Source organism: Sciurus carolinensis, chromosome 9 (assembly GCF_902686445.1).
Source record: "Sciurus carolinensis chromosome 9, mSciCar1.2, whole genome shotgun sequence".
Lineage (NCBI taxonomy): Eukaryota > Metazoa > Chordata > Mammalia > Rodentia > Sciuridae > Sciurus > Sciurus carolinensis.
In genome coordinates, this window is record NC_062221.1 from 140189229 (window position 1) to 140407652 (window position 218424).

Here is a 218424-nt window from a genome sequence, read left to right on the forward strand (position 1 = left end):
GCAAGTGAGGCCACACCACGTGCTCACTAGATGTGCTACAAACACGTCTGCACACGCACACACATCCAGGCACCTTGGCTTCTCATCTAGAGAGAAGCTTCAAGCAGGATCCTGAGGTCCCTGGTGTCCCCCTGTCACAACTGGGTGACAGGCAGGACCTGTGTCCTCTGTCAGGGCACAGCCCCCACTGCACCTCCTGGAATGAGCCACAGGCTGCCTCCACGTTTGGCCCTGGGTTTTTTGGTGCGGCAGTGCTTGCTTCCCCTGTGGCTCTCCACTCGGCCCGGGTCGGGAGGGTTCTGATTACCTGACCAGGTGTCACAGGAGGCTGGGCACCGGCCAGGCCTCTGCTGAGCTCTGCTGGAAGGATCTCTGCAGCTTTCTTCCCGCCTCCTGGGGACCCTGAATGGCTCTGGCATGTGGCCTGGGACCTGACTGGGCCAGCCTGCCTGCCCAATTGTGGCCCAGCTCTTCCCCAAAGCCTGCCCCTTGTTAGGGCCATGTCTAGCTCCTTCCCATTTGTTCAACCGTCTGCCCTGGTGTGATCTTTGGCCAGCCCCTGCCACGTACTGCGGAAGAGAAGAGGCCCAACCTGTGAAGCTCAGTTCGCGGGCAGTGGACAGTGCAGGACTTCATGATGCTGTCAGCAGCCAAGGTGCCGCTGTCTTGTACTTATCCTCATTCTAAAGTAGAGCTGCCTGAGCCCCAGCTATCACGTGCACATTCCAGGAAGAAGGACAGAGAACAAATGAGAAGAGCCACCAGCAGGGCCTGGTCCCCTTGGGACTGAACTGCTAGAGGTTTCTGAGTCTGTGGCTCTAGGGCTACTTTTTCCCCCCAAGTCCCAGCTGCAGGGCCCCAGGGCAGCCCTGGGCAGGGCTTCAGGGAGAGGCTGCCCCAGGGACCATGAGGACGAGGGCCTCAGCTCAGATGCCCTGGGCTCCAGCCTTGATGTGGCCACCGGCTGGTCCTGGCCTTCACCCTCGGCCCTCCTGGAGGTGAGGTTGGGCAGAAATCCAGGGGCCACTGTGAGGGTCCCTGACTTCTGGTCAGTGTAGACCACACTGCAGCCCATGGGGACAGGATTGGACTCCAGGGCCTGTTTGTCCACCTGTGCCCTGAGGGTGGCTTGGGCACTGGAAGATGGTCCCTGGCCTAGAGAGCACTGTTCCTGCTCACCAGACCTCAGAGAGGAGGCCGAGGACCCTTCCAGGTGGGTGCTGAGCCCAGTGGCCCCCGGTCCTGCCCAGACGGTGGGACTCAGTAGTGACTACGCTGACAGCCAGCCAGTCTCGCCTGGGGGGCAACGTGCAGGGTGAGACCCCTCAGGTTGGGCAAGGACAAGGACTGGCCTGCCTAAGAGCAGCTGGGTGCTTCTCATCCCCAGGGGTCCAGGACTCTGAAGCTGCTCAGCTGTCCCCCAGGACTGGAGCAGGGATGGCCCTCCAGGATAGGTACAGGGCAGGCCTGCTCTGGGCTGGGACCTTACCCTGCCCCCTCAGGTGACCTGCAGCCTTGCATGGCATGGCTCAGGGCCTCTGCCCATCCCGACCTCCAGCACCATGGCCTCCTCTGCAGCAGGCTCCCTGGGCTCTCCCTCCAGGCCACGGGAACCCCTGTCTGCTGTGCCACCTCCCAGCCCCTCTAGGACTGCCCGGGTGCAGACCTGTCCTTCCCCTCCTGGTTGCATGGACCCCCTGTGCCTCCCAGGAGCCTCCCTGAGATCCTGGAGGCAGAGACACATTTCAGGGCTGCCTGCAGCCCTGCCCACCCCTCACCGTCCCCTCCGGGACCCCACACGTCTGGGCATGGACGTGGGGTCTCTGCAGGGCTGAAGGTTTGCTAACAGTACCTTGGCCCTTGCTCCGGGCTGGGGGTTAGGCTTGGGGTCGAGTGCCTGGAAGCCAGGCATCCTGGGCGGCTCGCCTTCCCTGGTCAGCACGTCTGGGGAGGGGCTTGCCTCTGCAGAGCCCACAGGTGGTTCACTCGCCTGTCCCTTAGCTGCCATCTGTTCCTGCAGTGTCACTACTGTGTAATGAGGTTTGCTGTGTCCAGAGCCTCGGCCCTGGGAAAAGAGTCAGCCAGGGGTTGGACACCTGGGACCCAGCCACAGTCCCGTCAGGAGAGTGGACTGTCTGCAGGGGTACCTGGCGGGACAGCCCTTCCTCCCCGCTTTTCCCTTAGCTGGGTCCCGCCCTGTGCTACAGGCTGTGGCACACTCAGGGGAAGTCACTCAGGATTTTCCAGTCTTCAGAGAAACACTGCCAAAGCACGGCCACCAACTAGTCGAGCTGGACACCTCTGGTGTGTGCCACAGCCCTGCCCGGGTGGCTGCGGGCACGTGCACACACGTCCCCAGGTGTGCGGCCAAGCCTCTGCCAGTTGGGCCAGGTGTTGGCTTGTCGGCATGGACCCCTGTGGACAGGAGCAAGGCCTGCTCTTCCTGAAGGTGGCGGGGCCTGTGGAGCTGCTTCCTGCGTCCACCGGGAGGCTCGGAGCTTCTTGCTGTTCCCCACCAGGCCTGCAGGCTGAGCCTGCTCAGTCCACATGCCCTGGTGTTCCTGGGGTCTCGTGAGGGTGCACGCAGTCCTCAAACTGCTGCATCTCCTTCCTGGGGCTTCATTTTGGAACCTGTCCCCTGCTCATGGGTGGCTCGCCTGCAGCCTTTGACCTTCCTGGGAAGCAGGGACTTCCTGGCTGTGTGCCCATCCTGACTGAGCCCAGCGGAGGCCTTCCTGCAGCCCCTGGGAGATGCTCTGCACAGTGCCTGTCAGCTCATGGTGTGTATATGTGGGGTCACTTGTTACTAGGCTGCAGATGCGGCCTCTGGTCTGCTGGGACCTGCTGTGAGGACTGTATGGAGCTGAGCAGACTTGATGACACAGTGGCCTCGCTACAGGAGCAAGAACCAACAGAGTCTGCTTAAGACACCGAGCCTTGCTTGGAAAGCTCTGTGGAATCCTCCCCAACCCCTTACCTTCAGAACCAGCCCCACATGGACAACATCAAGGTCTGCCGCCATCTTGAGCAGTAGCCACACCTGCAGGGACCATGGCTGCAGCATCCTGTGGCCCTGGGCAGCCAAGCACGGTGGGACAACTTGCTAGGCACTCCTGGGCACACAGGAGTCTCTTCTCGAAGGAATTTCTGATTTCACACCCTTGACCCTGAGACGGGCGTGGCCTTGCCAATTCCTGGGATCCCCTCACACCATCTTTCCTATTGTTTCTGGATAGTACTCAGCATTTCTTTAGTAGTTTTGATTTCTTTAACAACCATAGCTTCCTTAGCCTGTTCTACTCACACTTTTCTAGCCAAACTGCAAATTTTTCAAATCTTCCTGCTCTGCTTTCTGCTCCTGATTATCATCACAGTAAACTTGGCTAAAAACCACCAGCAATATCTGCCTAATTCCTAAATGCTGTGCTGCCTTGAAATTCCCTCCACCAGATTAATTAGTTCCTCACCTTTAAATTCAGCCTCACAGAAAATCTCAACATGGGCAACAAGCAGACGACTTCATAGCCAGAACCTAACATGGAAGGCCTGTAGTCCAGTTCCCTCTTCCTGCTCTGCAACCCACGAGCCCGGTGTTTTCTGTCCACAGTCCTACCTCCATTCTGGTCTTCTGAGCGCCCACCAGAATCTTCCATTAAGCTATAACATTCTAAAAATTTTCCAGCTTGCATCTCTAAACTTTTCAAAATTCCTCCCACCAACCAGCTCCAAAGGCTTCTGAACCACATGGTCAGGTTAGTCGCAGCAAACACAGGAACCCAAGCCCTTGGCGGACACCACCCCTGCTGGAAGATGGCTCTTTCTCCTCCAGTCCCAGGCCCAAGAACTGGAACTTGTCCAACTGTGCCCAGGGTACTGGGCCTGGAGCCTTAGCATGCCCGCGGTCTCCTGCCGAGGGGACCCTCCCTCTCAGGCCAGTGTGCCTCTCCCCTGGTGCTGTTTGAAGGACCTCTGGAGTCACCCTCAGACTCAGCTGCAGGGGACGGGAGAGGAGAGGCGGAGTCTGGAGCTCGGGGAGGCTGTTTAGATGAGGCTGGAACAAGCACTGTCATATATCACAGGCTAAGTAAAACAAACTTAGCCTTGTGATAATATTTTGGTTTTGTTTCCACTATACACACCTAGAAAAGTGTGAGCAGCATCTCAGCCCAGTGCGAGTGTGTGCCGAGAGCTGCGGCCGCCGCGCTGAGGGTGCCTTTGCGTGCCCAGGGCCACTGGTCAGGCCGGTCACAGAGGGGAGCCCCGTGGGCTCTCGCTCCTCAGCCAGTGGGCACGGCGGCACCGGGAAGTGGGGGCGAGATGCGAGGTCACAGCCTCGCTGATGCAGGCCCCAGGGGGAGTGTGGCCGGACGCAGGACTCCACACAGCCTGCAGTCCCGGCAGTCCTCCCGGGAGCGCGATCCTGCCGTCCACCTCTGCCTAGAACACACCTCTACCCGTGTTCCCACCCGGCCTCCCTTCTCCAGGGTCAGGGCCCTAGAGCCACCGTGAGGAGGGCCAAGCCCACGTTCTCAGCAGGTCAAGGCCCTTGCCCCCGAGGATGGCCAGAGATGGTCAGCCACCCTCCAGCAGCCTGCACGTGGCCCTGGCGAGGGCCCACCACGTGGCATGCTGTGTGACAGGCAAGGAGCGGGGCTCTGCAGGGTGTGGCCAGTGTCCCCGGGTTCCTCAGTGTCCGGGAGGGACCCTGCGGCCCAGCTGCAGCTTCCCAGTCTCGGGGATGCTGCAGAGGCAGAGCAAGGGGGCTGTCCAGGTGTGTCCTGGTTGCCGGTGCTGTGCTGGAGCAGGGAGACAGTCCCTCCCGGAGGCCCTTCTTACTGCCCTTGGGGGGCTGTGGGCCGCGAGTGCTCAGGCTTGGGCAGCTGCCGTGCTCGCGGGGAGACTGAGGGAGGAAGACGGAGGCTTCCGCGAAGCGTGTGCAATCAGTAGACGCCCGCCCGACTGAGAGTGACCAATCCCGCCCGCTGGTCAGCGTTCCAGCAGTCGTCCAGCCGAGGCTCCTGACCACACCCGTGCTGCTGAGACTGGGCTGGCGTGTGCAAGCTGTGTGAGCGAGTGTGCTGGGGGCAGCCTTCTTCTTGAGCGTGACCTCCTGGACCAAGGCCTCCCTGGTTCTGTGGCAGTCGGTGCCCACGGGAGCCGTGCGCCTAGGTGCCCTGAGTGTTTTCCAGGGTCCTCATGTCCTCATCTAGTTGCTGGGTCCCAGCCTGGCCAGGGACCTGAGGAAGCCTCTGCCCCCGCCCTGCCCTGGGGCTTTAGGCGCTGGCCTCAGCCCGCAAGCCTGTCCGGCAGAGCCTGTCCGGCAGAGCCTGTCCGGCAGAGCCTGTCCGGCAGACGGTGTTTCCAGGAGTCGGACCACAAACACACTTTCTGGAAACACTGGCGGGAGCAGCCTCCTCTCAGCAGGGAAGACAAGACGCTGCTAGGGCCAGCCTGGAACAGGTGAGCGCAGCTGGCAGGGGCCAGGGCCCCCAGCCCACCCGTGGGAGAGCAACTTGGCCGTGCAGGGGCCCTGGGGACAGTGGCCTGCAGGCACCGCTGTCCGCACATCAGGGCCTTGTTCTGTCCTGGGCCTGAGAATAGATTGGCAGGTTAGGCCCACAGGAAGGACAAGCAGGGTCTGTGGTGACCCCCAGGACGATCAGCCCTCAACACGGGCTCCCATCCTGGGCACCAGGCCGTGTCCAGAGGGCCTGGGCAGAAGCTGGGCAATATGGACACCATGGGACTCTGCAGGCTTGGTGGGGACAGAGCTGCCACCTGCATGGAGGCATGGCCCTTGTCCCAGGCACTTACTCCCAGAGCAGCGGGTTGGAGGGGACCTGCCATTCTCTCCAAGCCAGGCCCTGATGGTGAGAGACCCTAGCTGGGGACGGCTCTGCAACCCCTCCCAGGCCCGGCCCCACCTTGCTGGGAGGACTCGTGGGCATAAGCCAGGAGGCGGGAAGAGTCTGGCCCCGAGGTGCTCCAGGCTTGAGGGTCCCGTGCCCACCTGGGACCCGGCGCCTGACAAGCCCCACGGGCTGGAGGTCACAGCTGGGGCTGTGGCCAGGACAAGTGGAGAAGCAGGAGAGGAGGCTCCCAGCCCCCTGTGGGGAGGACTCGTGAGGGCCCCCGGGTGCCCGGCCTGCGCACCTCCTGACCTCCTGACCTCTCACTGAGCCCCACCCTGGGAGGCGGGGCCTTTGGGGCTTCTGGAGCCTGTGGCCCTCGCTTCAGGTTGGAGACCCCTCGGCCATGAGCTTGGCTGCTGAGGGGACGCCATTCCCCTGCACGCCGGCCCCTCACTGGACAAGGACATCCAGGCCCTTCACTGCCCTTTCCCAGTCCACTCCCCTGGGACTCCAAGTGTGCATGGGCAGTGGCCCCAGCGGTCCCTGGAGCCAGAGCCCGGTGGGATCTGCTGCAGTCCCTGCTGCCCAGGGCGCCCAGGCCTGCCCAGCTGCAGCTCCAGTCGCCAGGGCTCCGCGCCCCTTAGCGGGTGGGAAGGAGCGGGCTGTGTGGCGGGCGCGGTGTGAGCTCGGCTGTCGCCTGCGGGAGAAACACCTGTTATTTTTAGTCTCATTGTGTCGGCTTCGTTGGCGCCTCGAGGACGAGGGCCTCTGCTGGTCCATTTTTAACACCTCTCAGGAGCCGGAGCAGCAGCCTTGGAGCTCCTCGCAGGCCTGGGCAGGAGCGCCCTCCCCGTGCGGCCCGGGGCTGCTGCTCCTGGAGAACCGCCTTCCTGAAGGCCACCAGGCCCCTGTTCCCAGGGAGGAGGCAGGGGCGTGGGTGGGCTGTGAGCAGGGGTTCGACAGCCAGAGGAACCCCAGAGGGGAGGCCTGGGGAGGATGGGCCTGCACCCAGAGGTCACCAGGAGACCCCCCGCGCCCAACAGCATCCCTGCCCAGCAGCACCCACCTGGACACTGGCTGGACGTGCTGTCCCTGAGAGTGCAGCTTTCTAAGCCCCAGGAGTAGGGCTAGGCTGCTGGCCTCTGGACAGGTCCCAGGGCAGGGCAGGGGCAGCACAGTGTGGGCAGGCAGGGTCCAGGCCTCACAGGAGGCTAAGTGGACTCTGCTCAGAGCCCGCTGCCCGGGCCTCCCCCGGGCAGGGACAGAGGGGCTGCACGCCAGCCCGTGAGAAGAGGGAGCCGAGGAGGCTTGAAGGGCAGCAGAAATTCCAGCAGCAGCTGCCCGACTGCTTGGCCCTGACTGCTGGCCATCCGTGGGCAAGGTGGGCCCGGGCTCGACGCCGCAGGGCCGAGCGGGGACTGCACAGGGGCCTCGCTTGAACCAGGCACTGAAAGCATCTCTGCCTGTTCCAGGGGAGCCTCGGGGCTGCAGCGTGTGACTGTGACCTTCAGTGGCCTTCATGGTGACCAGGGGGCACCAGGATTGCTGTGGGGCTGCTGCCACCAGTCGGCCAGCCGCACCGGCACGGGCACTGCCCTTCTTGCCAAGCTCTGTGCAGCGCCCCAGAAACTGCCGGGGACAGAGGAGTGGCCCAGACCCGCGGGAGCACTGCAGCGGCAAAGGGGCCCGCCTCTCCGTGGCTGGGGAGTGGCCCTGCCTCTCTGCAGCCCTGCCGCCCTCAAGGCCAGGCCTGCGGCTGCTCTGAGGAGGCAGCTCTGCTGATCCCGATGCCATTGCCACCTCACTCCTAGAACCTCCTGGGCTGCCACCTGCCCGCCCCCCGCAGGACTCCTGTCTGCTTGGCCAGCTGGCCTGCCCCGCTGAGGAAATGGAGCAAGCGTGTTGCCTGCGGGCAGGGCCAGAGCCAGTGTGCCCGGTCCTGGGGTAAGGACCTCAGTTAAAGCCAGGCGGCCCTACTGGGCGTGGGGCCCGTGGATCTGGAGTCTGCGGGTCCGTGGCCTGGCCTGTGCTCAGTGACACCAGGGGCACGTGGAGGCACGGCTCCCGCCTCGAGGGACTGGCTGCACGGAAGGCGCCTGGGTTTTCAAAACTGGAGCCCCTCGCGCATCTGAGTGTCTCTGGAGGAGAAGGCCTGGGCCCTCTTCTGCTGGCCTCGCCGCGAGCTGCGCGGGGGTCGGTGAGATGTGCCAGATCTGCACCAGTGTGCGAATCTCTGCTGTGGTGTTTTCCAAGAAGACACCTAATTGTTTTCTGAAACGCTGTGAGACGTCTTCCTCTCCTGACAGGAGGACGGGATGTGACCAGCTCACCTTTCCCATGGGCAGCCATGGCCAGGCCAGCTGTGGGGGTCGCAGGCCCTGGCTCTGGATCAGCATGTCCCATCCTCCCGCGCTCCCAGGAGAAGCACCCTTGTGCCTCTGCACCTGCCCGGTAAGCCCGAGGGTGGCCCAGCCCCTCTCCTATCCCCACCGACTGTGGCCACACGTCTCTGCTTGCCCTGCCAGCACCATGCCCCGCGACACCTGTTCTGCAGATGGGGACCCTCATGAGGTATCCAGCTCCTGAACTTGTGGCCCTCCAAATATGAGACTGTTAAGACCTCTCGGGCTGAGGGTCCACCCACGCTGGCGGTCACTTCACGGCTCTCCCTGTGCTGGCTCAGCATAGGCTTCGCCTCTGTGTAGGAGGCTGGTCAGCAGGACTTCCTGCCCCGTCACCGACTCTGCCAACAACAAACATCCTAGGAAACCAGTCTCAGGACGGTGTGAGACCCACCTTAGCACATCACTGTCAAAGAAAAACAGCCGTGTCCTCCTCAGGACAGCGGCTGAGGAAAATAACAAACGTGTCATCACTGCCGTGACATCAGGCCACCTCGGTGCCTGAGAATCAGCTGGGAAAACAGAAGAGCTAATTTGGAGGGTCTGTGAGATGCCTTCCTACCCAAGCTTAGGGAGCCAGTGCCCCCGCGCCGCAGAAGCCCTCTGTGTGCGGGCTGGGAAACCACCCCAAAGGCACATTCGCGGCCTAAACCCGGGGCTGGCACCTCGCTTTACTGGCAGAGCAGATGTAGCCCTGTGTGGCACAGGGTGGCGTTGAGCTCTGGGAATCCGAGCAGGGCTGACCTGGGTCACCTGGGCCAATGCGGTCACAAAGGTCCCTGTGACGGGCCGAGTCAGCCGACCCAGGGGTGGGGGAGGAAGAGTCCAGGGTGCCATCCCGAGGGCCGGCGAGCCCTGGGTGCGCCCACTTGTCTGGTCAGAGCGTTAGAGCCGGCCACCCTCCTCCGGGGCAGAGCTGGGGCCGGGGCCTGGGTGCCACAGTGACCTCTGCCTCATCCTGGAGGAGGTCAGGCCTGTGAGCAGGTAAACGGCCGCCACTGGGCGCCCACAGGGCCTGGGACCGCCAAGGGCCTCTGCCCAGGGATCTCACACCCCAGCAGGCCGCACCGCGCGACCCCATTCACACGACATGCCGCCGGAGGTGGCCGGGTCCAGGGCTCGCCAGGACGCACGGCTCGCGGCCAGGCTGGCTGGAACTGGTCTCCTGGATCCCAGCAGCGCTCTCCCCGGCCCCACGAGTGTGCACGGAGGACAGCCGGGGTCCAGCCGTCGTGCTGGCCCGTCTCCCAAGGGCAGGGGGTCCAGGGAGAGCTGGCGGTCTGCAGGCGCTTGGGGACCAATCCCAGTGGAGGCCGAGCTCCGGGTCAGCACTGTGCCAGCCGCAGGACCGTCACTGCACCCACTGGGGCGGGGTCGTCTTCCTGCATCTGTTGGTCCAGCCCCGCTTGCCGGGCAAGGGGCTGGGGCTCCCCCCGCACCCCAGCCCCACAGGCAGCCCAGGCCACAGCCCTCAGCCAGCCTCACCTGGAGTCTGGCGTCTGCCCTGCTGGGTCCCCAGGGGCCACACCAGGGCACGGATCCATCTTACTACAGCGTAAACAGACTGTTCTCAGAATTAGAAATCAATGGCCGTGGGGGCTGGGAGCCAGCCAGAGGCAGCAGGACACTGCGGAGAGCCAGCGCCGGGAGGGTGGGGCCCACGGCCGACGGTCCTCCCTGGCAGGCACCAGCACCTCCAGGACCACAGAGCCTGGGGTGGGCCTGGCCCTGGGCGTGGTTTTAGTCAGACTCGCCGTCTTTTCAGAAACATCATCTCTTACTGAATTAGAAACAGAGAATGAACTCACACGCCTGGAGTTGAACCTGCGGAAGTAGCCTGCCACCCAACAGCCGCCAGCAGAAAGCCCAGCGCACACCGCGGCCTCCCCACTCCCGCCCTGCAGCCAAGGAGCCCTGATCTACTTCTGCCCGTGTGCGTTTACTCTTCTAGACGTTCACGGTCCTCTCTGCGTTACCGTGACAAAATGCCGGAGGCAGTAAGCTTAATAACGAAGGGATTTGTTCTGGCTCACGTGCCAGAGGATTTGGTGATAGTCGCTGGGCCTGCTGCTTTGGGCTCGGTTTGCACCACACACCATGGCAGCAGTTGTGAGGGAGGAAACTGCCCACCTCTGGCAGCAGGAAGCCCAGAGAGGGGAAGGGGCCAGGATCCCAAGTCCTGTTAGGGTAGGGCACACTGATGCCTGTCTTCCTCCCTTGAGGCCCCGCCTCCTGCATGTCCCACCACTGCCCCGTAGGACCACACGCTGGGGACCAGGCCCTCAACACAGAGCCTCTGGCAGCATTTCAGAGCCAACCATGGACTGTGTGGTGTACGTGGCCGTCTGTGCCTGGCTTCTTCCTGTCAGCATCCCATGTTTGAGGGTCACTTATGTAGACTGTCAAGGCTGCATGCCTCTTCGTGGCTGCATAATGTTCCTCTGCACGGATGCACCAGTCTTCACCCACTTGCCAGCTGATGAATAGCTGGGCTATGTTCACCTTTTAGCTACTGTGAATAACGCTGCCTGAGACCTTCCTGTGCAGATTTTCACGTGGACCTGCTTTCAACTGGAGGTCGCGGACAGGCAAGCTGCACTGATTCTGTCTTTTCCACTGACACTTTTCCGGCCAATGGCTGTTTCACCTCCGCCCCCGACTGTCCCCACAGCCTTACGGTGAGTTCTCTCGGCTGTGCTTGAGAACTCTGGAAGCTGTACGCACGCTCGCCATTTGTCTGTGGGTCCATCGCTGGCTGCTCTCGCACCTTGGAAGGACGGCTGCGTCGTGCCGGCTTCCTGACAGCAGCTTCCTCTCACTGTGGCCTCGGCCTTCAGTGTCTGAAGTCGGCCCTCAGTCACAAGGAGGACCCCTTTGGTGATGCGACGCCACTCTTGCTACTTTAAGATTCCGTGTCTTGCCCTTCAGTCTGATTACGAGGTGTGGGCATGGATCCCCTTGAGTCCACCCGCTGAGAGGATGTGTGGGTTCACGTGTCCCTCCAAACTGCCTCGGCCATTGTTTCTGCCGTTCCCTCTCCTCTGCGTCTGGCGCTCCACTCTACTCTTGGTGCTTCTCCATTCTCTGCTTCTCTGTTCCTCGGACCAGGTGGGGCCTGCGGCCAGGCTGGCCGATTCTGGCCTCTGCTCGTTCCTGTCTGCTGATATGCCCGTGGTCAGCATTTTGTCTCAGGGACTGCTCTTTTCACTTCAGATTTTGTTGTTTCAAGATAGTGCCTCTCTTTGTCGATATTCTCTACTTGGTGATGTGTTGTTCTGAGTTTCCTTGAGTCCTCTAAACGTACTCAGCGTCTGTCAGTCTGTCTGGTAGGCCGACGTCTGGGCTCCTCCAGGACAGTTTCCACTGACCTCTCCTCCCTGTATGGGACAGCTTTTCTTGTTTCTTTGCATGACTCTAAAAACTCTGTGCAAGTCTCTGCTTGAACGCCTGCTTTCATTTCCCTCGGGAATACCCAGGAGTGGAATGGCCTGGGAGGCATCCGAGTAACCCTGAGGATGGTCGAGCTGCCCCGGAGTGTGGCTGGCCATCTTGTGTCCCCACCAGCAGCTACGATGGTCCACATCCTCCGTCGCTCTGTGTGCAAGCCAGCACAGGCTGCTGGAAGGAGACGCCTCCCGCTGGGCCTACGCGACTGAACTGTCCTGGCTCTGCAGCCCGTGGTCAGGGTGCCCTGCTGACCCCTGGCGAGGGCTCTCTTCCTGGCTTGCAGGTCCCCTCAGATGGCCGCCCTGATCACCTCCTCTTAGTCCGGTCACCTCATGGCGGCTCCATCTCCACAAAGCCACGCTGGCGGCCAGGCCCCAGCACGGTGCGTTAGAGGTCACCGCTCACACGTGCTGGCCAGCCCCCGGACGGCCAGTGCTTCCACTGAGTCCCGAGGGAGCGCAGGTCTCCCCGTGTGCTCGGGCGCCCTGGTGAGGACGCCGCCAGAGTCTGCTCTCATTGCTCTCTGACTTTGGTGGGTTTCCTGTTTGAATCTTTTGCCTGACTTTTCTGGAGTCACTGGGTCTCTTATTCCTGAACTTCAGGAGTTCTTGGCGCATCCTGGACACGAGTCTTGACACCTCTTGACGAGTATTTCCCCCAGAACCCGTCCGTTCTCTTCCAGGGGTGTCTGCGGAGCCCGTGTTTCTCGTGGAGATGAAACATCCAGCACCTTGTCTTGGTGTTGGATTCGGGGACGTGAGGCCTGGAGTCAGGCACTGCTTCTGGGAGTCCAGCTCTGCGCCCGCGCCGCCCACGCCGGCCGGCGCCGCCCAGGCCCGCCCAAGCCGCGAGGTGCAGGCCTGCTCCTCTCCCAGGCACTCCTCCCGCCACCGTCCTGCTGGAAGGGTCTCCTCTGCTCGCTGCCTTTGCACGCCCGCCGGGGTCTTGCCGCAGGCTGCCCCGGCTGCTGCAGCTCCCAAGGGCCTCGCGCCCGCGCCACGTGAAGTCCCACTCCCTCCTTTGGGGTCATTTGGGACATTGCATGTCCATGTGGAATTTAGAACAAGTCCACCAAATCCTGTCCAAGAGAGCCGCTGGGCCCTGCTGCAGGAGTGTGGCGGCTGGTGCCAGTGACTCCAGAACCTGGCTCGGGACGTGCCCGCCCGGCTCTGCGTGCCCCCGCAGGGTGCCGCCCTGCCCGTCTTTTGTCGGGTTGTCCCCGGGTGTGCGATGTTGTTGGTGTCCTCAGAGGTGGTGTTTTTGGTGGCTGGTGGCTAGTCCAGACGTGCAGTGGGTGTGGACGCTGGTCTTGGTCCTGCAGCCTGGCTGAGCTCACCCACTGAGCGGCAGCCCTGTTCATGACTCAGACGCTCTGCGTGGATGAGCTCACCAGCTGCAGAGGAAGACAGCGCCTCTAGCCTCCGTGCCTCGGCCTCCCCCGCCACCCGCCCGGACCCTGCAGCGTGCTGCTGGGGTGTAGTGACACCCTGCCTCGCCCGACGTGGGGCACCGCGTCCCACTGCACCGATGCTTGCCACGGCACTTCCCGAGACCCCCTCTTCAGGTGGAGAAGGCCACCTATCTGCTAGCCGAGGGCTCATCAGGATGGAGCTGGGTTCCATCAAATGTCCACCCAGGCCCCAACTTCCGAGTTGCCACTCTTGGGGAGCCAGTGACTCTGGGTGGAGTGGCCAGTGTCCTGCTGTTTGCACCGGGAGCATCCTGGTGAGGCGGCTGGAGGACTAAACAGCACCAGGGGTAAGAAGGGAGGACACATGGCAGGGGAGAGAGCTGGGGTCAGGAGAAGAACCTGGGCGGCCCTCAGCCCAGCAGCAGCCTCTGCAGACCCCAGGGCCTGCGCCGCGTGAGCCCCTTGTGCACCGGCCTGTCTGTGGGGTCACTGCCCGGCCTGCCTTGCCAGGAAGATTCCTGGGGAAGGCTCTGAGTCCAGCCCACTCAGCAGCTGGGCAGCGGGTGTGGGAGGCCAGGAGCAGGGACGCATGGCCTTGGTGGTGCTCGGGCAGGCTGGACCCCCTACTGGGACAGGGTCCGTGGCACCACAGGCTGGGATGGGCTGGCCGGTTTCTGGACCTGCTGCCCAACAGTGTGTTTGGATCCTGCCCCTCAGGTGCCCTGTGCTTTGTGCAGCTGGAAGCCAGCACCTTGCAGAAGCTCCTGGGAGCACAGCAGGTGGCCCCAGCTGGGGGCCGACCCCCCACGCACCACAGGTGACTCGCTGCAGCCAGCCCCGGGACAAAACATCATCTTTGCCTTTCCCTCCTTCCCTGCGTAAGCTCCATCTGTCTCTGAAGTCAGCAAATCACAGCCGCTTCCCTCCATGTCACCAAGAGGCCAGATGTTCAGGGCCTCACCCGGCAGCTCAGCACCCCAGGTGGGCACCCCACGTGGCCTCAGCCCCTGGTGCTGCCCAGGGAAAAGCTGCTTCCCCAAGAACCTTCTTGGAGCAAGAGAAGGCCCGGCAGCCAGGATGGAAGCAGCCGGTGGCCTGAGGCTGGTGCCAGCACATACGCTCCTTCAAATTAAATATTTCTATCCATTTGCTGGATGGGTATTAGACCAGCGGAATTCACAGTCAAGTGTAAGCACTGAGCCTGCCCAGAGTGAATTATTCATCAGGAAATAGGCAAAACATCCCAGGAGGTCGATGCTTGGCTCCAGATCTTGGATTTCCTCGGAGGATCTCTAACTGCTGAAGCCAGGCATGGCCGGAGTCCCCGGGGTCCCTGGGGCTTCAAGCTGAAGCTCATGCCAGGCCTGGCTGGCCGTGCCCCTGAACTGCGGGGCCCTGGGGGTGCTTCTGGTGACAGAGACTTCACTGAGGGGCTGCTGGAGAGGAGGGTGTGGGGCGTGCAAGGACTGTCCGCAGCTGGGGATGGCATGGGGGCCAGCAGCAGTGGGCAGCAGCCTTCAGCCCAAGGAGGATGGGCACAGTCCACTGGGGGCAGGTGTGACCCAAGTTAGCACAGACCCTGGGGAAGCCATCACCCCAGGCTGTCCCTATTACAAGTCACATGATCATGAGCGCCAGTGGTAACCTCAAGCCCACTACCTGCCTATTGTCCACCTGGGGACCCGCCCCCACTCTCAGGCCACGTGCTGTGGAGGAGCTGGCCTCCCCTGGCCCAGGCCTGGGCACCCGGCTGGGCCCCCAAAGCCCGCACCCTCCTGGTCACAGCTCTGGGTAGAGGCTGGTCATGGCCCTGAGCCAAGCCTGCCCACCTCCTCCATTCGTGGAGCTTGCTGCCCATGGGGCCAGCTCTGGTCACCACAGGAGGTGACCCGAAGGACTCAGACGGCTCCTCAAGGAAGACCATGAGTGGTCAGCATGGAGAAGGGCTCAAGTCGTCAGGGAAGGGCAAGCAAGACTCCAAGGAGCAGAGGCACGGTTAGGACGGGGCTGCAGAACCTGGCGGAGGAGAGCACGTGCAGGTGCCGGGCAGCCGCGGGGGCAGGCGAGGCGCGGAGGCCCTGCACCACTGCTCCATCTAGACGGCCCGCAGGACACAGGTCACCAGGGCTGCTGTCCTGCAAGCAGAGAGAAAGGGAAGGAGGAGCGGGGGCGGGTGATGGCCCGCTGCTGTGCCCCAGAGCAGGTGTGGGGAGAACCTGGAGAGATGTCCAAGAAGGAAATAAACCGGCGATTCTTCCTTAAATAATAAGGAAGAAATAGGCCGTGGGATGCTTGGCTGCGGGGTCTCTTCGCGGGTCTCAACTGAAGTGGTGCGGGCCCAGAAGGGCGAAGGGAGCCTCCAAGGAGTGTGGGAGGCACCTCGCTAGGAGAGGGAGGCCCGGAGGCTGGGGCAGGAGGGCGGTGCGATGGAGTCCGGCCACGGAGCGGCCCGGGGCGGGGCCGAAGGGCGGAGTGGGGGGGGGGGGCGGGGGCGGGGCTCGGGCCGGTCCGCCGGGCGGCGCCCGCGTTGCGCGCTGCCCTGGAGCTCACCCCAGGGGCGAGGCTGCAGAAAGCGCGAGGACAGTTGGCGGCTGGCGGTCCCCCTCGAGGCCTGGCAGCTCCGAGCTCGGCCAGGCCCGCTGGGCCCACGTGTCCCCGCCGCTTCCGCAGTCCCGAGCTCGCGTCCTGCGCCGGCCTCTGGGGCCGCGGGTCCGCGCCGGTGGCTGCGCAGTGGCCCCGGCGTACGCGGCTGCGTCAAAGGGACCCGGCGAGGTGCGGGGCGGGCCTCCGCGTCCCCGGGGCGTCGAGCGGGACGTGGTCGGCGCGCGCCCTCGGCCCGGGGGCTGGGCCAGCGGGAGGCATCTGTGCCCCGCTGGACACCCGCCCCGGCGCGGTCCTGTCCGCATTCCCAGACAGGCCCCGGCGGGGCAGCGGGCTGGGAAGAGGCGGGTTGCTGGCTCCCACACGCGCTGTCGCCCGGGCCCAGGCGGTGGCATCCGTCACTCTGCTTTTGTGGGCAGCGCACTCCGTTCCCACACTGCGGCTGCAGCGTTCCCGCCACTGGCACTGAGGGAGGGGAGCAGAGGAGGGGAGCAGACCTGGAGCCAGCCGCGGAGAAAGCGTCCGATGGGGTCGCTCTGTGCCCAGGGCCCGGGGCAGGGAGCTGGGCTCTGCCCATCGCTCCCGCTGGAAGCAAAAGGTGCTGTCCCAGTAGCCGGCAGGCGGGGAAGGTGCTCTCAGAAGCTGGACCTGGGCTGTGTGCAGGAATGGGGAGAAGGGCAGCTGAAGCCGGCTGGCCCTGGACTGGCATCTGTGGGACTTAAACTTGAACTTGGGCTTGGCCTGGAGGCCCAGGTTCGTCTCATGGGGAAGGTAGTCCAGTGGGGAACCCTCCCACAGAAGGGACAGCCTCCCACTGAGGGTGAGCTAGAATCGTGTCTGCTGGCCCTGTCCCCTGGAACTCACTTGCATGTGGGCTTTGTGTAGAGGGGAAGTCCTCTCTGCCCAGCTGGCCCGGGAGGCTGCCATCCCGAGTGCACACGGCCTGGAAAGCCAGGACTTGGTGTGAGGGGCTTCAGACTGCGGCGAGCCCCAGCCCTCTGCGGGGGAAGCCAGGCCTGAGACCCCCAGGGTCTGCCCCAGCTCAGCCCAAGACCCGGTGGACTCCCTGCTCAAAACCACGAAGCACACAGCGGCCACCTGCCAGTGCAGAGACGCAGGCATGCCAGGAGACGGGTGTGGGTCAGCAGGGTCAGGCGGGTGTCCCTCCGGGAGCCGGAGAGCCGTGTTCTGCCTCCCCAGGAGCAGTTCCTTGAAAAGACAGGATTACAAACCGCTGGTGATCCTGATGCAGACACGGCAGGGGGCGCAGCAGCCGCGGGACCCCACAGCCCCGCCTCTGGGGTGCCAAGACAGCATGGATACTGCAGGCAGTGCCCCGAGACCTGGACAAGTGGACGCAGCTGCAGAGAAACAGCAACGGCCAGAAGTGAGCGACCGGCACAGTCCCACAACACTGATCTCACTGCCACGGTAGACGAACATCTACCGCCTAGGTTGTGTTCTGGCAAGTTCTGCCAACTTGCAAGAAGAGGCGATTCTGACATAGAAGAAATGAATTCAGAGAGTAGGAAAGAGTGCTTCTTAGAGAAAGTCTGCCTCCTGTGTCCGGCCCTCAGAAGCCCCGTCTGCACGAGGAGGCAGGTCCCGTCACCATTGTGGATGACAAGGCGCCAGTCCTAGGAGAGGTCCTCAGGAAGGGCAGGAAGGAGGGGTGAGGGGTGCTTGAACGGGTAGGCTGTCCGTTCTCTGGGCACCCCAGAGTGGGGTCCACCCTCTCTCCTGCTGTACGCCATCCTCTGTGGGAAGCTGTCCTTATTTAGCGGAATCAGACTGGTTGAGCCATGGTATGCAGAGGTCTGGCTTCTAGGAACTGCTGGGAAGCATGCGGCGCTGTGTGGGAGAGGTTCCTGTCTCCTTCTGGAATGTTCCCCTAAGAGGATGGCCCCCCTAACTCCACCCTATCCTGTCCATCACAGAAGACGCTCCTCCCGGTCCTGACCCCTTTACCTGTGTGTTATAAATAAAGGAGAGTCGGGCGACTCATGTTGTCACAAGAGGCCAGAGCTGGGTGGCTGGACCCATCACGCCCCCTCTCATATAAAAGAATGTTGGCTCTGTGTGTTCATTGAGTAGATAAGTTTTTTGGGTGACATAGAAAAACTGCCAACATCCTCCTCCAGCAGTTAGCCCTTTTCTCCTCCACCAGGACGTAGAGAGAGGACCCCACAATCCTCAACACTTGGTTGCTGACTCGGAGTCTAAAATGACTGTCTGTGTGCCAGTCATCGTATCTGTATTCCCGCCAATCAGAGAGGCAAGGAGGAAGCAGGCGGGGCATCCTCCGCCTTCTCCCTGTTGGGACGTTACTGGAGAGGCATACTGGCCGCTTCCATTTCCACCCCACTGGCCAGAGTATGAGTGTATTGTCAGACTCAGTTCTCATTTTGCTTCTGGATGGCCATGAGTCCGGAATAAACAAAGAATGGGATTGGGTGATCAGCCCTGACTGGCACCCAGCACGCAGACTCCAGGAGAAAGCCGAGCAGGGCCGACTGGGGGCCACTAGGGTGCACGCGCCATCTTGGCAGCTGCTCCATCCTCCAGCCCTCTGGGAGGTGGCCAGGGACATGGGGTAGCTTCAGGTATCCGTGGCTCGCGGAGCTGGGCAGGCAGAGGTGGTGGGTGCTGACGCACAGGGGAGCGAGGGGCTGCGCACTGTTGGATGGGGGTCCCCAACCCCGCGTCCGGGCAGGCGTGGGCAGAGGTGAGGGATGGGGGGCGACGAGTGGGCTCTCCGTGTTCTTGTGGCTGGTGGGCGTGGCGGGAGGAGGGCCCTGGCGGCTGGGAGGGGCGCGTCTCTGCAGGTCCTCTGGCCACCACGCGGCGAGCAGCTTCCCCCTGCCCCTGGACCTTCTGCCCGCTCTGCCCAGAGCAGAGCCGTGGGCCCAGTCTCTGACACGGCGTGCCAAACCCGCTTCCCTAAGCTGCCCTGGGTGGGTGTTATGGTCACCGCTGCGGAGTACCGCCTGACGCAGACCTGACCCTGTGGTCTGGGTGCTGAGAGAGGGGGCAGCCGTCCTGCCCTGTGGCCCTCGCGTCCATTGTGGGCCAGCCCATGTGCAGGGCAGGGCTGCGTTTCCCAGACTGCAGGAGGGATTTTTAACTGGAGGACTCGGGAGACCTGCCGGTGCAGCCCGGGAACTTGGCCTAAAAGCAGAGCCAGCAGCAGCACAACCCGTGAGTCTGCCGTCCAGCAGCTGAGCAGCAGGGCCTCTGCCTCCCCTTTGGGAGGTTAGCCCCGCCTGGCAGCTGGAGCCCAGGCCGGGATCCTGGGGACTGCGTTGCCACGGCCGCGCGGGGGCAGGGGGTGGGCTGCCGGGTGGGCAGACACTGGCGTCAGGCCCTTCCTGGCGGGCAGCTCCCCTGGACCCGGCCGGGAGAGGCCGCAGGCGGGTTGGCCATCTGTGCTGGGAGAGGGTGGCCCCACACCTGCCAGGCGTCCTGCAGCGAGGCGGCTCCTGGAGCCGGGACCCGGGTCCTGCTGCCCGTCTGCAGTCTGTCCTCCTGCAGGTCCAGCTGGGGTGGGAGCCCCAGTGACAGTGGAGCCTTGCAGGGGTCTCTTCAAGGTCATTTGTGAGAACAGCACAGCCCAGGGCTGGGGGACGCTGGGGGGCTGGCGGGGCAGACGGGCAGCTCTCTAGGGGGAGAAGGGCAGTCAGCAGCAAGGCCCTGGGCACCTGGGTGTAAGTTTGTTCTGCAGGTTGGGTTGGAACAAACAGGGTGTGAACGCCGCTCGTAAGCACTGGGCCGTGATCTGGAACAGGTGGTGAGGACTCCTCACCAGCTGCTGAGAGAGCAGGGTCCTTTTTGGAAAGGGCTGTGGGCATCACCAGCCTCCCTTACCCATGGCCACTGAAGCAGCGAGCAGGGTGTCTGCGTAAGAGGACCCAAGCCCAAAAGTCACACTAAGGTCAGACAGCAGGTGGACTGCCAGGGCAGAGCCTGACAGAGGCAGGGAGCTGCAGGGCCCTTCCTGACTCTTGGCCCCAGCGACAGAGCCAGGTGTTGGGAGTGTCCCCTCACTGCTCATGTGGGCCCCAGAGTCCATGCTGCCAGGCGGCCCCCAGGATGGCCCTGGGCTCGTGGGGCCCGGGTCCAGGCGGTGTACCAGAATCCCCGTGCCTGCCCACTCCTGCCCGCAGGTGTGGCCGAGGGCTGGGTCCAGAGATGAAGCTCCCTTTCTAGAAGCACCTTGTCCAGCAAGAACGTGCTGCCAGCAACGTGCAGGGCCTCGCCGTCCTCCCTCGGCCCTCTGGCAGAGCCCCGGGACCCCTGCCCCTCTGCCCTGAGTGCTGGTCCTGGTCTCCCTGGGCACTCAGCAAAGTAGCCCCTCTGCAGGCCGGGCCCTCCCCTCGCAGGACCAGGCCCTGAGCTCAGGGCCGAGTGCCAGGTTTGGGGAGTGTGTGCACATGTCCTGTGGCTGTGGTGAGCGGTAGCAAAGAACATGGCTTCTTTCCTCCCAGGGCTGCAGGCTCTCCGGCTCCAGGCGTCTCTGGCTCGGCCGCTCCGCGCTCTCCCCTCTTCAGGCCGCCCTCCTTTCCCTCTGCTTTCTCTTAGCCCCTTATAAGGACGCCTGTTGCTGATCCCCCGGAGCTGGCCAGGGGCAGGTCTGCAGGGCTGGCAGCTGCTGCTCCATTCGAATCCACTTCCGTGGCCCAGTGCCGACGGGTGTGTGAACCCAGATCAGTGCACCTGCACCCCCTGCTCTCCGGCCAGCGCCCAGCCAGTGCTGTGCAGGGAGCCGGGAGGGGTGGTCAGGTTGTGCGGAGCTGCTTTGGAATCACGGAGGGAGCGGCCTAGGAACCAGCCAGAAACCTCAGCCGCCCCGCGCCATTTCCCGGACACCTTGGAGTCTGACGTGTGCATTTCCAAAAATTCTCCTGTCCAGGCCAGTGTGTGGCCCACACTTAGGTCCTGATCCTGGTCGGGGCCCCCGGGCAGCCCCTTCCCACTCCCCAGGGCGGAGGCTCTGTCTGGGGACAGACGGTGGAGCCCAGCGGCAGCACGGAGGGGTTGGGGTGCCTTCTCCCAGGACCTCGAGCCCTGTGACCACCTGCCTGCAGGGAGGACCCTGGCAGAGGCCGACCAGGCGGTGTAGGGAGCTGGCCTCCTCTTGCAGGGTTAGCGGGTAGCCGGTCACCGTGAGAAGGTGTGGGATCCGTGGGGACCCGGGAGGAAGCCTGCGGGCCCTGACTAGCCCTTCCTTCTGGCCGATGCCCACCCCAGCCAGCTCACATTTCATGGGCACGTTGCTGGTGGGACCCTCCTGGGCAGAGGCCTTTGAGGGGAGAGGTGTCCAAGCCAGGGCAGGACCATGGCCCCGACGCCTGGACATCGCCCCTGACCGGTGGCATGTGGCCCTGGCAGCCCAGGAAACCTGTGCTCCCTCCACAGGAGACCCTGACGGGGGCTGGAGAGGTCAGGGGCCAGAGTCTCTGGAGCCTGAAGGAGTGGGGGAGACGCCTGGCCCTTCTGCAGCGCCAAGCTGGGCCTGCAGGGTCCCTGGAGACAGCCTGGCTCACAGGTGCCCATCTCTGCTGACCGTCTTCTGGGGGCCTCGGTCCTGGCGGGACTGGGGGCTGGTCAGGCCCCCACAGGGCTCCTCAGCCCCGGGCCTCGCCAGGCTCCACGACCCGGCTTTCGGGGCGTGCGGTCGCCATCTGCCAGCCGCAGAGCAGAGAAGCAGGGGCCCTTCTCTGTTAATTATTTCCTTCTCAACCCTGTTTGCCTTGAAAAGTAGGCCACGCCGGACAGGGGAGGGTCTGACCCCCGCCGCCGCGCGGAGCCGCTGGGAAGGACCGGCTGCCGGGTTGGAAGCATTTGATTTTCTGACTCAAATGTGTATTTATAGCAGAGAGAGATGCTCCAAGGACGAGCCCTCCTCTGTCAGAGCGGGGGTGATCTAGTCTCCTCCGGAGCTTGGCGAGCATCTCACGAGACAGCCCTGCGGCTTCCTGCACTGTGCCCCCCGACCAGAGGAGGCCTGTCCAGGGAGGAGAAGGGGGCCAGGCAGGAGACCAGAGTCTGCACAGCCCTGGCACTGGGCTGCAGGCACAGGGACTCTGTGCCAGCTTGTGCCCACCGCCCCTGTGCCCACAGCCAGGCCCCTCCCAACTCGGGGCCGGGGTCTGTCCTGGGGCCCAGCTTCTGGAGAGAGGGTGTGCCTCTCACTGTGCCCTGGGAGGGGTCTTGGCAGACTGTGGAGGTGGACGGTGGCTGATGGGGGCCTGTCTAGTTCAGCACCGCACCTCCTGCCGTGGAAGCGGCCACAGGGGGCCCGTCTCCCCTCTGTCCCTCTACACTTGGTGCCGTGGCCACCAAGTGCCCCCTTTGTGGACCACTCCATGACCCCAAGAGGCCAGGCCCACGTCCGCAGGTCCAGTCATGGAAGGAGTTCGGGGTGATCCTTCCAGTGCCCCCAGGGCTGGTTCTCCTTCCTGTGGGGCCTGGGCCGGCCAGCCTCTGTCGACTCCGCACCATCCGGGGACAGTCTGAGCACCTTAGCAGGCTGCCCCATACCTGCCAGCTCCCCAGGGTCCCTGTGCCTCTTCCTGACCATCCCTGAGGTGCCCAGGGTGGTGCAGGAGAAGCTCCACTGAGGCTCCAGGGCCCAGGGCCTGTGCTGGCAGGACCCAGAGCTGACCCACCCTGAGCAGCCTTGGTGGCGTGTGTCAGCAGGACCCTGGACCTGGGGGCAGTGTCCCAGCAGAGGCTCATGGTCTGAGGGAAAGAAAGGCCAGGGAGATGCCCCAGTCAGCCTGACCAGGTCGACAGTCTGCCTCCCTGCCTGTCCGAGACCAGGACCCACAGACGCAGCCACCCACCACGAGGATAGCGGCAGTGCTGGGCACCAGCCTCCTCTGGGGACCCCTCGCGCTGCCAATCTCTTCATGGGGCGTCGCCCACCTCCTGGTCACAGGCCTGTCCCCAGCCTGGTTTGTGACACTGTTGTCCATCCAGAGTCCCCAGGCCCTTTCTTTGAGCCCATCTGGCTCCAGTGCCCCACGTTAGGGTCAGCTGCCTGCTGGCCCAGTGGACCCCTGCTGGGACAGCCGCATACGTGGACCCTTGCTCTGGGCTGGCTGGCCTCTTTGGGTGGGCTTGCTGTGGCTCGTGGGCCCTGCCTCCACAGCTCTCGCCTCCAGCAGCACCGGCTCCCTGCCATCCAGCGGAGACCGTCTCTTCGAGTAGTGCTGCAGTTGAGGCCTGCTGCAGAGCATGCATCTCCCCTACGCCCCGTTCCTGGAGAAAACCCCAATCCTAGATCCCTCTTGGAGAGGTAGGATTGCGTTGCAGACACACTTGAAGTCCCAGGTGAACTTCATATGACTTAGGTGCAGAACGAAGTCACGAAACTGGAGCCACGTGGATGGTGGTCTGATGGTCGTGAGAGATGAAGCACTTCCAGCTCCCAACCAGCCCAGAGATGGGGAAGCAGTGGGATCTGGAGGACACTGAAGGACTCACATTGCTCTAGAGCAGACTTCACACCTGGAGGGTCCACACTGCTCTAGAGCAGACTTCACACCTGGAGGGTCCACACTGCTCTAGAGCAGACTTCACACCTGGAGGGTCCACACTGCTCTAGAGCAGACTTCACACCTGGAGGGTCCACACCGCTCTAGAGCAGACTTCACACCTGGAGGGTCCATAGTGCTCTAGAGCAGACTTCACACCTGGAGGGTCCACACTGCTCTAGAGCAGACTTCACACCTGGAGGGTCCATAGTGCTCTAGAGCAGACTTCACACCTGGAGGGTCCACACCGCTCTAGAGCAGACTTCACACCTGGAGGGTCCACACCGCTCTAGAGCAGACTTCACAGGCCTGGAGGGTCCACAGTGCTCTAGAGCAGACTTCACACCTGGAGGGTCCACACTGCTCTAGAGCAGACTTCACACCTGGAGGGTCCACACTGCTCTAGAGCAGACTTCACACCTGGAGGGTCCACACTGCTCTAGAGCAGACTTCACACCTGGAGGGTCCACACTGCTCTAGAGCAGACTTCACACCTGGAGAGTCCACACTGCTCTAGAGCAGACGTCACATTGGTTGAATGTTGGTCCAGGGCAGGGACAGTGCAGGGGTCTGTGGGGGGCTGCTGCTGGCCCTGGGTGTCCCCTCCTGGGCTTGGGCCCCGACTGAGGAGGGTCTTGCCCCCTCTTCCAACAAAGTTTACCTTTGGTGACTTATTCTTGCTAATGCCCCTGCTGTGATGGAGCCGAGAGCCCGGGCCACATGGTGTCCCTCAGGGCTCTGCTTGGTCCCCGTCTGTGGCCTGCTGGTGCCGTCTGGGGAGTCATGATGGTGGGTCGTGCTTGCAGACTGACCTCCCACTGCCAGGAGTTGTTTTCCAGGTTTTATTTTAAATTCCTTAAAATAGAAATTTGTCTTTGTCTCTGTCTGTCCCACTTTGTCTCTCTGTCCCTCCTTGTCCCTCCCTGTCTCTGTCACTGTTTGTTTCTGTGTCCCTCTTTCCTCTCTCTTGCTATCTCTCCTGCCCCCCTCTCTCTCTGTCCCACTCTCTATCTCTGTCTCTCTGTCCCTCTTTGTTCCTTTCTCTCTCTGTCCCTTCCCGTCTCCCCATCTCATTCTTCATAGTCCATTTTCCTGCTCCTTGAACCCTCTGGCCTGTGGCCTTCCTCCTCTGGCCTGGTGGCGCCTGGTCCCTGTCTCCTCCCGTGCTGCCCGCATGTCTGCTGCCCCTGGCCTGCCCCTGCTGCCCCTGGCCTGCCCCTGCTGCCCCTGGCCTCCCCTGGTGCCCCTGGCCTGCCCCTGCTGCCCCTGGCCTGCCCCTGGCCTGCCTCTTGCATTCTCTCTTTGCATTTCCCCCCATGTCCTCGGGAGCTTCTCCACCTACCCTCAGGTTCTGGGCTCACAGGTCTGAGCATGAGTCTGTGTTCAGCGTCCCGGCTGGCCTGGGAGGTTTGCAGACTCACAGGCAAAGGCCGGTCCAGGCGAGGCCGGTGTTCCCTGGTGTGGGGGCCACTGGCTGCCTGGGCGTGCAGGGCCTCAGGGTCAAGCCAGGCCCCAGACGTTCTGCTCCCCCAAGTGAGAATGTGGGGCTGGGGGCCCCGGCAGAGCACAGGCCCCGTGGCCCTTCCCGCCGTCGCTGTTTGTGCGTTGATCCCTCTTCCTGTCTGCACGCGGCCTCTCGGTGGGACTTGCAGCCACAAATTTCTTGGCCAGGATGTTCGGGTCTTAGGAAATGTCGAGTTTCGCACTTATTTTTAGCCTCAGGAATGTGCGGCTCGATAGTATTGGAGTTTTTTAAGCGGGGCCAACTTTAAGATAGAGCCATGTCCCTCGACCCCATGCCAAACCCCGGCTCTCTTGTCTGAAGGCGACGGTGACGGCTCCACACTGGAAACAAGCCGAGCCACTCTGTCCTGCAGGGGCTCCGCTGAGGCCCCTGAGCGGGCGCTGCCAGGTCAGGGCGGGGCAGGGCAGGGCCAGGCTCTCGGGCTGCTGGCCGGACCCGGAGTGGCGACCCCTCCCAGCCCAGGGAGCTGCCCACGGTGCCTTCGGCAGGCGAGCCTGGTGGCCCAGCCACGCCTGTGGGAGGCAATCCTGGTTCTACTGGTGGCCTCTGGGCTGGGGTCAGGACCTTCCTCTCACAGTGGTGGGGTGGGGTAGAGGGCAGTCGGGCACGGCTGGGAAGTGGCCCTGGAAGTTTCCGGTCACCCCAAGTGCACACTGCAGTCTCAGTGTTTGCCACCAGGGAGCGTGTGGCAGGGCACCTGGCCCCCAAGGCCTGGGTGACCTGGGGGGACCGGATGGGCCCTGGGCCTGGGACCGAAAGCTGGTTGTGCTCACAGGGCTGCTGGGTGCACGGCACTGAGCCGCTCAGGACGCCCTACCCCCCTGCAGCTGCTCTGCAGGGTCTGTCTGTCCTCTCGCTCATTCCACACGCCAGATCGCTGCCCCCGGCCTGTGCACCAGGACTCTGAGCTCTGAGGGTCCCCTCCCTGTGCAGCCCACGGGCAGGGCAGCACCTAGCTGCCAGAAAGGTGGCAGCAAAGTGGATACACACGGGTCCCCTCAAGGGCACCCTGTCCGTGTCCTGCTGTAGCAGAGGTGGACTGAGACAATCTCTAGAAGCTTCTGGGATAAAATGGATGTCCTGTGCAGAACTGCTTAAAGGCCAAGTCTGACCTTGAGCCCAGCTCCTGCTGAGCTTTCCCTGTGGCCTCTCTAGCACTGCGTTTGGAAGTGGGATCAGCAGGAAGAGCTGTTAAAAATCAGTCATTAAATTTTGAGGAGGTTCGCGAGATCCTACATCTACGCTGCAAGAACAGGGTTCTCTTCACAAAAGGAGCCCCTGGAGACCAAGGAGCAGTCCTTGGACCCTTGAAACTAGATGTTAAACGCAAAAATTCAGTGAGAAGCCTGGAAGAGAGGGGAGAAAATTTTCTAAAATGCAGAGAAAATAGACAAAGATGTGGCCATGAGAGAAAAGGTAGGAAGTCTGGGGGCTCCTCGCGGGCAGCACACACAGCACCTGGTGGAAGGTCCCAGCGAGAGACGGGCCGGCAGGGGGCCTACGAGAAGAGCTAGCAGAAGAAGCCCAGAATGGCGGCGGGGAGGAGCTGAAGGGACGGGCAGGCCCCGCTGGCTGCCCCCCGACACTGCAGACAGTCAAGCAGCAGGAGAGTCGGAGCCAGATGCCTCCGAGCGCGGTGGTCACGCTGCCTCCGCTCCTGCCGGTGTCCTGGTGTTAGGTGTCGCGGGAAGGGACCTTCAAGCTTCTGAGACCTGGAACTGAGGCCTCTGTGCCCAGCGCAGAGGCCAGGGCTGCGGCCCAGCTGTGCAGGGACTTGGCACCTGCGCTTCCCACTGACTCCTGGGGCACCGTCCGGCAGCACGGTTGAGGCGCACAGGCCGGTGGAGGCGCCCGCTGTCGTTCAGGACCAGCAGTGCAGTTGGGGTCTGCAAGACCCACAGGCAACGTCGTCCACGTGAGCCCATCCGAGTAGGAAGCACATGAAGTGTGGCCAGAGGGCCGCCGGCAGCAGTGGGAGATGACAGGGTCCACCTGGCCCGGCAGCTTGGGGCAGCGGCTCCAGGTGACACATGTCTGTCCCACCAGGCTTCACTTCCTTTGTACAAATTCTAAGTGTCTGCCTGGCGGTGTCAGCTTGGAACAGCCTGTGAGCTCTCCCACGCGGGAAGAGGGAGGGCGAGCGGGCGAAGGCGCCCGCGGCAGGAGGCTGTGATTGACGGGGCCGGAGGAGTCTTGGGCCTGGCTTCTTCAGGGTGAGCTGCTGGTGGCCCTGTTCTGTGCCAGTTAGAGGGTAGGGGCTGGGGTTCAGCAAGGCCTCTCCAGGAGGCCTGGGAGGTGAGGGTAGATCCTGCTAAGCAAGAGTCCAGCTCCCTCTCGGGGGTCGCGGGCTCTGCAGCCGGTGGGTGCCATTGCTGGGGCAGCAGCTACGAGCCCCGGCTCAGGTCGGGAGTGTTCCCACCAGTGCGGCCGGCTGGACCCTGGGCTGCTGTGCATGGGCGGTGCCTTGCCCGGGGAGAGCTGCTGTCCGCCTCCTCCCCGCCCAGAGGCCTGCCCCAGGCTGAGAGCACACAGCCCAAGGCTGAACCCTGGCAGGCAGGGTGTGCGGGTCTTGGCAGGGAAGGGAATGTAAACAGTGTGGTCCTTGAAATGCACAAGAGATGCCTCAGCCAGGAGGGGGGCAGACGCCCTCTCCGGCCCTGGGCGCCCGCAGGACGTCAGCAGTGGCCTGGATTTCAAGTCCTGGATGCCACTGGTTTGGTCAGATCCCTCCTCTCTCCCTGGAAAGCATCCAAAAGCCACAGAGAGAAACAGATATGCAGGCTCTGCTATCTGGAACCAAGGAACAGCCCTGTAGATGGCAGGAGAAAGGACCGCCATCAGGGGAAGCCGGGAGCAGAGGTGACTGAGAGGGCAGTAAACAGGGAGCCCAGCCGGGCGGCTGCATCGAGGCAGGGAAGAGGGGGTCTTGGGGAAATGAGCCCACCGGAGCTGGGGTAGTTTTAAAAGAAGAGCGTTTGGGACAAGTGGTGAATGTCAGGATCAGAGCATCGAGGTGGTGCTGAATCAGGGACCCTCAGCCGGCTGCCGCAGGCGTGGAGGTGGGGGAACCCCAGGAGCTGCCCAGGAGAGAAGAGCAGGTGGGTCCGCCCATCACATCACACAGAAGCGTGCATTTCTGCTGCTCAAACATTTCATAGTTAAAAATAAAATCTTAAAAGCATTTTTCTAAAATCAGAGCATTCTTTGAAACTTCAGAATGGGAAAAAAGCTTTTTAAGCTGTCCCAAAACCCAGAAACTCTGAGCAGCTAATAAATTTGACCACAGAAAAATAAAACAATTTCTGCACGGCAAGAGCTAAGGAAATCCGAGCGGAAACAGACTGGGCTGTTCTTTCGTGGAGAGAGACCTGAGTCCTCTCATATGTAAAGAGCTCCAGGAAGTCAAGAAGGAAAAGAGTAACAATAGAGGAGGGAGGCACAATGTGTCAGAGGACTCACACCCAGTGACAGGTAATGGTTCCAGAACCCAGGAGAAGGCGCTGTCCAGGAGGAGAGCAGCTAAGTCCACTGCAGTGCCCGGAGGGCTTAGACCTGAGGAGTGCCCAGAAGCTCACGTGTGAGACAATGCAAGAATGTTCGGAGGAGAGGACTAGACTGTGAGAGCTGGATCAGTCCACCCGAGTGGCCACGTGGAGGCGGGACTGGGCAGGTGGTGCGTGGCAGGAGGAAGGTCACTGGGGTGTGCCTTTGGGGTCATACTCTGTCCTTGGCCCCTCGCCCGCACTCTCTCCCTGCCCCTTGGCTGCCATGCACTGAGCCGCTCCCCCTGCGCCATGCTGTGCTGCCTCGGCCGAGCCCAGAGCTCCAAAGTCGACCCGCTGTGGACGACCTCTGAAGCCCGGAGCCAAAATACACTCTTCCTCCCCTTGCCTGTTCTTGGTGCTGGTCACAGTGGAGCACAGATGACTAACACCCAGGGACCTGGGTGGGCCGAGGCTCCAGCTGCCCGGCACTGAACTGGTGGGCGTGCAGGTCGGGGCTGTCCCAGGAGGAGGTTCACAAACACAGACCCCGGGCCTCGCCTGCCCTCACCTCCACATTGTCCCTGCCGAGCGCTGCCTATGCCTGCAGCCCCCGGGGCCCTGTGGCTCCTCCTGTGCTGGAGCCCCTGGTGCCCGCTGCGCCAAGGCGGGTGCCTGGGTGGTTTGCAGGGCAGATCGCTGCCCGACGCCAGGCAGGCGCCAGCTGGTCTGACCTGTGAGGTCTCCCAGGCCTGGTTGCTGGTACCAGGCACTGTGCGCCTGCAGGGACCCCAGGGCCAGGGCCCCGGCACGACCCTGAAGACGGACCCACCCGAGGCAGGCGGGCGGGCAGCGCCTGCGCCGTGTGGCCCCCGAGCCCTTTGAAGGCATCATCGACTTCAAAACCGACTTTTAAAAAAGAAGCAGCGTCGCTGGGTCGGCCAGGCCCCTCCCCAGGGAGCAGAGGGATGGAGGAGGGGCTGGACTCACGTGCATTGCTTTGGTGACTTTTTAAAATCCCGGTTTTGCTCTTTGTGACTTTTAAAGAGTAAATGGGGCAGAACTAAATAAAGTAGAAATAAAGTCGCATTTGAAAATAGAGTTCGAGAGCAGTGTTTGAAATGCATCATTGATTAACAGAGCGCTCAACCTGGACTGGCAGGCAGCCGTTCCCCGGGGCGGAGGAGGGAGCAGGTGCCAGGAGCTCAGGACACGGGAACGTCCCTCCTTGGTCCTGGACAGGCCACTGGAGGGGGACACCCTGCACAATTTACAAAAGAGAAAGAGGAAGAGAACACCTGCTCGTGGCTTTTAAACCATCGCCATCGTTTTTTAACTTAAGAAGGGAGGCCAGACAAGGGACTCCAGGCCTTCCTGGCCCTCGCCCCAGCAGCTGGACTCTGCCACACCTGCAGGTGGGGGGTCTGTCTGGGCACCAGAGTCCCAAGCACCCCTCACTCCAGTGTCCTCCAGCATTGTCCTGGGGCTCAACTGGACGGCGCTGGACTCTGCCCATGGAGGCCACGGGGGTGCTCCAGGGGCAGAGCCGCTTCTGTGGAAGTGCTCCTTGGGGGACACTGCTAGAGGGGTGCTCGTGGGGGCTGCCAGGCCAGGAGTCAGGCAGGGTCCAGGCAGGAGGTGAGGCAGAGGGACCCGCCAGAGCGAAGGCACGGGAGGCAGGGGTGGAGGACAGGTGGGCACCGCTGTCCCCAGGAGCAGTCTGCTGAGCCACCTTGCACGCCCGTGGTGAGACCCAGAGGCTGACAACAGGGCTCCTCCCAGGGTGCTCCCCACCCCACTGCCCCTGAGCGCTGCTGGGCTGGCCTCAGGTCAGGGTCCTGCAGTGGCTGCCGGCTGGTCTCTGCAGGCGGGGCCCCTCCAGGCCTGCCTGACCTAGGAGTCGGCACTTAGCCCCTGGCTGACTCTGGCTGAGCTCAGCAGGGCCCACCACCCTCCCTGTGCCATGTCCTCCAGCAGGGACAGACCTGTGGGCCCCCACAGCACCTGGACTGTCCAGGACCGCCACCTCCTGGGGCCGTCTGTCCCTTGCTGAAGGAGCCCAGGGCCTGGGACTGTGGGCCAAGGACACCTCCCAGCCTCCCTGGGGGTCCCACCTGCGCGGCTCTGCTCCTAGCTCACTTATGTGCTGGAGTAAGGTTTTGTTTGGGATCAAAGAACTTCTGCAGCTGATTTGGGGGCTGCGGGCAGGAGCAGAGCAGGACACCCCCTGGCCTGGGCGCTGGGGCAGGAGGCAGTGCACCGGGACACCCAAGCTTCGAGGGCACAGAGCCGTCAGGTGCAGAGCAAGATGGCACGGCCAGTGTGCTTCTGAGCTGGAGAACCTCTCCGTTCCTGCGCGCCTGTGGCGCAGCGCCCGCCCGGCAGAGGCCTCTGTCTGTGGGTGGGAGGGTGGTGACTGGGGTAGAAAACAGCCCTCCCACAGCCGCGTCAGTTTAAGGCTCCACAGATGTTTATTTCCAGCCTGAAGCTTTCTGTCTAAATCCAATTTTGCATTTTAACCAAATTACTTTCATTCACGTTTGAATTTACACAGGGTGATGAATTCCTCGCTTCACTTCAAAAGCATCTCAGGGCTTTGCTATTTTGCCCACAGAAATATCAGGACCAGCCCAGACCTAAAGGGAGAGAGTTTGCATGTCTGGTCTTCTGAGAACCCCTGGCCATCTGGGGAAGAAACAGAAGACTAACAGTGTGAGTGACGAGGAGCTCGGCCGTGGCGCTGGGATCCACGCTGGGCCTGTGGCAGTGCTCCCTGACGTGGCCATGTCCCCGTGGGGTCCCAGGCCACGTCGGACAGGGGCACGGGGGTGGAGGAAGCCTAGGGTTTGCCAGGCCCTTTCTGCCACTGTCCATTCAAGAGACCCTGCTGATGCCGACTACCTGACCACTGCCGCTGCTGTGTGGTCCCCAGCACCCCTAGGACACGGCAAGGACAGCCCGCCACCAGGAGCAGTGGAGGAGCCACGGCACAGGGCGCCCCGCGGGGGTGTGTGTGTCTGGTGGTGCCTGCTTGTCATGCAAGTGTGTATGGAGAGTGGCCGGTCCTCACTCAGGGCTGATGCTGGGAGACTGGGCGGTGGTCAGGGTGTGTATTGTGCATTCTGTGTATTTGTGTATGTTTGGACCTGTCATCTCAGCTCCTTGGAGGCTGAGGTGGGAGGATGGCACGTTTGAGGCCAGTCTGGGCAACATGGCATGACCCTGTCTCAAAGAAGAAAAGGACATGATGATTTCTGAACACAGGGACTCCGCAAAACCACGGGGCTGGGAGCCAGAGGGTAGAGGAGGCTGGAGGCAGGAACTCCGGGGCCAAAAGGCTCCCTTTGGAATCGGCCAAGCTACTGGTGGACGTCTGACAGTGGAAGGTGAGTCCCGGGGAGGAGCACGCGCAACCGGGGACCACCAGGGAGGACCCGTGCTCCTCACCAGCCACACTCCTGGGGGCACGGCGTGTGCCTGCGGCAGGAGAACGCAGCGGCGTCACAGAGCCACCCTCAGGCACCTCCCGAGCTGCCCCTGGCGCAGTGGGAACGGCCAGAACCTAGTGGGGGGATGTCCAGGACACACACTGCCCCTTCCACGCTGGGGTGTGAGGCCTTGTGTCCAAGAGCTCCGGGCAAAGGCCCTGTGGCAAAGCCACGACCCTTCGTGAGGGCCAGCCATGTCCTCAGCGGCGCAGGAGGTAGGACGTGGGAGCTGACTGCAGGTCTTTGGTGAAGATCGTGCATCTCAGGCCAACCTGTGGTTGGATGGTTGGCGTTCAAGGTTTTTCTGCAGGATACATTCCCACATTTTCAAAGCCTGAGGCCTGGAGACGTGGCTGGTGCTGCTCTTAAAACCCCGGCCACCTTTCTCGGATCTGGTTGGGGTGTCTGGGCATTTGCTACCTCAAAAAGTGAAGCCCTGAGATCGAGATATTCATTTGGTAAGAGATAAGCTGCAAGGAAAATCCCAGATTCCATGGCTGTGGCTTTACAGCTCACTTGGGTCCTCTGTAGTGAAAGTGCCCCAGGCAAACGGTCAGCTGACCAGTGCCTGTGCAGCCCTTCCAGGTGGGCTTTCCCATCCAGTGGCCGAAGGCGCTGCTGGATTCCACCCCACCGAGGGCCAGGTGCCCGGGGAGCCCGAGCAGCAGCCGCACACAGCTCCTTCCTAACCTGCTTCTCCGTGTGCTCCAGACAACGGGCCATCTGCAGCTGCTCACGGACAGGAAGTGTTGACGACTAGCAGGCCTGTGGGTCCAGCAAGCGCCTTGCCTCTGACGTGGACCATGGTCAGAGGCCCGCCTGTCCTTGGGGAGTGCCACTGGAGGCCCCGCACCCCAGGCCTCGGAGTCCAGGTCAGCCGCTCAACTCCAGGCCCACATGCTGCTTCTCAGGTGGCCATGGGCCCTGCTAGCTCCGCACACGTGGGGCTGCTCGGCTCACAGAGCTGCAGCCTCTTCCTGGCGCCCCCTCGATGCCAGCCCAGCCTCCCATTGGCCAGTGGGCTACCTCTGGGTTCCAGACCTTGAGCAAGAGGGACGTGGCCCTTGCAGAGTGGATTAGGAGGCTCCGTGACCTGAAAGGCACCACGGAGGGAAAATGACAGAGCCCTCCTTAGCCTTTGCCCCAAGGCCGCGTGGAGGGGCACCTCCCTCTGCTCAGCCCCCACTGTCTCCCCCACGGACTGGACCGGGGTCCCTGCGATGGTGCTGTTGTGCCCTTGGTGGTCTGCTCCAATGGCTGGCCTCCCCACCCAGGACTCGTGGTTCCCTCCGCTCCCTCACTCCTGCCCAAGGCGCTGGTGGGCCTCCTGCGTCCTGCCCAGCCCAGCCCAGCTGTCTGAGCAGGGCCCGTGGCAGTGTGCCCTGGACGCTGGCTTCTCCTGGGCCCTGGGCGGTGTGCGTGGCCACTGGCGTCTCCTGGGCCCTGGGCGGTGTGCGTGGCCACTGGCGTCTCCTAGGCTCTGCACACCGTGTCATCACAGCTGTCTCCCCGGCGGTGAGGGATTTATGCTGCTCCACTGGAGCGCAGCTCATTCTTGCCCTGTTTTATCCGTCCTGGGATCTGGACAGGGGTGTCTGTGCCAGAGCTCCCGTTCTGACCTGCTGTTGCTGTTCCAGAACATTCCGTCCCGGGGACGTCTGAGCACATGGCTGATGCTCAGTGGGGGCGGGACCAGCTCCAGCTGGAGTCAGTGTGCTCAGAAGAGGGCCTTCCAGGGCAGGAGCAGGAGGCCTTTCCTGCAGGAGCCGTCCCTGCCCCAAGCAGAGCCCCAGAAGATTCTAGAAGGCCAGCCCTTCCCAGTCTGGCTCTCACTGGACTGAAGTCCAAGAATGGAGCCTGGTTTCCACCCACTGTGGGAAGCACTTCTGCCTTTCTGCTGAGTGTCCGGCAATCCTTGCGAAAACTCCGGAAGAGCAGAGGAGGGTCTGCCCTGGCCCACGGAGGCGGGCACTGCAGAGCTGCGGCTCCTGCGGCTCTCCAGGTTGGCCAGGTCCGTCTGCCGGTGACTTCTGCCCCCAGGAGGCCTCTCACTGACCACCCGGGTGGTCGGGATTCCTTGTGTTTCCTCAATGTGCAGCTTCATGGTGAACTTCCCATCCTCCATGTGGTCAGGGCCTCAGCCCTTTGTCCACGGCCACCCTGCCAAGGGCCTCCAGCCATCCTTCCCCGCTGCTGCCTGTGTCCTGTGGCTTCCTCCCTTGCTCCTCCCCTGGGGCCTGGGCCTCTCCGCCATCAGCTCTTCTTACTCCGGTCCTCAAAGGCAGGCTCTTCAGAGTGTTTCTGGAGGCCAAGCCTGGTGGGCAGCACCAGGCTGTCCCGGGGACCACCGCCCTTCTGCGTGCAGAGGCCCTGGTTTTCCTGAGCCTGCTATTGCCATGCATGGTGGCCGGGCGAGGCCTCTTGGTGCACCATGGTGACCAGCCCATGGACAGTGACCAACCCTGCCCCCCCGTCCACAGGGCTGGTCGCCTGTCCATGGGCTGGTCACCAGCAGACGCCTGCAGTGCTCGTCGTAGCTCCTGCGAACAGCAGCCTGACCTGGTGCTGGCTGTGGGGCACAGTCCCGTCCACCGGCCGCGCAGGCAGCCTTCCGTGAGTCCCCTCGCAGAGCCTGGCCATCAGGCCCTCTGGGCGACACTCGCACCTGGACCAAGAAGAAATGGTGCTCACGTTCCGGTGCACGGTTCCTCCACAGCAACTGGGCCCAGGACTTGGGTCCAGCAGGACAGGTGCCCTGTGCCGCGGGGCCGGGGCTGCTGCTGCCCAGTCCTGGAAGGAAGAGCGTTGACTGGACGCCGTCCTGAGAACGAGGAGGCCTGGGAGGCCCAGAGCAGCCTCCTGAGGCTGTCGTTGAGTGCAGCCACGTCCTCAGCTGCCAGCTTGGCTCTGCGGCCTGTGGTAATGGACCTGGACTTCAGGGACAGCCGTGGAGCCAGGAGGCTCTCCAGGAACATCCGGGCAAGCCAGGCCCCTGACCTGAGGGGACACAGCCCTCTTTAGAAGCCATGCTCAGAGTTTGCTCCATTTGTCACCTTGAAACAAAGGGCTCAGTTCTCGCCCTGAACTGGGGTGGTGGGTCAAGTTCTCTCTGCAGGTCCACTGAGCTCGGGCCCCAGGGACTGCGTGAGGCCCACAAGCCAGGACAAGCTGCCTGGCTCAGTGAATGTAGCTGTTCGTCTCTCCCCAACCCCCCGCAGAGCTACGCGGGGACGTTTGACCAGACTTCTGGTCTCCCCGTGGCCCAGAGGAGTTGGCATGGAGTCAGCCCCACAGTGCCCCGCTGCCCGAGAGGCTTCTCCATCCTGCCAGCCCACGGGCCCCTCTAAACAAACTCCAGAGCAAGTTCTGGCCCTCCTTCCCAAGCCTGCTGTGGGGCAGAGGGGCTGCCCAGCCCTAGCGCCATCTCCAGTCCCACACTCTGGTCACGCCCCTGCCAAGCACCTCATGTCACGAGGGTCCCACAGGCCTTTTCCTGCCGGGTGCCTGGTCGACCCGCCCTGCCTGCTACAGGGACAGCTCCTGCTGGAGAGCCCGTTCCCCACCCTGGCACGGACGGCCCTGGGGAGGGAGCCCATGCTGACAGCCTGTGGGCAGCGGTGGGGTCCCCGCTCCTGCCTGGCCCACGAGCCTCCTCCCCTGTTGGTCAGCAAGGCTGGCCCAGGGCAGTTCAGTTCCGCTAGGGCTCCAAGGAGTGGCAGCTCTATCCTCCCCATCTGGAGAGCCCAGCCCAGCTGAGCCGTGGGCAGCTCCACATCCGCGCCTTACCCAGGAGGGAGGGCAGTCCAGCCACCCTCCCAGCTGGCCACCCCTCCACCCTCCCGAGGCCTGGAGCCCTCAGCACCCGCTGGGTCTTGGCCTCCTGGGTCACTGCAGCCCAGCTCTGCCTGGGTTCTCCTGCCCCTTCCTGCCCAGGAGGCTCTCCCTCCAGACACCAGGCTCCCTCCTTCCCTCCTGCCTCCCCAAGGCTCAGCTGCCCTGCTTCACACGCTCCCTGGTCAGCTCCCTGGCCCGGTCTCTGCCCCGTGCTTGCAAGCAGCACTGGTTCTCACTGGTCCCCTCAGACCCCAGACACGGCCTGCGGCGTCAGCGAGCACTTGTGGGTGTGCTGAGTCGGGAGCAGCAGGCGAAGGGCAGGCGTCAGATCTGCTGCTTTGCAGAGTGACTGGCGAGTCACAGCAGCGGCTCTGGCCCCCGAACTCTCCAGGGGCTGGAATGCTTGAGGCCCTAGGGGCAGGGGGAGGGCCTTTGTCGCCTCATCTGCTTATACTGTCTGGTGTTTGATCCAACAATAATAACCTGCTCAGAGAATTAAATTAAAATCTCTTTTTAATTAAAAAATGGGGGCCTGGGACTGTACCTCAGAGGTAAAGCATCGCGTAGCTTGCACGAGGCCCTGGGTTCCATCCCCAGCACCACAAAATAAATAGAGAGAGAGTTGTGTCTACATTCCAAATGTTTGGAGCAGGTACCTGGGACGTGCCCTCTTGCCCCTGACTTAGCAGGGAAAGCTGGTGGCAGCCCCTGGGAGCCTGGAGGGAGGTGCTGGGCAAGGTCGGGGCCCAGGGCTCGGTGGCCACATGCACAGCTCCTGCCCCACTAGTTGGAAGCTGGGGATTGGGCCTGTCCCTGGGTCTGCCTTGGCCAAGTCAGGACAGCGAGGTCAGTCGAAGGGCTGCACCTTCAGATACAGGCTCCAGGGACCATCCGGCACCTGGCGGGGTGAAATGGCAGTGGGGCCAGTCTGTCTTGGGTGCCTCGCTGCAGCTGGCCCCTCATGCAGGTCAGGCAGGAGAGGGAGAGGGAGAGGTGGCCAGGGTCAGCTGGGTGCCCTGGCAGGCATGTTGGACAGTTGTGCTAGACAGGCACCCAGGGTGGGTGTGCTGGCCACGCTAGACAGCTGGGTGTGAGGAGCGGCCACAGGGGCCATGCAGAACTCACTGCTACCCGACTGGCCATAGCACTGAGCCCACGCCTAGGGGACAGGCCATGCAGGACAGAGCTCCTGGGAGTCAGCAGGGGTCCTTCTCCACTCATTGGTCCACATCATTGTGCCAACTCCCTTGAAGGCGGCTTGTGGGTAGATGCTGGCAGATGCTGCTCCTCCTTCTTGCTCTCATGCTGGAATGAGCGTTTGTCTTTTTCTTCTGTCTTCAGGGCTGATCTTACGGGAATTCGGGCTGGGCGGTGTGAGGGGTGGTGAGTGAGAAGTCCTCTCAGCCAGGAGCCAGCCTCCGACGTTGGGGCAGCCTCTGACTCTTGGCTCCTTCTGAGGAGCTGGGTCTGGACTGGGCAGGCTGCTGTCCGGGAGGTGCTGGGCTCCACACTGTGTTAAGGCCACACTGCTGTAGGTCAGAGCACAGTCCCCCATCCATGTGGACACAGGGGAAGTCAAAGCCACCCCCCACCTCAGTTCTTGGAGACTTTCGGCCCCAGGAAGTTGCTCTGTGACAGAGAATGGGGAGATACGACAGTTTAAACCAGAGACTGCATCCTGGCCAGATGGAGTGGCAGGGACCGTATTTACCCTTCTGCTTGAAATGACCAAGAGCAACCCAAAGAGACAAAATACAAGGACCATGGCCTTTAAGAGCCCAGGCATTGGGTCATGGAGGACGGCCATCCTGAGAGACGGGACAGTCTGGGTGGCTGCGAGGTGAAGAGGCGAGAGAGGAAACGTCCGCAGGCTCTGCAGAGTCAGGGATCAGGCTGTCCCAGGAGGGCCTGAGGATGCAGGAAGGTGACCTGCCTGAGGGGCGGAGCTGGGCTGCGCCTGGGCCTGGCCCTTCTCAGGGTGGAGGCTGTACCAGCAGGAGCCCAGGCTGAGGAGAGAGCCGGTTTCCATGCCCAGTGGCCTCTAGCTCCCACTGGGCACTGTCCAGGACTGGAATCAGGGGGGAGCACCTGGGTCTCCCGGCTGCCTAGGGCCTGTTAAAGTTCTCTTTTTGTATTGGGGTGATTTGCCATGAGCTGCATCCCAGCCTTTCTTATTTTCTATTGAGTCAGAGTCTCACTAAGTTGTCCAGGCTGGCCTTGACCTACAATCCTCCTGGGTCGCTGTGTGCATGTGCCACCGTGTCTGGTCAGCATGAGGGACGTGTTGAAGAACGGTCCTGAGTTCTTGAGTTGGCACTAACCCTGTGAGCTCGCGGGATCTAGGGAAGCTAAGGAGGTTAGCTTCCTCTGACAGGAGCCAGGTAGACGCTAACTGTGGGCCAGCTGCTGTGACAATACTGTGGAAAGTTTCCCCTGGCCCTGCATCTGCAGGCCCACTCCCAGGGCTGCCCACAAGGACACCCAACTGCACAAGATGTCCACCTGGGGGGTCCAAAGTTCCTTGCAGCCCAGGGAGGCGGCACAGGCTGTAGAGATTGACCCGCGTGCGGGGCTCACACCTTCCAGGGGAACCATGCAGGGGTGGGAAGCCCGTCTTCAGAGGGTCCCCGGAGACCTGCAGGGAGGAGGCTCTGTTGCTGGTCACAAGCTGCAGAGACAGCTGGACATTGCCACCCGCAGTGGCCTCTCCAGCAGCTGTGCCTCCAGGCCCAGAGGCCACCAGCCCAGCAGCTCGGGCCCCTGCTGCCCTCCCCAGACACGGCGAGCTGCGGCTTCTGTTGGCTTTCCTGAGCCAGGGCCGCTGGATGGAAAGGCAGAGTATTTTTAGACCGGCTCTCAGCGGCGCGGCTGGTGTCTGAGAGCAGCAGCAGCTCCAGCCACGAGGAGCCTACGCTGTGAACAGTCGTGCTGGTCCGAGCTCCCGCAAGCTGAGAGGTCTTTTAAGGAAATCCCTCCCCACTGCGGGGCTGAGTCATCTGGCTTCCATCTCTGGTCTCCTTAAATAACCAGAATCTCAAATTAGCACGAGGAAAAAGAATCAGAAAAACCTTTCTTTATTGTAAGAGGGAGACCAAGAGCTGACCTGTGGAGCCGAGACAGCTCCATTTGTCAACATTTATCTCTCTTCCTGTGCCTTCCGGTTTCTTCTATTGGTGGAAGGCAGTGTCCAGCCCCAGCAGAATGGGAGGAAGCACAGGGACGGGCAGCCTGGGCCGCCCGTCGCACACCGCTGCTCCAGAAATCCTCAGAAATTGTCTCGCCACAGAGCATTCGCTGGTGGGGATGTGGCCCCGAGATATTTTTAGGATGCATTAAGGTGGCGAGCCCTCATCTGCAGACGGCAGTCCACCCACCCCCCAGCCATCTGAGTGGCAGCGCTTCCTTGGTAATCCGGCTCTGAACAGTGGCCGGGTTGTTGCTCACAGGAGGCACGCTCGCTGTGAAGAGTCACACAATAACCACAAATTACAGAGGAAGCCGCCAGCCCTCGCTCAGGAGAGCTGCCTGCTCACCCTGCAGCCCAGCCAACGCCCGCTCAAGGCTCCTGGGACGGGTGGGGCAGAGCGAAGGCAAAGGGTTTCCCTCAGATTTAGCAGAGGAGAAGGAACAAGACCGGGGGACCACCGGGCTCCACATGCAGAGAAGAGAGACCCCCGAAGCCAGCCAGGAAACCTCCACCTCGACCCCTCCGGAGACAGCTGCGTCCCCAGGGTGCTCTGTGAGCAGACAAGTGCCCGGGACAGAGCGGAGACCTGGAAGCGAGAGGCCCCAGACGCCAGGGACCTGCTCACATCACAGGGTGTGCACGTCTCTGGGGAACTGGACTTCGGGTGCCGGGTGGGCTTGCTGGATGGCCTTGGGAAGTCCCCCGTCACACCCAAGCCAGCCTCCAGGGGCAGGACCCACAGGAGAGGGGAGACCACGCGAGGGCCCCAAGACGCGGACACCTCTCCCTGGACGCAGGGAAAGGCTCTCTAACTGTGGCTCCGAGAAGACCAGCCACAGAGCCGGGAGCTCTACCCGGCGGAGACCCGCCACCCGGCTGCAGGCGACTGAACACGCCGGAGGAAGTGCTCGCCTGTGGCACCCCGAGGGCCCAGCTCCTCCGGTGGACGGGCAACTCTGAACTCAGGACGAGGGACCGAAAGACCAGGGGAAAACCAGGCCGAGACCTGAGCGGCGATTCACGAAGAGGGTATTGAAGGGGCCTTGGCATGAGAGCCGGGTGCTGGCTCTGGAGAGCCTCTGCAGCCAGGGAGGACCGCCACGGTGAGGTCCCCTGCCTGCCAGGAGGGCTTCTCTTAATGAAGCGCAAGTCCTTCCGCCAAGTGAGCAGGTTGAGGAAGGCTGTTGGGCGTGAGCCGCACTGGGCCCGTGGCAGGCGTGGCCAGTGTCCACCACAGCATCCTTGGCCCATGGGGTCCTGCGCCGCCCTGCCTGCCTCCCCTACCATTCATGGTCAGGAGGACACGGGCTTCCCTGGAGCCCTTCAGAGTGGGGGGTGTGTGGGACGCTGTCATTCAGACACACCTCCTGGGACCCGTGGCAGATTCCACATGTGGAGCCGTCGGCAGAGGCAGCCTGAGAGCCACCTGTGGAGCTGTCCCAGAGTCGGGAAGGGCTCGCCGAGTGCTGGTCCCCACAGGCCGAGCAACACAGATATTACCAGAGAGTCAAGGAAAACATGTGCTTTTCCATTTTGGGAAATAGTCAGATTTTATATTCCTCCAAAAATAGAAGTGGAATTCTAGAAAGCAAAAAATAGGTGGGCTTGTGTACGTATGGGATTCCAGCAAACGGGCAGACTGTAAACGCTCATCTCTCTGGAATGTGGTCGCTGAACCAGAGAGCCTGGGGGAGGCCTGGCCCTGCTCCTGGCCTGCGCTGGCTGACCCCTCACCATGGGGCCATCTGGAGCTACCTGGGCCTGACCTCGGCAATCACACTCTCTCCCTCCTGCACCCGAGGTCACAATGACGAATGGAGGACGTCCCCTCAGTCTTGCTACAGTTCTGCCCAGTAACCCCGTCAGGGTGCCCACAGTGGCCAGCGCTGGACAAGTTGAGCTACTTCCTCCTTTAGGCCCTGGATTCTCCAGGAACACTGAGCACCATGGCCCACTGCGGGCAGGGAGGGGTCTCTGCCCCAACACAGGCAGACACAGTAGCTTACTCTGCAGGTACTTAGTACAGTCAGCTCTGACTTTATTTTTATAACTTTGTTTAGAAGATGTCCCTTTTGCTGATATGTGATCCTACAGATGACCTCTCTGACCAGATCACAGACCCAGGAAGGAACCCACGTCCAGTAGGGAGCTGTCTTTGTGCCAGCCAGGGCTGCCTTCTTGCCCTCCAGAGAAAAGGGGGCTTGGGGCCTCTCGTCCTCCAGGCATGGCTGGGCACCCGTGACGGGACGTGGTGGGCAGGAAGCAGCTCGGCAGAGCTGCACCCCAGCCAGGCTGCAGCAGGCCGGCTAGCCCCGGACGGCTTCACCGTGCTGTCCCTTCCCTGTTGCTCTGGAAGTGCGACTCTGGGAGGGCTGGACACCTCCAGGGCCGGTTCCAAGCTGGGCTTAGTCCTGAGGCAAGGTTTGTCCAACACTTGGCCTTCAGTCAACTTGACTGACCACATCAGGAAGCCCTACTGTCATCTCAACAGGGCAGAAGAGAAGAATGTGTGGAAGTCAACATGCTTCATGGAAAGAAACACTCCGCCAAGTGGGAATAGAGAGGAACCCCCCTCGTCTCACGGGGGACGTCTACCTGAGACAGCACATGCTCGATGCTGCTCTGGCGGTGAATGTCCCCACTGAGCCCAGGGATGGACAAGGATGCCCTCTGCCAGCATGCTGCTCAGCACGAGTCGGTGAACCAGACCACGGAAGAAAGCAATCAAGGGCCGAGTGACTGCAGCACAAGAGATAAAAGCCATTGGTCACCAGGAGAAGCGACGGAAACTGTCAAGGTGGGAAGATCACTGAATACAAGCTTCATACAAAAATCAGTCCTGTTCCTTACAAACCAGAAGTCAGTGGTCACAACAGAAGCAACGTTAAAAATCATCCTAAGCACCAGATACCTAGGGATGACTGTAAGGAAACGAGAGTGAAGTCTGCCAGGAGACAGAGCGGCCGAGGGAGACGCAGCCCGGGTAGCTCGCACAGTGCAAGGCCATCCTAACAAAGGTTCTAGCAGGGCATTTGGGAAAGTCCACCAGCCAATTCGGAAAGTTCCATGGAAACGCACGATACCAGGTGCAGCCCCAAAAAGATGAAGAACAAAACTGGAAGAAACCTCAGTGGCGCCCAGAGAGAACTTGTGACCCGCTTCAGAGCTGGGACGTGGACTTGGAGCAGGTGGGCACAGCACCGGACACAGTCCCCGAGTATGCGTGGACACCCGACTCGTGGAAGAACTGTGCGGGGGGCCAGGAGGCTGAGACCAGCAACCAGGGTGCCTGCGGGAGGTCTGCAGAGGCCCTGTTCTGGAAGCAGGAGGCAGGATGTGACCCCAGGCCCTGCTGCTGACCACTGCTGACCACTGCCTACACAGGGGCGGTGGGCTGAAGACCACACCTGGAGGGCCGGAAGGTGGATGCAAGGCCAGGTGCTGTCTGATGTCAGGCAGGCCCAGGTTAAAACGGGCACGTCTAGTCCACGGAGGACCGTGGACACCTGTGGTCCTGCTCTGCTCCTTGCCTGGGGGTTCCAGGGAGTCCACTGGGCTGTTGCCGAGGTGCACAGCTATGGTATGGGCACTCTTCTGTGTTCCATTCGTTAACAAAGCGTGTGGAAGTACGCGCATGACGACCCCTCTCGGTGCGGCCTTGGCGCTGCCCGGGTGCCAGTTTCTCCCATGTGACGCGGCTCCGGCCTGGTGCTCGGGTAAAACTGCCCACCAAGACCGTGAACGCGCAGTGGCTGCCCGGAGGACGTGCTGCCCAGCCCTCTGCAGAACAGCCGCGGGGGCGGAAGGGAGCCGGGGTCCCAGCCGCACCCCTTTGCCCTGTTCTCGAGAGAGACTGCTAACACAGTAGTTAGGAGGTGACTCAGGAAAACAGACAAAAAGAGAAGCAGGAAAGCCCATCAGCACCCGGAGCCGTGGAGCAGCGGGCTCCAGGAGCCGGGCACCTTTGCACCCAGTGACACCACAAAGCACCCCCTCCAGCCCGACGTCAAAGGTGCCGACAGTGACTCCCGTCTTCTGCCAGCGGCCTGGGGGTGGCCGCACCCAGACCTCCGGGGTCGTCCTCCGCCCTGTGTGCTGACACCACCCTGGTCCTGCCCTGAGAACCCGCAGGCCACTGGCCTGCACGGCCCCCTGGGCCCTCGGCACCCGTGTTCCTGGTTGAAACCACTGCTGGTGGAGGGGTGTGGATGTCCTGAGGGTACGCTGCGGTCTGCATGCTGCGTCCCTGGTCCAGGGGGGAGGCACGTCAAGGGGTGGCCCTCGAGTCCTTCAGGTCACAGGGAGCTTAGTGACAAAGAGGCCCCACAGGCCTGTTAGTCCCTTGTCCCCTCCTGCCCTTCCACCCTCTGAGGAATTGCTTTTCTCTCTTTTCTGGTACCAGGGATTGAACCAGAGGCACTTTACCACTGGGCCATGTCCCCAGACCTTTTTATTTTTGATTTTGAGAGAAGGTCTTGCTAAGTTGCTTAGGGACTCACTAAATTGCAGAGGCTGGCTTTGAACTGGTGATCCTCCTGTCTCGGCCTCCTGAACAGCTGGGATTGTAGGCATGTGCCACTGCACCTGGCTGAAACTGATTTTCATGCAGGGTGTAAGGTGCATACTTAATTCCATTCTTTTTGCAAAAGGACAAACATCTCAGCATCATTTATGGAAGTCACCTGTCCCCACTGATCTGCAGTGGCTCTTCTGTCATACATCAAGCATGTGAGTGTCTAGTTTCATTGGTCAGTTTACCCATCTTTGGGCCAGTGGTTCATGGCTCTAGGTGCTGCAGCCCCACAGTGCATCTCTCCACTTGGTGGGGCGAGGCTCCACCTGGCTGCCTCCTTCAGGGGTGTCCCGCCTCCTCTAGGCCCTTTGCCTCCCGCCAGGCGCTGCAGAATCAGTAGAGCTGCAGGAAGATCCCTGCTGGACTGTTGGGAAGGAGGCCCTGACTTGGGTAGCTGGAGTAGAGGGGCCTCCCGGGCCCGTGGCTTCTCTAGCATTGCATTGGCGTCTGCATGGTCACCAGCTCTCCTTGCTGTTTGGAAAGTCTTTCTCCTCAGAGAGCACATGCTTATTTTTGGGTTCAAGTTCACACTATTGTGCACTATTGTGCACTACTGTGCTATCGTGCCCAGGATCATTTTCTAAGTTACCCATTTGTTGCTAGAGTATAGAAATCGGTTTTGTGTGCACCATTAATTCTACACCCAGCAATCCTGTTAGAGTTTTATTAAATCTAAGAGTTCAGCTGTGCACAGGTGACACGTCGGTTTCCTCCTTCACACCTCTCAGCGTACGTCCATCTTTGCTCTGGCTCAGTGAAGGTTGCTGATAGCTGAGGACAGCACACTCCTGCACAGCTTCTGACTTAGAGAAACTTCTTGACGTCTGTGCTGCTGTTTCAGGTGTTCTTGCCGATGTCCTTTGGCAGGTGAGGAAGCTCTCTCTGTCCTTGATTCTATTTTTCTAAACATGCATGATGCTGGGTTTTGCAAAAAGCTTTCTCTGCAGCCTCTGCGATGACCATATAGATGTTGGTATTTTTTTTCTTTTTTTCTTTTTTTCTTTTTTGGTACTGGGGATTGAACCCAGATTGAACTCAGGGACACTTAACCACTGAGCCACATCCTCAGCCCTTTTAAAATTTTTATTTAGAGACAGCATCTTGCTGAGTTGCTTAAGGCCTCACTAAGTTGCAGAGGCTGGCTTTGAATTCGTGATCCTTCTGCCTCAGTCTCCCCAGCTCCTGGGATTACAAGCATGTGTTCTGGCACCCAGCTATACCTTTTGACTCGGTGATTTGATTCGAGGAATGTGAAGTGTTGACTTGAAGTCATGTTTTCGGGGAGACCCAACTTGGACATGCGTTCCTGTCACCAGGTGACATGTGTCTGGGTTTTAGCTCACCGAGTGTTCTGCGGGCTCCGTGCAGGATTTGTGTAGGATTCAGGGGTGAAGTCAGTCCACTCTTTCACCCTCGTATTAGGTTTTGAAGAGGATGGGGCTGGCGTGGCTCATGGGCAGTATACATGTATACATGGGGCACTGGGCCCAAGCCCTCCTAAATAAAATAAATAAAAAATAAGGAAATGTGCTGGAAGGCCTTGCTCCCTGCCCGGTGCTGCCTGGGCCTGGCAGTGAGGTCTTGGAGGGCCTGTGCTGCTACGTGGCCACGCGCCTGAACCCCGCCCCTCTCCTGTCCGGGCTGTCCTTTCTTCTGGCAGGGCTCTTCTGCTGTCTGGCCCCCACCTCTCCACCTCCGGTCTCTGGAGCCTGCGCCTTTTTCTTGAGCGCTGAGGTTAGAGGTCTTCAGGCCTTGGTGCCAGGTCCCCCTTTCTCTCTCTTCTACCTGTGGAGACAGGTGACCTCTTCCCCTCTCCTAGGTCCGATGTGTGTCCAGCACTCTCTCTGGACACAAGTCTTTGTGTGTAGCTATCTTCCCGAGGCAGCCACCTGCCCGGCTGGCTGGCACCCTCCATGCAGCCAGGGGGCTGGGGTCCTCCCGCCCCCCCACGTGGTGCCAGCAGTCCTGCCTTGACCCTTCCGTCCCTGTTCCTGCAGCCGACCCTTTGCTCAGCCTTCTTCAGTCCACCTCCACTTCCGCCTGTTGGGTTTGGGTATGGGCTGTGCCCCGAAGGCCCAAGCACAGAAGGCGCTGGGCCCTGCTGGTGGCACTGCTGGGAGGTGGTGGAGACTTCAGGAAGCAGGCGGCTGTGGGGGGCCCTTTCTCTGCCCCACTCCCCCAAGCCCCTGGCTGCCACAAGGAGCACGGCCCCCCAGATGTGCCCTCCTGCTGCGATGTCCCCAGATGTGCCCTCCCTCCTGCTGTGGTGTCCCCAGACGTGCCCTCCCGCTGCGGTGTTTCTGCCTTAGCCAAGACCTAAGCCATGGAGCTGCTGATCAGGGACGAGACCTCTGAGGCTGAGAGCCAGAACCAGCCTTCCTTCCTCCACACTGCCGCTCTGGGAAGCTTCGTCACAGTGCCAGGGTCTGACTAGAGCGCTCTCACCGTCTGATTCAAGCTCTCTGCATCTAACCCGGCCTCATTTGCATCCCCCGGTGGCTACCTGCTGCTGGCTCCTGACCAGTGGTGCCGACTGTGGTCTGTGTTTCTTCCCTGTCCAGCCCCTGCACTTGGATGGGCACGGATCTGGCCCTCAGCTCCAGAGGCAGAGCCTGCTTGGCTCAAACCGGGGACTGGCACTCTTCTGTAAGGGCCAGATGGTAAGCATTCGGGCCGCTGCTACTCTCCACGCCCCGCCCCAGGGCTTCAGGAATGTAGAGTTTGTTCTTAGCCTGTGGGCCCCCATTGTCCCACCTGTAGCTTAACCACTGACTCAGTCCACCTCCTGGTGGTTGAGGGGGAAAGATCCAGGGGTCTAACCAGGAGGACGCCCAGCAGGAGATGGAAATGCCGTCCCTCACCTGGTGTCCTTGACCCCAGCCTCACTGGTCCTGAAGACACGCCTGGACATCGTCGGCTTGCTCTGACGGCCACGTCTCCAGGCTGCTACATCCCTCATGCCCCTCCCCATCCTGTGTTTTCACCTCTGAGTCTTTCTGTGCATCTGCAGTGGGCCAGCCTGAGAGGTGGGCACCCGTCTCCCTTTCCCAGAGCATAGCTTCAGGATGGTAAGCAGTAAGTCCAGTCCCTGGCCACTCTGGCCTAACTGGGCTGGCACTGACACACAGGACTATCTTTGTTATGCCATGGATACCCATGGATACCGTCCCCCCCACCTACAAACACCTTGAAAGCAGACATGTGCTCAACAGTATGGCCACCTGTGTGCGTGACCCTGTTGGGGGTGTGGGGCCACCAGCACACTCTGCGTCCTGCCTCTGCTCCGTTACTCTCAGGTTGGCTTCTGCGTGGGTGTGCATGCCTGTGTGGAAGGCCACCGTGACCACTGCTGGTTCAACCCAGCAGAATAGGCACAGAGAAGGCCGGACTGTGACGTGCCGTGCCCAGTCTCATGCAAGCAGGGAGTTGGATCCGCCCGTGGCCTGGGCTGGGAGCAGGCCTGTGCGTGTCATAGCACGTGCAAGGCGCCTCCTGGCCCGCCCCGTGACCATGAGGTCCACGGGGAGCCGGGCAGTACTCGAGGGAAGGTGGCCCACCGTGAGCTTGGCAGCAGGCCTGTGCATGTCATAGCACGTGCAAGGCGCCTCCTGGCCCGCCCCGTGACCATGAGGTCCACGGGGAGCCGGGCAGTACTCGAGGGAAGGTGGCCCACCGTGAGCTTGGCAGCCCGCATTCCGGTGTCTGCCACCATGACAAGCGTTGACTGGAAGGCCACACCATTGCATTTGCCAACCAGCCTCTTGTGGAAATGCAGGACCGAAAACACTCTGTCTCCAAGGCATCACGGTACTGGTCGCCTCTTACTGGCACTTTTTTGACTTAAGAAACAAATCACTGATCTATACTCTAAAAGGGTCGTGAGTGTCCTTTCTTCAACAGAGTGAGATAAAGGGAATTGTTCAGAGGGATACACTGGTATGGGTTTGAGAAGAAAAGGAAAAGTGACCCTTAGAGTTGAGATCAAAGTCCACACACTCTGTCTGCCTGGGCATCCTCGCCGGGTGGGTCTGAGCACAGGAGACGGAGGCCCTGCACAGGTCAGAGACATGCCTGGAGCGTGCGTGTCACTAGGTGGAGACTGCGGTGGGGATTAGCCCAGGGCCTAGGAAGCAACTTCCAGAACTGCCACTGTGAGGGCACCATGTGCAGAGGCCGCCATCTCCAGCTGCCCACTCCGCCACACCCCACCGGCACCTCCTGCAGAGGGAGTGGGCACACCAGTGACTGTTGTGCCAACACCCATTAGTCACCCTTCCACAGAGGGTGAGCCTATGAGTGGACGAAGGCCGGCAGGTGGACGCGTACGGCTGGGCGGCTTCCCCCTTACAGCAGGTCCCAGAAGGGCCCCGTCTAAATCCAGGAAGTTCAGGGGCCACCGTCTGCACCACAGTGCCTGGTGGGCGTGGGCTCTGCTCACGCCACCACTTCTGCTGCAGGGAAGGGTGGACTCACTGGGCGTCTGGCGCTGCACAGACACCATCCCCAGCACCCTCACAGAACTGGCCCCACAGTGCTCAGCGGGCAAGGGGACCGCAGGGTCCTATGCTCAGCGTCTGAGTGCCACGTTCTTCCAGGATACCATGATGGCTTTTTATTTCACAAGTTGTGAGACATAAGCAATGGAACAAATGGTACTCAGCTCCAGGAAGGCCAGGGAGTAGATGGCCATGCTCACCCTGACTGCTGGTGCCTCCAAGGAGACCCAGGGCCCACTCCAGGTACCAGTGCTTCACCCCGACAGTGGACAGGATGGCTGGCTGAGATGTCCTGCCTGGTCCTCTGGGCCCTCCTCAGGGCTTCAGGATTCCTCTTCAGAGAACCTGACCCTGAAGGCACTGCACAGGCTTGCCCGTGCTCTGTGCCACCTGCTAGCTCCTGTCTTGGCCCCGGTGTCAGCATACAAAGGGCACTGGGGTGCCACTCCAAGTCAGAAGAACTGCACAGAGTCAGTCTGGGGAGAGGGCAGTATCCTTGTGGTCTGACAGGATGGAATAACCGTAGGCTCCTGGCTTGTCTCCCCCGAGCAGCTGAGTAGCTGCAGGGTTGGTCAGCAGCAGTCTGGAGAGGGGCTTGGCCATGGCTGCCATCTCCTGCACTGCGGCTGGGGTGAGAGGATGGGACTGGCACGGCAACTCTGTCTTCCCTGGGACGGACCATAACTAACCCCAGGCCTGCAGAAGACCTCCAGAGCTGGCCTCTGATGAACCATGCTTCCCCTTGTCCACACCTACATCCCTCTCATGTCCACTTGTTCCAGCCAGCGTCTGTACCAGCCAATGAGACTCAAGGAACTAGGTGCAGCAAGCAGAGGCTGGGCAGACCCTATGTGCTGGATGAAACTGCTTTTTGTGGACAGGGCCTGGCCATGAGAAGTAGCACTGGTAGGCCTGCCAATGGTGGGTGACCTAGGGCCTGGGTCCTCCCAAGGTTCCTGCCCATGGCCCATGTGAGCAAGGTTGACTGACAACCCATGAAGGAGAGGTGAGCCAAAGTGCCAAAGCTGGTCCAGGCTGCAGGCCCAGGATCACCAGCAGCTCCTGCTTAAAGTGATTAAGTTTTGGGTGGTTTGCTACACAGAAACAGACATGCGTTCGTTCATTAAGGAGCAAGTACGGGAAGGCATCCCAGGAGTCTGGGTTTTCACCCGGTTGCCAGGAGAACCCCTTGGGCACCACCGCCCTCAGGCAGGGTGAAGGGCTTGCTGTCAGCGGGCTGGCCCAGGGGCAGGTTTTCCTTTCTGCCAGTGACCAAAGCAGATGTCAGCCTGCTGCAGCACATCCTCTGGGGTCAGTTTATGCTCCTGAGCACACACCTCCCCAGGGGCACTCTTCCCTCACAGGACCCTGGGGCAAAGCTGCCAGCCTGCACTTACAGAGTGCTGGCCACATCCCAGGCACTGGACTTGGAACTAGCCCTGTACGTCTTTTTAAATTCGCTTTAATGTTTAAAAAAAAAAAAAAAAAGCTTTAAAATGGCTTTATTATCAAACGAACCAACCACAAGGAAAAGCCAATCGACAGCCGCCTCACTCGCTCCGGAATTCAGCAAGACCTCTACGCAGACCTGGAGGGAGCCGCCTCTGGAGTCTGGCCACCAACCCGGCTCCGCGCGGGCTAACGGTGCGGACCGAGCGCCCGCACCTGCGGCGCGCCCGCCGGGCGGACCCGCGGTCCTTGGCGCCCCAGCTCGCGGTGGCCGGGCGGCCGCGCTCAGGGCGCCGGACCCCGCGCTCGTCCTCGTGCTCCCGGCCTCCGCACCCGCGCCGCAGGGGTCGCGCAGGCCGCCGGCGGCGGGCCAGGCGGGGCGCGCGCACGCCGGCGTCGCGGCGCCGGCCCCTCCCCTCGGCGTGCGCGCGGCCGCGCGGGCGGGGCGGCGGAGGGGGCGGAGCCGCGCGGAGGCCGAGCCGGGCCGGCGCCGCGGCGAGCGGCGAGCGCAGGGCCGGGCCGCGCGGGCCACGGAGCCCGCCGCAGCGCCCCGCGGCCGGACGCCGACCGCCGCGGGCGCGGGAGCCCAGGTGAGGGCGGCGCGCGCGCGGCGCTTCTGCGGGTGCCGGGCAGGTGCTGAGGCCGGAGCGCCGCCCGGGCGGACCCCGACCCGTCCCCGCGGCGGCCGCGCTGTCCGGCGGCGGCGGGAGGGTAGGCTGCCCCGCGCGAGGCGGGCTGCCGGGCACGGCCAACCCTCGCGGGCCGCGTCCGCCCGGGAGGCTGCGCCGCGGAAGGAGGCTGCGTCCGGCGCGGCTCGTCCGCTGCCGGGAGGCGCCGCGTCCGCGTGGGATGCGCTGCGCCGCGGGGAGTGCGCCCCCCGGACCGGAGACTGCGCGGTGGGGAGGGAGGCTGCGCCCCGGGAGAGGACCCTGCGCCCCCGGGAGAGGCTGCTGCGCCCCGGGAGAGGACCCTGCGTCCCCCGGAGAGGCTGCTGCGCCCTGAGGAGGGGACGCTGTGCCCGGGGAGGGATGTTGCGCCCCCGGGAGAGGCTGCTGCGCCCCGGGGAGGGGACGCTGTGCCCGGGGAGGGATGTTGCGCCCCCGGGAGAGGCTGCTGCGCCCTGAGGAGGGGACGCTGTGTCCGGGGAGGGATGTTGCGCCCCCGGGAGAGGCTGCTGCGCCCTGAGGAGGGGACGCTGTGCCCGGGGAGGGATGTTGCGCCCCGGGAGAGGCTGCTGCGCCCTGAGGAGGGGACGCTGTGTCCGGGGAGGGATGTTGCGCCTCCGGGAGAGGCTGCTGCGCCTCGGGGAGGGGACTCAGTGCCCCGGGGAGGAGACCTTGCGCCCCCAGGAGAGGGTGCACCCTGGCGAAGGAAGCCCTGTACCCCAGGCGGGTAGGCTGCACCCTGAGGAGGGGAGACTGCGCCCCGGACGGTCAGCGTCCCTCGCGAGGGGAGGGCGCAGTGTCGGAGCGGGACGCTGTGCGCCGCTGGTGACCGGGGGCGGGGAAGTTCCCTCGGGTGCTGGGCGTCTGCCGCGATGCATTCGATAGCCATCTGGGGCAGTTGGGGGCCCGAGGTGGATTTTGACGCGTTCACATAGGCAGCAGGAAAATGACTGCGTGGTGGCGTGTGCGAGGGAAGCTGTCAGATGGGGCTGTGGAGCTGGCCCTGTTGAAGCCCGACTTGCGTGCCGAGGACCTAAACTGTTTCCGACGAGATTCATGGGTCTGAGACCCCCGCGGGGTTGTGCGATTGGTGGTAAATGTTTTCAGCACCAGGTTCTGGTCGTTTCTTCCTTTTTTCCTTCTTAAGCTAACCATTACAGCGTTCCATTCCGTAGTGCAAGAAAAGGTGGCCTCATACCGAACTTGCTTTTTACTTAGCGCAGTAATTAAGACGATCCAACAGTGGTTTTTACTGTGAACAGAAATATGTATTTAATCCTCCTAGTTCCCTCTCAAATTTGCCCGTTGTTTTATTCCTTTGAAAGGTGCTACCAGAGTTGCATTTTCCAAAACCCCAGGCTGGCTTTTGAGTAGTCCCTGGGCTCTGTGGGAGCAGGGTGTCTCTGGGTCACCAGCTTCTCTGGGGGCTGAGTCTGCTTTACCCTTTCTGCTTGCTGAGGGTTTCCTGGTGGGAATGGGAAATGGGAAGCTGGGAAAAGACTGGGCAGTACAGCTCCTCCTGGGCTGAGAGAATTAGCTGTGCAGTGGTGCAGTGCTCCCCCAGGGCAGAGCCTCACCGCGGCACCCACAGTGGGCGCCTGATAAATATTGGATGAGACACGCTGAGCTGGGCACCGGGATCCCTGCGCTGGGGATGAACTCCAGCTTTGAAAGGAATGCATTGTGCGTGAGCAGTGTCTGTAGATGTCAGGGGTTCCGGAGATGGGGCATTCAGCTACCTTGAGGTCAGATTTGAAGCTCCAGTTGGAAGGGAAAAAGGAGCCTTTCTGCAGGGACAGTGGAAAGACAGTGAGTAGGCCCTGCACAGGGAAACTGATGGCCACTGCTGGGAGGCCACCGCAGCAGGACCAGCTACCCAGAGGTGATGCCCTGGCAGCACACCTTGGCTCAGGCCAGTCCGCTTCTCTGTGAGTTGACGTCTAAAACATTTGGACTGCTGTTAGAGCTTTGGAATAAGAAAACCTTTTAAAGTCATGGTTGCCTAATGAATGAGTGGAGCGAACTCGATTCTTTTGACAGTACTGTCTCTGGCTTGTCATGTGGTGCCCCCTGCCCCCAGATGCAGCGCTGGGCACGGCAGAGTTCACAATGCCACTGGCAGTTATTAGTCACTTTCAAAGCATCACATTTTTAAAACAAAAATTCTTTTATATGATTTTTTGGTGGAGTTAAGAAGATAAGCACAGGCGTAGTACATTCAGAAGATAGGCAGGCCTGTACGGCTCCAGTCCCTCACTCGGCTCCTTCAGCTGCCACTACCATCCCAGCAGCAGTCAAACGCTCAAGTGGTGGTAGGTAAGTTTTAACATAGTTTTCAATGTTTTCTTTAGCGGTGCTACAGTGCGTAGTCCTGTAGAGAGGCGCAAACAAGACCTACTCATATTTTTTTATTATCAAAATTCCTTAGCTGTAAGTTTTATGTGAAAACAGGTTTATTCCTTTAAGTGCTATGATTAGCTCTGTTAAGTACATCGAACCAAAGAACATTATTGAAATAGGCAGGAGGTAGTTAGAAAGTCGCCTTTGGAGACTGATGGGTGCAGTTATGCATGTACCAGCCTATAACAAACTTAAGGAAAATTATCTAGCTTAGGTGAACCCCGAGACTTCGGCGAGGTCCAGTTTACGGGAGAGTTGGAGGGTCTGCGTCACTTTTCTGAAACGTGAACCTCCAGGACTGTATTGGGTGTGGTGGAGATGGTGCTCGCAAACCTTTACTTGAAGTGTTCTTATGTGAACTGGGAAAACCAGATAGTGAGGACTTCCCTTAAAAATGGCACCCTGGAGACTTGGGATTTCGCGCTTTTCCTCTGGTGGCCGTCTCCCAGGCATGGCTGAGTGCGGACTGGGGAGATGCAGGGGTCAGAAGAGGCCCTTGCTCCTTGCTGTGTGGATTCTGCTTCACAGCATGACACCTGTTGGGCCAGGGCCATGTCAAGCTACCACATTTTTTTTGCAATCAGCAAGTCCTGCTTTGCCGTCCCTGTCTGTATGCTCAGGGGACATTCCAGGAGGGTGCCCAACAGTGGCTTTTTGACCTTAGGTGTGACGGGCTTAAAATCCTGACAAGGCAGGAAGGGCGGAAGTTCTTCGAGGTGCGTCCTGTCCCTGCGGCAGTTCACTGAGGCTGACAGCTTGCCCTCAGCCGGAGGCTGCTGAGCCTCCCTTTGTCCCTTGCACTTGGAGTCCTCGGGCTCATGCTCAGGTGCCCCTCCAGGTGGAGGAGCACGGAGCGCACTTGACAAGGGTAGTTACTGCCAGGGGGGGTTCATGTGTGGGGCAGGAGAGTGCCAAGGAGAGCCTTGTGTCCGGGGCCTTGAAGGACCAGCCCAGCAGGGAGGCAGAGCAAGTCCAGCAGCTGTGAGGGGCTGAGCTGGCTGTGGCCTGGTGCAGAGGGGACTGGCAAAGCCTGGACATGTGCTGGTAACCAGGGAGGCCACTGCCGCAGGAGCTGTAGGAGGGGGTGAGGGCTGCGGCAGGGATTTAGGTTTTAATCCCAGTGTGGTGGGAGCCCTGCGGAGGACGGGCCTGCCTGCGTTTCTCCCTCCCTCCCTTGTAGGGAGTTGTGAGCACGGGTGGGCAGGGTCTGGTTTGTCATTTCAGGAATCTCTCCAGCTATTGGGTTATTAGGAGCTTGAGACCGACGTGCCTGTATGTGTGTTAATTCATTTAACTCTCCCGACAGTCCAAAGGAAGGGCAGTATTACTTTTCCTGTGGTACAGGTGAGACACCTAGGCACAGAGCAGTGAAGTCATTTACTCAAGGTCACACAGCAAGAGGCATAAGCAGACTGCGTCCTTTTCTCCTCCTTGAGCCAGCTCTTCCCACCTGCACTGTTGCAAGCTGGGCAGGTCAGCTGGGCGAGCAGAGAAGCCGGGGACCATGCTCGTGCCTGGCCAGACGGAGGTGGTGAGGTCGGAGTCCTTGCTGTACTTCAGCCCACCTAAGAGGCCATCGTTTGTAAGTTGTGCGGTTGTTTTTGATGCTATTAACAAGGGGAGTGTTGCCAATTAGACGGTGACACAGTGCTTTCCTGTCACTGAGCATTCCTTTGTACTCCTCAAAGAGCACAGACCTCAGCAGTGACGTCACCGTCTGCTGCCTCCTGAAGGGAAGCCTAAGAGGTACGGCACAGTCGCCGCAGCGCGCTTCACGCCTCGAGTCTGAGTCTTCCTCGTCAGCTCCCGGGGTTGCTGCGCGTGGGTCCGTGGAGGCTGGAGGTCTGGGGGCCCGGCCTCTGGTGGGGTTGGTCTCCGGATCTGGACAGCGGAGGCTGAGGCTGCTTGGAGGAGGCTCTGCCCCGCTGTCACCTGTGCCAGGCCAGCTGTGGTCCTGCCCTCACGGGATGTGTGTCCTGTTCGTGGTCCGGTGCTGCAGGTTCCGTCCAGGGGTCAGGGAGGATAGCCCAACTTGGACCTCACAGGGCTGTGGCATGGATACGCTGAGCTAGTGCAGAGTGCCGAGAATAGTACCTGCCCAGCAGCGTTTCGGAGGGCGTGCTTGCTTGTTATTTTATGATTAGTCATCAGAGTGGAGAGGTTCGTGTGGATGGGGCTCAAGGTCGGGTGCACCTTCGAGTCTTGCACGTTGCTGGCGTTGAGACCACGGTCTGGGTGGAAGGTGGGGACTGATGGGGACCTTTGGCAAGGGGCCCACGGGAGGGGGTATGTAGCAAGGCCACTGGAGAAGATGCAGGCAGGAGGCCCGAGGCGTGGAGTCCAGAACGTGGGGCTGGCTTGAGCATCTCCCCTTGGATCCGACCTTGGCAGTTTCTGCCTGGTGCAGAGCGCCAGCCGGGCAGTGCCTCGGGCAGAACTGCTGGAAGGGGAGCATGCTGGGGGGACTGCAGCTGCAGGCCTGCGCTCCTGGAGTCTGGGCAGCGGCAGTGGTGGCAGCAGGCTCCTGGGCCAGTGGGGCCCATCCTCAGGAGAGCCGGACGCTCCCCACGGGGAGACGTGTATGGAAATGGAATTGCTTTTCTTTAAAGCGGCTTCCCTTGTCTCTAGCCAGCTGTCCTCAGCGTCTGGGGAGGTCGGCACCCTTATTCACCCAGTCTGCGCTGGTGCGCGGCCCAGAAGACCCGGCGTCGCCGAGTTCTGGAGGGAGATGCTGGGTGTGCTTGCAGAAGGGGCCTGCGTCCTGGCCCGGGAGGGCGGACGTGACTGCCCTGGGCAAGGAGCAGCCGGCTCTCAGCGGAGGAGTGCCTGCCCGTTGGTCTGCAGCGCTGTGGTTGTGTAGGCCTGGAGATCCCCGCGCCGTGGAACCCGCTGACATCCCAGAGGCTGTGTCCCTGGGATGAGGCCAGGAGACGGAGATGTCTGTCAGAGCCGTGTTGCTCGCTGGCTCTCTGGGCACAGGCAGTCCTGGGGGCCTGCTCAGTGTGTCCTCCGGGAGGAGACCTGGGACGGGGAGGAGGGCGCTCTGCCCATGCTGACTCTGGGGAGGGGTCGGGCAGGGTGCCTTGGTACCTCGGAGCCACTTACCTGCGCATGGCTAGAGGAAGTGCGGCTGAGGTGCCGGCATCGAGGGTGGCCGCTGGGCGAGGCTGGCGTCCCCGAGGCCAGCCTGCTGCCGTGGGGAGGACTGTGTCAGGGAGGACAGGCACCCCTGGGTGAAGGAGCTGCGTGGGGAGCTGCTGGAGCGTGGAGGCAGCCGGACCTCCTCCAACGGTGGGGCTGGAGGGCCGTGTGCACCAGGCAGGGCTGCCAGCAGGGGGTGGAGAGCGAGACCGTGTCCGGGATCCTGGCTGGGGTTGGGGGTAACGTGGGGCCGCACAGGGCGCTGGCGGTGGAGCTGGGGAAAGGGGAGCCGTGTCTGGCGTTGTGGAGGGCGAGGGGTCGGGTAGGAGAGAGGGGCTGGAGGGCCGAGTGGAAGCACACCCAGACTCCGCGTCTCCTGCTGGACTCAGCGTGATCGCTTCTGTGACCTTGGAGGGCGGCAGTGTCTCCCTGCAGACAGCCGGCCGGCCTTCTCTGAGCCAGTTCAGCGTCGATACCCTCTACCTGGGGACTGCGTCCTGTCCCTCGGGTTAAGCCCTCAGTCCCCCCAGCAGCCCTGCTTCAAACCCCATTGCAAGTTCAGGCCTGCAGAACTTGTGACCCTGGAGCAGGTGGGTTCCCGTGACCCTTCCTCAGGTTCAGCTTCTTGCTGGAGCAGCTGGGGCTCAGGGAAGCACTGTACTCACCTTGACCAGTTTATTTTAAAAGGCGTTTTCAGGGATACAAATAAGTAGCCACCTGAAGAGACCCCCGAGTCAGGAGCCTGCATCCCTGTGAGCTGGTGCGCCCCCGCTGCCTCGTGTGTGCCCCCCGGGCTCCGCTGTCCAGAGGTCTGGAGCCCCGTCCTCTGGGGTTCTGTGGGGCCTTGGCTGCGTGGGCACAGTTGCTGGTGGTGGAGAACGGCCAGGCCTGCCTGGGCAGTCCACTTGGCCTCTGGGTCGTGTCCTTCCCTCTTGGACAAGGCAGATGAGAGAATGTGGGGGACGGGAGACGGCGTGGTTGGGCAGGGAGCGATGAGCCAGGAGCCGTGGGCAAGAGCCAGTCTTGTTGGTGAAACCTGGGTCAGAGTCCCGCAGGACCAGAAGGCTCTGGGAACTCTGGTGGCTGGGAGGCAGCTCGGGACCAGGGTGTGGGCGGAGAGCCCTCCCAGGGCCTGCTGGTGGGTCGCCCTCAGCGCCTGCGGAGTCAGCGTCGCCCGGGGACCACAGGCCAGGGTCTGAGCTCTGGTTCAGCAGCACCGGCTCCTCCTGGGGATCCGGGCCCTTGGGTCAGTCCCTCCGCACAGCCTGGTTTCGAGATCAGAAATTGGGGGCCGAGAGGCTCAGTGACCTGGAAGCTGGATGGTGGTCAGCTACCAGCCACCGAGCACTGACGTGGGCCAGCCTGGGCAAGTGAGGTCTGTCTCCTCGGAGCCTCGTGGCGCTCTGGAGGCCACCATTTCTGGGAAGCACCCTCTCCCTTTCCCTGCGAACGGCCTCTCCAGGGCTCCCCTGGGCAGCGCCGCTGGTCCCCTGCCTTCTGCCCTGGCCCCTGCTCGCTCTTGGCTGGGTGGCAGCCCGGCACAGGCATGCCTGTCACTCTGCTGAGCCCGGCTCTGCCCTGTCTCAGGCCCCCCAGTGCCGCTCTCTGCTGTCCTTCCCCAGCCTGGGGCGCTGGCTCTGGCTGCCTGGGCTTGCGGCCAGCTGAGCCGCGTTCTCCACACACCTTGCCCCGAGTGCCTCGCGGGCCCAGTCCTGGGCGTCTTCACCTTCCCTCCCACCACTCCTGCCCTGCACTGCTGCCTGGTGGGCAGAGGCCTCTGGAGGGCAGGCCGACACCCCAAGCTCTTCCGCAGCCTCCGGGCATGCCCGCAGGTGCAGGTGCCGCGGAGCCTCGCGAGGCGTGGGTCGTCCCGGCTTCCCTGGCGTGTGGGTGGGAACCTGAGCTGAGTCGCCTGCCTCTGAACGCGTGCCTTTCCCGCCTCTCACGCTGCCCCCACGTCCTCCTGTGCTTGGTGAATCAGTCGTATATTTATGCCCCATATGTCTGTGTTATCTCCAGACTTCCTTGCTTTCTTTGTAGAATAGAAACATTTACAAAACATCCAAAATTGTCACAAAACCATGAAGTGCAATATAGTAAATTTATCTGTTGAAAACAGGGAGCTCACGTCCTAAAAACCCGCTGTGTCCTGCCAAGGTCACTTCATGCCTTTTGGGCTGCACGTAGTCAAAGTGTGCCCCCTGAAGCGATAGCAGCGTCAAAGAGTCCAAGAAGTAACAGTGCCTCCATGGAAATCAGCATACTTTGACCCAGTGGGACATCTTCAGGAAGAGCAGCCCGGGAGAGTGAGGCCCAGATGAGTCCACTGCGGTGGCTTCCGGCAGTGAGCTCTGGAAGGGGTGTGTGCATGGCTTGGCAGAAGTAGGCGTGAGAGTGCCCAGAATGTGGGCAACTGGGGATTCCATCCCGGCTCTGCACTGTGTCTGCCACAGGCCCCTTGCGTGTGAGATGGGGATGGTATCAGTGGCTTCTGAGGCTCATCCCACCCCAGGGGACTGTCTTAAGTGGCAGTAAATGTGCCACATGTTCCAAGGGAAGATGCCAGTCCTGGAATCCTGAGCAGTCGAAGACCATGTGAGGCCAGCACAGAGGTGTCCTTCACCTCCCTTCCGGCTCCGTGGAAAGACATGGGAAGGGAGGTCTTGGGAGCTGAGCAGGGTCAGGGCGGAGCTGGGGCTGGAGTTGGCCCCTCTGCACTTCCTGGTGCTGGGGACGCTCTCATTCTCTCGAGTTGAGTGGCTCTGTAAGTCTGGAGACGTCCTAAGTAACCACACGTACCCAGTCAGGATTTAGCAGCCCTGGCTGCTGCTGCAGAGGTGGAGGCGGAGGTGTTGAGCCTTGGTAAGGTTTTTGCTGGAGAAGCAGCCTGTGCTTGTGCTGTGTCCTTGTGCTTTTGTTTGAGACACCAGGGAAACTCGGTTCCTTGTTTTGGTTAGTGATAGTCTAAAACCTGTTGCCCGGGACGCCAACCCAGTGATGGCTAACCTGCTCAGGAACCAGTTCTTGAGAAAGGGGAGCGTTGGCACGTCGGGGAGTCCTCACTGGCTCTGTGAGGCTCTGGGGGCAGCAGGTGCTGGCCTCGGGTCTGGGCGCCTCCTTCTCAGGTGTGGGTTCTGCGGGCACCTGCTTCCTCACACGTGTCTGAGGAGGGGTCTCCAGGGCTGTGCAGCCACATCCCTGCAGTGTGAGCAGAGGTGGATCCCGCTTCTGCCTGATCGCCCTGTCTGTGCCGTTTCAGTGGGGGTGGCGAGTCACGCCGAATGCAGGTTTATTAGTCTTGGTGATTTTGAAATTTATTCCTTTCAGGATCGCTATCCACCCCAAATAGCAACGCAGCATGTTATTCTGGAGTCGAATCTGTCATCTCTGCATGGGTTCTGTGTGTCCCTGTTACAATTCCGGGTGCTTCTCTGCATTCTTGAAGGTACCGCCTTTTCTTTCCCAATACATTGAAACTCCTTTTTCTTTAGAAACTACCTGAACTTTTAGAGCTTCTTGTAAGAATGTTTTGTGTAAATTTCCAGTTCCAAGAAAGCAGCGGCACCAGTGCACAATAGCTTGCTGCGGATGGGAGCTGGTGGGGTGCGTGAGGGAAGCATGGGTGAAGCCCCAGCGAGAGGCCAACTCAGCGCCCGTCAGACTTGGAGCCACTGCAGCCTGGAACCAGAGTCCAGCCTGGACTTCACTGTTGTCGAACCTTATGAAAAAGCTTGTGTATTGTCTCAGCTGGCTTCTTCCTGTCTGTTCCCAGGCCGTCCTTGGGTACCGTGCATGGTGCTGGGCAGACTTCAGGTCTGCTCTCGGTCCTGCCTGCAGCCCTTGCTGCCTTGTCACGGCTGACTTGCCCTGTGCAGGTGAGCAGTGGACTCCCTCGCTGCAAGAGCTTGCTGCTCAGCTCCCTGCGGGCACTGTGGGCACACATGGCATGGTAGCAGGGGACACGTGGCACCTTGGGCACACATGGCATGGTAGCGGGGGACACATGGCACTGTGGGCACACGTGGCATGGTAGCAGGGGACATGTGGCACCTTGGGCACACATGGCATGGCAGAGGGGACACGTGGCACTGTGGGCTCATGTGGCATGGCAGGAGGGGACACGTGGCACTGTGGGCTCACGTGGCATGGCAGGAGGGGACACGTGGCACCGTGGACTCATGTGGCATGGTAGCAGGGGACACGTGGCACTGTGGGCACACATGGCATGGTAGCAGGGGACACGTGGCACCTTGGGCACACATGGCATGGCAGGAGGGGACACGTGGCACTGTGGGCTCACATGGCATGGCAGGAGGGGACATGTGGCACCATGGACTCAGATGGCATGGTAGCAGGGGACACGTGGCACTGTGGGCTTGTGTGGCACAACAGCAGGGGACATGTGGCACGTGGGCTCAAGTGGCACGGCAGGAGGGGACATGTGGCACCGTGGACTCAGGTGATGTGACAGCAGGGGACATGTAGCACCGTGAACTCAGGTGGTGTGACAGCAGGGGACACGTGGCACTGTGGACCCAGGTGGCATGACAGCAGGGGACATGTGGCATGTGGGCACATGTGGCATGACAGCAGAGGACGTGTGGCATCGTGGACTTATGTGATGTGGCAGGAGGGGACGTGGCATTGTGGACTCGTGTGGTGTGGCAGGAGGGGACATGTGGCACCATGGACTTACGTGACAACAGCAGGGGACACGTGGCACTGTGGCTCATGTGGCATGGCAGCAGGGGACACGTAGTGGGTGTGCCCTGAAACCCCTACTTTTCTCTCCTCCACAGTGACTTGAGCCCTGTGGACAGGACATGTGGGGTTTGTGGACTCACTACTGTGTGCGGCCCATGGGCAGCTGGCCCCATGTGCTCTGCACGTCCCTACGAGGACTGACCCAGGTGCTCTCCTGATCTTATTGATCGTGGGAAGAAGCAGACATGCTGCAGACAGGGTCCAGCTGTGCGAGCTGGTGCTGCAGTGCTCTGGCCAGCCCTGCAGGACACGGAGACGTGACCCCCACACAGGTCTGACCCCGCCCCAGTCCTGGGAGACTGCTCTCCTGCCCCTCGCTGCCTTTTCTAGACTTCGCTTAAATGGAGCTGTGCCCTGGCGGTCCTGGGGCCGCGTGTGGCAGGCTGCCCTGGAGTTCCCAGGGTGCTCTGTGGTGTGGACGTGGTGCTGACCCTGTGGTGCGTCTTGCCTGGGCCTCACCTAAGGCGCCCCCGGGGCCTCTTCCCCTTGGCAGGTATGGATGCCACTGCTCTGACGGAGCAGAGGATCCTGTGTGGACAGGTGCTTCCCCTTCTCGTGGGTAGGTCCCCAGGGCTTCGGGTGAGCTGAGAGGAGGTTCAGCAAAGCCTGCCTTCAGGTAATGCAGTGAGTTGCTCCTGAGGCCTGAAGACAGTGCCCCGGTTGCTTCCACGGCAGACTTGGCCACACACGAGGTGGCCGCCTGGGCCAGGCATGGGTGTGGACCCTCAGCAGAGCAACTCACCCCAGTGTCGTCTCCTCCCTACCCATCAGAGAGGAAGTCCTCGAGCACTGTTGGGCACATTAAAAACCACAGCCAGCCTGCACACCACACGTACACTTAGCTTGGGACCCAGTGGTTCCACCCTAGGAGCCTGCCCAAGACACCTCCATTGGCTGCAGCAACTGCGGGAGAGGGCGGCCCCGCCCACGCGCCCACGCGCCCACCCGCGGCAGAGGGCGGCCCCGCCCACGCGCCCCTGTGGGAGAGGGCGGCCCCGCCCACAGGCCCACGCGCCCACCCGCGGCAGAGGGCGGCCACACCCACACGCCCACCCGCGGGAGAGTGCGGCCCCACCCACACGCTCACGCGCCCACCCGCGGGAGAGTGCGGCCCCGCCCACACGCCCACGCGCCCACCCGCGGGAGAGGGCGGCCACGCCCACGCGCCCACCCGCGGGAGAGGGCGGCCACACCCACACGCCCACGCGCCCACCCGCGGGAGAGGGCGGCCACACCCACGCGCCCACCCGCGGGAGAGGGTGGCCACGCCCACGCGCCCACCCGCGGGAGAGGGCGGCCCCACCTACACGCCCACCCGCGGGGGAGGGCGGCCACGCCCACGCGCCCACACGCCCACCCGCGGGGGAGGGCGGCCACGCCCACGCGCCCACACGCCCACCCGCGGGAGAGGGCGGCCACGCCCACGCGCCCTCAGGTGGGCCGCCACACCCGCACACCCCTGCGGGAGAGGGTTGCAGCTCCTGAATGAGGACTGCTTCTGGGAACAGGCTCTGGGCGAAAACCAGGCAGGAGGCTGAGAGCGCCTTTTGCACTGCCTTAATGTGGGAGGAAGTGGAACATGTGCGAGGACAGACTGGAACAGAGGAGCCTGGCACCCAGGCGGTCTGGGGAGGCCAGGTGAGGGAAGACCCAGCTGCAGGAGCTGGCGCTGTACTGCGGAGTTCCGTACAGCCCCGGGCTTGGAACCACGGGCCCTTCATGTATCCCAGAGTGTAGAGGGTGACCGTGGGTGGGTATGGCAGCCCCAGCAGGAAGAGAAGTGGCAAGCAGATACACATACTGCACCCAGTGCAGAACTGCTGCAGCCTCAGCAAGGCCCGGGAGAGGAGCACTTGTCCTATTGACTGGGTCCTGAGGGCGGAGAAGAATGCGCAAGGGAGGTGTCCCTGTGGGGATTCTATTCCCAGGGGTCAGGTTCACTGCATGAAGCTGGTCATGCGCTGGGGGAGTGCAGATGAGAGCCAGGTCTCCCATCCTAGAACGGAGGGCTGGAGGGTGGTCTGGGTGGCCACGGGGCCCCAGGGCCTTAGCAGGTGCTGCGTGTCCAGCCATGCACAAGTCCACACGGGTGTGTATGTCCCTATGCGTGTGTCCTCGTGGCCACCCGGGAGGCCTGGGAGTAGAAAGCCCTGCAGCAGGAAAACAGGGACGCTGGAGCCTCTGCTGGTGGGAAGTGAGGGAGTGGCGGGTGCAGCACCCAAGGAGGCAGTCGGGTTGTAGCCTCTCATCGCCAGTAGGAACCGCAGGGAAGGAAAGAAGCAGGGAGGAGGAGCAGCTTGGCAGCCTGGAAGCCTGGAGGGCACAGCAAGTCACTGGAAGCAGAAGCTACCATCCAGGGCCAGGGGCCCAGGCCAGGAGTGCTAGGGTTGGGTCCAGGGGGAGGTGCTGAGAATAGTGGGTGAAAGTTGAGAAGAAACAGGATATTTGCTTTTTCTCAAAGTATCTCTTCTCCAAGTTGTTTATTTATTAAAAAGGGAAAAGTAGTAACTTTAGAGCCAAGCAGCCTGCAGCTGGCCCTGGGCTCGCTGGTGGCTTCCTCCATAGAGGGGGTCTGCTCAGACACTCTCACAGCGAGGAAGAAGCACGGCACCGCGGCAGGGGCGCCCAGCAGTGCTGTCCAGGGCTCTGCCAGAGCATCCTGTCAGGGGAGCAGGGACCAGCTGGGCTCTTGGCCTGCAGCGTGGTGCTGGGCAGAGCCCACCTCCTGAGGGCCGGCTGCCCACCAGCCTCTCCAGCCCACATCTCAGAACTGAAGGAGCAGCAGGTGAAGGAGGCTGGGGACTCCAGTACCGTCAGCCTTCCCAGGAGCCTAAAATTCCAAAATAAAGTCGAGGAGGAAGACACAGGACACAGGACAGGAGAGAGCAGAGCCTTGGTGGCCAGCGGGTAGGCGCCACCTGCCTCTGCCTCTGCCCACAGAGCTTTGGTCTGCCCCATGCAAGAGAGGACTTCTAACAGAAATCCCCGCAGGCTCTTAGCGGAAATGCTGCTGCCTTGGCTCCAGAGGTCTGGCACACCTGGGGCGCGGCAGGCAGTCTGGAGGAGGACCCCAGGCCAGGGCCTCCCGGGGCGGGGGCACCAGCCTCTGGGCGTCGGGCTCTGCTGGTTGGGTTTCCTGGCTTAGCTCTTGGGCTCTTTGGATTTGTGTTCTGTCCTCCGAAGGGAAGCTCTGAACTCCGCAGTGGAGCGAGGATGTTCATTTCCACGGTCCCAGTGGAGGGCGTCCTCTCTGGCTCGGTGGTCCTGCTCTGACTCCTAGAAGTTCTGCACTTTGTTTTTCAGTTGGCTGATTGATCCGTATGGAATGAATCTTTGTGTGGCTTGAGGTCGGCTAGTGTTCTTCCAGCTGGCTGGCCTTGGCCTGGTTGCCCTGACGGTGGCCTACACCACGGTCCCTCTGAGGAGCTTGCCATGGCAATGGGAGCTGTTCCCCGTCCTGGGCTGCTGGAGAGAGGGCTGCATGGTGCCTGCAGCGCCTCTTCCAGCCTCGGTGCTTCTCCCTTTTCTGGTGCCCCGTGGGCTGTGACGTCCGGATGGTGGCCACAGACGGCAGCTTCGCTCCTCCTTGACCTCGGGCTCCTCTCGAGCTGTGCAGGCCGCCACGGCCCTGGCCTGCAGGCTTCATCTGCGCAGGGCCCCTCTCTGCCTGGTTGGCCGAGCACTCTGAAAGGCATCTTCGCTGTGAGCGGCGCTCTCTGCCTCTGAGGTGTCGAGGTCCCCGTTGCTCTGTCAACGTGGAGGATTTCAGCGTGGGTCTCCCGACTCAGACATCCCGCACTCTGAGGAAAACCGTGCGTCCAGCACTGCAGAATGGCACTTTGTGTTTAATGTCTTCCACTTCAGCACGAGCCTCTCCCACCCCCAGCCCAGCCGCTTGTCCTCTGAGGTCCGGTTGCAGCGCCGTGGCGTTTGCTGGTTTCCGTGGTGTGACGCTCCTGTGTTCTCTTCCCAGCTGCTTGCCTGCCCTTAGCTGACTGACGAGACGCCTCTCCTTGGGCAGGAGGCTGGAGCTGGTGCCTGTGCACCTCTGCCCTGGGCATGCCGTCCATGGCTTTTCCGCCTGTGAGCTCTGGTGGCGACCAGGACCCACAAGTGCCCATGCGGTCAGCCCCAGGGTGACGGGTGCTGGCCTGTCCCGGGTCCTCACTTCTCCTGAACGCCCCTGCCGTGGTTTTCAGCTGTGCTTCTCTGTTCTGCACCAACCCAGCCCGCCACAGGCCGCGGTTCTCCTGCAACTGCCTCAGCCTCTTCCCCTGGAGGGCAGGAGAGGGTCCGTGCTGCACCTACTGAGGACGGAGCAGAGGCCCAGGACTGCCGCTGAGTGCTGCTAGCCCACCACAGCCCGGCCCCAGACGCTGGCTCCCTTGAGCCTGAGGTCCAGGCTGCTGCTCCTCTTTCTTGGGTTAAACTGGTGTGGCTGATTGTGTGTCCAGCAATTGAGCAGAGTCTTCTGAGGCCCTCTGGGTGCCAGGAGCAGTGCCCAGGTAGCACAGGCCCCTAGTGGAATGCCAACCTGAAGTGTGGGGCCTTTGGCCACTGCCCACTGGACTGTCCTTCCTAGCCTCCTGCCCCTCTGACACCCACCGTCTTTGCCCCAGGTAGTCTCTTAAGCTACCCTGCCCCACCAGCAGCTTCTGCTGATTCTGTGTGACACTCTGGGTTGCTGCATGTGCCATCTTGCCCGGCGGCTGGGTGGTCGTGTCTGCTCTCATGGGCTTCTTAGAGGAGAAGGCAACGCCCTTGAACCTGGTGGCTTTTACTTTAGGAAAAGGTTAGTGCTTAAGGGGTTGTAAGAGTGTGGTAACCAGGAAAGTTTGTTGCGATGGCCCTCTTTAGGGCTGTGGACTGTTGTGCCAAGTGGGCAGAGGTGACCTGGGCTGTAGGCTGCCCGTGGGGGCAGTGGTGCAGTGGGGGCTCATTCCCAGCTTCCTCGGGACTGTGCATGCTGGCAGCCTGTAGCATGGTCAGTGTCCCTGGTGCTGCGGTCCTGGTGGGTAGAGGAGATGGATGTGTGTGGCCTGCAGCGGGCTGGGCTGGGGTTTGGACGCAGGCCAGTAGCCCTCCAAGGCCCATCTGCTCGACTTTCTGCTACAGTGATTTGGGTTTCTGCTCTTTTAATCCTTTGCAAAATTGCTTTGTTTTTAATTTAAGCATCAGTATTTTACTTTTGTAGGAGAAAATGGCGGTTTCTTTCTTCTCTGCTTAGCAGAGAGTAGCTTCCCCTTCCTGCATTCCCTGCAGGGTGCAAAGGGACAGTCTGGGCCTCGCCGGGCCTGGGGCTGAGGTGCCTGGGGACCCGGAGGAGGCCCAGCAGCCCTGCCGTCTCCTCCCGGCCCTGCCTGGAAGGGGGCTCCTGGGCCACCCTCTTCCTCCACTGCATGTGCTGGTCGATGAGAGGACTAGGCGTGGACAGAAGCAAAGCACTTCCTGTGGAAGTGTCCTTCTGGGTTTCCTACAGCGGCACCTTGCAATCTAACCTTTGGAGGTCCAGTCCAGGAGCAGCGCCTAGCCTGGGGTGGGGGCCTGGGGTCATCTCGACCCCTCAAGGCCGGTCTCTGTCCCCTGGCAGGCGCCCTGCCCGCTCCTGCCTCCCTCCCTGTGCTGCAGGAGCCCTCTCTCTGCACACCGTCCTCCCTGAAGGTGAGCCTGGTCCTGCCAGGGCAGCCGCGTCACTTCCCTGAGGCCTCTTGAGTCTGGCCATCCTGGTGTTTGCACAGAAGGCACAGTGAGACCAGGAAGCTCGGGCTCTACCCCGGGCTCTTGGGCCGCAGCCCTGAGGAAGGAAGCAGCCCAGCCCTGCCACTGCCCTGGCCCTCCCTAGAGCCAGCCCGGTGGGCGGCACCCCAGTACTGTGCGACTATCGAGTGCACCGTGGCCTCCCTGGACATCTGGGGCAGCCCCAAGTCTTGGCAGGGGAATGTTGCAGGCCCCCGTGGGCAGAGGGCTTCTGTGGTCCAGGCTGACCATGCCTGCAGGCTGCCAGGGCACCCGTGTGCCTGCTGACACTGTTCCTCTGCTGCCTCTTGTGTGCCACTCTGTGGTTCTGGAACTAGGTCTTATCCTGTCTGGTGAAGGTTCAGGGAGTAAGAAAGCGCTGGAACTTCTGGGACTTGTTGCCACATGTGTGTGGCAGCAGTTCTCAGTGGCCTCTTGTCTTGGCCTCCCTTCCTGTGCTTCTCTCCTCTGCGGAAGAGGCCACAGTACAGCACCTGGCCTGCTGCTGTGTCCAGAGCTCCTCCGCATTGTAAGGTGGCATCCAGGCCCAGTCACCCTGTGGTCTGTGAACCTCTGCATCTGCCCTTGGACACACCTCAGGGTTGGTGACCCTTGGGCACCTTGTGAATGTCAGGAGTGCTTGGTAAAGCCAAGGCGACTGTGGCCACTTGTCTCAGCTCACCTGGTCTTCACCAGTGGCCGGCTAGGCATTGGTTGAGGCTGTCCTGGACTTGGGACATGTCTGATGACTTACGTGGCTATGCCACATGACTTTGATTCATAGAACTTTGAAAGGTGGTTTCTTTTTGTTTATACTGCATATATTATGACATTACAATGTGCATACGTCCCATTACATACTGTGTGTATATGTATGTTTTCTTTCATGAATGCTTTTTTGGTGATTTTGTATTGAAAAAGTGAGGTTTTTAAGAAATAAAATAGGTCCTATTGTTTGCTCAGAAGTATCCAGAAGCATTTAAAAAATTGTGTAGTTGTAGACGGACAGCATGCCTTTATTTTATTTATTTTTATTTGGTGTTGAGGATCAACCCAGTGCCTCACCCATGCTAGGCATGCGCTCTGCCACTGAGCCCCAGCCTCTCCAGGAACTTTCTGTAGGTCTCGGCCACGTTCTGCTTGGGTGTTGACTGGTGTCTGTCACGGAGCATACTGTGGCCTCCTGAGGCTGGGAGTGAGCCCATTTTGGACCCAGTTTGAGTTTGTTTTCTGAAATCACTCACTTTGATTAGTTCCCCACGTGCTTCTGAATTACAGATTTGGGGAGGGGAAGAATTTCCATTCTTGGCACCACCAGGAACTGCCGGGCTTGGTGCTGCAGGTGCCACCAGATCAGGACTTGTGTGTACATGGTGAAGTGGCCTAGGTGCTGCCTAGGTGCTGTGTCTGCTGTGTCCCTGCTCCCAAGGGTTTCTGTGGCCCGGTGGGTGGACCCTGCCCAGGTCCCCTGAGGGCACAAACTCCCTGGGGACTTTGGGTCACTGGCTCTCCCTTCTGCCCTGCCCTCCAACCAGCCCCTGTTCCCGGGGTGAAGAGGTCAACTCGGAGCCGTGGAGAGGTCCCACGTGCAGGCTGAGGCGCCACTGTTGAGGTGGTGGGGCCTGGAGCCCTGGTCTGGCCTGCCCATGGGGTGGGCAGGACGCTGCCTCTGCGTGGTGGTGGAGGGCAGTGCAGTGGACCTGGTCTGGATAGCACTGCCCTCAGGCCCACGCCAGGCCCTGGATTCTGCATTCCTGTCTTGAGCTCCGCGTGGGCCTCTGCCTGCCTCTGCAGGCCGCGTCTTCTAAATGGAACCTGCCCCTCCTGAATTTTGAGCCCTTTTTCTTGCAGTGAATGTCACCAGCACTCCTCTGGCTAGAAATTTGGCAGCGTCCCAGCCCCTTGGCCCTGGCTGTCCCCTGGCCCTCCTGCACTGTGCCTGCCCTCCCCACAGCCTCCCCACCCAGCGCCCTCTGCCTTGGAGGTGCGTGGGCTGTGTCTGGCACTGGGGGTCTGTGGGCTGTGGTCAGTTGACTGATACCCGGCGGGACTGAGGGTCTCCCCAGCGGAGCACATCTGAGTGGTTCCTTCTCCAGCCAGCAAGGGAGGCTAGAGACGTGGTGGGCGTCTGGGGTAAATGGAGCTGGCATCATATCCTGGCTGGGAATCCTCATCCCTCCCCCCCCCCCCGCAGGATTTCTCGGGCGGGCTGTTACTTCAGTGTCACTCCTGAGGCCTCGGGGCTGCTGCGGAGGGACAGCCGTGTCTGCGTTTTCGTCAGACAGCTGCTCTGGTCATCCTCCAATGCCAAGTGTAAAGCCTGTCAAGTCAGGTCTTTAGTTTGCTCTTTGGGCTTCCTAAAGCACAGCGGGCCCTTTGTGTGTTGGGTGCAGGTCAGTGCTGTGTCACTTCAAGTTACAGAAACCAGCGTGTTACTAGAGAGCATGCAATCTGCAGCACCTGAGCGACCCTGGGGGCTGGGGTGCCTCCCAGAGCGGCTGCCATGGCCCTCCAGGTCCTGGGCACCATGCCATGGGAGGAGTTGAGACTACAGAGGCAGGAGGTTCACCTTCCAGAAGCCACCGAGGCTTAGTCCCAGGTCCTGCCTAAAGCTGGTTACACAGGCACTGCAAGTGTGGACATGTAAAGATGAGAACAGGTATAGAAGTAGTACAAGATGAATTTGTGTGGACTTAATACAGGCGAGCTGCTAGTATTCCCTTTCCAAATATTTGATTTACCTTTTCTCCCTTTGCGATAAAGATTTTTAAATGTTTAAAAGTTTAGCTTTCTAACTATTCAACATGCATTTGAAGGTTGTGTGGGTTAAGGTCCTGGCTCCCTGGAGCAGGCAGGAGATGATGGCTGAGGGTGGTCTTTCCAGTGGGATGGGAGGAGGCTGGAGGAGACACTGGCATGGTCCAGAGGTGCTTTGCTGGCCCAAGCCAGATGCAGCAAATGCTGTTCCCCAGAGAGCTCTGCAGGAGGGCTGGGGAGGCCCACCCGGGACCTGGGAGAGGGATGGCGGCCACACTTGCTGGGCTCTGAGGACATCCTGCCTTCCCACACCACCTGATCATTTTGTGACTTTTTAAGTTTAATGAACTAGAGCAAAGATAAGTTGTCTTTTGATTCCTGAGGTAGAGTTGTAGGCCCCCAAGTTCCTAAACCCAGCTCGGAAGGACGTCCTTTCCCGGTTTCAGGAGGCCCAGAGGTCCCCAATCAGCCGTGGGATCCTTTTTCCCCAGGTGGCGTTTGCCTTGCACATTTCCCTAGGTGCAGTTGGGTGGCTGTGGTGGCCCAGGCGCGCTGTGGCCAGGCTGGGCGGGTCCAGCAGGTGGCGCCCTAGCCAAGGACGTGCGGCAGGACCAGCATGGACATCAGGACTAGCAGGTCGGCCACGGGATGGTGGCCTTGGGTGCGGAGCTCCATGCTGGGCGTCAGCAGGTCTGCAGACCAGCTGCCGCCTGGGGTGAGGGCCGGCGTGGGATTGGTGGGCCGAGACCCGCAGCGGGGCTGCACGGGCAGCACCAGCAGGGTCAGCAGCAGCGCCAGGGCAGTCCGGGCTGCCGTGACCGTGTGCTCGGCCATCTCCTGTCCACTCGCTGGCACCCGGCTCGCTGCTGCCGGGAACGTTTAGCCGCGGAGTTCTGCAATCCTCTCGGGGACCTGCACAGCGAGGTCCTAGCTGCGTCCTGGCCCGAACCCTGCCGGCGGATGTTAACCGTCAGTCTGGACCGCGGGCCGTGCCTGCCGCGAGCTCCTGGGAGCTCCTGCGCCCTCGCCCGCTCCGCCCGCCCCTCGGCCAGCGCCCTCCTTACCCCCTGCAGTCCGCCGGGTCCTCCCTGCCCCGCGGCCACCTGGTGCTCCCAGCCCTCCTGCTGTACGCCTGGCCCTTCCTCCCCACAGGCCACCCGCAGCTCCGCCCGCAGCCTGGTCCGTCCGCGCCTGCGCTCTCCAGCCTCTGCCACTCCGCTGCCGGGCGCTCCCACCCTACCTGCAGCCCCTCGGTCCTCCGCGCCCCGCCTTCCTGTTCCCAGGCCTCCTGGCTCTCCTGCCCCGCCCACGGCTGCCTGGCCCTTACCACCCCGTGCCTCCTGCAGCAGCCTGGTTCTCATTACCGGGTGTCCCCTGTCCCTAGGCCACCTGGTCCTCACCAACCTGCCCTGCCAGCGGCAGCCTAGTCCTCCCTGCTTGCCGGACCTCTTCCTAGACCATCAGATCCTCCTGACCCTACTCAACGGCCGCCTGCCCCATTCCCCATGGAATCCCCTTCTGCCCTCTGCCCCACCCTGCCTAGGGGTCTGGTCCCCTCTGGAGCATGTGCAGAGGACTCCTTATTTTAAAGCGGTGGTGGGGCACTACTCAGTAGGTGTCCTGCGCTGTAACTACAACTTCCCTGTAGCTTCTGGAAGACTTTGCTGATGTGTGACGTTTGCTCCCTCTGCTGGAGGAGCCTACTCAAGACTGGCTTTTGGAATGAGTGGCCAGTTCACGTTTAGAGCTTCGAGGTTTACTCCCTAGGCAGACTGACGCTTCTCTGATAGTGACTGGACATTTGGATTCCTCCAGTGCTGGGCATGTTGCAAGCCCACCTTGGGGGACTCCCAGGTGGAGAAGCTGCCCAGCCTGTAGCCTTGGGAGGAGGAGTAACTGGTGTGCAGACCTGTGCTATAGCGAGCGTGCCTTGGTGCACTGCTGCCGTGAATCAGAGCTTTCCGTGTCACCTGCCTTACTTTGAATTCTGCCCTTAAGATACGTTTGAGTTCTTGGAGGTAATGATGAGGGCAGTCAGGTTCTTCCAGTCCCACTCCCTGCAGCAGACCCTCCGTCCATTTCCAGGGGAGAAGTCCTTTCCTCAGAACATTCGGGGGTCTGTTAAAAGGAAGGGGGTAGATCCAGGGCAGCGCAACGGGTGCCGTGTAACTGCATACTCCGCAAGAGAACGTGTAAAACATAAAGAGCCAGGGCTCCTTGGAGGTGTGCTGGTGCAGTGCCTGGGCAGAGATCCGCACAGTGAGCCCCAAGCCCCTGCTGGTGCCTGCAGTGAAGCGCTCTGAAGCACACCCGGTGGCCTCGCCTCTGGCTGGGCTTCCGCCATCTTTCCTGAAGCTTGACGCCACCCCAGACCAGTTACCTGTGGTGGGCAGCAGCCGCCTTCTCCGAGGGACCACTGCACACCCACGCTCTCACCCACTGGACAGCACCAAACTCTTCATGGAATTACGGGGACCCAGATGCACCCCATTTAGCCCAAGCCAACCACTCCAGATACTCAAGGCTGCCCCAGGGCCCTTAGGGCTGTGTGATGCGGGGGTCAGGGGCGGGGGCGGGCCAGGGAGGACCCTTGGAGTTCTCATGTGTCACTCCTGTTGTGCTGGAACCGCTCTGGTGAGGCCAGGGTGGTCTGCCTGGGTGGACAGACAGACACTGTGCTGCAGGGGCGCGAAGGGCTCAGCGCAGGTTTGCACGGCAAGGGAGCCGGAGCGAGCGGGGCCTTTCCTGGCAGCTTGTGCCCCAGCCTCCACCCAGGCGCCACTCCACGTGCTTCTGTGGGCCTCGGGAGCGGGCCCCCGGCAGAGAGGGGCTTGGCCTCCTGTCAGGAGTGAAAGTCTACTTTGTTCCTTGGGCGGGGGTTGCGCCCAAATGAGATGCCCGAGTCCCAGTTGCTGAGCAGGGTTGGTCAACCCCTGGTGGCAGCGTGGAGACCAGCAGTGCCGGGACTGGCCTCCCAAGAGACCCTCTGTCAGGTTCCGGACACTTCGTCCCTCCTTTGTGTTTGGGTTCGACTGTGGGCTCTGGTTGGAGAGGGGCGGGGTTTCTTTTTGACCTTTAAAGGCTAACGGGACAGTGAAAGGCCTGCGGCTCTGTTGCCTTGAACTGCTTTTCACCGGTCCCCTCTGTCCCCTCTCGCCTGTGGACGTCCTCAGATCACAGTTAACTGATCGTATTTTAAATGAGACAGCCGTCAGAGCTCGCCCTGAGGAGGTATTGGGTTGTTTTGAGCACTGCCAAGATCAGATCACCCTAACAGTGTGGTCGTTGTGCTCTGTTAAGTTTGCTTCGTGCCCGTGTCCCCAGAGTGGGTGACTTTGGGGTTCATCAAAACGACAAATTGATAAAAAGCATATTTTTCTAAGCAACTCAGAATCATGGATGACGTCACTTCCATGAACAAGCTTGGTACTGTCTGTGACAGGCTGGGGTCCCGGAGTGGCACATAGGTGACAGGGACCGTGTCCGATGAAGAAGCGTGTGGTCGGAGGTGAGGCAGGCTGTGGTCGCTGGATTACTGCAGCAGCCACCGGGCCCAGGCGGCATCCCTCGCTTCCGACCTAGTGAGAGACGTCGGAGGCCTCTGGTCCTCCCTGCAGGGCTCCAGCTGGCCCTCGAGCCTGTTGGCGAGGTCTCGTTGACACGCGTGGGCCAGACAGTAGAGAAGGCGGTGCTGGCCCTGAGGTCTGCAGGTCCATGTCAGGGCTGCCGTGGATCCCCCTCCAGGCCGTCCTGATGTCCCCACTGGCCAGGTTGAGTAAAGGATGGACAGAACAGGCACCAGATGTGGGAAAGATAAGACTGCCTCCATTGGCATCGTGCCCAGAACCGCCCCGGCACCCCTGGCTGGTGCTGGTGGGTGGTGGGCAGAGAAGGCCAATGGTGAGCCCTGGGTAGTGCAGCGAGAACCAGCGTCAACGTCAGCGGCGCTTTCACACGCGCAGAGAGAGCCAGCGAGGACGCGAGGGAAGGGCTGGCCCACTGACCGTGCAGCAGCAGAGCCTGCTGGGAAAGGACACCAGCTGCTCAAAGCCTCAGTGAGAAAGTGGGGGCACAGCGAGCAGAGCAGAGAGGCGTCTGGGCCTGTTGGGGCGCCTGCTCATCAGGTGCTGGCTGAGTTGATTTGCAGTGTGACCTGAAGCCTGCAGCAGTGCGAAGGGCTTGGAGCCACGTGGGGTGGGGACGTGTTGATCCCACACTGACACAGGAACCGGCGAGCGCCATACCTGAAAGCTCAGAAAGGAAGGCACGCCAGCCCCCAGGCGCCACGTTACACAGCCAGCCTGCGGAGAGTACAGCCACGTGCTGCCAGCGCCGCCCCACCAGGGTGCCCGCCCGCAGCACCAGCTGTCTGGAGTGAGCGCTGGGCAGGCAGTGCCCAGAGGCTCCCTCTCAGGATGTCCCTGCCTGGAGCAGGGAGCCCAGCGATGTGCCAGGCTCGGGTGGGGTCCAGTGTAGGACAACGGTGGGGTGCCGTTGCTGAGTCAGGTGGGCTTCTGAGAAGCGGAATACATGGGTCCGTGCCCACACTCCCGGGAGAGGGAGCTCCGAGTGGGCACAGGCCTGGCATTGAGGGGGAGACTGGCGGGCAGGGAAGCCTTCAGGAAGCACAGCACAGGGTCACGTTGAGGAGCGGGGGTGGCCGACTCAACTGAGGTCAAAGACCTTGCAGCAAAGACTTCCCACCCCAGCCCAGGCCACAGAACCCTGTGGTGCCATCCAGGGAAACCCCAGGCGTGAGAACGTTCTTGTGACATGTGCACATCTGTGTAGTCAGGGAAAACCCCAGATCCTGAGGGGAAGCGGGCCGACCTGCACGCCTCCTGCTGTCCTGGGCTGTTACCTGCGGGCATGGCACCTGCATCTCTGCTGCCTGCTCTGAGCCGGCGCTCTGCCTTGACGCAGGCTTGGAACTACAGCGAGGGCCCTGCGTGCTGGGCTTCTGAGGAGGCAGTGCTCAGCTGCGAGCGTGGTGTTTGGACTGAGCTCCACACACCTGCACACCTGAGCTGCACACCTGAGCTGCCAGATGCCCTCTGCCTGCCGCCCTGCAGGGAGGCTCCCCCAACTCCGCACCTCACCCCCAACCTGGTAGTTGTGAAATTCAGGTGCTTCCACGCTGCTGCCCTCTGTAGGGTGGCTTTGTGTCCGCTGAGGATTTCTTAGCACATGGCTGGAGGGTTCTTGACAGACAGTCGTGCAGTTGGCCAGAGGTGGCACTCTGCAAGGAGGAGGCCTGCGTGGGCCGGGGACAGCAGTGGGCACTGCCCAGCTCCCACTCCTGCTGTGCACGGCCAGCCAAGGCCCGGCTGGGTGGAGGTGCCTGTGTGGGCCACTCACCACCCTCTGTGCCTGTGCCCATGTGTCCTGGGACCTGGTTAGTGGCCCTATGTTAATTACCTGCATGTGTCCACCTGGCAGCTGGCCTGTCCTCACAGCTCACATCCCCACCTGGGGACCGTCAGCACGTGCAGACAGGTACTTGTGCTGCTGCTCCAGCTGGCAGGAAGGACTGGATTCCTGGTGAAGAGCGAGGGACGCTCCTTAGGGTTTGACCCAGCATGATTTCCCGAGTCTGGGGGATGTGCCCTGAGAGAGCTCAGTTCTAGTTAACAGGAGTCCACTCCCACCGGTTCACAAGGCCCGCGTGTCTGCTCCTGGTTCCCGGCTGCCTGTGGTGGACACCAGGTGAGGGGCTGGTCCCTGAGGCCCTCATTGCCTCTGTGGGCCGGTTCTTTTCCCCGTCCTCCCAGAGCTTCCGGGAAGTGCCCGTGAGTCAGGTGTGAGCGTGAGCTTCGCACGCCCAGCGCTCTGCCCTCTGGTGCCCTTAGCCTAAGCCTCCTGCTGCAGGAGCTGCAGGGGGAGCGGAGGCCAGCTGCCCAGTGGGTTTTCACTTGACCTTGTGGGTCAGTTGTGGGTTTTGAGAAGAAAAGGGATTTTGAGACCCTTCCTCTGGGTTATTTTCCCCGGCTGAGAAGTCGCAGGCGGAGGGGCTGGGCAACCCGGGGGCAGGCTCCGCTCCCGCCAAGGACAGACCTGAAAATGTCACTGTCCATTCTGTGACCTAGTTGTTCTCTCCTTGTTTCCAGCTCATTTGGCAAACAGTGCTGGCGGCTGCCGAGGGCGGCTCTGTTTTCCAGGCCTTGAGCCTGCGGCGAGGCCCCCGGAGCTGCCAGTGAGCAGCTGCCTCCGTTTGTACCCTTCCCCCCGGGAGCTAACTGGAGCTGTGGACAGGAGCCTGGGCTCCAGGACGTGGACCTTCTTTCCAGGGCAGCTGGAGGGTGCTTCTGTGGTGCCCCTCAGCCCCTCGTGAGTCCCAGCTCACGGGGAGCTCTGGTGTCTCGGGCCCCAGGCGCTGTCTTCCCGAGCGCGGGCGAGCTGCGCCTCTACTCTTGCTCCCCGTGGCAGCCCTGCCTCTCTGAGGACCCTTCCTGCCCTGGCTGTCCTGCAGTGTCCACCTCCACACAGACTGCCCACGCCACTGGGCCACCTGCTGCTGGCAGGCACACGCACATGGGCCGCGGAGCTCAGAGAGCAGCGCCTCCTGTTCCGTGCCCAGCCCCGTCACAGACGCTGGCCCCCTGACTCCTCCCTACCTTGGGCCGCCTGGTCCTGCTGGGGCCATGCTGGTCGCTGGCCACCCGGCGGCAGGTTGTCACGTGAGCGTGTGCTGCCTCCTGGCCTGACTCTGTACCTGTTTCTGACATTCTAATGGCCTCTTTATTTGGTCCTTGGGATTAAGCCCAGGGGCACGTTGGCGCTGAGACACACCCAGCTTTTTCTTCATTTTGAGACGGGGTCTCACTAAGTTAAAGGACACGCAGGTGGGATGTTAAGATGCAGGGTGCTGGTTTTTACCCTGTTCCTGGCTCATCACTCTCTCCGCAAGGCAGGCATGCAGACCAGAGTTTCTCTCCCCAAGGACGGGTCTCTTCTGCCCTACAGGCCATTAAGAAGCCCTGCGGTGTGTGGCCCTCTGGTCCTGCAGAGGACTCCTGCCTGTGCCCTGTGGGCAGAGGTGCAGGGGCAGGCCTGGTGCTGCTGAGTGCACCTAGGAGGAGGTAAGGGGTGTGGGCAAGGGCCAGCACCTTCCTCCTGGTCCACCTGCCCTGGTGTGAGGAGCCAGCACCTCTGCAGACCTCAGCTCTTGCCTCCATTTGGGGTCCTGGACTTGTGTCATGAGAGGTGCTGAACAGGGCCACTTTGAAGAGAGTAAGGGTCTGTGGTTGATAATCATGCCCAGGCACATATGGGCCGTGCCCAGCCCTGGACAGACCAGGTCACGGTCCCGAGGAGTGCCCAGTGATGGGGGCTTGCTGAGCCGTGGGGCTGTGCACCTGGTGCTGCAGCCCTGGGTGTGTGGGACCCCGAGGCGGCCATAGCCTTCACGTCCCGCCTTGCTTGCAGGCCTTCCCTGTGGAGTTAAACCAGGAGACTGAATTTTAAGTATTTTGGAAGAAATGAATTTCACGTTTATCCTCAACCCTTCCCCGTCTGCTTTTGAAAGGCACTGGAAGCAGTCATTTGGGCAGCCTTGGCGTGCAGGAGACCAGGGAAGGGCCCGGTCTGACAGAGCTCTGGGTGGGCGTGGTGGCCCTGCTGCCCGGGTGTGCCTGTGTGGGTCACTGAGAAGCTGCCAATGCAGATGCATGGCCACACGCTCTCTGCATCTTCAGGCTGGATGTCACCGCTGGCCCTGACTTCGCTGAGCACGCATGAGCACACGTTCTTGCCATGAGGGCCACATGGAGGCAGACTGGCCTGGGTTGGAAAAGGTGGTTTGAAGCACCTGGGTTCTTTTAGAAATCCAGGACCACCACGTGACCTGACAGTGGACGTGACGACAGTGGATGCACCCTGAGCACCTGTCATTCGCTGTCCTAGAGGAAAACTGCTTCCTGGGCATGTCCTGGTAGCAAACGGGTGGGTCTTGCAGGACCAGGGAACACAGGGGAAGACAGCAGTCAGGAGGGAGGGTGGCCTCACTGCGTGGTGACCAGGCTGTCCTGCACCACACCCCAGGACTGACACCAGAACCCTTGCTCGTTCTTTCCCATGAGAACAGATGATCCTGCAACTGTTGGGACGATACTTTCCAGGGATGGAGGGAAGCCCCCGTGCTGCCCACTGGGGGGACTGTGGGCCTGGTTCTGTGGGCCCTCTCCCTGGTCAGTGGGTGGTGTGTTGCAGCACTGCTGAGGTCCTGCAGGCTGGCCCTCTCCCTGGTGCATGGGTGGTGTGTTGCAGCACTGCTGAGGTGCTGCAGGCTGGCCCTCTCCCTGGTGCAGTGGGTGGTGTGTTGCAGCACTGCTGAGGTGCTGCAGGCTGGCCCACTCCCTGGTGCAGTGGGTGGTGTGTTGCAGCACTGCTGAGGTGCTGCAGGCTGGCCCTCTCCCTGGTGCATGGGTGGTGTGTTGCAGCACTGCTGAGGTCCTGCAGGCTGGCCCTCTGCCTGGTGCAGTGGGTGGTGTGTTGCAGCACTGCTGAGGTCCTGCAGGCTGGCCCTCTCCCTGGTGCAGTGGGTGGTGTGTTGCAGCACTGCTGAGGTCCTGCAGGCTGGCTCACTCCCTGGTGCATGGGTGGTGTGTTGCAGCACTGCTGAGGTGCTGCAGGCTGGCCCTCTCCCTGGTGCAGTGGGTGGTGTGTTGCAGCACTGCTGAGGTGCTGCAGGCTGGCCCTCTGCCTGGTGCAGTGGGTGGTGTGTTGCAGCACTGCTGAGGTCCTGCAGGCTGGCTCACTCCCTGGTGCATGGGTGGTGTGTTGCAGCACTGCTGAGGTCCTGCAGGCTGGCCCGCTCCCTGGTGCAGTGGGTGGTGTGTTGCAGCACTGCTGAGGTCCTGCAGGCTGGCCCTCTCCCTGGTGCATGGGTGGTGTGTTGCAGCACTGCTGAGGTCCTGCAGGCTGGCCCTCTCCCTGGTGCAGTGGGTGGTGTGTTGCAGCACTGCTGAGGTGCTGCAGGCTGGCCCTCTCCCTGGTGCAGTGGGTGGTGTGTTGCAGCACTGCTGAGGTCCTGCAGGCTGGCTCACTCCCTGGTGCATGGGTGGTGTGTTGCAGCACTGCTGAGGTGCTGCAGGCTGGCCCTCTCCCTGGTGCAGTGGGTGGTGTGTTGCAGCACTGCTGAGGTCCTGCAGGCTGGCCCTCTCCCTGGTGCATGGGTGGTGTGTTGCAGCACTGCTGAGGTCCTGCAGGCTGGCCCTCTCCCTGGTGCAGTGGGTGGTGTGTTGCAGCACTGCTGAGGTGCTGCAGGCTGGCCCTCTCCCTGGTGCAGTGGGTGGTGTGTTGCAGCACTGCTGAGGTGCTGCAGGCTGGCCCTCTCCCTGGTGCAGTGGGTGGTGTGTTGCAGCACTGCTGAGGTGCTGCAGGCTGGCCGTCTCCCTGGTGCAGTGGGTGGTGTGTTGCAGCACTGCTGAGGTGCTGCAGGCTGGCCGTCTCCCTGGTGCAGTGGGTAGGTGTGTTGCAGCACTGCTGAGGTGCTGCAGGCTGGCTCTCTGCCTGGTGCAGTGGGTGGTGTGTTGCAGCACAGCTGAGTTCCTGCAGGCTGGCCCTCTCCCTGGTGCAGTGGGTGGTGTGTTGCAGCACAGCTGAGTTCCTGCAGGCTGGCCCTCTCCCTGGTGCAGTGGGTGGTGTGTTGCAGCACAGCTGAGTTCTGCAGGCTGGCTCTCTGCCTGGTGCAGTGGGTGGTGTGTTGCAGCACTGCTGAGTTTGTTGCTTCCCTGGAGCAGAGGACATCTGTTGAGGTGCTCCTGTAGAGTCGTGCTGATCTGCACCTTGTCTTTCCTCCAGTACCCTTTTGGTGGGCACCCCAAACCCCTTCACCAAAGGAATGCCCCAGACATCTGGGCTGAGTGTGCCCCAGAGCCAGCAGGTAGGTTGCTGGGATCTCAAGCCGTGGCCTCTAGCCCTGTGCATACTTGGGGTACGTGGGTTGTGCAGAGGCCGACATGCTGGCTGCTGGACAGAGTGGACCTGAGCTTTCATCCTGTCCATAGAGACTAGAGCAAGCAGTGCTGTGGATATGCATCCCTGCTCCCAAGCCAGTGCTGAGCCTCCTGCCTATGAGGCACAGGAAGCAGGAGAGGATCAGCTCTGGTGGCTGTTGGTGTCTCTGCTGGTCTGTGCTCCACCCAGAAGTGGGGACTGGTGGTCTGAACTTGCCTTCCACTCTTGGTTGTCAGCAGAGGGTCCACATCTGTCCTGATGACCTTCTGGGTGGGACTTGTGCTCTGGGGTCCCTGCAGTGCTGGTCCACCGCGCCCTGGCTTGCTTGAGGCACTGGATGGTCAGGGTCGCAGGCAGTGTGGTGCTGCTTGTGGTTCGCCCAGCCTGAGGTCCGTGGGGTTGTGGTGTTGCAGCCCTGAGCGCCTGGCCAGGTGGGCAGAGGCGGAGCTTGGCAGTGCACTTCTTCACCTGCAGCCCTGAGCGCCTGGCCAGGTGGGCAGAGGCGGAGCTTGGCAGTGCACTTCTTCACCTGCAGCCCTGAGCGCCTGGCCAGGTGGGCAGAGGCGGAGCTTGGCAGTGCACTTCTTGACCGCCGCCTCCGTGCCCCGGGTCCTAGCTTCACCGTTCCCTGCGTGAGTTCCGTGGTTAAGACGTCTTTTTTGTTTATGAGTTAGGCCCACGGATTCTTGCTTCTCTGCCCTCCTCTGGAACAGGGCAGGCGTTGCGCATCTGCTCTGCAGAGGGACGGGGCTGCGGGCATTCCCCAGCGCTTGGCATTGCCCTGGCGGGCCCAGGAGCCTGCGGCCTGGTTCCCAGCAAGCAGCCCTCCCCTGAGACCAGGGCGAGGATATCAGCTTGTCATCAAAGGGACTTTGCTGTCCTTCCCGCAGTCAGAGGCTGAGGGCACACATATTGCTCCACACCTGGTGTCACCGCCACATCCTCGGCCGGAGGAGCCGCGAGCTGCGTGGGTGCAAGCTGAAGCACAGCGGGTGGGAGGTCAGAGACCAGCACCCAGGACGCTCTCTGTGGGGCCTCGGTGAGCACTGTCACCTGCCACCCTTAGACTTCAGTGACAAGAGAAGCTTCTGTCTGTCTCCCCTTCTTTCTTTCCACTAGGGTCTGAACCCAGGTGCTCGACACTAATCCCATCCTTGAGATCAGGAGGGAGCCGAAAGCGGCTCGCTATCCACCGTGGCGGCGGCTGGTGCCGGCGACCCTGTGCTGCTGTGTGCGGAGGCCCAGCAGGGCAGCGCTGGTGGCGAGCTGGCCAGAGGAGGCGCTGTCCTGCCTCCTGGAGGTGGCCCGTGCCGGTGCAGCCTGCCCGCCTCGCAGCGTTTCCTCTGGTGCTCGGGCTGGTCCTGTGCCCGTGGCTGCCAGCTGCACATGCTGCCGCCCGCACGCCACACCGATGGCCGCAGTGCCAGGCCCAGGTGAGGTCTGCACAGCAGGTCCCGGCCCGTGCCTCGCCCAGAGGCCTCACTGTTACGCTCTGTCTGCCGGAGCTTGCGCTGGTGTGATCCTTGGTCTCCCCCGGGAGCTGGTGCCCGCGAGGCCCACCAACAGCCCGCCAGTCCCTGGCCGCCTCGTGGCGGGCTAGCCCCAGAGAGGGGCTGGCGGGGTCACCGCCCGCCGAGGGGCGGAGTGCGCCTCCCCCAGGGTCAGAGGCAGACGTTGGGCTCTTTGAGCATCTGGTCAGCGCCAGGCTTGCTTCCGCTGGACGGAGGCCCGGGCCATGCCCGTCTCTATGTGCTGTTCTGGCTCCTGGAGCCCGTCCTCAGCCCGCTTCCACGCGGGCAGCAGTGGGAGCCTGGGTGCTGACTCCTGCCTCTCGCTCGCTCCGTCTGCGGCCCCATCTTCGTGCACGCGTGCCCAGGTGTCCCCGCTGTGCTGTTGCTCCTCTCTGCCTGCCCGAGGTGGGCATGCGGACAGGCGCTACCCTTGGCCTGTGCTGTCATCATTGGGAAGTGTTTGTGTTCCTTTACTCAGCGTCCCTGTTCCCTTCGCTGGCTTTAGCTTTCTTCGATGGACGCTCGGTACTTTTTGAGGAGACCGTCCCGTTGGTTGCATAATGGAGACTTAGGGAACCGCCAGGACGTCCTTGAGGCCTCTGAGCGCTGACTGGTGGCCGCGGCGCCTGCCCTCGCCCTGCCCTCTGTGTCTCCTGGCTGCCCCACTCCCAGCGGCCAGCCCGCAGCCCTGTGCCACCTCCCTGCCGAGTCACAGCTTGCTCCTCCTCCCACTCCACCTCCTCCTGCTGCTCCTCCTGCACCTCTGCCTCCTCCTCCCATTCCTCCTCCAGCTCCTTCTGCTCCTGCTCCTCCTCCTGCTGCTCCTCCTTCCCTTCCTGCTCCCACTTCTCTCCTTCCTGCTCCTGCTTCTCCTCCTGCACCTCCTGCTCCTCCTCCTGCTCCTGCTCATCCTTCTCCTGCTTCTCCTCCTCCTGATCCAACTCCTCCTCCTGATCCAGCTCCTCCTCCTTTTCCTGCTCCTCCCACTCTTCCTCCTCCTCCTCCTCCTCCTCCTCCATCCCTCCTGTTCCTCCAGCTCCCCCTGCTCTGGCTCCTCCTCCTGCTTCCGCTCCTCCTCCTGCTTCTCCTCCTCCTCCTCTTGTTTCTCCTGCTGCTCCTCCTCCTCCTGCTCTTCCTGCTCCTCCTTCTCTTGCTCCTCCTCCTGCTCTTGCTCCTCCTTCTGTTCCCATTCCTCCTCCTCCTCCTCCCTCTCATCCTTTACCTCCTCCTCCTCCTGCTTCCGCTCCTCCTCCTCCTGTATGTCCTCCTCTTCCTCCTCCTTCCCCTCCTTCTCCTCCTCTGCTCCTCTTACTCCTGCTCCTTCTGCTCCTCCTCCTGCCCCTGCTCCTCCTCCTCCTGCTCTTCCTCCTGCTCCTCCTGCTCTTTCTCTTCCTGCTGTTGCTCTTCCTCCAGCTCCTCCTGCTCCTCCTCCTGCTCCTCCTTCCCTTCCTGCTCCTCCTCCTGCTCCTCCTCCTTCTGTTCCTCCTCCTCCTCTTGTTCCTGCTCCTCCTCCTCCTTCACCTCCTCCTCCTGCTTTTCCTCCTGCTCCTCTTGTTCCTGCTCCTCCTCCTTCCCTTCCTGCTCCTCTTGCTCCCACTCCTGCTCCTCCTGATTCTCCTCCTCCCTCTCCTCCCCCTCCTCCTCCTTCCCCTCCTGCTCCTCCTTTTGCTCCTCCTCCTCCTCCTGCTCCTCTTTTTGCTCTTCCTCCTCCTGCTACTCCTCCTGCTCCTCTTGCTCCCGCTCCTCCTCCTCCTTCACTTTTCTCCTCCTTCATCACCTGCACCTCCTGCTCCTCCTCCTGCTCCTCTTCGACCTCCTTCACCTCCTCCTCCTGCTCCTCCTCCTTCTTCCCTTGCTCCTCCACCTCCTGCTCCTCCTGCTCCTCCTACTCCTCCTGCTCCCACTCCTGCTCCTCCTCCTGATTCTCCTCCTCCCCCTCCTCCTTCCCCTTCTGCTTCTCCTGCTCCTTCTTTTGCTCCTCCTCCTGCTCCTCCTCCTTCTGTTCCTCCTGCTCCTCTTGCTCCTGCTCCTCCTCCTTCACCTCTTCCTTCTTCATTACCTGCACCTTCTGCTCCTCCTCCCACTCCTCCTCGTCCTCTTCCTTCTCCTCCTGCTCCTCCACCTACTGCACCTCCTGCTCTTCCTCCTGCTCCTCTTGCTCCTGCTCCTCCTGCTCCTGCTCCTCCTCTTCTTTCACCTCTTTCTCCTCCTTCATCTCCTGTACCTCCTCCTCCTTCACCTCCTCCTCCTGCTCCTGCTCCTTCACCTCCTTCTCCTCCTCCTTCTCCTTCCCCTCCTGCTCCTCCTGCAGCTCCCACTCCTCCTCCTGCTTCTCCTGCTCTGGCACCTCCTGCTCCTGCTCCTCCTCCTCCTGCTCCCACTCCTCCTCCACCATCTCCTGCTCCTCCTCCTGCTCCTGTTCCTCCTCTCGTTCCTGCTCCTCCTGCTCCTCCTCCTGTTCCTCTTGCTCCTGCCCCTCCTCCTCCTCCTCTTTCTCCTTTCTTCCTCCTCCTCCTCCTCCTCTTTCTCCTTCTCCTCCTCCTGCTCCTCCTGTTCCTCCTTCCACTCTTGCCCCTCCTCCTCTCTGCTGTTTCTCCTTAGCTGCATCCCACTTGCCTCTTGAGTTTGAACTCAGGCCTGATATCCCACTGCTCAAAGGCCTGGCTTTCCAGGTCTGGGTGAGCCTTCTGTCTTCCTGGTCCCACCATGTCCATCTCTGCATGCTGTTGCTTCTATGTGCCCTGGGGGTGACCAGCCAGCTCCTGCAGTCTCTTGCACATTCTTCTGGTACTGACTCACCCTCATGTCCTCGTGGCCCTGTGGGATGATCCTCCTGGCCTGAGCTACTCGTTTTCCTTGGACAGGGACTTCTATGAGTTCTCGAGGCCTCAGGTGACTTGTGGTTCTCCAGAGAGGACAGGGCTTTGCTTTGCTGGCCATCTGCGCCACTGTCCAAGGAGGCTGAACACTGGAGGTGCTGTTGGACACTGCCTGGTACTGGCCACAGGGTCATGGCCTGTGCCCAGGAGGCTGGCTGTGGTGACGACACGCGGGGCACCCCTGTTGGCCCCTCATCATGGCTACTTTCCCCGAGGCTCCAGGCACAGCTGACACCAGGGTATAGCTGGTGGGGTCCCTGCTGTACTCCACCTTGGGCAGACCTATGACTGGGCTTCTGTCCCTGTGTCCCCAGGCTTGGGTAGGTGGCACTGGGCAGAGTTGGCCTTGGTGCCCTGCCTGCCTTTGCAGCAGCCAGGTCTCAGCACATAGTCCCCCCCTGGGGCCTGCTGTTGCACCCAGCTCTGTGGCAGAGGGGAACCTGGCCCTTCGGTGACTGCATGCTGGCCCCCAGCCCTGTGGCTTCTCACTGGAGGCTGCTCAGCCAGCCCAGCGAGCCTTGGATCAGAGACAGCAGAACGCAGCCATGTTGGAAGAAGCCACCTGCTTAGTGAGCTACTGCTTGCAACAAGCTGGAACTTCCCGCGGAGCCTTAGATTGCCGAAAGCTTGGGGAATGTTTGCTCTCAGGTCGTAAAAAGTTTCCAGTAATGCTCACTAATTGGCTTTAAAAAGCGAGCCGAGGCCTGGGTGTGGCTCATGGTAGAGGCTTGCCTGGCATGCAGAAGGCTCTGGCTTCTTCCCCAGAACCAAACATAAGGAGAGGTTCCAAAATCCAGCAGTGGTACTGTGAAGAGGCTTTATTGAGGCTTACGGGACAGAAATTGGCTGCATCTTCAAGGACACGGTGGTCACCAAGATCCTCTGTGGACAGGGCGGCAGCCCTGCCCCCAGAGTGGCCCGCGGCCTGGCTGTGCCCCGGGCCCTGTCGCCGTCGCCAGGCTGTGCGGGAGCCTGTGGTGCGCCTCTTCCTGGCTGGCTTCTCCCTTGGGATGGTGCCTTTGAGGTTTGCTGAGCCGAATGTGCCATTCACCCGGAAGTCGCCATGCGCGAGGGGAGAAGTGTCGCTCTTACTCGCTGAGGATGGAATTCATTTGATTCAGTCAGTAGACAAGACAGGCTTCCATCCCTCTGCTCAGACCAAACGCGGGAAGCAGGGACAGGCCCGCTGCTGCTCAGGCCTTGTGTGGCCACCCCCGGCTTCCTGACCTGGACCCCTACTGGTGCTCGCCACCTGAAGCTCAGGCTGCTTGGGAACAGCTAGAAGACGGCGCCCTCGTCGGAGAGGAGCCGTGTGGTGCAGTGTCCTAAGTGGGGCACGAACCATACAAGAGGGTTTAATCGGGGCCAGGACACGCCGCAGCCTCTCGCACTGGGCTGTCCCTTCCTGCAGACTTCCCTTCTGTGGGAGCGGCCAGCTCCGAGGTCCAGCCTGCTCCCCACCCGCTCCGGGTCCTTCAAGCTGCCAGGTGCTTCACGGTGGCCTCCTTGTTTTGGGCTCTGGCCCAGCTGGGCCTTCTCGTACTCAGATCGTCGCAGTTTCCACGAGAAGCTTGGACTGGAGCTGACTCGGCCCTGGTGCGCCTGCTGGGCAGGAGGCTCCGCCCTTGCGGACGGCGCTCGGGAGGCCCCTTCAGAGCAGTCCAAGTGCGAACCTTCTGGCGCTTCCTCTTCTTTGGTTCTCGCGTTGCTGCTTGAGAGCCCGCTGCCCCTCTGACCGACCGCCGTCCCGGGCGCGCCCGCTTCTTGCTGCCTCCCTGCTGGCTGCTGGCCCCGGGGTCCGCTGGGACTTCCCGTGCTGTGCCCGTTGCCAGCTGACCGGTATCTTTCTGAATACCGACTGTGGGGATGGCTCCTCCCCACCCGCCCCTGCACCTGAGGTCTGGACGGCCCCTCCTGGTGCCTGGACTCTGTGCAGTGGCGCTGTGTGTCCCCTCCTGGACGCATCCCCACCTCTGGGCTCGAGGACTCAGGTCCTCCTCTGTGGCCTCCGGTCAGCACTGGGGTTCCAGGTGGAGCCACTCGGGTGGGAGAGGCCTCTGCCACAGCCTCGTGGACTGGCGTCCTCCTCTCCCCACGCCCGCGTCCTCAGCGGGTCCTCCTCTGCACGGCCAGGGCAGTGGCTGGCCCGGCGGGGCCGCGGCCCTGGACTCGGTACTGGCCCACATCTCAGCCCCACGTGAAGTGGGAGAGCTCCGCGTTGGGCAGAGCGGAGCCCCGACTTCCACGTCTCATCAAGTTGTGGTGACCGCACTTCCTGCTTCGCTTAATCAGTACGGTTGTTGCTGGCACCGCAGACCCTCCAGCACTTGAGCGATGGGCTTGGGTCAGCCGACTGGCCACAGGTGGAGGCTGGGAGGCTACAGACGGACTCCACTTCACGGAGCCTCAGCTTGACAGTTGGGTGTCGCTGTTGTCAGAAGAGGGTCCTGATGTCAGTGGCCGGTGTCCCCTCTTCCCCGCTCTGGGAAACTCGAGGCTCAAGAGGTGCACATGGGGCCCCACTGCCGGCTCTGCCCTGGCTCTGGTGCCTTGCGCCCAAGGACTCCAGTCCCTCCCCACGACTGCTCGCTCCCTTTCCCGCTGTGGATGGTCAGCTGGTGGCCTTGGCTGGTGTGCAGTGGTGTGGTCAACCTGTGGAGCGCCCGGGAAACCAGTTGCCCCTGCAGGCGTGGCTTCTGCCCCTGGTGCCTGCTGTCTCCTGCGCTTTTCTCTTGTGAGGTCTGACTGCCCCCCAGGCCACACGTAGGGGAGAGTGATCGCTGCGTGTCCATGCAGACGTCAGCGGGCTGAAACGCAGGGGACCCTCTGCCCCTGCCTGGTGGCCGCGTCCATCCCGGGTAGGCAGGGGTCTGCCCCGTGTTTCCTTCCAGTTCCCCAGCGAGTGTGCGCTGGGTGTGGTGGTGCCGTCCCCACGTGGTGCCGAGAGGGGGTGGGCTTCTCTCCAGCCTGGTCTGCACCCGAGCTGGCCTGCAGGTGCCCGGCCTGCCTGCTGGAGCACTCCGCTCGCCGGCCTTCACCTGGGCTTCCCTGTGTGTGGGACAGGCCCCGCTTCCCTCCCTGCCCGCGGGCGTCCTGGGTGTGGCGCTGGGGAGACCACCGGCATGGAGAATCTCGTTTTCTGACTCTTGTCCTTTCGTGGTTCTAGTTTGGTAAGATTTTCTGTTTCTTCTTGAGCCAGTCATGATGAGCGTGTATCTAGAATCGGGAGTCATAAAGCTTTGCGAATAAAGTTCTTCCTGTGTGCTCTAGTTAGCCTCGGTCACGGTGACCCCGCGCGCTCTAGTTAGCCTCGGTCACGGTGACCCCGCGCGCTCTAGTTAGCCTCGGTCACGGTGACCCCACGCGATCTAGTTAGCCTCGGTCACGGTGACCCCGTTAGCCTTGGTCACTGACCCCGTGCGCTCTAGTTAGCCTCGGTCACTGACCCCGTGTGCTCTAGTTAGCCTCGGTCACGGTGACCCCGCGCGCTCTAGTTAGCCTCGGTCACGGTGACCCCGCGCGCTCTGGTTAGCCTCGGTCACGGTGACCCCGCGCGCTCTGGTTAGCCTCGGTCACGGTGACCCCGCTCGCTCTGGTTAGCCTTGGTCACGGTGACCCCGTTAGCCTTGGTCACTGACCCCGTGCGCTCTGGTTAGCCTTGGTCATGGTGACCCCGTGCACTCTAGTTAGCCTTGGTCACTGACCCCACGCGCTCTAGTTAGCCTTGGTCACTGACCCTGTGTGCTCTAGTTAGCCTTGGTCACTGACCCCGTGTGCTCTAGTTAGCCTTGGTCACTGACCCTGTGTGCTCTAGTTAGCCTTGGTCATGGTGACCCCCTGCACTCTAGTAGGCCTTGGTCACTGACCCCACGCGCTGTAGTTAGCCTTGGTCACTGACCCCGTGTGCTCTAGTTAGCCTTGGTCACTGACCCCACGCGCTCTAGTTAGCCTTGGTCATGGTGACCCCGTGCACTCTAGTAGGCCTTGGTCACTGTGACCAGAAGACCCAATGAGGAGCAGGCCTTTCTGACGCATGGTGTCGGAGGCTCCATCTGTGCTGGGCTGACTCCGGGGCCCTGGGCCGGAGGTGTGGCAGGACACACCCTGGAGCAGGGGCATGGCGGAGGAAACCCCATACGTGGCACCAGGGAGCAGGGAGAGACTGCTCCCCAGGGACAGGACACACCCGAGGCCCACCCGGCTTCGTCCAGGTGCCCGGCCAGCTGCAGCCCAGCCCGTCCGCCTGTGGGGGGCCCACCATCAGCTCTCGCATCCCATCACCGCTGCCCCTGTGGGCTTGGGGTCCGCGCGTCCAAAGTGGGCCCAGTTCTGTGCTGTAGGGTGAAGTGACCATTCTGTCCTGGCCAGCGCTGGCTGCCTACGGTCCCATCCCGAAAGTTACTGACGTCAGACACCACCACTTTGTGATGCTAGAGATGGCAGGTCAGGGACTGGCTCCTGTGGTGACGGGGTCCTCAGCGGGGTCCCCTTGTGTCTGGAGGTGACTGTGTGTCGGTGCTTTGGTTCGGGCAGTGACTGGGGTTCTCTGGTTCTTCTTGTGCCCCTGAGGCTTCTTTGGTGCCCCAGCCAGTGCTGCTGGCTCGGCATGTAGCCTCTGCATGGCTAGCTGGACCTCTCTGCATGGCTAGCGGGACCTCTCTGCATGGCTAGCTGGACCTCTCTGCATGGCTAGCTGGACCTCTGTGGACCTGGCGCCTTCCTGGGAGAGGGCGCCAGGCAGCAGGAGCTGGAGCCTCGGTTCCTGCTGCGTAACTGGTGGTCACCTGGCTGCAGGCTCTCAGCGGCAGGTGGGCTGGCCCTCCACAGTCCATCTTCCAGGGGCTGGTCCTGCTGGCTGGTTGGTGGACATGGGTTTGTGTCTTCCCACTCTGCTGTGGGCTGGCCCTGGTCTCCTGCTGGCTGCCGGGGCACTGTTGTCTCTCCTTCCTCTTGTGCTGTAAACTTGTTCCCGCCTCCTGCGCACTGGGGATGCTGGGCTGGTGAAGGGCTGTGAGGGTGGGCGGCTCTGGACCCTTGGCAGGTGCCCCTGCCCTGGACGGTGGGACCTGCCCTGTGGCCCCAGGCCAGCGAGGCCTGTGGGGAGGCCACCGGTGTGGTGTGAGCACAGAGTGGGAGGGAACCTGCCAGCAGCCACCAGGGTCTGCCCTCAGGTGGAGGAGCCGACGGGCCCAGAGGACCTGGGGCACAGGGGTGGCGTGGCAGAGGTGCCAGCCTCTCCCCTTGGAGGCCCAGCACCTGTGTCGTAAGGGTGCCACCTGTTCCAGTGCTCCTGGCCTCTGACTGGCTTCCTCCTCCAGCTTCCTCGCGGGGACTCACCCATCTCCGCGAGCAACTCCTGGGGCATCTGGTTAGGAACTCTGCACGGGAGAAGCCCAAAGTGCGTCCACGCGGGAGCCTCTGTTGAGTGGCGGCGTGGAGAAATCCAGAGCGGGACTAGCTGGGGAGGCAGCCCAGGGTGCACGCGCGTTTCTGTCTGCACCGAGCACACGTGTGTGCACACGCGTGGGCTGTTTGAAGAGGGTCAGTATGTCCAGGAGTGCCTGGGTCTCCTTCGTTCCTGGGCTCCGGGTGGCTTTACGCTGGGCTGTTGGTGGGAAATGCCTGCGTGTGGCGGTCAGGTGCACACTTCCTGGTGCGGGCGGGTGGGATGCTGGCCACTGTGTGGCAAGGATACCTTTAGGATGGCGCGGCCTGCCGTGGCGAAGGGTTTTCGTTGAGCACGCCTGGGTCAGCACAGCGCGGGAGGCAGGGCCTTGGTGCCTGGCGGAGCAGTGTAGTGACTGAGCCCTTCTCTTACAGAGCGGAGCCCTTCCAGCTGGGCAGGGAGCCCCAGAGCCACCGCGGGGCACGGCCAGGCCGCCGCTCGCCTCAGCCTCCCGCCCGTGGGCTTTGTCCTGGGATCAGAGCAGGACCGCACACATCTCCAGGTGAGTGGACGCTGAAGGAACGGCGGCAGAAGCTGTGGACGCTTGGTCCGCAGGCCGCTGGTGCATGGCCCTGGGCGGACTGGCCACTGAGGCTTCACTGCCACCATGTCCCTGAGGCGGCCACGAGGAAGCTTCCGCAGCCCCCATTCTGAGGCCGTCGCCCGAGCCCCTCCTGCTTCTGAGGGCGAAGACCGGAAGCCGGCAGCGTGGGCGGCGAGCAGTTCCCTCCCTCCTGGCGGAGGTGGGCCAAGGCTGAACAGCTCCCGGGCACCGGGTTTGCTGCTTCACCTGGCGGCCAGGGCAAGGAGCCCCTGCGTGGCCCTCCCGCGTGGCCCTCCCGCGTGGTCCTCCCACGTGGTGCTCCCGCGTGGCGCTCCCGCATGGCGCTCGGGAGGCCCCCGTGGAGCATGCTCCAGAGGTCAAGCGTGAGGCCCGCTTGTCTGTCGGCCTGGGAGCTCAGTGGCCTTTAGGGCCGAGGGCCACACCTGTGGGGACCGGGAGTCGCCGGCCGTCTCTGGGGACCCTCGTCTGGGAGCAGGGCCACACCCAGCTCTGGCCGCTGGACTGGCACCTGAGCAAGAGGGCCCAGCTGCTGCTCTGTGTGGCCTACGCCCACGAAGCCTCGCGTCTGGTCCTGCTTTCACCTGGCGCCTGTCGGTGTCCCGTGGTGCCCAGGCGGTGAGGGCGCGGCAGTGACCGGGCCCTGTCAGCTCCGTTCCTGCTGCTGAGCGCCTGTGCCCGGAGCTCCCGAAGCACCCGAGGGCCCCGGCCGCTTGCTGGGCACCACCCGACCGCCGCTCTGCAGGCCATGCAGGCTGAGCCTGGCGCCTGCCCCTGGCACTCGTGTGTGGGAGGTGCCCGTGAGGGAGGTCCCAGCGCTTGGCAGGGTGGCGGCTCCCGGAGCAAGAGCGTGGGCACGGAGCTGGCGAGGATGGAGAGCAGGCTGGCCTCGGGCTGGGCCCGGGTGTGCCTGCCTCTGCCCCTCGCCCGCTGGTGGTGGCCCAGGCAGAAGCCTGTCTCCTCCTGATGACAGGGGCTTGGCACACCTACCCTGGCGTCCCGGGGTGGCTGGAGGTGTAGGTGGCCATCTGCTGGGAAGTGGCCCCCTGCCTGTGCCCACCCGGGCTGCATGGCGCTGTGGCCTGGGGCCTCACCCAGGCCTGCAGGCTGTCCCTCTTGCCCTGCTTGTCCCCAGGAGCCCGATGTGGCGTGGTCCTGGCCCCTGGAGTCTTGAGGCGGGACCTGGTCACGCTGCAGTGCCAGCCCAGTGTCAGCCCGGTGGTACGAGTGCAAGAACCCAGGAGACTTGGTGCCCGTGTGAGCTGGAGCTTTTCCTATGCATGTCACACGCTGCCACATGCCAAGTGTTCTTTCACCACGTGTAACGTCCCTTCTCATTTTAGAACCAAGTTCATAACCTGGGTGTGGTGGTCACGCCTGTAATCCCTGCAGCTCAGGAGGGTGAGGCAGGAGGATCACACGTTCCAAGCCAGCCTCAGCAACTCAGCGAGGCCCTAAGGAACTCAGCAAGACCCTGTCTCAAAATACAGATAAAAAGGGCTAGGGTTGTGGCTCAGTGGTTCAGTGCCTCTGGGTTCAATCCCTGGTACCAAAAAAAGAAAAGTCCATAGAAGATTCTGCCTCTTGTAATACGGCCCCATAATGTTAATAAGCAGAATCAAGCCCAAAAGCAGCACAAAGAGTCAGGACTGTGGTAAAGCACTTCCTGTGCTGTTGCCCCCAGCAGAACCGTGGTGCTGAGCAGCTGCCCCATGGTGGAGGTGGTGCTGAGCTGGGTCGGGCGGCACATGGCGGCCGTCATCCCCGATCTCCTGGAAGGACAGTTGTGGGAATCGAGTGTGTGGTGGCGTGGAAGTGCCCAGTCTTGCCTGTGGGACACTTGGGGCCTGGCTGGGCTGGCGAGCATGGATGTCCTGGTGCAGGACGCAGCTCTGTTTCTGGGGACGAACCCCAAGGTCCTGTGTCACCGAGGACCCAGCCTCTTTACACGCCACCACCACTGGCCCTGCTACTACCTGCTGTGCAGCTGGGCTGCCTTGGGCTTCTCCTGCGACCCACCCAGAGGACAGAAGTGTGCAGGGGATGGCCAGCCCTTCAGCAGCTGCGTCCCCAGGACCTGGGCTGGGGTGGAGGAGGCAGCCGGCACTGGAGGCCTGCCCGGTGGGAGGCTGCTCCTCGGACCCTTCTGCAGTCCCCTTGCTGGTGTGCAGGTGTGGTCCCTGAGCTCATCTGGCCCGTGTGGCGTTGTGGCGCATGCCCCGGTCTGGTCCCCATATCTGTGTGGTAGCCCTTGCAGGCCCCGGAGTCTCCAAAGTGACAGGAGTGCGTTTTGCATGCTGAGGTGCACTGGGCCACAGCCCGGGTGGCGCAGGGCTGGAGCGGGCTCTGGAAAGGCCGCGGCCGGACCAGAGGATGCAGCCCAGCCCCTGGGGAGCAGCAGGGCCGCCGGTGTTTGGTCAGATGGGAGCACACCACACCTGCACCTACAGGCGTGAGCCAACAGTGGACCCGTCTGGGGTCAGCCTGGCAGCCGTTGCCTGGCTGGAGTGGCAGGCGGGGTGCCACGCCGTCACCCCTTTCCCCAGCTTCATCCGTGTGTGCACACGGTCGGCCACACTGCCCTGCAGCCTTCACAGTCAGGAAGAGACCTAGCATGTGGCCGAGCGCCTCTTCAACCCCTGGGCCTGGTGGGGTGGCAGGCGCCTGGGCAGGAGTGCTGGCTGGCTGCCAAGGCAGGGGTGCTCGGCAGGCCCCCGGCCCGCTGGTCTCTGCTGCCCCGCCCTCCTCTCTGCTCCCACAGCAGCCCTTCTTCTGATGGTGACGCGAGACTTCGTCCATGTGTAATGGCCCTGAGCCTGGCAGCCACAGGAAGCCGCCAGGAGGCGTCTGAGCCCGCAGCACTGGGCGCCCTGCACAGGGCAGGGATGGCGTGGTCCTGGGTGGTCTCTCCCACAGCACACCCTGTGGAGCCCAGGCCCCGCTTTTTTACTGAGTCCATGTGCGTGGTAGGATTTTTCCCATCCTTTCACCTTTAGTCTGTGGATGTCTTTTTCTATGAGATGAGTCTCTTGCAGGCAGCATATTGTTGGGTCTTTCTTTTTAATCCATTCTGCCAGTCTATGTCTTTTGATTGATGAGTTTAGGCCATTAACGTTCAGGGTTATTATTGAGATGTGATTTGTATTCCCAGTCATTTGGCTTATTTTTGGTTTTCAAGTTGGCTTGGTTTCTCCTTCGAGTGGTTTTTCTCTAAGGTAGTTCCTCCCTTTGCTGACCTGCATTGTTGTTTTTCACTTCCTCCTCATGGAATATTTTGTTGAGAACATTCTGTAGTGCAGGCTTTCTATTTGTAAATTCTTTTAACTTTTGTTTATCATGGAAGGATTTTATTTCATCTTCAAATCTGAACGTTAGTTTTGCTGGGTATAGGATTCTTGGTTGGCAACCATGTTCTTCCATAGCTTGAAATATGTTGTTCCAGGCCCTTCTAGCTTTTAGAGTCTGGGCTGAGAAATCTGCTGATATCCATATTGGTTTCCCCCATATGTAATTTGATGCTTTTCTCTTGCAGCCTTCAAAATCCTATCTTTATTTTGAATGTTAGGCATTTTCTTTATGATGTGCCTTGGTGTGGATCTGTTGTGATTTTGTGCATTTGGTGTTCTGTTTGCTTCTTGTATTTGATTTTTCATTTTATTCTTCAGGCTTGGGAAATTTTCTGATATTATTTCATTGAATAGGTTGTTCATTCCTTTGGTTTGTATCTCTGTGCCTTCCTCAATCCCAATAATTCTTAAATTTGGTCTTTTCATGATGTCCTATAGTTCTTGGAGGTACTGTTCATGATTTCTTATCATCTCTGTTTGGTCAACTTTATTTTCAAGATTAAATATTTTGTCTTCATTGTCTGAGGTTCTGTCTTCCAAGTGATCTATTCTGTTGGTGATGCTTTCCATTGAGTTTTTTATTTGGTTTATTGTTTCCTTCATTTCAAAGATTTCTGGTTTTTTTTTTTTGTTTTTTTTTTTTTTTTGAGAATCTCTGCCTCTTTGTTGAAATGATCTTTTGCTTCCTGCATTTGCTCTTTCAGCTACTTATTGGAGTGATCTTCATTGCCTGCATTTGCTCTCTTATCTCATCCTTTGCTTCTTGAATCATTTTAATTATGTATAATCTGAACTCCTTTTCTGACATTTCTTTTACCATGCTGTCACTGGTTTCTATTAATATAGAATCTAGATTTGTTTGGACCTTCCCTTGTTTTTTCATGTTGCTTGTGTATCTTCCCCTCTAGCAGTGCAGATCTGGGGTATTGCAGTTCCCCCCCCCCCTTATAGGCTTATAGTTACCCTATGGGTTTCCAAAACCTTTACTTTAAGTGGGGGGGAGATCAATATTAGCAGTGCCCAGTTCAGACAATATGCAACCCTAAACCAAATAACTCCTTTGAGGATATTAACTATATTGTCATAATAAACAGTTCATTCAATTATTATCTTCAGTATAACAAACAGATTTGCAATAATTTGTACGACGGTAATAGCCATACAGTATTCAAACCTTCCAGTCTTCAGTAGCCTGATGCATGAGAGGTACCTGACAATGAGCTCCAAGTCTCCAGCAGGCATCTCAGGATGGGTTTTGCCCCACCTAAAGATAGGAGCTATGGCTTCCAGGATAATCCAAGATGGCCACTCTGGTTTCCAAATGTGTGGGCAGCTCATGGAGTGGGCGTGGTCAGGTGGAGGTCTTGGAAGCCGGGTTTGGTTGGTCAGGTAGGGATCCTGGAGGCAGGGTGTGGTTGGTGTGGTTGAGGGATCCTGGAGGCGGGGTGCAATCAGTTGGTCTGGGGGTCCTGTTGATAAGGCCCAGTCAGTCAGTCTGGGGGTCCTGGTGGCCAACAGGAAGCAGTCAGTCAATGCGAGGGCCCCAGAGGCAGGGAGTGATTGGTCGGGCTGAGGGATCCTGGAGACTGGGCTTAGTCAGTCCGGCCAGGGGTCCTACGGTGTCTAGCTATGTCTCAAAATGGCGGCAGCCACGTGTAACCAAACCTGCTGGTACTTGACAGTGAACTTCCAGGCAACAGCAGGCAACTGGTGCTCCACTGGCGGTCTGCAGTCAGTTTGCTGACTGCTGTTGGACAATCAGCAGGTGAACCTCAGGTGGTGGGTGTTGCGTAGGTGAAAGGCAGGCAAATGGTGGATGATAGGCGCCTGACAGTGAGCAATGTGCACTCAGAAAGGTGTCAGTATGCTGGCTGACTGCAGGTGATTACAGTAGACAAATGGGGTAAACAGCAGGGGATCGATAAGCAGCAAAAACTGCCTCACCAAGAAACATATCCTCTGCTTGAAACCTGAGTTATGGAGCAACAAGGAACGCAGCCTCCCTCTAGTCCACCATCTTGGATCTCCAAAGCACTACTTTTTTATAAACAATTAGCAGAAAAGCAATCAGTTCTTCAGCCAGTCTCTGAAAACCACGAAGACAGTAGCTCGTGATCATATCAGTGAAAAACAGATTGAGTTCATCAAAGCAGGAGGTTAGGAAGATTCGTAGGCCTGGGACTCAGACTCAGAGTAACTCAGGACAAACCTGTGACTCTAGAGTCCTTTGTGATCTTTCCTCTTTGGCACGCCCACACAGGAACCCTTCCTTCATGGCCTCCAGCTTTACTTACTTGTGTTAGGGCTGACACAAGTGTACACCTCAAGTTGCATTTAAAAAACCATTGTTTTTCCTTTTAAATGTCCATGAGGACTGCGCTCAGGCTATACTACACTCTCCTGCCAGGAGTTTACGACCAAGTTGGTCAAAACCAGCCTTGTTCCTGTCTACTCTAAGAGTCGGCTGAGATTCCTGAGATCACTCTCGGGGACGTGTGCAAAGCCTCCTGGCTCCTTCGGCTTTCCTCTGCCAGTGGTGCCGCACCGCGAGTGGGTGGGGGTCTGGCTGACCACACAGGGCTTCTCTGGGAAGCATCAGGGACATTCTGTCTCCGATGAGCCTCCTTTTTGCCTAATATTCCTATTTTCTAGAGTCCTCTCCATCTCATCTTGTCAGCAGGTCTGGTGACTCAACAGAGTTGCAGAGCCCAGAGAAAGCGTCCTGGCTGACCTTGGAGGGCAAGGTCCAAAATGTTGGATGCCTTTTCCTTGGCCCTTTTACTTCCTGGACTTTGGTCTCCAAGTTTTTGGTTTTAAACACCCAGCAAGTCAGTCTCACCAGTCTTAAAGAGGCAGTAACCGGTTGTAACTTCAATATCTATAATTTTACAGTTACTCCTTTCATTTAATTGGGGTTAGTATTGGTACCGGCAGTCAGCATTACATACTATCCGTCCTGTAGGTGATGGCTTATTGTCTCAAATTAGCTCAGGTTGTTTTATTAGAAGCAGTCCTCTGCAAAACACCAACAGGCAACAGTTACAAAATTTACAAGGAAAACACAAAATGAAATTAACAGAGCAAAAGCATACTCAGTTTGTATAATAGCTATGAACCAAGAAAATGAGTTTTAGAATCTTAAACCATTACTTATGTGTTGTTATATCCTGTTTATTTTGAGATCACAGTAATCTTTACAACAAAGCCAGTCTTTTGAGCACGACTTTAAATGAGCTGAAGTCTAGCCTGTGTTGGAGCCGTTTTCACGTGGAGTAGGGTGGGAGGCGGAGCCCTGCCTCAGGCGAGGGGGCTCCTCACAAGTGACAGGACACAACATCGCAGCTGAGACATGAATCAAAGACAGGCTGAGAGAGCTTTGAGCTTTCTTTTTGTGGAAAAAGTGGCAGAATGCTTCCATGTTTTACAGTGTCACCTTTAAACAGACCCTTAATACCTTCCAAAAATACATTTAAATTCCCATTGCAGTGCGAAGAGTAACAAAATTGTATATATAACTTATTGACAACAAGTTGCTTTATCCAGCTATAAAATATCAAATGACATGAATAAGTATGAACCAGATTTTTTATTGCTATACAAATCTGAGAATTTTACTACAGATAATTTTAGTTTGGAGAACACCAACCTGTCAAAGTGCTCCTCTAAGCTTTACATTTAACTAAGTTTAAATTCAAAGTACAATTTAGAATCCAGAGTGTATGGTAACAGTGATCACGGGTCTGCATGGGTTAACAAAAATCAAAGGGTAGGATAGCCTTAGATCTCTTACACATTTAGGAAACAGTGTTGGTGATCAGGAATTGACATAGTCAAAGCAAGCAGATACAAGACAGGCCTTAAAATGCCAATGGGGCCCTTCTGTGTCAGATACAAGGTACAAACAAGAGCACGTGTTGGTTATCTCAGCAGTAAACTTACGTAAACTTTAATTTTATAGACATTTCCATAACACTTGGACAAGGCTTAGACAAAGTTGTCAGATGCATACTTACGCCCAGTCACATATATTTAGGGTGTCAACTATATTGTTATAACATAAGTAACAGCTGTTTGTTTAACCAGGTACAAAGTAATCATTTAAGACTTAAAAACCTAACAGATACAAGAAAATTATCTTGATAGATGAGAGCAGATCAGTGTTTCGGGCTTTGCTCCATACCAGTGCATTGAAGTTCAAATAACTTTGAACGACAGCTAAGTATAGCTAATGTAATCACAAACACAAACTTTTTGAGATTTACCTTCTGCAACTTACTTAGATATTCACAACTTCTTTTCATCCTTAGTTTTGTCCTCTTTCATCTCGGACTTTAGCACAAGAATATCACTTTACCAGAGAAAATACTTTCTCATCTAGAAACATTTCTTTTACCTTCTAATTTTCCGTACTAAGATATATTTCCATACCTATAACTTTAATCTCTTCTAGTTGTGGCCCCTTTCTTAAGTCAATACTCTGAAGCAGTCCCTGGGAACGTTATCTGTGCATGTGATCCACACAACTTCACCCCGGGAGAGGGTGGGCAGTCCAGCATACGAAAGCTGCCTTCATCTTTTCCTCCCAGGGTGCGCCCGGGGTGGGAGCACAGGGTGTTTTTGAGCCTGGCCTGTCTGGTCATCACCATCACAGTGCCATCAGCGTTAAGTGGCTCCCCACTGCCAGTTGTCCCCAGAGGCTCCCGTGGGGCCCTTTTCCTGTACTAGGCATTGCCATGGATGGAGGAGCCCTTTCCTGCAGCCCAGGCAGCTTTCCTGGGAATTTGTTTCCCAGTGTAGGGCTGGTGTCCTTGACCACAGGGGATGGTCTGCGGCTGCCCAGGCCAGGCTGAGACACGGTGCTGGGAGCAGCAGCCCTGGGTCTTCTGGTGTCCTGCTGTCCTTGCACCCAGAGGCAGTGCCAGGGCTCAGGCCCTCCTCACGCAGCTGCATGGATCCTGTGCACGCAGAAGCTCTTGCCCGTCTTCACCCTGACAGACCGACCTCGGCGTCAAGATTGTGTACTCACCCAGAAAAGTCATTCCGAGGCCAGGTTTGTGACAGCAAGTCCTCTTTCTCAGAGACAGGCTCGTCCCTATAGGTGGCCCTGCAGCCAAGATCTCTCTGCTCAAGAGGGTACCAGGCAGACCAATGCGGCATGGCCCTTGTCTTAAAGGGCCAGTAACAGTCAAAAACACAGGCGAGAGGATCACCAAAACCAGGGCTGAGAGACGGGAACCTTTGAAACAGGCAGAACTGCAGGTACAAATTTCTTCCACTCACTTACCTCTGCCAGACCAACTCCAGTTGCAGGATTGTGTAATCCAGAAAGCTATTCGAAAAGCCAGGTGTTGTAGTGCAAGCGCAAAAGGACGCAAGCAGACCTCCACGGAGTCAGAGAAGCCTTTAATCCTCGTGGACTTGGGCGCCATTCAGGTCCACTTTCCAGATGGGAAAATGACTGCCAGTTACAGAGGGCATCCTGGCTTTATAGGGTACAATGAGGATGATGTCATCTTTGGAAACCCACCTTCAGAGGCTAGTCGTACAGGTTAAAACCAGACCCTGAGGGATGAGTCCTCAAATCTTACCATTGTCATTCAGGACTAAGTTGCCCCAGGGAAGGTCAAGGTTTAGGCCTGGCCTTCCACATCCGCCCCTTTCCTTTAGGGCCCATTGTTATCAGGAATGCAGGGGAAGAGGCTTAATGTTTGACCGATTTCCCTCCATTTTCTTGGGGAGCTGTCTTGTAGGAATGTTATTTTCCATAACCCTTCATATAGTAAAACATTATCTCAGACAGACATAGACCCACAGGTGGCCCTTTCTTCAACTCACTTTACCTCTGCAGACCAACTCCAAGTGCAAGATTGTACAGAAAAGAAGCAGAGAGAGACAGACAGACAGACAGATAGACAACCAGAGAGGAGGCCCAGACCATGGCCCATAGACGGGAACCTTTAAGTTGACCAGCCAAGGACTTTCCCAAGAGACTAGCTATAGGACCAGTGCAGTACTGGCCATGTCTTTGTCTAAACCAAACCAGAGACAGCCAGAGGGAATCCCCAACCCAAGGCCAACCAACAGATGGGAACCTGAACAGATCAGAAGGGAGGACATATCCCTGGGTTCTTGAGTCCCACTTAACCGTGATTCCTACACCACTGGTGCCACAGATGTCCCCAGAAAGAGGGACCAGATGTCCCCATGAAGAGGAACTAGAAGTATGGAATCAAGGGTCTTGGTGTGCACACCGGGGGACTCACCAATGGCCGAGGGTGTCATGACTTTCCTGAGTTCGGTTTCCTTTTACTCAAAGTAGAGCCCAAGAACAACTTGTGCAGTTCAGGGAGAGAAAGCGAGAGTCCCCTAAAGCCAAAGGGGCTTCAGCAGCTGCTGGACAGTCCCTCAGTCCTCCCTTGACTCACAGGAGCAGCTCCTCTGGCTCGACCCCAGGCAAACTCACCCGTCTCCAAACTCTCCTGCATTCAACTCTCAACAAGTTCACCAGCACCTCGCACCTCAGCATGGAAGTGGGGTTCCTGGGGAGCCAGGCCTGCCCAAGAAAGCTGGGGCGGGGGCTGCTCTCGGGTCCCATCTGGGCCACCAAATTTGTTAGCTGAAAGCTCAGTCCTTGTCCCCAATGCCAATCCAACAATGAGGACATAATTTTGAGATAAAGAAAAAAAGAAATAAACCTTCTTTTTTCTTTGGTTTATTTCTTTGTTAGCAAAGGGGAAACACAGGGGACTCCTGTCCCAAAGGCTGTGATTCTGCCCCTCAGCAGGAGCAGGGGCTTTTAAAGAGGTGACTCAGAATAAGATTACAGAGGAGAAGATACGGGAGAAGGTCAGGGAAAAGAATGGGAAAAGAAAAACCATGCAGGTTTCATTGCGATGAGGGATAGGGCCAAAGCATCAAGTGGACCCCTGTTACAGTTGTGGGTCTACCTGAGGTGGGTGGCTCGTAGCTGGTGAAGAGCCCGGGTGCCCGGGGTTCCACACGCTGTGCCCTCGGCCCTTGCATGGCTTGGCAGCTGCCCTGTCTACACCTGCTTCCTTTGCTGTGGAGCAGGCACCAAGGGTTGCCTCTGAGGTGCTGAGCACGTCCTCACTGGTCTTCTCTGTGACCCTGGGCTGTGTACTAGAACTGTCCTCTGTGGTTTGTGGGGGTCTCTGAACTACCGGAAGGGTGGGATCTTGTCCAGAGCCCTGGTTTGTTTGAGGTGGAGAGGAACTTTGAGCAGGGCACCAGCTCTGGACCCTGCTCCTCTCTGCTCTTATATAACCTTGGCTGTGTGTACAGCTGTGTAAGTTGTAGACTGCAGAACTCCACTCTCCAAGGCCATAGCTTGTGGGCTGGGGATATCGCTTGGTGGTAGAGCTTGCCTAGCATGTGTCAGGTCCTGGGTTCAATCCCTTGTACCAAAAAAAAGAGACCATGGCTTGCATGGCACCCTGATGGCTGTGAAGCAGATGGAGGATCCAGGCCCTCACACAGCCACACACAAACCTGGTGTGCTGAGACCCGCAGAGTCGCGTGTGGTCACCTTGGTGGCTGTTCTGCTGCTTCCTGCCCTGCCCTGCCCTCCCCTCCCCTGGTCTCCAGCTGCTGCCCCCCACCCCTGCCGTGCCCTCCTTATCCTAGGCACCTCCTGGCGCCTGCCTTGCCTGCCGTGTGTGGAACATGGACCACAAAGAATGCAGCCCTGCATCTTTGCTGTGGAGGCCTTGCTGCCAGCAGCAGGGGCGGCCGGATGGCCAGCCCTGACATTGCAGGGACAGTGGGGCCATGTGGCCTGCCCAGACACCTTGGGCTAAGTGAGCAACGCCCCTTGGAACAGCGTGCCCTGTCCTCTGCCCTCGTGCCTGCAGGCTGGAGAGGCTCGGGGAGGCTGTGGTGTGCTCCAGGGCGGGTGTGTCCTCCATGCCAGCTGGGCTGCGCTGTCCCCTGGCTGGGCATCCTGACCTGGTGCTGATTTCCTGTCGGCAGAGTCACCTGTCCTCCGGTGACGTTTCTGGGGTGTGGGCGGCAGGGCCTGACGTGCACCACATGCGCTTCACAGGCATTTGTCAAAAGTCACGAATCCTAACAAGGAACAAGCAGAATCATACTTTTTCTTATTTCAGAGAGTTGTTTTTAAAGTTGTTAAAAGTTGTGAAACAGGAAGAGATTCACGTCAGTGCCGAACCCGAGTTGCCTGAGGAAACCTGGGTTCCGCGCACCTCGAGTGTGCGGTGGGCCCGCCGGGCCCCGGTGTCCATGCTGCCAGTGGCTGGCCTGCGCCCGGGCAGTGAGCATGCCAGCTCGAGGGCTCCTCGGGGACACGGGCTGCCGTGTCCTGGCACCGAGTGGGTGTGGCCAGTGGGGTCCTGCCCATCCGGGGCCTGTAGTCCTCCCTGGCGCCCCTGCCTTCCGGGGCCTGCGGGCAGGACCCAGGAGGTCCAGGGCTGTGGCTCACACTGTGCCAGCCCGAGTGCTGAGTCCGTGATGGAGGCGCCTGTGCTGCATGGTCGGCGTGTGATGTGTGTGCATGTGCCCACATGATCCTGTGTGTCCTCTGTACACGCATGTGCGAGCGTGTACCTACCTGGTGGCGTGTGACTGGTGCGTGCTGTGTGGGTGTGTGGGGCCGAGTGTGTGAGTGTGCACTGCGTGTGCTGGGGCCTGCTGCCCACAGCCTGTGCGTGCCAGGCCCAGGTGTGGTGGAGCCAGGTCAGCCCTGCTGGGGCGAGGAGGTGACCTGCGCTGCCGCCCGGGGACGCAGCTCCCGGGCCTCCTGTTCCGAGGGTGCTGCTGCCCCAGAGTCTGTCTGCTGGCGCGGCCCCTTCCCCGGGTCTGCCTCTGGACAGCCTCCTGCTCCCTGTGCCCCTCTGCTGCTGAGCCTGTTCCCACAGGGCCGGGGCCTTGCAGGAGACCTGGAGCAGGCGCTGCGCTCTGCCCTGCTGCCCCTGCCCGCTTTGGAGGCTGGCTGTCGCGTGCGGCCTGCAGGGCAGCCTCTCACCCCGTCCAGCCTGGTTCTGCCTAGTCCTGCGGTTTAAGGAGCCTCAGGCAGAGAGTGGGCTGCTCACACGCTGTCAGCAGGACTGGCTGTCACTCGCCATCGCCAGTGACCAGGACCCGGGGTCAGCCCGGGGTCAGCGGGCTGGTGGCTGCTCCCTCCATAGAGTCGCTGGGGTCAGGAGTCCGACCTCGGGGACCCTCTCTAGCGTTGTGGGGCGCAGGTACAAGACGAGGCTCGGAGAGGAGGGGTAACGGCCTGCTGTCGCTGCCCGGGGCAGGCTTCACCCTCGCGCCCGGGAGGCTGCTCCGGGCAGCCTGCCTGCTCCGCCCATGCCGCCTGCCTCTCTCTTGGGCCACAGGCTGCTGGTGTGACAAGGACGGTCTCTGAGTGACCTTGGCACCACTGGGCCACGCGGCCTTAGAGGCCCCGGCTGGGTGTGGTGCACGGGCACAGCAGGCCTTGCCTCCAGGGGCACTGCTGGCCCCAGTGGCCACTGCCACTGGTGCCCTCCACGCGAGCCCTGCCCTTCAGGCTGTGGGGAGGGACCGCGTGACCCCGTGAAAACGTTCCCTTTGGAAAGATAGGCAGGCCGATTCCTGACCACCAGGACCCTGCCTGACTCAGTCCTTAGTTCAACTTAATATTTTAAGACTTAAAATCTATAGCTTGTTTCTTAAAATCGGATTCAAAAGTCGTCCATGACCGGACTCGTCTCACGCCACAGCTTTGTGGAGAGGCTTTCCCGGGACACTGCGGACGGCTGGCTTCCAAGCGATTCCCAGGTGTCTCCTGGTGGGCAGGCGCTTCTGGCGGGAGCACCAGCCCACAGCCGTGGTCACTGCCTGCGCCCTGTTACCCGAGGCCCGTCCCGCAGGGCCAGGGCGTGACTGTCACAGCGGCTCCCCGGGTGCTGTGCTGCGGGCGCGTCACACACACACAGTGCCCAGGCAGCTTCCTGCGGGTGGGCCGAGCAGGAGCCGCAGCTCAGCACGCTGGACCAGCGAGGGTGGGTACGTGCGGGTTCTGGGCTCCTGAGCTGTGTGCCAGGACCCAGGCACGCGGCTCCCGGGAGGGGCCTCGGGTCGTGGCCTCCTGCTTGCTGCCGTCACCTCGGCAGCTCCTGGTGCGCCTGGTTTTATCTCCTGGTTTCAGCTTTAAAGTGGAACATCAGCAAAGACCAGGAAGGTGACGCGGGGCCGTGGGAAGTGCTGGAGGCCCTGGTCACCAGTCTCCATGGACCCTCAGCACTGGACGCCGAGGTGGGGTGCTGGGAGGGATGGGAGCAGTGCTGTCCTCTCCTTGGACCCCTGCATTTGAGGCCCAGCCTCCTCCTGCAGCCCAGAGCCGTGTCCCGCGGGGTCTTCTGGAGACATCTGGGGGCCCGAGCGCCTGGGAAGCCTCTTGTCTGGCGGCCGTGTTCCCCACACAGCCCTCCTAAGAGCCCCGAGCAGTGGGACTCCGTGGTGGCGCTCACGCCTGACTTTTCGTGACGTGTAACTAACAAAGCACCTCTGAAGTCACCAGCATCCTCAAGACCAGCCACGATGGCCGAGGTTCGCAAATGCACGGCATCTTGGGGGACCCAGGGCTGCAGACCCTGCATCTCGACTGATCCCTACCAGGGTGTCCTCGTGCCTTTTTTTTTTTTTTTTTTTTTTCATAGTAGGAAACTTTATTCTTTAAAAACAACTGTTTTAAGAAAAATGAATCAAAATTGTACTTTTGGTAATCACACTGGTCATTATCAGAATAGGACATGCTGTTAGGAGGAAAATTTTTTCTGAGATTCCTCATTGGATAATACCCATCTATACTATGACAACATGAACAATACACAAGAGCATGTTCTAGAGAGCAAGACGATTCGCAAATGGAGAAGAGCCTTGGCTTGCTCAGAACACTTTTATTTGTTGCAACAGATGATTAAATAATTTGATTATAATTTTTCAGAGCTTATAAAGGTTAACCACCTAATCATGGCAGAGCTCTTCAGACCAGTATTAATAATCACCAGAAAAAGGCACTTTTAAAAAACATTTGACAAGGAGCCAACACCAATGCAATGAGAACTGGTCTAAGTCCTGCCCAAAATTTTATCATAGTTCAAATAAATAGTATGTTCTCTTTGTGTGTGTATATTAATATAGGTAGTAATTCTGTGTGTATATACATATATATACCAACACCTAGACACCCATATACGTGTGTGTGCATGTGTATATATGTGTATACCATCATCTATACATACATATATATGTGTGTGCACAAGTGTACATATATATACATGCATGCATGTTGTATAATCCTTAGGTCTCTGGGAAAAACAATTATTTTAACTAAGCATCATATAAAAATTCTAGTCATTTTATTTGGAACAGAGAATAAAAGGATTGGCAAATTAATGCCAAAAAGTACCTACTAAACTTTTCTAATGTACCAAGAAAAAAAAAAAAAAAAAAAGGCAGTAAAATGAATACTTGGAACTTTCTCAGGTTGAAAACTATTAGAATAATAGAACCTAGCATTTAAAAAATGCTCATTCTACACTGGGGAATAGAATGGATATTTTTGGTACTATAAATTTCATATATTCACACATTCATATTGCTTATATTGAAGAGAATGGAATGAGCAGAGGAAATTTCTTCCACAAATTCCTTCCCTTTGGTACCCATCAAATTTTAGCTACATTGTGTTATTCCATTTAGCTTAAAATGCAAACAAGGTCTTGTACAAATACATTTTCAGGATGCTGAAATTCGATATTTGCAGAGTATTTAGAAATACTCAGAGGATTTTTGTTAAACAAAATTGTCCCATCAATCCACTACTGCATACTTGAGTTTCAGTTTAGACAGATTAAACACATCTGCGTCGGAAGTGGACAAAGGCTATTCCTTCTCCTCCGGAAGGGGTATACAGCCACTTTCTTATTCTCAGAATACACTTACAGACAAAAAAATTAGTTATGACATTTAAAGTTTAAGTTTTAACTGCAGAATGCCTGAGAACAAAAATCAAAGCCATTTTTGAAAAGTTATGAGCCAGACTCTGGGCATTTCTGTCTTTTAGCTGCTGGCTCCCCAGTCTTGTGTGATTCTAAGGTGCTTGCGCTGGACTTGAGGCTGGTGTCTGCTCGAAGGTTGTCCAAGACAACAGTGAAGCCTGACAGAAGGTAACCTCCACCTCCACTCATCAGCAGCTTGGGATGACTTCTATCTGGCAAAACCTGATAATTTCTGAGCCAGGTTTCAGACAACCTGAGGTTGATGACCCCTCCCCTCTCACGCAGTTTTGTGTAGCATTCCAACAAAGGCTCTTTATACTGACAGTAGACCACGAAAGGCCTTGAAGGGGCCACAAAGTCCAGCAAAGACAGCAGCAATGGAGTGGGATGGAAACGACTGGCCACAATTAAACCATCTGCGTTCCTTTCACTCAGCAGAGCAGCAGCATCCAAGTGTCTTTTCCTCTGCTCTTCTTGTCTTCTTTGCTTTTCCTGAATATAATCTTTTTTGCTTCCTCTTTCTTTAGGCCCCTTATATTCTGGATCTTGAGGAACAACCTCCGTCGATTCTTGTTCTGGGTTATTGCTCTCTGGGGCCTCGGCCATGCTGTCTTCATTGTCTGGCTTAGAATTCTGCTTTTCCTCAAGTGCGCCATTACTTTCTTCAACTGATGCACTGTCTTTTGGCTCTCCCATTCGTTCCATCATTGCACCCAGCACCAAGCCTGAACATGTTTCCATTACAATCATTTTATTGCCAGCACGGATATTTCCCAAGGTCAGCATCTGGGCTAGTGTATCATATCTCATGTGGTTAATTTTTCCAGGTTCTCTTGCATAATACATAATTGAAAGAATATGGGTAGATGGCTTCAAAATAGTTATGATGGCTTCATATTTCTTTTTCTTCTTTTTAATATATTTATCTTGAGCAGATTCTGTCTTGTCTCGAAATGTTGTACTATTTTCAGTTAACTGCTGAACTATTTCCTCTCCTTTAATGCCCTTGTCTTTCAAAGCTTTTATGTCATCTTGAGTAAGTTTCTGAGATTTTCCATCATCAATTATATTTCGATTATCAGTGCCAGCTTCTTTGGTCTTTTTTCCGCTGGACCTGCACTGCTTTGAACACATCTTCCCGTTTCAGCACCACAAAGTCGCCGTCGAGGATGCGGTTATCCCCGGGATACGGGGCCTGTGGGCTCGGATGTTCTCCTGAGCCCTCCATGACGTTCGGCCGGTCTCAGTGCTCCGCCGCGTCCCTGCAGCTTCAGGCGCCTCTCTCTTCCTGCAACACAGTCGCAGCGACCAGCCTCACTCCCCGCGACACCACAGACTCTCGTCCTCGTGCCTTTTGAGATGCAGTGCTTTGGGCTGGGGTGGATGCAGAGGCAGAGCGCGGCCCTCTGGGGCCCTGGGTCCATCCTTACCACCGCTGAACAAAGAGAAGCGAGTGAAAGCAAGCTCCTCTGCCGGGACGGCGCAGGGCAGCGGCCACCTGTGGGCCCGGCACTGCCCAGGGGATGACCGGGTGGGCGGTATGCGGAGGTCCTGCCTGGCGCCGCCCTCTGGGTTTCCAGCTAGGGCCTACTCGCCGAGGACGTGCCCGTCCCAGGTGCGACAATACCCCTCACGTGTCCTGGTCATCTGCGTGTGGGTCGCCTGGACAGTGACCGTCCACTGTGCTTTGGCCTGAAGCCAGGCTCCCCGAGCCCGTTTCTGGGGTGAAGAGAATGGGCCCAGGACCTTCATGGAGGTGTGGCCCTCTGACAGCCGACGGAGGTGTCCCTGAGGCCCAAAGCCTTCTTCTCCCTACAGAGGGGGGCCCTGCAGCACCTGTGAAGAGGGCCCCTGACCCCGCCCGGTCCCAGCTGTGGCCTTGCATGGAGCCCTGCCCCGTGAGACGTGGAGCACCGTGCCCCCCGTCATGTGGGGTGCAGTCACCTCTCCATATGCACGTCCTCCGTCCATCGGCCGTCAGTCCCTCCCTCCATCTACCCATCTGTCCACCCACCCCCCATCCATCCCTCCTCCACTCTTCTGTCCACCCACCCATCCCTCATCTCTCTGTCGTGCGTCTCTCCAGCCAGCCAGCCACACCCGTTAGGAACTCCTGCGGCTGGCAGCAGGAGCGAGGCCTCACAGTGCACTCACGGGCCGGTGGCCAACAGGATGTCAGGGCAGTGACCACCCCAGGTTCTGTGCTTGAGGCTTGCTCTGGAACAGGCCACCTGGGTCCCCACGGGGTGGTCATGGTGGGTGGGTTTCGGGACTTTCTGCTGCTGTGCTGCGGGTGCAGGCAGGAGGGAGATCCCCGGGCTCTGGTGAGAAAAGACGCTTCCCTGGGAGTGTCCTGTAGGGGAGGCCCAGGAGTGGAAAGCTGCTGGCCCCAGCAAGCAGCAGCGATGGTGTGCGAGGTGTGGGCTCCTCCGTCCTGTTGAGTTGGCGGTTCGGCCCGTTGCCTCGGACCCTGCTGCAGCGAGAGAGCCCCAGCAGTGGACTTTCCGTGCATTGGGCGTGGTTGAGACCCCCAGCCCACGTGGAGAGGCAGGTCTGTGAACTCAGGCCTGAAATACTACGGAGACGAGTCCAGAGCAGATCTCGGTGCGGTGGGTCTGTGCAAATGGAAGTGCTGACGCTGAGGTCAGAGCTCACACGATTGTCTGGCTCCCTTTGGTTCCAGAAGGCGACTGTCCACTTTAAATAAACAGGAGCCTGACCAGACTCTGCAGGAGCCAGCGTGGGAGGCTCCCCATCGCTGTCCCCAGCCTGCACTCTGGGGACGGCCCGTCCCGCCCTGACCAGTGCCGGACGTTTGTGGTTCTGGTGACCTGCTTCAAGCTCCTGTGGTTTCCTAGAGGTGCTGCTGCCGGGCAAGCCCTGCCAAGCGGTGGGAAAAGGGTGCGTGGACATCCGTAGGTCTGTGTGAGGCACAGGGTCGAGGGTTCGGATGGCGAGCTGGCTCTGCAGCTGCCCAGGCCAGGCTGCATGTGCCCTGCACGGCCCTGGCTGTGACAGGAGCTCCTGACTCCCCTGAGCCACCTCCACATCCGCGTCCCAGAGGCCGGGCCTCAGCGACCCCTGCCACCACTGTCACCTAGCCACGGCTTTCTGTGGGTCAGGAGCCATCAGGGACGGGTGCCACAGGGCCAGCACTCGGCGGAGCGTGGTGGGAGCCCAGGGGCCCCCGGCCCATCTGGCTGTGGAGCCCTGAGGCTGGAGCATCTTCCCCACCCCTGCCCTGAGGACAGGGAGACCCCCGGACCACAGTCCTGGCCCTGGCCCCCTCCTTCAGGGCTGCCTGTCACCGTCCTCCAGAGCCTGCTGAGGGGGTTGGGCTGGGGCTGCAGAAGCCACACGGCGTGCTGGCCATCAGGAGTGGCCTCCGCCGGGAACGGTGTGTGTTAGGTGACGGCAGGATGGAGGCCTGCCTCGAATCTGTGCAGTGCGTCAGACCTTAGGGACCCTGCTCCCCCCGCACCAGCGACATCCTTCCGGGGCAGCTCACGGGGCTGTGCCAGGACTGACCGATGCCCTCTCTCCCCTGCTTTGCCAGAGTGGCCTGAGCGTAGCGTCTCCGCATGGTCCCCTCACCTGCAGGTCCTGTGCTGTGCAGATGTCTCTGCCTGCGTCTGAGGCCGTCACGCTGAGGTCTGTGGCCAGCAGGCTTGGGTGACGGGAGCAGCGAGTCGCCTTCAGTGGACGGCGGTTGCAGCCGGAGGCTGGGCCCGGGTCGGAGGGGTCCGGGAGGAGCCCACCTCCTCCCGGGAGGTGTGTGTGCAGGGAGGTGGGGTGAGGCTGCCCGCTCTCATTGTGGGGATGCGTGTTCCCTGAGTGTCCGGAAGCCCAGGTCAGCCGACTTAGCCCAGCCTCAGCACGGGCTCCCGCCTGCGAGAGCTGGGCCAGCTGTCCTCCCGCCCGGGGGCCACACAGCCCCCGAGGCCGCGTGGACCCTGCTCACCTGCTGCAGCCTGCCTCCCCTGGACCTGAACCTTAGGTGTTTTCTCTGTCAGTTTTGCAACTGATGTTGCTCTTTACTTCTAGAGAATGAGAGGAAACTTGAAAAGACAAGCTTCTCAAAGTCCGTTTGCCTCTGCTTAGTGAACCCTGCTCGTGTTCGTGGGCTGCTGTGCAGCTCCGCGTCCGTCTTCCTGCGGGTGCAGGGCTGCTGGAAGATGGGCCAAGGAAGCACGGCTCCTGCTCCCTGGGCGCACCGCCTCCTCTCAGGCCCGCCTGGTGGCCACCCTGGCCAGGAGCACGCTGCAGGGCACTCGGATGAGAGGCCACGTGCATCACCAGAGCCCTGGGGCAGAGCGGCCATGGCGGAGCTGGAGCGCGGTGCAGGACGGCTGTGGACGTGCGCGGGTGCACACGCGTGGCCGCTCTTCCCTGGTCCTGCTGGCTCCTGAAGGACCTCACTGCTCTAGCTTTTTCACTGCTCCTTGTGTTTCCATCCACACTTGTGATGCTCGTGCGCACGTGTGTGCATGCGTGTGTGCCTGCACGTGTGTGCACGCTGCTGGAGATGCGCGTGCTTGGGTGCTCCCCCGCTGACCTGCACCCCACCCCTTTCCCTTTGCTTCGGAGGCTGGCCTGGAGCCCCGGGCCCCTGGGGTTCAGCTGTGCGCCCCACGCCTGGCGCTGATGGCGCTGTTCCGCCCCAGGCTTCACTCTGTGTGGGTGCCAGGCACTGCTTTCCTGTGACGATTGTGTTGTTCAAACATCCCCTGTGGCTTCCTCCGTTCCACCATGGAAGTGGGAAGTGCAGTCGACTAATTAAATGTAAGCAGAATGTTCTAGATTCTGTGTGTCCAGGATCTCCTGCCTCTGACTTCGTGGGTTCTCATCTTGAAGCGGAGAGTCTGAGTTGCTGTTTGGTCGTGGTGCGTGCCTGCCTGGAGGGAGCACGCGCACCTGGCCTCAACTCCTTTCGTGTTTATTTCCACAAACTGAGCTCTGGTCTGTTGTCCCGTTTGGACACTGTGTTGTTGAGTGAAGTCCAAGGTGGACGCGCACCAGGAGGGGTAACAGGCAGCACGAGGGGCGCAGCTTTGAGGACCCGTCCCAGTTAGAATCACTAATTCCCTGTGAGCAGGCGTGGCCAGTCCCTCCTTAGGATAGTGGTCAGTACGTCCAGGGTTTCTCTGGCTTCATTTTTTGCTGTTAACTGAGACCAGGAGGCTGAGGTGGCCTGGCTCCTGGCTGGCAGGGGCAGGACTGACGCTTTGGGCCACAGCGCGAACCACGGCATCCTCTCCACAACCTGCAGCCCTGCTCGTGGGAAGATGGTTACCCATCCGCCAGTCAGAGAGCCTGAGGGCCTGACCACACTCAGAGCTGAACCTGGACCAGTCTCAGCCCAGACCCCCCAGTGCCCTCTTGCCCACAACTCTTGTCCAGGGGACGCAGGGCATCATCAGCGTGCACAGAGAGTGACCCCAGCTCCACATTGCGACCCTCACAGAAGAGGAGGACAGCCTCCTACAGAAACATGTCCAGCCACGACGGCCAGGCAGAGGCCTCGAGCAGCCTGGAGCCCCGCGAGGCCTGTGCTGACTAGGCTCTGGGCAGGGCTGGAGTGTGTGCCCTCGCACCCAGACCCCTCAGAGGAAGCAGAGGCAGCCCCATGGGCCTGGGGCAGTGGTAACGCCCAGGGGGCCCGTGCGGCTCTGAGCCGCCCACAGGCTGATGGCCGGCAGGTGCCGAGGAGAAGGGCCTGGGTCTGCAGTGCCCCCCTGGGGCGACCTGGCTGCAGTCCTTCAGGCTGGTGGCTCCCAGGGCCATGTGCAGCACTCATGTGGAGGGACCTCCCTGTGCCCACCGGGGAGAGGCGTGGGGATGGCGTGGGAGCAGAGGGAAACCCTGGCACACTGGCACCTAGTCCTCCCTCTGTCCACGCCTGGCCCTGTTGGGTGGGGTCCTGTGGCCTCTCGACCTTGGTGAACCCAGGCGGTGCTCTGGTGGGCACAGGGGGCTGCACTCCAGGAATGTCCTGGCCCGTCCAGCAGCCGTCCATGTTTGGTACGTGCTCACAGAAAGGACGTGCAATTCTGACTTCTCCTGGAAAGACTCACGCACGGCCCTGTTTTAAAGAGCAGCTGACATGCTGCCACCTCCAGCCAGGACCCCGCTGCGCTCTCAGGACTTCCTGGCCCTCAGGCCCAAGTGGCCATGAGAGCCGGGAACGCGGCCTGTGAGTTCGGCACAGGTACTGGGTGTCAGGGAGAAGCTGGGACAGAGCTCAGAGCCTTTGGGCGGGTCCCTGCTAGCTGTTCTCGGGAGCGGGCAGGCACGGGTGTGCGGGCAGGCAGAGCAGACCCGCAGGCGGGCGGCCATGGGGGGCAGGCAGCGTCCCCAAGCAGGCAGCAGTGCACTCAGGCTCCCGCGTGTCGCTGCTCTGCCTCGGAGAACCGGGCGTCTCACCCGAGGAAGCCTGCCTGGGGTCTCAGGAGAGCCCTGTGCAGAACTGGCTGCCGTAGGCGGAAGCTGCAGAGGGGCCAGCTGGCAGACAGACCCCGGGTCATGGGGGACTTTCGGACAGGTGTGGCCGGCGGGGTGAACCTCACGGGTTGGGTCAGCGGTCAGTGGAGTGGGCTTTGGCTCAGGCTGGAGTGGACCTGGACAGTGAGCGCCACCAGGAAGGGGGCCGGCACTTCCCGGGGTGCGTCCTGGGGAGCTCCAGTGCCACTCTGGTGGTCGGGCTATCTCCAGGATGCTGGAGAACTTCGCAGGTGGACAGACCAGGGCTCTCGGTGCCTCATGGTGACCGTGTCTCAGGATGGCTCAACTCATTCAGGGTCCCTAACGCCAGGACCAGGGCACAGCGGGTGAGCTGGGTGGGCCCTGGTGGACAGGCCAGGGCTCCCGGTGCTTCATGGTGACCGTGTCTCAAGATGGCTCAGCTCATGCAGGGTCCCTAACCCCAGGACCAGGGCACAGTGGGGGAGCCGGGCGGGCCCTGGTGAGGGAGGCTCACCCAGCCTGGCGTGAGCGCGTAGGTGTGTGCTGGAGCTCACCTCCAGGCCACAGAGACCACCCTGGCTGCCAGGGGAGGGCCTTCGGGAGGACAGCACATGCCTTCAAGCCTGACAGGAGAAGTCCAGTCTGTGGGGTGACGGGGCAGGAAGAGCTGGGGCTCTGGGCGTCTGGAGCTCCCGCTGCGCCCAGCGCAGGGATGGGCAGCGTGCATCTGATCAGCACCGCTGCTGTCCCCGTGGTCCCTGGTCCAGGTGCCCGAGAGCCCAGGCCTCCTGGGCGCATCCCCACCCGCTCCCTGGCACTCCCCGTGCCATGGCCGTGTGCGACTACCCTGCCACTGAGCCTGGGCCGCTGCGGTAGGAAGGACACTGTGCCTGGAGTGTGCCAGCTCTCTGTGTGTGGTCACCTGCTCCCTCCTCTGTCTCTGTTCTCAGCAGCTGCTGGTGGCCGTACAGGCCACCCTGAGCCCACGGCCCCTTGGTGCTCCGCCCTTGGTGTGTCCCTGCACCGCGCGTGGGTCGCCCCGGTCAGTCCTCCAAGGGTGCTGGGTCATCCCGTTTTGCCTTGCACTGGAAAAGCCCTGTTCACGAGAAGCCACGTGCACCATCCAGCTTCCTGTCGCTGTGCAGGCGGTCCTGGGACCCACCCAGCAGCCATGGCCTGGGGACTCCTCGGGAGGTAGCATCTCCTGCGCAACGTTCCCAGCCGAGCGTTCTGGAGACCTCCGTGGGTCTGCTTGCTGAGCAGAGCACCGAGAGCGGAACAGGAACCCCGGGAGGGCGTTCTCTGAGCAGGGCGGCCAGCATGGTTCCGCGGTTCCGTCGCCTGTCTCGAGCTCTGTCCTGCAGGCACTCGAGCAGCCGGCATGTCCCTCTGGCTTTCCTTGCTAAGGCTGGGAAACGGTCCTGGCCCTCAGCTCCCGCTGGTTTGTAGTAAGCATCCACACGCGAGTCCGCTCCACATTTTATTTCCACATTTCGGATTTTATGGTTGTTTAAAACAAGACCCATCACGCCGTAAGGAAAACGTGACTTCTCAGGAACCACCCTTCCTCGAGGGAAGGACGGATCGGTCCGTGGTGCTCGGTGGTGACTCAGTCAAGTCCCCTCTCATCTCACGCTTGTTTCAACTGCGATTCTTGGTGGGCTCCCAGCAGCGCAGTGGAGGTGTGGTGGCTCATAGGCGCCCTGGGTAGCCGTGGGTCCACGCTTACGCCTGCTGCACCGGCTTCTGTTCTGCCCTTTGCCTCCAGGAGCAGGTGCAGAGGGCAGTGGGACAAGCTTGGAGGAGAGAGCCCTGCCTGGGATCCGGGAGAGAGGAGGGGCTGACGCGGGAGAGCCGCCAGGACATGACTGAAGGCACACTCAGGCGTTAGTACGGCTCGCCTCCGTGAACCTCAGGCTTCTGAACATGTCCTGCTGGGCCCTGTGTGTCCCTCCCCCCGGCTGCTCTGCTGCCCGCTGTTTCCTGGTAATTTGGACTTCTCATTTTTTCACATGAAGATGAGAACCTGCTTGCTGTCCCATTAAAGGGGTCAAGTGGCCATGATCAGAGGGAAGGGAGTCTCCAGCCTCCTGAGGCTGAGTGTTCTGCCCTCACGCCCTCGGCCTCGGCTGCTGGCCTCCTGCCCCGCGCACGAGGTGTCCCAGGACAGGAAGTGGTCCCGCGCTGCTGTCAAGCAGAGCTTCTCTTCCTTCGCCCTTTCCTTCCCCTGGACTCTCAGGCTGGCTTTCCCACTGGTCTCAGGAGGGCTTTCCAGATGCCAGTGTGTAGCTGACTGGAGCGCGGGCTGCGGCTTTGTGCTGCGACCCTTCGCCAGGGCTGGTGTTTGCAGGTGTGGCCAGCTGGCCTCTGCTTGGCAGGAGGTCTCCAGCCCCGTTCTTGCACGCAGTCCCCTGCTGCTCTGGCCACCTCTGCTGTGAGACATTTGTGGGTCCTCGTTAGGATTCAGGTGTGAGGGCAGGAGGCAAGGCCACTACTTCCTGCCTGATGCCCGCGGGGCAGAGCTCCCAGCAGGCTGTGCATCCTGATTGGCCACAGGGAGCACAGCCTTCCTGGGAGCCTCTGCCTGTGCAGGAGTTGAGTCTGTGGCTTTGGGAAAGTGTGGGTTCACCGCGGTGGAGAATCCTCTGCCCACTGCAGAGAGCCCTTCTCTGGGGCTAAGCCCTGCAGGGCAGTGGCTGGGCCGGACGGGGGAACGTGTGGTTTTGGGCAACTGCCGGAGAGGCCGAGCAGGCCTGTGAGACCCGGGCACCTGGATCCTGAGCACCTGGCTGTCGCGGCTCACGAGGCGTCTGTGTGCGGCCGTGTCTCGTGGTCCTGGCCACGTGCCCTCGCCTGCCTTCACAGTGAAGTGCCGCTTCCTGTCTTTTGCAGGAATTTTTTCCAGTTGGATTGTTTTGCTGCTGGGTTTTCAGAATTTCTTAGGTATTCCCTGTGGTTTTCAGTTTCTTCCCGTCTCTATCTTTTTAACAGGGTCTTTTGCAGAATGAAAGTCGTTAATTTTGGTGGAGAACAATGAACGGTTTTCTTTCATGGGTTATGATTCTCGTTGTCAAGTCTGAGGACTCTCGTCCAGCCCTGGGTCCAGAGGGTTTTCTCCTAAACTTTTCCTGCAAGTTTCACGGGTCTGTTTTGCATTCGAGCCACGACTCATCTCAGGGTGGTTTTGGGGTGCAGCTGGGCGGCTCTGGGCCTGTGGTCTCTGGGGCTCCGGCTCCCTGCAGGAAGGGCCTTGCCGCCCCATGGCCTGCACCCCTGCAGTCACAGGGCCGTGTGGGTCTGTCTGGGGTCCTGCTCTGTGCTCTGCTCTACCGGGCTGCCCCTCCAACACCACCTGCCAGCTCGTCCCTCCTGGGAGCGTGGCCGCCGTCCTCCCTCCTCTCTCCCACTGCTGAAGGAAGGCCCACACACCCGTCTTCCTGGCCTTTGTTGGCTCTCCCTGTTTGAGGCCCTCCTGTCTCGGGCAGCAGTTGGGGTTTTACTGGACCCCTCATGGCACAGACTCAACCTCACCTGCCTTGCTCACGTTGCCTCCCGAGCTCTGCCTGTGAGGGGCAGGGGCCACCTCCTGCTGTGGGTGGCCCTGCTGGCCCCCTGACACCTCCCTGAGGAGGGCCTTTCAGGGCCCCGGTGGCAGCACGGGTGGCCTGGCCCACCAGGTGGAGTGGGAGGTGGGAGGGCATGGCCCGTTGCAGCCTGCAGGACAGGAGCAGCTCCACCGCCTTGTCCGACCCCACTGCAGGCCCCTGTCCTCCTTCGGCCTGGGGCGGGAGGGTGGTCCGGAGCAGAGGGTCCTGGCCAGGATCGCCCTCTCGCTGCCCCTTCCTGATCCTTGGGCTGGAGAGAGCCCAGCGTGCCGGGACGTCTATGTGGGTTTGTGCTGTTGGTGCCTCGGTTTCTGGAGCTGTCAACTCCTCGTCTCGATGGTGAGGCAGAGGGAACTCTAGCCACTTGCCGTGGGCCCTGGCTGGCCTGCCCCCTCTCTTTGCCTTTGGCGGCCTGGTGTCTTTTAAACCCAGGGCAGGGCTCTGGGTGGGCTCGACAGAGGGTGGTCTTTTCCCTGCTCCTGCAGGGCTGGCCCCCGCCTGTGGCACAGCCTTTCGGCAGGTCGAGGTCCAGCCCGGGCACTCGGGGGCCTGGTGCTCCCCTCAACCTGCAGCTGTGCCAGGTCACGGCTTGTTCCACTGGCTCACGCTGACCTCTCGCCCCGGCGTGGCTGGGTCCTAGGTCACATCCCCATCTCTCCAAACTGCCCTCCCCAGCCGAGGGGCCTCGGAGTACCCCACCTTGCTGAGGGCGCTGGTCCTTCAAGCCATACATCTGACTTCCCATCTGAGACTGCTGCTCAGCACGCTGCCAGCTGTCCGTCATGAAGCATTGAGACAGGCGGAGCCACGTGCAGCCGAACTCCCCAGCTGCAGCAGCTGCTGACCGTTGGTTCTCCTGGTGCCCAGCACGCTCTGCCTGGTGGGTGATCAGCATGTCTCGAGTGATTGGTGATATGAAGCAGCAGTGCTCCCAAGGCCCCGGAGAGCTCTGTGGTTCAGGGTCTTTGTGGAAGCCATTTAACTCTGCAGCACATTTGCCGGAAGCACAGCAAGATTCACAGACACTGACAAGTGACCGTCACAGAGGGACACACACCCTGCCCCTACGATGGCAGAGACCCACAGACTGGCCCAGGAGCTGCTGTGTTCCTGAAGCTATGAATCTGCCTTCTGCTTATGATATAAATTTTATTTGCACATAAAGCAATATGTGGGTACAAAACCCGCAGATCCCCTTCCTCAGTCGCGGCGTGATGAGATTGTTTATTACCAGCGTCAGGGTGTCTTGCAGTTTGTCAGAGAAGCCTGGACAGAGGACGTGCTGAGCTGTTGGTAGCTGGACAGTCGCAGCCTTTCTCGGCAGTTCCCAGTCCCTCCTGGGAACACAGCCGCCCTCCTGTAAGGCTGTGGGCTGCCTAGGTTCTCGCGGCTCCAGGGTGTGGCCGTCTGGCCTCTCAGAGCGCAGTGCTGGTGAAGCTTGGCGGGTGGATCCAAAAGGTGGCTTCACCTGATTCCAAGCCACACGTCCATGCAGGGTGAAACTGGGTGACCCTTGGGTGGGGGACCCGTTGAGCTCTTGTCGGCAGGTGTGGTCAGTGGGCTCTGCCTCCCGTGGGTCCCCCCCTTGGTTCCCAGCTCTTGGTGCCCTGTACTGCCCGAGTGTAGTGTGAGGCCCTGGGCACTGGCCTGGCCCTGGCCGCGACCTCTGCCACCCTCCCTGCCCCTCCTCACAGGGTCCCTGCCAGGTCCTCGGTGCACTGGGACACACTGTGAGGGACGAGGGAGCCGAGCGGGGCCTGTGCCGTGTAGGCCAGCGCCCTCTGCCTCACGGTGGTGGCCCCTGCGCCCCGTGCCGGGTGCACTGAATGTCGCTTTCTTGCTGTCTTTCAGACAGAAGCGTCTCCGCCAGTCAAGAAGCCCTCAAAAGTGTCTTGCCATGGACGTAGAAGATGAAGAGAACATGAGTAAGACCTAGGCCTCCCGCGCAGCCCAGCTAGATGGCCCGCCCAGGCTCAGGCTGCCACCTGGCCAGCAAGGCCACTGGGACTGAGGTCCCGGCGGTGGCTCGTTCCTCTGCCTCCATGGTGTTCACTGTGGGCTTCTCGCTCCAGTCGCCAGCCAGGTTTTCACTCCTTGCGCGTCACCGGCGGTCCCTTTTAGGGGAAATGTGCCTCCAGGCGCACAGCCTGTAGGTCTGCATGGCTTATGAGGTGTGTCACGGCGTGGTCCTGGCAGTGAGACGCTCAGTGTCCACCTGTGTGCCTCAGAGATGCCCTTTGGGACTGACCAGATGCCTGGCTGTTTGGGACCCTGGTGCACAGGCAGTTCCCGTCAAGTGCAGCGGCTGCTCCTGCATCGGAGGGATGGGGTCTCACCATCTCCAGGTTCCAAAGAGTTTCAGGGAACGTGGGGCCGGTGGGCCAGGCCTTGCGCTGGGCACTTCCTTTCCACACTGTCCTCTGGGATGTCCTCAGGCACACCAACCTCCTCAGCCTGTTCTCTGTCACAGGTGCAGGGAATGTGCTTCTGAGTCCCAGAGCAGAAGGCAGGAGCATGTGCAGGAGTCAATGGGCGATGTCAGGTTCCTAGCTGACAGGTGTTCATGCTCAGCTGACAGATGTGCATGTTCACCTCACAGATATATATGCTTAGCTGACCTGTACATGCTCAGCTGACAGATGTACATGCTTAGCTGACACTTGTCCATGCTTAACTGACAGATGTGCATATTCACCTCGCAGATGTGCATGCTTAGCTGACAGATGTGCATGCTCAGCTGACCTGTACATGCTCAGCTGACAGATGTACATGCTTAGCTGACACTTGTCCATGCTTAACTGACAGATGTGCATATTCACCTCGCAGATGTGCATGCTTAGCTGACAGATGTGCATGCTCAGCTGACCTGTACATGCTTAACTGACAGATGTGCATGCTTAACTGACAGATGTGCATGCTCAGCTGACCTGTCCGTGTTTAGCTGACAGATGTGCAGGTTCACCTCATAGATGTACATGCTCAGCTGACCTGTACATGCTTAGTTGACAGATGCACATGCTTAGCTGACAGATGTGCATGTTCACCTCACAGATGCACAGGTTCACCTCAAATGTGCATGCTTAGCTGACAGATGTGCATGCTCAGCTGACAGATGTGCATGCTCAGCTGACCTGTACATGTTTAGCTGACAGATGCACATGCTTAGCTGACAGATGTGCATGTTCACCTCACAGATGCACAGGTTCACCTCAAATGTGCATGCTTAGCTGACAGATGTGCATGCTCAGCTGACAGATGTGCATGCTCAGCTGACCTGTACATGTTTAGCTGACAGATGTGCAGGTTCACCTCACAGGTGTGCATGCTTAGCTGACAGATGTACATGCTCAGCTGACCTGTACATGCTTAACTGACAGATGTGCATGCTTAACTGACAGATGTGCATACTCAGCTGACCTGTCCATGTTTAGCTGACAGATGTGCAGGTTCACCTCACAGGTGTGCATGCTCAGCTGACAGATGTGCATGCTCAGCTGACCTGTACATGCTTAGCTGACAGATGTGCTTGCTCAGCTGACCTGTACATGCTTAGCTGACAGATGTACATGCTCAGCTGACAGATGTGCATGCTTAACTGATAGACGTGCATGCTCAGCTGACCTGTACATGCTTAGCTGACAGATGTGCATGCTCAACTGACAGATGTGCATGCTCAGCTGACTTGTCCATGTTTAGCTGACAGATGTGCAGGTTTACCTCACAGGTGTGCTTGCTCAGCTGATCTGTACATGCTTAGCTGACAGATGTGCATGCTTAACTGACAGATGTGCATGCTCAGCTGACTTGTTCATGTTTAGCTAACAGATGTGCAGGTTCACCTCACAGGTGTGCTTGCTCAGCTGATCTGTGCATGCTCAGCTGACCTGTACATGCTTGCCTGACAGATGTGCATGCTCACCTCACAGATATACATGCTTTGCAACCTGTGTTCATACTTGGGTGCTTCTGTCTTGAGGAAGGACTTGCAGCCCCATGTGCCAGGTCCCCTTGTGCTGGAACCCAGCTCTCTGCACCTCCTGAGAGTCCACACAACCCAGCAGAGGCCTAGACCCTGCTCTTGCTGGCCACTCAGAGTCTAGCAGCCCTCAGAAGTACCTGTGCTGCCTGCTGCCCTGGGTGGGACTGCGTGGCAGGCTGTTCCTGCCCTGAGAGCGGCATGAGCCCGAGGCGGCGTTTTCTCAGGTTGCTGTCCTCAGCCCTGCCCTGGAGAGCTTCTCAAAACCCAGGCATAGGGTTTTGCTGGCCGGTCCCCCTGCCATGTTCAATTTTGCCACAATTTTTAAGAGTGAGTGTAGCCTTGCTTCAGAAGGCACTGTGGCCATGTGGTGCGGTGAACCCCTGGGGACACCTGCAGGTCCCCAGGCCACTGCCATCCATACAGGAGCCTGTGGCAACTTAGTCTGATGAGAACCTCCCGAATCATTTTCCTGGAAAGACAAGCTGGGGTCTCAAGCCAACACTGAAGCGCCCGGCCTGGCTGTCCGTCATTTTAAAGGGCAACCACTGGCGTGGGGCAGGCATGTGTCCCAGAGGCACTATGAGGGTGGGTCTTTCTCCAGCCGCACATTGCCTCCGACCTGGTGGCTCTTCAGCAGAGAGCCGCCAGTGGCCAGTGCCTCTGGTGGGGGGCAGCTGGAGTGGGCGGGACTGGGTGGGAGCCGTGGGCACAGCTGTCGGGGAGGGCGTCTGGCTGCAGGCTGTGGGTCTGAGGAGGCGTGCCCACGGCCACGGCCACGCCCACGCGGTGTCCTGCTGGTGTCCTCTGCAGCAGTCGACGCAGCTGTGAAATGTCTGTCATGATGTCCTCACTGCCTTTACTAACCTCTCGATTCCATCTTGGCTCTGCTTCTCTAACCTTTTGTTCCCTTGAGTTCCGAAAGGAGTAACCTACCGGCCTTTTGCTGGAGGATGTTATAAATGAAAATTTAGTGTCCATTCCGGCAGCTTTGTGGACTGGGGAAGTGGTGTGTGTGTCACTGGGTTCTGGAGAGAAGTCCTGGTCAGGCCAGGGTCCCGCTGTCACGCAGCTCTGCGATAGCCTGGGCGCATGTGGCTTCAGCGTCAGGGCAGTGTCCACGGCCCCCAGGTCGGCAGTGTGCCAGCAGCAGGAGCACCTGCCTGGCCTCGAGGGCAGTGGCCGCCCAGCCCAAGGCCACCGTGGGCGCTCATCTGGCTCCAGGAGTGTTCTGGGACGGCAGGTCCCCAGCTTCCGGGTGGAGGTGGAGGGCTCTAGAGCGCTCACGCCCTGCCAGCAGGGCCTGTGGAACCGGCCCAGCGGGAGGCGCCCAGCGCCTCTCCTTCTAGAGCCTTGTCGCTGAGCCGTGTGCTTCAGGGTTCTGCCATGAGAGGGCGCCTTCCCGGGTGGGATGAGGGGGCCATCCTGCAGGCCTCTCGGGAGTGCCGTGAAGATATAAGACTGCCAGGTTTAGTTACGGAGCTAGGAAGTCGTAGCCTGTCTGCAACATCAGTCTTACATTTTGTTCCTATGGTTTTTTCTATCATGGAACATATTAAGAATTCTGAGGTTAAGAGCCCCACATATAATGAAAAATCTCAAATGAATGCCAGAAATAAAGCCACATCCTTCAAAAATGATCTCTAAGAACTCAAAATATTTTACTTAATTATGTAAGCAGTTTTCTTCAATTTATAAGCTAAATCAAATAGTCACATATACTGGCGGACTATTTTAAAACTGAAAAACAAGGTGATTTGCGAGTGTGTTGTTAAGTGCTGCTTCCTCTGCTGAGAGGGGCTGCAGTTTAGACCCAGGGGCAGTGTGGGGTGGGTGCCCTCGAGCAGGAGGGTCTCCCTGGATGGGTGAGCACCAATCTGTACCCACAGGCTGCCATTTCACAGACTGATTAATGGAGTCTGTGGGGGATTGATTTACTGTCCAACATTTAGATAAGATTGAATAAAGTCTCTCTGGATGATTCAGAACATTCTCAGAAGAAAAACTTAAAAAAAATTCTTACCCTTTGCCAGGCGTGGTAGCGCATGCCTATAATCCCAGCCACTCGGGAGACTGAGGCAAGAGGATAGCAAGTTCAAGACCAGACTCAGCAACTTAGTGAGACCCTAAGCAACTTAGCCAAACACTGTCTCAAGAAAAAACAATAAGGGCAGGGGATGTGGCCCAGTGGTTAAGCGCCCCTGAGTTCAGTCCCCAGGACCATTTTTTTTTTTTTTTTAAACTTCACCTTTAACGCAGAAGCCATCAAAGAGGAAGGGTCAGCCACCGTTCAGTGCAATCTTGAGGCTGGCAGCCTTTGCTGAGGCCGGTAGCTCTTTGGTGGAGAGTGGCGTTCCTCGGGCCCGCAGGGAGCAGTGCAGGTGCACACACACACCACTTACCGTTGCAAAGAGGCCAAGGAATCTATAAATTTTGCATTTACAAGGTCCTGCAACGAAGGCGTTGCAAGTTACTCTTTCTGGGCACCGCAGGTTCCAGCAGCGCAGACATCAAGGAGAACCTGGACAACGTGTCCCCCAAGGACGGCAGCGCCCCTGGGCCTGGTGAGGGCATGCAGCTCCCCAGTGGGGGCAGCAGTGGCACTGGCCGGAAGCGGCCCCTGGAGGAGGGCAGCAATGGCCACTCCAGGTACCGCCTGAAGAAGCGGAGGAAAACCCCAGGGCCCGTGCTGCCCAAGAACGCGCTGATGCAGCTGAACGAGATCAAGCCCGGGCTGCAGTACACGCTGCTGTCCCAGACGGGGCCCGTGCACGCACCGCTGTTCGTCATGTCCGTGGAGGTGAACGGGCAGGTCTTCGAGGGCTCTGGCCCCACCAAGAAGAAGGCGAAGCTCCACGCTGCCGAGAAGGCCCTGAGGTCCTTCGTGCAGTTTCCCAACGCCTCCGAGGCCCACCTGGCCATGGGCAGGACCCTGTCCGTGCACACGGACTTCACGTCCGACCAGGCCGACTTCCCCGACACGCTCTTCAACGGCTTCGAGACCCCGGACAGGGCGGAGCCCTTCTGCATGGGCTCCAACGGAGACGAGTCCCTGAGCTCCAGTGGGGACCTCAGCCTCTCGGCCTCGCCCGTGCCCGCCAGCCTCGCCCAGCCCCCGCTCCCGGGCCCGCCGCCTTTCCCGCCACCCAGCGGGAAGAACCCGGTGATGATCCTGAATGAGCTGCGCCCGGGGCTGAAGTACGACTTCCTGTCGGAGAGCGGGGAGAGCCACGCCAAGAGCTTCGTCATGTCCGTGGTGGTGGACGGCCAGTTCTTCGAGGGCTCGGGCAGGAACAAGAAGCTGGCCAAGGCCCGGGCTGCACAGTCGGCCCTGGCCACTGTCTTCAACCTGCACCTGGACCAGACGCCGTCTCGCCAGCCTGTGCCCAGCGAGGGGCTGCAGCTGCACCTGCCCCAGGTAAGCAGGTGTGGCCGGAGCCGTGGCCCCGCACCTGGCCGCGCTGTGCGCCTGTGTTCTCAGCCTCCATGGGAGCAGGTCCGCCAGCCTGGTGGGCAGCGCGCCTTGATTCCCATTCCCGAGGCTGTGTCAGGCAGAGGCCGTGGCCTCCCAGTGCATGCCCGGCTGTCGAGGGGCAGTGCAGGGGCCGCCGAGGCCCCAGGTAGTCTCAGTTGCAGCCGGCGATCTCCTCAGATGCCTGCCCACAGCAAACCTGGTCAGGAGGGGAAGGAACCCGACACTGGACTTGGTCCCTTCACTGAAGTGCTCCTCCAGCCTCCCTGGGGAGCCTCCTGTCCAGGTCAGAGCTGCTGGCTGGACCACAGTGGGAAGTTCAGGGGGCCCCAGTCTCCCATGACCAGCTACATTCCCCAGGTGAAGAGCCCAGCAAGGCAGAGAAGGAGCTAGGGTCAGTGGGGACTACATGCCAGAGGGACCTTCCACAAGGACTCCAGAGCCTACCAGTTGCCCAGGAGTCTCTGCTCCCTGAATGTCCTGCATGGCATCTGTGTGGGCTTCCTCCCTGCTTGGGCTGCACATGGGCAGCCACAGGTTTGTTCCCCCACCCTGATAAAATCAGGATGAAGAAAGGGGGAGCTTCAGGTGGCTCTGGTTGGCATCGGAGAAGGAAGGAGAAAAGGATGGGCTTTAGCCTTCCTTGGGAGGCCCAGTGCTCTGAGCCTGCTTCCCCTTGGTGACCTGGACCCTGCTGGTCCGGGGTGGGAGCTCTTCTCATTCCGCACCCACGTCAACCCCTTGCCGGGTCTCCTTCAGGTGAGGGCAGTGTGCCCACTTGATCAGGGCCACCGAGCTTGCTTTCTTCTGGAGTCCAGTGTGGGGTTTCTTGGGTGCTCCTGCAGCTGGAGTCTGAGACCAGGAGTCCTGCTGGGAGGAGGAACTTGGTTCCCTTCTGCCTCTCAGCATGAGGGACAGCCCCTGAGCGTCCTGCCGACGGGGTTGTGAGCCAAGCGTGGCTTCCCTCTGCGCCTCGGCTGATAGTGTTCCCGAGTCTCTGACCTGGCTGTCGTACGAACTGGCAGCAGCTGTTCCCCAGGGATGTCACGTTCTTGGGCCTGTGGCTTGCTCCGGCGTCCCCACCTGGTGCAGAATGTCTGCAAGCCGTCTTCCCCGTCCACGGTGCCGATCCGGACTCCAGAGCACTCGGCTGCTGTGGGTCTTCACCTGGGCCCCGAGGGGAGACGGGGCAGCTCAGGGAAGCAGAGGAAGTGTGCCCCGGGGTGCGTGGCCTGGCTGGGCCTCAGGGACCTCAGTGAGGAGAGGAACGAGCCTGCAGCCCGGGAGGTGGAGGACTTCGGTGGGACCCGTCCACGGGAGGGGCGTGGCTGGCAGGGGCACTGCTTTCCCCCGGGCCCTGTGGGCACCAAGCTTGCTTCTGGCCCTCTGCGGTCCAGACCTCGGGCTGGGAGCTGTGGCCTCCCCACCCCACCTGCATCTTGCTCAGCCCTCCACCATGTCTCCTGATGCCCTCAGGGCTCAGACAGGACCTGTGTTGCTCAGAGGACCTGGTGGGCCTTCCCAGGACGGGTCCTGCAGGCAGTGTGAACAGCTGGGCTCCGCTGTCTTTGGAGGTTTCAGAATGCCTGTCTGCAGTGGATGGGGTCCTTGCTCTTTCCCTGGGGTGACCTGGAAGCACTCAGGCCAAGCCTCCCTGGTGTAGGACTCTGCTTTCCCTTCTCCCAGGCAGAGGGGCCTATGGAATCAAAGGTGTTGGCCCGTGGGGTCTACGGAGGTGTTTTGTCCACCCACAGGGCATGAGTGGTGTGAGAGGAGGCCCTGGGGCTGCCGAGCGGTTGCTGGTAAAGCTGCAGGGACACGTGGCCTGGCCTGTCTCAGCCACCCAGTTGGAGGGGAGCCGCTCTGGAGCCCAAGGCACGAGGCAGCCGCCCCTGACAGGTCTGAGCTCTCTGGCTCCCTCCGGGCACTGGGAGCTGGGCTGTTCCCCAGCAGTGGCAGCTGGTTTCCTGGCTGACCCACCCAGCATGCCCCAGGCCTGAGTGCCCTCCTCTGCTGGCCCCGTGTCGGCCCTTGCACTCTCGCCTGCGCTCAGACTGGTGCCACTGATGCGCCCTGGGACCACGCGGGCCTTGAGCGCCTGGCCACGCCCCGCCCTGTCTCATGCTCTGGGCTCCCTGGTGCCTGCTGGCGCAGAGACAGGGACACCTCCTGCCCGAGGACGTCGGCCCTTGGGAGGAGCAACCTAGCTGTTCACTTTGGAAGTGGTTCCAGGGCCTGGCTGGGGATGGGTTTGCGAGGGCCATTTGGTCATGTGGACAGGCAAGGTTGGTGGCATGCGGCAGACTTGGTTCGACAGCCTCTGGCAGGTTTCCCCAAAGCTCTGTCACTACCCCCGAGATAAATCTGAAGCCCTGGAGCAAGGCCTCTGAGGACCGCCGCTGCGCTGGCCTCCGAGCAGGGTGCCCTATGGCCAGGCGTCCCGGTGCCACACTTGACCCTTCCCCATCTCAGGCGTGGCCACGAGCCCAGTGCCTGCGCTTGCACACCCAGGCGCTGGAGCCAGGGGCTGCGCCTCCTCGCAGCTCTTTGGTTTGAGCCCATCCTCCCCCTGCCGTCTGTCTCGCTGGCTGCCACTGCACCCACCATGCAGCCCCTGAGCGGCCGAGCCCCGTGCTGGGGAGGAGGGTGGAGGAGGAGCCTGTTCCCTCCTGGAAAGTGCTGTGGCCAAAGCAGGGGTGGCCAAGGGGGCAGCAGGCAGGGCAGCGTGCGGTGGGCAGCAGCACTTGTGCCTCGGTTTCCCCACATGCGGGACGCTGGGGGCATGGGCGCCTAGAGGACTCCCAGCTGGAGCCCCCTGTGACCCTTGGGCTGTTGTTTTCAAGGAGTGTTTTGGAGGAAGCACGCGTTTGTCTCCCCTGTCCAGCAATCCTCCAGGGTGGACGTGGTGCACAAGTGTCCCTGTGTGAGGGGCAGCATGTGTTGGCAAGGAGAGGTGCTGACCACAGGTGCCTGTGGGCCTGACCTCAGCTCCCCCTCCCCAGGTGCTGGCAGATGCCGTCTCGCGCCTGGTCCTGGGTAAGTTCAGTGACCTGACGGACAACTTCTCCTCGCCTCACGCACGCAGGAAAGTGCTGGCCGGAGTCGTCATGACCACAGGTAGCTCGTCCCTCTATTTAATCCTCCTGTTTTCCCGTGTGACCCACAGGAAAGGCCGTCTATCTTCGACGGCCCCGTGACTCTAGCAGCAGATGGACTGTGCTCGCCGTGTGCAGGGCCGGGACTGCTCTGGCGCCTTCTGCCCTGGGACTGGGGTGCGGCTCAGGGCAGAGCGCTGCTCAGCAGGCAGAGGCCCTGCATCAGAGGACCCCAGCCCAAAGCACAGCAGAGGCGCCTGCGCCCAGGTCAGCCCAGGAGAGGGCGTGCACCCGGCTCCTCCTGTCCCTGGGCGGCAGGCCCAGCTCTTGCCCTCTGAGGTGCACTTCCTGTTCCGGTTGGTCTGTGTGACGGAGGGAGCCCTGGCTGATCCTTCCAGAAGCTTCCATTGGTGAATCGAACCAGGTGCCCTTCCTCATCCCGGGAACTCTGAGGACAAGGAGCCACATCCTGGGCCAGTGCCTGGCCCCTGGCTGGGGCAGGGCGGGGGAGAGGACCCTGTTTCCAGGCCTCTGCTCCTGGCACCTGTCACCCAGCCTGGACACTCCAGCGCAGGCAGAGGCCAGGCAGGAGGGAGCTGGACAGGGTGTTTGTGTTGACACCTGCCAGCCAGGGAGAAACCCCTGGGTCTCTGCGCAGGCAACTGTGGCCTCCTCTCCCCGAGGCGGCCAGCCTCTGCAGGCCTCAGGCATCCAGGATGCTCGGCGCAGTGCCCAGGAGCCGTGTGCCGAGGTCATGTCCGGGGCTGCTGGCCACGCCTGCTCGCGGCCAGGCTCCTCTCAGGTGTGTCCCAGCAGCTGGCCTGGGCCTCCTGCCTGCACGCTACCCTTGTGAGGTGGCCCCGTGAGCTCCCCCTCACGTCCGGCCCCCAGAGAAGAGGCGGCGCCCCACATTCTGCGGCTTCCTCTGATTGTCTGGCAAAGCCAGTCACTGGTGAAACCCGCAGGGCGGCAGCACTGACCTGGGCCCTGCCTGGGGGTCAGAGGGCCTCCAGCAGTTGTTGACCCCAGGCTTCAGTGTCCGTCTGTGAGGCGGGGCAGCAGCCTGAGCTGCCCGAGGGGGGTCCTCCAGGGTGGCCGACCCCGGCACCGCTCACCCACGGTGCTGAGGGCCAGTTGACCACCAGCCCCCGCCCAGGTCCTGGGTGTCTCTTCTGGTGCAGGGGGTGGGACCCAGGGCTCCTCACGTAGCAAGCGCTGACCACTGAACCAAAGCCTCGCGCGTAGTGAGCTCCAGGGCCCGAGGTCTGTCTTGCGAGGCTGGTGCCAGTTTCCTCCCGACGTGACTGAGTGACAGGTCCAGGGCGAGGGACGCCTCTGTGTTGCCCGTCCTCAGGTGCCTTTGAGCCGTTCTGCTGCACCCCGGGGCGGTCAGTTCTGGCTGTGAGCTTACCCCGGGGCCGGCCAGGCCCCCCACAGTGCTGCGTTCCTGGGCAGTGCCAGGAGGGCCAGTGCACTGCACTGCCCGGTGAAGGGCAGGGTCCTCGGGGAGGGGCCGGGCAAGCGTGAGCTCACAGGCGGAGGGGGCCTCACGTGCTGCTGGCCTGAAGGGCCCGGCGCTGGTGTGTCGGCCAGGCCCCTGCACGCTGCAGCCCCTGTCCTGTCCTGCAGGCACAGACGTCAAGGACGCCAAGGTGATCAGCGTGTCCACGGGGACCAAGTGCATCAACGGGGAGTACATGAGCGACCGCGGCCTGGCCCTGAACGACTGCCACGCGGAGATCATTTCCCGGCGGTCCTTGCTCAGGTTTCTCTACGCGCAGCTGGAGCTCTACCTGAAGTGAGTCCCAGCTGCCCAGACCCCTGGGTCAGCCCCGGGCACCCTCTGGCTGCTCTCCTCGCGTTCTCCAGGTGGCAGCGCGGGTGGCCCTGTGTCCGAGACGCGAGTCAGGGACACAGGCGTGCAGAGCTGCAGGCACACGCCCCTGCTGGCCGTGGCCCGGCGGGGTCCCCAGGCCTGCGTGGGACTGCGCAGTCCCCCTCTGTGCAGCGCGGGCGCGAGGACGCCTCCCAACTCCAGAAGGGGCTGCGCTCCGGGCCCCAGGCCTGGCCTGGCCTTTCCCCGCAGGCCCCTCCGCGTGTCTTGCCGTGGGAAGTCACCCCTGGGCGCAGGAGCCACCTCACCTGATGACACGGCCCTCCCTGGCCCTCGGCCCCCACGCAGTGTGCTCAGGACCCCCCGCTGGAAGCTCCCTGGGGGCCCTGCCCCCGCGCCCCCAGCTCGGGGCCCTCCTGTGACGTGTCGTTGTCCTGCAGTGGCAAGGACGAGCAGAAGAGCTCCATCTTCCAGAAGTCGGAGCGAGGGGGCTTCCGGCTGAAGGAGGCCGTGCAGTTCCACCTGTACATCAGCACCTCTCCCTGCGGGGACGCCCGGATATTCTCGCCCCACGAGCCGGTGCTCGAAGGTGTGAGGCTAGACCAGCAGCCAGCAGGTCCTCAAGGAGACTTACCCGTGGTGACCGCGAGCCAGCATGCCCGTCTCCCTGGGTGTGGATCCGATCGGAGGTGCTGTCCAGGCACGGGCTCCTCCGTCCCAGCTAGCAGTTCTACGAAAAATGTTAGTGGACGAAAAGAACCTTTTCTAAAGGAGGAAAGAAAGATGCGACTCCTGGTTAGCTGAGTAGTGAGAGCGGGATGAAGGTGTCAGGCCGATCGGATCCACACTCGAGCTGTCTCTGAATGTTTCTGGTGGACGCTCCCCCACTGAGTGTAACCCAAGCACAGGGCTGCTCCTTTGGGGGCAGTGGACGCTGGTGCCACGCAGCCACCGTGACCACCACTCTGCCCCCTTTGCAGGCGAGCCCAGTGCCCTGGATGGGCAGTTTGTCTCCACACCTCCTCCAGAGCCTGGGCCTGGTCCGTGCACACTGCACATTGGTTACGTTGTCTTCCTTGATTATAAAATCCAATGTGCTCCTCCCTAGGGTTGCTGCCGTTAAAATATGAGAAATAAAATCAGACCACTTGCGTTGGATGCCCCGGGGCTAATCATGGGTGTATTCCAGCATCCACCTACAGAAATATTTTTAAAGAATGTTTAGTTGTAGATGGATACAATACCTTTATTTTATTTACTTATTTTTACATGGTGCTGAGAATCGTGAGGCGAGCATTCTACCACTGAGCCACAGCTGCAGCCCTACAAAAATATTTTTAAAATACAGGGGATGAGATGTGGCAAACGCCTCTCACCCCGAGGGAGTGGCCCTGGGTGCTTTGTCCAGTTCTTCTGCCTGCTGTCTGTGCTAGAGATCGTTTAAGATGGAGGGTCCCTTGCCCGACCCCCAAGGAGACCGCTTTCACGAACCTGGTTTGCAGCAAGCGTATCCCCTCTGCTTGGCTTCTCTTACCTGCACTGCGTGTATTTTGTGCATGTGGTGTAAATGCATGTGCTCAGATCCTGTAGCCTTAGGTGTGCCTGCAGCCCGTCCAGCAGCTGGTCCTCCCCCTGTGGGTTTGAACTTGCTTTCTCTCTCAGAACCAGCAGATAGACATCCAAACCGCAAAGCGAGGGGACAGCTGCGGACAAAAATTGAGTCTGGTGAGGGGACCATCCCCGTGCGGTCGAACGCCAGCATCCAGACGTGGGACGGGGTGCTCCAGGGAGAGAGGCTGCTGACCATGTCCTGCAGCGACAAGATTGCACGGTAAGGCCACCAGGGCTGCTCACTGCTTCCCGCCTGTCTGCTGTCCCCATGCCTGACGTGGGTGCTCCTGTGTCCTCTGAAGGACTGTGGCTGTCCAGGGCCAGCCAGAGGGAGAGGCCGCCTCTGTCCAGGATGCTCTGCCCTCCTCACCTCTGGTACCAGGCGCCTGGGTGGCCGATGGGTTGACGCACTGCAGGCGACATCTAGAACCACCCACTCCCAAGGGCAGCTGAGGACCCTCAGCAGCAGAGGGGCCTGCTCTCACGCTCAGACTCCCACCTGACTGACGCATCACACCCCCGGCAGGCAGGCGTTCAAGGCTCAGAGCGCCTGACCAGGGGCCAGTGGGTCCAGCCAGGAGCAGGGCCGCATGGCGACTGACCAGGGAGACCTGGGGAGCCATGGGGCCTCCTAGGTGCACAAGCCACACTGCCCAGCCCAAAGCTCCCACATCCCACACGTGATTTCTGTGCACACCCACCCAACGTTGTCTCCTTCATGGAAGACGGGTGTTGTGCCTGTCGTGACCGCTCTGGGGCACGCCACACACAGAGCCTGGAACCCATCCTCACACTGACCCACAGGAGGACAAAACACGCCCATATACAGCTGTCTGTGGGCCTCATATGTAGCTACTGTGGAAGGGGGCAGGGGAGCCTCTGGTCCTGGGCTCGAGTAGACATAAATATTGGTCATCCTCCTGCAGCGGACAGTGGGGTAGCCGTCAAAGCAGTGCTTGCTCAGATGTGTGGCAGGGCTCAGATACTGTGGGACATGGGATATCTGCACACATTACCACTGCAGGTCCCTGACCTGGAGACTGAGGTCCCCATGCTGTACAGTGCAGGTCCCCAACCTGGAGACTGAAGTCCCCATGCTGTACAGTGCAGGTCCCCAACCTGGAGACTGAGGTCCCCATGCTGTACAGTGCAGGTCCCCAACCTGGAGACTGAGGTCCCCATGCTGTACAGTGCAGGTCCCTAACCTGGAGACTGAGGTCCCCGTGCTGTACAGTGCAGGTCCCTAACCTGGAGACTGAGGTCCCCATGCTGTACAGTGCAGGTCCCTAACCTGGAGACTGAGGTCCCCGTGCTGTACAGTGCAGGTCCCTACTGGAGACTGAGGTCCCCATGCTGTACAGTGCAGGTCCCTAACCTGGAGACTGAGGTCCCTGTGCTGTACAGCAGGTCCCTAACTTGGAGACTTAAGGTCCCCATTCTGTACACTGCACGTTCCTAACCTGGAAACCTGAATTACCCACTTCTCTAATGTCTGGTAACATGGTTGCTCAGCGTGTACCATTGTGCCATTCGCTGCCTGTGTCCACTGCTGGTGGTGTGCGCTTGGAAACAGACCGTGCCATCATCGGTTTCTGTGTAGGTTGCTGATGACAGAGCTGGTGCTGCCTGGTGTTCCAGCCTGCTACTACCTGCTCATCACTGCCCAGGCTTGGCCCCGCTACCTCCTGAGGGATGTGCCTCCCCGACCTACAGCCCACACTGCCTGGACTCATTACCACGGACCCATTTAACCTACCTCACCATGGACCCCTTACACGTAGCCCACCATGGACCTCCTTACTCCTAGCTGACCATGGACCTCCTCTCCTTACACCTAGCGGACCATGGACCCCTTATACATAGCGTACCATGGACTTCTTACACCTAGCTCACCATGGACCTCTTCACACCTAGCTCACCATGGATGTCCTTAAACCTACATCACCAAGGACCCTTTACACCTAGCTCACCATGGACCTCCTTAAACCTACATCACCATGGACATCTTCTCCTTACACCTATTCCACCATGGACCCCTTACACCTACCTCACTATGGACCCCTTACACCTACCTCACCATGGACATCTTCTCCTTACACCTAGCCCACTATGGACCCCTTACACCTACCTCACCACCGACCCCTTACACCTACCTCACCATGGATCTCCTTACACCTACCTCACCATGGACATCTCCTCCTTACACCTAGCCCACCATGGACCCCTTACACCTACCTCACCATGGACCCCTTACACCTACCTCAACATGGACATCTTCTCCTTACAACTAGCCCACCATGGACCTCCTCTCCTTACAGTTAGTCCACCATGGACTGTTTACACCTAGCCCACCAGGGACCTCTTCTCCTTATAGCTATTCCTCCATGGACCCCTTACACCTAGCCCACCATGGACCCTTTACACCTAGCCCACCATGGACCCTGTACACCTAGCCCACCATGGACCTCTTCTCCTTATAGCTAGTCCTCCATGAACCCCTTACACCTAGCCCAGTATGGACCCCTTACACTTAGCCCACCATGGACCCCTTACACCTAACCCACCATGGAGCTCCTCTCCTTACACTTAGCCCACCATGGACCCTTTACACCTAGCTTACCATGGACCTTCTTACAAATAGCTCACCATGGACTCTGTACATGTAGCCCAATGTGGACCTCCTTTCCTTACACGTAGCCCACCATGGACCTCCTCTCCTTACACCTAGCGCACCGTGGACCCCTGACACCTAGCTCACCATGGACCTCTCCTTACACTTAGCCCTCCATGGACCCCCTACACCTAGCCCACCATGGACCTCCTTACACCTACCCCACCATGGACCCCTTACACCTAACTCATAATGGACCCCTTATACCTAACTCACCATGGACCCCTTACACCTAATGCACCATGGACCCTTACACCTCACTCACCATGGACCCTTACGCCTAATGCACCATGGACCCCTTATACCTCACTCACCATGGACCCTTACACCTAACTCACCATGGACCCCTTACACCTAATGCACCATGGACCCTTACACCTCACTCACCATGGACCCTTACACCTAATGCACCATGGACCCCTTATACCTCACTCACCATGGACCCTTACACCTCACTCACCATGGACCCTTACACCTAATGCACTATGGACCCCTTATACCTCACTCACCATGGACCCTTACACCTCACTAACCATGGACCCCTTACACCTAATGCACCATGGACCCCTTATACCTCACTCACCAAGGACCCCTTATACCTCACTCACCATGGACTCTTACACCTCACTCACCATGGACCCTTACACCTAATGCACCACGGACCCCTTACACCTCACTCACCATGGACCCCTTACACCTAATGCACCATGGACACTTACACCTAATGCACCATGGACCCCTTATACCTCGCTCACCATGGACCCTTACACCTAATGCACCATGGACCCCTTATACCTCACTCACCAAGGACCCCTTATACCTCACTCACCATGGACTCTTACACCTCACTCACCATGGACCCTTACACCTAATGCACCACGGACCCCTTACACCTAATACACCATGGACCCATTATACCTCACTCACCATGGACCCTTACACTTCCCTCACCATGGACCCCTTATACCTCACTCAACATGGACCCTTACACCTAATGCACCATGGACCCCTTATACCTCACTCACCATGGACCCTTACACCTAATGCACCATGGACTCCTTATACCTCACTCACCATGGACCCTTACACCTAATGCACCATGGACTCCTTATACCTCGCTCACCATGGACCCTTACACCTAATGCACCATGGACCCCTTACACCTAATACACCATGGACCCATTATACCTCACTCACCATGGACCCTTACACTTCCCTCACCATGGACCCCTTATACCTCACTCACCATGGACCCTTACACCTAATGCACCATGGACTCCTTATACCTCGCTCACCATGGACCCTTACACCTAATGCACCATGGACCCCTTACACCTAATACACCATGGACCCATTATACCTCACTCACCATGGACCCTTACACTTCCCTCACCATGGACCCCTTACACCTCGCTCACCATGGACCCTTACACCTAATGCACCATGGACCCCTTACACCTAATACACCATGGACCCATTATACCTCACTCACCATGGACCCTTACACTTCCCTCACCATGGACCCCTTACACCTCGCTCACCATGGACCCTTACACCTAATGCACCATGGACCCCTTATACCTCGCTCACCATGGACCCCTTACACCTTGCTCACCATGGACCCCTTACGCCTAATGCACCATGGACCCCTTACACCTCACTCACCATGGACCCTTACACCTCACTCACCATGGACCCCTTATACCTCACTCACCATGGACCCTTACACCTCACTCCCCATGGACCCTTACACCTCACTCACCATATACCCCTTACACCTCACTCACCATGGACCCCTTACACCTCGCTCACCATGGACCCCTTACACCTAATGCACCATGGACCCCTTACACCTCACTCACCATGGACCCTTACACCTAATGCACCATGGACCCCTTACACCTCACTCACCATGGACCCTTACACCTAATGCACCATGGACCCCTTATACCTCACTCACCATGGACCCCTTACGCCTAATGCACCATGGACTCCTTATACCTCACTCACCATGGACCCTTACACCTCGCTCACCATGGACCCCCTACACCTAATGCACCATGGACCCCTTACGCCTAATGCACCATGGACTCCTTATACCTCGCTCACCATGGACCTCTTGCACCTAATGCACCATAGAGTCCTTACACCTCGCTCACCATGGACCCTTACACCTCGCTCACCATGGACTCCTTACACCTTGCTCACCATGGACCCCTTACGCCTAATGCACCATGGACTCCTTACACCTTGCTCACCATGGATCCCTTACGCCTAATGCACCATAGACTCCTTACACCTCGCTCACCATGGACCCCTCCCCCTGGCCCACCATCGATCCCCGTACACCTAGCCTATCCTGAGTTGTGTGTCAGGCATGGTGTTGAATCCCCTCTGGCGCTCTCTGCACCACTCCCGAGGACCAAGTGTGTTCTGTGCCTTGTTCCGCTGCTGTGGCTGACTGCACAGGTCGATGTTTCATGGTGGACCACCCGTGACTACCAGGGATAATTTCCTCCAGCGCTTGGTCTAAGACCCTTTCAACATGCTATTGAATTTGACTTGCTAGTGTTTGGTGGAGGATTTTTGCACTAATAGTCATCATAAATGTTGCTCTGTTGTTTGCTTTTCTTGTCGTGTCCTGGTCTGGCTGTGATTCCAGCATAATGCTGGATGAGCTTGGAAGTGATTCTTCCTCTTACATTTTTGGAAAGAATGTTGGTAGGATGGGTGCTGCTGCTTTAGTGTCTGGTGGAATTCTGCAGTGAAGCCAGCTGGTCCTAAGCTTTCCTTTACAGGGAGGTGTTTACTCGGACTGTTCTCTCTCCTCCTTAACGGTCTGTTTGGGTTTTGGTCTCTTCCTGATATAGGTGTGGTAGGTTGCATTGTCTGGGAATTCCTCCCTTTCTTAGGTCATTCCCTGGTTGGGGTCCATGTTTCATGGTGTTCTCTTACAGTTCTTTCCGTTCTGCAGCAGTGGTTTAATTTTCTTTTTGCATTTCTGATTTTTTGAGCCTTCTCTACTTTCTCTTAGTTATCACAGCTTAGAGTTCGTCGATGTTGTTGGTATTTCTATGAAAGGCGACTCAGTCTCCTTGATGTTCTTCTGTGGCTTCTCCTCTCTATTTTCTCTCTGCCCTCAGTTCTTCCTCTAGACTTGGCTGAGCTTGTTGTTTTGCTGGTCCTGTAGGTGGCTGAGTGGAGTGTGGACTCCAGGCACGCACGGTGGCTGCCCTAACTTCGCTCCGAGCCAGCTTACTGCATCCTGTGGATTTGGCATGTTGTGATTCTTCTCCATCTCTCTGAGGGCATATTCTAACTGTCTTGTGACTTCTTCCCCTTTTCCATATTTATTCCTAGTTTCCTGTTGGTGCATTGTGATTAAACATTTTCAGACTCTCACACAGTAAAACAGTGCACTTTGGCCAGTATCCCTCCCCGGCACTTCCACAAAGGAGGGGAAACGTTGACCCTTGACCTTCTTAGTTTGGCTTCTTTTGCTTAAGATAATACTCTCAAGTTCCTCCATTTTTCTGCAGAAGACATAATTCAATTCTTTTTTATTGGTGAGTAAAACGCCATTGTGTATATACCACAGTTTCTTTATTCCTTCATCCAGTGGGGGACACCAAGGGAGGTTCCGTAGTTTGGCTGTGTGAGTCGAGCTGCTGTACACAGGTGTGAGTGTCTCACTGTGGTAAGATGGCTTTGGTCCTTAGGATGAATGCTGAGGAGTGAGGTGGCTGGCCCCAGGTGGTCCGTGCCTAGTCTTCGAGGAGCCTCCACACCGGCTCCCTCGTGTTGGGCTTGTTCACAGTCCCAGCAGCAGTGTGGCTGTTCCTTTCCCGCCACCTGCTCCCCAGCACTTGTAACTGTGTTCTTGATGACTGCCATTCTAGCTGGAGTGAGAGGGAATCTCGGTGTTCCTGATTTTCTCACAGTTCCAGGGGGACAGCATGCCTTTGTTTTTACCTGGTGCTGAGCGTTGAACCTGGTACCTCACACATGCCAGGCAAGCACTCTGCCACTCAGCCCCGCCCCGCCCCTCAGTGCAGCTCTGATTCTCATTTCCCTGATTGCTAACAACACTGAACATTTTTCATGTATTTGTTGGCCGTAGCTATTTCTTCTTTTGAGAAGTGTCTCTTTAATTCATTTGCCCATTTATTAATTGGATTATTTGATTTTTTTGGTGTAAAGTTTTTTGAGTTCTTTTTATATTCTGGATATTAAACCTCTGTCAGAAGAGTACCTACCAAAGATTTTATTCTATTCTTTAGGTTCTCTCTTCATATTCTTAATTGTTTTCTTTTCTGTGCAGAAGCTTTTTAATTTGATGCCACCCCATTTATTAACTCTGGAATTATTTCCTGAGCTTTCAGGGTCCCATTGAGAAAGCCATTGCCTATTCCTATATACTGGAGTGTTGACCCTGTATTTTCTTCTAGGAGTTGCATAGTTTCTGGTCTAGTTCTGAGAACTTGGATCCATTTCATGTTGATTTTTGTGCAGGATGAGAAATAAGGGTCTAGTTTCATTCTTCTACATACAGGTAGCCAATTGTCCCACCACCACTTATTTAAAATGTTATCTTTTCTCCAAGTTATGTTTTTGGCATTTTTGTCAAGGATCAGATGACTGTATCTCTGTGGGTTTGTCTCTGTGTCTTCTATTCTCTGCCACTGTCTGTGTCTGTTTTCATGCCAGTACCAGGCAGTTTTTGTTACTAAAGCTCTGTAGTGTAATTTGAAGTCAGGTGTTGTGATGCCTTCTGCTTTGTTTTTTTGACTTAGAGTTGTTTTGCTATTCTGAGTCTTTTATTCTTCCAAATGAATTTTAGAACTTATTTCTGTGAAAAACGTCATTGGTATTTTGATGGGGACTGCATTGAATCCTATATTGCTTTAGGTACTATGGCCATTTTAACAATATTAATTCTGCCTATCCATGAATGTGGGATGTCTTTCCATCTTCTCATGTCTTCTTCAATTTATTTCTTTAGTATTATATAGTTTTCATTGTAGAGGTCTTTCACCTCCTAGGTTAGATTTATTCCTAGATTTTATTTAGACTATTGTGAATTGGATTATTTCTCTGGTATCTTTTTCATCAAATTCATTGTGGGTATATAGGAAAGCTGTTGATTATTGTGTTGATTTTGTAACCTGCTGCTTTGCTGAATTTGTTTATTAGTTCTAGCAGTCTATTGGTGGAACTTTTTGGATCTTCTAGGTATAGAATAATATCATCTGCTAACAGTGATAATTTGACTTCTTCCTTTCCTATTTTTATCCCTTTTATTTCATTTTCTTGATTGATTGCTCTGGCTCAAATTTCTAGTAATGTATGGAGTAGGAAGGATAAAGTGACATTCTTCTCTTGTTCTAGATTTCAAAGTAAATACTTTCAGATTTACTTTGCTACTGGCTTTGAGTTTCTCATACACAGCTTCTATATACTATCTCCCTAGTTTCTCTAGTGTTTTTTTCAATCATGAATGGGTGCTGGATTTTGTCAAAGGCTAACTTTGTATTAATTGGGATGACTGTGTGATTTTTATCCTTCATTGTGTTTATGTAATGAATTATACTTATTGATTTGTTTATGTTAAATCATCCATGCATCCCTGGAATAAAATCAACTTGGTCTTGATATACAATTTCTTAATATTTTCTTAATAAAACTTGCCAATGATGTCAGTAGACTTAAGGATAAGAATCATATGGTTATTTCAATTGACACAGAAAAAGCGTTCAACAAAATACAACACCTCTTCATGCTCTAAACTCTAGAAAAAATAGGGATAGTAGGAACATACCTGAACATTGTACAGGCTATTTATGCTAAGCCCATGGCCAACATCATTCTTAATGGAGAAAAACTGAAACCATTCCCTTTAAAAACAGGAACAAGACAGGGATGTCCTCTTTCACCATTTCTATTCAACATTGTCCTCGAAACTCTAGCCAGAGCAATTAGGCAGACCAAAGAAATTGAAGGGATACGAATTGGAAAAGAAGAACTCAAACTATCCCTGTTCGCTGATGACATGATTCTATATTTAGAGGATCCAAAAACCTCCTCCAGAAAACTTCTAGACCTCATCAATGAATTGAGCAAAATAGCAGGCTATAAAATCAACATGCATAAATCTAAAGCATTTTTATACACAAGCGACGAAACATCTGAAAGGGAAATGAGGAAAACAACTCCATTTGCAATAGCCTCAAAAAAAAAATAAAATACTTGGGAATCAATCTAACCAAAGAGGTAAAAGATCTCTACAATGAAAACTACAAAACATTGAAGAAAGAAATTGAGGAAGACCTTAGAAGATGGAAAGATCTCCCATGATCTTGGATAGGCAGAATTAATATTATCAAAATGGCCATACTACCAAAAGTGCTATACAGATTCAATGCAATTCCAATTAAAATCCCAATGATGTACCTTACAGAAATAGAGCAAGCAATCGTGAAATTCATCTGGAAGAATAAGAAACCCAGAATAGCTAAAGCAATCCTTAGCAGGAAGAATAAAACAGGGGGTATCGCAAAACCAGAACTTCAACTACAAAGCAATAGTAACAAAAACGGCATGGTATTGGCACCAAAATAGACAGGTAGATCAATGGTACAGAATAGAGGACATGGACACAAAACCAAATAAATACAATTTTCTCATACTAGACAAAGGGGCCAAAAATATGCAATGGAGAAAAGACAGCCTGTTCAACAAATGGTGCAGGGAAAACTGGAAATCCATATGCAAGAGAATGAAACTAAACCCCTATCTCTCACCCCGCACAAAAATCAACTCACAATGGATCAAGGTCCTTGAAATCAGACCAGAGACCCTGCATCTTATAGAAGAAAAAGTAGGTCCAAATCTTCACCTTGTTGGCTTAGGATCAGACTTCCTTAACAGGATCCCATAGCACAAGAAATAAAAGCAAGAATTAATAACTGGGATAGATTCAAACTAAATAGCTTTCTCTCAGCAAAGGAAACTATCAGCAATGCGAAGAGAGAGCCTACAGAGTGGGAGAAAATCTTTGCCACTCATACTTCAGATAGAGCACTAATTTCCAGAATATATAAAGAACTCAAAAAACTCTACACCAAGAATACAAATAACCCAATCAACAAACGGGCTAAGGATATGAACAGATGCTTCACAGAAGAAGATCTACAAGCAGTCAACAAACATAAGAAAAAATGTTCACCATCTTTAGTAATAAGAGAAATGCAAATCAAAACTACACTAAGATTCCATCTCACCCCAATTAGAATGGCGATTATCAAGAACACAAGCAACAATAGGTGTTGGAGAGGATGTGGGGAAAAAGGTACACTCATACATTGCTGGTGGGTTGCAAATTAGTGCAGCCACTCTGGAAAGCAGTGTGGAGATTACTTAGAAAACTTGGAATGGACCCACCATTTGACCAGCTATCCCACTCCTCGGCCTATACCCAAAGGACTTAAAATCAGCATACTACAGAGATACAGCCACATCAGTGTTCATAGCTGCTCAATTCACAATAGCCAGACTGTGGAACCAACATAGATGTCCTTCAATTGATGAATGGAGAAAGAAACTGTGGCATATATATACAATGGGATATTACTCAGCTATAAAGAATAATAAAATTATGGCATTTGCAGGCAAATGGATGAAATTGGAGACTATCATGCTAAGTAAATAAGCCAATCTCAAAAATCCACAAGGCGAATGATCTCACTGATAAGCGGATGATGACATGTAATGGGGGATGGGAGGGGGCAAGAATGGAGGAAGGAGGGACTGTATAGAGGGAAAAGAGGGGTGGGAGGGGTGGGGGGGAAGGAAAAATAACGGTATGAATCAAACATCATTACCCTATGTAAATGTAAGATTAGGCAAATGGTATGCTGTTACTCCACGTACAAACAGAAACAACATGTATCCCATTTGTTTACAATAAAAATAAATAAATAAAAACTTGCCAATGTTAAGGATTTTTGCATCTATATCTATCAGGGATACTGGTTTGTAGTTTTTTTGATGCGTCCTGATCTGGACTTGGTATGAGTGTGACACTGGCTTTGAAGAGTGAATCTGGTGTGTTCCGTTTTTTCTAGTTCATGGAATAATTTGAGGAGCATTGGCATTAGTTCTTTTTTAAAGGTCTGTTGGGATTCAGCTGAGAATCCACCTGGTCCTGAACTTTTCTTTGTTGGAAGGCTTTTTATTACAGTGGTATGTCATTGTTTTTTACTGGTCTGCTTAGGTTACTGTTCTATGTCCTCTTGATTCAAATTTGGCAGCTTGTGTGTGTCTACAGCTGTATCCATTTGTTCTAGATTTCCAATTTATTGGAGTATAAGTTTTCAAAATAGTCCCTTGATCCTCTGGATTCCTGTGATGTATATGATTTCTCCTCTTTATCTCTAATTTTGATAATTTGGATAGTCTCTCTCTTTTAGTTAGTTTGACTGAGGGCTTATCAATCTTGGTTACCTTTTCAAAGAACCAACTCTGTTTCATTGCACCTCTGTATTGTTTTTTATTCTCAATTCCACTGACTTCAGCTCTGATCTTGATTATTTCCTTCTACTGGTTTTGGAATTGGTTTGTTCTCATTTTTATAGGGCCTTGAGATGCACATTAGGTTGTGTATTTGGATATTTCTGATTTTCTCATGTAGGTACTCATAACTACAAACTTTCCTCTTACAGCTGCCTTCCTAGTGTCTCAGAGGTTCTGGTATATTATATCACTAGTCTTATTTGAGTCTAAGAATTTTTAAATTTCTCCCCTGATCTCTTCTATCACACACTCATCTTTCAAAAGCATATTGTTCAATCTCCATGTGTTTATATAGGGGGTTTATGTTTATTTCTAATTTTGTTTCATTTTGTTCAGATAAGGTGAAAAGAATTATATCAATTTTTTTTGTATTTCCTAAGAGTTGGGGAAGATTCCATGAGCAGCTGAGAAGAGAGTGAATTCAACTATTGTTGGATGAAATATTCTATAGATTTAAGTCCATGTGATTTAATTTATTTTACACACACACATACTAGGGATTTAACTGAGGGGTGTTTTAACACAGAGCTACATCCTTACCCCTTTTTATTTTTTATCTTGAGACCAGGTCTCACTTAGTTGCTTAGGGCCTCATGCATTTGCTCTGGCCTCAAACTCACAATATTTCTGGCTCAGCCTCTGGAGCCACTGGAATTACAGGCATGCACCACCTCATCTGACTGATTTATATTTTAAAGGTTCAAAGAGTCTTTACTGAGTTTATATCTGGATGAGTATATTGGTGTTCCGTAGCCTACAGAGACTTTAATTCCAGTAGTGTTTTTTTATGTAGGTGCACCAACATTTGAGGCATAAATATTTTCTGTCATTACATCTTCTTGTTGTATTATTCTCTTAACCAGTAGGAAGTGACCTTCTTTTTCTCCTCTGATTGATTTTGGCTTGAATTCAGCTTTATTGGATATGAGAGGACCTACTGCCTGTAAGATGAATCTCTTGCAAGCAACATATAGTTGGGCCTTGATTTTCGATCCATTCTGCCAGCCTATGTCTTTTATTTGGAGAGTTGAGACCATTTACATTCAGTATTATTATAGAGCGATGTTTGTTAATTCCTTTCATTTTGATTTATTTAATGTTTAATTTGGTTCTCTTTCTCATATGCTTCATTCAGGCTCTCCTGGATTATAGAGTTTGTGCTAAGAAATCAGAAGCAACTCTGATTGGCTTTTCTCTAAATGTGACCTGATGTTTTTCTCTGGAGGTTTTTAAAATTCTATCCTTGTTCTGCATGTTTAGACATTTTAATTATGTGTTTGAAGAGGTCTTTTTAAGAATCTTGTCTATTTCAGATACTGAATGCTTCCAGTATCTGGATTCATTTGGAAAATCTTATCGTTATCCATGATGTCAGCCTGCACCTCACAACCCTTCTCAATTCTGTGACTCTTAATGTTGTCCCAGAGTTCCTTTGTGCTCTGGTCATTACTACTCTTTTCTTTCGTAGTGTCTGGATGTTCAAGGCTGTCTTCCAGCTCTGAGACTGTCCGCAGCATGGTCTACTCTGTTAGACAGACTGTCGACTGAATATTTTATTGTGTCTTCCCAAGATTTCTGTGTTTCTTTTCTCAATGTCCTTATTGAATATCTCATTCATACCCTATACTGACTTCCTTAATTCAGTTGTTTTTCTGTGTTCTCTTGGATTTCATTGTTCACTTAAAGAATCATTTTTCAGAATTCTTTATTTGGTATCTTGTCCACTTCAGGATCTTTGGAGTCAGTTGCTGGTGAATCGTGAACTTCAGGAGACATTGTGTTTCCTTGTTTTTTCATATTCCTGTGTTCCTGTGTTGGGTTTTCACATCTGCTGGGAGGGATTCTCTTCCACCCCGTGTGGGCCTTTTTAGAGCATGTCCTTCTCTTGGTGACGTGTTCTGAGACGTCAGGCTGTTGTGGATTTTCTGATATATTTCCAAGTGGGTTTTGTAGTATAGCTTCTCTGCTACTTCTTATGACCAGTGCATTTTTATGCAGCGTATGTCCTCAGAACCTGAGGATTCCACTTCACTGTAGGTCTCAGGAGAGAGGGTCCTTCTTGTCGCTCTGGCCATGTGCTGCGTCCAGTGGGGCACCCCCTCTCTGTTTGCTCTTCGCTGACTGCTCTGTGTATGCTAAAGGGAGTGGATCATCCAGCCTGAGACCCTTGCAGGTCTGGTACCCACAGCTTTCGTGTTGACCCTCTGCTTTTGCTGTAGGAGTGGATGTCCACCAGTGGACCTGAGGGCCACCCTGGGCTCCTTTGGGGCCTGGTTGTTAGTTAGGTTTTTGTTTCGTTTTGCTTTGTCTGTCTCTCCTGCTCCCTGCTGCAGTTTGAGAGTGGCTCGTCTTGTTAGGAGCAAGAGGAGCTGACTCCTGGCTGGGTCAACTCCGCAGCACCATCCACCCTGGGAACTTGTAGTGTCCCGGCAGCTTCCCAGCACTTACAGGAAAGGGGGACATGAGCAAAGAAGCAAGCAGTCGGCAGCGTTACACAGATACCCAGCACCCACCACAGCCTCCACACGGACTCCACACGGTCAGTCTCCACCACGACAGGACGTTGAGCTGGTAGTTGCCCAGAGCAGAAATGAGAGAATGACCACCAACTGGATCTGGCATCAGAGTAAACAGCAGGCGCCAACTCTGTCACCCTCAGCACTAATTACCATGAATGGTGGGAGCAGAAGTCATACAAACCAAATGGTTCTAAAAGATGGTGAAAATACAGTTCATTAAGAGAAAAGAAATTGTGATAGGAAGGTGGAGACAGAGTGTTCAAAATGTGCACAAAGAAGAAGGGAAGTAGCCAGCGACGGGAAGAAGATGGGAGGGAAGGAAGCAAGGAGGTGGAGAGAAGCTGACTGTCAGAGGGAGAAGCAGGTAGAGAGAGAAACACAATAAAGCAAAAATAAACACAAAGCCTAACCCTCAGAAAACAAAGAAAACCAACAATGATAAAAAAGAAACAAGTGTACATAGCCAGCGAACCAGTCAGCAGAGCAAGGACACACACAAGCCAAGGAAAAGGAGGGAAAGGACCCTTGATTTAAAAGGTGACGGATCGTCTCCACTGAGGTGGCCAAACAGTCGACGAGAACGGATGGTCACCGTCTGTGCCCGGCTGTCCTCTCCATTTTCTGCTGGGCTGTGCACTGAGGGAGAGCCAGGGCTGGGCTCGCTGCCTTTCTCTCTGTGTTCACTAAGCTGCCAGCTGGAGTGGCCTAGCACTGGAGCTGGTTGAAGTGGCTCTCAGCCTCCTTCTGACCAGGACAGGATAGAAAGGAGAGGGAAGTGCTGTGGGGTGGAGTTTTATCTGCAGACCAGCTCAGTGCACTCCCAGGGTGGGTCTGCTGTAGAGTTCTGAGTGAGGTTCTGGGGTGGGGTCTAATCAGCCTCAGGGACTTTGTTGGGTGGCGACTGCTCTGAAGAGATTAGGGCCTGGCACACACCCCTAGGGCCTGGCAGCTGCCGAATTCTTTCAGGAGTCTGGATCTCGGGAGCTTCCCAAGAATTCTACTCCTGGGCAGGGGAGCCAGTCCCCCCCACTCTGCTGCCCATGAGCACAGCCTTCCCAGGCTTAATCCCTGAGTGTGTCCACACCCACCTGTTTGCATTCCTGACCTGCTTCTGCTGGTCACGTGAATTGCCAGATTCAAAGGAGAAGCGAGTTGGACTCCCCTTTCATCTTTTTTTTATTGAAAAATTTTATATTTTTACGGACACATTTTGATTCATTGTACACAAATGGGTACAACTTTTCATTTCTATGGTTGTACTCAATGTAGACTCACACCATTCATGTAATCATACATATACATAGGGTGATACTGTGTTTCATTCTACTATTTTTCCATTCCCCACCCCGTCCCACCCCATTTTCCTCTACACCATCCAAAGTTCCTTCATTCTTCTCTTCCTCCCATCACCCCCCTTCATTATATATTCTCATGCACTTATCAGAGAAAACATTCAGCCTTTGATATTTTGGGCTTGGCCTATTTCAGTTAGCATGATATTTTCCAACTTTATCCATTTACCAGCAAGTGCCATGATTTTATTCTTTATGGCTGAATAATATTCCATTGCATATATACACCACAGTTTCTTTATCCATTCATCAATTGAAGGGCATCTACATTGGTTCCACAATCTAGCTATTGTGAATTGAGCTGCTTTGAACATTGATGTGGCTGCATGATTGTAATATACTGATTTTAAGTCCTTTAAGTATAAACCGAGGAATGGGATAACTGGGTCAAACAGTGGGTCCATTCCAAATTTTCTGAGGAATCTGCAGACTGCTTTCCAGAGTGCCTGCACCAATTTGCAACTCCACCAGCAATGTATGAGTGTGCCTTTTTCCCCACATCCATGCCAACACTTATTATTGCTTGTGTTCTTGATAATAGCCATTCTAATTGGAGTTAGATGAAATCTTAGGGTGGTTTTAATTTGCATTTCCCTAATCACTAGGGATGATGGGCAGTTTTTCATATATTTGTTGATCACCTGTATATCTTCTTCTGTGAAGTGTCTGCCCACTTCCTTAACCCATTTATTGGTTGGATTCTTTGTATTTTGGGTATAAGTTTTTTAAGTTCTTTATAAACTTTGGAGATGAGTGCTCTGTCTGAAGTATGTGTGAAAAAGATTTTCTCCCACTCTGTAGGCTCTCTTTTCACATTGCTGATTGTTTCCTGTGCTGAGAAAAAGCTTTTTAGTTTGAATCTATCCCATCTATTGATTCTTGCTTTTATTTCTTGCGCTACGGGGATCTTGTTAAGGAAGTCTGGTCCTAAGCCAACGTGATGGAGATTCAGTCCTACTTTTTCTCCCTATTTGGTGAAAGGTCTCAGGTTTAATTCCTAGATCCTTGATCCCTTTTGAGTTGAGTTTTGTACAGGGTGAGAGATAGGGGTTTAATTTCATTTTGCTGCATATGAATTTCCAGTTTTCCCAGCACCATTGTTGAAGAGGCTATCTTTTCTCCATTGTAAGTTTTTGGCACCTTTGTCATAACTGTACTTATGTGGGTATGTCTCCGTGTCTTCTATCCTGTACCATTGGTCTACCTGTCTATTTTGGTGTGAATACCATTCCGTTTTGGTTACTATTGCTCTATAGTAGAGTTTAAGGTCTGGTATTGTGATACCTCCTGCATCACTCTTCCTGCCCAGGATTGCTTTGGCTATTCTGGGTCTTTTGTTCTTCCAGATGAATTTCATGATGGCTTTTTCTATTTCTATGAGAAATGTCATAGGGATTTTAATTGGAATTGCAATAAATCTGTATAGCACTTTTGGTAGGATGGCCATTTTGATAATATTAATTCTGCCTATCCAAAAACATGGGAGATCTTTCCATCTTCTAAAGTCTTCCTCAATTTCTTTCTTTAATGTTTTATCATTTTCTTGGTAGAGATCTTTCACTTCTTGATTCCCAAGTATTTTATTTTATTTGTTTGAGGCTATTGTGAATGGAGTTGTTTTCCTCATTTCCCTTTCAGATGTTTCATCGCTTGTGTATAAACATGCTTTAGATTTATGCATGTTGATTTTATAGCCTGCTATTTTGCTTAATTCATTGATGAGGTCTAGAAGTTTTCTGGAGGAGTTTTTTGGATCCTCTAAATATAGAATCATTTCATCAGCAAATAGTGACAGCTTAAGTTCCTCTTTTCCTATTTGTATCCCTTTAATTTCTTTAGTCTGCCTAATTGCTCTGGCTAGAGTTTCGAGGACAATGTTGAATAGAAATGGTGAAAGAGGACACCCCTGTCTTGTTTCCATTTTTAAAGGGAATGGTTTCAGTTTTTCTCCATTAAGAATGATGTTGTCAAAAGACTACCAACAAAGAAAAGTCCGGGACCAGATGGGTTCTCAGCCGAGTTCTTCAAAACCTTTAAAGAAGAGCACATTCCAATACTCCTCAAAGTATTCCATGAAATAGAAGAGGAGGGAACCCTCCCAAACTCATTCTATGAAGCCAGTATCACCCTGATACCTAAATCAGACAGAGACACATCGAGGAAAGAAAATTTCAGACCAATATCCTTAATGAACATTGATGCAAAAATTCTCAACAAAATTTTAGCAAATCGCATACAAAAATATATTAAAAAGATAGTGCACCACGATCAAGTGGGTTTTATCCCAGGGATACAAGGTTGGTTTAACATCCGGAAATCAATAAATGTCATTCACCTATCAACAGACTTAAAGTTAAGAATCACATGATTATTTCGATAGATGCAGAAAAAGCACTCGATAAAATACAACATCCCTTCATGCTCAAAACACTAGAAAAAATAGGGGTAGTGGGAACATTCCTTAACATTGTAAAGGCCATCTACGCTAAGCCCATGGCCAATATCATTCTAAATGGTGAAAAACTGAAAGTATTCCCCCTAAAAACTGGAACAAGATAGGGATGTCCTCTTTCACCACTTCTATTCAATGTCGTCATTGAAACTCTAGCCAGAGCAATTAGACAAACCAAAGAAATTAAAGGGATACGAATTGGAAAAGAAGAACTCAAACTATCCCTGTTCGCTGATGACATGATTATATATTTAGAGGAACCTGGAAATTCCACCAGAAAACTATTAGAACTTATAAGTGAATTCAGTAAAGTAGCAGGTTACAAGATCAATGCTCATAAATCCAATGCATTTTTATACATAAGTGATGAATCTTCAGAAAGAAAAGTTAGGAAAACTACCCCATTCACAATAGCATCAAAAAAAATAAAATACTTGGGAATCAGTCTCACAAAAGAGGTGAAAGACCTCTATAATGAGAACTACAGAACACTAAAAAAAGAAATTAAAGAAAACCTTAGAAGATGGAAAGATCTCCCATGTTCTTGGATAGGCAGAATTAATATTATCAAAATGGCCATACTACCAAAAGTGCTATACAGATTCAATGCAATTCCAGTTAAAATCCCAATGACGTACCTTACAGAAATAGAGCAAGCAATCATGAAATTCATCTGGAAGAATAAGAAACCCAGAATAGCTAAAGCAATCCTTAGCAGGAAGAATGAAACAGGGGGTATCGCAATACCAGAATTTCAACTCTACTACAAAGCAATAGTAACAAAAACAGCATGGTATTGGTACCAAAATAGACAGGTAGATCAATGGTACAGAATAGAGGACATGGACACAAAACCAAATAAATACAATTTTCTCATACTAGACAAAGGGGCCAAAAATATGCAATGGAGAAAAGATAGCCTCTTCAACAAATGGTGCTGGGAGAATTGGAAAACCATATGCAACAGAATGAAATTAAATCCCTATCTCTCACCCTGCACAAAAATCAACTCACAATGGATCAAGGACCTCGGAATGAGACCAGAGACCCTGCAGCTTATAGAAGAAAACGTAGGTCCAAACCTTCAACTTGTTGGCTTAGGATCAGACTTCCTTAACAGGACTCCCGTAGCACAGGAAATAAAAGCAAGAATCAATAACTGGGATAGATTCAAACTAAAAAGCTTTCTCTCAGCAAAGGAAACTATCAGCAATGTGAAGAGAGAGCCTACAGAGTGGGAGAAAATCTTTGCCACTCATACTTCAGATAGAGCACTAATTTCCAGAATATATAAAGAACTCAAAAAACTCTACACGAAGAATACAAATAACACAATCAACAAATGGGCTAAGGAAATGAACAGACGCTTCACAGAAGAAGATCTACAAGCAATCAACAAACATATGAAAAAATGTTCACCATCTTTAGTAATAAGAGAAATGCAAATCAAAACTACACTAAGATTCCATCTCACCCCAATTAGAATGGCGATTATCAAGAACACAAGCAACAATAGGTGTTGGAGAGGAAAAAAGGTACACTCATACATTGCTGGTGGGTTGCAAATTAGTGCAGCCACTCTGGAAAGCAGTGTGGAGATTCCTTAGAAAACTTGGAATGGACCCACCATTTGACCAGCTATCCCACTCCTTGGCCTATACCCAAAGGACTTAAAATCAGCATACTACAGAGATACAGCCACATCAGTGTTCATAGCTGCTCAATTCACAATAGCCAGACTGTGGAACCAACATAGATGTCCTTCAATTGATGAGTGGATAAAGAAACTGTGGTATATATATATACAATGGAATATTACTCCGCCATAAAGAATGATAAAATTATGGCATTTGCAGGCAAATGGATGAAATTGGAGAATATCATGCTAAGTGAGATAAGGCAATCTCAAAAAACTAAAGGACAAATGATCTCGCTGATAAGCGGATGATGACATATAATGGGGGGAGGGAGGGGTTAGCGTTAGGGTTAGGGTTAGGTTTAGGGTTGGGGTTAAGGAGGGTGGCAAGAATGGAGGAAGGAGGGACTGTATAGAGGGAAAAGAGGGTTGGGAGGGGTGGGAGGAGGAAAAAAATAACAGAATGAATCAAACAACATTACCCTATGTAAATTTATGATTACACAAATGGTACGCCTTGACTCCATGTACAAACGAGAAACAACATGTATCCCATTTGTTTACAATAAAAAAAAAAAAAAATGATGTTGGCCGTGGGCTTAGCATAAATAGCCTTTACAATGTTCAGGTATGTTCCTACTATCCCTGTTTTTTCTAGTGTTTTGAGCATGAAGGGGTGTTGTATTTTGTTGAATGCTTTTTCTGTGTCAGTTGAAGTAATCATATGATATTATCCTTAAGTCTATTGCCATTATGGATTACATTTGTCGATTTCCGGATGTTGAACCAAGCTTGTGTTCCCAGGATGAACCCCACTGGATCGTGGTGCACAATTTTCTTAATATGTTTTTGGATATGGTTTGCCAATATTTTGTTAAGGATCTTTGCATCTATATTCATCAAGGGTATTGGTCTAAAATTTTCCTTCCTTGATGTGTCTTTGCCTGGTTTGGGTATGAGGGTGATATTAGCTTCATAGAATGAGTTTGGTAGGGTTCCCTCCTTTTCCATTTCCTGGAATACTTTGAGAGGTATTGGAATGAGTTCTTCTTTGAAGGTCTTGGAGAACTCAGCTGAGAATCCGTCTGGTCCTGGGCTTTTCTTGGATGGTAGGTTTTTAATGGCTTCTTCTATTTCATTGCTTGAGATTGATCTGTTTAAATTGTGTATGTCCTCCTGGTTCAGTTTGGGAGGAGCATAGGTCTCTAGAAATTTGTCAAGGTCTTCAGTAGTTTCTATTTTGTTGGAATACAGATTTTCAAAGTAGCTTCTCATTTTGTTCTGTATCTCAGTGGTGTCTGTCGTGGTATTTCCTTTTTCATCATGAATTTTAGTAATTCGAGTTTTCTCTCTCCTCTTTGTTAGTGTGGCTAAGGATTTGTCTATTTTGTTTACTTTTTCAAAGTACCAACTTTTGTTTTGTCAATTTTTTGAATTGTTTCTTTTGTTTCAATTTTGTTGATTTCAGCTCTGATTTTAATTATTTCCTGTTTTCTACTACTTTTGCTGTTATTCTGTTCTTCTTTTTCTAGAGCTTTGAGCTGTAATGTTAGGTCATTTAGTTGTTGACTTTTCATTCTTTTCTGGAATGCACTCCATGCAATGAATTTTCCTCTTAGTACCGCTTTCATAGTGTCCCAGAGAATTTGATATGTTGTATCATCATTCTCATTGACCTCTAAGAATTTTTTTATCTCCTCCCTGATGTTTTCTGTTATTCATGTTTCATTCAATAGCATATTGTTTAGTCTCCAGGTGTTGGAGTAATTTCTGTTTTTTATTTTGTCATTGATTTCTACTCTCAGTCCATTATGATCTGATAGAACACAAGGCAGTATCTCTATTTTTTTGCATTTCCTAAGGGCTGTTTTGTGGCATAACATATGGTCTATTTTCAAGAAGGTTCCATGTGCTGCTGAGAAGAAAATGAATCCGCTCGTTGATGGATGGAATATTCTATATATGTCTATTAAGTCTAGGTTATTGATTGTGTTATTGAGTTCTATGGTTGCTTTGGTTGGATTTTGTGTGGAAGGTCTATCTAGTGGTGACAGTGGTGCGTTAAAGTCACCCAGAATTATTGTGTTGTGGTCTATGTGATTCCTGAAATTGAGAAGGATTTGTTTGATGTACAGGGATGCACCATTGTTTGGGGCATAAATATTTATGATTGTTATGTCTTCCTGATTTATGGTTCCTGTAAGCAGTATGAAATGTCCTTCTTTATCCCTTCTGACTAACTTTGGCTTGAAGTCCACTTTATCTGATATAAGGATGGAAACCCCTGCTTTTTTACTGAGTCCATGCACATGGTAGGTTTTTTCCCATCCTTTCACCTTTAGTCTGTGGATGTCTTTTTCTATGAGATGAGTCTCTTGCAGGCAGCATATCGTTGGGTCTTTCTTTTTAATCCATTCTGCCAGTCTGTGTCTTTTGATTGATGAGTTTAGGCCATTAACGTTCAGGGTTATTATTGAGATATGATTTGTATTCCCAGTCATTTGACTTATTTTTGGTTTTTAAGTTGGCTTGGTTTCTCCTTTGAGTGGTTTTTCTCTAAGGTAGTTCCTCCCTTTGCTGACCTCCATTGTTGTTTTTCATTTCCTCTTCATGGAATATTTTGTTGAGAACATTCTGTAGCACAGGCTTTCTATTTGTAAATTCTTTTAACTTTTGTTTATCATGGAAGGATTTTATTTCATCTTCAAATCTGAAGGTTAGTTTTGCTGGGTATAGGATTCTTGGTTGGCAACCGTGTTCTTTCAGAGCTTGAAATATGTTGTTCCAGGCCCTTCTAGCTTTTAGAGTCTGGGTTGAGAAGTCAGCTGCTGTCTGTATTGGTTTCCCCCTATTTGTAATCTGATGCTTCTCTCTCGCGGCCTTCAAAATCCTATCTTTATTTTGAATGTTAGGCATTTTCATTATAATGTGCCTTGGTGTGGATCTGTTGTGATTCTGTGCATTTGGTGTTCTGTAAGCCTCTTGTATTTGATTTTACATTTCATTCTTCAGGTTTGGGAAATTTTCTGATATTATTTCATTGAATAGGTTGTTCATTCCTTTGGTTTGTATCTCTGTGCCTTCCTCAATCCCAGTAATTCTTAAATCTGGTCTTTTCATGGTGTCCCATAGTTCTTGGAGATTCCATTCATGATTTCTTACCATCTTCTCTGTTTGGGCAACTTTAGTTTTGAGATTAAATATTTTGTCTTCATTGTCTGAGGTTCTGTCTTCCAAGTGGTCTAATCTTTTGGTGATGCTTTCCATTGAGTTTTTTATTTGGTTTATTGTTTCCTTCACTTCAAGGATTTCCTTTTAGTTTTTTTTTGAGAATCTCTATCTCTTTGTTGAAATGATCTTTTGCTTCCTGCAGGTGCTCTTTCAGCTTATTGGTATTATCATTCATTGCCTGCATTTGCTCTCTTATTTCATCCTTTGCTTCACGAATCATCTTAATCATGTATAATCTCAAGTCCTTTTCTGACATTTCTTCTAACATACTGTCATTGGATGGTATTACTATAGAATCTTGATTTGTTTGGATCATTTTCTTCCCTTGTTTTTTCATGTTGTTCATGTATCTTCCACTCTAGCAGTGCAGATCTGGGGTATTGCAGATTTCCCCCTATAGGCTTATAGTGGCCCTATAGGTTTGCAAAACCTTTTCTTTAAGGGGAGATCAATATTAGCAGTACCGAATTCAGACACTATGCAATCCTAGACCAAATAGCCCCTGTGAGGACAATAACAATATTGTCATAATAAACAGAATGAGTTCAAATATTATCTTCATTAAAACAAACAGATTTGCAATAAGGTCTGCAGTTTCTAATGGAGGACAAAAGGATGCAGAGGGATGTAGAAAGTGGCTGTTAAGGGATAAGAAAAGAATATATAGAAGTTCTAGATAATAGAAATGGTGAGAGTGTAATCAAAAGAAATTGGATGTTAGCATGCAAAAAAGAAAGAGACTCTGAGGGAACAGGTAAACAAAAGGAAAAGAGAGCAAGAAAAGTAAAGAATTAAAAACTTAAATTTTTTCAATAAGGAGAAAAAAGAAAATCTACAGTATAACAGTCATATAGTAATGAACATCCCAGTCTTCAGTAGCCTGATGCAGGAGAGGTACCTGACAATGAGCTTCAAGCCTCCAGCAGGCGTCTCAGGATGGGATTTGCCCCACCTAAAGATGGGAGCTACGGCTTCCAGGATTATCCAAGATGGCTGCTCTGGCTTCGAAATGTTTTGGCAAATGGGGAGCTGCAGCTCCAGTGTGGCCGTGGTCAGCAGGAGGTCCTGGAGGTGGGATGCGGTTGGTCAGGCAGGGTTTCTGGAGGTCAGGTGTGTTTGGTGTGGTTGTGGGATCCTGGAGGCCGGTGCAATCAGTCGTTCTGGGGTCCCAGTGATAGGGCATAGTCCATTGGTCTGGGGGTCCTGGTGGCAGGGAGCAGTCAGTCGATGTGACGGCCCCAGAGGAAGAGAGTGATCGGTCGGGCTGAGGGATCCTGGAGACGGGGCTCAGTCAGTCCAGCCAGGGGGTCCTACGGGGCCTGGCTGTTGTCTCAAAATGGCGGCAGCCACGCGTAATCAAACCTGCTGGTACTGTGACAGTGAACTTCCAGGCAACAGCAGGCAGCTGGTGCTCCACTGGCGGTCGGCGATCAGTTTGCTGACTGTTGTCAGTCGATCAGGAGGTGAACCTCGTGCGTTGGGTGATGGATAGGTGTGAGGCAGGCAATGGACAGGTGAGAGGCAGGCAAATGGCGGATGATAGGCGCCTGACAGTGAGCAATCTGCACTCAAAAAATAGTCGATATGCTGGCTGACTACAGGTGGTCACAGCAGACAAATGGGGTAAACAGCAGGGATCGATAAGCAGCAAAAACTGCCTCACCAAGAAACAGATGTTCTCTGCTTCTCCCCTTTGATCTTCTGACTGGGATTCCCCTGTGTACAGTCTTCTCTGTGGCTGTTTCGCTGTGTTCTGCTAGGTATGCCCTAGGCTGCATGGTAGGTGCTTGCTGGACAGTTTAATGTGTTTGCCCTGATCTCTGGGCTCCTCAGCATGGCCCCCTCAAGATGGCTCCTCCTCAGCTCTGTGCTGCCAGTGAAGAAGCACAGCACTGTTCCAGCACCAGCTTGCTGTGCCACCTCTGGGTCAGCTAAGTCCTGGCTGCCTTCCTGTTCTTTAGGTTTTTCTATGCTAGATGTGCCCCTTGTGTTTCTGTCTGTATTGCTCCCTCTGTGGCCACCAAGCACACTGCTGCTGCAGCTGGCTCAACTCCAACGTGCTCTTTCTTGTGCTTTGTTCAGTGCACCCAAATTTCTGGGTCTCTAAGACACCCGGCATGTATAGTGCTGAATTTCAGTGAATCCCTCTTGAACCTTCCTCCCAGGGTTGCAGCAGGGTTCCTGCAACTGGGAACACAGCTTCCCCTTGCCCACCGTCAGGAATCCTGCTCGTGACTTCCCGCTCACGGTTGAAGAGCAGGTTGTTTCACTTCCACATGGCTGTGAATCTCCTGGTTTTCCTTCTGCTCTTGATCTGACTCTGTTGTGATTGGAAAGGATACTTTATGGTTTCACTTTTCTTGAATTTTTAAGACTTGCTTTCTGGCCTAATATGTGGTCTACTTTGGAGAACGTCCTAGTTGCACTTGGGAGGAAGAGGTCGTCTGCTGTGCTGGGAGTGCTGTGTGTTCCCTGGGTCCAGTTGGTCTGTGGTTTCTTCAAGTCTTCTGTCCTGATCTCCTCGATTGCTCCAGCCATTTTTGAAAATGGAGCACTGAAGTTTCCTCCATTATCATGTTGCTGGTTTTCCCGTCAGTTCTGTCAACGTTTGCTGCATGTTTTCAAGTGCTACGCTTTGATGCAAAAATATCCACAGCTGTTTCTTCTTGGTGAAGCGGCCGTTCTCCATTGAGCGATGCCGTCCGCAGTTGCCTCTGAAGGCCGTGTTCTCCCTGGCACTGGACGCGGTGCTCCCCGCTTTCACCTTCCCACTTTCACCTTCAGCCTGTGGGTCTTCACATCTAGACAGTTCATAGTTGGATCCTGTCGTGTTTTTTAAATCCATTTAGCCAATCTGTGTCTTTTGCTGGGAGAATTTAATCCATTAACATTTAAATTAGCTGCAGACAAGAAATATTTAAGGTTCCCATTCTGTCATTTTCTGTATGGTTTATAGTCTTCTTTTTTCTCCTTTACCTCTTACTATCTTCATGCTTCTTGGATATGTTTGTAAAAATAAGATTCTCATTTCTTTTTGTGTATAGTCTACATATTTTCTTTGTGGTTACCATTGTAGTTACATAAAATATCTTAAAATTATTCTTTTAAAAACTGACAACCACTTAACTTTAATAACCTGTAAGCACTGTACTCTTTCATAATTGCTTCCTCACACTTTGTGATTGATGTCACTCACTTATATCAATCTGTAGTTATTTAGGTTTTATCATTTAAATTTTATTAGCCAACATTTCATGCAGCTGTGTTATTATCAACTGTCCTGCTGATTCAGTGTGAAGGGCTCCCTTTAGCATTGCTTGCGAGGTCTAGTGGCAATGAGCTGTGTGCTTGTACTTGTCTACAGAAGTCTTGGCTCCTTAATTTTTAAAGGACAATTTTCCAGATAAACTATTCTTGGTTGACATTTTTTTCTTTTTGCACTTGGACTATATCATCCTCTCCTTTCCAACTTGCCAAGTTTCTTCTGAGAAATTTATGATAGTCTTACGGAAATCCCTTATATGTGACCCACAACCATTCGCTTGCTGCTTTTGAGAATCAGTTCACTCTTTGTCTTGATTAGACGATTTGATTGAAATTGTTCTCCCTGGACTTATCCTAATTTTACTTGAGCTTGAATCTGTGTGGTCCATTTCTTTTTTTGAATTTGGGAAGCTTTTAGCCATTATTTCTTCAAATAAGCTTTCAGTTCCTTTCTCTCACTCTTCTTGTTCTGGGGTTTTAGAATATGTGTATTGGTCTGCTTGATAGTGTCTTGATTTTTATAGACTTTATTTTTTCATTTGTTTTTCTTTTTGTTCCTCTTGTTTAGTGATTTCAAGTGACGTATCTTCAAGTGCATTGATCCTTCCTTCTTCCTGGTCAAGTCTTAAGTTGTACCCCTCTAGTGAATTTTTCAGTTCAGTTATTGTATTTTTCAACTCCCAAAATCTCTGGTTCATTTGCACAGTTCTTTCTTTGTTGTTATTTTAAATTCTTTGTCAGGTAGCATTATTTTATGGTCAGTTTCTTTATAGAAATTATTTTTTGATTCATTGTACACACATGGGGTACAATTTTGCATTTTTCTGGTTGTACATGAAGTAGAGTCTCACCATTGTGTTACCATACGTGTACATAGGGTAATGATGTTTGTCTCATTCCACTATCTTTTCTTCCTCCCACCCCCTCCCACCCCTCATTTCTCTCCACACAATCCATCCTTCCTCCATTCTTTCCTAACCACACCCCCCATTATGTATTATCATCCACTTATCAGAGAAAACATTTGGCCTTTGGTTTTGGGGATTGACTTATCTCACTTAGCATGATATTCTCCAACTCCATCCTACCTGCAAATGCCATAATTTTATTCTTCTTTATGGCTGAATAATATTCCATTGTGTATACGTACCATGATTTCTTTATCCATTCATCTGTTGAAGGGCATCTAGGTTGGTTCCATAATCTAGCTATTGTGTATTGAGCTGCTATGAACATTGATGTACCTGGCCTGTTTCCTCACACAAGGGCCCCCAGCGTCCCACTGCTTGATGACCAAGGGCCGTGGCAGGCTGGTGTGGAGAGGAGAGCACAGCACTCTGTGGAGGTCACCAGGGTGCCTCTCTGTCTGTCCAGCCAGTGGGCAGCAGAATGGCAGGAAGACATCCCCAGAGGCTGTGTGGGTTGGAGCCACGATGCAGGGTGGGTCTGAGAGTCTGTTCTGGTGACCGCAGGCTCTGTGCTCAGTATCCAGGGCAGAGTCCACCCAGTGGTAGACAGACGGCCTGCTGGCACAGTGCACGAGGCAGGCAGGGGAGGGCAGGCTTTCCATGGAGCGGTTCCCTGAAGGGCACCCTGCAGGACTGTCCCAAACTGGAAGAGGGAGGGCGGGGCACAGCGGGGAAGCCTGGCCTCAGCTAGACTGCCCACTGGGCGTGGACTCTAGGCTCTGGCTGGGTCCCAGGCTGCTCCCGTGTGCCATCTGGCCAGGGTCCTTCACGGCTCCTTCTAGGGCCAGTCGGGCTCTGCGTAGATGCAGGGGACGGATTGGTGGCCGTGCTCCGAGAAGCAGCCTAAGGAAAACGGAGAAAAGGCCAGTGTGCTGCCCCTAGGGCAGCCGGGGTCCAGCGCCTGCCTCCTCCAGCCTGTGGCCCGGGGGCCACACGCATGGCAGTCCTTGGAGGCTGGGGTCTGCCCGCAGAGCGGGTCGCAGCGCCTCGGCAGCTCCCACGCAGGGGTGGGCAGGCCCAGAAGACCCTGGGCTCTGGGATGAGCAGCGTCGGAGTCAGCGGCCCCAACAGGCAGGTCTCAGCAAGGTCAGGCGCACAGCGTGCCGGGCTGGGTCTGGTCAGGGTCTGAGTTCACAGCCCTGGTCTGCCCAGCCTTGAGCCTGAGTCACGCCAGTGTCCCTCTGAGCCAGGAGCCGTCCTTCCCGCCTCCTTTCGGGGGTGGAAGGGCGACCCTGTGGGCTGCAGGACGGGCCCTCCTGCAGCCCATAGCTGCGCCAGGTGCATCAGAGAGAGGGAGGTGGGCGTCCCGCCTGGTCTGGTGGCCCTCAGACCACCAGGGGGAAGATGCACAGGGTAGGAGCACCAGGGGGCTGGGCAGGGGCCTCCCTGAGGGGACATTTGCCGGGAGGCTCAGAGGGCGGCGGTGGCCAGGCCCCACGACCAGCTCCAGGCCGAAGGAGCCGCAGCACGGGCGCCATTCCTGGGTAGCTGTCGGGTTGAGGGGTGTGGCAGAGCCGGCCTGCGACTCCACGGGGTCCAGCAGGCTGCTGGCCGGGCAGGCCGGGATGGAGCAAGGACGAGGGCAGGGCGGGCTGAGCTGCCCCGTGGAGGTGGTCCAGGCCAGACCCTGATCTGCTCTGGAGGTAGACCCGGGACTTGCTGCCCACGGTCATGACAGGGAGGAGGCAGGTGCGACCCCAGGCCTGGCCCAGGCTGAGGTCAGCGCCGGGCGACAGGCGGGAGGCTCCGCAGCGCTCACCCTGGAGCCCGAGGCTGCGGCCCTCACTCCGGCACGGCTGGCGGGGCCACTGCCTGGGCAGGTGGTGGCTGTGCCGTGAGAACAGGTCTGGAGCTCGCGAGCTGGGCCTCGCCGCCCCGGCCTCCCGTCCCACCTGAGCAGGTGTCTCCGCCCCTCCGCCCGTCTGCTGCTTCCTGTGTCCCTCTGACGTGCACTGGGATGGGGCGTCCCCAGTCCTGCACGGCCCTCGGGGCCTCCTCAGGTACATCTGGTCAGCCCTCCAGAGACAGAGCGGCTGCCTCGGAGCCGGCCTGCCCGCTGCCCCTCCCATGCCCGGGGCCCACCTGTCTCGACCTTGCCGCACCTGCGGGGTCTCCACTCGGGGCAGCCGAGACTCCTCCTCGGCCCCTGCTTCGCCACATGCCCGGCTCTCCTGGGCGCTGGCCACACTTGGGTGTGGGTCTTTGTCATTCCTTGCCTTTGGTTGCTTGTCTCGTGCCCGGGCCGGTCTGCCCACTTCTGCCCCCGCCTGGCCCTTGTGACCTGCCCCTGGTGCCGGGCACTCTGGGGCTGAGGCCGCAGGCAGGCCGGCGTGTGGTGGCACCAGGTTGCCATTGAGGCAAAACCGTTGTCCGCAAGGTCAGCCTTCCCACCCGCTCCCCTCCCGTGTGCGAGCACTCTGTCCCCCACGGCCCCCAGGCTGGCAGGAGAAGGCGAGGCTCACGCTGTGGCTGCTCCCGGGGCCTGGGCTTCTGCAACCCCGCCTGTCAGAGAGCAGGGGCTGGCCCAGGCCCAGAGGGCTGGGAGGCGCTGCTGTCTCCTGGAGGGTGGAGGTCAGGTGTGGAGGCTGGGAGGCGCTGCCGTCTCTAGGAGGGTGGGGGTCAGGTGTGGAGGCTGGGAGGCGCTGCCGTCTCCAGGAGGGTGAGGTGCCATGGCCCCCTGGCAGCCCGCAGAGTCCTCGGGCGCCTGTGCCCCTCCGTGGCCTCTGGGCTCCACCGTGAGCATGTTTTCCTGGGCTCTCAGGTGGACCCTGCCCCGTGCGGCTCAGCCCTGGGACAGCCCGCGGCCTTGGCTGCCGGGTGCCTGGTGTCGGCCCTGCGGCTCCGCGCGTCCTGACGAGCTCTCTCCCGCAGCTGGAACGTGGTGGGCGTCCAAGGCTCCCTGCTCAGCATCTTCGTGGAGCCCATCTACTTCTCCAGCATCATCCTGGGCAGCCTCTACCACGGCGACCACCTCTCCAGGGCCATGTACCAGCGGATCTCCAACATCGAGGACCTGCCGCCCCTCTACACCCTCAACAAGCCCCTGCTCAGCGGCAAGTACCCCGCGCACTCGCCCAGCTCGGCCCGGGGCCTCCTGTCACCGCCACCAGGGCCACTCTGGCTGCTGGGCCGTCCGGCCATCGGAGAGCGTGCAGGGCCCCTCCCTCTGGGGTGGCCAGGCTCTCCTGGGCCCCTCCCTCTGGGGTGGCCAGGCTCTCCTGGCCCCCTCCCTCTGGGGTGGCCAGGCTCTCCTGGGCCCCCTCCCTCTGGGTCACCAGGCTCTCCTGGACCCCTCCCTCTGGGTCACCAGGCTCTCCTGGGCCCCCTCCCTCTGGGTCGCCAGGCTCTCCTGGGCCCCCTCCCTCTGGGTCACCAGGCTCTCCTGGACCCCTCCCTCTGGGTCGCCAGGCTCTCCTGGGCCCCCTCCCTCTGGGTCACCAGGCTCTCCTGGACCCCTCCCCTCTGGGTCGTCAGGCTCTCCTGGGCCCCTTCTCGGTTTGGGCCGTCGCTCTTGCAGACCTTGCTGTCCCCTCCTGTGCTCCCAGCACACTCCTGGCCATCTTCCCGCCCATGCTGTGGCCACCTGCTCAGCGTAGGCCTTCCCAGACTGACCAGGCCGGGGCTGCTTGCGTCCAGCCTCTGCAGAGCCACGGGCTCCTTCCTCAGCGCCAGGCCTCGGCCGCTGCCCTACAGGTCGTGGCGCGTGCGGCGGGCGCCCTGCCGAGGTCCTCCTCGGGGGCCTCCCATGCTCACGCCCTCTGTGCTGGTCTCTTCTCTTTTTAGAGTGTCAGTGGCTGACAGTAAAGAGAACAGGAGCTTTTGAATGCAAGGGTCTTAACTTCTAAGCCCACCCTTATTTAGAAGGACACCATTAAGGTATTTTTACCCTTTTGAAAGTAACACCTTACTTACTTTTTGAAGTTCAGAACTAAAACCCTAACCCGACACTAAAACGCGCTTCTGCGGTGTGCGTGTCTGCCTTGCTGGAGAGCTTGGTGCCAGCTCCTCTCCGTGGAGAGCAGGCGTGGCTCTCAGGGCACTGGGCAGGGAAGGACGGAGGCTGTCTGGGCTCAGAGTTCGAAGCTCCCTCAGCGTGAGCTTCCTAGGGAGACAGAACTGAGGGCTGGAAGGTGAGCCCGCAGCGTCCCTGGGGCTCTGGGCGTGCTGCGTGTTGGGTGGGGTTTCTCCTGATGATGAGAATGATCTCCCTTCTGCCCTCTGTGCGCTGCCTTTGAGGCCAGCCTGCTCCACTAGTCCATGTTCTGTTGCTATAACAAAATACTGGAGCCTGGGCACTTCATAAAGAAAAGGGGTTTATAACTCACCGTTTGGAGGCTGACGTCTAACATTGGGCAGCCTCTTCTGTTCACCTCTGGTGAGAGCATCTTACAAGACAAGAAGGAACCGAAGTACGGGAGCAGAGTGTGTGCCAAAGAGACCTCACCATCAGACAGGAGGCCGGGAGGAGCCAGGCTTGGGGTCACTCTTTATCAGCGGCTTGCTCTCGAGAAACTGGTCAGCACCCAGCAAGAGCTACATCAATCCCTTCTGAGGGCAGTACGCACTAGAGTCCAGCCACCTCCCGCTAGCCACAGCCGACGTGTCCCATGAAGGCACTGAAGTGGCTGCATCTCCTCCATCCCCTCGGCCTCCGAAGTCCCTCTGCAGAGCTCAGCCTGCAGCCCTGGGAGGGCGCTCCATACCCCACAGCTCTGCCCCGGGATCACCTTGCTCGTGAGCAGAGAGCCCCGAGCTGCACAGAGCAGAGTTCAGAACCCTGATGGGCCCTGGCAGGGAAGCGGGCGTGTGCTCTCTGCCGGGCCCCCTAGAGCAGGCCTGGGCCCCGGTCTCCTTCCCCGTCTGTGACCCAGCTGTCCAGGACCGTTTCCCGAGGGAGCTTGGCTCCCTGGCCCAAGTGCCGGGTCGGGAGGCGGGGGGCTGGACTCCTGTGCCAGGGGTGACCCACGCTGCCCAGAGTGTCCCCCGGAGTCTCGGGCCCTTGGACAGAGGTGTGCTTGGTGCTTTTGAACTCTCTGTGAGGGAGACTAATAGTGAACTAGTTTCTGATTCTATTTCACATATTTAAAATGTCACTTGTCACGCTTGGTTGAATGCTGCCTCAGTCATTTTCTGGAGCACACCTGCTCCAGGCCGCTGGGCCTGGCCGCGTCCATCCTGGAAGCCTGATGCTGGCCACGTGGGCAGCAGACCCACCCTGCATAGGGCACTGGAGCCGCGGGTCGGGATGCTCCGTAGCCAGGCAGAGCCCCACCGGCCCGAGCTCCGGCCACCTCCTGCCAGGCCTCCAGTGGGTGTGTGCGTGCTGGGCTCTCCGGGGCCCACTCTGTGCCCAGGCAGGAGTCCTCCAAACGTGGGCTGAGGGGAGGGGGCACCGTGCTGCTGGCTAGGGCAGAGCCCCGGCCGGCCCTCACGTCACCCACCCTGCTGTCTCCTCCACGTGTTTAGAACCCGCCGCTCTGGGGAGGGTGCTGGGCGCGGTGCCCCGTGGGAGTCCTGGGTACCTGCCTGGGACAGGTGGCCTGCAGGACGAGGCCTGTGAGGGCAGGGAGGCCCGGCACCAGCCCTGGGCCTGGGCCGGAGGGTCGCAGGCAGTCGCTGGGTGGCCCAGGGCAGCCTCTCGGCCGCCTCAGCCCCAGCCTGAGTGCTCTGGCTCTGCTCGTCACCCCGAGCTGGGGGCCCGTTAGCAGCATCTGAAAGGAGCGAGTAAGGAAGTGCCCGTGTGGCTGTGGAGTCACCTGCTGTGCTTCTTCAGCGTGCTGACCCAGCCACTTCCCACACCCAGGAGGACGCTCGTGACCGGCACATTGCTTCTGCTTTTGTTGGTTTCTGCCCTGTGGCCGTGATGAACTCAGTAACCTGGAAAGACACAGGGCTGGCCACTGTGGCCCAGGGACCCTGGAGGCGCGTTCCCGGCACCATGAGGGGCTTTGTGCGCCCGACCTGGCCGGTCCTGGACCCCGGGCTGGCCTTGCCCTTTCCCTCCACTCCTCCTTTGCTAAGACTGGCCCTATGTTCAGCGTTAGTGTGAAAACGTGCTTTTAGGGCCTCGTGGACTTAGCTAGTTGGTCCTTCGATCCTATGCACAGTGTTGTGGTCCTGGGGTTTCGGTACGGTCCAGCAGCGACCCCGCTTTGATCTTGTCACAGAGAAGTAGGGAGTTGCAAAGGGCTGGACGCAGGCACTGACCATTTGCTCGTGAAAGGTCACCCATCACGGTCAGAGAGCCCCACCATGTGCACATCCACCCCACAGAAAGGACACTGTCCGACGCTGCCAACTCGGTGGTCAGATGGTCAACAACTAACCTGAAAAGGAGGAGTTCTAGGTCCTTCAGACCCAGATCCCTCGGAGACGGAGAAGGATGCTGCCGGGAAGTGGCTCTGCTCCACCGCAGCCCGAGCAGCCGAGCAGCCCGCCCAGCTCCCTGCGCAGTGCAGGGCCACCAGCCTGACCATGGACAGTGGGGGCTGGGGCGAGCTGCTGAGCCTGGGAAGCCCCAAAGCCCTCAGAACGTGGGCAGCACACGTCGGCGGGAGAACCCCAGAGCTGGGGAAGGAGCATGCCTCAGCCGCTCGTGAAACAGACCATGCGTGGGGCATGGCGGGCCTGCAAGCCCCTGCCTCGGGGCCCGGCCGCCTGGCCACCCCACAGAGGAGGGCTCCAGGCCCTCGGTTCCTCCTCAGCTCTTCCCACACTCGCACACAGCAAAGCAAGCAGAAGCCAGGCCGCTAACCGGCTTCCATTCCAGCGTGCTTGAACAGCCAGCCATCAGCACACCTTTGAGGAAAACAGCTCTAAAGAGAAAAATCCGCGTGAGAGAAGACGGAACCGGAGACTGCGCAACGTTGCCTCGAGAGTGTGCGGCAGCCTCTGACAGTGCAGGGCCGGACTCACACCGAGCGTCCAGACTGTCCCCACAGAGAGCAGAGTGAACAGCGGCCCGCCTCCTGCTGGGGCAGGATTTCAGAAGCGCCGGGTTCCGCCCTGGTGGCTCAGAGTGCAGACTCGGCAACACCGGGCAGTAAGGAGTGGCCGAGCAGGTTTCCAGGGAAGGCGGGACAGGCGGTGGCCAGCCGTCCACAGCACGTTCAGATGATCAGCTAGCCCACGCCGTGTCCCTCTGCAGAGTGGACTTCCCAGCCTGCAGAAGAGGGCAGTTGGCCTGATCCTGACTCGTGACAGTGGTCGGAGCAGGAGCAGAAAGCAGGCCAGGCGGGTGTGCCTGCCCGTCGAGGGTGGAGGCGCCTCTGCAGCGGAGCTCTGGGGCCAGCCCGGCCGCGGCCCAGACCCTGTGCCACGCAGCTGAGCACCTCTTCCCTGCCCCCTGCCCTTCCTGTGTCCTCAACGACTTCAAAACCTTCCACGTTTTTACCGGGTGCCCTGACCTTTTAGGACGTGTCCTGAGAATCTCGCTCATATTTTCTGGATGCGAGTCCTTTGCCACAGAGGTGATTTGAAGCAGCTCCTCCAGCCGCGTCTGCCTCCGCCTCTCCTCCTGCGTCTGAGGCCTTCCCCTCACTGTGGCCAGGCAAGCCCACGGCACGCTGTGACGTCCCGTCTCGGCCGCGCCTGCCTGCGTCACTGCCCTGGACTCTGCGTGGCGCTCAGAGTCCTCCTGCCGGCTTGGCTGGGCTGCCTTCCGGTCGAGCGCTGTGGTGCTGGGTGGAGGGGCTCCTTCCTCTCCCTTTCCTCCTCTCGTCTTGCCGTCGGAGGGCTTTGCTCTGCACCTGTGGGCCCTGCTGGGCCACCTGGTCCCAGGCTCCTCCCCGCTGGCTTGTGGCCACTACCTGGGCTTCTCTGTCTCCGAATCCTCAGTGGAGGTGGGTCAGCTGCCTGTGGACGGCAGTAAGTCCATCCCCTGTGTGTCGGGTCCGGGGCCACCGGGGCGTCCAGCTCAGGTAGAGCTGGCCCCCAACTGCGTCCTGGGCTCCCCAGAGGCCCTTTGGCTTCTGCCCCCAGTTGTGCACGAAGGCTGCTGGATCTCGGCTGGGATTGCCGAGCACGTGGTCAGTCTGGGGAGGACTGTGTGGCGACAGTGAGTCCCGGGTTGATCTGGGCCACTCCACACGTCTGGTGTGCAGGGGGTGCCGCGTGCCTTCCGTGGGGTCTGTCTGTGGAGGATCCGCTTCCAGGAGGTGTATACAGGTGGCCCTGGGGCCCTGCCCTCCTCTCCTCCTCATGCCTGTGGTTTCTCCAGTCCTGCTGCCCTGGACGGCCCCAAGGGCTGCGTGGGATGTGCACCTGGACAGCCTGGTGTCCTGAGGGCCTGGTGGAGGTCCAGCCTCTCACCACTGAGCCCCCATCAGCTGGGTGTCTCATTGATGCCCTCGGCAGGGTCAGGACTGTTCTCTCCATTCCTGGTTTGCCAGGGCTCGTGCCCCTCGAGAGAGGGGGCCATGCACCTTTCCCAGCTTGGAGTTGTCCTCTGGTTCATTTCTCCGATTTTTAATATGGTGACGCTGTTTCTTAGATGGTCACACCAGCTGGTGTTCCTGGGCAGCCCTCCATGGCTGCAGGTGCTTCCTGTGCTGGCCGGATTCCAGCTGCTGGGCTCTGGATGTCTCTGCCGAGGTGCCCAGGTCCCTGGGGCGGGGGATGTCTTCCTCCAGCGCCTGCGTCGGGCCAAGAGGGTGACGTAACTCTTCCCTAACATTTGGTAGAGTTCTCCAGTGAAGCCATTGGCCTGACGTCTTCTGTGTGAAACTGACTACAAAGTGGATTTCTTATACGTAAAGAACTGTTTGTGTTGTTCACCTTTTTCTTGAGTAAGTTTGGTGACTTAGGACTTCAGGAAAGTTGTCCATTTCATCTGATTTGCCTGACTTCTTGGCACGCAGGTCAGTGTTCCTGAGGTCCCTTTGTTGTCTTCTAGAAGGTTCCGTGGTTCTCAGTGGAGGCCTGTCTTCTGTTCCTGTGCTGCTGCTGGGCATCTCCCCGCTTCCTATCTGTCCAACTGCAGGGTCACCCGTTCCAGCTGTCGCCTTACGAGCCAGCCCTGGCTCTGACGCTGTTCCCACTGCCTCCCATGGGCCTCCAGCGGCCTCTGCCCGGTGGCGGTTGGGTAGCTCCCTCTCTGGTGTCCAGGGCGCAGGCTGCGGTGGTGGCCGTGAGCCTTGACGGCTTGTGTGGCGTTGGCGTCTCCTGAGCTTTCGTCTCGCTCATCTCACGGTGCTGCGGCCCGCGGGTCACTTGCCAGTCTGCTGCTTAACTTCCAAGTGTCGGGCTCGCAGAGCTTCCGTTGTTGATTCCTAAGGGAGTTGCATTTGTTGACTTGGGTCCTTTCAAATCTGTCAAAACTTATTTTACAGACCACATTAGGGCCTGTTAAATTCCACCAAAGTGTGAAGAGAACTGCGTCTGTTCCCCGGGCGGGCGCCCTGCAGGACAAGGGTGCGGTGCCCGGTGGGCGGGCTCCCTGTGTCCTGGTGCCCGCTCCCGGCTGTCGTTCTGAGGGCGGGGTCTCGGGCGCTCCTGGCTGCAGCACACATGGTCACCCCCTGCCCTTGGGTCAGCAGCTGCCCTGTGTCCTCGCGGAGCCCGCCTCTGCAGCGGCTTCCTGGACTTGCCCTTCGCGGCTGCGGCGCAGTGGGCCTCTGCAAGTCCTTCAGACTCACGCTTTTCCTTGAGAAGCGTCTCCTGTAGGTGATGTGTGTTGGGGTTGGCCTAGGCCCTGGGGACACTTCTCTGAGGTGCGAGGACGTCGTGGGGGCCGCTGATGTGGCTGGGCTTGTCTCTGCTTCCCTCCCTTCTGTGCCCCGGGGCTTCCTCCGCCTTCTTACCGTAGCGCTGAGGATGTGCTAGGCGACTCGCTGTGATTCCCTCCTGAGTCAGTGCCGCAGTCCTGGATGTCCCGTCACCGCCTCTCCACCTGCGTGTGGGGCTGCACTCCGCCATGATCCGCTGGATCCCCTCCAGCAATGGGGGAGGCTGAGGCAGGAGGATCTCAAGTGCAGCCTGGGCAACTTGGCAGGACCCTGTCTCAGAACACAGACAGCGGGGGCTGGGATGCAGCTCGCGCCGAGACCCTGGGCTCAGCCCCTGCTGCCACGCTGCTGTTCCCTGTGGCCTCTGGCCGCCTGGGACCTGTGCTGGTGCCGAGGGGCTCCGTGACGGGCTTCTCTGACTGTTCCTGCCCTGCGGAGCTGGATGGGCCCAGGGCTGCTCTCCCACTCAGCCCGGCCCTGGTGTTCTGTTTGGAGTTGGGTCCTTGCTGCCGCCCAGGCTGATCTTGGACTTGCTGCTGTCCCCCGGCCTCGGCTCCGGAGTCTGTGGGAGCCCGCGCAGCCCTCCAGCCGTAGTGAGCTGTCAGCCTTCTCCTGTTCCCGGTGGCAGCTGTGTGGGGCTGCCCAGGCCTGTGGGGTTGCTGGTTCTGACCCAGCAGGTTGTTCCCCTCGCCGCCCCACGCCGGCCCCACTGTTCCACCATGGTTGAAAGGCTGCTGGGCCCAGCTTGGCTCCCATCCTGGCACTTCCGTCACCAGGCCTTTAGGTCACGAATGCTCTTTGGTGGCTGCTGTCCTGTGATGGCTTCCGAGTGCGTCTCTCCCTGTCATGGCGAGACCGCGGTAGGTCACCGGAGCAGGAGGTGGGGCCTACGCGCCAGCTGGCGGCCCAAGAGGCAGGCTGCAGGCCCGCGCCCCTCAGAGGCCAGGGTGAGAGCCACGAGCAAAGCGCGTCAGTGTGGCTGCCGCCGCGGCTCAGAACACAGACACCACAGGACCAGAGCCGTGAGCAGCCAGCGTGTCCAGCGACCTCGCAGAGGACAGTGAAGGGTGGCGCCGACGTCTGGACCCGCGCCTGCCTGTGCAGCTGTCCTCGTGGCACAGGCACAGCGTGTGGGCCGCAGTGTGTGTTGTGGACACTGCTAGGCCACCCTCGGTGGGCGGAGGCGCTGTTCCCTGGGCAGAGGACTCGTAACAGGACGCGGGGTCTCAGGCGCAGTGGTCTGTCTGGTGGTGGCCCACAGCGCCTGGCCCCTGACACCCACCCTGTGGCCTTGCTGTAGGTCTGGCCCACACCTCTGCCCCCCAGGTGTGTGTGCTGACCCCTTCCCTCACTCAGCCTTGGGCAGTGGGTGCCCCGTCCATCCCCCAGGACAGTCAAGGGCACTTTGCAGTCCCTGCTCACCATCCCCTCTGCTCCTCCACCACGCCCTCTGCCACCTTGGTCTCCCCAGACTCCCACCCAGAGGGTCTGCTGCGCCCTGCCCAACTGACCCTGAGAAGCTTCTGCACCTGCCCCAGGCCGCACAGTTTCCCACCCGGTTGGCCCGAGTGGCGGGAGGCCGTGGCAGGAAGCGGAAGCCTGTGGGCTTAGGTTTCTGGTGGCCTCCGGCCCACGGCCCCATCGCAGACCAGCGCGTGCCCCAGCGTCCAGCCTGCTCCTGCCTGGGCCCAGAGCCCCAGCGGGTGGGGGCATAGTGTGGCGCCCTGCCCCGTGACAGGTGCATGGTCCACCCCGTCCCCAGCAGAGGGCAGCCCTGGGCCGCCTGCCACTGTGCCTGAGCGCCCTGCCCCGTGACAGGTGCATGGTCCACCCCGTCCCCAGCAGAGGGCAGCCCTGGGCCGCCTGCCACTGTGCCTGAGCGCCCTGCCCCGTGACAGGTGCATGGTCCACCCCGTCCCCAGCAGAGGGCAGCCCTGGGGCCGCCCTGCCTGAGCGCCCTGCCCCGTGACAGGTGCATGGTCCACCCCGTCCCCAGCAGAGGGCAGCCCTGGGGCCGCCCTGCCTGAGCGCCCTGCCCCGTGACAGGTGCATGGTCCACCCCGTCCCCAGCAGAGGGCAGCCCTGGGCCGCCTGCCACTGTGCCTGAGCGCCCTGCGCTGCTCCGACGCCCCCTTCTGTCCCCGACCTGTGCGCGGCTTCGCCTCACCCTTGTCCTGCTTTGTTCCAGGCATCAGCAACGCAGAGGCGCGACAGCCAGGGAAGGCGCCCAACTTCAGCGTCAACTGGACGGTAGGCGACCCCGCCATCGAGGTCATCAACGCCACGACAGGGAAGGACGAGCTGGGCCGCGCCTCGCGCCTGTGTAAGCACGCGTTGTACTGTCGCTGGATGCGTGTGCACGGCAAGGTACTGAGGCGCCCTCACCGCACTGCGCCGGTCACCGCCCCGCCTGCCCGTCTCACCCCGCCCCGTGCTCGCCCCACCCCGCACGCACGACTTCCCCAAGGACCATCTGAAAACCTGTCTGTGCCTTCAGATCATTTTTAGCTTAGAGGTGGGGCCTCAGCTCTGCAGGCTTAAAGCTGTTCCAGAGGCAATGCCTCCTTCATTGCCACCGAATCCGAGGCTGCTGCCCCTGGGGCTGTCCCGGGAGGGCGTCACTAGCTTTTCATCACTGTGACAAAGTAACTGACATAAGCCAACTTAAAGAAGGAAAAGTTCATTCACCTCGTGGTTCGGAGTCTGTGGTCACTCGCCTGTGGCTCCGGGCCTGCGGTGAGGCAGAGCCTCATGGAGGGGAGCACACGGCGGAGCAGAGACAGAGCAGAGCCCAGGTGCCACCGTCCCCGCAGGAGCACGCCCACGGCCTCTCCTCTCCGGGGTGCCCCTGCTGGGGGTGGCACCACCTCCCACTGCACTGGGCTCTGGGGGCCGTTCCAGGGGTGGGCATCCTGTCCTGCCCCTGCCCGTGGGTACGTGCCATCTCACAGTGCAGGCAGCCGGGCTTCGTCTCCGAGGGCCCCGAGCCGTACTGTGCCGGCGTTTCCCGGAAGGCCAAGGCTGAAGTCTCCACTGGAACTCCAGGCACGCTCTGGCTGTGGCCCCGTAAATCAGATAGGAAGTGTCCTGCTCTCCTCGTGGTGGGAAGGCACAGGGCAGAGACGCCTTCCAGAAGGGAGGGAGAGCAGCCCAGGACGGGGGAGTCAGACCAGGCAGGACCGAAACCCAGCAGAGCAGACAGTGCGCGCGGTAGCTCCAGCCCAGCACCGGCGCCCGGGGGCAGGCAGGCTCAGCAGGCGTGGGCAGCCTGCCCCTGGCCTTCCTGGGCGATCGCTCAGGCCGGCTCTTCTCCCTGCCTGCGGCTGTTCTCGGCGGACAGCGCGCATTCCTGGCATCTCCAACCTCCTGGGGCCCCACTGCAGCCTCAGCTTCACCAGTCCCCCTCTGGGGCTCAGAGACACACCCTGCCCCACGTGGCCTGGCTCCCCGGGCTTTCCGTTGCCTCTCGGTGGAAGCCTCTGCGGCCACGTGGAGGCCGCCCTCTAGGCCTGCAGGACCAGCGCACGGCACACGGCTGCCGGGCGCGCCCTCCCGGGGCCTTCGTGGACTGTCTGCAGTGGCTCGAGTGGCTGGGCGGCTGAACGGGGGGAAGTTAGCCACAGGAAAGCCTGCCCGGGGGGTGTTCTCTAGGTAGCCGGTGTGGACAGCTTCCCTGGGCTCTCTTCTCACGTCCTGGGTTCAGGCCTGCAGTGGTCCTGCCGGTTCCTGAGATGCCCCAGGCTTCTTGCGGTGGCTGTGATCTGTTGGCAGCGTGCCTCCCTCGCCCACCTTTAAACTGCAGAGTCCGAGACCTTCCTGCTCTTGGCCCCCAGTCCTCTTCTCACTGTGACGCTGACTGGCAGTGCCCAGCTCTGCCCGCACCGCAGCCTGAGCGCCGTGTGCCTCGGGTCCCTCTGCCAGTAGGTGGGCTCCTCAGGCTTCAGCTCAGCCTCACCCAGTCCCGGGCAGGGACGAGTAGGGCAGAGTCCACCGCACATGAGGCGTTGCCTGGGTTCAGTGACAGCAGAGCCTCGTCCCTCAGCAGCATCTTGCCCCGCGTGCCCGCCAGGGCGTGCGCCTGCCGCGGACGTGAGCCTGGGGACTTCCAAGCCGCCCAACAGCCTGTCCAGCGCTGCCGGTGCCCCAGGCGTTCTCTAACCTGCTTCTTTAACTCCCCCACTGCCCCAGCCCCAGCAGCTGCCCCGCTGCTCAGTGCCAGCGTCCACGGAGGTGGCTCCCTCTGCATGGCAGAGCACCTGAGAGGTCACCTTACAGGAGGGGAGAACCGGAGGCGCCTGTCCAGGGCCCTGGCCTGCCGCTTGGCCCTCTGGTGGGGTGGAGCCACATGGCAGAGGAGGCTGTCCACCTTCCGGTGTGTGGCCAGCAGGGAGGGACATCTGCTCTAGGCACGCCCCCAGGGGCCTGCTGCCCCTCACGAGCCCCACCTCCCATGGCACCAAAGGCTGGGGACCAAGGCCTCACACATAGCCTTTGGGGACATCCCAGGTCTGAGCCATGCCAGGAAGACCTTCCACTGATGCTCAGATGGGCATGGAGACCAGTCGCCCCCTCCTGCCCTCTCAGCAGGTTGCCTGGGTTCTGTTGAGCTTCTGTCCAGAGGCTGAAAGCTCTTGTCTTGGCCACGGGGCCCTGTTCCCCAAGGTCAGGCCTGATGCAGTAGCCAGTGGATGCTTGACGGTCACTGAGGTTCAGGTCAAGCACGGAGCACGGAGGTGGGGGCTCAGAACTCGGCCCCTTGGCCCCGGGACAGGCATGCGTGCCAGCACAAGGGCCCCGAGGTCCACCTCTGGGGCTCAGCCACGCAGGGAGGCCCAGCTGAAGGGCAGCGAGGCGCGGGTGGCCCCGCTGTGCTGTCCCTGTGCTCACAAACGCCCAGCATGGGAAACAGCTGCCGTGGGCTCCCAGAAGCCCAGCCCAGGACTGGGCTCTGTAGTGGGCTCCCTGGCAGGTACGCTGCAGGGTCCTGCGGCCTGCTCTCCACAGGAGGACCCTCTGAGCTGGCCGCCTCCCCGCTCCGCGCGAGGCTCCAGCAGACCCTCCGCTCACCTGGCTTTCTCCTCCCGCAGGCACCCCCACACTTGCTGCGCACCAAGATCACTAAGCCCACCACCTACCACGAGTCCAAGCTGGCGGCAAAGGAGTACCAGGCTGCCAAGGCGCGTCTCTTCACCGCCTTCATCAAGGCGGGGCTGGGCGCCTGGGTGGAGAAGCCCACGGAGCAGGACCAGTTCTCCCTCACGCCCTGACCCGCGGGCACAGCACAGGGTGCGGGGCTGCCGAGCCTCACGTCTGGACTGGGCAGGCGCACGCCCCGGCGAGGGCCCAGGGACGCTGGTGTCCTGCACCGTCCCCGGCGTCGCGCACCCTGACCGGGGCAGGCGTGGGGTGTGGGGTGCCGGGCATCTCACGTCTGGACTGGGCGGGTGCCGCTCACGCCCCCAGAGCTCTGCAGCGACTGCTTTCAGCCTCCGTGGACGTCAGATCGAGGCCCTGGAGCTCTACTGAGTAGGGCTTCGTGAGTTTAGGAAGCAGGCACGACTGTCTGAGAGTCTTGAATAAATAATTTATTCAGAGCTAGGAATGTGGTTTATGAAACAAGAAGTAACTGTGCCAGGTCACGTTTAGGCCTCGTTATTCTAATTGCAAAACAGCACGTGCGGAGAGGGTGAGGACGCGGAGTCGAGCCCAGCAGGGGCGCAGCGCCCGGAAGCCCCTCCCGCACACCCCTGGAGCGCCCAGCAGGGCGCAGCGCCCGTCCTGCAGGGCCTGCTGCCCGGCCACCTCTAGAAGCCTCCAGACTCCTGGGGGATGGGATCATGGAAGACCTTTCTCAGTTTACTCCCAAATAATTCAAGATGGAGCATGTCCGGGGTCCTTTGCTGGCCATTCAGTAGGGGCTCCCAGTGCCGAGCCTTTGTGGACCAAGGGAACCGCGCAGCCCTGCGAGACAGAGCCGAGCCCCTGCTCTCTGGTGGCCCAGGCTCTGCGGGTGAAGCAGGCGGGGACCTTCCTGCCGAGCGGCCTCTAGCTCGTCCTTCCAGCTGTCACCACCGCCTCCAGGTGGAAGCTGGCAGGTCCCCGAGGCTGGTGTGGTGCTGACCCCACACTGAGGGCAGGCCAGGCGGGCGGGGCACGGAGCTGCTGGTCCCACGGGGAGCCCAGGGTGCTGCTAGGGCAGCCCCAGCAGGGGCCAGCCCAGGCGACCAGGGCCCACCTGGTCCTGCACTCAGGTGGTACCTTGTAGCTGCCACCCAGGACTAGAGGGCGGGAGCCTATTGGCCCCTCAGCTGGGCACCAAGTTTGGCCTGGAGGTTGTGCCAAGGGGCCTTGGGACCGTGGCAGAGGCAGGCACAGACCCACGTGGCCAGGACCGGGCCCTGCAGCCCACGTGGCCCTGGGCTGTGCACCTCGATGCTGGTGTCCCTCGTGGCGTGGAGGAACCAGACGGCCAGCGGTGAGGGCTGCTCTGCCTGTGGCGGCCTCCCTGCCCCGTGCTTCTGGTCCTACCGGGCTCAGCCCACATGGCGGGAGGGACGCACCCGGTCAGTGGGACAGCAAGGCCCAGAGGATGTCTCCCGCCCCAGCCCTTGCTGCTGACCCGCTGCCACGCCGGGCTGGGCTGGGCAGTGTGCTGGGTCCTCACTCGTGGGAGGCGGCCTGGGCCGCCACTGCCCAGGAGGTAGGTCAGCTGGCCAGCGTGTCCCTGCACATCGCGCTCCCCTGGGGCCGTGGGAGGGGCACTCTTCCCAGAAGCGAGGGTTCTGGTCATGAAGTCCACTGCGTGGAAACGCCTCGGGTCTGGCTGTGCGCTGCCCCTGGGGTGTGGTCGTGCGGCCCTGCCACCCGCAGGGCCCTTGGCAAGGACCTGACAGACTCACAAAATCCGACACAATCAGGAACTTGCTCTTGAGAAAAAATCCTACGTTTGACGTTCTGACCGTGGGCGGGCTCCTGCTTGTTAGCTCCCCGGAGTGCTCAGGGACGCTCCGCAGGGGGCTGGCCCAGCAGGCAGGGGTTCCGTGTGCAGCCAGCGCTCCAGGGCCCCAGCTCCCGGGCGGGCGGGCGGCCAGCGGCGGAGCAGGGCAGGGCCATCGGCGCCCAAGTGGCCCTGGCAGGTGCGGCTCTCCAGCAAGGGATGCCAAAGAAGCGCAGCGTTGACTCGGTCTTGGTCTGTCATCGTCTTTCCTGTTCCGTAGTCACAGTCGCGGCCTGGTTCCCTGTGTGCAGGCGGTGGCTCCCGCAGCCTCTGTCCAGGGCTCAGGCCTGCAGGCATGCGGGCCTCGCCGGAGCCGTTCCTCCCACAGACTCGCCGGTGCCAGGCCTGCTAGTGTGCGGGTGTGGGCAGGCGTCTGCTCACTCGTGCCCACCGGGAGCACCAGCTCTGCCCAGCCAGGGTCCATCTCCAAGCCCGTGAAAACCCAGAACCTCACACGAGGTCGCCGTGTGTCAATCCCAAGTCTGCAGGGAGGGGCAGAGGACCTGAGTTCAGGGTGCGCCCTGGTCTCCCCTGACCCTGGGCACGTGGAGGTGGAGCACCTCCCAGGCTGGAGGGCGGCACAGCCCCTCCACGCTGGAACTCCAGGTTCACATGATGCAGGGAAATGAGGCGGGTGACCTCCTACCCGCCAGGGTGGGCCAGGTCATGAGGGGGTGGGTCCCACCTGCGTGCCTGCAGGGGTGGGTCTGTGCGACAGGCGTCTGCAGGCTCCTCACGCAGCTTAGGTGTGGAGGGAGGCGGGCGTGGCGGGAGGGGAGGGAGCGGTCACAGGCATGGCCCTGGGCAGGGCCTGAGCCCTGGCGGCTCCAGGCTGCGGGCCTGTGCTTTCCATCTGACTGAGACTGGGCACCATGCGAACGTCCTTCCGCGAGGAGCCTGTTGCGGGATGCGACGGTGTGCTCTCTGCATGTGTCCTGTGTACACCACGCGCTCCACCTGCATGAGCTTCCTCTCCCTGAGGCCAGCGAGCTGAGCATGACACAGGACCTGAGATGTTCTCAATAAACCCTGTTTCACAGACCGTGTGCTGCCTCTGTCCCTTTCCGCCCTCTGGCACCAGGCTGGGGCCTGCACCCAGGGCCACCCAGCCCGGCGCAGTCTCAGCTCTGCCCGCCTGGGGCCACCCCACAGGAGCCTGCCCAGAGGGCCGGAGACAGCCTGCCGCAGAGGCCGTCAGGGTGCAGAGCTGCATCTCAGGCAGTGTGCTCGGAAGGATGTTCGTAGTGATTCGAGCGGAAAACCGGCTGAAGGCCATGGTCACAGCTCCTGGCCTTGAGCTGTGTGCACCCCTGGCGCCTGCCCTGTGGAGGATTCCAGAGCCCTGGGGCTGGCTGTGGTCTGCGGAGGGTGGGTTTGGGGGGTCTTGGTTTTATCTTCCTTTTGAAAACCATCCCCTCTGGCTAATATTTCCACAACAGACTTAGAGGCTTGTTTCACATACGTGAACAGCCTAGCTGCCTGCAGTTACCCCGGTCTGCATTTTGGAACCAGGGGTGAAACAGATCCCATGAGACCCCAGCTTGTCCGGGGCAGGGCTGGGGAGCAGTGCCAGGTCGGGGCCTGCCTACTCCGCCCTCCACCCGCCCGCCCCCGGGGTGGGTGCTCGCTCTGGTTGCGTGACCTCTGGTCACTTGCTCTGCCACCCAGTGCTCTTGTTTTCTGAAGATAAGCTGAAAACTCACCACTGCAAACGTGAGCCTGGGTGCCCTGGGCAGCTGGACGGACCCTTGGTGCACACCTTTCCTCTCGGCAAACACAGGGCCACTCTGATTGAACTAGTGAAGGAAGGACCGGACACAGCCACGCAGCCCAGGGGCACTGGCCTCACTTGGGAGGCCGCAGAAGAGACAGAAAAGAACAGATAAACGAACTCATGAGCCAGGCCTGTTGGCACACACCGTATCCCAGCAACTCGGGCCTGAGGCAGGAGGGTCGGAAGTTGGAGGCCAGCCTCAGCAACCTAGTGAGGCCCTGTCTCAAACAATAAAAAGGGCTGGGGTGGGGCTTCTTGGGAGAGTGCCTCTGGGCTCCCTCCCCAGGACACCCACACAAGATGAGGGTTTTAAAATGATTCTTACTCAGCGCCTTGCTCCTGGGAGCAGTGGACACATGGACATACACAAACACTCAACTGCATCTTTCAAGTTGTGGCAAAGCAAGACAGACTCGCTCTTTCAAGGGTAAAGTGGGCCAGTCAGTCATCTAAGGAATGCATGTTCAGAATTCTGACTTTATTGCCTCCAGTAATTTGTCTTCCAAGATGTGTTCTATGATTTATTTCTCAGCGGTTTTCTTTTTTAATATCCCTGGAAAAGCATGCTACACTTTCATTTCAATTGAAAAAGTAGGTCAGACGTTTTCTGACAGAAAATGTCTAATTTGGTTCATTAATTTGACAAGAAGGATCAGGTTACATGGAGGACATTTGCCATAAATAGAATGAACTCAATCTGCAACTTCATGTTTCCATGAAAGAGCACTTAGCACAAGGATGTGGAAAAGCATCTTGTCAAAATGGCAGAAGGGCCAGTGTAACACCTGGGTGCTCCCAGCCCCCTGGACTGCGCCCATCTGACGGGGCGAGCAGCCCCCACACTCGGCCGAGTCCCTCTGGACCACACGCCCAGGCTGGGGACGAGCCAGTCCTCTGCGGGCCCCCTGGCCTCTGGCCCTTGCTCTCCAGGCGCTGGGGGACGGCCTAATGCAGCCGACAGCCCACACTGCGCGAGACCTCTGGTTTCTGATCACTTCCACTGGGAGTGCAGGCAGTCGAGGGATCCTGCCCCCGTGAGTCTCCTCTGCCAGCCTCCAACTGCACAGCCTCAAAAGAAGCCTGGGAACAGTGAGGCTGCAGCCTCCTGCCCGACCCTTGCACACAAGGACGCAGGAGGTGCAGCTTCAACACCGGGCTTGCCCGTGTGACAGATCGTCTGTCTGCCATTACGCTGGGTCCCCAAGCCGCTGTGGCAGCCCTGTGGTTGGCTCCATCCAGGCTCCTACTAACATCACTACACGTCTAGATTTGGGTTCATGCCAAGCCTTTATGGTAGAACAGGAGGCCAGAGCGAGCACAGGGCTCCAGGGGCAGAGGCCCCTGCACAGCCAGGTGCCCCAGAAGAGCCCAGGGTCAGAGAAGACCACTTCCACAGGAGGTGGGTGGCAGAAGTGGAGGTGCGGAGGCTGCATCCTCACGCCGAGGCTCAGGTGGCACCCGCAGGTCTGCTGCTGCAGTATGGTGGCCGGCGGCAGATCCTGGGATCCTCAGGGACTCCAGGCAGTCAGGGGCCTGGTGGGGGCGGGGAACAGGGAAGGGGCACGGAGGCTGTGAGGGGCAGGGAGGGTGCCCCTCCCTGACGGTCCACTCCAAATAGAATGTGCACGTCCTCTGAGGCTCAGGCAGCACTGAGGAGGGAGGAGGGAGGATAACAAGAGCAGGGAGATTCCTGAACAGAGGACAAGAGCTCACGGGGAGCAGGGTGTTCCTGCAGAGTGAGGAGGGAGCTCAATGGGGGAGCAGGGATATTCCTAGGAATGCGGACGGGAGCCCACAGGGAACAGGGGAATTTCTGGACAGTGAGGAGGGAGCTCTTGGGGCCAGGGTGTTCCTGATGAGTGAGGAGGGAGCTCACGGGGAGCAGGGTGTTCCTGATGAGTGAGGAGGGAGCCCATGCAGAGCAGGGGTGTTCATGAAGAGACAGGAGGGCGCAAATGCAGAGCAGGGATGTTCCAGGAGAGTGAGGACCGAGCTCATGTGGGGCAGGGGTGTTTTTGAAGAGTGAGGAGGGAGTTCATGCGGAGCAGAACTGTTTTTTAAGAGTGAGGAGGGAGCTCATGTGGAGCAGGGATGTTCCTGGAGAGTAAGGAGGGAGCTCATGGGTGGCAGGGGTGTTCCTGAGAGTGAGGAGGGAGCTCAAGTGGAGCAGGGTGTTCCTGAAGAGTGAGGAGGGAGCTCATGGGTGGCAGGGGTGTTCCTGAGAGTGAGGAGGGAGCTCATGGGAGAGGGGTGTTCCTGAAGAGGGAGAAGAGAGCTCATGCGGAGCAGGGAAGTACCTCCAGAGTGAGAATGGAGCTCATTCGGAGAAGGAGTGTTTCTTAAGAGTGAGGAGGGAGCTCATGGGAGAGGGGTGTTCCTGGAGAGTGAGGAGGGAGCTCATGGGAGAGGGGTGTTCCTGAAGAGGGAGAAGAGAGCTCATGCAGAGCAGGGGTGTCCCTAGAGAGTGAGGAGGGAGCTCATGATGAGCAGAGGTGTTCCGGAAGAAAGAGGAGGGAGCTGATGGGGGAGGGGTGTTCCTGAAGAGTAAGGTAGGAGCACATGCAAATCAGGGATGTTCCTGAAGAGTGAGGAGAGAACTCATGGGGAGCAGTGGTCTCTGGAGAGTGAGGACAGAGCTCATGCACAGCAAGGGGATTCCTGGAGAGTGAGGAGGGAGCTCAAGTTAGCCTGGGTGTTCCTGAAGAAAGCGGAGGTAGCTCATGCGGAGCAGGGTATTCCTGAAGAGTGAGGAGGGAGCCCATGGGAGAGGTTGTTCTTGAAGAGTGAGGAGGGTGCTCATGTGGAGCAGGGGTGTTTCTGAAGAGTGAGGAGGGAGCTCAAGAGGAGCTGGTGTTCCTAAAGATTTAGTAGGGAGCTCATGCAGAGCGGGGGTGATTCTGAAGCGTGAGGAGGGAGTTCTTGGGGAGCAGGGGTGTTCCAGAAGAGTGAGGAGGGAGCTCATGAGGAGCACTGGTGTACCTGAAGAGTGAAGAGGGAGCTCAGGAGCAGCAGGATGTTCTGAAGAGTGAGGAGGGAGCCCATGCGGAGCAGGGGTGTTCCTGGAGAGTGAGGAGGTAGTTAATGCGGAGCAGGGGTGTTCCTGGAGAGTGAGGAGGGAGCTCATGCGGTGCAGGGTGTTCCTGAAGAGTGAGGACTGAGTTCATGAGGAGCAGGGATATTCTGGAGAGTGAGGAAGGAGCTCATGTGGAGCGGGTATTTCCTCAAGAGTGAGGAGGGAGCTCATGCTGAGCAGGAGTGTTCCTGAAGAGTGAGGGTGAGGCTCATGCAAACAGTGGTGTTCCTGAAGAGTGAGGAAGGAGCTCACGGGGAGCAGGGGTGTTCCTAAAGAGTGACGAGGGAGCTTATGGGAGCCTGGATGTTCCTGGAGAATGAGGAGGGAGCTCATGCAGAGCAGGGTGTTCCTGGAGAATGAGGAGGGAGCCCATGGGAGAGGTTGTTCTTGAAGAGTGAGAAGGGAGCTCATGTGGAGCAGGGATGTTTCTCCAGAGAGAGGAGGGAGCTCATGGGGAGCAAGGGTGTTCCTAAAGAAGGGGAGGGAGCTCATGCAGAGTAGGGTGTTCCTGAAGAGTGAGGAGGGAGCTCATGTGGAGCAGGGTGTTCCTGGAGAGTGAAGAGGGAGCTCACGGGGAGCAGGGTGTTCTTGATGAGAGAGGAGGGAGCTCACAGGGAGCAGGTGTGTTCCTGAAGAGTGAGGAGGGAGTTCATAAGGAGCAGGCATGTTCTGGAGAGTGAGGAGGGAGCTCATGCGGAGCAGGGATGTTCCTGAAGAGTGAGGAGAAAGCTAATGCGAGAGGGTGTTCCTGATGAGTGAGGAGGGAACTCATGGGAGAGGGGTGTTCCTGAAGAGGTTGGAGGGAGCTCATGTGGAGCAGGGATGTTCTGGAGAGTGAGGAGGGAGCTCATGAGGAGCAGGGGAGTTCCTCAAAAGTGAGGAGGGAGTTCACGGGAGATGGGTATTCTTGAAGAGTGAGGAGGTAACTCATGCAGACCAGGGATGTTCCTGAAGCGTAAGGAGCTGGCTCATGGGAGAGGGGTGTTCCTGGAGCGTGAGGAGGTAGCTCATGTAGAGCAGAGTGTTCCTGAGGAGTGACAAGGGAGCTCAGGTGGAGCAGTGCTGCTCCTTAAGAGTGGGGAGGGAGTTCATGTGGAGCAGGGTGTTCCTGGAGAGTGAGGAGGGAGCTCATGGGGGCAGGGTGTTCCTGGAGAATGAGGAGGGAGCTCACGGAGAGCAGGATTGTTCCTGAGGGGTGAGGAGGGAGCTAAGGGGTTCAGGGGTGTTCCTGGAGAGTGAGGAGGGAGCTCATGACAGCAGTTGGTACCTGAAGAATGAGGAGGGAGCTCATGGGAGAGGGGTGTTCCTGGAGAGTGAGGGGGAGCTGATGCAGAGCAGGGTGTTCCTGGAGAGTGAGGAGGGAGCTGATGCAGAGCAGGGTGTTCCTGGAGAGTGAGGGGGAGCTGATGCAGAGCAGGGTGTTCCTGGAGAGTGAGGAGGAAGCTCATGGGGGCAGGGTGTTCCTGGAGAGTGAGGAGGAAGCTGATGCAGAGCAGGGTGTTCCTGGAGAGTGAGGAGGGAGCTAAGGGGTTCAGGGGTGTTTTGGAGAGTGAGGAGGGAGCTCAAGGGCGCAGAGGTGTTTTAAGTTTCTCAGGAGGACAACCTTGAGTTTGCGTTGTCCTCTGCCTTTGTGCAGAATGCATTGGTTGGTATGGAAGCTGAGTGTCCCTGGTGGTGCTGGCCCTGGTGCAGGGAGAGCCGCTTCCTATTCCACGTGGCTCTTCCAGTGGGCGCTTCCCTCAGTGCTGAGTAGTGCAGGGCAGGACATTTCCTGCCATCAGAATGGTGGAGAATGGCCTCTTCCTGGCCCTGCCGCTGAAGGTGCTCCAGTAGTGAGGGCGGGAGGGCGGAGCCACCCCTGCCAGGAGGGCCGCCGTCAGTGCCCTGCATCCTGGTTCCTGGCAGCTGTGCCTGGGCTGTGCCATCTGCCTGGTCTCCTCCTTCCACATGAGGTCGTCCTCAGGATCCTCCAGCTGGGTGGCGGCCAAAGGTGACACTCTGGTGCCCCGTCAGGGGACACCCAGCCCTGACCGCCGCGAGGATGAAGCTCGGCATGAGGGTCAGGGTTTGCCTGGCCCATTCGGCGCCCCCTCTCCTGGTCGTCGGCCTGCCTGCGGGGCTGGTGTCCTGTGGAGCCCTTCCAAGTGGACCCGACTCACTGCTGCCCCCTGGAGAACAGAGTGCTCCAGATGGGGAGGCAGAGCCTGGCAGGTGAGCAGAGCCACCTGAGCACCGCAGCCACCAAGGCTGCCGCCTGTCCTCCCGGCCTGGACGACCCAGGGACCCTGTTGCGTCTCAGCAGTGGACCCTGGCTGGGGCCGCCCGCCAGCCCTCTTGGAAGGCCGCAGAGCTCCAGGGAACCGGGGCGGCTGGGTGGGGAGGCGGGACTGTCTCGGGGACCCGCCCTGGGCTCCTCTCAGAGGGAAGGGCAGTGGCAGGCCTGCCGAGTCAGGGTCACGGGCTCAGACCCGCTCCTGGGCCCCTCTTCCTCAGCCGGTCTCCTCTGCAGAGTGAAGGAGAGACCGGTTGCTCGCTGGGCATCAGGGGTCAAGGTGGAACTGGCTCCTCCTTCGTGGCCGGGTGGGGCTGGACCGGAAGGAAAGCTCAGTGGAGGTGGCTGTCTGCCGCGGCCCAGGGCCCACGTGTGCGGCAGATGGGAGCGTCCATCAACAGGAGAGACGAGAACCCGAAATGGACCCACGAGGGTAGCCAGCTGACCTGACCCAGGGCGAAGGTGGCACTGGGCCGGCAGGCACTGCAGTGGGGGACGTCCGCGTGCAGGTGACGATGACCGTAGCCACGTCTCCACCAGAATAGCTCAAGTGGGCCCCAGACACGGCGGACGCCCGGCTCACCGGGTTTGGCAAGGCCGGTGTGGACGCGCGGCTTCACCTCTGCCGGCTCTGTGGCTTCCCTCCTCCGACCCAGGGCCAGCCCTTCCTCCCCGTCTGCAGGTTCTCCCCCGCTGGCCACCTGCTGATACCGCCGTTTACCGGTGACGAGTTCTGCTTCTTCTAATGTTGAAGATTAAGCACTAGAGAAGCACGCCAAGGCAAGCATATTAAGCAGGTTTATTTAAAGGGAATAATACAGACTTCTCCCGGCAGGGAGAAGGGGGCCATGGCTGATGTTCTAAAGTCCCAAGAAGTGAGCGCACCCTACATCTTTTATAGGTTAAAGTCTCTTTTGTTCTCCAGTTCTCTCCCCCCTTATCTCTCTCTCCTTCCTGCCTACGTGACTAGGCCCGGTTTTGCATAAGTGAGAAGCCAAGGGCAGGGGGAGGGCCAAGGTGATTCAGGCAGGTAAGGGCCAGGGGGCATTAATTAGCAGCTCCTTGTTTGCAGTCCTTGATAAAGGCAGGTAAATTTGGTAATCAATGGGCTCTGGAGATCTTTGACATTCCATTCTTCCAGGGGCAGTCTCCAACTTCCAAAGGCAGATGGCTTCATGGCTTCATTTCCTTGAATTGACCCGATTTTCTATTTCTACACTAACTACCTGTCCTTAATTCTGGCTTCATTCCCCCCTTTAGCTATAGGAACTCCTAACTGCTTTAAGGAAAAGGGGGCGTCGGTCGTTCTGGCTGCTTCGAAGCTGAAAGGGGGCAGCGAGGGGTAAAGCAGTTTGGAGTTCCTTTTTTAAAAATCGGGTCAATCGAGGGGTCCAAGGTAGAAGTCTGGTTGGGGAAGAGCAGGTTGTAAAGTCATCTGGGGGTGGGTGCTTCTATGATAGAAGAACAAAAAGACATGAGTACTGAAATGAGATTAGTACAAAGTAAATGTTGCAGCATCTGGAACATGCCACTGAGTATCATGAAAATGACAGAAGTCAATCTTTCACCAGGCGGGTGGAAGAATTGAGAAATTGTTCCCATAACTAGGCCTAGCAAAGGCTGGAAAGGACAAGGCCTTTATTTGGGAACTTTAACATTGTCCAGGTTATCAGGAATGTAAACACAACATTTAACTCTTAATGTCATAGATGTCCCAAAAAAAACATAGTTAAGCTATACTTAATGTCATCTGATTTTTGTAAAATATCCCTTTATTGGTATAACCTGTGTTTAGTAGAGAGCTCTATACTTCTGTTACTTAGGGATAGCTAATCATATGAGCAAACATAGGTTAAGTCTACCTGTGTAGCTTAGGAAGGTCTGCAGGCCTTAAACTGACTAAAAACTTCTGACTCTGGCAGTTTCTCTTGATAGTTATCAGGCACATTTGCTGAAGAATCTTTCTTTCATTTGTAGCTTCCAGTCTTTATTCTAGTGGGCTAATACAAGTGTACATCTTAAGTTACATTTAACTATTATTTCTTTTAAATGCCCAAGAATGGCTATATTTTGGTTTTAACTGTTTTGCTGGGTGTCTAAGATCAAGCTGGTCAAATTGACCTGGTTCCTGTCTTGTTAAAGAGTCAGCTGAGTTCCCACAGGGGCCACTTGTAGAGAACTTAAGAGCAGCTTCTTAGCTCCACCAGTGCTATTGGTTAGGTAGGGTCTCCTTGATGAGGTGACTTCCTTTGGAAGCATAAAGGGATGTCTCCCTTTTTCCATGACCCTCCTTTGCAGCAGATGCACTGAGTGATTTTTCATCCTCTAGTCTCAACAATCTCCTTGATCAGGAGGTTGTGTGACCCAGAGTTGCAGCACTCCTTAGAGAAGTCCTCTTATTCCCTGGGTTCAGGCTGATTGAGAGCAAAAGATCCAAATACTGGTCTATCTTGCCTTCTGTATTTAATTCCAATCTCTAAGTTTGATCTTAATCATCCAGCAAGCCAGTCTCACCAGTCATAAAGTAAGAGTACTGGGCTTTAACTTTAATGTCCATAACTTTACAGTTATTTACCCTTTTATCTAACTGGAGTCTGCATTAGTTCTGGAAGTTACCACTATCTGTTAGGTGATGGCTTATTATCACAAGTTACCTAGGTTGCGTGTTCTTGAAGCAGCTACTTCTGCAAAACATTAACAGGTAACAGTTTTACAAAATGAAATTAGCAAGAGTAAAAATATATTCTGCTTGTATAATAGCTATGTTGAATTTTGACTGAGAACCACATTATATTCCCTATTTGAGATCATAGTAATTTTACAACAAAAAAATAATCTTTTGACTATAACTTTAAATAAGCTGAAGTCTGACTAACAAATAAATAAGCTGGAGTCACTCTAACATGCAGTAAGGTGGGAGGCAGAGCCTTATCTCAGGTAAGGCGTGGCTCTTTACAGACCTTAAGTGTTCTTATTCTGATGTTGATTTTTGTTTCTTCCTTAAATATCATTAAGTAGTTCACATATACTGTTTCCTGAGTCTATATAAACTTTATAATTAACACAATTTAACATTGTATCTAAAACATGAATCAAAGAAAGGCTGAGAGAGCTTTTAACTTTCCTTTTGTGTGTCAAAGTGGCAAAATATTTTCATGTTTCACAAAATTAACCTTTAAACAAGTCAGGCTCTAATGTTTAGAAATACATTTACATTTGAAATTCTTTATCTCAGTGTAAAAAGTAACAAATTTTACATATACCCTATTGATAACAGGTCCTATAATAGAACATTAAATGATAGAAATAAATCCCCAATAAAATTTACTCTTTATAAGTTTAAAATTACCATTACAGACAAGTTTAATCTGGAGAATAGCAGCTGGATAAATTCCCTGCTTTAAAACTTGTATACCTGAAAAATATGAACACATTTAATATACAACTAGTGACCACTTCACAATTACCTTGACACTTTTTTCTTATCAAATTTAGTTTTTAAAGAAAAATGTAGACTCTGTAACACAGTATAATACTCTAACAGTTGTTTAACCATAATTGTATAAACCCCAATTTTTAAGACTAATTGTTCTAAAGAAAAAAACTTAATAGACACAAAGTTAAGAGCAAATTAGTGTTTCTAAGAAATCCTTGCCATTTAACCATGTCATTTTACCATATAGATTAAACTTTGGTTTATATCAGAACATTAGTATTTCACTTTAGGAAAAACCTTAAATAGCTTTAGCTGTTTCACATACATACAACCAACTTAGTTACACGCAAACTTGTTGAAACTTGCCCTTTACATACACAGACTTTCTTAGCACTTACTTAGACCCTCATGTATTTCATCACACAGAAACATTTCCTTTTCCCTTTTACTAAATATATTTCCATACCCAGAACCTTTTATTTTCTCTTTCCTAGCTGTTGACCCTTTTTTGTTCATATTTTGAAACAACTCTTATGAAATTTCTGAATTTAGATAAATTGCTCTATTTTAATAAGATTAAATATTTTGTTGTTTATAGTACTCTAATTGAAACACAGTTGAAACTTTTGGGACCCTTTGTACATAGAATTGCACTTGTTAGGACATAACTCTTAGTAACCTTGTTTTTAGTTTAGTGATGACACAAAGCAAGTTTAAACCCTTTTATTTACCAACCTATAAAAACACCAATAATGTTTAAGTATGATACCCCATGGAATTTAAAGAGTTAAGAGTACTTGATGTTATTTAACAATTAGCATTTTAACTTTGAAAATTAATCAGATGTCTCTACAAACACATTTGAGTAATCCCATACATGTTAACTCTAATTCACTTATTCTGTAAAAACCAAGAAAGCAGGCAAGTGTCCTGAACAGTATTTGCTATCTCTTTCCTGTTGAAGGAAAGTCCTAGAAACAATTGATATTAGACATTTTATTAACATCAATATTTTATTAGATTGACCACCTAGAGACTTGCGAGTTATTTTCAAAGACATTTTACTTTCATTAGTTTACCCAATTTGAATTGAACCTTTAAATCACGTGAATTAAAAGTATTTGGATCCATTTTTAAATTTTAATTTTAGGAGCGCTCAGTTTTGATACAGACAACACCAGACAGCACGACATACAAATAACACAAAATCAAAGGCCTTGTAACTTTATAGGTGAATCTCCATTGCAATGTAACAGATGTTCAAAAGCTGTAGTTGAATAAAAAAATAGAACTTATCAAAAAAATCATGAGCTCAAAAAATATATAGAATTAAAAAAAAAACAAGAGTCCTGGAAAAATGATACGGCCGTTAATTACTTTAGTAAAGCACCATAAAATTTACTTTTGCTGGAGTTTAGGTAAGGCTCTTTTTTTACCTTTTTTTCTTTGGGTTTGAGACCGGTCTCCTACTGAGCCTTTGGGCTTCTTTTATTTACATTTCAATGTAAGCCTTGACTGAGATCTGGAAGGACCTAACAGATTTGAATAGAAACCTTGTGCCTAAGGTACTTTAGCCATCTCATCAGTACAGGTTGGATGTCAAAGAAAATTATGAGACCTTATTTTCCATTTCTTTTGAGAATGAAGCTACTTTGCTAAGTTCCTCACTGAGATATGCCATTGGTTATTGAGTTGCCTATGGCTGCCTATCCAGGATTTATTTTCCCCTTTTGTGACAAACAGGTTAAATCTTGCTTCATAGGTAAGCTGAGGACAGGAGCTTGAAGTAAGGCCCCTTCCTGGGGCAGAATATTGTCCTATAGTGGTTATTTTCTGTAGTATTGAACCTGTTGATGACATAATTAAGCTTTATTTTTTTGAGATCTTATAATTCCTATTAGCTAAGAAGTTTAGGAGTTCTGCAATGGCCTTTTGATATTCCTCCTGGGTGGAGGCACATAAAGTATGTACTTTACTTACTGGAGAACAATCACAGAATGTTTTATCTCTGAATTTTGTTAAGTCCTTAGCTAAGGTTTGTCCGGAACAGGTGAGGGCCATGTAAATCCTGAGGCAATACTGTCTAGGTTAGTTGAGATACAGTATCTGGTTACTCAAAGGCAAACAAATTGCTATTCAGAGTCTAGCATAAACAGGAAAAACCATCTTTTAAATCTAACAGTAAACCAAGCAGCAGTTGGAATCCAAGATAAAAGTGTATGAATTAAGAAATACAGGGTGGGGGAAATTACTGCTTCATTATTCTAAGGTCTTGGACTAGGCAGTTTGCTTTTAACTCCTAAATGGGCAAATTGCATGGGCTATTGCAAGGCATTAAAAGTTTCTATCAGTTTGAATGATCTTTAATAAGTCCTTTTTCTTGCCTATATGTTCCCTTTTTTCTTTTGATGTCTATTAAAAAACAGAAGATGCAAGCTGGAGAAGATCATCTGAGGATTGATCAGGGCCACGTGCCAATTTTGAAATTTCCTCTAAATATTTGGGGCTGACTAAATGATAAATTTATACTTTAAAAGTAGGTGGCCCTTTATGGATTCAGGATTCAGAGTGGTGTGCTTTCTTATTGCTTTCCTAAGTCTCTCCATGAAAATAGCAGGATTTTCCTGAAGGCTGCATAATAGTTTTTTTAGGCATCCTACTCATTATTTGAATCCCAGTTATGATGGTTTCTGGGAACTGCCTGTGCTCTAGATGGTTAATAGCATAATTTTCCAGGTGAAGTCAAATACCTGGCGTAAGTTTTGTAACATCTCAATATTTATTAGGATCCTCCAAAAGCCTCCTTAAATTTATTTTTGCCTATCTTAAGTTGGGAGGGTTCCCTCAATTTTCCTCCCTTAGTGGGCGATTCCTCAAGACTTTCTCCTCTCATGGTAGAGATTATTGCTGTCAAGCATGGTAACATATGAAAGGCACTTTTCATTTGCAATTTAGCAGTATGCAGGCTAGTGGTGAACCTGGCAATACTGTTGAGAGAGAAGCTCCCATCTAAGTGAAGAAAAGAAAAATAGACCTCAGGCGCCCGTGCCGGAGACTATGTGCAGGGACGTCTCCCTAAGTTTGAGCTTCAATCCGGTCCAGAAAACCCGTCTCTCACTACCTGGCTTTGCCAAAGTATTTCTGGCCTCCTTCGGCAAAGTGCTAGGGTCCCTGTTTGCCCTGTGCTAGAGACCCTGGGAGGATTCAGACTTAAGGGCATTACTGCTTTCCTCCCTGCCACTATAAACTCCTAATTATGAAAAACGATGACAAAAGTAAAAAGTGTGCCTTTTGCCTATCTTCTTGCCCTGTAGACGAAAGGAATCTCCGGAGGGTGAGGGGACATCTATTGGTTGTTAGGCGTATAACGCCCTTTGCTTGGAGGGTCTCATGGGAGGGGTTTTTAAATGCCTCCCTCTTGCAGCTTAAAGAGAACACCATGAGTACATTTAAGCATGGGAACAGTAATGGGGAGACTCTAGATGGACTAGTGAAGGCTAACTATGTGAACAAAGGGAACCTGGGCATTTTCATACTAATCATCCCAGGCCTTAATCCTACAGCTTGAATTCCTAATGTCTGACCGGCAAGGGAAGGGGAGCATCCAGGAGGGAGTGGATTTGCGGGAGTGTTGTGCACTGTGCGGCCCATACGGAGGCAAAGGTGATTGGCGCTTTCCCTCAGTGCCATTGTCTACTGATCAGCCTGGATACCCTTCAGGGCTGTCGGGAGGGGGAGTCTGGAGAAGGAACCTTTGGGGTCCACCCGAGAGTAGCCCGGGCCGAGAACCCCGCAGTTGCTCCAACCCTTCCTCCACCTCCACGCATCCTGGTCAGATCAGGACTAGGGACACTGTGTACTTGCGGCAATTGCGCTCCGGGCCTGGACAGAAAAGTAGGAAACGGCTTCAGCACAGTCCAACATGCCTACAGAGCAGGTGATTGGAAACTTGCCTGGGCCGGGAAACCTCTCACCCGAGTCTTAAGAATGGCGGCTGCACTAGTTGCATTTAAGTAGCCGACGGGTGCCCATTTTGCCCTCCAAAAATAAAGAGACAGAAAGAAAGATGCACCTCAAACAGATGTGGGGTGTGTGGAGAGAGAGGCTTACTTACCTTGGCGTAAATCTCGGTGGGACCTCCAAATCTGATACCGCCGTTTACCGGTGACGAGTTCTGCTTCTTCTAATGTTGAAGATTAAGCACTAGAGAAGCACGCCAAGGCAAGCATATTAAGCAGGTTTATTTAAAGGGAATAATACAGACTTCTCCCGGCAGGGAGAAGGGGGCCATGGCTGATGTTCTAAAGTCCCAAGAAGTGAGCGCACCCTACATCTTTTATAGGTTAAAGTCTCTTTTGTTCTCCAGTTCTCTCCCCCCTTATCTCTCTCTCCTTCCTGCCTACGTGACTAGGCCCGGTTTTGCATAAGTGAGAAGCCAAGGGCAGGGGGAGGGCCAAGGTGATTCAGGCAGGTAAGGGCCAGGGGGCATTAATTAGCAGCTCCTTGTTTGCAGTCCTTGATAAAGGCAGGTAAATTTGGTAATCAATGGGCTCTGGAGATCTTTGACATTCCATTCTTCCAGGGGCAGTCTCCAACTTCCAAAGGCAGATGGCTTCATGGCTTCATTTCCTTGAATTGACCCGATTTTCTATTTCTACACTAACTACCTGTCCTTAATTCTGGCTTCACTGCCGTCCTGGGGCCCTGGCGAGGACGCAAGGATTTCCCTGTCCCGGGTCACCCAGAGGCTCAGAGCGCGGTCCGGGCACCACGGCTGCCGCGCGGCCCTCATCCTGTCCTGGTTTCGGGCGCACATCAGGCACGCTGCCCTCACGCGCCCAGGCTGGTCTTCCCTCCTGCCTTTCACGGAGAGCTTGGAGGGTCGCTGACCCTGCAGCGTGCTGGACGGAGCGCCCAGGGAGGTGGCGCGTTCTCCATCTCTGCTGCCCAGGGTGGGGCCCGTGTGCACAAAGGAACACGCCATGGGCCTCGCGCGGGCTGGGGGTGTGGCTCAGAGGTAAGTGCGCGCCTAGCACCTGAGCGCAATCCCCAGAACCACCTGAAGGAGATGAATCGGTTAGAGGTGTAGCTAGTGCAGCTGAGGAACTGGATCATTCATGAAGATCTGACTGAGTGCCAGTCGCCCCCGCGGCAGCGCGCACTGAGCAGTGAGGCCCAGACCATGGTTCCTACTGCAGTCAACGTCTGGCCTCAGGCGCACGCTGCTTCCCGAGGGAAGGCCCTCATTACAGGAAGACAGTCCTAGAATGCGAGTCCCCGCTACTCCTCACGGTAGGTGAGAGCCGTGTGCATTCAGCAGAAGCCGCATTTTGAATCTGGAACCTTGATCTCTTCCGGGGTCCCAGTGGGTGATGGGACTTGCCCCCGCGGGAAGCAAAGTGCCCTCGCGTCTCAGTCCCACCGCCAGCGGCTCCTCTGCTGGTTGGGAACATTACGGCTCAGCCCGGGAGAACCTCCAGGACGTGAAGCTGTCCAGGTCCAGCTGCACACTGGAGACGCCATCCTGTCTTGCCGTGGCCGCATCCGGGTGTCCCCAGGCTCAGATGAGAAGCGCTGGCCCCGGGCATGGCGTTCAGAGGCAGGGCTCCGGGAAGCGACAGGACGGGGCAACTCTGACCTGGCCAAGGACCAGCCTGTGGTGGACTGACACCTGGCGGCCTTACTGGGGAAGAGGGCACTGCGGGAGCTGGGACACGGGAAGGAAGGGTGGCCATCTCCTCGCTGACCCTTCCTCCCTGCCTGCCCCGACTGCTCTGCAGGAGCAGCTTTCCTCTCCGTGCCCCGGAGCCCACCAGCTGTGGCCGGATCCTCTGACGCTCTCAGCCAGAACAAGCTGTTTGCTCGGGCAAGCTGTCCCAGGGGCAAAACGCTGACTGGCACTCGCCTCCCAGCGTCCATTGTCAGCCCTTGCCGATCGTCTTTTTAACTATTTGTAGAGACCTGTTTTTCCTTGTTTTTTGCAGTTTTACTATTACATATTAGGCATGAATCTATTTGTTTTTATTTATCTTTCTTTGGACTTGCTTGAGGATTTCCTGAATCTTTCAGGTTTATTTCTGGAAGTTTAAACTCTGAAAAAAATCTCAGTCATTGTCTCCTCAAGTGTTACCTCTCACGTGTTTGTCGTTTCCTTCAAAAACTCGCATTAGAGGAAGAAGCAGAGGCAAGAACCACCCCTGGACCCCCCAAAGCCTCGTGTGTCCACCACCATCACCATCCTGCCCAAGACCAAGGCTGGAGCAGCTGCTGAGGAGACAGAGCCAAGGAGAAGGACGGACCACAGAGAAGGCCGGCAGGGAGTCACAAACACCCTCCTGCAAAGCCAGAGCCAGGCCTAAGGCCCTGCGAGAAGCAGGGAGGCACCGGGGGCAGGGAGAAGCCGCGGCCGGCCAGGATGGGACCAGCCCTGCAGAAGACGGCTCCACACAGACCAGGCCCGAGGCTGAAGGTCCTGGGGACGCCACAGGAAGGCTGAGTACTCTTGATACCTGTGGGCCTCGAGCCACTGAGCAGTCTGAAATACGAGTTTTTAAATCAAGTTTTATAAAAATGCAGGACTTTTACTTTTCTCTTGGAAGCTTTGTTGCTAGCACACGGAACTCCCCAGTGTCACTAGTGGAATGTCTCCACAGCAGGACCGCTGTGGGGGAGCACCCCTCTCCCTGCGGGTTGGGAGCTATCCTCTGGGCTCCCAGAGGGAGGGATTCCCTGATGTTGGCACAGAGAGCCACCTGGGCACGGACACCTTGTGGCACAGAACTCGACCCGTCTTTATGTCCTCTCTCCCTCTCTGCCATCAGCAAAGGCTTAACCACCCGGAGCCCAGAGACCTACTGGGGCCTGACTCCCAACAACAGGCTTTACCAGTGTGTCGGGCAAGCTGGACTTTCTAGTGACGTCATTGCGATGGTGTCCCTCAAAAGAACAGCCGTTCCTTCAGATTGATGATTCCGTCATTGTCATTTTAACTCCTGAACGTTAGAGTCAGCTTGTGGAGAGTGGTTAACGTGCTGAATGTGGGATGTCAGCCGCACTCTAGCTTCCCCTGTTCAGGACATCACATGAAGACTTCATGGGGTTTTATGGTGGCTTTCTGATTTTGGAGTCCATCCCAGATGGGAGTTTGGAAGGTGTATACTGTTAACAATTGTTTGCCTGTGTCCTGCCTGAGATATCATGATTGTTTATGAAAAGTAGCATCTGGATACAGTTTGGTTTGGGAAAAATCTTTGGTGAGATGGAATATCCTCTATTTCTATTCTCCATGGGTTTTTATCTTTTTATCATTCTTTTCTGAATCGCATTATGGTGTAATTTCTTTGAATGTGTTTTCCAGTTCACTTTTTCTCTCTTTGCCTGTATCTGTTGTTTAGACATTGAATTTATGGTGACTTGGTCTTCTGTTCTTGTTTTTTACCATAAACAGCTTGTTTGTTTGGTTGGAATATTTTGAGTCTTTGAATTTTTCCCAGAAGAGATTTGTATTTGCTCCTAAATTGTTATATGTGGAGGTGGGGAGGGTGCCGCCAATATGTGGCTGTCTTGATAAATCGTCAACTTGAAATTTGGACTTCACAGACTTAGCTTGATTTGACTCACCAGCCTCACGGATCCTCAGGGATGATTTCTCCGCAGTGTCAGAGCTGAGACAGGCACGTTTCCTATGTGTCTGTCTACCTCTGCATGCACTTTTCATTCACCCTCTGACATCTCTGTCTTGGCCACCTTGGGATGATCCTTGCATCATTTCCTCCCCTCCACATCTTGAAGGGTCATGAGAGTTGCTCAAGTTCAGCAGGTTCCGCTGAAAGTTCAGATTGAAGTCAGCTGTGGTGGGGGCCATCTCCTGGGGTTCCTGATTTTCCTGTTTGATGCCTTGAGATTACTTTGTTTTCATGAATCATCTGTTATCTATTTTATTTTTCTTTAAATTCAAATATGCATTTTCCTCAGGAGGGTTTCATTTACCAAACAACAAGAAATAGAAGTCCCTAAGGCTGCTCTCCACTTCCTGTGTCCCTTTGGTATGAACCTGTCTTAGCCAAGGCAAAATACACAGTGCAGGTGACTTCTCTGGGCACATGTACCTGGCATGGGCTGGGGAGACCAGTTTGTAGCAATGTCCTGTGAGTCTTTCTGAGCCGGCTACTCTTCCACTAGTTGACGAAATGACCAGCTGGGCAGGTACACGTAGGACAGGCTGTGTGGGAAACAGCTTGGGGAAGTCTGCAAGAGGGAGTTGCGTCTGCCTGGCTCCTTCCTGGCGTCTGCTTCCTGTTGGGCGAGTTGGCCCTGGGGAGTCAGAGGTCCTGGAATGTGCCCACAGCCCTTCAGCAGCACTGAAGCCACATTCGTGTCTCACTGACGGGCAGAAGTGGCAAGAGAGGCAAGTGGCCGTCCTTTTGGACTGCTCAGAAGGATCCATGCAGGGCAGGGGTACCTGACTCCCAGGGGAGGAGTGGTGTCCCACAGCACCGTGCAGCGGGGCAGCCAGGAAGCAGAGAGGTTGTGCTGGCACGGGAGCTGGGGTGCCAGTGTGCACAGGGCCTGTGGCCGCAGCGGCCGTGCAGAGGTGTCAGGGTCACTGCATGTCACTGACTTCTAGAGGAGGGGGAGCTGGCTAGTGGCCAGGTTCCCTGACCTGCAGCTTTCTCTCCATGTCACCCAGCCCTGGCCCTGACCCTTGGCAGTCCAGGGTGAAGTCAGCTGGCACGGCGGTGCAGCTAGAGGGGAAACGATGTGCCTCTGCTGCCAGCCTGGGTGTGATGGTGAGCTCAGCTTGGGCAGGGGGTCCTCGGGCCATCAGTACCTGTGCCCTCCTGACATGTGGTCAGTGCCCGATTCCTTCCTGGGCCTCGGGCTGGGGAGATAGCTCGGTTGGTAGAGTGCTTGCCTTGTAAGCAAAAGGCCCTGGGTTCGATCCCCAGCACCAGGAAAAAAAAAAAAGCATCCTTCCTGGGCCTCCTCGGAAGCCCAGGAAGATTCCCAGACACCCTCACGTCTTCGAGTTGCTCTGACTCCATGGAAGCCTGGCACACTCTTCCTCGGGCGTGGCACTGCCCCTGTGTGATGCTGACCACAGCTTACTGGTCCTCCGCTGCACCTGTGCTGTGTTCATGATGCCCTTGGCTCTGAGGAGTCTGGACCCAGCATCTGCCTCCCCTAGCACAGGCAGGGCAGTGAGACCACCTGGTGTGGGTGCACCCCCCCTAACATCTGACCCCTGCAGCAGCTGTGCTGGAGGGCGGTCAGCCGCCAGGGTGCAGGGAACAGTCCCGCTGGGCAGCAGCGTGAGCTCAGGACGTCACTGCGGCCTGCAGCCTCTGCTCTGGGAGTCAGAGGTGGGAATCTGCTGTGCAGACCCGGCCAGGCACAGACGCTGGTGTGTAGTGCAGCCATGGTTCCCTCAGCTGACGGCCAGGGGGGTGGCAAGGGCACCGCTGCCATCTGTGCCGCAGACCAAGGGGGGTGAGGCTCCTGGCCAAGGTCCTCGCGTGGGCATGTAAAGGCAGGCGCGCAGTGTCTGCTCTGGGTGGGGAGAAGGTGGCTGGGTGCTGGCGGGGGAGCAGGTGCCCTGGGCCAGGTGGGGCCCGTCCACCAGGGCGACACCCGGCTGGCTCTCCAGTGCAGGGAAGGGCGCTGACCCCGGCGTGCCCTCGAGTGTCTGGCGGATGGGTGGCCACAGACACGTGCAGTGGACTTATTGGAAAGCACTGTTTCTTTGAGGATCCGGGCACTTTGAAGGCAAGCCTCGTCCTGGCCGGTCCTGCACAACCCACCCAGCGCAAGCTGTGGACTTCGACACGACCCGGTCAACTTGAATCTACTGCAGGGCACGTCGGGCTGTCCTGACCCTCCCCTTCCACTTTGAGGTCGAATGCCTGGAAACTACCAAGCAAGGGCTGTGCCCAGCGGTGCCTGGCGGTGCCTGGCGGTGCCCGGCAGTGCCCGGAGTGGGGGTGTGGGAATCCAAGCTCTGGCTCTGACCTTTGCAAACAAGGAGCTCCGCTGTCGGCCAGCAGCAGGAGCCGGGAGGCTGGCGCCCCCTGGGACCAGGGACAAAGGCGTGCAGGGGCTGGGGCAGGGGCAGCGGGCAGGCCGTGGGCCCTGGGAGTACTTCCCATGGGGTTTCCAGGTGACGTCGCTCTGCTCTGGCCCATGGCGTCGAGGCGCCCGGCTCGACCTGGCCGTTCTCCTCCACGCTGTGGCCTCCTGCCTGGGCGCCTCTGGCGTCTCACCCTGGCCCTCCAGGTGTGGCTTGCTCTCGACCACAGCTCTTGGGACCCACTGGGCTTCTGAGCATGGAAGGAGATGTCTGGACATGCTCGCCACCTCCTGGCGTGGCCTGTCCTCCGTGTCCCTCAGCCCCTCCCACCTTCCCTCTGCCGCGCCCACCCCAGGGAGGTCCCAGCCTCCGTGGGGGCCAGCTGTGGCTGCCGGCTGGTGGGCCTCCAGCTTCCCCTGTGTGTCCCCGACGCTGCTCCTCTGTCCTGTGCCACATCTCTGTGGTCATTCCTGCCGACTCTCAGTGGCCGCCACCTCATGTCACGGGACCCACACTCCACGTCACGCTTGCACAGGCCGCACCTGCCACGGCTTGGGGTCCACTGAGGGGCCTGCCAGCCTCTGGTGCCGGCCGGCCCGCCTGCGCCTTCTCCCTGGGCTCTGCCTGCTGGGCTGCCTCCGCCCCTCCCAGCTCAGTTTTGGATCCAGAGTGATTTTCACAGGGAATTTTACTGGGCACGCTCAGGCTTGAGGCCCTGGGTGGGGAGGGCCCACCGCTGTCTCCATTCTTCAGTTCACCTCCCAGCCAGAGCGCAGCGCGCAGGGCGCAGGGCAGAAGGCCTGGCCCTTCCCCTTCAGCCCTGCGATCCTCCCCTGGCCACAGCGCTGCCCGCCCAGAGGCCCAGAGCCCAGGGGGTGTCTCTCCTCTGCTCCACCAGTGGACTGGCCATCAGGTCCTGGTGGCAGAGCCTCACTCGCGGCAAGCACCACCTCCGCCAGTCTCGCGCCAGTCTCCGTCTGACACTCAGCCGCGGCCCCCGCTGAGGCTGCACGCTGCCGTCACTCCACCCTGACCTGGCACTGGGTAGAGGACTGGCCTGTGTCTGTGCCCGTGGGTCCTGGCCTCTCCTGAGGGCTCGTGGGGCGCAGCCTGGGTTCCAGCAGGTGCCAGGCTGGAGGGGGCTGCTGCCTGTCCACCCACGGCCATGGGCTTGCTTGGGCTTGCTCTGGGGAGGGGCAGTGGGTGGTGGCCTTCAGTGTCCTGGGGTCCCGAAGTCTTGCCCACCATGCAGCCAGGAGGACGGCAGCACGAGGCACACGGGGCAGCCTGGCCTGGAAATCCGTCTGGTGACAACGGGGTCAACGGGCCCTGGCCGTTTCCTGCGGCCTTCAGCCTCCTGTCGGTCGAGTGGCGTGATGCGTAACTGGCGGGCAGGCTGGAGATGGTGGTGCTCAGGACCAGCTCCCGTGCCCGGCCGACGTCCCCCTCTGTATCCCCGAGGGCCAGCAACCAGGTCCCTGGACGCGTGCAGTGCCCGGCTCACTTCTGAGGGCCTGGACTCAGGTGCCACCAGCCCAGACCACCCTGCAGCCCCTGCCGCCAGTGCAAGCTCAGAAGCCCCTTCCTTCGCCCTCCAGTGCGTGGCGGCCTCTTCCTCACCCTGGCCTCCCACGCGCCCTCCACCCCTTCTGCCTGAATTCCGCTCCACATGGAAGCGCGCCTGGCACTCCTCAGGCTCTGGTGCCCAGTGGGCAGGCACTGTCCTTGCTGCCCCTCAGGCGGGGTGGGGGCAGGGCTGCCTGGGTCCCCAGACTGGCGTGCTGCTGCCTGACCCGGCACCTTGCAGGGCTGGCACGCACTACGGTGAGCGGGCTGGTCCCGGTGGCCCTCATCCAACTGACCGTGGTCAGAAGAGACCGGGGCGCACACAGAGACCACCCTTGAGGATGTGGGAGGACACGCAGTCTGTGAGCCCGGGAGAGACCCCAGGAGGCCGGGCCCAGGACGCCGCGGTCTTGGACTCCAGCCTCTGGAGAAGCAGTCTGGGGTCTCACGCAGCAGCCCCGAGCTGACGCTCAGAGCGGACTGTCCCCTGGAGGCCCCGGCGCCTGCTGCTCCCCAGGCCCCGTCTTGCCTGGGCCCCTGCCCCGCCAGCTCCTGGGTTGACAGGGCAGCAAAGGCGTGTGTGCCAAACCCTCAGCAGGGACAGGACACAGGTGGGCGAGGACGTGAGCTCTGGGAGTTGGAGTGTCACCTCCCGAACCAGAGTGTGTTCTGTGGAGAGTGGGCATGGCTGGCGGGGGCGGCCTTACTTCCGGCCACAATGGGCAAGTGGCTCCTCAGGCCCATGAATGTGCAGGGTGAGGTCAGGGATGACAAGGTGACGCCCCTGTCACCTGCTCCTGTCACCTGGGGTCTCCAGCCTGTGAAATGGGATTTCCTCAGCTAGCATCCCTGGGGAGTCTGAGGGAGGACGTGCCCTTAGGACCAAGGGACACGCCCAGGGACGGGCTGGGAAGCGGGACATGGCTTGGCCACAGCCCTACAGCCACTTGGCCACCACACCAAGAAGCTGAGGCCCCTGGGCTCCAGGACTGTGGGAGAGCCCAGGGGTGCCAGCCGTGAACACAGGTCCTGTCCATGCTGTGCTGCCCAGGGTGGAGTGGCGGAGGGCTCAAGAGGACTGTGAGATCTGCTTGTCAGACACCCGCCAAGGTGCGCCTACTGCCAGGGAGGGCTGGGCCTCTGCAGGGGCACGAGGGTCAGCCGCCCTCAGAGTCCTGGGGACAGTGCCCCTAATGGAGAGCGCCCGGACGTTCCCACAGTGCCCTCGGGGCTTGCCTCCTCCTGGAAGCAGCGGGCTCACCACAGCTGTCACCTTCCAAGCAGCCCTGGGGGCTTCTGCACGTGGGAAGCCACCACTAGGGTTGTGGTCTCCCTCCCACAGCCCCAGGTCAGCACAAGAAAGGCCAGAAGGGGCCGGCGGGGCTGAGGTCGCTGCGGGAGCAGAGGCTGCAGGCCCGACCCTGATGGGGCAGGAGGTGACCCTCTCCCCACACCTCTGATTTCTATCCCACCCAGGATGGACGTGCACGTTCGTTCCCTGCACAGCTGCAGCCATGTCCCTGGGGGGCGCTGGACACTGAGCTATCTCAGGGGCCAAAGAGCCCTTGGGAGCCTGTGGACACACCAAGGCCGGATGGTCAAGTGCGAGGGGGGAAGCAGCACTGGCGTCCCTCTTCCTCCTCCTGGAGAGACGGTTCCATCGAAGGCCCCGGCTCTGCCATGGGCGTGGGGGGCAGCACAGGCGGGCCCTCCATCTGTCCTCACAGACTGACCAGCAGTGGCTCTGCTGAGGGTCAGGTGGGGTGCCTCAGAGACACTTCCAGTCATGCTGGGCACCGAGTGGCCTCTGCACTCAGGACACATGGAGCCTCTGGCGAGGACAGTGGTGGTGACACCAGCCGCCAGAGACCAGCACGTCCCCATGGTCTTGGGTCAGAGGCGAACATGAACGGACAGATGTTGGCCACCAAGTCTGTGGTGACAGCCGCGGGGGAGCTGGAGCTCTGGAGGCTGAGGAGAGCGAGGTGACAGCAGGCCACTCGCTCACAGTGACCGCTGCTGTGTCCAGCGGGGTTGCTCTGCTCCCTTATATGGGGGCAGCCAGTGTCCCTTGCATGCCACTCATTTGCATGGGGGTCCTGTGGCCTGCCACCTCCCGAAGGCACCTCAGCACCGTCACAGGTGAGTGGACTGTGAATCGGGGGGCACAGAGGGCCTGCCTGGAGAGCAAGTGGACCTTCCCCATGCTGCCCGTGAAGAGAAAGGAAGGACAAAGGAGAGAGGAGTCCCTTTATTCAGCCCCCACGCCCGGCAAGACCGAGGTCAGCGCAGCCCACAGCCCAGGGCCCCGCGGTCCGGCTGCAGTGCCTGCGGGCTCGTCCTGGTGACAAGGGAGCCTGCAGTGCTCCTAGTGGCCCCTCGCCCTCTGGCTGGCCACTCTTCAGGCTCACCCGCAGTGAGGGGGACAGTGGGCGTTCACAGCCAGAGGGGAACATGAGAGGCGCTCAACCTGTCCGAGGGCTTCAGTCTCTGGGCGCCAACTGCCACTGCTCCACCAGAAACAGCACCAGGCGTGGCAGCCCCAGTGCCAGCACCGGCCAGGCCCGCGGGGCAGGGCCACTGCACAGGAGCCGGCCAGGCCCCAGCGTTCACACTCCTGGAGGTCCTTCGTGGGCATGTCCAGGGCCACTTGTGAACCCAGTTGGCAGGTGGTTGCAACACGGGCTTCAGCTCAGGCGCCCACCGCTGTCCAGACGCCGCAGCTCGGGTCTGTCTGTGAATGTCCGTCTCCAGTGACAGGAAGACACACAGCAGGGCGGGACCCTCGCCTGGGGGCTGACACCATCGCCTGTGGGCTCCTGGTCCCCGAGGCTTTCAGGCTGGGGGCTCCTCCAGGCAGGGCCACTCATCCTGCTGAACGTGGTCCAAGCTGCCTCCCAGGGACAGCGGCAGCCGAGCGAGGTGTGCCAACACGCAGCCACCAGCTCAGCCTGGGCCCGAGCCCCAGCATGGCGCTGCTGCCGTGGAGACGGCTGCGTCTCCCTGGCTCAGGGCACTGCCCAGCTCCTGAACTGAACTCTGCTCTAACACTGACGAACGTCTTCTACGTTTGACGTTGGCCATGGAAGGCGCCTCCTGCTGCTCTCCAGCAGCGTGACCCTTGCTGGCACAGGCTACCCTCTGCAGGAGACAGCCCCAGGCGACAGCTGCTCCCCTGGCACGGGCACAGCCCGCACCCTGGGGCCCTGAGGCTGGTCCTGGCCCCAGGACCCACCTCTCACACCAGCTGCTGCAGCACTGCACAGTCTCCACAGCCTGAGGCTGGGCTGCCCTGAGTTACCACAGGACACAATCAGCCGTCCTCAAGGTGGGCCTCAACCTGGGTCACTGCGTCTCAGAAAGCAGCAGTTTGCTGTGAGCTACTCCACCTTGAGTACAGGTGCCCACCATCTGCCTGGCGCCACCGTGAGGCGCGAGCTGATAAATGACTGACACCTGTCAGACTGAATCAGGAGCACCTGGGCCCGTGGACATCCCAGATTGCACCAGGAACGCCAGTCATGGCAGCTTCTCGACCTCACAGACGCACCCTCTCACCTAGGGCACAGAGCGGGTCTCCTGAGGCTGGACCTGGTGGCACCCGGACCTGCACTCAGCCTTGTCTAGAAAAATCACAGCCACAAAGCTGCACGTCTGTCCCGGGCGTGAACAGGTAGCTTCTCCTGCCGGTGACCACCAAGCACTGCTGCGCCAGGTGACTCGCCACGTGACACTGGCACTCCAGACCCTTTGCTGGCGGACTCTGGACCCGGCCTGTCACACCTGAGGCACAGGGACTCCCTGATCTGCATCCTCCCTGCCCGTGCGCCTGGCCAGCCTCCTGCAGCCCCGCCTACCCTCTCCTCGTCTCTCCGGACCTGTTTACTCATCACCACGTGAAGGACGTGACCTGCGTGTCGCGGATCTTAGAAGTGAAGACTGGGATAAAAGAACTTCGTTTGTTGGCTAAGGACGACCAGGTGGCACGAGTAGTCCGTGACCTGCCACTGATGAAAACGGCGTAGCCTGTGAATTTATTGGCATTTGCTAAGTTCTGACGTGGTGGAGACGGACGTGCGGGGTCCCTGCGCCTGAGCAGCCCGCTCACGACAGAGCCTGCCCTCGCCGTCAACGTGCGCTCTGTGCAGCGAGGCGGTCCCACGGTCCGAGGAGAGCGCAGCTCACTGACCCTGGAGGCAGCTGGAGGGAGCGTGGGATGGCGCTCTCAGCCGGGAGCAGGCCGCCCTGGCCCGGGGCCCTGGTGGGGCGCTCTGGCTGCCCGGGCCGCCCAGGTGCGAGCACCAGGCTGCAGACGGCGAGCCTCAGTAGGCGATCTCCCAGTGGCTGGGCTGCTCGCACGCCTCCTCCTGGTCTCCACAGAAGCGGTTGTACGTCGTCCTGGGGTCCAACCCCAGGATCTCCCTTTCCTCGTGAATCCGGAAAGAGAATGTGGAGACCGAGGTGCCGATAAAAAACCTGCAAAGCAGCACAGCAGGCCCCTCGTTACGCGGGATCCGCAGCTGCCCAGGCCGTTAGGTGCCCGGCACTACCCTTGGGGTCCTCCCACCTGGGTCCTTCCACCACTCCTCACAGGGTGCCTGTCCTCCATCGCAGATGCCTAGGGCCACCTGCAGCCTCGGACTGTGTTCGCCAGGGTGCTCGGGCCACGCAGGGCTCCTGACTGAGGAGCAGGGGGACACAGAAGCCCAGGCCCACCTACACACAGTGTCTGGGTTGGAAGGGAGCCTGGGAGGCCCTCCACCCTGCCCCCACGCTGGCCTCTAGTTCCCAGGGAGGTGGGAGGCCCTCTACTCCTGCCTCCTGTGCTGGCCTCCCTCTCTAACTTACTGACAGTCCATGTGAGACATTTCCAGAGCGAGTGCTATGTGCATGAGGCCACGCTTGGGCTGTAGGGTTGTGGCTTCTGAGTGGGTGTGCCTCCAGGGATGGAGGTAGGGAGGGCAGGTAGGCCGTGTGGCTGAGAGGTCAGGCAGATGAGCCAGGACTTCAGGACATAGGAGCCGTGGCGCTTTCGGGAGAACCCAGGGCAGGAGCAGAAGCATGAGCTCGAACCCCCAGCACCACTTGTGGGCGGAGACAGGCCCCTGCTTGCCCTCGATCACGCGCCTCAGGCCACCCCTGGAGCGGGCACGGACCTGACCTGGCCCGACTGAGAAAGCAGCCCTCGCTGCCCAGGTGAGGGGCCCTGGGCCTAGAGGACACTGGCTAGTGCCCTGGTGCCCAGGTGGCACGGGAGGGCTGGGAGGCACACCCAGGCAGGCGAGAGCAGGCCGGCCGCCCACAGCCAGGCCTGCGTGCGCTCGGCGTCCAGCACGTCCAGGCCACGTGGAGATCACGACTGCTTGGCCACGTTCCAGTCTGCTCAGAACGTCCGTCCCAGGATGGACGTGCAGCGAGCGTCGAGCAGCCCAGGGAGGCCGGGCTGCCTCCCCAGCCGCCCCTCCAGAGCACGAGGGCCCCAGCCTCCGTCCCCAGGACCCTGCGCCTGCTCCTCAGGCGGCAGGTGGGTGTGAGCCCAGCCAGGCACTGGTCCCAGGGCAGGGCCAGACACTGGCGGGAGCAAGGACAGGTGCCAGGGCCGCGAGGACCTGCTCGTGGAGACCAGGGTCCGCGTCACCTGAGGACGCACAGAGCTGGGCCTCAAGGACAGTCCCAGACGGGCCGGTCGGGGTGCACGGGGCCCCTGCTGCCGGCGCCAAGCCCCAAGACGCAGGCACACAGGCACCGGGAGCGCTGCTGCGCCCCTGCGGGAGGCGGCGTCCAGGTACCTGGCGTGCGAGCAGATCCACTGGTCGATGATGGCGACTCCGCCGTCCTTGTAGAGCTCCAGCTCCTCCCAGCTGGGCTCGAAGGCCACCATCCGGGGGAGCAGCTTCTTCAGCTCCTCAAACTCTGCAAAGCAATGGGCTGCTGATGGTCCCCAGCTGTGGTCCCAGCACGTCCACTCGGGCACGCTGCAGAGGCACTGGCTTGTGGCTCTGGCCACAGGGCAAGAGGCCAAGACGGCTCAGCTCTGCCCAGGGCACAGCTGGGGCTCAGGGGGCAGCCTGGGCCTGCCCAGCCACCCGCCAGGGCTCAGAGAGGCCTACCTGTCCTGATGGCGTCTGTGGCCACGAACACCCTGTGCAGCCGGTGGGTCTTCATGAGGCTGCGGATCTTCCTCACCGCCCCCTCCAGGCTGGGCACGTCCTGACGGTGCCCCCAGATGAAGTCCTTTCTTCTCAGGTGGACTGCGAGATATGGGCCCCCCAGCGAAGAGCCCGGCTCCACCTGTGGAGGAGGGGGGACTGAGGCGGCAGGGTTGCTCAGGGTGCAGCGGGGAGGAGCGTGTCCACACGGCAGCCCTCCAGGCCTCGGGGACCCTCAGACAGCACGCAGAGCAGGAAGACCAGGAGGCAACCGCACTGCACAGTTTTCCCAAGTGAAGTGAAACACCAGGGAAAAAAGAACTTTCCTTTTCCTTCCAGGAAAGACCGAGTGTCTTAATGTCCTGGGGCAGAGGCAGGAGTCCCCGATCAGTCTCTGCCAAAACAGCACTGCCCTGAGGGCTGCCGGTGCCAGCCCGTCCTGAGAGAGCAACGGGCTGCCCACTGAAACCAGGCCACAGGAAAACCCGAGCTCTGGAGGACACAGTCACAGGACGTGTCTACGCGTGTCTGCATACAAGCTTAAGCATGTCTGCGTCTTTACGAGCACAAGTGTATTTAACACGTTTATATAAAAATGTTAGGAGGATGACCGCAGACCAAAATGGGGTTTCTCGCTGCTGGAGGGGAGCCCGGGCATCAGGACGCTCACAGGCCGCTGGGCACCTCCTGCATCCTCTCCGTGTCTCAGTCTCACTTTACCCCTAAGAATAACCTCCTAGGTGCTGGCCTGCGGTGACGTCCCCACCTTATTACAGACCCTGTGCCGCCTGCGTTCCTAAGTGCAGCAAGACGGAGAGCAGAGGCGCCTTGGGCCATCAGAGACAGCCAGGTCAGCTTCCATCTGCCTTCCCCGGCATTCAGAGGGACAAGTCACGTCTCCACTGGGCAAAGGCCAACGCTACCTTCATCTTTGTCCAGTCTTCCTCAAAGGGGATCTTGTCCGCGGCGTCTGTGGAGTTGAGGTACCTGCTTCTGAAGGTGTCTCCCACCACCCGCAGGTGTTTGGCGAACACCATGCTCCGACGGGTCTGTGGAAACAGGGCAGCACTGAGCAGCAAGGCCCCGGGGCAGCACGTGGCCGCCCAGCCGCTGGGCTGTGGTGAGGACGAGGTGTTGCGGCCCTTCCCTGCGTGCTGCCCCTCGCTGGCGTCCTGGTGCCAGCTGCACACCCTCACGCCCCTCGTTGCCGGAGCAGCAGCGCTGTGCACCTGCAGACTCTAGCAGCTCCCACCTGGCCCTCCTGGGAGCACTCCCGCCCGTGAGCTCTGTGGGGCCGGCTTCTGTCTTGCTAAAGTGACTCAACTGGACGACAGGGTCTCGTCCTCACACCCTGCCACTACCGTCAAAACCTCAGCAGAGTTTGCTGCTCCTGGCCTGGCGTGGCTCAGGCCAACTGTGGGTCCTCGACAGTCGCCCAGGGCTACGCTCCCCACCTCCAGGCAGAAATCAATTCCAGGGTTAAGGTCTCACTGGAGGAACACCCGTCAAACCAGAGTGTTGAGTGGAGCTTGAGGCTCAAGCTCCTGACAGAGTCGAGAGAACAGGATCCAGAGGACAGCCTGTCCCAGCACGGACAGGAGCTGGAGGGCTGACCACCACGCCTCCGAGAGCCAGGCCTGTGCAGCAGGGGCAGAGACACCTGGCCCCACAGCAGGGTCCAGAACCTTTGCCCTAAGGCAGGGGGAAATCCATTGCTGATGCCCAAAGTCCAGGGCTTCTGGGAGTCTCAGATTCCAGTCAGCAAGGTGGGAAATAGCTGTTTGCTGACCATTTTAAATGTTCCAAACCTGAACAAATAGACCCACTGTGCACAGGGGGAGAGGTGAGCTCCCTGGGGAAGCACTCACGTCCCAGTAGTCCTTGCCCCCGTACTGGTCGTGAAGGAAGTTCTCGGCTCTGTCCAGCATCACGGACCTGCCAGGGACAGCAAGCACAGCTCAGCGGCCACAGCCTCGCCGGGAGCTCGGGCGCGAGGGTCCTGTGCCAGCACACAGAGGGGTCTGCAAGGCACCTGGGGATCCAGGAAGACTGTGGCGGGACTGTGAGCAGCAGGAAAAAACCAGAAACAGCAGCCGCAGCCGCTCGGCACACGGGCTACCCCAGGAGCACGAGGGCGGCCCAGCCTCACCACCTGGGGCCCGGAAAGTGCCCACCACCCATGCACCCAGGGAACCCAGGAGGCGCACAGCACCCACACAGGAAAGGGCACCTCACCTGCAGCCAGTTGGTTGGTAAAATGACCCATAGAGAAGCCACAGACTTAGGGACACTGGGGAAGTGCAGCATAAAAATACCTAGAAACCTGAATAAAATGCCTACATTTCCGCAGATAAAATCTGGTAAAAATTCAAATCGGTGCTCCACAGAGGAACACTTCAGAGCTTTGAAGCAGGCCTTCCTTTGCAGCCAGGGACACACACCAGGTTCCCTCCTCAGAGCCGGATCCCGAGACCAAGGCTCTGCCCCAGGGTTGCAGGGGACCAGCTCTGGGGCCTCAGGCCTGGGCGACTCAGCAGTAACCCCCAGCACTGAGGTTCTGCACGCTGCGCTTCTGCTCCCTGCATGAAGCTTCTCTGTACAACTGTCCTGTCTGTGCAGCACCAACCTGGGCTGCTCCATCAGCCCACAGATGACCTGAAAGACCAAGGTGACTGCCATGCATCCTCACCAACATGGGAGATAGAGCATGGGCGACCGCCACACCCTCACCCATGCCCAAGAGGCAGGGGACCACTGAGCGCCCTCACTGAAGGCTGAGACCTGTGGTCAAGAAGACAGGCCCGTTGAGTCCTAGGAAGGCAGCATGCCACACAGACACCCAGCAGGAGAGCGAGTGTCCACACAGCGGAGCCCCAGTCCTGTCCCAAGGACCACTTCCCAGGGGCATGGATGCAGACTGGGCGCAGGTAGGCCCTGAGCAGCAGGCCTTAGGCACAGGTCAGGGATACCACCTCCCTGCAAGTCCCTGCTCTGAACTGTGCAAACGGAAGCTGGCCTGTTTTCTCTTTGCTGGATGCTGCAGGCCACATGTCCTGTGCCTGCAGCTGGTCATGTCCCTGGTTGGGAGGCATTTCAGTCTCAAGCTCACTAGGCTCCCTTCATGCCAACTCTGGCTGCAGGCAGGGCATGTTCTGGTTTGGGGACACCATGCACCTCCCTGGGCAGGTGCCTGGATGCACCTGGGTGCTCCTGAGAAGCCTGCGCCCCCTGGCGGGGCTGCTGCTTCCTCCGTGGGGCGGGGCCTGCATGTCCCCTGCCTTTTGCTCCTGCTCTCCTCTCTGGCTCTCACCCAGGCTGTGACGCAGGCCCTGTGCCCCTCGGCAGCCCCTGGTGGATGGGAAGCCTTGGTCTGCAGGTGCTGAGCTTGGCAGGGCTTTCCACAGCGAGTTGCAGGGCCCTGCCCAGCCCATCCCGACACTGCCTCTCAAGGCTCTGTGGCCACCAGGAGCTGGAACCACTTCACGGTCACTGTCCTTGCAGGGTCTCCTGCCCACGGCTCTTCGGCAGAGGTGCTGCTCCGCAGCCACGGCCTTCTGTCTGTGGCCCCCGCAGGGCAGAGCGCTTGCTCCGGCCCCACACACCGCAGGCGTGAGCATGCGTCCCCAGGCCCAAACTCAGGCAGGGCTGCTTTTGGAGCCCAGATCTGTAATCAAAAGGCCCCAGCGTAGGACCAAACAAAAGCTGGACTTCGCAAGCGGAGACTCAGCCAGCTCCCTCCACACCTGGGGTTCTGCACTTCCGCTGGAGACATGTGCATGACGCCACGGGAGACACGGAGCCAGCACTGCTGAGAAGGGGCCGTGCTGAGCAAAGCTGCTCTGCACACGGGATCGCAGCTGCCTTGCTGGGGACTTCGGGGTGCGCACGCCATACGACAGCAGGAAGGGCACCTGGGAGCGCCCCGAGTCCAGGGCAGGAGAGGCCTGGTGTGCCCAGGCTCCTGAGAGATGCTCTCGACCTGCTACGGGGTGCTTGGGAAGTGGCAGGGGCACCTTGAGCTTCCCCAGCTCCCTGCAGCCACTTGAAGTCTGCAGCACATCCTGGGGACATTCCCTCCAGAGAGGCTCCCCTCACAGAGTCCCGGCCCCAGCCCCACCCTGGGCGGTGGTGAGAAGGCTGCCTCAGGCTGCTCCGCCCACAGGGTCTAGAGCCAAGGGTGCATTCACTTTGCAGTCACCCAGATCCACAGGGAGAAAACTCAACAAGAGGGAGACAGGCAGCATCTCTGAAAGCTCTCCAGTGCCTCAAAGAGCGGAGCCTCCTGCTCGAGTCCAGCAGACAGCCTTCTACCCGCCAGCTGTGCCCTGGTCAGTCACGCCGTGCCCCGCCATGCACCTTCAGGCCTTGCTTTACCCAGCCACGCCATGGCGCCTCATGTCACCTGGGAGGAACTCTGGAGAGAAGCCAGGTGAGGTCCTGTCCCTGGCACCTGCCAGTGGCCACCAGGCTTGGGAATGGAGCGAGGCCTGCGGGCCCACCCAGAGCCGGGCGCCCATCCAAACCTAGCTGCCCCCTGAGGCTCTTCTTTTTTTTTTTTTTTTTTTTTGCGGTACTGGGGATCGAACTCAGGGCCTTGTGCTTGCAAGGCAAGCACTCTACCAGCTGAGCTATCTCCCCAGCCCCCTCCCTGAGGCTCTTCTAAGGACAATGCAGCCTCCTCCAGCCCCCTTGGTCCCACTTACTATGCAAAGAGGCCCCTGTGGCACAGGAGCACACAGGGAGGCTGGCCCAGAGTGGAAAGTGCTGGCACTCACCGGGCTGAAGTGTTTTTCAGGAGCACAGGTGCTATGGTGGACGCTGATCCTTGGATGGACAGACAGGAGACGTTCAAACCCCTGGTTTCTTCATAACCCCAAAACCATCCCCTGGAAAGAAAATCCACGGTGCGGCTGTTAGCTGGCTTTGCTTTCACACAGGGAACACACGGTCCCCACACGCACATAGGACACTGCCATTTGGGAACTCACATTGTGAAAATTGCAAAAGAAAACTATGAACTTGGCTGAAGTTTTGCTCAGCATGACTCTGATGGTCATGACAGCTGACAGTCAAGAAAGGTGGACAGAAACCACAGCTCCAGGCTCGGGCCACAGCAAGGCAACCGTGCTCTGCCAAGAGCACCTTTCTCTCTCTTCAGAACAAAACTGCTCTGGAACATGACATGTGGAGGCTGTTGCGCAACGGCTGTTCCATAGGGAGGTCTCAGTTGGCGATTTGCACTCAGGGCTGTGACCACCATTCCTACACCACACGCGAGTGCACTTAAAAGGCAGGAAGCCAGGCACAGTGGTGCACACTTGCCATCCCAGCTACTCGGGAGGCTGAGGCAGGAGGATCACAAGTTTAAGGCCAGCCTCTACAACTTAGTGAGGCCCTGACTTAAATTTTAAAAAGGGCTGAGGATGCAGCTTAGTGGCAGCAAGACCCTGGTTTCAATCCCCAGGACAAAACAGGCAAGGAAAAGGGAGGGTGCCTTCGCTGGGTGTTTTGAAAACAGGCTACGTCCCCTCTGCACGGCATGAGGCCTTTGCCAGCCTCCACTGGGCGGCCAGCACACAGCGGTGCTGGGGAGGCCATGTGGCGTGGCGGCTGGACGGCCGGGCTACCTGTAATACTCATGCTTGTCCTGTGAGTACAGCAGGGGTTCCAGGCACGGCCGCGGGTCCACCTTCTCCTCCCAGGAGCCCTCCTTCCACCCTTCCGCGTACCCTTGCAGGACATACACCTGGTCAATGAAGGGCCCACCGGACTCTGGAAAACACCGAGAGAACAGGGCAGTGCAGCAGCGGCTGTGGCCACTTGCAGGCACAGCCCGTCCCTGGCTCAGGCAGACCTTGATAAGGTCAAGGCCACCTATTGCCAAAGAGGACTGCAGGAAGCAGAGGGCAGAACTGGGTCCCTGGCTGGGAACAGGGCTTCACCAGATCTCCTGCCACAGCTGTCTTCTTCCTCCTGCTGACCTGTCAGCTGGGGCGCCTGACCTCACTGCTCCCTGGCCTCCGCCTCTCCTCCAGCACAGCGGAGCCTATCTGGACCGCTATTGCCCAGGGCTGCCGGACCCTCTGGTGGGCCAGCGCTCTCTACCATCTGATAGCACTGCACTTGTTAGCGGCCCAGTGAGGAGCCTGATGAGGGTCTATCCCCCCACCGCCCCCTGCCATGCCACGCTGGGGCCACCCGCCACCCCACATCCCAGTGGAGCTCTGGTCAAAGATGGAATGAACAAGAAACCACACCAAGCGGAATTCTGGCCTTTCCATGTTTGCTGGGGATCAGGGGCCGGCAGCTGCATGGCCAGTGCAGCCCAAGGGGCTCCTCTCACGCTACTGGACAGTGAAGAAGTAATGCCAGGCACGGTGCCTGCCCTGTCGGGAGCCTCATCCTCTACAGGGAAGCAGCCAGCACGTCTGCCTGGGAAGGCCATGGTGCAGACTGTCCTCCTGCATGGTTCCTGGTCCTGCTGGAACTGCTGGATGGAGTGAGTGGCAGCAGGGAGAAGCAGCCCTGCCACTTCCAGGTCCACACACTAAAATGGCAAGAGCCCTGACTGTCCCTTTCCCAGCATCAGAAAACCGCCAGCCTGGCCTTGTGGTCAGGAGGCAAGGGCAGCCTGGGTTCCTATGGCCAGCACTCACACCAGGGCAGGAAAGGGTGCACCTCACAGGTCTGGTAAGGCCCAGCCTAAATGAGCACAGTGGGAAACAGTGGCTCACGGACCAGCACTCTGGGATTGACTCCAACACCACACACTTCACAGCAGGCAAGGGCCGCGCACCGGGAGAACACCCTGTGGGAGCCATGCCCAGGCACAGCAAAGGCTGGACTGCAAGGGGACCTGATCACGCCACAAGCACCATCCCCACGTGAAGCCACCCGCCGCTCCTCTGCAGGGCCTTCAGAAAGCAGCAGCCAAGGGCAACTTACTTTTAAATCTGTGTCCTCCAACCAAAGTCCCATTGCTAAATACCTGTGCTCCAACCAAAGCTTTACTCCTCGGGACATCGAGGCAGAGGAGGAAGCAACACGAAGGTGCTGAAGCACCTCTGCTGATGCCCTCGCGGTGCAGCAGCAAACCCGTGACCAGAGCTGTGCACATGCAGCCTCTTCTCCAAGGGGACATGGCCTCTTGCCCAGTGTGCCCTGTCTGTCAGCTGACACCTGGGGTGGGACGCTCTCCCGTGCAAACTGACTGTGCCAGCTGTTTACAGGCTGTGGCAGCCATCCCCACACTTCAGACCCTTATCCCCAGAGAAAACACATGGAGGGTGCCCACGCAGCGAAGCACTGCAGCTCGGGAGGGAGGCGCTGGGCGAGAGGACGCAGGCGGACCCAGCTAGACCACCAGCTCACCTTCGATGAAGTGTTCATACTCAATGACCGGGATGTTTTTATTGAGACTTGGAAGATCAAAAAACTCGGACCAAGGTATCCGGTCTTGGAGGATATCAGGACTCTGCCAGTGATAGAGGCGGCCCCACGGGGGCAGGACCAGCACCCACTCCTCCGCCTTCAGCAGGGTCTTCAGCAGGGAGGCCATGCGGATGTACACATCCCTGCGGAGGTTGAAGCCCTCCAGGGGGTTGACGTCATACAGAAGGTACCTGTGCAGAGTGGGACAGGGCTCCTGAGTGTGAGGGCTGGTGCACACCTGCCCGTTACTGCTGCAGCCACTTCTCCACTCTGCATGATTCCTGCTGCTTCAGTTTGCAGATAGTTGTCCACCTGTTTAAGTGAAGTCACCTCAGAGCCCGCAAGCATGACCGGATGTCCTAGTATCCTTGAACAGCTCACCATGCCACAGGACCTCAGCCCTGAGCCACTGAATCGGTGCCCTTAAGGGTTCTCACACTGGTGAGACCTTCACACTAAACTTCTGAGGACCTCAAGGGGCAGTTGTCAAGGTCACTCATAAAAGCTAAGGCTGCAAGTACTCATTAATTTACTTAATAGTAACACAATTAACATTTTCAGTGAAAAACAAGTATATTTTCAAAACAAATGGCTAATGGACAGAATGGCAACGTTTTTAACTTTTGCAAGTTTATTCTGGGTCTGGCCACAGCTGTGTCTCCCATCTGTTTCTGCATTCGCCTGCTGCGACATCAGTCAGGGGCTTCTAGAAGGACTCCACCGCGCACCCACGGCACGAGTGAGAGAAAGGAGCGTCCTGCAACTGCCACGGAGGTCTGCGGCCCGGGGTACCCCTGGGGTTGCCGCGGCGCCGGGCGCGGGGCGGCGTCCGCCCGGACCACGTGGGCCGAGCCGGGACCGCGGGTGAGGCGCGCCCGCGGAGCGCTTACCGTCTGCGGGACGCCGCCCGCGACAGGATGTCGGCGGCCGACTGGCCGGGCCAGAACTCCTCGCCCGAGGCCGACACCGGCGGCCAGGATGCCGTCCCGAGGAGGAAGAAGACGACCGCCAGCGCCGCCATGGCTCCGGCGGCCACGCACTTCCTGCGGTCGCGCCCTGACCCGGAAGCGCGAGTCTGTCTCGCCCCCGGGGAGCGCGTCTCCCGTAGCCACGGCAACAGAGTGAGGCCCAATCTGCGCATGCGTCGCTTCTCGGCTTGGGGCGGGGCCAGGGTTCTGCGGAGGTGTGGTCTGAGGAAGGGCGCGGCGTGAGTGGGGAAGGGGCAGGGCCTGAAGGCGAGTTCCCCAGGCGGTCGGGGAGGGCACCGAGGGCACCGAGAGCGGGGCGTCCCCAGGGGCGGGGCGAGCACCGAGAGGCGGGGCGTCCTCAAGGGCGGGGCGGGGCGAACACCTTGGGCGGGGCCTGAAGGCGAGTTCCCCAGGCGGTCGGGAGGGCACCGAGGGCACCGAGAGCCGGGCGTCCCCAGGGGCGGGGCGAGCACCGAGGGGCGGGGCGTCCTCAAGGGAGGGGCGGGGCGAACACCTTGGGCGGGGCCTGAAGGTGAGTTTCCCAGGCGGTCGGGGCGTGGTCGGGGAGGGCACCGAGGGGCGGGGCCAGGGCGGATGCCAGGAGTCCGCGTGTGTGCCTGTGTCCCGCGCACTCCTGGCTTAGCCCCGCGCCGGCTTCCTCGCCTGGCGGTGGGTCACGCCACTCCGACCGCGTCCTCCGCCCGCACGGGTTGGGGCGTGGCGGCGCGGTCCTGCGGGATGAAGGCTGTCGGTCTGGCGAGGCGGACCGAGTCGTGGGGCAAGGCGTGGGAACTGCTCGCGCCCTGCGGGTGTCTGCCCTGCAGCTGTGTTGCGGGCACCAACCCGCGGGGGACAGTGGAAACTGGGGCGGGGCATGGGGTGCCGGGCTAAAAGGATGAGCGATCCGATTCCTTGCGCCTGACTCTGCTGTGTGCAGCCCAGGACGTCGCAGGAGCCGGCCTGTGCCTGGCACTTCTCAGCTCGCGTTCCTGAGCCGGGCCAGCTCCCGGTGGGCCTGCGGGAGGGGCGGCGATCTCTCCTGACCCTTTCTCACCGAAGGACCAATGCACCTGTGCAGATGTAGCTGCAGCTACCCTCCAACTGGAGGGACCCTGAGGAACCGCGAGGGGAGGTGGAAGACCCGAGATATGAGAAGTCGCCAAAGGGGAGCCGCTGTCCTGGAATGCGTGTTCGCACCCCCTGTGAGGTGGAGTTGTCTTTATTGTTGGAGACGCTTTCACTTCTAAGTCTAGAACCAGGTGCGTTGGCCGGCGGACCCCACCGACTGGCTTTCATGGGCTGCTTGGGCCCGGTAGGGCCTGAGCACTCAGGGCTTGCTGCAAACTCCCTCTGTCTTCTGAGGGGACCTCAGACCTGCAGTGTCCAGATTCTGACTCTAGCACAGGCAGCTCCCAAAACAGTAGACTCAGGCAAATTTCTTCAAGGATGCAAATTACCAAACTGACAAAGGAAAAATATAAATTGCTTCTTATCTGTTACAGAATTTTTCAAGCAAATTTGTAATTGAGCATCTTCCCACAAGAAAATTCCAGGCCCAGAGGGCTACCCTCGGGAATTCTATTTAAAGAAGAAGTAATACCAATCTTTCCATTCAGTTTTCTGGAGGAGTAGGGATTACTTTCCAGCTTGATTTATGAAGCCAACATTTCCCTGATAGTAAAACCAAAGAATCACAAAAAGAAAACTACAGACCAGTACCTTCACGAACAAAGACACAGTGGACCTTATTAGAATTAGCAAGTGGAATCCATACTTACATAGCCACATGCTAAACAGTCAAGGTACTGCCAGACCATGAAGGATGAACGAGTAGAGCCTGGGAACAGAATGAGAGCTCAGAGAATGCAGAAACAAGCACCAGGTGGCACCGGGACAACTGGGCATCTATGTGGAGCAAGAAAGGACCAGGGGACACTTCAGTAGTTCACAAAAGTCAGAGGCATAACAGAAAGGAGATAACTCCAGCTTCATCAAAAAGTAATACCTCTGCTTAGAAAATGAAAAGACAGGCTGCAAGAAAACTTCCGAATAGTCTGACAAGTGCTTGACTCCAAAACTTAGGACTGTCTTAAAATTCAGAAACAACAAGATGGTAGACAACTCACCACAGTAAGGACAAGAAGCCAGTGGTTGATGGGCTCCTGAAAGGAGCTCTCCATCAATGGACACTAGAGAAGTGGACATGAAATCGTGATGCCCTGATCCAGCCACTGGAGACTAGAAACATGCACCTGAAGTACGTGAAGGACTACCAGAGGGGAGCTGCTGTCCGGTCCTTATGGGCTCCACAAAACACCCACACCAGGAATCAGCAGGCCCCAAAGGCACACAGGACCCCAGGAGGCTGTGTCCCTGCCTTGGGGCCTGGGAGCCTGGGCCTCCATCCCTGCCCAGGCTCCACTTTGAAGGCCCACGTCCACTTCATGGTGGAGTTCTGCTCAGCCTTGAGGACAGGGTGACCCACAGGGCCGTGTCATGATGAACATCCTGTGTCCTGGGCAGAGGCCACAGCCTCACACTACCCCTAGAGACGAGTCCACTCAGAACACTCTGGGCAGGTGGCCTGCTCAGCCCCCGGGACTCTGCCTCCACACCTCCTGTGCCACTGTTCCGTCCAGCCTTGCTGGGGCCCGGGACCCTCCACACTGGCACCCTGTGCCTGCCGATTCCCCGGGCTCTCCTCCTCCTCCTCCCGGCTTAGGAGAGTGGATTGCTGATCCCTGGTCATGGGCCTCGTCAGCACTGTCCTGGAGGTTTGTAAGGCTCGTGTAGAGAAGACAGCCTGCTGGGCGCAAGGGGAAGTGCCCCTTCTTCACCCACCCAGTCTCCAGTGGCCGATGGCCAAAGGTGCCCCTGAAGCCACTGCAGCAATGCCGCCACCAGAGGGCAGACGGGTCCGTCTTTGGAAGCGCACCTGTGGTTCCTAGGCCACTGGAAACCCTCTCATCCAAGCCCTCCTGGCCCTGAGCGGCCCGTTCTGGAGCAGGGTGCTGGGGATGGCTAGGCCCAGCCTCTCTTGTCCCCAGGGGACCCGAGAGCCAGCCTGGAGCCTCCACGCTGCTGCTGCCCCTGCACCCCAGCCTCCTGAGGCAGGAGAGGAAGCCCCCTGGCCCCCAGCCTGGGTGGGGCATTTCGCTGTCCAGGGGCCACACCTGAGTCTGCCTGTGCTTTGATCCTCGCTGGCCCAGGGACCTCTCCTGTTCCCACACATCCCAGAGGGTCAGTACTGGGCCACGTGGTCCCCAAGCCCCAGTGAGCAGAGCCCTGAGGTGGGGAGTCTGGGGAGGTCCTGGGCATCTCCCAAAGAGAAGGATTCCCTGGGAACTGGGGCTCCAGGCCCCGGGGCTGTTGTGTGGGGAGCAGACGGGGGCGGCGAGAGCTGGGTCTCAGCACAGCGGGGCCAGCAGCCCCTGGAGCACCCTGGAGCTTGGTTCACCCACACCAGCTCTGGGCGGGGGCTGCACCTCCAGGAGGGCCTCAGGGGACCTGGCAGTTGCTGTCCTGGGTCAACTGCAGAAGAAAAGGGGAGAGGCCAGGGTGGCGCCTCGGGCACCTCCAAGACCCAGCACACTGGAAGGCCTGGGGCAAACGGAGTCTGTGCCCTGGCATCAGGGACATCCGTCCCTGGGAGGCTGCAGGGTGGAATGACAGGTGAGCCATGGAGGGTGTGGACGCCAGGCAGAGCCAGGACGCTGGGCCACCCCATCCTGGGCGTGGGCACGCTGGGCAGCACACATGGGCCTGCTTTCCCATTCCCATCTGGTTGCAGGATCCACGTGCTGGGCTTCTGGACGGGTGTGGAATCTGCCCTTTCCTGGCCACAACCCCAGGGTGCTGAAGCCCTGGTGCTGCCGTGAAGTGCATGGGGAGGGCCGTCCACCTCGGGAACCACCTGCCGCCTTGTGAGCCACCGGCAGGGCAGAGAGTCCCAGTCTCCAGACTCCAGAGCCAGAGGCCTGCTCAGTGGGACAGGCTGCCTAGCCAGCTCTGCAGCAAGGAAGGACCCATGGGCCCAGGCCACCAAGTGAGCAAGGCGTGAAGAAGGTGCTGTGTTTCCTGGAGACTGTCTGTGGGGCAGAAGCTGGCACGGCAGTGGGTGGGGTGGGCTGCGGGGGCAGGCAGGCCCAGAGGGCTGTCTGTGGCTGGCAGCTGTCTCCCCCCAAGCCTGGGGCTCTGCATCCCAACTGCTCCTTGGGCCAGGAGGGCTTCCCTTCCTCTGCCACAGCTGGAGCAAGCCCCACATCTGCAGGCTGTGGCTACTGCTGCCATCTCCTACAGCCAAGGTTCCAGGAGAGAGGCCACCAGAGACCATTATCGAAAGCAAGATCCACCCCCGCCCCACCCCCACCACTGCACTGGCAGCTCAGAAAACCCCTCACAAGGGCCCTCCTTTGCTCTGAGACCTGACCAGCCTGAGGACACCCTGTTCTCCTCTGCCTGCAGTGGGGCTTTCCACTCCTGTCCTGCAGGAGGTACCTCGCAGGTGCCTCCTGCCCCCAGAGACTCTGCCAGCTGCAGTCTGGGAGGCAGGTTTTCCTGGGGGTCAGCAGAAGGCCAGGAAGGTAGCAGCTGGTTGGAGCTTTGTGGATCTGCCCCAAAGGTCTTTCTGGGATTCAAATGTCAGGAGTGCGTAATTTCCTTTACTTAAACAGGCGGCTTATTTATGTTTGGAAGACTGGTTTCAAGGACTGTCCTCTCCTTCTTGGTGACGTGCCAAGGGAAACACAGGCAGAGGCAGGCAGACCTGGGTTTCCCATGTGGAGTGAGGCATGCAGGGAGTTTTGCTGAAGCACCGGGAGCTGCGGCCCTCCATGTATGGAGTGGCAAGTCCACATTGCCTCAGGCCTCTGCTGGAGGCGAAGGTCTAGCCAGGACTTCACAGTCTCAGATGATCTGCTGTGTTCCTTCCCCTGCGAGCATGCGGGCCAACACCTGGTCTCCATGGTGCTCAGCTGAGCACCTGCCCACCCTGTGGAACCCAAAACAGGCACTGCTGTAACCACCTGGTCTCCTCATCCTCAGCATCCATCCAAGTTACCTTCATCCCAGAAATGACTTACCTGTGTCTGATGGCCCAGAGAAAAAGGCACCGAGCCTTCTAAAGACCACTGCAGTACTTCTGCAACAACCCTCTCAGAACTGTCCCCTCTCCCCACCTGCTCACTGATGAAGTGTGTTGAGAGGTTTCTTGTCCCAAGAGGCATGTAACAGAGTTAAAGCCACCAAACTCAAGACAAGAGGCATCCAGTTAAGGGGTGACAGCAATGTGTCACAAAGCCAGGTTCCAAAGGTGTCAAGGTGTTAAAGAACCAGGCGCCCGCGTGCAGGTGGTGGGACAAGCTAGATTCATGCAGGCTTGCAGAGCCCCAAGTGTGGGTGGGGCCTTGGGGCCAGGCGTGTGCACCGGGTGGGAGCTGCTGGGGAAGGTCCCTGGGGACGGCAGCATGGATGGCCACATCTGGGCACATGTTTCCCCAGGGGTTCAGAATCAAAATCCCCAAACAGGGACATCAAATGCTGGGTGGTTTCACATTAAGATGGAATTTATGTCAAATAGTCAGCACTAAAATGCAGTCATTAAGTAGCCTGCGAACACTTGCCAGAGGCCCGGGTGGGGCGGGCACTCAGGGCGGGGCTCCTCCCCCTCCAGGATGGGCTGCAGCACCACCTGGCTCTGGACTGGGCTAGGAGACCAGGTCTGTGTCGTACAAGGAAACTGCGGGCCTGAGAGGAGCAACCCCACTCGCCTCTGTCTCCATTTCTCTAGCTCGCCTCGCTGTCTCCGCCTGTCTCTCCATCTGTCTGTCTCTCCTGTCTCTGCCTCTCTGCCTGCCTCTGCCTGTCTTTGCCCCTCCTCTGCACGCGGGCACATGCCACACAGGGCGGCGCCCAGGAGTGCCTGGCGCAGTGCAGACAGGCCTGCTGCATGGCCGGAGGGCGTGAACTGGCTGGCAGGTGCACAGGCTGCGGCTAATCAGCCCTCCGGCCAGAGCTGGAGTCCAGGCCGCACCCACGCCTGTGCCTGGGGTCAGACGCCTTCCGCACACGAGGAGGTCAGGAGGCGAGGTCTGGCCAGGTCCCTCAGGGACTCCTGGGGTCACGTCCAGGGGCCACGCTGCTTGCCCACTGTGGGGCGGTGGTTCGTCCGGGCCAGCTTTCCTGCCGGGCGCCCGGGGTTGGAATGCCCTTCCGCAAGCTCCGGGGTTTCACAAACCACAACTCTGCCGACCCCGAAGCAGGGAGTCGGGGCAAAAGACGTAGAGGAACAGGTCCCGGAGCAGCGGCCAGTGCCTGGGAACAGCCTCCGCTCGGAGCCCCAGAGCTGCCCTGGCTCCAGACCCCACGGTGGGCCCGGGCTCTGCGGTCTGTAAGACGGGAGGGCAGCCCGAGGGTTGGCTCCCGGGCCCCCAAGGGTCACCCTGTGCCGCCGGCCTCCTGGACTCTGATTCTTCTGCCTCCTCCTTCTGCCACATTTCCCCCCTCCAGCCTCCCATCCTTCCCTGGGGTGGCACTGCCCGGGCACAGGCCTCCTTCAGTACTTACCACGCCCAGCAAAGCCAGCAAAGCAGAAAGAACCCCTCCCGCTGCCCCTCCCTCCCGCAGAGTCTGGTCCACCCCAGCCCACCCTGATACTGCCCTGGGCAGTCAGTGTCCTTGGGTCTCCAGTGTGGCTGGGCCTGTGACTTCACCCACCCGGCTCCTCTGCTCTGTGTTTCCAGAAGAGGGTCCCGGAGAGGCGGGTCTCCCCGTCCCCTTCACCTGGGTCTGATTCCCTGCCTCTCCCCTCAAGGGTCCCGTGAAGGGGTCCTGGTGGATTCTGTCAAGGGGCATCCGTGGGTCCCTTCCCCAGGGTCACTGGTGCTGGGCCTGGAGGGCAGGGACTTAACACTTGGCGGCTCCCCTCTCTCACCATATTCTGTCCTCACAGCCACCCTGGGCAGGGGTGTCCCTCACCCAGAGGACACTGGGCTACACTGGGTCAGAGCTACCCTTGCACCTCAGACCCTGCCTGTAGGCCACTGGTGGCCGTAGGCCTGTCTGTACACTGCAGGGTCCTGCCACAGGGTCCTTGCAGCACGCCCCTGGCCTCTCACCCACTAGGGCGAGTGCAGCGCCAGCGTGGCTCCCAGATTGCAGTAGGCCGTTCGGGGCTTTGGAACTCTCAGCACTGGCCAGGAGCCAGAACCATCACCAGGGGACCCTGGTCTGTCTCTCCTGGGTTTGGCCTCAGTTTGTCCCTCACCAGTGCCAAGAGCCTGGTCTAGACCATGGCGTCCACACGTGGTCATAGGTCAGTGTCCCCAGGGAGTGTGGGCCCTGGCTGACAGGGGCACCTGCCTGGGGCAGGGCGCTCTGACTGGCTGACAGTGGTGGCTAGACAGTGCTGACCCTGAGGGGTGGGGCCCAAGCTGAGCAGGCCAACACCTGGTGTGGTGGACACAGGGCAGGTGAGCGCCAGAGCAGCTGAGTCCTCTGGCTGGTAGCAGGGTGCTGGGCGGGGGGCCCTGAGCCCTCCTGCCTGCAGCCTCTGGGGACAGCCTCCATCCCTTCCTCCAGCCCTGACCCTGAGCAGCCAGGAGCTGCCGAGGGGCCAAGGGGCCTCCCAGGACTGTCCCTGGTGTTCTGGGTCAGAAGTGTCACCCGAGCCCCCAGAGAGGCGACGTGTCTCTTCACAGACTCACTCTGCGGGGCAGGGGGTCATGAGGACCAGGCCTGGAATTGGGCCTCCCCAAGCCAGCGGCCTGAGCAGCCCCTGCACCTGCCCTTTTGGGCACAGGGAACCAGGGCTGTGCAGGGCTGGTGCTGGGCTGGTGTTTGCAGAGGGGCCGGTGGTGCTGGGCTGGGCGGCGGGGGGCACTTGGGGTTGCGACGTCACTGCCGTGTGCGCTGGCGTGCCGCCTGCCCTTGGCGGTTAGAGGATTGGCCGGCGGTGCCAGTTTTCAGGCCTGACTTTGCACAGCCAAGGAAAGCGGTGGCAGAGCTTCCAGGGAAGAAAGCAGAGCTGTTGCCCGCCCACTCAGAGGGACGCGTCCCTGGCTTGCCAACCCCACTCTTGCTGTGATGGGGCTGTGGGGACCGTCCCGACTCTGTCCTCGCACCCTGAGACCAGGTAGGCCCCTCTTAAGGTGGATGGAGCTGTGCCCTGTGCACAGCCAGATTGATGCACAGCAGTCGGGAGCCAGAGGGCTTCTGCCGAGAAGGCTGGGGAGGCCGACGGCTTTTCCTGCTGCGTCCTAAGCCTGGAGCTTTCCCCGAATGCACTCTCGCCCCGAGAGCTGCAGCAGACATGGCGGGGGCTGCTGTCAGCTGAGCCCCCGGTACGGCTCCAGCTCCCAGCAGCACACGGAGAGGGGGCCAGAGCAGGCTGCAGAGCCTCGGACAGGCAGGAGTGACCGCACCGGCCCAGCTGTCCTCGGGCCACGGGGGCCTTGGAGCGTGGAGCCATGGACTGGCAGGAACCCGCCTGTGTCCTGCCATGCTGGGCGATGCCATCTGCCTCCCGAGTCCTGTGCTTCTCTTCCCGGGGTGGGAGGCCCCCAAAGGGAGCCCGTGTGAAACAACCAGGTGGACGTGTTCCTGGGAGGTCCTGCCTGGGGCTCAGGGAGGCCCTGCCAGGCCCATGGCAGCACCCTCTGGCCATTCCTGGGTCCCTGAGCTCCTGCAAAGCCCTCCCACGGCTGCCCCGGGGGAGCAAGGCCCAGCCTGGATCTCCAGCAAGAGCCTGGCCCTGGTGTCTCTGGGCAAGGAGGCTGGCAGCCCTGGGCCAGCGGGAGGTCCCCTCCCCACTTCCACACTCGGGGTCACGGAGGCTGGGGGGAAGCTGGGCTGGCAGATCTGAGCGTCAGCACCGGGCAGCACGGGCCTCCGGTGGGTCCTGGCACCTGCCCTGGTAAGGGCAGCGCCTGGCTCTTGGGCTTGGCGGGTCTGTGGTCACAGCCAGCTCATGGCTGCTGAGGCTGGGACGTGCTCTGCCCCAGGTTTGCGTCCCAGCGTTGACGCCCACCCCCGGGGTGCGGCTGTCTTTGGAGACAGGTCTTTATGGAGATCCTTAAGGTAGGATGGTCATCAGGGTGGAGCCTTCTGGAGTGCCTCTGAGAGGGAGAGCCCCTGAGGACAGAGAAGATGCCCGCTGGCCGCCACAGAGGCCCCGGGGAACCAGCCTGCGAGGCCTGGACCTGGGCCTCCAGCCTCCGGAATGTGGGAGCCAATTCCCATGGTCTGTGGGACTTTGTGGCGGCGCGGCAGGACGCCACAGCAGAGGGCTCGGCCGAGCCAGGCGGCACGCGGCACTGAGGTTCCCTGAGACTGTCCGTCCAGGCGTCAGAACATCTGTCACCAGGGCGGGGCTGACCTTGACCCTCTGCCCTCCACGTTCAGCCAGGCACCTGCTGCCGCAGACCAGGCCTAGGCAACCAGCCACACCCAAGCCAAGTGGCCTCTGGGCAGTCACCTGCCTCACACGGGTCCAGGGCCGCTCCAGGCGCAGGGCTCTCGGGGCTTTTCTGTAAAGCTGGAACTCAGGGAGCACAGCCTCATGCCAGGTTCGCACATGCTAGCTCCTTTAAGCCTCCTCTTGCACCCCCACACAGCAGATGGAGCGGGGGCACAGAGAAGGCAGGTAGTCCACCTGCATCACACAGCACCTGAGCAGAAAAGCTGATCCAGAAGCCTGGCTGTCAGTTCCCTTGACCAAACTGTGCTCAGTGAATGTCTGTTGAGATGGAAACTGAATGGAGTTGGGCTTACAGCCCTCAGAGGGTGTCCGTGA

At 58.2% G+C, this 218424-nt stretch overlaps 3 protein-coding genes across 14 annotated transcripts; 1 reads left to right on the plus strand and 2 right to left on the minus strand.

The window, feature by feature from the left end:
* The first annotated feature begins 49775 nt into the window (after positions 1 to 49775).
* On the plus strand, positions 49776 to 171571 carry Adarb1 (adenosine deaminase RNA specific B1). 11 transcript variants are annotated; one of them, XM_047563276.1, is made up of 14 exons: positions 49816 to 49875; positions 58819 to 58936; positions 59264 to 59366; positions 60291 to 60527; positions 88916 to 89043; positions 116377 to 116450; positions 120994 to 121919; positions 124976 to 125090; positions 126698 to 126866; positions 127343 to 127518; positions 128565 to 128733; positions 158049 to 158230; positions 167091 to 167269; positions 169990 to 171571. In XM_047563276.1, exons 4-14 carry the CDS (start codon positions 60441 to 60443, stop codon positions 170167 to 170169), a joined length of 2385 nt encoding a protein of 794 aa, XP_047419232.1. In that variant the 5' UTR covers positions 49816 to 49875; positions 58819 to 58936; positions 59264 to 59366; positions 60291 to 60440; the 3' UTR covers positions 170170 to 171571. The 11 variants fall into 11 exon arrangements, with proteins under 11 accessions (XP_047419239.1, XP_047419243.1, XP_047419232.1 ...); XM_047563279.1 differs by lacking the exon at positions 60291 to 60527; XM_047563283.1 differs by lacking the exons at positions 58819 to 58936; positions 59264 to 59366; positions 60291 to 60527 and adding an exon at positions 104524 to 104626 and having other exon boundaries at positions 49776 to 49875.
* LOC124992492 (tRNA (adenine(58)-N(1))-methyltransferase non-catalytic subunit TRM6-like) lies at positions 104489 to 105792 on the minus strand. The gene is given in 2 exon segments (XM_047563288.1): positions 104489 to 105557; positions 105559 to 105792. Coding segments are annotated over 2 exon segments (1197 nt in total). The 5' UTR covers positions 105687 to 105792.
* A 26701-nt stretch (positions 171572 to 198272) lies between the features above and the next one.
* Pofut2 (protein O-fucosyltransferase 2) lies at positions 198273 to 208723 on the minus strand. 2 transcript variants are annotated; one of them, XM_047564978.1, is made up of 9 exons: positions 208557 to 208723; positions 207607 to 207857; positions 205863 to 206007; positions 205011 to 205121; positions 202104 to 202170; positions 201159 to 201284; positions 200197 to 200377; positions 199876 to 200014; positions 198273 to 198562 (listed from the first exon to the last, which is right to left on the minus strand). In XM_047564978.1, exons 1-9 carry the CDS (start codon positions 208685 to 208687, stop codon positions 198409 to 198411), a joined length of 1305 nt encoding a protein of 434 aa, XP_047420934.1. In that variant the 5' UTR covers positions 208688 to 208723; the 3' UTR covers positions 198273 to 198408. The 2 variants fall into 2 exon arrangements, with proteins under 2 accessions (XP_047420934.1, XP_047420935.1); XM_047564979.1 differs by having other exon boundaries at positions 199876 to 199999; positions 208557 to 208722.
* Between the last annotated feature and the right edge of the window lie 9701 nt (positions 208724 to 218424).

Coding starts and splice junctions, on each gene's coding strand:
- Pofut2 (XM_047564978.1), bottom strand. CDS start 208,687: ATGGCGGCGCTGGCGGTCGTCTTCTTCCTCCTCGGGACGGCATCCTGG. Junction 205,122..205,862: donor GACAAGCATGAGTATTACAG/GTAGCCCGGCCG, acceptor TTTTCTTTCCAG/GGGATGGTTTTGGGGTTATG. Junction 201,285..202,103: donor GGGGCAAGGACTACTGGGAC/GTGAGTGCTTCC, acceptor CTGTTTCCACAG/ACCCGTCGGAGCATGGTGTT.
- Adarb1 (XM_047563276.1), top strand. CDS start 60,441: ATGCTGCAGACAGGGTCCAGCTGTGCGAGCTGGTGCTGCAGTGCTCTG. Junction 60,528..88,915: donor GAGACGTGACCCCCACACAG/GTCTGACCCCGC, acceptor CTTCTCTTACAG/AGCGGAGCCCTTCCAGCTGG. Junction 89,044..116,376: donor AGGACCGCACACATCTCCAG/GTGAGTGGACGC, acceptor GCTGTCTTTCAG/ACAGAAGCGTCTCCGCCAGT.